Source organism: Mustela nivalis, assembly GCF_964662115.1.
Source record: "Mustela nivalis genome assembly, chromosome: 15".
Taxonomy (NCBI): Eukaryota; Metazoa; Chordata; class Mammalia; order Carnivora; family Mustelidae; genus Mustela; species Mustela nivalis.
In genome coordinates this window covers 67786315-68074672 of record NC_139034.1, presented here as the reverse complement: position 1 = coordinate 68074672, position 288358 = coordinate 67786315, and the positions used below count along the sequence as shown (strand labels likewise).

At 35.6% G+C, this 288358-nt stretch overlaps 1 protein-coding gene, 1 long non-coding RNA gene and 1 pseudogene across 5 annotated transcripts; 2 read left to right on the top strand and 1 right to left on the bottom strand.

Annotated features, from left to right (window-relative positions):
- The first annotated feature begins 49148 nt into the window (after window positions 1-49148).
- On the top strand, window positions 49149-49791 carry LOC309849213 (SWI/SNF-related matrix-associated actin-dependent regulator of chromatin subfamily E member 1 pseudogene; annotated as a pseudogene). Its single transcript has one exon. The product of its transcript is annotated as an SWI/SNF-related matrix-associated actin-dependent regulator of chromatin subfamily E member 1 pseudogene (transcript).
- Window positions 49792-115743: 65952 nt separating this feature from the next.
- On the bottom strand, window positions 115744-126935 carry SLITRK5 (SLIT and NTRK like family member 5). Of its 3 annotated transcripts, none has more exons than XM_082701285.1 (2): window positions 126294-126935; window positions 115744-122945 (listed from the first exon to the last, which is right to left on the bottom strand). In XM_082701285.1, exons 1-2 carry the CDS (start codon window positions 126358-126360, stop codon window positions 120061-120063), a joined length of 2952 nt encoding a protein of 983 aa, XP_082557411.1. In that variant the 5' UTR covers window positions 126361-126935; the 3' UTR covers window positions 115744-120060. The 3 variants fall into 3 exon arrangements, with proteins under 3 accessions (XP_082557411.1, XP_082557409.1, XP_082557410.1); XM_082701283.1 differs by lacking the exon at window positions 126294-126935 and adding an exon at window positions 126104-126278; XM_082701284.1 differs by lacking the exon at window positions 126294-126935 and adding an exon at window positions 125499-126041.
- LOC309849063 lies at window positions 126714-255757 on the top strand. The gene is made up of 3 exons (XR_014303463.1): window positions 126714-126787; window positions 127335-127499; window positions 255567-255757. It is a non-coding gene; the product is annotated as an uncharacterized lncRNA (long non-coding RNA).
- Window positions 255758-288358: the final 32601 nt, after the last annotated feature.

Here is a 288358-nt window from a genome sequence, read left to right as displayed (position 1 = left end):
TGTTGTTTCATTGAATTTCACACTATTCTCATTTAAATCTCACATTACTACTCAAGACATCAGTTTCCTTATAAGTTCTTAAGAAGCAGAGAATTTCTTTAATAATCAAGATTATTTATTTTCTGTGTAGTGTCTAAAAGATCATCATTTTTATTAAACCTGCATTATAACTGATATGCTGATATGCACAAATATTTATATAAAATTGATCTCTTGTTTATAATAAGACAGTAATATGCTAAAACAATAGACCAAATATGATTATGTGCAACATCTCATGAATAATGAAAACATACAAGACTACTAATCCCTTTTTGCCACAGAAAATTAAAAAAAAAGGTCCTCACTAAGTGAAATGGTGAAATGTGACTCATCAAAACAGCTCTTATTTATAATCTATAACTGTGTCATTGAATTATGATACAACTCCATTTCCAGTTACAAACCACATTACTAATGTTTATATGTTTTATATTCATGTTTTTTAGATTATTTTGAACATGATGTTAAGATTGTCCCTGTGATTTATGCTTTTTTCCTTCTTACTATAACTCCAGAATTATGTACTCTGAGGCTATCTTTCAGATTCCATAAGTAAATTCATTTTGCTCAAAGTAATTGATCTTGACTGCAGTTAATGATCATACTTATTGCTACTAACATTTTTTAGATGACACTTTTGAGGTGAAATACTTCAAAAGTCATTATTAAAGGAGGCATATGTCATAGTTTTCCTACAAGTTATCTTTCCATTTTCTTTGAAGAGTTTATTGTCACAAATCATGATATTTCTGGTTTTCCTGTAATGAGATCTTGTAAGAGGATCCTCATGAGGGAAAGTAAAAGCTTATGATCTTAAGCAGGGATAAAAAGATAGTTCTAAATTTACTGATCTGCAGGAAGCTGATATGAAGAACAGAGAGCTTGCTGAGAATGATCTGTGGGCAGTGGCAATTAACTCTGAGCAGCTGTAAATGTTAGTATTGGGTAGATTATCTTCACAACACTTTGTCCATCATATTTTGCTCTTTACCAATGTTTAAATCCTGGGGTCTCAAGCAGTAATCTGTTGTCTTTGATTTGTATAAACACACACACACACACACACACACACACACACACACACACACACACATCCCTCCAGCAGCAGAAAGAGTCACTTTCTTTTGGTTGCTACTATAGAGCTTTTATATTACGATGTTGACAATTCAACAGGAACTTGATTGAGAGGCCCAGATGCCTGTTAATTTCACAGCAATTCTGAAACAAATTCACTTTGACTATACCTTGTGAGGCACATTTGAAATATGGTTAAGGGGTTGGCACCCAGAATGATTGGAGACCAGCCACATGCGTATATCCTCCCCCGCGGCAATACTGGAGAATTACTCCAGAGTCCTCTGGGTGTGCATAGGGTCTGAGTGGGGATCCTGACCTTCCTAGTCCCAATAAGCCTGAAGGCCCAGCTCAAATCGGTCTCCAGTTTCTGGAGTGGACCTAGAATCACCTCCTTCTTACCTAGCTTCTAAATTAAACTTCCCCAGGTATCAGGCTTAAATACCAACTTTAATCTAAAATTAGGCCTACTTTTAAAATTTACCTAAAATTAGACTCACAAATATATAGAATTCATAACTTGCTCACAATAAATATTCCATTGCTATCAAGTACATTATTGAACCAAAAAATAAGTTATTTGAATTGTCCCTCACTCTACCTAACCAACGGAAGAATTATGTAAACTCATGTACTGCAGAAATCTCTCTCAATTATGGCCTTATTTAAACAGAATCTCATGATATAAATGATCAAATGGTGGCATCTCTTTGTCATACTGTCAAAACATTCTACTAGAGAACAAAATAGAAATAGAAATTCATTGATTAAAACATACAGCATTCTATATGTGTCATATGTTAAGATTGTTTAGCATAGCATGAATTATTTTCCTTCCTATAGAATTTTTAGTAGTTTTAATGATGCTTTTATAATGTGTTTTTTAAAAAGAGGCCACAGACTAGATTTCTGGTGTATTTTCCTCTACTCAAAGCAATTGCTTTTTTATGACTTGTTTCCCTAGCACTAAAGGGCAATGCTATCAACATGCTTTGTCATTTGCATCTGAGTATTTGAAATCTAATTTTAAACAAAATTAGATAAGTCTTGGAACTATAAACTTTGACTAACACCAAGTCGTGACTTACACTCTATAATACGTTGCCAAATAATGGCAAAAATTGTGTGTACCTTCAGCAAAAGGGCAAACTCACAAAGGGGCCCATTAATGAGAGTTTTCTCACAGAACAGTTATTTCACAGTGTTCCATCCTAATGCCTAGCCTTTCAAGGATTTTTGACAGAGGTTTAAGTTTTTCTGATGAAATTCTGTGAGCACTCTAGATTATTATAATTGGATTCAAACCTCTTAAAACAGAATACTTGTACATAATGGAGATATTTCTATACGTTATGCAACATTTTTGCATTCTGCATTGTCTATGTTGATTTTGAAAAACAACTAGTACAGATCTTCATTGATTTACAGTGAAGTTACATCCTCATAAATCCATCATAAGTTGAAAATATTGTAAATCAAAATGGGTTAGTATACATTACCTGCCAAACATTATAGCTTAGTCCAGCTGACCTTAAACCGAATCAGAACAATTATATTAGTTCATGGTTGGGCAAAATCCTCCAACACAAAGCCCATTTTATAATAAAATGTTGAGGGGCGCATGGGTAACTCCGTCGTTAAGCATCTGCCTTCAGCTCAGGTCGTGATCCTGGGGCCCTAGGACCAAGCCACATATCAGGCTCCCTGCTCAGCGGGAAGCCTGCTTCTCCCTCTCCCACTCCTCCAGCTTGTGCTTCCTCTCTCCCAGTGTCTCTCTCTGTCAAATAAATAAGTAAAATCTTTTAAAAAATAATAAAGTGTTGAAAATCTCATGTAATTTGTTGAATACTGTACTGAAAGCAAAAAGCAGAATGGTTGTATGGGTAGAGAATGGTTGTCAGTGGAACTTGTTGACCCTCATGGCGCGGCTGACTGGGAGCCGCAGCTCACTGCCCAGGGACAGGACAGGGGATTGTACTGCATATGGGAGGCTCTGAGGAGATCCAAATTCAAAATTCCGAGTATGTTTTCTACCAAGTGTGTACGGCATTTGCAGTATCGTAAAGTCTAAAAAACATTAAGTTGAACATGAACTATTATCGCATGTCAGTAGGTCAGAGCATCTGTATAACTTCTGTTGCTTTACCATTATTTCCGTTGTAAACTATCATTGACAGACGATGAGAGAGGATAGCAGCCCCCTTGGCTTCCTTAATTGCATGGAAAATGTGACTTGAACATTCTTCCACCTCAGAAATCTCTCAAATTGACAGATATGTGCTAACTTAAGTAACTTTTACATTTTACTTAAAAATATGACATAATATGCATTTTTAGCAATGGTTAAAATCAACTCTGTGGTTTACAATAGCAATCAAAAAGTAAGTGGCTCTTTGGACCAGAATTTTGTTTTGTTTTTCAATAAATTAAGGACAAGAGAGCCCTGCTTGAGACCCTAGGCTTAAAACATTGATGGAGAGCAAACTATGATGGACAAAGTATTCTGACATTTATCTAAAAATCTGTATTTTAAAAAATCAGTATTTTTAATTTAGTAATGCATGTATTTTCAAGGATGTGTTCCTAGCAGACAAAACAAAAATTTCTGAAGTCGCTTCTCCATTTTCTGGGTAATATTTATGTGAGTAGCAAACATGAGTGCCTGAAGCAGTGTTGAGGATATCTGTTCATTACTAAGTACAACACCACTTGACCACAAGCTCAAAATAATCACAGAAGTCATTGCCTCACAGTTTTCTGGAATAATATTTGGTCAAGGAAATCTCAGCCTCAGGCAGTAACAGAGATCATTGGGTCTTATAATCCTGTGTCTGGAAGAAATTTGCAGAATTCTGTCTATATCCTACCCTCAAACTGCCACTTCACCTGTCACCTCATGTCTTCAGGAAAGTGTTCCAAAACTAGGGTTACCAAATAATAGTCAATCTAATTGGCAGTCCAGTAAATTACTTCTGGAAGTTTTACGTCTCTGGGTTCCATAGGGGAACTAGGAAATACTAAGATTCTCATCCTCTGATTTTCCTTTTAAAGCAGTTCACTTGTCCTTATCATGACTGAGTTGTACTGTTTTTCCTTTTGCCTTATTCTCAAAACTGTAGTTACCACTGTCTCCTCAAAGAGACATGAGAGATACACATTCTGTTGCAGTACCATTTACCCCTGAGACCACAGATGCTTAGATGAATGTTGGCAGAATTATTAGTTTTTTGTAACGATGTTGATGGCAAAAATCTTGTGAGACATATTTGAACTATTATCAGTTAGGTGCCTAGAAAGAAAAATACAGAGAGGAATATGCTCATTGAAGTGCAGGTCAGTGCTTAATAGCAATAGTACTTCATAAAGATAAAAAGAGAGAATTAAGGTATTGTCAATAATTATCTGTTTTTATTATATGTCATATATATATATGAAAAAATATATATGTGAAAACATTAACATGTATATAGGAAATCAGATAACTTTGTGCTGGTAATTATTAATAACCAGAGCACCAACTTGACTTGAGTAATACATTAAGCACCATGTTGTACAATTTATATATATTTCCTGTTTTTTTTTAAAGATTTTATTTATTTTTGAGAGATAGAGAACGAGCAGGAGTGGGGGAGGGGCAGAGGGAGAAGCTCCCCGCGACTCCCCGCTGAGTAGGGACCCGGATGTGGGACTCAGTCCTAGGACCCTGGGATCATGACCTGAGCTGAAGGCAGAGACTTAACCCACTGAGTCACCCAGGCTCCCTATATTTCCGCATTTAATCATAAGAGTAATCTTAAGAAGTTCTTGTGTTCATTTCAAAGAACTGAAACAAAAAGTGTAAAAAAAATGCCACTTGCCTAAAGTCAAGTATTGAGCTGTGACTGGAACCACATCTTTATTAAGAAAATGTCCTTCCCAGTCTCACTCAGATAGACACAAATTTGCTCAGTGATCGAGTTGTCCTGTCACTCACCTCTTCACTCAATGAGCAGCAACTAAAACAGCAATCAATGATAACCGATTAGAACTGCCAAAATAAGGAAAACCAATACTGACATGCTTTGGAGAAGACAATATTTACTCCTTTCAATTATTTCCCAAAATAACTGGTTAAAGAGTAGATGAAAAGAATAATCAACCGAATTTAAAAACCATTGCCTCCACCTCCATTTGCATAATACGGTGGGGGTGTTTTTTCCCACTTTTTCTTACTTTCATAGAAAGAAGTGACTTTATGCTGTACTCCCCAGGAGACAAATGTGTGGGAGAAATATATCTGACTAATACATTTAAGAAAAGAAATTAGTGTGGTTGACTCAGTGCCTCCCAGATCCCCTTTGAGCCCAGCTGTTTTGCAAGACATATGCAACCCCTTCCGCTTCGCTTCTAGCCTGGCTCTTGCCCTGCAGGGGAGGCGTGCAGACATCCACGGACACCAGACACTGCCTAAGTCTACAGAATTCTAGGCTGAAGGATAAGCAGTACATTTTGCCAAATTAATTGATGTTCTCATCTCTACTCTGTGTTATCAATAATTAACCTACCATTCACTTTTCATTTTTCTGTTCTATGTCTTATTTCAAATCTGAGAAAGTAGAAATGGATTTTTTTTTTTTTTTTTTTTTTTTTTTTTTTTTACTGGCTTCAGAAAAGTCCAGCGTCCCACAGTACAATGGGAAGCCCTGAAAATATATAAGTATTGGTATTAAAGAACCAAATATGAAAGAAATTTGGTGTAGTACTAATGAAAGTCCTTAGGATATAAAGTCAACCTTTCACAGTGGCTTATCCATAGGGGAGTCATTGTTTTCAAAGGTTCAGTGTTACTTTTAATGGGCCTTTGGCTGATTAAATATGGGTTCTACAGAACTTAATAAGCAGGAAGAGAATTATCTGCCGCTGACACTGATCTAACCTAAGACATGAGATGGTCTTTCATGATGGAACATGATTCCATCCAAGTTGACATATTTCATGTAGCAAATAAACTGAATAAATGGAGACTTTGAGACCTACTTTTGTGCTTATTTAAAGCAAGCAAAAATTCATTAAACTAACATTTACATCATCTGAAGTGTGTATTGTTTTCTGTGTTTTCCTTGTGCTTCTCAGCCATTATCTCAGATTAGAATTTATAATTGAAAAGGTAGCTACATTTCTAGTGAGAACTAGAACTGCTTTGGTTTCCAGAACTCTGATCAAAATGTTAGATTTCAGGGCACCTGGGTGGCTCAGTGGGTTAATCCGCTGCCTTCGGCTCAGGTCATGATCTCAGGGTCCTGGGATCGAGTCCCACATCGGGCTCTCTGCTCAGCAGGGAGCCTGCTTCCATCTCTCTCTCTCTCTCTGCCTGCCTCTCCACCTACTTGTGATCTCTCGCTATCAAATAAATAAATAAAATCTTTAAAAAAAAAATGTTAGATTTCAGAGATTCGAGCTATGACTCCATCCGCATAAACTCAGTAGATCTTATTATACAAAATATGATAGAGAGGCCATTAATCTATAAGGAATATGCCATCAACTTCAATTGAGGACAAAAAAATGCCCATAAAATCATTGCAATTGTTAAGATGTAAGAAGGCAACTTAGAAAACCTGAGCTAGAACATTCTGTGTCTAGGAATGTCACTTCTCAGGAAATCCAGGAGTGATTGGCTTGATTTAAAAATATGCCTTGGTCTTTGTGAAAAGTGAAAACATAATAAACTTAAACCAATTAAAATTGAGGAGGAGAGAATTTCCACAAGAAAAATGTTGTGATTTTTAAAGGAGAAGATAAATACCTTTGAAAGGGGACAAACGAGATCATTGCCAAGTCATTGAGATAAGAAAGCAGAAGAGGCACCCTTTGGTGTCATTAGTTTTCAGGAAGGTGTTAAAGAAAGGGTACCTGTTTTGGTTTCTACCAGATCAGAAAGATTGGCTGGGTTCCATTTTAAAATAAATAAACACACAATAGCAGGGAAAAAAGCAAGGTCTTATTGATGGGGAGCCTCATCTGAGAAAGAGTCCAAAAACTTTGTGAGGTATCCTCTTAAAGATTAAATCTAAAGGACCCACAAAACATCAAAATTTGAAGATAAGAACTAAGTAGTTAGGGAAATATTAGAAATGTAGTTAATGCAGGTGGGGAACCCCTGTGTTCCGCAAACATGCAAGGAGCTGGCACCAGGCACCTGGAGCAGAGCCAGGCTGGGCAATAATAAATGATATTCATCCTTGGTCTGATGGCAAAATGTCCCCTCGGTGGAAATATTCAGAAGAGGGATGTGAAGATATATAATATTTCTTTGAATATTCATTGATTTTTGCAGACCCAAACTTTGTTCATTTGCTCTATGAAACCAAGGGGCTTCACAATACAAAAATAGACACTTCCGTAGGGAATGCAAATGTCTAGCACCACCGGAGAAAGGGTAAGATAAACCTTTATATTTAGCAAAATTGCTTGCTCCAAATGTGGTAGAGGGGAAAAAAGGTGAACATAGGCTAAACTGCTAAAAAGGCTCGGCGGAGCCTTCCTCTAAGTACCAGAGTAGAAGGTAGCAAAAGTTTAAAAAAAGGCATAGCTCCTACTGCACAGAAAGAGCAGGTAGAGAGAAATGCTAATCGGGGCTAGAAATACTCAAAAGGTGAAAGAAAAAAAGGCATCAGGGCTTCGGGGTGATGCATGGAGATATGGGTCCAGAGGAAAAGGCTTTTTCCTTTTTTTGTACGATGCCCAATAACACAGGAAAAAAGAGATCTCAAGATCTGGGAACTGGGCCACCACCAGTGCAAATTTCCACACATTGCTAAAAGGCACATATGCCTCAAATGCCACTTTCTGAGTGAGAAGACAGAATGAGTAAGTGGATGAGAGTCCTGGCATCAGCTTCCGAAGGGCGAGCGTTCTGCTGCCCATCCTTCCGAGTGGGTTATCTACCCAGGCATCCCAGAAAGCCACTTCTCCTCCTAGTGTCAACGAGTTTGAGTTTCCGAATTTAATTTTTTTTTTTTTTTTACTTTCACAAGAACTATGAACTTTGCTATATATAACAGTTTTATATTCGTTATTTGCCTGAGAAGATTATATTTGGGATTGTAAGTTTCTCTTCTGAACAGCATAATGGGAGGAGTGTCTCTCAGATATAGGGAATGTGTAACCGACTGCCATCAGGCTCTTCCCTTAGCTCTTCTTTAATCTCATCTATTGCCACCACTATTTAATTTCATCTTCTAATCTCAGGTGAGGAACACTGAAGAAAGTAGTCATGGGTAATTTGTGCCGGGAAACAAGGAGGAAATACTCAGTTTAGGGTTTAGCAAAGCCTTGGAGATACTTTTATTAATCACCTGTTCTAAGCCAGTGCTTCTCCAACTTTAATGTACATAAATAAGACTTGCCTGGGGATCCTGTTAAACTACAGAATAAGTGAATCTGGGCTGGGTCTGAAACTCTGTATTTCTAGCAAATTCTGCATTTTTAACAAGCCCCCAGTGATTTCTCTGGTCTGAGATGGTAAGGTTCTAACCCACTTTAAAGTCCCTGGGAAAAACACTAACTTCCTGCCAGTGTATCCAGGTGGACCTACACAGAAATCAGGTTGGCGCTCAGGGAGTGGCATCATGAAGACAGACACAGAGCTAGGCTGATGGGTCGCCTCTCTCCTCCGGGAAAACGAGCAGCTGCAATCAGGGCTAGTCATAGAATTAGTTGTTTAATCTAACAAGGAAAAAAAAAATCTGAAGAGTATAAGGGGAGAATATTTATTTCCCATTCCTCAGATTTCTGTGAAAAAGGAACAAATTCCTACCTCGGAACCCAAGGAGTAAACATCTGGGAAGAACACACCCAGCTCCGCTTTGCTTCTTCCCTTTCCTCTGTCTAAGGGTAAAGAAATGACACATTTGCTTCATTGGCTCTGGGCATTCCAAGTTCTCTTGTGGGGCCACCTAGCTTGAAGTGTGCCTACTTCCTCTGCTTCCTCAGAGGACAAGCTTTCCCTGGTCAGAAAGGCCCTCTCTATTCACCGCTGCCATTATTGTGTGGGTCAGTATGTTTAAGCCTGATGTGAAGCATTTCAAATCCAAACAGCCATATTCGTTTTTCTTTTCTTTTCTTTTCTTTCTTTCTTTTTTTTTTTTTTTTTTTGAGATTTTCTTTATTTATTCATGGAAGACAAAGAGCAGGAGAGGGAGGCAGAGGCAGAAGCAAACTCCCAACTGAACACAGAGAACCAGATGTGGGCCTCGATTCCAGGACCTGAGCTGAAGGCAGATGCCCAAGCAACTGAGTCACCTAGGCACCCCAAACAGCTCTATTCTTAAAGCCACATTCACCAAACAGCTTGATCAGTAATAAAGATGCCATTTTTCTCCATGTATCTAATTCCTCTGTATTATTTTTCAGTAAGTTCCCAACTCAGGAAGAGAAGATATAAGTACTCCTCAGGGGCCACCTAAAAGACCAGTGGTAAATACAATATTCTTGAAACGCTTCTTGATTTGTGCTTTTCTATCACAGAACTGGTTTCTCTGCTGATTCTATCTGCTACTGGGCCAAATCATGAGACTACACTGCAAGAGGAAGAAATAGATGAATAGGCTGCTCCTTTCTGACCTTAAGGATTGTTTGAGGAAGAAGGAAGATGGAGTCTCCCCACCGAGTTGTCACTTTGTTCCTTTGGTCCTCATCTTTGCAAAGTATAACTTTTAAATACATCCAAATATGCACTGTGGGGCCTGAACACATAAAGCAAGTGTCCTGTTGCCATGGAACTAGCATGAAGGAAGCCATGGGTCCCCTGAAGAACTGTAGCTCCATCTCAGGGCCCCACCCCCCCCCCACCAAGGTGTCTGAGAGATTGCACAGGTAAAGCATGAGAATATTGGGTGAAGTCATTAGTTAAGATACAGCAATTATTCTCTACCTCCACCCCCAATCCATGTGAAGGGAGCAGGCTGTTGAGAAATAATTGTTTAATTCATAAAATAAAAAGAAAGTACTGAGCAGCTGAGTAAAAATTTAGAGACCTGGGGTTAGGGGGAAAAAAAAAAGCCTTCTGAGTGTGAGGACTTTCATATGAAAACCAAATGAACAAGAACCATAGATCCTAGCTGTCGGTGTAGGCGTGTCCCACAAAATGCCAAGCCAAACCAGTGCAAAGACACCACTATTACTTGTCCAGTAGTCATACCAGAATAGACCCTCATGGCAGGAATAGAACAAAAGTTCATGAACCTGAGATCCTCTTAACAACCCCAAGGACACATAAGACCTTGTATACACAATTGCCATTTGGAGGAAGGGGGAGGGGAACACAATCTAAAGGAGATTCATTTCTGTAAAAAGAACTACTTAAGCCAGTCCTGGTGGGAAGTTGAATTATGAATAAACTATTTTAACAGGAAAAAAAATCTGCTATCTGAAATACCTGCTATCAGAGATATCTGTTTCATTACCAGTGGCATGAGGTTAATAGGAAATACCAGAGAAGCTTTGGAATAAATAAATAGAAGCTACACTTTATGTATTGACCAAATTAAAAAAAAAAAAAATGAGAATGGAGGTGGAGAAAGGACCTAGAAGATAAATCCAGGCGACTAAATCTCAATCTAATGGTATTTGAGAAATGGACAAACAAACAAAAACAAACAAACAAAAATGGAAGACAGGCAACCATGAAAGACAAGAATTATTAACAGGTATAGAGAAATATGGAATCTTAAAAGTATTTTTACCAATTGCACACATATGCACAAAATTTATACCTTTATATATTGCTATAAAATTGAATATGTAAATAATATAGAAAATATTATAAGAGAATTCACAGAAGAGAAAAAGAGTATAGATAATTTAAAGAAAACAAATGTGTCTCAAAATTCTTATTGGCAAAACTGTATATTAAAAGAAAATGTGTGGCACCTGGGTGGCTCAATCAGTTGAGCATCTGACTGTCTGACTATTGATTTGGCTCAGAACATGATCTCAGAGTCATGGGATAGAGCCCCACATCAGGCTCTGTGCTCAGTGGGGAGTCTGCTTGAGGAATCTCTCTCTCCTTTTCTCTCTCTGTCCCTCCCCCTGCTCATGTGCTCATTCTATCTCTAAAATAAATCTTTAGAAAAACAAAAAGAAGGCAATGGAACAAGGGGGAAAGTATTTTCCATCTAGAATTGAAAACCCTGGCAGGTTATCAATAGTAGCTGAGTCAGAAACAAAGCCATTACAAAGTTCCCAAACTTGGAAATTTATTTCTGGTCCATCTTTTCTTAGGAAATCCATTGAGCACGGACCTCAGAAAAAAGGGGAATAAGTCAAGGAAAGATCCTGAGATCCAGTCAATAGTGATTTCAAACCTGAAGATCAGTGAAAGAAAATTCTAGGTTAAAAGTCAAAGCAGGAAGACAGAGTTCTCTGGAAAGGAGGTCATGAGTATGAAGAAATGGTATGTATCAATACTGATGGTGCAATAGAAAATTTGGGAAAAAAAGAGATTATGTAATAAAACATAGATTAAAAGGGAAATGGTAAATTCATTAATATTATATTAACATTCTAATTAATAATTAGTGGGAAATATATAACATAATGAGATATATCATTAATAATTAATATGATATTACTAAGAAAATTACAGAACTGAGGGTAAAAATAATGGAGGGTTAAAGCAAATTAAAATATTGCACCAATCTATGTTAGGATACCAGAGAAGCCGATGGCATAGCAAGCTTCACACTGCTCTGATTTTATTAAGGTAGATGAGTGGGTGAGGATGTGGGCAGGAAGCTGGGAAGGTGACAGGCTCTCAAAGGGCTATCTAGGCAAATCTAATTATGAGTGAGGAAGCCAAGGTAAGAAGGTACCAAAGGAGCCTCCTAGAGTGTCTCAGGAAGGGACAGTGGGCCCTCCCGTAGTTCCTGAGCCAGTGACAGCCATGAGAAGAGTCCAGTGTGGCCTAAGGCTGGGACTGCCTTGTGACCCTCCCATGCACAGTCCTTGGCCAGGAGCAGCCCCCCCGGAACTCTGGTCTCAAGATCAACGCAGCGCCAACTCTGATTTCAGAGCACAGAAGCGAGGATCCTTGGATATTCTGCTCTCTGCGGGTAGAGGTTGACAAGGCTCATTCTCAGGGCTACCATGGCATCTAAGAAAATTCATTTGATCCAAGGAATAGTCTCTTTTGACCGCCCAGTGATGATGACAGTATTGTCAAAGAACACTCACACCGCTTGGCTTTGAAGTGTCAAAATGACATAGTCATAATCAAGCATCAGACTTGCCAATTGTTTTCCAGCCTGAGAATCAATGTCTACACAGTGTGGTTACTAATAGCTGTCATCTTCCAGAAGCAAAATAATACTATAAATATCAGCAATGGAATGGTGGACGAGAGCAAGAGGAGTAGATAAAGGAAGAGGGCAGTTATAGCCTCTTCTAACAAAGTGAGAAGTCAAGAGATAATTTCTAGTTAAGATAATAAGAAACGCGGCTTACATGTTTCTATTTATTTTAATATTTGAACCAACTGAAAAATTAAATTTCCCGATATGATTGCTTCAGTAGGAAGAGGAATGAATGGGTGGGTGCTGATATAAATGAGCTAAACCATCATCATTCAGAGAGATCAATGGTAATGTAAGAATGTTATCTCTTTCTATGCATGTATTCCCCAGACCTAAAAAAAACCTATTTTGAATTTATCATCTCCTGCAATTAAGACTCGAGGTCAAGAAGATTCAGTTTAAGAAAATTTTGCACATTATTATATAACTTTCAGTACATTAGACACATTTACCTTTATGATTTTGATAAAAGGGTTAAGAAAAATACTAAGTCACTAATTCTATCACCCAGACATAACCTTTTTTTAAATTTTTGGTTCTGAGTTTTCATGTTATAATTACATTCTTGCCTTAAATGGTACATGTTGTGTTGCAAGCTTTTAAATTTAATAGTAATTACAAATATGTCTCCGTATCCTTACACATTCTTGAAAACTATGTTTTTGGCTACTTTTGCATGAATCATGTCATGAAAACTTGCCAAGGAAATATTTAACCTATATAAACTCTAACACTTAGGTTGTCTCCATTTCCATTTTTAACAATTACAAAAAAAAATACTTAATGAAATTATCTTTCTTATATATACATACAATATACATAAATATATGTATTTACAAACATACATATATATAATGATCTTTTTGACATATCCCAATACATGATATTACTGTATCAAAATCACAGGCATTTTGAGTTTAGGACCGATAGATAGGCAGACAGATAAGACAGTTTCTCCTGCAATGTATTTATCATGTATTTCCTCCATTCTCAGTAACAATCTACAAAAGTGTCTGTTTCCTACTTGTTGCTAGCATTTTCCCCCCTTTCTTTAGTCCTTTCCAAAGGAGACTCCTTGTTATTTTAATTGCGTTCCTTGTTTGATTAGGAGAGAAGAAGTTCAATACATTTCATAAGTTTATTAGCTGCCTTTTATGTCTTAAGCATTGTCAGCTTATATTTCTTCCTCTATTTTTCGATAGAAATGCCCCTTTTCATGTGTTTTAACGTGTAGACATTTTAAATTTATGTGTGACTGAATCTATCAAGCTTTCTACTTGTATTTCTTATGTTTCTTTTGTTCCAATGCATCTGCAAGGCTGAGTCGTATTTATCTTACAGGCTTGTTTTTCATCAAAGGCACAGCCTCATCCCATATGCTGCACAGACGGAGACAACACAGACACAATGCTGCTGTGTATCCCACAGTGTGTGTGCCCATCTGGCAGAACTCCGGGGCCCTAGCCACCCCCCCCAACCCCGTGTGAAATATCAAAGCCAGCTTCTCTGGGCATTCACAGTGATGCTCAGGAATGTCAGTCCCAAGGTATTATTGTCTTAAAGACACTTCCTGAGTTTTCATAAGCAGTTTCTATAAATGTCAGCTATATATCTTTGATCTCTCTCCTCTTAACGCAGGTCTCCTACCTTCAGTAAGCATTCATTCCATGCTGTGGATATTAAGCAGTTTGGTAACACAGCCCTTTTTCTTTGGCATTCAGGTAAATTGGGAAACCTCTTTGCCAAACGTGGGTTTTGAACTTTCAAAAAAAAATGAAACAGGCTGCAAAAATAACATGATTAAAACAAAAACTTTAAAGCAATTCAGTGAGAAAAGTCACAGAGTTATAAATACAAAGAGTAGTTAGAAAATGATTTGTATAAAAACTATAGATTTAGACAAATAGCTGTCCTGAATCTTGTCTTACAAGGATTTAGATTCAATTCTATTTAAATGTCCTGATGCAAACTGAAATTTGGTTGCTGAGGTCTTGCAAATTCAAGTTTATTCAAGCATAATGGGCTTAACGCTCCCTTCCCCACCCCCCCCCATGGGGGTGGGGAAGATTGTGATAAGATTCACAAATCTAAATCCTCCCTTCGAAGCCTTCTATTTATTTGGAAATGGAAGATTCCCCCTTCCAAGCAGTCCTGCAGACCTCTTGTGCTAGAAACTTGACTGTGTCTTGTCTTTACATCTTCAGCAAATCTACACCCAACACCAACTATTTATACCCCAGGGAGACAGATTTTTCAGAAGAAACAGGCAAGAGCATCCTTTCATCTAAGATATGTAGGAACAATTAATGTTACACATATTCACGCCTGTGGTTTCAGTCATGCTAATAGAAAAGAATTTCTTTTTTTCCTTCTATAGAAATGGTTGTCTAGGGAATGAGAATGTCCACCGTGGTCACTGTCAACAAAGGCAGATTGTGAAAGAATGCATTTTTTTTTAAGATGTTATTTATTTATTTGACAGAGAGTGCAAGCAGGCAGAGAAGTAGGCAGAGGGAGAGGGAAAAGCAGGCTCCCTGCTTGGAGGGCTCATTCCTAGGACCCCGGGACCACAACCCAAGGCTAAGGCAGACACCCAACCAACTGAGCCATGCAGGTACCCCCCAAAAATGCATTTTTAAGAGGAGGGATTCAGAGTAATCTGTCCATGCCTGGGTTGAATGCTTACTTACTCTAGTTCCAGTACAGCAGATGCTGTGGGTATGGATATAAAAATTAATACCGCAAAATGGTTTGGGGAAAAACAGAAGTGTTATTCTTAGAGGAGAAGTTTCTCTGGCCTGACTTAAGAAAAAATGCTGATGTGGACTAAGGGGAGCAGCCCGTCTGGTTACCTCTCAGCCCCGCCTTTTCAGAGACCTGGGGCAAGTTATTGAACTTCTTTGAATGTTATATTCATTACCTTTAAAAAAGAAATAATATTACCTGAGAATCATAATAGTACCTATCTTGTAGGTTGTATATTAGGATCGGAAGCAATGCATGTAGTCATTTGCACTTACAAAAGCGCGATATATAATAGCATTTGTTTCTCACGCCATCCTCTTCTCTATAATGCACTTTGCATGTGTAGACAGTCTTGGATATTCCATAAGTGCTGTCATAAACTATTTTCACTTTCCACATGGTAAATATAAAAAGGGCCCTCATTTTCAAAGAGTCATTTTTAGTTGTATTTTCTTCCCTTTCTTTTTTTTTCCCCTTTTTTAAGAAGAACGCAATGTTACACTGATTCATTATAACTCTCTGTGAAACATTATCTGAAATTGCTTTTTCAAAGAAGACCTAGCCTGTACATTTTTTGTTATTACATTTAAACCAGGGATCCACCTATTCTAAAATAATCATATTTCTAGAAGTTCAATCCTGAGTAAATCTAGAAAAACTGATACTAGTAAAAACTCGTCATTTTAAAAATCAAGAGTTGTTGGAGTGGCTAGAATACTAAGTGAAGTTATCCCCTCTGGCCGGTTTTCTCTTTCAAGTACACCATGCTTTCTGTAAATCCCCATCAGACCAAAAAAAAATATGTCCTTGAGAAAGTTCTGTTTCTCTCATGTTTTATTTTTCATGCCATCAGCCATCTTTCTGGGGGTTTGCTCTACCTCTTTGATGAAGGGGGCTGGAAAACAGTACCCATCAGGTTCGAGGCTCTGCGGTCAGTGGCTCTGGCTGAACTCGCTTGAGCTACGGCAGACCTCAGGGGCGTCAGGTGCTTTTCTCTGGAGTCTATGATCAAAAAATTCATCCAACCCATGGGCTGATAACTGCATCTAACACCAAAAACCACAATACTAAGAGTATGTGGCACCTGGGTGGCTCAGTTGGTTAAGTGTCTGTCTCTTCATTTCCTCTGGGGTTGTGATCTCAGAGTCAGGAGACCTAGGCCCACAGGACTCGCCCTGGGTGTGGTACCTGCAGGGGGGGGGGGGACTTCTCTCTCTCCTTCTCCCCAAGCCCCTTCCTTCCTCATCTCTTTCTCTTTCTTGCAGGAGCTCTCTCTCTCTCTCTCTAAAAAAAAATTAAAAAAAAATACTAAGAATAAATATTGAGCATTTCCTATATGTCCGACACTCTTCTAAATATTTTACATGCATAATTCATGTAATCCTCACTATAGCCTTATAATGAAAGTATTATTGTTATCCCCACTTTACAGGCAAGGAAATTAACCAGGAGAAAAATTAACAATATCAAATAACTATTGAATGGGTCCTAGCACAATAGATACAAAAAACATAATGGATTGGTTATACATTTATGAAGTATCCTTATGTCTGTGGTTTCTGATAGTGTGATCATTTCTGTGCACTTTAATTCCCAAAGCAGGTGCTGAAAACCTTAGTATATCAACATGCACATTCATTTTTCATGGTAAAGAACAATATACGGGATAAATAAAATTTTATTTATCTTTCCCCAGTGCTGTGCACCTGAAATTCTAATGAATATACCAATCATTTGCAATCTTGTTAGAAACAGATCCCACTTCAGTCTCTGGTGGTTCCTGAGATTACGCATTTCTGACAAGCCTGAAGATGATGCCAAATTACCAGTCTCCAGGCCACACTTTGAGTAGCAAGCTCTAGTCTGTCTCTGAACTCAACTTAATCAAAGTCTTGACCCTTTATTTCAATGAAATCTCCTTGTTGTAATTTGCAAAGAATGCCAGTTTAGTTATTGCATAAGTGACTTTCCTTGGCTAGGTTTACATCTCCTTAAAAACTGCATAAACCTAATCCCATCTGACTATTGCACAAATTCACAATATATCTCCAAATTCAACTTCGAGAATAATGACACCAAGGAAATACATGTTTGCCACTGGGGGGGCTAGTGAGATGCCCAAAGAAAAGTGTGTACAATTAAAAAAAAAAAAAAAAGGCACTGCAAATGAGTACAAATATGTGCGTGCAAAAAAATCACATCCATATAACACAAAATTGAATGTACCCATTTATTAAGTAAACACTATCACTTCCTAGGTAAGTCTTTAATGGTAATCTGACTGCTGATATCTGATGTCAGCAATATTTTTTTTCATGTAAACTTCTCAAATCCTAGTTTAGTACCGCTACATAAGTCCTATGAAAGCAGTACTAGAACAAAAGTTGTTTTCCCATTCTCAACACTTGCTTAAAATTGCCTACCCTTAAATTAGGTTTTACAGCAATTTCATGGATATTTTAGTTCAAATGTTGCATTTCTTCTGAGCTTTTCAGATTGACCATGTCAAATGTCAATCAGCAGTACCAGGTGACGGTGGTAGGATTACATGGTCACAAGACAGGGAACAAGCTAAGAGTTGGAAGAAAAGAGTATCAACCACTCCACAGTATTCATAATTAAGCACTTTGTGGAAAGTATCACAGCCTCAGGAAGCCATCTGAAATTAGCCTTAAGCAGTGACCCCTTCCTGCACCTGTATTGTCAGCATCTTGGGCTCAGCGGGAGAGCAGAGGGCTCTCTGCTTTGGAGTACTCTCAGGAAGCAGCCACACCTGCAGCCTCACAAGTGATGAGCATTGAAACAGAAATTACCAGTGTCACAATTAACCTTGACGAGCCATGCTCATTCATACTCAGTTCAAGAGTATATACAGGGGGAGTGCCTGGGTGGCTCAGTGGGTTAAGCCTCTGCCTTCAGCTCAGGTCACGATCCCGGTCTCCTGGAATCAAGCCCCACATCCGGCTCTCTGCTCAGCAGGGATCCTGCTTCCCTTCCTCTCTCTCTGCCTACTTGTGATCTCTCTCTCTCTCTGTCAAATAAATAAATAAATAATCTTAAAAAAAAAAAAAAAGAGTATATACAAGGGCACCTGATTGGCTCAGTGGGCTAGGCCTCTGCCTTGGGCTCAGGTCACTATCTCAGGGTCCTGGGATCAAGCCCCACATCAGGCTCTCTGCTCAGTGGGGAGCTTGCTTCCCCCTTTCTCTCTGCCTTCTCCTCTGCCTACTTGTGATCTCGGTCAAATAAATAAATAAAAATCTTAAAAAAAAAAAAAAAAGAGTACATACAAACACATAGTAAACTCCATTGAACTATTACCAAAGTTATAAACCCAGGCATGGAAATTTGAGAACAAAGATTAAATCTGATATCACTTAAAATTGCACTTGGGCTGCAAGAGGAAATGTCAAATTTATAGTCGGTGTAGTTGATCTTTTGCTCTCCGTTTTTAGCTTAAGACTACCTGCATTGATGAAAGTGTGGTGAGTTATTTACCATATCTTACACTATAGTTTACAGCAGTAATTCACACCCTGTAACTTGCAGTAGATTCTCCTAGAGGGGTAGAGGGACATTGTTAAAATGTGTTGGTAAACCTTTCTCCCATGGGACTCAGTTGGTTTGAAATACACCTGATAATTTATATTTCTAAAAGTTTCTCTTGTCATGTTGATAATTCAGACCCTAGACCATACCTGGAGAACTATTGCTTTTATGTTCACCCCTGCACTCTCCTGATTGGTTAATCTAATTTATTTTTAGCTGACAATGTCAACTTTTTCTTTTTTCAGTTTTGAAAATGTTTGTTTTTTCTCTTGTTCCAGTTACAAATATTTCACGAAAGATGTGTGACCATGTTAATCTAGATAATTTGTGTGCCATATTTTTTTCTGAAATCAGTATTTCAGACTTATCCACATTATTAAAAATTTAGAGGTTAAAATTTTCCTTTATAACCAACATATGTTTTTTAGAAATTTATAGGTGGGGCGCCTGGGTGGCTCAGTGGGTTAAGCCTCTGCCTTTGGCTCAGGTTGTGATCTCGGGGTCCTAGGATAGAGCCCTACTTCAGGCTCTCTGCTCAGCGGAGAGCCTGCTTCCCCTCTCTTTCTGCCTGCCTCTCTGCCTGCTTGTGATCCCTCTTTCAAATAAATAAACAAAATCTTAAAAAAAAAAAAGAAATTTATAGGTAAGTTTTTAATTATATAAGTCATTGTTCAAATAATGGTACACTATAAAGCAGATTGCAAACTAAAGAAAATAAGACAGAGATTTCCAGAGATTTCCACTGTGGAGGGCGATACAGGTGACCTTCAGCCACAGCACCCTAGCTGAAAACAGGACGTTGATAATGAATCAGAACTCTGTGGAGTCAATCATTTGGCCATAAGTACATCTGAAATTTCAAGCCCTTACTCAGGACCAGACCATCAAGGCGTGGTCTCTGCCTAGTTTACCTTTTCCTCTAAAAAGATCCTCTCTGTGAAAAGTGCAACTCTACCACAGTCAGATTTCAGTGCACAAAAAAAGAATTTGGAAGATTGAAATCAGATGAATGGAATAGCAGTTCTAATTATATCTGAGTACCTTCCATATCATGGGTTCAAGTTTAGCTTGGAATGACTTTCTTCAGATTCTCAGGAGGTGAACTTATCCCAAGAGAACATAACATTGCAGGACTCACATGTTCAATGACAGAAGTCAAGAGTTCAGGACGGATTTTCTGGTCTGTGGGATTTTTGAAACATCTCAATATCCTTATACCCCAGTAAATAGTTGAAAGTCTAAACGAAATCTAAAAGAGGTATCTAGCTCAATCTCAAGAAATAGGCATGTTTACATATTCTAAAATTGAAAAAAAAATCATAGTAGTTGTAAATTGTATGAATTGTATCACAAAGCTTTAGGATTTGGATGCATAATTTAGCCTCTGCCAGATTTTGAGCAGGTTCTATTTTATTTACAACTAAATTTTGGCAGAGTTGAAGAATAAATATAGTCATTACATGGTGCATACTCAAACAGATTTAGAATACATAATAAACCATTTTCTTTTGGTTCTATCTCCCTTATCCCCGATTGTCTCACAATTTTTGTGGAATACTTAATATCATAAAATTGATATGCAGAACTAGACAGCAGTGTAAATCAATTTTATAACATTTAATTCACTTTGGCTATACCTATATTTTGAGGAACAGCATTAAACAAAGTAGATGCCTTAAAAAGTGACAAAAGGGAAGCCTTGAGGCTAATTTTGGCTGCACCAACCTAAATGTATGAATAAAATATGTGGAAGAAGTCTGGAAGGAAATTTATCTTTGATTCCATACAGTAGCTTGAAATTCTTCCTTTAAATAAGACTATGGCTGTTGCTTAATGGGAATAGAATTTCAGATTTGTAGAATAAAACAAATCTGGAGCTCTCCTTCATGACAATGTGAAAATGCTTAACACTATAGAACTGTACATTTACTGTACAAAGGGGTATGATGATAACATTTATGTTATATCCTTTTAACCACAACAAAGAAAAACACTGGAATTAAAGGACTAACTTTCTAACTTCTTGATATTTTTGATGCTCCTTTTCATATATTTTATTTAATTTTATTTTCCAAATAATAGCAAAGCTGACATTACATAGCCAAATCATAGAATAAAATATAAAATAAAAATACAATTATACCTCTACCCCAGATTTACAATATGCCCCCTGAAAACCCTAAAAATATTATTATACTTTTTTTCACTCTGTCAAATATCTTGGAAGTCATCCTTTCATTCAGGCAACAAAAAAATTACTGGGTTTTGAGTAGCTCCTGTGTAAATGGCATGCTTCACCTATATAGATGTTCCAGACATGAATCAAACAGACAGCCCCTACCTACACTGAGCTTAAAAACAAATGGAGTTCTTTTCCAACAAGGTAATTTTGATATATGTCTTCTTTTTGAATGCTCCCCAGTATTTCATTGGATAGATTTATTTGATTTTATTGAAGCTGTCTACTGTTAAATACTTCAGAGAATTCCATTTTTTTGGAGCTATTACAGTAATGCTGCAATGAACACTTTACGTATAAATATATTTAAGCACACATAAGACTCTATTTCTATAATAAATGTATAGACACACAATTGGATACAAAAGCGTTTTGCATTTCTGCATTGAAAATTTCGGAAGCCTTTGCCATAGTGTCTCCAAAATCCTTTCATCATTTTAAACTTCTACTATCCTAAGTGGAACTCCTGATCCCAGGTTCACCACCCGTCATACATATCCACATGCTAGAATCTCATCAGTCTACAATTACCCATATTATATTTATGATTGAGTCAGTTGATAGGCACAGGTGAAGAAGGGCACTTCAGTAGTAAAAAGCTGTATTCTGTAGCCTTGTTAGTTATAGTGTGGTTGCTGGACAGGAAACATCAGCATCACCTGGGATCGTATTAGAAATACAGATTCCAGGGGTGCCTGGGTGGCTCAGTGGGTTAAAGCCTCTGCCTTCTGCTCAGGTCATGATCCCAGGATCCTGGGATCAAGCCTCGCATCGGGCTCTGCTCTGCAGGGAGCCTGCATCCTTCTCTCCGCCTATCTCTCTGCCTGTCGCTCTGCCTGCTTGTGATCTGTCTGTTAAATAAATAAATAAAATCTTCAAAAAAAATACAGATTCCTAATCATATTTGTATTTTAACAAGATCCTGGTTCATCTAAAATTTACATTAAATTCCAAGAAACATTGATTTAGGATACCTAGACCTAGGTTTCGATATTGTTACACTGTGTAAAAGCCCAATGGCTGTGTGAATGTGGACATGCAGTACACCTAACATAGGTTCTCTGCCTCTATGCAACGTGGACAATAGAGTCATGCACTTCATTTAGTTGTTAGGCAATTTTAACAAACTACTATTTATAAAGTAGAGAGTGGAACACTTGGCATGTGCTAATTGTCCAGTAAATATTGGCTCCCATCAGCTATTTTGGATGCCATGTTTATCATATTATTATCTGATTAGGAGCTTAGCTGTAAAGAATAATTAACATTTCAATTAGTGAAGTTTAGTATACTTTTTCATTATGATATATGGTTTTGGGGCACTGGTGTCAAAAGTGCTTTCCTTTTTCCAACCCTATATATAAATGATTCAAGTTTTCTTTACATCTCATACAGTTTTAACTCTTTAATCCTGCAATTTATTTTCTAAATATACTTTCAAGGAAACTTTTTTTTAAGATGTTATTTATTTATTTGACAGAGAGAGATCACAAGCAGGCAGAGAGGTAGGCAGAGAGAAAGAGAGAGGAGGAAATAGGCTCCCTGCTGAACAGAGAGCCCGATGTCAGACTCCATACCATGACCCTGAGATCATGACCTGAGGCTTAACCCCCTGAACCACCCAGACGCCCCCCCCCTTTTTTTTTTAATGATCATAGCTCTTCAAAAATATTGGAGCTAAGTAAACATTTAGCTGGTTTGTCAGTCAGTGCAAATGAGTCCTTCTACTATGTCTCTTAATATTACTCCTATGTGTGTATGTTTCCCCAGGCCCTTTTTAAATGATTCACATCAAGCTTTTAATACCCTCCTAGGGAGACTATTGCACACTTTAATAAATCTGTCTACTATCTTTCTCTCTTTGTGTGCAGCTTAAATTCTTTTTGGTTCAATTTCATTTCATTATTTTGAGTTCAACTAAGTTTTTGTTTTATCAGTCTGTTGAGAGAGTAAAAAACTTAGATGTGCATTTATTTATTTATTTTTCATTTACTAAACACTTTCAGTTCCGCTGGGGACATGTGCACAAGGATGCTCAAGTCCTACACTCCTGACGAGACTTGTGGTCCCTCATTGTGTGAAATAGTTCCTCTCTGGTCAGCAGTAGGGCCTAGAAGGTACTTTGTTCATAAATGATAGGTGTATTTACTTTTTACCTTGAAGAACATTTTCTTTAAACTTCTAAAAGCATTTTGGTGTTGCTTTCTTCTTGAAATTAATATATTTGTGTAAGTTATTTGAAATTCCCTGTGGAGAATAAGGAGACTATAAATATTATTCCATGGTGAAGATAGATTAGAAAAAGAAAAAAGGAATGTATTAGAAAGACTTCCTGATTAGAATCTTTTTTAATCTGCATATATTTTGGATTTAATTATAATTTAAGTTATAGGCAGATTTATGATTCTCGTTGCTCTTCTTTTACTTGAGGAAAATATTTGTTTCCAATTTGATTTTGAGCTTCCCCTCCCCCACTAATTTCCAGTTATGTGAAATCTTGATCCCTCAGGTCCTAGAGCTGGTCTATCAGGACAATTCAGAAGATGCCACTGTATTTCTGAAATAGAGGAGGTTAGAGGTCCAAAATTAAGTTGTTGGCAGTAGCATGGTCTCTCTCAAGACACCGAGGGGAAGAGTTGTCCTTGTCTCTTCCTGCTTTTGCTGTTTGCCAGCAATCCTTGCTGTTCCTTACTTGCAAATACATCCCTCCAACGTCTGCCTCCACCATCAATTGTCCTTCTTGACACTGTATTTCTCTATCTCTTTTATTCTTATAATGATACTAGTAATATTAGATCAAAGGCTGACTCTAATACGACCCCCTCTTAGTTATATCTACAATTTCCTTATTTCTAAGAAGGCCACATTCTGATGTTCTGAGAAAGATAGGAATTTGGAAGGTGCACTGTTAAACCCAGAACAAGTTCCAAATAATTTGTGCAAATATCATGTAAATCCCTCAGAGAGGTGAAGGATAAATTTCCACTCCTTATATGTGGACAGCACATAGTGACTTTTTTCCAAACAGGACAGTATTGTGTGGAGATAGGGATGGCAATTAACTTTAAAATTGAGAAAATTGACAAGCACCAGCTCAACCAGTTGACCAAGGTCAACGTTAACAGTGAGAAGTGAGGTTGATAACAGAACCCTTGCTTGTGAGGAAATGTCAGTTCACCTCAGTGAACTTCCTCCCCCAAACTCATGACCCCAGCGTAACTGTGTAGAAAATCATCAGAAAAACCGTAACTGAGGAAAACATGCAAAATACTTAAGCACTGCTCTTCAAAACTTTCAAGGTCATCAAAAACAAGGCAAATGTAAAGAAACTATCACAGCCACGAGTTTAGGAGACAAGATGACTAAATATAATGTGATTTCCTGGGAGGGTCCTAGACCAGATAAAAAGGTCTTTACATAAAAACTTAGGAAATCCAAATGAAGTACTCACTTTAGTTAACAATAATGTATCAGTATTTGTTCATTTGTAGTGATAAATATACCATACTAATGTAATATAATAGGGAAAGCTGAGTCTTTTAAAGTTTCTTCAAATGTAAAATGATTATAAAATAAAATGTTTATTTTAAAAAGTTGATGAAATATAAATAAGAACACAATAGAAGAAACTAATTGGATCAAAATTTATTATAATGAGGAATAATAATCGATAAAGTTTGAGACAGATTGATGAGGAACAAAACTGAGGACACAAGTTACCATTACCAGGAGTGAAAGAGAGGGCATCACCATAGATCCCATACACTTAAAAAAGGTAATAGGCGACTTCTATAAGCATCTTTATAACAATATGTTCAACAACTTTGATAAACATATGAAATGATAATCAAGAAGAACTAGAAAACCAGGTAAGCCCTATGTCTATTAAATAAGTTGAATTTTGGTTAAAATTCCACAGAGAAAACACACTCAGATGATTTTAATGTTGCATGGTACTAAATTTTCAAGAAAGAAATAATACCAATTGTGCACAAACCTTACCAAAAATAGAAAAGGCAACATGTCACAATCCATTCCATGAGGCCAGCATTATCCTGATTTCAAAACTAAAGACATGAGAAAAAGAAGGAAACTGCACAATAATATCCCTCATAAACAGAGATTTAATCATCTTTAACAGGAGCACCTGGGTGGCTCAGTCCCTTAAGGGTCTGACTCTTGGTTTCCAATCAGGTCATGATCTCCGGGTTGTGGGATCGAGCCTTGGGTCAGGCTCTGTGCTAAGCAGGGAATCTGCTTGTCCCTTTCTCTCTGCTCCTCCCATTTCTTTCTTTCACTTTCTATCTCTAAAATTTATAAATAAAATCTTCAAAAAAAATAAAAGGATAATTGATTATAAGCAGATTGAAACCGAACATGAAAAGCTGATTTAATACTTTCAAAAATAACCAGTGTAATTAACCGTATAAACTGACTAAAAGCAACATAAATAAATAAATAATAAATAAAATGTACTCTTAATAGATATAGAAAAATAATTTAACAAAAAGATATCCTCACCTCTTCACTGGAGTGGCTAAAATCAGAATGGCTAACAATACCGTGTTCTGTCCGGCAAGGGTGCAGTGAAAATGGATTTATCATACGTTGTTGATTGGAAGGCAAAATGACACAGCTAGTATAAGGCAGTTTTTGTTAACATTTTTTGTTTTGACACTTTTTGTTAACATTAAACATACCATATGATAGCTATAAGACCCAAGTGAAAACACAAGTCCACGCAGACCTATTTGCTCATCTTCATAGGAGCTCCTGCTATAATTGTAAAAAGAACTTGTGAATGATTTAAGAAATTGTGGTCTTGGGCTGCCTGGGTGACTCAGTTAGGTGAGCATGTGACTCTTGGTTTCCACTCAGGTCATGATCTCAGGGTTGTGAGATCGAGTCTTGGGAGGGCTCTGTGCTCAGCGGGGAGTCTTCTTGTGCTTCTTTCCCTTTTCCTCTCCCTCTGTCCCTCCCCCAGTTCATTCTCTCTCTCTCAAATAAAATCTAAAAAATAAATAAATAAATAAATAAATAAATAAATTGTGGTCTACCCATAAAATGAAATATTTCTCTGTAACCAAAACCATTTCTCTGGTTAATTTATTTTTGAATAAATAAATTACTGACACACACAGCAACTAGGATGACTCCTAAGAGCATACTGGCAGCGAAAAAACACTTGGTCTGCATATACTGTGATTCTCCTTACATAGCATTATGGCAAAGGCAAAACTGTGCAGATAGAACACAAATGAGTGCTTGTCATGTGTGGGGGACACCAAGAGGGACTGAGTGCAAAATGGAAAAGTTTGGGGCTAGGGAACTATAGATCATTAATGGTAGTTACAAATTCTTCACACGGTGCTCTTAAAGATGGTGATTTTTATTTATGCGTGTAACAGCTCAGAAGTGTGACTTTAAATAAAAGGTTGTCTATAAACCTACAGAATGCATCTGAAACACCAGGGGATCTAGGGTTGTCAGTAATTCAGATTCCTGGGCCCCAAACAAGCCTGCTGAATAAGAATCTGAGCACAGTTACCCCTCCAAGTCCTTTCTCTGACACAGGTATTCTTTTCACTGTTCAAGGCCTGGCGCTGCCCGCTGAACTTGTTTAAAAAATAAAAATCAGTCTATCATGTCTCCCTGAGACTAGACAAGAGTTACCCTTTCACTAATAAGTCCAAAAGGTTATTATATAATACGATTCTTGCATCTGCTTTTTGGGGACAGATCCATTGATTTTGAGATAGCAAGTAATAACCATAGATTTTTTTTGTGTGTCCCGTTGGCATTAACAGTGAACTGGCTTTGGACCTAACTACTTTTAGGGATGTAGAAAACTTCACTCTGTCTAAAGCACATAAACATCCTCCTAGAGCCTTCATGGAAGTAAATATAGCAGTTTCTTCTGTTTAGGGGTCTCAGATGAATTGAGCACATAACACCTGTGCTCAGCAGTCTGCTGGTGAGTTATCTGTTTGCAGGTGCAAAGCAAAGTGATAGCTTCGATGCTAAGTTTATTTATGCTACATACAGACTATGTCTAAGCTTTATTCTCTATCTGGATAATTCCCTTTCCACAGTCTTTATATCTTTTTTTATACTAACACTTCAAAACTGTATTTCAGATTACAGTGGAAAAGGAGTAAAGTTATTTTTGTGAATTTTAGTATCGGCATCATAGTTAATGAGGTCGCGGCATGACAAATGAACATATCTTGTCTAAAGACATTGACTAGCACAGTGCAAGGGAAAGAAAGATGAAAAGAGGGCCTGCTTTCATATTAGTTCACGTTCTAGTGGTACAATGGAAAGCACCGTCTACGGGCAACTACCATTCCATTGTGGAACCTCGAAACCTTTTGTACAAATGGAAAATGCCAGATGCCAAAGTTATAATGGGACCTTCTTTTCTCAATGACCATGATTCCCTTGGAAAAATGGAATCGGTAGTTGTTTTCCTTTGGCACAGATTAACATCACAACTTCCATAAGAGCAACAGCATTAAATGCTTAGGGGTTTCAATTATAGCGTGATCTCAATTGTATGTAGAATCTAAAAAAGCCTAATTCCATGAAGCAGAGGTAGAATGGTGGTTGCCAGAAGCCGAGGCATGAGGGCAGCGAGGGGATGGCTGGTGAAAGTGTACAAAGTTTCAGTTGTGCAGAATGAATAAGTTCTGGGGATCTAGTGTGCAGCAGGAAGACAGGGGTACTTGAAATATACTAAGAAAGTCTTAGTGTTCTTAAATGTTCTTACTACAAAAACCAAAAAATATAACTGTGCAAAACAATGAATGTGTTAATCAGCTGGTTGGCAGTGATCGCTTCGGATGCACACATACATCAAACATTGTATTGTGCACATTCAGTATATATATTTTTTGTCAGTTATATATTAAAGCTGGAAAAATAAAATTATGGCTATAAATGTTTACATGCCATGGGATATCATCTAATATAAATCATAAATATCTTTGGAAATAGTATCCAGCCAAACATTACAAGATTTCAGTAGTCATAATAATACCTGAACAGATTTGAGGCATCTTTATACATGTTTTATTATAACTTTAACCTGATTTATTTTTATATCCATGATTTCTTTTGCAAGCCTTATATAAGGTAAATGGACAAAGAGCCGCAAGGCTACAAATATGTCAAGTTAATCTCAGGTAATTTTCCAGTGTACAGCAATTGTGTTTTGACCAAAACAGATGGGCATCCTTTTACATTCTAGCAAATGTCAGCCTTACTTGACAAGGGCGACATTCCGCTTGATAAGAAGCCCACATTTCTTCTTGTTCCTAGTCTTCGCTGTCTTTCACTTTTGCGCCTTGGGCTTCACAGAAGCTGTAGAATTTAAGCCCATGTGCCTATGCTCTCTGCACCACAACTCATGACTGCTGACAGTTGTGTGAACACCTGACTTAAAATAGCATCTTCTTAATCACTTGCAGGTAGATAAATAGCAGAGGCACAGACATGAATCTTCCAATACAATGTCATGCTTGAAGAAGTAGCATTTAGAGTTGCCCTTAGCAACCAAGCTAGTTTATTTTCCTCCTTTCAGGTACAAGCTATTTATCTGCTAAAGGAGAAGTTTCCTATTTTTCAGATGGCCTCCCCTTTTTAGCTCACATACTTTTTCTTATACACCTTGTGATCACTCATTCTTCCCTGAAGGTTTACCTAGCATCAGGCTCTGTCAAAAGAAAGACTGTAATACATTACGATAGGCTTAATAATATATCTCACTATTTATTATTTTTGTCATTGTCATATTCTTACCAGAAATACGCTATGGTATTTATTAAACAAATATATAACAAGTGTTTACAAGGTTGGAGGGCTACCTAACAAATCTAGTAATTATCAAAGGGAAACAAATCCTGAGACTTGCAAGTAAACTTAGAAATAAAGTTGTTTGTTTCAAAAGTAAATGAACTCTGTTAATTCCAGGTTAAGCATTTATTTGCCTTTATTGCCCACCAATCACTACATTAACTTTTGCTTTGCTATTTATCTTCTAAAATATTTGTAACAGGATGCCTGCGTGGCTCAGTTGGTTAGGCAGCTGTCTTCGGCTTGGAATTGAGTCTCACATCGGGTTCCTTGCTCAGCAGGGAACCTACTTCTCCCTCTGCCTGCCACTCCACCTGCTTGTGCTCTCTCTCTCTCTCTGACAAATAAATAAAATCTTAAAAAAATAAAATATTTGTAATAATAATACATTATGCAAAGAGATATGTACAAAGTAGCTTTACTACTGGAATTATGATAACCTATAATCAAAATGCATTTTGGTAAGGCACAAAACTTCTAACAGGTATTATGATAGATAAACAACACCAGGAACAATGTTGTTAAGTAGTCATTCGTTTCTACATCTAATATCAGGACAGACTTCTTCTTCTTCTTTTTTTTTTTGATTTTAAGATTATTTATTTATTTGACACAGAGAGAGAGAGAGAGAGCGCACACAAGTAGGAGAGAGGCAGGCAGAGGGAGAGGGGGAAGCAGGCTACCTCCTGAGCAGAGAGCCCGATGCGGGGCCTCACCCAGGACCCTGAGTCCAGGGCCTGAGCTGAAGGCAGACGCTTAACCCACTGAGCCACCCAGGGGTTCCTCAGTCAGGACTTCTTTTGTCACCTTCCTTTTATTTACATTACAATCTCTCAACTTCATTACTGGAAGATCCTACCTCTATTTTCCCTTGGGGAACAGATACTTGAGAAGAATAATATGTTGGGGCACCTGAGTGGCTCAGTGGGTTAAGGCCTCTGCCTTCAGCTCGGGTCATGATCTTGGGGTCCTGGGATCGAGCCCCACATCAGGATCTCTGCTCCGCGGGGAGCCTGCTTCCCTTCCTCTCTCTCTCTGCCTGCCTCTGCCTGCTTGTGACCTCTGTCTGTCAAATAAATAAATGAAATCTTAAAAAAAAAAAAAAAGAAGAAGAAGAATATGTTGTTGAAGTGTTAAAAGTGTTATTAATAAAAATTTCAGTTATCTGTACTTCAATGTTGCCACACTACATATTCTGTGAATTTGGAAACTTTCATGTTTATTGAGCTTTCAGTTGGTGATCCTTCATTCTTCTTACTTTTCCAAAATGTAACATCCAAAATAATAATCTTTCTATAGTCCCTATATCAGGATAATTTTACTTCTTTTTGTTTTTTGTTTTTTTTTTTTTTTGAGTTCCACAAATGTGTGCTAGCAGCAGGGATGAGACTGCACTAGAGCTAGTAGCAGCGCATAGTAACCAGGATCTACACTGTCTCTGAATGTGTTATTTATTAACCAAACATTTAGACATCTAACCAAACATCTAGACATCTAACCCATACCCCAGATATACTAAAAATAATGCTTATAAGGATACACCTCTCAAATGTCGTTTTCTTTTTTTCAAGGTCTGTAATGTGAGGTTGCCTTGTGAGTGAAATTATCCTGACAGAGATTTCATTGCTTCTATTATTTCATGTAAAATATACACACTATCATAAAGATTTAAATGATGTTGGAGAGTAAGATTACCCCTGTGCTAAATTTCTCTTAATAGCTTATGCATATGCTGCTTGCTGCAAAGATTATAGCAATGTTATGAGTTTATAGGACTGTGTGAAATATCCTAGGTCTTAAATACCACACTCAATAGGTACAGTACTGCATCAGCTTACACAATAACTCAAGGAGAATGATTTAGTCAGAACAAGAGTGCACATCTTCTATCAATAAAGCCTCATATTTTCACCCAGAAGACAGAAGTGCTATGTATTCACAATTGCTTTAGATTCACTTGGGAACTGAGTGCATATGACAATCCTGTAAGATTTCTTTTGAGGAGGAGGAAGGGGAGGGTTAGTAATCTTGTAGTATCAGGATTAAAAATAGAATATATAGTCAATGAAAATGATAATTCAATATACAATTGCAATCCTTATTTATATGAAACATACAATATATAAAGTATTTTTGAACCTATGATTTTATTGTGAAAACACAATAAAATCTTCTTCTGAGATTCTCAATTTATGCATAATGATGTCATGTCTCTGATAGATTAAATAATTTTTTCCTGATGTACAAAACTAGAAAGTAGAATGACCAAGTTAGACGCCAGTTATTCTAATTTCAAAACTAAAGCATTATTTTTTAAAATTTTATTTTTCTATTTAAAGTGATTTTGGTGATACAGTTTTCTGAGTGGAAGAACTCTAGGTAACTTTACTGAAACAAAATTTATATAAAAACCTCCCAACCACAGTTCATCTGCATTCATTCATTTGCACATCAAGCTTTTGTATACAATTTCATCTCAACAGAGGACTCAGAGGATTAAAAAATTTGAAAAGCATGTTATGTGTATATAAAATGAAACAATCTTTGAGTATATTACTGAAAAAATATACACTTCTATTTTCAGAAATTGTAAACAGATATTGGCAAAAGCTAGGCTTAAAAATTTACTTTTTAATATTCCTTTAATAATAGGAGCAAAGTTGGACTTCACTTAGGGAATATCTAGAATTAGCATAGTATATAGTACTGTTCATTGATTACATTTCACAGAGTAAAAACAATTTAAATATAGCCTTAGATTTAGCTGTAGTCAGCAGACATTTGATTGTCATTGTTGCCTTTAATTATTGTCTTTCTTATTACTTTCACAAGAATGACAACAATGCCATCCCAACTAAAACAACTTAACCTTGTGGTTGGTCCTAAAAGCATGAAGAAATATTTTGTAACCTCCTATCTGAAATGGAAATACCAGTATACATTTGTGATTCCCTTTTAAAACATTTTTTTTTTCCCTACATCTGTCTAGGAAAAAAAAAAGAAAGAGGTACATGAACCGTCCTCATCCTCCATTATCCAAATTATGATTTCTAAATCCCATTTTCAAAAAAAAAGTTAGAGCAGGAGATATATGGGATGATCCTGGGACACCTTTTTGTGCCACAAGACAAGAAAATTATAAGATCTCAAGCTTTGTGTCCATAAGTATGCAAAAACCAACTAGAAGAAGCTCCCCCTTTCCTAAAATGGTATAATTCAAGCAAAAAAGGAGGAATTATTAAACACTTCAAATATGTGAAAATGCAAGAGTACATGAAGATGGGTTTGAAAATAACGAACCCATCCACCAATATTGGGGGATTACTTGCAGCACAAGCTAGTTACTCTAAAATTTTCTAAATACCAAAAAAAAGGGCTTTCAGCTGGAAGGAGTCAAAGGTGCCACCATCTTTGGTTCTCTGTAATCTGGGTTAATCCACACCAGCCATCTCCACTGTGCTGCCTAAATTCAACCCCAGCCAGACCAAAGTTGTATACCTGAGGTTCACCAGTGAGAAGTAGGTACCACTCTGCTGTGGCTGGAAAGATAGGCCCCCTGGGTCTGGCTTCCAAAGAATGTTGTTAATGACATTGCCAAGGCAACTGGTGATTGGAAGGGTCTGAGGATTAACCATTCAGAACAGACAGGCCCAGATTGAAGCAGTGCCCTCTGCCTCTGCCCTGATTAGCTAAGCCCTAAGGGAACTGCCAAGAGACAGAAGGAAGCAGAAAAACATTAAGCACAATGGAAATACCACTTTTGATGATACTGTCAACATTGATCAAAAAATACAGCATCCAGGCGCCTGGGTGGCTCAGTGGGTTAAAGCCTCTGCTTTCGGCTCAGGTCATGATCCCAGGGTCCTAGGGTTGAGCCCCACATCAGGCTCTCTGCTCAGCAAGGAGCCTGCTTCTTCCTCCCTCTCTGCCTGCCTCTCTGCCTACTTGTGATCTCTGTCTGTCAAATAAATAAATAAAATATTTTTTAAAAAATGCAGCACCCTTCTTCAGCAGTAGAACTCTTTGGAGCCATTAAAGAGATCCTTGGAACTGCCCAATCTGTGGACTACAATGGTGATGGCTGTCACCCTCATGACATCATAGATGACATAAATTGTGCTGAAGTAGAATGCCCAGATTGTTAAGAGCCATGCAGGAAAATCATTTCAATAAAAGATCATTTGACAACCCCCCAAAATGCACACACACATACATACATACATACTAAATTTTTTAAACAAAAGGAAAAAATAAGATATTTATTGTGACATTCTTAAATTAACGACATTTGAAATCATCATTTAAGTGATGATAACTGATGAAAAAATTTTGAATTAGAAAGTAACCATTTTGCAATTCCTGATGAAATCATTGGTTCATGTAAAAATAATCTATATCCTAAAATCAATAGTCAAAAGTTTAATGTAAACTTTTTAATAGAATGTTCAAAGTAACAGCTGGACCCAGAAAACTGTACCATTCTCAATGATTTAAAAAGAAACTTCAAGAACTATGCTTTCTGCCAGAATTCCATTTTGAAAGTAAGTTTTCTAAAGTTTACGCATAAAAATTACAAGATTTAGGGGGAATAGTGAATTCTACAAATTGAAAGCCATTAGATTACAGACTTCCTTATCTAATGACTGTTTAGTAAAATTTATTTCTACATCATACTCTTGAGAAGTTGTATCACTTTTGAAAAACCACTTTTTATTACGGTGTAATGAGTTTTTTCTACTCCCAGGTATGCCAAATATAAATTATAAAAACAGTGCCATTTTGACATAATGGCTTCAAGCAATTATACACCTAATTTACTCAACAAACAATATGACAAGAAAAATGACAAAGGAACATAAATATTATAAAGAAAAAGATAAAGCCATCTCTTTTTGCACAACATATAATTATTTTTTAAATAAAAAGTCAGAAAATAATTGTAGTATATTTAAATTAAAAATGTTAATATCTAGAAATTATAAAAGTAGCTTGAAAAATAATAAAAAAGACAAATAACCTAAAGCAAGACTGAGTACAATATACAAACAACCACTTCTCCAAAGAAGAAATATAATTTGATGGTAAATATTCTTAAAATATTTAACTTAATTCATAATCTAGGGAATAGAGTTTAAAACAATATGGAGATATTCAAAATACAAGTGTTTATCCAATAGATCTTTAAAGTAAAAATGTGGGGCTCCTGGGTGGCTCAGTGGGTTAAGCCTCTGCCTTCGGCTCAGGTCATGATCTCAGGGTCCTGGAATTGAGCCCCGCATTGGGCTCTCTGCTCAGCGGGGAGCCTGCTTCTCCCTCTCTCTCTGCCTGCCTCTCTGCCTACTTGAGATTTCTCTCTCTGTCAAATAAATAAATAAAATCTTAAAAAAAAAAAAAAAGTTAAAAAAGAAGTAAAAATGTGATCATATCTTATTTAATATTGTTGAGGGAGTTTAAAATTAGCACTTTTATGTATTTGAGTAGAATATAAATTAAGGAAATATATTTGAAAAGACATTTTTACTATTTATTAAAATTTTGAAATGATTAGATTTTTTTGTCCTTCCAGTTCCACCTATTGGAAAATTATGTATATTTTTGCTCAGGCTTATTATAATATAGATACAAAAATAATCAATACAGTATATTATGGAAGCAAAAAATGAGGAAACACCCTCATTGTATAAAATGTGTCATGTGAGCACAGAATCTCTAATCTAGGCTAGATTTGAGAATAAAAGTGTTTAGAATCAAAGAAGGCTACTTTCCCGAAGAAATATTAACTGTGCTTTTTTTTTTTTCAATTTTAAAGATAGATAAAAGGCTAAAAGAAATATAATGCCACTCTCTTTCTATTGAAGATATAATATGCACTAACTGATTCTAGCCACTCCCACACCTTGAGATTTACCTCTACAGAGAGAAGTGTTGTTAATAAGAGTGTGTTAGAAACGCCTGACTTTGGGTAGAATGTATGCTAAATGTATGGAGTGTTAAATTATATTTAATACTTGTAAAGGTTTATACTGTGTTCTTAAAAATCTCTTGAGCCACAACCTTAATTTTAGTTTTTCCAATTATGACAGCTATTACATTTATAAAGTTTACAACTCAAGCCCGTAGTTTTTGTTGCATTGTTTGTCTAGTTTCCTTTCTCATTCTTCAACAATTAAATCGATTTGTCTGGGTATGCTTTTTTTCTTTTTTCCAAAGATTATCTTGAAGAAGTGCTGAGGTTTCCCAGTTCAGCAATTAAATTGACTTGTCAGATAAAATTCTGAGAAATAGATGATACACCCAATCACATCTTCATAACTGCTTCTGTTATTATTTTGGATATAACTTATTTTCAGTGCTTTTTAAGCCTCGAATATGCTCAGTGGGATAGAAAATGTTTGTTCAAGCTTTGCATAGACGTCTGCCACTTCTCTGTGTGTTACAGATCTGAGGTTCAGTATGGGCAGGCAAGCTAGTTTCACATTTTTGTACTCTGTGGAGACTACATTTCCTTCCAGGAACATGGTGAAATGTTTCCCTTGGTTGCTAATGCATTGCTTGTGCTCTGGTCTTTGTTTCCCAAAGGCTAACTTGAGGAAAGGGCATGTGAGAATACAATTCTTCCTTCATTTTATTCTTTTGTGAAGTAAATGTGAGAGTTGAAAGGGCTAAAGTGAAACTCTTAGATTTGAGGGTCAGAAAATGAATTAAATTCCAAGATGTGCTTATTACAAATGTGTGATCCTGCTCAGTGTAACCAACTTGTCTGAACTTCAGTTTTCCCATTTATAAATTGGGATAACATTCCCTGATTTACATTGCTGGGCTGTTGCCAGTGTTAACTAAGACAATCTATTTAAAAGGTTAAGATGTACACAACTTATTTAAGACTCAAAGATCACATATTCAAATGTTCCCAATTTGTACTTCCTAGGACAGATAGTGAAAAAAAATAAGCAGCTTAAAACTTTTTCAGATCAGCTTCTTAATCTTTAAAATGTTATAATAGTACCTACTGTATAGGCTACCGAAGGATTAAATAAACTACGAAATGCAAATTAATAGTAATAGTACTTCTTCATAACATATGCTCAAATGTTAGCACTTTAGCTTATCAAACAATTATTTTTAGGAGGTCTTATAAGTGCAATGTAATGAACTAGGTTCTGTTGCGGGTGGGGAGTGACTGACATAAGTTTTCTCTTTATATATATTAGTAAATAAGGTAAAATTATAAAAAAGTAACATCAGCCACACTGCATAAAATTTAAATACATGGTCTCGATAATCAAATTGTGCAAGTCGGTATTGTTTAAAACCTCTATGGATTGGTTTTCCAATCTTTAAAATTAGATTAACAATATCTCTATCATAAGGTTGTTTTGAGAATTTAAGTAATATTTATAAAGGGCTTAAAATAGCGTTTGGCACATTGTAAATGTAAAGGGGTTGATAAACTAAAAAATAAAACACATGGTGGGAAATAATATATGTAATTTGGTTACAAAAATGTGGCTAGATGACCCAGGGAAGTCATGTAATATTTCATAGAGGAGATTGCCTTTGACTGAGGCTCTAAGTATTGAGGAATGGCTGAGTGAATGGAGAATTTAAAAAGAGGGTGGTTTGTGCAAAAGAAAATGAAAAGGTATAGATCTGGAAATCCAGGAGTTTCCAAAAGGAGCAATAGGTCTTTTATTTGGCTGGAGTGGCCAATTGTAAAAGAAAAGAGTGGAAAAGAAAAGATTGAAAAGGTAGGTGAGAAAGGAGAGCCTAGAAGGTGTTGAATGCCTTTCTTTTCCTGGCAATGGGGAGCAGAAGATATTAATTCGGTAGCCAAGTGTAAGATCAAGGCATAAAGGCTGTAGGAGGTAGACCAGTTCTGCGGCATTGCAGCAAACTAGGGGAAAGGAGAATGACAAAGAGAACACAGAAAGTAAGTAAAAAAGCAAAAGTCAAATACTGCAAATATGAAACCAACAGAATTTTGTAAGTGATAAAGGAGAGAATTCAAAGATGATTCTAATGTTGTTAGGCTGTGAGTAGAAATAGGGCTCTCCTATCAAAGGAGCAGTAGATTGATAGCTAATATTCAGATTTGACTACACAATGGTATTTTTCTATTTTTTTTTCAAATTTTAGTTCTCTATAAATCTGAGTGAGAGAATATTTGTAACTGCAACACACCTATTCACTGGGAGAAAATGCACACACCTACAGACACACCACCTCCACCACCATTATCCTAATCATTGGTTTCTAAAAGAACCCAAAAATGTTTATTAAAATGTTCTAAATCAGTAACAAAATGGCATTTTATTATTTTTTAAAATTATTTTTAAAATATTTTATTTATTGATTTGTCAGAGAGAGAGAGAGAGAGAAATAGAGAGTGAGCACAAACAGGGGGAGCAGCAGGCAGGGGGAGAAGCAGGCTCCCCGCTGAGCAAGAGGCCTGATGCAGGACTTGATCCCAGGACCCAAGGATCATGACGTGAGCCAAAAGCAGACACTTAACCAACTGAGTCACCCAGAGATCACAGCATTTTAAATAATAAAGGTAATTTTTTTTTTTTTTTCAGTGGCACAGCGATTAAGACATGTGGACAAATGCATGTGAGCTGGAGAGGCACAGAGGGCTAGAGTGGTTTACAGGTGCTGGGTGTTAGAACCCCACCAGTGTGAGAGATCACAGACTGTGATAAGGCTAAAGGGGCTCTTCTTCTGGCTAAATAAATAGTATTATTTAATTTAACTCACTAAACAGAATAATAATCATGAACCCATACTGATATAAATAAACAAATAGATGAAGTCAAAAGTTTGATGAGGAAAATGGCTATTTACATTGTTTCAATGTACTTGTCTACAAAATACTTGTCGATTACAAAAGCAAAAAAACGGTAACTCTACAATGGAGAACCCTACTGGCTATCACCTTAACCAACCATTGAAAGTGATCATCATCAGTATTAGGAAAAAATAAAAGTCATATGCCACCTACTAAGGCACAAAGAGAACGTGGCCCAGCTTCTGTGTTTTTTCTGGAAAAGATAATCATGCATAGATAATCATGAAGAAGCATCAGACAAACTCAGATGGAGAAACATTCTACAAAATGATTTTCTTATATTTGGAAAGTTTTAAGATCATGAAACTCAAGGAAACACAAAACTATTCTAGTTTGGAGGAAACTAGAGTCATGACAAGGGAATGCCACCAATGACTCTGAACCTGATCAATTTGCTACAAAGAACTATGTAAAGATAACTGACAAAATTGTAATGAAATTTAAGGATGAACTGGATATGACATATCAGTGTTAATTTTCAGATTGTGACTTTTGTGCTGTGATTATGTGAGAGCCATGTACATAACTATAAGATATATATTAAAGCATTTGGGGTTGTTAGGGCATCAGTCTAGCAATATACTCTCAACATTTTAAGAAAAAAAAAAAAAAGTCTTTGTGGTGGCTGAGTGTGGTTGGAGTGCAGTAGTGAGTCCTGTGTTTAAAAAGAGAGAGACCGAGAAGAAAAAGAAACAAAAGAAAAAAGTCTTTGTGTTGTACTTACTACTTTTCTAAAATTTTGAAATTGTTCAAAAACTGACCACTAAAAAAAATAAAAATAAAAATGAAAACCAACTACTAAAAATGAATAGCATTTCCACACATTACCTTAGTAGTAGGTATTGTGTAATTACCTTACAGTTTTAAAATTCCTTATTACCCATTTAGAATATCTTTTCATTCATTGTCAAATGTACGCATATGTATTTGTTTTACTAAAGAGTATATATATTTTGTGATGTTATTCTAATACATAGTTTACTGTACAGATTTTTAATGTTTCTATGAATATAGCCAAGTAAGGATTTTGAAAACTACTTCAAACAGTGTTTTCAAACCCTGCATTTTCTATGATTCACTGGAGAAGGGTAATATAATTCTCCTTCAAGGATGGGGATATATACTCAAAGAGGAAAGTAATAATAGCTTATGTAGACAAACAAATGATACCTGTATCTTGTATATTTGTTGAATTATGGGACTACCAATTTAAAAGGACCTCAAGGAGTTTTTAATGCAGTGGTTATTAAACTTAAATAACCATGTACTACTTTCTTCAGGGTAAATCCTTTGTGGAATCCCAGTACCTAAAGTAGTTAATATCAATCTGCCCTGCTTAAAACAAATTGAAGGCCCCAGAGCACTCTCTGCTTGGCTCTTCCTCCATTCCCCAAAAGAACCCTTGACAATCAGAAAAGAATCCCTAGAAATTCATGGACTGCAATTTGAAAATCATTTCCTGTACCATTTCATACTTAATGTACAAATTCTCTCTCAGTATATCCAGTATAAAATTATATATTTCCCAGCTTTGTTTTTTATAGTTCCAGTAAAAAGAACTCACTAATTCCGAAGACAGTCTATTTCCATTTTGACAGCAAAAAATATCTGTCACTTAAAAGACAAAAATAACTAGAGAAGCCACCTTCATGATAAAAATATCCATGCTATTTTTTATTATCTACAATAAGAGGAAGAACAAGAGCCAAAAAAGAGATATGGCACAAAATGAGCCAAGCCTAAGGTCAATAATAAATCCTATTTTTAATGTCAAATGCATTTTTTGAAAGATTTTATTTCCTTATTTGAGAGAGAGAGCAAGAGAGCACACGAGCACTAGCAGGGGGGGGGGGGGGCAGAGGAAGAGGAAGAAGCAGACTCTTCACCAAGCAGGGAGCCTGATGTTGGGATCAATCCCGGGATCCCTGTGATCATGACCTGAGCAGAAGGCAGACACTTAACTGACTGAGCAACCCAGGTGTCCACAAATGCATTTTCTATGTATTGCAATTTATTGCAAAAATTTTAAAATACATATATATCAAAAAATATGATATATATGCCTATAAATGCAGTTTTTAAAGTTTTAATTAATGCTAACAGGTAGTTTTATTAACAGTTAACTTGCTCATATTGTACATTCTTTAAATTTTTGTTCAATTTTATAAAAATGGGAATGTTAATTATCAGTTGCCATTTATTGCATATTGACTTAGTGACAGGTCCTGATCTGTGTAATTGGAATACACAATCAAGGATAAGACAGAGAGTCCCTGAGCATGTAGTTTAAATCCTGGAAGTGAGGAACTACTTAAAGCAGATCTATTACTAAATACATAATATGAATTATAATTTACTAACATTAAAGATAGATATTGTATACAGATTTTGTTATTTTCAATCTTTCTTTTTTTCTTTATTATAATGATATCACAATATGGGTTTTCATGAACGACATTATATATTTAATACTAAATGTTGTTATATATGGTATTTCTGAGAAGATACCAATATAAATATCTTGGCTTCCTCATGGCTATCATTAATGTTTATTCTTAATAATTTTAGCAGAAGATCAGTACTCTCCTTAAGCATGTCAATTAAACATGTTATGGTGAATTCCAAAACAATTCATTCCATTTTTGGACCTACATATCCTAATAACCCATGTAGACAACTGGAAAGCAAGAGAAAATAAGTATCATATAATCTATATGTATATATATTCAAAATCATCTCTTATTTTGGAATTCATTAACATGACAGATATTATGTCTAGAAACATGTGAGCTCCTTGTTACAGATAATTTATTCATATAATTTAGCTGATTCAAAGTGCAAATGATAAGTTTCCCTTGATATTAAAAAATTTAATGATCAAATATGAGAATGGGAGAAGAAAGGTATTTTATTCTTAAAATAACTATTATATTAAAGTCTCCCAAAAGACCTTTTAAAAGAAAAAGCAATTAACAAATGAATTGACCTAATTTTATAAGCCATTCCTTTGTTAATACCTACTAAGTCTTGTTTCTAACTTCATACTGTTACCATGAGTGGGTTCTCCATTTTTAGTTCTGAAATGTCCTTGACTCTCTTAGTTTTTATTATATATATAAATATATATTTATATGTAATACATAAATACATATAATTATTTATGATACATATATACCTATCATAAATAAACTATATTTGATTCCAGTTTCTGATCCTTCTTTTTGAAACCTGGACAACTTCATTCTTGTTCAATAAAAAACATTACACAAGTTAATAAAATAACTATAAATACACAATCATTTTTCACTAATTTTTACTAGAAATTTCTGCATTTAATTTCTCCATCAATTACAGCTTATCCTCAAGGTTCACTGAGTATGTCTATACCTTGGAAATGCTATTTTAGAACTGTTGATAGATTTTACAAACTAATACTTAAAATATATATGAAGAAAAATATATATGTATGAAGAAGAAAGATATATTCAGTAGCACTTCTACTCAGTGAGCAAATTTGATTTTCTAGTTTTTAGGAAAGAAGTTATGTTCCCCCAATTCTCAGCCTAAATAAAAATGACTTCATGTACTATTGAGTATTAAAAACACAACAGTATCTATATTTAAAATGATAATAACCCTCATGTTTATATATATTAGACTAATGTATACATCAGTGACTCAAGGTTCCAAGCCTGATATGTAAAGTTGGACAAAGCTTAAATGTGTGTCCCATTTGTCTGGTAACCATTTATACATTAAAAAATACATAAGAGGAGAAATGTAATTTTGGAGAAATTAACCTTGAAATGTTCATAATTACATAGATAAGCACACATGGCTTGAATTGTAATGCTAACTTAGGTCAAATCTGCTACAATAACACCTGATGAAATCACGGTGATTGGTAGAGAGCTTCCACTTATGTATTAATTTATGCTTGTTAACTAAGTAGGCACATACATTTTTCTCAATATTTCTGGGTAAAAGTCTGGCTTCATCTGTCCCTCACACTCCATTTTGCTTACATGTTATTTTTACTATATTGGAACAAAAAGTGGCCATCAATTATATATATATATATATATATATATAATTTTTTATATAAAATTTTATAAAAATTTTATATAAAAATTTTATAAAATTTTATATATATATTAGGATATATATATATATATATCCTAATAATATAGTGCCTATGTTATATAGTGCCTAATATATAATGCCTATATGTATGGCACTATACACACACACACACACACACACACACACACACACACACACACATATATATATATGTATAGTGCTTTATAATTTACTTTCCAAAACCAGTCATAATAGTGCTGTTAGACATGATTATTATCCCCATTTTATAGATGTATAAACCAAGGCTCAGAGAGAAAAATACAAGTATTGAAAACTACTCACAAGATTTTTAAGAAAGCAAGCTAAGATCAGGCCCTTGGAATGAAAAGGAAATTTAGTGAGATAATTTTTATGCCTGGACATGGTATAAAAGTGACTTGCTAAAGAGAATGTTCTTAGATGGCTTGAATTGAGAAGATGGAGAGAAAAACTTTTTTTTTTTATTTTTAAGATTTTATTTATTTATTTGACAGAGAGATCACTAGTAGGCAGAGAGATAGGCAGAGAGAGGGGGAAGCAAGTTCCTCACTGAGCAGAGAGCCTGATTCGGGGCTTTATTCCAGGACCTTGAGATCATGACTGGAGCAGAAGGTAGAGGTATAACCCCAGGTGCCTGGGAGAGAAAAACTTTTGAGGCTTTTGGTAACAGTCTTACTAAGCACTTACAGAAAAAAAACAACATTCCAGCACTTTGCATTTGTCATCTCTCTTAACTCCTGCACAGACTTATGAAGTAGTCATTATTATATTTATATTGTAAGTAAGAGAACTGAAGTCTGGAGAATTTGAGCAATTTGATCATAGTAAAAGCAGTGAATGCATAAGATTTCAGTCTCATCCCTGACAGGCTTTATAACCTGAGAGAGAACATGAGTTTAAATCAATCTATGTTACATTACTAACATTCATCTCTGAAATTACATAAGGTCCAGAAATAAAGCTTGGGCTTAATTTTAAATACATTGGATTAAGGTCAGCATGAAGTCTACATTCCAGACTGAAGAGCCTGGGAAAATGTTTTGTGTACTTTGTCTTAATTTCAGCTTAATTAAGCTATAATAAAGACTGCTTTCTGAGATATTTTATGTATATAAAAGAACACAGTTATAGAAAAAAGGGATCATAAAGACACTGAATTGAGAAATAAACAAAAGATTTAAAAATAATATTGAATGCAATCATAAACAAAATGTTAAGAGTCATAAACGGGGAGGAAGAAGAGGTGATGGGAAAACATCGTCACACTGCACGAAGTTGTCTTTCTCTGCAAGCCAGGGCAAAGCGAGAAAGAGGTCCAGCCCTGGTTCATACCCAGGGCCTTGCCACCTCTGATTTCTTCCTCTTGGTCTTTTTATATTTTTTTATATTTTTATATCTTCAGCTTCCATCCTAAAAGATACATTGCTAAAGCGAAAAGTTACTACAACTTAGATGATAAAGTCAATATGGTAAAAACACTATTAAAACTATGAAGAGAGCTTTAACTTATACATACAATTATTATTTGTTTTATATTTATGTAGTCTGCAGGTTTGGAGTTTGGGGGCTGAGTTGGGTGAGAGAAAGCAAAATATTCCATACAGGATATTTTCAAGGTAATAATCCGGAAGTAATCTTGGAAATAATCTGCCAGAACCAAAACTAACTGAAAAGTAAATTGTTGGGGACCTGAGTGGCTCAGTACCTTGATCTCAGTTTGGGTCTGGATCTCAGGGTACTGAGTTCAAGGCCCACACTGGGCTCCATGATGAGTGTGGAGCCTACTTAAAAACAAACAACTGGGACGCCTGGGTAGCTCTGTGGTTTAAGCCTCTGCCTTCGGCTCAGGTCATGATCTCAGAGTCCTGGGATTGAGTCTGCTCAGAGGGGAGCCTGCTTCCCTTCCTCTCTCTCTGCCTGCCTCTCTGCCTACTTGTGATCTCTGTCTGTCAAATAAATAAATAAAATCTTTAAAAACAAACAAACAAACAAAACAAAAAACGTAATTTGTTCAGTCAGCAAACACATGATAACCCCTCTACATCTATCTCCCTTCCCCCCAACATCCAGACATAAAGCATAACTAAACAAGACCTATTTGGTATTATACTGCATATTAAATCATCAGGTCTAAATTACCAATGTCCACATGAGTACAAGGGATACTGTAGAAAAAAAAATGCCTTATGATCATTTATGGGCAGTGAAAAGTAGACTTGGTCTGTAAAAATGTTCATTTGTTGTCTGTATATTAATGAGATGCCAAAGATCCAAAGATCAGGACATTATTTTGAATTTATTCCTACATTTTTTAAAAGAAGGACTGAATTACAAGACTCAATGGTAGTCAATGGTTACATAGAGCACCCCTCCCCAAAAATTATGCATTGAAGTTTTAACTCTCAATACCTCAGAAAATGACTTTATTTAGAAATAGGATGTTGGGGATGTAATTAGTTAATGAGAGATCTATAGAGTAGGTCCTAATCATATATAATTGGTATCTTTATAAGAGGTGGAAATTTTTGCACAGGCACACATCAGGGGAACATGTGTACATGAAGACAGCCATCTACAAGCCAAGGAGAAAGGCCTAGAACACATCCTTCTGTACACCCCTCAGAAGGAAACAAACTTGTCCACGCCTTTGAGCTGTGAGATAATAATCTATTGTGATCTGTGAGATAATAATCTATTGTTTAAGCCACCTAGTTTGTGGGACTTTGTGAAGGCAAACTATCACGTAAGGCATTATGTTAAAAATAATCTGAAAAGCAAAAACCTCTAGTATTGGCCTAACACTAGGCCAATGGGAAGCACACAGAATTAATCATTAGGAGACCAATCCTAGTTAGAATTAGTCTTCCGTAATTTGCTATAAACATGCTTTCAGGATGCTTTGAAATAACGGAACTTTACTGAAAATATCAAATTATTTAATTAGTTCACTTTGAAAGGTTTCAGAAAGAATGTCAACATAGATCTATAGTGCTATGTCAATGTAGGTAATGGCATTTATTAAACATCATCAAAATTTCTCCATTAGAATAATCATTGAAATGGAAAAATATGGCACAGACCTTTTTATAAAAAAAGAGATTAAAAAAAAAAAATTCTTCCTGGATTTGCCTGATCAAATCACCTGCTTCCAGTTCGGAAGGGGATGAAATTTAGCTCTTAGTTTCTGGAATCCAAAATACAACAATTTAAATGTTAGTTTTGAGTTAAAAATCACACCCTTTCATTTCCTTCTGTTAGTGTTCAATCATCAAACAATGCTGATTCAAAACAACACCACCTTTTCTGAAATGCTAGGAGATACAACTGAACATCCACTGTGCAATATTTTCTTTATGTAAAACACTTTACCCTCTTCTGCAATGTATTTGCCTATGTTTTCCTTCTCAGCTAAACTTCAACTCCTCAAGAGGTAGGGACCTATGACAGTGTGTGCAGCCTACTCAGGATTCAGTGCTTAATCAAGGAGAAAGGGGACGGCCTGAAGGATTGGACAGAGACCAGAAGGAAGAAAACTATAAAGAAAAAGATGTGTCATTTCTAAGCGACTATTGATTCGTGTCCAATTAATTTTCCCCTTATCTTAATCTGAATTATAATTTTTAGTTTTCAGTAATTTCCTGGTGACATACTCTAATTCAAAACACAGCACAATGCTTTTCTTCCCTGGAAATGCGGGAAGATACAAAAGCAGCTGGTTGACCTCTGCAAGGGTACAGCCGCTGTGTGGTACCTCCGCTGCTTAGGACCACGTACCTTATATCTGAGAGGGAGAGAAAAAAAGAAGGAAAGGCGGAGTAGGGTGTTGGGGAGGGGATGGGTGTAAGACATCTTTAGACCTTATACAAGAATATTTTATTTTTTTAATTCAGTTCAGGGCAGACTTACAGGCTACCGACCAATTTTTATTTGTGTAATTTCTCCACTTGTGTGTATGGCTTAGGAAAAAGAGGCCGTGGAAAGAGTTAAATGATGTTGTACTCCTTCAAGAAAAGCTCAATAAGCCTTGTTTATCCACTACTGGCTAAGATTAATTTTCAAATTACACAGTTTCTAACCATACTGTCTCTTCCAAATTACTGATGCAAAATAAAAAATAGGTTATTGAAGTTACTAAATATATTTTCAAAAACCACAGTTCTGAAGCAGCGTTGAAATTTTAGTATTAATTTCCTAACTTATCTTTTTTCTGTGTCTAAAATATAATTTACCTATGAGATGATACAAGGCTTTTATGCTTAAAAGATTGATAGTGAAGGACATTTTGCTTTACCCACAGTCCACTTAAAACAGTTTCAGCCTGGTCCTTTCGACAAGGCACAAAACTATGTTTAGGATTAAGAGTACAGTTTCTGTAACTGAACTGCTTGTATTTTAAGTCTGATTCAATACTGATTTTATCAATATAATTATGTGATGCTGTCCACGTAGTTTAATGCCAAAGTCTCAGGTTTTAACAAATAGCAGGTACATATCATACAGAGTTCTGTAAGTATTAAACGAGGTAATATCTTTAACATTCCTAGCATTGTGTTCCAAGTCCCACAAAATAGCCATTGCAGTCATTTAGAGATAGAGCCATGTGAGCCTACCACCCAAAGTAAAAATGCATATGCTACACTTCATCCTGTCTTTCTTATGCAATTAAGATCCACTCTGAGCAGATGTTTGCAAGACAGAAGGGGCAAAAATAAATCTACAGGGGCTTCGCACACTGGAGTAGGAGTTAGCAAAAGAAAATCCTTTTGCCCTGGTTAGCTATTAATGATCTTTATTTTCTCAGTTAACCCATCCTTTAGCTTTTACAATGTCCTGCCACAGGCTCGTCCAAGAAATTTGCATCAGTTAGTGGATAGGGAGTGGGGGCGTGGCTTTCAGTGCCAGGGTAAGAGAATCAGAGGTTTGTCAAAGAGTACACATTTCTCACTGTCAAAGAGTACACATTTCCTAGACCTGGTCCTGACTGGTAAAGAAGATGAAACCTGTTCACTCCTGTTCACTCTAAGTGAGGACTAGTTCAGATTTTTCTCATTACTTTCCCCCATGTTCAGCTATTATTACCTGCCTACCCCGATGTTCAGCCATTGTCAGTGAGCCTCAGAAGTGTTCCAGTCTTAGATACAGACTAAGATCCCCACAAGAATCAGCAAACCTCACCACGCCCCAATCAGCTCAGAGTACACACCCCATCCTGTGAACCTCCTCTGGTGTACTGGGTGGTGGATGGGGGGGGTCTTTCTTTATTGAAGAACATAAGATGCGGCTCCTTTTCTCCACACAAAATGTTACTGTAGCATTGGGTCTCAGATTGCAGCCATTCAAGACAAACTTAAGACTTTGATTTTGTCAAAGTCCTAGGATTTCATACCATCTATCCAATGCCTTTGAAAAGCCGAGACACTGAATTAAGTAATGTTTGATAAACTACAAGATCTGCTCCTGGTTATTTTCAGTAAGACTAAGTTTAGCAGCTGGTAGACTTTATCATTTAAAAAAAAAAAGTGTTAACAGTTATCTTGTTTCATAATTAACCAGATTATTACAATGCAAAGATGGGTGTTGTGATTGAAGTAGGTATGGGGTAATAGGGAGCACTGAGGAGGGCAACAAATTTGAATTACTGTAGTAGGCTCTAAAAGGGAAAAGGGGAAAAAAAGAAAGTCTTTCTTTTAAATCAGGGTTGAGAGATTAATCTTGGAGTAACTGTGATCAGCAAGAGAGCAGCTTTCAACCAGAACTTGAAAATCATTCATCTTGGCAAGGGAAAAGGTCAATGGCTTTAAATTTAGACAGATTTGGGTTCAAATTTGGTCTTTTTCCATTTACTATAAATAAAATTGAGGTCATTTCTCATCTCTTCTAAAATTTTGTTTATCTAAAGTATTGGACTAATATGTATTTCATTTCAAAGATTCAATTTGTCTTTACTAAAAGGCAGTGGAGGTCATGAGGCAGACAGGCTTCCCTCAGAGTTCTCACAAATTAGCTGGAAGATTGTACGGCCAGATAGAGAGATGACATAGGGTATTGGCAAACCACTTGACACTGGAGTCAGTCTTTCCAGGTTTCTTTCCTGGTTGCATTCCCTATGAAACTGGTTTTGGATAATTTACTTAATCTCTTATCCATAAAATGTGGTTAATCAGTGCTTCTCCTATGTATGGCTATGGATTGAGTGAGTTAATCTATATGAACATTTAGAAAGAACTATGGAGTGACTTAAACATTCACTTTTAGGATATGTACCTGCCTCTCTTTTGCACTTCTTCTCAGGAACAAAGAAATTCTGCATTTAGCTACCCCTGCCTCCTCTTGGCCAGATCACTCACTTTTCTGTATATTATGTCTTACTATTTATCTTTTCCACTGGTATCGCTTCTCAGACTTTTGGCTAAGATCAAGTATATTTTTCCCACTGGTGCTGAAACAGGCTGGAATCTTTCTAATTGTAAAAAAAAAAAAAAAAAAATTTTAAAAAAATCCTTTTTCCAAGGTCCATTTACTACCCAACTACCACCCTGTATTCTTACCCTCAGGGCCCAATTTAAGAAATTTCTTCATCATCACGAATGGGAAATGAAGGCAGAGCTGTGGGCACTTTTTATGCCCACCATATCTCAGATTCATTCTTATGGAACTGAGAACTTAATCTTCCAAAATGTCAAAAGCACCATCTTATGCCCCACTTCCCATCCTAGCTCCTGCAACACAAATGTCCAGCACACCTGGATTTGTGGGATACAGTCCATACAGTCCTCACCCCTACAACAACTGCAGGCTGAGAGGGATCTCAGCCGCCGACAGCCAGCTCAACATACTCTGGTATTACCATTTCAAAACACCCAAGTCCACCAGATACTCAGCTGATGCCTCACATGAGATACAGCAGAAAGTTCTCGGACCAAGTAAAAGCTTCCAACCCTGACCCAAAGGTGTGGGAGTTGGGCCAGATTATTGGTGGCATGTAGCAAGATCTCACCAATGAAAAAAATGAGACTATGTGAATGAATACAAAGCAGAACATAAATCTATGAAGGTCTATTTTAAGTTCCCTGCATACTCTCCTTACATAAATGCAAAAAGTCATATACTCAGCTGATGCCTCACATGAGATACAGCAGAAAGTTCTCGGACCAAGTAAAAGCTTCCAACCCTGACCCAAAGGTGTGGGAGTTGGGCCAGATTATTGGTGGCATGTAGCAAGATCTCACCAATGAAAAAAATGAGACTATGTGAATGAATACCAGATTATTGGTGGCATGTAGCAAGATCTCACCAATGAAAAAAATGAGACTATGTGAATGAATACAAAGCAGAACATAAATCTATGAAGGTCTATTTTAAGTTCCCTGCATACTCTCCTTACATAAATGCAAAAAGTCATATAGAAGCTGCTCTGGAGGAAGAAAGCCTCGCATGGAGAAAGGAGAACCATATGTGAGCATTCTGCAGAAGATCCAAATGATGATGATGATGGCTTTCAGCAAATCATACAGTCACTGTCCATTTCCAGAGACACCAACACCTCATCAGTGAAATCCCCAGGAAGAGTGTGGTGTCAGACTTTTGGTCGGCTGCCACAACACCTAGAAGGCAAGTCCAGTCCTTAATAGCTCAACAGCAAATACTAGAAGCTGAACTTTTTCAAGCAGAGGAGCAACACCAGGAAAAGAAGACGAAATTCCTGGAAAGAATAGATTCTTCTAACAATGAACATAGAAGTGGGTGCAGTTTGAAAGTAGATGTGGGTTGGAAAAAAATTGCCCCGGAAATTGCACAGACAGAGGAACAGGCTCGAAAAAGGCAGGAGGAAAGGGAAGACGAGAGAGATGGCCCAGCAAGTAGAAGGCCGTCAGAGCAGCATGGTTCCTGAGGGAGAGCAAACTGCTAGTAAGACTGCGGAACAGAAAGAGCACAAGCGTATCCCAGTGGAGACAGAGGAGGTAGAAGAAGTGACAGAGAGCCAATAGAACACTGAGGAAGGCACACCTACTCCCGAAGACAATGAGAGTGGGCAGGAGGGGGTGGACCAGATGGCTGAGGAGGAGCCCAGTGGTAGTAAGGCTGTCTCAGAGAGCAACAATGGAGGAGCCACCAATGGACCCCACACGGGAAGACGAGAAGAAAGAATAAATGTTGCCTTGTTTTATGTGTTCTAAATACTTTTTTAAATGAAAATTTTTAAAAAGAAGGAAAGAAAGAGATTTCTTCAGCATGCTTTCATTCTCTGCTCCATTCCAATCTGTCTACTCTCCCCTCTGCTTAAAGAGCTCTTCCTTTTTGCATCACCATTCTTCGTATCTCTAAGTCTGGGGAATGTTTTTCAACTTTCCCTTTACCTATTATTTCAGAAACACTTTGTACTACCTCTGAGTTAACATTAAACCACTGTCTCTAAATAAACTAATATTCATAATAACAACAATAATAAAAACAACAGCGTATTGCTTTGGTTTATTCTATACCATGCTCTCCTGGCATTCCTCTTATGCTCTAATTTTCCCTTCTTAACCACATGGATGGTCCTTTTTTTTTTTTCCTATCCAATCCCTCACTGTTGAATTTCTTTGCAGTTTGTCATAGGTCATATGATATTTCTCACTCAGCGTCCTTCAGTTAAGTGTTCACACCATGCCCATAGCTTCCATCTTGAGAAATATGTACATATGTGTCTGCAGTCCAGATAACTGCCTATTTGTATGTTTCCATGTTCAATAGTGAACTTCCAGTATCTTCCTCTAATGACTCCTATCTGAATGAATGATAATAGCATCCATCCAATTGGACAAGTTGGAAACCTGAGAATCCTTTAAGACACTCTCCCATCTCTCTTGTCCCCTGTATCAGCGAGGTCTGATGCTCTATTGATTTTGCCTCCTTAAATAGCTCTCAGACTCTGCATCTCTCAACAATTTTTCTGCCAAAATCCTAATCCAAGGGATCACCTATTGTTCCCTGAATTAATGCAACACCCTTCCAAATGGTCCCACTTTCTTTCTGTTCTGCAAATCTTTTTTCTATGGTACAGGAAAAACAATTGTTTGATAATGCAAATCTGACTGCATCTTTCTTGTTTATAATTTTTCAGTGGCTTCCCCACTTTTAACCTGTGCAAGGCCCACCATTATCTGGCTTGCACTTCACTCTTTAGCTTTATCTCTAACATTTTTCTGTTCTTTCACTCTGTCTTTCATTTCCTCTAGTGAGCAACAGTACACCCTGCCTTAGGCCATCACACAAACTGTTCCTTCTGCTCCACCCATTTTGACTTCTCTTTCTCTATCTCTCTCTCTCTTTTTTTTTTTTTTTTGGTCAGCTAAACTTCATTCTTTTTTTTTTTTTTTTTTAAAGATTTATTTATTTATTTGACTGAGATCACAAGTAGGCAGAAAGGCAGGCAGAGAGAGAGGAGGAAGCAGGCTCCCCGCCGAGCAGAGAACCCGATGCGGGATTCCATCCCAGGACCCCGGGATCATGACCTGAGCTGAAGGCAGAGGCTTTAACCCACTGAGCCACCCAGGCGCCCCTAAACTTCATTCTTTAGATTTCAATGAGAAGATCAAAGTTTTATTTTTAAGCAAACGCTGAGGACATTTATCTAGACTAAGATTGTTCATTTACAGCACACTGCATTTGTCCTTCCTCGTAACACTTATCATCTTATTTTTAATAAGTGGTTCTTCCACTAGACTGCAGTTTTTGATGACAGCAAAATGATGTCTGCTTTACTCACAATTAAGTCCTTGAATTTTTAAAGGGCTATAAATCCCAAATTCCAGCAACATTTATTAAAGTCGATTTTTTTTTTTTTTCTCTCCCAGGTTCTCCTATAAAAATTTGTCTTGGCCATGTGGGTTTGAGACAAACATCTAACTTCTCTAAAACTTGTATTCTAATTTATATTCCTTCATCTGAGAGAGTCAGATCACTTTTCATACCATGTCATACCCACTCATACATTCTTAAGACAAGGAGTTTGAATTACTCTGTCATGTTGGGGGATGTTCCCTAAGAGGTACCTGCAGTTAAAAAAAATAGATTAGCATAGTCCAGGAGTTTCTTGGCTATACCAAGATATGAAAGGAAAGATCTGATTCTTTTTATATTTAAATAAATTTTCCTGGTGTTAACATTAAAGTTACTTAGACAATCTTCTTTCAAGCTCTCCCATAGTGAAATCCCATTAGACTTTAATGTGTTTTATTTGGAATACAAAGGTACAAAGAATCTTAGAAGTTCAGGGGCACCTGGGTGGCTCAATGGGTTAAAGCCTCTGCCTTCAGCTCAGGTCATGATCTCAGGTCCTGGGATCGAGCCCCGCATCAGGCTCTCTGCTCAGCAAGGAGCCTGCTTCCTCCTCTCTCTCTGCCTGCCTCTCTGCCCGCTTATGATCTCTCTCTCTCTGTGTCAAATAAATAAATAAAATCTTAAAAAAAAAAAAAAAGAATCTTAGAAGTTCAGTTTCAGGTCACTAATACCATCCTATCTCTTGGTGTAGGCAACGAAATGAGGTAGTGAATAATGGCAAATTTTTGTGGACAGGTAAAAACAAGATTTGGGGCCCACTTGCTAAGAGAATGACCCTGGAGTTACTTTCATTCTTTAACAATTTATAACAAATCAAAATAAAGTAAGCCCCAATGAGCAGGAAAGAAAAGAAAGAAACAGATTGGTGCAGAAAATGTGAAATGAATTAATAGGAAAGAAGGAGGTTTTATGGGCCACAGAAATGATAGGTCCATAGAAATGATAGGTAGCCCACAAGACCACCAATTTATTATATTTTCATTACTCTCCCAGAATGCTGTGTCCAATTTTTATTTGGCAAGTTTATAAAATGTTTTTTGCTATCAATTTTGAATATGTATTGTCTTTGATTCCGTCAATATTTACTATATTTCTTTTATATCTATCTTGAGTATAATGGTATATCTATATATATTAATGTATACATATATTACTATAACAGTATATACTGTATGTTTATAGTCCGATAATGTACAAGACTATGTATAAGAAGGGTGCCTGGGTGGCTCAGTCTGTTAAGCAGCTGCCTTCAGCTCAGTCATGATCCCAGGGTTCTGGGATCGAGCCCCATGTCAGGCTCCCTACTCAGCATGGTGCCTTCTTCTCTCCCTCCCTCTGCCTGCCCCTCCTCCCTGCTTGTGCTCTCTCTTTCTCTCTTTGTCAAATAAATAAATACAATCTTAAAAAATAGAATATGTATAAGAATACATACTCTTGAATATTGAGAAAGTACTCATCAACTCAGTGGATTCAACAGCTCTTCAAAGGATGCTGAAGTTACTGAAGGGGATTAAAGGGCATCAGGGTTACAAAGATGGACTTCTTTCCTGGCTTGAACTGGGTCTGTGTGGACACTCTTCTTGGACAGCTTTTTTTTTTTTTTTTTTAAGATTTTATTTATTTATTTGACAGAGATCACAAGTAGGCAGAGAGGCAGGCAGAGAGGGAGAGAGGAGGAAGCAGGCTCGCTGCCAAGCAGAGAGTCTGATGCGGGGCTCAATCCCAGGACCCTGAGATCATGACCTGAGCTGAAGGCAGAGGCTTTAAACCACTGAACCACCCAGGCGCCCCCTTGGACAGCTTTTGTAGTAACCTTAGGAACCTTCCTTGATAAGACTTCCATGCCCTGTGAATATATAAAGAACAATGAGGGAGAGATTTTCAAACAGCTCCTAAAGCCAATAGCCTGGTTTTGTCTAGGTTTCATAAAAAACAGAATAGTATAACTAAATGCACTTGGCTCTTGGACAAGTGGATGTTAAGTGTCCAACCCCTCATGCAGTTGCAAACTTCTGCATAGATTTTGACTCCCCAAAAATTTAACTGTTGGTAGCCTACTGTTGACTAGAAGCTTTCCTGATAACACACACAATTCACTAACACTTATTTTGTGTGTTATATGTATTATATACTGGATTCTTATAGTAAAATAAGGTAAAAAAAAGGAAATGTTATTCAGAAAATCATATGGAAGAGAAAATACATTTATAGTATGGTACTATAATGAAAAAAATCCACATACACAAGGGCACTTGCACAGTTCAAATCCCCATTGTTCAAAGGTCAACTCTACCCTATTCAGATGATTTTGCTTTCCAATTTTGCAACAGCTTTCGGTTCACTGCAATATATAATTTTATACATATATTTTATATGTATATATAAATTTATAAAATTTATACATAATTTTATACACACACACACATATATATATATGTGTGTGTATATATATATAATCATCCCCTGAAGTTTTCTACTCTAAAGGTGGACACATTGTTTAAGTAAATAATTGTGAAGAAAAGTCTTCTGTATGGAAGTCCAGAAGCTAGAATCTCTACACTGACACTAATAGATTAATCTTTGGGGAGGAAAGCTTGTATTCATTCTGGAGAAACTACTGCTATTATAAAAATAAAATGCTAGTCCCATTTATCAGTAGGAAGATGGTTTAGTTTAAATGTGCTATCAGGGGGCACCTGGGTGGCTCAGTGGGTTAAGCCGCTGCCTTCGGCTCAGGTCATGATCTCAGGGTCCTGGCATCGAGTCCCGCATCGGGCTCTCTGCTCAGCAGGGAGCCTGCTTTCTCCCCTCTCTCTCTCTGCCTGCCTCTCTGCCTACTTGTGATCTCTCTCTGTCAAATAAATAAATAAAATCTTTAAAAAAAAAATGTGCTATCAGGGTCTTGACATCTTGAGCCACAGCTCCTCCTGTTTTTCCTGACAATCAGTGAGTTGCTGGGGATAGTTTCTCATTTTAGACTGTCTGCTCCCCTACCCCCAGCCTCCCAGCTGATAATATGTATATTTGATAATTTCATGCCTTACATTTACCCCTGAATATGAAAATATTTGGGGCTCAAAAATGTGTCAGTATTCCACAAGCCTTTTCCCTTGTGAGGAATTGAAGACTAATTATTGATTGTTACTGGCCTGAATGAAGGCATGTTTGTGGGTTCTCCTTTTTTTGAAGCAAAGCCAGAGTTAATTCGTGTTAGTGATAGAGGACTGTTGTACAAGAACCTGGGAACATTAGGCCTCCTTCTAATGCAATGAAAAAGCTGCTATGTCAGTGTTGCTTTATCTACACAATTGTCTTAGCATGCCTCAAGCATTTTGTTCCTTGTATTTTGTTGTAATTTTGAAGCTATATCCTATATCTTACTGCCTATGCTCAACCCATTTTGGATTGCAAGCTGACTGTTGATTCACCATATAAAAATAAAATTTGCCCCTAGATTCATAGAAAGTTTTATAGTCATCAGGGCACCTTCTCTTTACTATCATATTATAGGACACCTAATTTAGCCTCCTGACACAAGCCAACTGAATTCCTGGGACCCATGATTTCCTTCCTGGTTATTTTAATGGCATTAACTTCTGAAATCCTTATGTATTCATCAAATTTTAAACTCCCATCAGCATACCTTACTGTCTATCTATCATGTATCAGAACTGGCAAAGTTTTCCAATTTAGAGATGAAATGCATTTACGATGGTGTGCCAATATTCTCATGTGATCTCTGTGCCCTTGGCCGGACCATAACCTCTCCAATAGTTTCATATAGAAATCTCCACTTGACAAGAATTATTACAGATTGGTCCTTCTAAAAATGTACCCAGATTAAGCCATTGATGGAGTTAGTAATATTAGTTTTGAAGTTTGTTGTCACTCCTACCACCGCCATCAACCAAGTTCTAGGTTTATGGTACTGTCCTTCAATAAACAGTGAGTCTTTGACCATCTACACTTCATTTTCCCATAGCAAAGCCCTCAGCAGACATTCTACAGATGTCTTCTCTCTCACACACTTAATTACAATGATTGTAATATTGGCAGTTATTGTTGCATCAAGGTTAATAGTTATAATACTTCCAAAGTCCAACTTCTTTTCCTATTGAGAAAGATGTGCTCCTCCCAGTTAGATTAACCATTATTTTTCCTAAATGCCTCCAAGATACAAATTGGTATATTCCAGTCTTTCTATGGTTTCTGGTTGGCATATATTAACAAGAGATCTCAAAATTCTCCATTAACAAAAGATAGCTTTGTTCTTGAAAGTGTTCATATAGCTAGCTAAAGTTTCTGATAGAACTCTTCATGTCCTCTGCCTATCTTCAACGCACAGAAATTTGCACTGACAACTTCTTTTAAATGATATGGAAAAAAAAACCAATTTTTAATTTTTAATACCAGAGAATAAAGAACATTGGCTAGGAATCCACATTTGTGGGTATTTCCCTTATGACAATAAGGGCTAACAGACTTGGTAGATTTTTAGGCTCACTAAACTTTTTCATAAGTCTTGATGCATTATTAGCTTTTTATTTTGCAAGACCACACCAATACAGAATTTAAAAAGAAAATATATTTACTCCCTTTCCTTTGAGTTGCAATTAACTTTCCTATATCTACCACTCATTTGAAGTTTACTTGTATTAGTTCTGTTTTGGTGAAGAAAAAGAAGGAAGGAAGGAAGGAAGGAAGGAAGGAAGGAAGGAAGGAAGGAAGGAATCCTAAATCTTCACTGGCTTACATTACACATTACATTGAGCCTTACAAATACACATCATTATATCTAACTCACATTACATTGTCTCACACCTGTAACTTGGTTCTCGTCACTCTGCCTCATTTCTAGCTCTGCGCTGAAGGAACAGCTTCCTTTTGGAACATGTCATTCTCATGGCAAAGGAAAATGGCCCTTCAAAATTTTATCTGTAAGTGACATCATTGATGTATGCTCATAATCCATTGGCCAAATCCAATCAAATGACCAAAGACAATATCAATTTGTTGAGGAAGTGTATTCCTCCTATAGGGAATAGGGATGTGACAAGACGCATGGCAGTGGGAGAGAATAAGAAATTTTTTTGCAGGGAGGTAAGAAGTGAACAATTGGTGATAATAATAGATCTCTAGCAATTACTTTTGTTGTTTTTGACTTGCCTGGGGCTTTCAGATATTCTGTCTGTTGGATAGCTGACTGCTCAAATAAATATTTCAGTTGTTACCCATACTTTTCCTGGTATCATAAACACAGGCTAAGTCATTGGTACTACTAGGAATTTCTTAACTGCTGAACATCTTAGCCTATTGACAATATATTTAATGATATTTATTTTAATTTGTTCTTCAATAATAACATAATTAACTCAGTTAATGACAGTTTTGGCCCTTCTTATATGCAAAGTGGTTCTTATAAATTGGGTGTTCTCATTCCCTCTACCCATAAGTTTCAAGAAGTCTGAAACTAATGAAAACCCAAGAACTAATAATGAAAGTCCAAGGAATCTTATAATTGACCACCACCTGGATCATGGTAAGAATCAGAAATAGCATAGACAAGCTATTTGAATGAAACTGTCTGCTTTTTAGGTGTGTGGAAATGATCAAACCTTTCATTAGGTTTTGTTTTTATTTTCTTCAAATATGTCACTTTTATTTCAGTGATTGGCCTTTTGAAATTGAATACATCTTCAAATGATGTCTGTGCTCACAGTAGTAGTGTTTCTATTTTTTTTCTTATAAACTATAATGAAACTGAAGTTACATCTAAAAGTTTAGAATGTCTATATCCAGCCAGCATGGCTGATTCATTCTCTGTGAATCTTCTTCTATTCAGAGTATTACAGACCATTTCTGTACTAAGATCATCTGGCAATTTTCTTGGCTTCACATTACTAACAATCCTAGTCACTTAGTCTCCCAGGTATGTTCTCACTCTGTCTTGCTCTAATGGCCTTTGAGTTTTTAAGGTCTATCTCCTACCATCAATATTGTTTCACCTTGACTTTTAGATGGTGAGATCTCTTTATCTCAAATCTCCCTAGTAGACCTATCCTTAGCACACAAGCTGGACACATAGCACAGTTGCTTTCTCTGCGCTTCTCATTTCATAAATGCATCTTCCGAACATCTTTCTCTTTTCAGCATAATGGAGGTAAATAAGAACTATAATGCCAATTAGTTATTTGACTGCCAAAAATATGTATTATTTATAAGAATCATACACCCTGATACCCCATTGAGAAGAATACTTTAATTACCTTAAATTATATAATAATTATATGATAACTTAATTATAAAATGCATTCTCTGTCACCACAAGAACCACACATTCAATTTGTTTGTCCAGGTCAATCCTAGTTTATATTTATTGAATTTACATAATTATCTTTCACTCCCACAACAGTACATGTTTGGAAAATAAATTATAAAGTTACCCTACTTATTATAGATATAGTATCTAATACAAAGCTGGACTATACCTTGACTTGCTTTTTACACATTTCTTCTTAGTATTTCCCTTAAAACATAAATCTATACATTTTGTAGTCTTGCTTTTTCATTAAATGTGCTATTCTTACTCTCTTTCATCTTCACACACAAATTCTATCACTCTACAACACACTGAATAGAATCTGACAAATGTTGTTTATTGTTTGCTTAAATTTTCCTCATTGGTGTAAACATATTAAGTAATTGCTTCATCCATTTGGAAGAGGTTCCCCAGTTGATTCCATTATTGGTTTGTTTCTCAGCTTTCAGAGGTTGCTATAATCATCTGTCTGAGTCAGTTCACTCTCTGGAATTTTCCCTGAACATGCTGTTAATACCGGCCTCACAATTTATAACCAAATATTTGCCTCCTTCCATTCCTGTATTTAAAGGACTAGACCATATTCCATTGTTGTTATTGTTCCTTTAGCATAGCTTTCATTTTCCTTTCACATGGGTATTTCCTCTTCTCTAAAGCCTTGAATCTTTTCATAAATAAGTTTCTTTTTTACTTTAGTGATAATTTCTACCATTTTCAAGACTGAAGTACCTATACATGCGGTCTCTTATAGAATAGTTTTCTCTACCTTTAAAATTTTGAATTCATTGTGTCCACCGAGGGAAAAGAAAATAAATAAACGAAGAAAATACACCCGGCTCAGTAGTTTCGCAATATATTCATATATCAAATCATTCCATTGTACACCATAAACTGACACTGTGCTCTGTGTCAATTATATTTCAATAAAGCAGGAAAGAAAAAGAAAACTTCCTTCTCATTCGACTTGCTAAATACTTCATAATAGTTGATGCAAATCTTGACTTATGTCTAAAGCCTATCAACTCCACGTAGAAGAGCCTGTCATATCCACTGATTTCTCATGCAAATCAGGAAAATGAGCTAAAATAATACTCATATATGAAAGAAGGAATAACAGATGGAGTTAGAGGGCAGATAAGGGAGGAAGAGGAAGAGGGAGTCATAGTGGCTTGGGCTGGGATACCAGAGTGGATTATTTATTGTGGGAAAAGTTTGGAAAATGAGGGACCTTTTTTTTGAAGATTTATTTATGTATTGGTGGGGGAAGGGGGCAGGGGATGAGAGGAAGAGAGAGAGAGAGAGAGAAATCTCCAGGAGACTCTCTGCTGAGTTTAGAGCCCAGTGCAGTGCTAGATCCCGCAATCTTGAGATCATGACCTGAGCTGAAACCAAGAGTCAGATGCTTAGCCAACTGAGTTACCTAGGGTCCCTGGAAAATGAGAGAACTCAGAGAATGTAAAGCAAACCAGGCATAAATTGGTCTGGGGTGTTATTTATTAAATCCCTTTGCTAGCCTATAGGAGACTAGAGTAAAAAGTAAAGGCTTCCTTCACTTAAGTCTTTATTTATTAGTTAGCTCCCCAGATTATATGGTATTCTTTAAATGGGCCTCTGTCCCAGATTTGACTCACATAGATGACTACATTAATAGTGTTACAAACACATTAGTACCTATTTAGATTTCTAAATACCAAATAATTCCAAGTGCAGGCTTCTTAGCAAATTTGAGGGCTTTAGTTGAAGAATATGGGAAGTTCCTCTGTAATTAGGATAACCATTAGAAATGTTTTAATTAATGATCTCCATAGCAACACTCATAATCTGGATCTGTAATATCTACTGTTACAATTGGCACTGATAGGAAATAAACCTCAGTCAAGCTGGCCTCACAGAGCAAAGGAGCAAGGACACCTCAGACAGATTTCTGGAAAGCCAGATGAATTCTCAGGGGCTATTTATTCTAACCACAGTTTTCTTTTCTTTTTTTTTTTTTTTTAAAGATTTTATTTATTTATTTGACAGAGAGAGATCACAAGTAGGCAGAGAGGCAGACAGAGAGAGGAGGAAGCAGGCTCCCCACTGAGCAGAGAGCCCGATGCAGGACTCGATCCCAGGACCCTGAGATCATGACCTGAGCCGAAGGCAGCGGCTTAACCAACTGAGCCACCCAGGCGCCCCCACAGTTTTCTTTTTGAAATAGGATTTCATTCAACAACAAGGAGAAGAGTAACAAAATTTAAACAGTCAATATAAAGCCACCTTCCTGGACCCAAAACCCAAATCCAGAAATCTAGTATTTTTTAGAGCTCTGTGCAAGAGCCTAAATAAACTTCCCAGGCTTTACAAGTATATTTACAGCGCCAGGAGATAGCACTGCCATCACACACCAAATCTGATATCAAATTGAATCTCTGATATTTTCAACTTAGGCATAGACTGAAAGTGAGAGACAGGAAATGACTTCCTGTCTTTGGTGGGGCCAACGGAAGTCTGCCAAGGGCCCTGTGAAGCAGCAGACAGAGATGCTGCAAAAGCTAACCAAAGACTACTTCTAAATAGATGTTGGAAAAATGAGCAAATCCTAATTCATTTTTTTTTTAGTCAGTATTTACCTTGGTGGCAGGTTAAAAATATTTGAGGCAGTTGACTTATTGAGAATGATTCAGTTGCTTTTATAAATGTGCCAGTTGGTATGGAATCAAAAAAATATTTTTAATCAAATATACTTGTAAGTATATTTACACAGAAGAAATGAGACAAAGGAACCTCTCTCTGCCTTTGGTGGGAAAAAAAAAGGTGAAAACAACTACTGTAACTCCAGTTCCACTTGAATGAATGATCAACCATATTTCTCTCCCCCTAAACACTGCCCGCCATGTCCCTGGCCCTGTTCTATAGCTCCATGAACTCATTTATATAATTGAAGGTCAAGGTGTCCAGTGAACTGGTTAACTTGCACGCATATGCTAAACTCAATAGTTAACTACCCTTGACGTATTACTCAAAAAGAGACCATTACCGTGCATATCCTCACAGCCTTGACACATGCCAGATGTTCTCCAGTGTAACATGCTACCAAACTAATGAGCTGTTAGTGTTTGTGTTCATGGAATCTGTAGCAATTTTGCCTTAATTTCAGATATTTTAATTCCTTTTATATTTACATTAAAAGTTCAATGTTACATAATACTACAGAAATATGAGAGCCTGATATAGTTTTGTATATCAGTCCCATTTACTTAAGGAATATGTTATAAAAAGCATGGAAAATTAGAATCAAATTAGTTAGACCATAATTGAAACAATGTGAACTCCAAACTGCAGGTTTTTTAATAAATTAAAACAAGGGAAAATGAGGATACTCTTCTATTTTACCTAAATGGAAAGGATTACAGAGACACATAGTCAATTTTAAAGTGTGGTTGGACTGCCCTTTTTGGAATGTCCTTCTTCACTCTCTTGGCTAATTCCTGTTTTCCTTTCAGGTCTCATTGGAAAGTTACCTATTCAGAGAATCCTTCTTCTCATTAGATTATGCCACAATGGACCTGGTTTTTATTCCCCCAGTCAGTTGTGCCTGTATGGAATAATTTACCCCTTTCTTCCTGACAGGTGTTTCATACATTCTTCTGCTGCAGGCTGATTGAAATCATTCTCAATCTGCTTAAGGAACTTCTCCAGAGGAATATTATACCTGTCCTTCTTTGTTAGTTTTTTCTTCTCATGACTTAAGGAAAAAGAATTAATTTGGCAGATTTACTTTTACTATATTTTTAATGGAGTTTTTAAAACAATGAATACTTACTTTTTATTTGATGGAACTTCAGTGAACAGATTCTGGCTGTAAAGAATTAATGGAGGCCTAAGTTAATACAACTGAAAAGCACCCATTGAACTTGCAAATTAAGGATTTGAGCAACTTCATTTTGATGCTTGTTTGCATCATCATTTTAATTATCTTATTTTTTTTTAAGATTTTACTTATTTCAAAGAGAAAGAACATGAACACACTGGTGGGGTGGTGGGGTAGGAAGAAGGGCAAAGGGAGAGGGAGTAGCAGGCAGGCAGGCTAGCTCTCCATTGAGCAGGGAGCGGGACATGGGGCTTGATACCAAGACTCTAGGATCATGACCTGAACTCAAGCAGTCACTTAACTCATTGAACCACCCAGGTGCCCCTGAAGTCATCATCTTTAAACTGAAGTCCCAACCCCCAGTGCCTTAGAATGTGAATGCATTTGGAGACAGGAACTTCAAAGGAGTATTTTAGGTTAAATGAGGTTATAAAATGGGGGCCCTAATCAAATACAATCAGGGTCCTTATAAGTAAAGGAAGACACCAGACATGCACATGCACGGAAAGGAGAAAGGCCACGTGAAGACAGTGAGAAGGTGGTCATCAGTGAATCAAGGAGAGAGACCTCAGGAGAAACCAGAACCACCATCCCCTCGGTCTTGGACTTCTGGCCTTCAGAACCATGAGTATATAAATTTCTGTTGTTCAAGTCACAGAGTGTGTGATATTTTGTTATGTTAGCCCTAGCAAACTAATACAATAGGTAAATACCGATGGCTACCTAATATAGTTAAACATTGGCATTTTATAAAATTTCAGTAAACCCTTACACTAGCTGTCTCTAAATAAATCAATAAAGTTTCATCCAGTACATATCTGAACATTAGCCCTACTTCCTCAAAGCACACATTCCATTTATAACTATATGAATCACTATCTTATCATATCACATGCTATTCTTTTGTAAAGAATTACCAAAAAAAGATTTAATACTTAATAAATGCATATATTATGTCTATTTTTCTTCTGCTCAAATGTTGCTTTGGATTTGGATTCCCAGAAAATCTACCCTGGGAGATTTAATACAGTTTGACTCAAGCTCCCAGTTTCGCCAGCTGAGAAAGTTCAGTGCTCTCCCTCAAATTTTATAGCTTGTGAGGTTTTTTATTTGTTTTTGTTTTTCTTTAATTCTCATAGAGCTACCTCACTGTTCTGCATCTACCTAGGGAATCTGATTACTTTCCCACCCACCAACACATACACACTGCAGTTCAAGCATAATCCTAGCTGTTAGCCAAAGTCAATCACACTAGATATATCATTCCATTTGTAGTTTACTGAAGATTTTTTCAGATCATGGTGAAGTGAATGTTCAAGAGACCTCATACTAAAATAGGGGCTTTGACATATGCTAATACTCATTATACTGCAGAACCCAAGAACACTGGTCATTCTCCCAGAAACTCATCTCTCAACATCTTTCTAATGTTCAAGCTTCAGGAAGATCATTGTCTCTGATTTGCATAACCTCTATCTTCCCCCTCAATTCTCCATTGTCTTAAGCTATTTATCTCCTTGGGAGGATTTTCCCATAAGATAATTTGTCATTCTCACTCTTACCTCTTAATTTATCACAAATTTTAATGTGCATATGCATGCAATATTTTAAAAACAAAATCTTGATCACATGTTTTATTAATTTACCTTCTCTTTGCTCACTAGAATGATGTGGTAAACATGTCTTAGGATCATTAATTACATTCTAAAATATTTACAATGGCTAAAGTATTGTATTATTTGAATTCTTTATGACTTAACTATTAACTATTCTAGAATTAACTATTCTACTGCATTTGAACATGTTAGCCAGATCCCATTTTTTGCAATTAAAAATTACCCTGATAGGAGCATCTTTGAACATAAATCTTTCAGTGACTTTTGACTGTTTTCTTATAATTGATATGTAACAAGGGAATTCTAGATCAAAGCTATAAAATACATTATTGCTTCTATAAAACTAATCATACTTACTAGAGATCGTTAGATATTGTACTGTTATTTTAACAACTTATAAAAATGAATATTATGTAATTCATAATGATTTGCAGTTTATTTGGATAAGCTCTACCTTAGAAAAATTGCCTAAATAAATAAAAAATATCTTCAAATAAATTGCATATATATATACTTATATATAATACATGGTTGTATATATACTCATATATGTGTTTCAATATATATGAATACATTCACTTTAATTTTAAAGCAGCTATATGCATTTCAACTTATGAAGATTAAAAAATAATCAACTTTGTATTTGTGATTTGATGTGTTTCATTATTTGTCTCACAAATTTTACCACAATTAGTACATTTTAAGTAAAACACTATACATATAGATCTTTTTAGCAATTTCTAGACTGCATTTGCTAGTTCAAAGTACTTTCATACTTTAAAATTTAATGAATTTGAACAACTCTCAAAAATTTTTTAGACCATTACTTTCCATTCAACAGTGCAGATAATATATATTTTACTTTTTTCTAACAGTCATATTATTATATATTTTATTAAATATTATAACAACAGAGTAATTGATGGATAAGAGTTTGATAGAATATTATATTTACATTTTTATTTCACTGAAGTAAACAGTATTTTTAAAGTTTAGACCCCACTTAATTTCTTCTTATATAAAATATATATTAAATATACTATATGCATGTATAATAGTCTGAGAGGGTTATACAATATTTTACAATTATTTGGGATCTCTCCAATCATTTTCATGCTATAGATTAATTTATGTAGCCTAGAGGTTATCTATCTGTTCAGAATTATAAGAACTTACCCTTAAAAAGAGCCTAGCTTCAGACCTTTGGGAAAATTTTTATTTGTTTTTTTTTCATTTTTCACTCAATTATTTTTATTTGCCTGTTTGTTTGTTTGAGGAACTCAATATTCTAAAAACTTTTTTTTTATTATTATATAGCTACTTTATTTAGACAAAGCTCATGGACTATTACTTTCATATAGATTTTTGTCATCTAAGTTTATCTGGGTAAACTTTTTATTGCTTAACCATGGTAGAGGTTAGCATCTTTTCCTTAACATGGTTAAGTTTTTATTGTATGAAAAATACTTAATATATGCCAAACTCCCTGAAAATGTCTAATTAGACCCTGATACAAGTGAATTTAACAACACTTGAACATGTGAAAAATCCTTCATGCCATTCCTCATTGTACACATTGTTGGATTGAAATTTGGGTAGTCAGGGCTCTCTTTACTAATTATGTTCAGATAGGAAAATGTTGAACCACATGTTCTTTATATCTGAGGAAATTCACCCACTGTCAAGTAAAGCGTGTGGTGAAATTATTACCATTTTCTGTACCAATTTCCCTTTCCTTGAGTACATGAATGGGATTGTGTGGGCAGAGGTAATCTGGGTACTTTACAATGAGGTTTCATCTAAGTAGTTTAAAATATTATGAAAAGTGTTCATATTTTTAAAAAACTATAGTTAAGTTGTACTTAAAATTACTGTCACATTGTCTGTGGATTATCAAGCAAAATGTAATGGAGAAAAATACTGGTTACCTTATTTAAGAAATTTATTTTATATCCACACATATCATTGTATGAATATATAGTTCCTCACTGGAGGACCACTAGCAGGATTATATTAATTATTTTGACATAGTTTAGTATAACTCAGTGATGATTTTCTAACGTCATTAGTATTTTGAGATGTACTATTAATATTTGGTGACTGTCTTCCACTGAATATTTGTTTCATATTTTGTTGCAATATTTCTGTAGCCAGGGATTCACTTTTTTTTATTGAAAGATATAATGAGAGTCAAAAGGAAAATATAAGTCATTAACGGAAATTGTGTGTCACAATAAATGTTTCCTGCAATAAATATTTCCTTATCATATTTAGTATATTGTAGACATATAAATGAATTAAATTAAGAGGTCAGTTTTTTAAGAATCAAAATTTCCATTTTTTTCCACAAACTCATCATTAATTGAATAAAAGAAAAAAAAATGTATTTAAAAGGAGATCCTTAGGGGCACCTGGCTGGCTCAGTGGGTTAAAGTCTCTGCCTTTGGCTCAGGTCCTGATCCCAGGACCCTGGGATCCAGCCCTGGCATCTGCATTGGGCTGTCTGCTCAGCAGAGACAGAGCCTGCTTCCCTTCCTCTCTCTGCCTGCTTCTCTGCCTACTTGTGATCTCTGTCTGTCAAATAAATAAATAAAATCTTAAAAAATAAATAAATAAAAGGTGATCCTTAAATGAGCTTCTATTAATACTTGTTTCACTGCCAGAGAAAAACCAAACAATTATGATACAATGAGATAGTGCTAACATGGAATTTGGCTTATAAGGGTAGAAGAAAATGGGCCCCTTACTGAATATATAGGAAATGTCCTCTGAATTGAAGACAGTTTAAGGGACATGCGCCAAAGATAAATATTTATTAGAAAAATAAAAGGAGTATTTATCCCCTGGACAAAAGAAACATGCTTTTTAAAAATCTCAATTATCTGGTATGTGCTTGGGTGAGTGCTGTGAAGTGTGTAAACCTGGTGATTCACAGACCTGTACCCCTGGGGATAAAAATATATGTTTATAAAAAATAAAAAATTAATAAAAAAAATCTCAATTATCAATAGCTATTATATATAGTTATTGATAATTAGATAATATAGCTATTGGTAATTAGATAATATAGCTATTGATAATTGAGATTTTAAAAAGCATGACCAGGTTTTACCTAGAGTTCCCTAGAAGTAGAACCTGAGAAGGGATATTAATTCAAGGGTTTTATCTGGGATGTGTTCTCAAGAGAAAGGGAAGCAGGAATGTAAGACAAGAAAGGGGACAAAAACAAGAGTGTAGTCTTTACAAAGACACTACCCAGAGGGCATCACACAGGGAATAGCTTTGAGGACCAGGCTGCCACACAGAGTCAGTCCCATCTTCAAACCATCATTCACTGCCTTCAGTTAGTCCCTGTCAAGCTCTTACCTCAGAAGTGGAATGGAAAAAATATAAAGTTAAAAAAAAAAAAAAAAAAAAAAAAAGAAGTGGAATGGAGCATCTCAGATATGGTGGCTCCTGTATAAGGACACGTCTTTAGGGAAGGGGATCATTGTGAGTTGGTTATAGGCCAATAATCCCAATAGGTGGGGGATGGGAGCAGCAGCCATTTAAAGGATCTGGGTGGGGGTGGGGCATCAAAGGCAGCCTGCCCTGCTGCACTCCTTTAACTACTCAACTCCATTTGTTCCTTACCTTGAATTTGTTCATTCTGACAGTGTTGTGGGTTTTTTGTTTGTTTGTTTGTTTTTTGTAAGTTTGGGTTTATCACAACGTCTTGGAAAACTTACAAGGAGGGAAGAGTGGGACCAATAGTCTCTGTTGCTGGAATTGCTCATGAGGTCTTTCCGGCTGCTTATTATTTCCATCATCCAACCCCATTTTGGGTTCCCCTTCAAATCTAGATTTCCACTGGGATTCAAGTACATCTGCTTAGTTAGGTGGCTTATCTCATGGGTGGATGCTGACCTTAATGAAGGGTCAGTCACTGGAAAGTGATTAGTCATCTGCTCATCAAGCTGTGATTATGGTACTTACCTATTTAGAGTTGGAACTAGAGATGAGAACACCAAGAGATGCTCTGGTAGGGTCACCTGAGGGCAAAGTAATTTCTCCTTCTTCCTCTTAGGAGGTGTCCACTTTTTCCTCATGGCACTCAATTAGCTATACTAGAACATTAACTCCCTGTTTTTTTTTTTTTTAAATTTTGTTTTCATTATGTTTTTATTTTATTTTATTTATATTTATATTATTTTATTTATATTCTTATATTATATTATTTATATTATTTTTTAATTTTATTTTTATTTTTGTTTTATTTATTTATTTATTTATTTTTATTAGCACAAGAAGCTCAGTTTGGCTTTAGCAGAAGGTTTGGTGGGACTTCTATTGTGCCTTACCTTGTGGAAGCATTCCCTGTCTGGAGACCAGAAAGGACAACTGCAGATTTCTCAAGCAGTTCACTGGAGATGGGGTCATGAGGTCAGCCTTACTCCTACCCATTGTTTCCCAAACTCATGATAGTATTTTGGGGGGACATAGCACCATATAAGCGCCATATATTCTGTCTTGAAATAGAGAACACATTTTCTCAGGATGTCATCTCATCTTTGGCCTCTCAGCTGTGTTTTTAAAAGGCCATTATTCCATTGCTCTAGTAGGAAACAACCTAGTTAACTATCCTGTGCTCACTACCATATATCCTTAGCGGTAAAGCAGATTCGTTGTGGACCGACGTGATGTTCTTAGAGATATCCAGAACATCAGAATTCATTTGGATTATTTTAGGAAGGCGAGTAGATGAATTACATAGCACCAGAGGAAGAGAATTAGTGTAGAGTATGTAAATGTGAACTGCTTCTAATCTTTCTTCTTGATGGGTATGAAAGAGAAGACATTTACCAGATCAATAGTGGCAAATTATCCTACTTTGATAAGAATATACAACTCACACAGGTGTTGCAAATGGGACCACTAATTGGTTCAGTTTGTGCTAATCTGCTAGCCTTCTCCATTATCTATATGATTTTTTTCATGTACCAGATTGTTGAATTAAACAGGGTTATAATAGTGGCAAATTACATCCTTCAAGTCTAAAATGGTCCCAACGATTTCTGCCGTATCTCTAGAGATATGATATTGTTTTCAATTTATTATCTTGATCAGAATGGGAAGATTTGGGTCATTTCAGGGCCCTCTACTTTGTCTTACCTACTGTAATAGCTGCTACTGTAATCTGTTACTGGTCAAGGAAAAATTGTGAGGGTTCTGTCACCTGCTAAGTATGTCAATTCCAATTTTACATTTTAGAAGTAGGGAAATCATCGCAGGATATTTCTTTGAAAGCTAGACTTGGTCCAGGAAACAATTTATTTTTGTGTATTTTTTTTTAATTTTTTATTTTTTTTATAAACATATATTTTTATCCCCAGGGGTACAGGTCTGTGAATCACCAGGTTTACACACTTCACAGCACTCACCAAAGCACATACCCTCCCCAATGTCCATAATCCCACCCCCTTCTCCCAAAACCCCTCCCCCAGCAACCCTCAGTTTGTTTTGTGAGATTGTGATGCAACATGGGGGCTTAAGTGGGTAGGAGAAGATTAAATGAAACAAGATGGGATTGGGAGGGAGACAAACCATAAGTGACTCTTAATCTCTTGTGTATTTTTTTTTAAGATTTTATTCATTTATTTGGCAGACAGAGATCACAAGTAGGCAGAGAGGCAGGCAGGGAGCGGGGGGGGGGGGGGGGGGGGAGCAGGCTCCCCGCTAAGCAGACAGCCCGATTTGGGGCTTGATCCCAGGACCCCAGGATCATGACCTGAGCTGAAGGCAGAGGCTTTAACCCACTGAGCCACCCAGGCTCCCCTTTATGTATGTTTTTATTTGTGTGTAAACATGCAACTTTACATTAGTCTAAGGTGTATGATAGAGTGATTTGGCAAATTTACACATTATGTTATGCTCACGACAGGTTTAGCCACCATCCATTCCATTATATCACTGACTATATTCCTTATGCTCTTTTTTTTATTCCTGTGATTTATTCACAATTTATTATTTAAGTTCCATGCTCCCTGACTCTAATGGGATTGATGGTGCTTTTTATCTTCAGGTATCAATGTCTATTTGTACTGTACTCACCAGCATTTGAAAGGTCTGGAAAGGTCTGGGTATTCTGATTTCCCTAGAGTATGGTTGTATAAGTAAATGACAATAGGCCTTTTAAGAGAAAGACTGAAGGAATCATTACTTTATGCACTTTCTGAGATATTACAGTGTGTCTCCTCATAAGAACCTTCTTTTCACTCTTTCAGCATGGTTTCTGATTCTGAAAACAGGATCAGGACTATAAATTAAGCAAGAGATCATAATTTTTTTTTCATTTATGTTGCTGTTCTCAGCTTTCTGCTTATTTATTTTTAAATATAAATCTGCATAAACATATAGCTATATACACCTTCGTATGTGTCTGTGTGTGAGTGTGTGTGTGTTCAGTATAGTTATTTGATGGTTCTCTTGCCCTGTACCATCTCCATATTCCTTTAGCAACACCCTGGGTACCTTTCTGAACCTGCTGTCCAATTACATTCCCATTTCTTATGGAAGTTAAAGCTTACCACGTTTGTTAACGGGAGCCCAGTTCTCTAATTTCTTCTACCACCAGTACATACCTGCGGAGGATAATCATTACTGATCTCTCAAACACTGCTTTCCTTATTGCCTTGGTAAATGGAGTGGTCTCTTTACCCTTTCAAAGAAGGTGATGATTGTGTGTGTGGTTTTTGTCTTCTATAGGAAACACATGCTAGTACACTCAATTCTGTCAGTTTTTCGATCCTTTTCTTCTGAGTCGTGACTGAAGTTCTTGCATCTCTGCTTCTTTTAATTGAGGCCATTGCTTTTCAAGCCCCCCCCCACCTGCCCCCAGCAATCCCCTATGTTTGTTGTCATTGTTGTTGTTATTGTTATTATATGCGGGGTGCTAAAGTCGTTTTGTGTATAATTCTTTTCCTCCATTAGCAGTCCCAGGACCTTCTCAGTCTGATACTGCTGCAATTTGACCTTAATTATGGCCATAGAAAATGGGCACAGATCTTGAAGAGGAAACAGATTATCTCTAAAGAAGTCTTTAGAAACATATTGTCTCTAAAGAAGTACTTTAAATACTTCTCTCATGGGCACCTGGGTGGCTCAGTCGGTTAAGCATCTGGCTTTGGCTCAGGCCATGATCCCTGTATCCTGGGATCAAGTTCCATGTCAGCAGGCTCTGTCCTCAGCTTCTCCCTCTTCCTCTGACCCTCCCCCTTTCATGCTCACTCTATCTCAAAAAAATAAAATCTTAAAAAAGAACAAGTGAAGTGCCTCTTTTATTTGAAGCCTCTTAGTAGTCTTTAAGCAAAGAAAACCTCTGTTTTTCAATAAGGTGCAATGGGCCATTTCTAAAGGACCAGAGGGTAAGATCAATTATGGAGTCAAGGCTTTGAGTACATGCACACACATTTCCATTCTAAATCTCAAAGTCCTACTCTTTCCCTGCCAAGACCCTACGCTAGTATTGCAAACTTACCTGTGCTGAAATTATCCCATCTCTGGTCTTAACATTAAGTCTGGTGTGTTTTCTTCAACTCTGTCTGATTTTTGGCCGTAGGAGTTGTTTTTCCTTGAAATTTCCAAGGAAGCCCTCTGATGCTCACACTTTGCTTTAAGCTATTACCAGATCTGAGCCTATATTGTTACCTCTTCCACAAATTAATGGTGCTTCCTACTGCCAACTGATCTCACAAGCACATATTTATTAGACCCACCCTCATATGCTGGTAGGGGAGGTAGTTATGGAACAGGGTTCTATATATCAGTAGAGGAAATGCAACTGTATAACTAGGTATTTAGTACAATGATAATAATGTATGCACTCTCCCTGATGGGGTAGTGATTGTTTTTTAGGGGTGACTTAGGAATCATTTAATTGAATGGTACTATTTGAGCTAAATATGAAGCATTAATGGAAATTTGCTGGTATATATATGGAGAAAAATTAATACAATTTTCCACTGAAGGATTTTCATCTGAGTAAAGCAGTAATTCCGTTTGTTTTCTAGATATATTATCTTGAGAATAGTTAGCTGGCTATTGAAATATTCTAGCCGAGAACTGATAAGTATCTTAAGTAAAGAAAGCCTAGAGACATGAGGATTTGATTTATTAAGAGTGACTCATAGGTTTCTTATTGAATAGCTAGATGGATAGAGGTATTGAATTCTGAAATGGGGAATGTAGGAAGAAAAGTTTTGAACTTTGGGTTTTAGATGGCAGTGAGAATTGGAAGTGGAGAGGCCAAGTTATTTGTTTTAGATGTGTGGCAAGTAATTAGATTCTTTTAGAATATTTCTCAACATTGTTAAATATAGGTATGAAAGAGGGCTGAGGTCATAGAAAATACACAGTTTTCAGAAAAAAAGTGGGAAAGCATTTAGTTGTAACCATACTTAATTTGAAACATCTAAAAAAAGCAAAAAGAAAGTTTTTTTTTAATTTTTTAATCTCTCATCTTCTTTTCAATTTAGCTGAGTCCTCCCTTGCACTATTAAACACAAATCAAAGAACTGAGCTCTGGAATAACATTGCAGTTTGACAAACTTTCATGAAGAAAAGCATATGAAAGTCGTCCAGAAGACTCATTTGTTAGCTAAACTTGCCAAGACAACGACCACCAAAAAAAAGATCTGTCATGCACTAAAGAGTATTCAGAACAATGGCTTTAACCTTTGCAGAATGGGCCATTTTATTTTATTTTATTTTTGAGAAATAGAAAGAAGTATAACTATTAGATAAAAAGGAAAGTAATTTTTCTAAATGAGATGTAATTTTCAAAACATCTTTTGAAAAGATAGGAATAGTAACCTTTAATTATGACTGGGATTTGTACAGAAATACTGATACACCAATTTCATCAAAAGCAGATGTTCCACTTTCAGTGTTTCACCAAAAGGAGGAAGATGACAATAGCAACTTAGTAACAAAAATAATAGGAAATGAAAAAAAATAATAGGAAATGTAATATCTTACTAATACTCATTTTACTCAGATGCAGACCTTGCAATGGGAAAATCTTCTTTTGCTTAAAGTAAGCCTGATTGCTATAATGGTTTGCTAATTTTGCTCTCCTTGAAGTCATTCCAGCAACTTAAATTCTTGCAAAATGATGCTATCGCTTTCCATCTCTTGTTACTTCCCTAGTCACAGTGATGCTTTTGCACTTTGTTCTAAATATCCTACATGGAACTCCGACAAATACATTAGGTATGCATCCCACGCTTCGGATTATCAGCAATTCCAGATTTTCTTGGGCATCAGTTTTCTTGTTTCAAGATTTGAAGGTTATATCTTTCTTCTCTTTAATTCTTCCCAGTTTGCATTAGCTCTCTAGAGCCAGTTAGAGGTCATAGGAACTCATTTGAGCTGCTTTTCTAAATTGTTCTATCATTTACTTCCAAAAGGAATTTGATGTGTAGAGCAAAGCTCCCCTGAAAATATAAAAAAAGATTTTTTTGGTGTAATCAGAACCTGTTTTCTTTCTTGTCTTTGCCACCTGTCTTTGAAACACGTCGTTGCTCATTTGCAAAAAAAAAAAAAAAAAAAAAAAAGATGAAAAGATAAATTAATAAAAGCAAGTTTAATAAAAACATTTTTAAATAACAACTCAAGTGAAGGAATGAGATATCTTACCTCTACTCCTGTAATTAAAGACATGAAAAAAAAAAATTGCAAGCTTAGTACATTTTCAACCATCATAAAAAAGAACAACACAAACATTTAGTATATTTGTCAAGTAATATAAAAAGTGGTGAAAAATAGGTTATGTTTTTAAATGTACAAAGATTAGAAAAATTTGAATAAATAAATTATTTTAAGTTTTAATTACATCTCACAACATGCTAATAACTTTACCTAGCTTGGTGATACAGTTTAGGAAAATTTGATATTTAATTTTGATATTTAATTTTTGATATTTTGAAGAAGAGTCACAGATTTATGAGGGATTTTTATTGACATCAAACTTTATTGTAAACTTTTAGTTTACAATTAAGAAGTCAGTGTTTTTATGATGATGGTAAGAGCTGGGTTAACTCTAATTTTTTATCAAAAAGTGGAGTTTTGGGACGCCTGGGTGGCTCAGTTGGTTAAGCAGCTGCCTTCAGCTCAGGTCATGATCCCAGCGTCCTGGGATCGAGTCCCACATCGGGCTCCTTGCTCCACAGGGAGCCTGCTTCTCCCTCTGACTCTGCCTTCCACCCTGTCTGCCTGTGCTCGCTCTCACTCCCTCTTTCTCTGACAAATAAATAAATAAAATCTTTAAAAAAAAAAAAGTGGAGTTTTGAAAATCTAACAGGTTTTAAAAAGAAAATATTACAAAAAAAGAAAATATTACTATAAAACATTTATGTCTTGAATGATTTTATTTTATATTCATTAGCTTACAACACATTTGGTAAACAAAACTATTGCCAAAAATGTACTTTTCTTTTTTTTTTAAAGGGAGTCCTTTTTTTTTTTTTTAAATTTAAGATTTTATTTATTTATTTGACAGAGAAAGAGAGAGAAAGAGAACACAAGCAGGGGGAGTGGCAGGCAGAGGAGAAGCAGGCTCCCCACTGAGCAGAGAGACCAATGCCAGACTTAGTTCTAGGACCCTGGGATCAAGCTGAGTTGAAGGCAGACACTGAATGGACTGAACCACCCAAGCACCCCCAAAATATATACTTTTCTTTCTGCATGTCCACACTCTGGCTGACCAGTAAGCGACCCAACAGGCCATATGTGAAAGAGAAGAGTTGGCCACATTTCTAAATAAGGGTCATGTAGAGAGAGAATTGTGGCCCCAAATAATTTTATGGATGTAGTTAAGATTTTTTTTTAAAGATTTTATTTATTTATTTGACAGAGAGAGATCACAAGTAGGCAGAGAGAGAGAGAGAGAGAGAGAGGAGGAAGAAGGATCCCTAATGAGCAGAGAGCCCGCCCGATGCTGGACTCAATCCCAGGACCTTGGGATCTGACCTGAGGCTTTAACCCACTGAGCCACCCAGGCACCCCTGTAGTTAAGATTTAAAGAGGGACTACTAGAAAAGACCATGGAAGAAACTAGTTTCACAAAGAGGAATTCTAACCAAACCCAGTACAGCTTATTTTAATGCAACATTAATACTAAGACAATAAAAAAAATAAAAATAAAATGGGTGACTGCTAAATTATACAGTCTGGAATATTTCAACAGGTATAAAAGAGGGATTTTCCAGGCCAAGGTTGAATTTGTATGTACTCAGCAATCAGATGGAGAATAGCGTATTTACATCAGGGTATATAGCCAGAGAAGAAATTTTTATATTGTCTAAAGTGTAAAGCTATGTTATACATGAGTAAATGAAAAAGTAGATAAATATTTTATTTGAAATATTCCAAATCATGACAAGTCTGACAAAAGTACTGTACATCAAGACATAATTATCAAGGTTTTAGTAAAGTCATATTTTTCTTAAAAGAGAATTTAAGTTATTCTAATTTTTTGATTCCTTTAAAAGACAATTACACACAATTTCCTAATCAAAATTTGAGCAAATGGCCTAAAAACTTGTGTTGTTAAAACAATGCCTCAATGTTTATCCTGCACTAACGGGGAAAAGTTGAATTTCAATAAAATATTTTTATAACTGGTAAAATATATTGAAATGTATTGAAATCTCACTACTTCATTTGATTTATTTCAATAAATTCAATAATCTTATTTTATTATATGTGATTATAATTTATCTTAATAGGCACTTTATTTTTCCCTCTCAATTATAGACTCAAAGCCTGTCACTTTTGATAAGTAGCTATTAAGGAAATTTATGTGAGGAATTTATGTAAGGAAAATTGTCCTAGCTACAAGATCAATGCTTATGGTAGACTCATCTTTAACACGTTCCCATTGAAGAGTGATAGCATGTGAGTTCTTTGCAATTGTTACATGGATACACTGCTTGTAATTAGTGTGCTGAGTTTTTATGTATTATCCATTGTTCATCATATTTAATAGTTATCAAATGCCTAAAGTAAAAAATTAAATTCTAAGGGGTGCCTGGGTGGCTCAGTGGGTTAAAGCCTCTGCCTTCGGCTCAGGTCATGATCTCAGGGTCCTGGGATCAAGCCCCATATCTGGCTCTCTGCTCAGCGGGGAGCCTGCTTCCTCCTTTCTCTCTGCCTGCCTCTCTGCCTACTTGTGATTTCTGTCTTTCAAATAAATAAATAAAATTTTTTAAAAAATTAAATTCTAAGTGTAATGTTTCTCCATTTTTCATACTCTGAAAAATTAGCTCTCAACTCTTTGATTTTAAAAAGCAATTCAATTAATTTTTATTTAATGCATTTGAAAATATTTATAAGAATAAACTTCACTAAATACTTTTGCTGTTGTTTGAAACTAAATACATTTTATTTTAAAAGGAAAATGCCATAGACAACCTGTAAAACACAAAATTAAAAAATCAATACAATATAAGTTTATGATACAATATTCAGTGTAGGTCATATTTACGGATAAAAAATATATCCTGATTTCTTGCAATATGTTTCTGATTCAAAATACATGTAAAATAACTTAGTATACTCCATGTAAAGAGAATTAATCTGCCACATCATTATTTATTTATTTATTTATTTGACAGAGAAGAGAGATCACAAATAGGCAGAGAGGCAGGCAGAAAGGGGGTAGGAAGGCTCCTCAGTGAGCAGAGAGCCTGATGAGGAGCTCAATCCCAGGACCCTGAGATCATGACCTGAGTGGAAGGCAGAGGCTTAAACCATTGAGCCACCCCGGACGCCCTGCCACATTGCTTTTAAAGTCTCATTATTCTAAATGCATCATTTGTTGAACAAATTCATCCAAATATGTTCAAGATAGTTGTGCTCTTTGTTATGGTAATTAACATTAAGATAAGAAAATCTTTAAAATTAAGCTTTGTCACCATTTTATTTCTATTTTCTCTATATGTTCTTAAAATTGTACATATAAGAACACGCAAACTACTTTCTTTGTTTATCTTGGCATTGTTGTTTCAATGCCTGTACAGGAGCAAAGGCCTTACCTGAACTGGCCCCAGCACTTAAGATCTCATACTGTAATAGAAAGAAGAAATAGCGTCTCTATTGTTTGTTTTACTGTTTTTGAAACATTAAGCTTAAAATTGTTTCATATATTTTTTAGGAATGGCTGATTCATATAACTGATGTTTTATTACTGATAGCCTCACTTTTCACTGATTTGAAGAAACTCTTTGCATCAAGGAAACACCTATTCTATCTTTAATGTATTTTCCAATCAAATGGAGGTTTTTTTTCAGGCTTTATTCATTTTAGGGAGAGAGCACACGTGAGGAGGGGGACAGGCAGAAGGAAAGACTCTCAAGCAGGGCTCCAGCAGAAACCGAGGCAATCCCTCAATCAACGGAGCCACCCAGGTGCCCCTGCAATCAAGCGTTTTATGAGCTGCCTTTAAATTTAGTTTACCACTTCTCAGATACATAGACATATCTTTTATTTTTTTTCTATCTTTTTTTGAAGATTTTATTTATTTATTTGACAGAGAGAGATCACAAGTAGGCAGAGAGGCAGGCAGAGAGAGAGAGAGGAGGAAACAGGCTCCCTGCTGAGCAGAGAGCCTGATGTGGGACTCGATCCCAGGACCCTGAGATCATGACCTGAGCCGAAGGCAGCGGCTTAACCCACTGAGCCACCCTGGCGCCCGACATATCTTTTATTTTTATATAGCTTTCTTCATCATGCTATTTGCTTTCGGAGTCATGCTTAGAAAAATTAGAGCAATACTTACTTATTTGTTATTTTAATGATTTTTACATTTAAAACTTAGTTCATTCACCGATTTGAAATTTATTTTGGTATATCTGCTGCATGTGTTTTACTCAGCTTTAGAGCCACTCCTGGAATTCTTGAGTCCATAAACTTAATTTCTGTAATATACTTGCATACAGTTTTCCATATATCATTCCACTTTAGAAAGTTCTCTATACCTTGGACAAGTAAATTCTTTAAAAACGTTCAAGTCACTGACTAGGATATATAACCTGTTTCTTATTTTTATGTCATAGCTGATGTTCTTAAGCTTTGCATAATATAGAAGACAAAAAGAAAGCCACACAGAGTAAGAAAATATGAAACTGTATCACATGCACTGTTTTGAAATAAACTTAGAGAATGTCTGCAAGCAGGGAGACACTCATTTCTATGGAGATGGTGAAGAGGATTGAGACTCCCGGAAAGAGTACTTAAGGGTGTATAAATATATGTCTGTGAAATCTCAGTGTTCATCTGAAATCATTCAGAACGCTGATCTGACAAAAAGTAAAATTGTTGGAATAGTAGCCTTTCAGACCATTACACAGAGATACACTTTCATGGCATGAAACACCTGTCAAACCAAATATGATATATGCTCATCTTTTAAAATGATTTAAATGATCTCATAAAAGATGATTTTAAATAATTTTAGGTGTTTGTATTAGAGTCAATATGAGGCTAAATATATTATTCTGATTATTACAAATATGATATAAAATTAATTCATATTTTACCCTGATTTTCTGTGGAAACATTTAAAAACAATCCCTCGGGCTCATTTCATTTCTGGTTGTCTTTTCCCTGTAACTTAGTAACATCTGTCAGTGGAGATTCCCCAGGGAGGACAAGCCACTTCCCAATCCTGAGTCACTCACCTAGGCAACAGCAGGAGACAGGTGGGCAATGTCCTCCAAAGTGGGATTCAATTGCACTGACTGTTAGAGGCGATTTCCAGAAGCCCCCACTTGCTCAAAAAAGAGCTTATCCTTCAAATTTGCAGGGGCCTGACTCACAACATGCCCTGCAGCCCTGCCGGCTCTTTTCTGGAATCCACATCTTTCCAGCAGCCACCAGAAGCTCCCCTGTTTTGTTTGAGTCATCCGTATGTGGGGCTATAGGAACCAGGATATATAAATATATAAAAACAATACTTTTATTTTTAAAGGTTATTTCTTTATTGATTTGACACTGAGAAAGGGAGAGAGAGAGCGTGCGCACGCACACGTAGGCAGCAGCAGGCAGGAGAGAAGCAGACTCCATGCTAAGCAGAGTCCAATGCGGGCTTGACCCCAGGACTCCGGAATCTTGACCTGGGTCGAAGGCAGATGCTTAACCAACTGAGCCACCAGGCACATTGGAACCAGGATATAGTTTTATAAACAGATAAAATAAGCATTTACAATTATTCTTGCTCTGTGGGATTCTTATGTCTGGATTAAGGATCTTTCAACTACTGCTTAACTATATGCTGAGCCAGGGCGCCTGGGTGGCTCAGTGGGTTAAAGCCTCTGCCTTCAGCTCAGGTCATAATCCCAGGGTCCTAGGATCGAGTCCTGAATCAGGCTCTCTGCTCGCGGGAAGCCTGCTTCCTCCTCTTTCTCTGCCTGCCTCTCTGCCTACTTGCAATCTCTATCTGTCAAATAAGTAAATAAAATCTTAAAAAACAAGACAAAACAAAACCTATATGCTGACCAGGAGCCTGAGCATTAGGAGATAAACAACTGAACTCCCATTTAGTGAATTTCCTGTCAATCTCACAAAGTTACTATAAAAGGGAGAAGAAAAACAATTCTATACTACTTCTCTTGCATTCAGGGGCACTTTCTTGAAATTTATTATTTTTTTTAGATAGACTCCTCTTCACACTGTTATCAATCCTTGAACTACGACCTACATCATATTGCATGCCCTGGTTTGTTTCATCCTTTCTTAAAGTAATTTATTGCCCAATCCTAATATTACCTTCCTGATGGCACTTTCACTTCCCTTGGTGTGTTGCCCTTCTCTTCTCTTTCTCTCATCTTTTCTTCAAAAATGGGAGGCCATGCATAGTAATTACAGATGGTCCACAATTTTCCAGAGTAATGCAATTTTCCATGCATTCAGGAACATAAAAATAAGCAGGTTAGCTGATACCTTTGGCTTTCTATTTAGTTGCTCTCTTTTATCTGTAGGGATTGAATCTTAAGTCATACTTCTAGAGTGTTATTTGGAGAAGCCTTTGTCCCAAGTGTTAACCACTCCCTTTTCTAGCACTAGCGATCACTCCCCACATGATTTTCACAATTAGTGAGGTGGGTATCACTGTCAGAAATGGTCAGCAATCCCTGTACCGACAGATGAAAGATGACTGCAGACTTTGCTGGGAAAGAGAGGAGAGGGCAAGGGGGTCAACGCTCAGAGACCAAAAACCCTTTGCACTTCTTTGCTCCCACCTTTTTTGGTCCTTCAGGATAATCACATATTCTTATCGCTGTTTCTCAAGTATGTGATGTGTGACAAGGGGTCCTACTGAAACTAGGAGGATCTGCTGAAGAGAAAGATATGATATGCTAATCTGTGTGTTCTCTAAGTTCTACTAAACATAGCTTAAGGGACAATGCATCCATCTCTTAGATCTCAGGGCTGCTGTTTGGGCTAGGGAAGCTTCCAGAAGCCAGCTCCCTGGGACATTCCTAGGGCAGAGTGGTCCTGTAGGCCTTGGTATTCCAAAGGCCCATACCCTTCTCTGAAACCTTCCATTGCCCTCCAGGGGCCTCACCTGTTACATTTTAACAAGTCAGGTGTTATGGCCGATTTCATGCTTTACATTAACCCCAACATATCACAATGCAAAATAAGAACTCAGGCTACTGGTTAAAAACCAATGTTGATTTTTCAGCCCCAAATACAGGTACTCCTAAGGGGAAAAGCTGCCCCCTGCATCCCAGACTAAAGCAGGATGCAATGCAGTAGCCCAGGGTATTGCGGCCAACGACTCAGGCGCTCTGCCAGTCAGACTCAGGGCAGCCTTGCCTTCCCCAGCCTGTGGGCCTTCATTTCTAGGTCTCTTTATCTAAGGCCTTGGGTGGAGGTCCTCTTCAGGAACCTCTGGTGAGGCGTCCTTATGGAGAAAAGAGGGGGAAATCTTTTTAAGATTTTGTTTATTTGACAGAGAGAGAGAGAGAGAGCCCAAGCAGAGGGAGCAGCAGAGGGAGAGGGAGAAGTAGGCTTCCCGCAGAACAGGCAGCCTGATGGGGGACTCCATCACAGGGCCCCCAGGGATCATGACCTGAGCTGATGGCAGATGCTTAATGGACTGAGCCTCCCAGGTGCCCCAAGAGGGGGGACATCTTGAAGACATCCCCTGCCCCCCCTCGGCATCCAGTACTCTTCTTCTACTCCGAGATCTTTCTTGCCCTCCTCACTTCCCCCACTCCAGAATCCATAAAACTGATGAAGCCTTTTGTTCAGGACTATCTCAAGAGTGGGATGACTCCTCCATCCACACTGACCCACATTCTGTGGAGCAACACGGAACAGGGGGAGTCAGCACTTCCATTTTAGATTGCTGCTTATACCATGGCAGTAATTAAAGGTTGAACTGTTTCCTTTATGACTTGTTGCATTTATTGGCTTTTCCAACACCTGGTAATTCTGTTCTCTCTTTCCCACATCAGTTGAGCTCCTGACATAGACATCCATCCCTTTGAGGATGAAATAGCAACACATTAAACACGGGGATCAACAGAAGCAATTGACTCTGACGCCAAACATCTTTAGCTCGAGAGTACTTGGCATTATGTATTGCTGATTCCCATAGATTTTTAATATGCACTTTGGCCATCTGTTAACTCTACCCGTGGCCGTATCAGTCGTGAGTGTTCTCATACAACTGAAATCTATCAGCATTCCATCTTCTTTGCCCTCTTATTTGTATTCGATTTCTTCTTTCCTTGGAAGGAAAAAATATAATCATTGCCAATTCCCTTGGCAATTGACCTTATGCCAAAAAACATTTAGTTCATGTATAACCTGGTGATATATGTCATGGAAGCTGAGGGAAAAGAGGCAGGGCTATGAAAGAATTAATATAAAAGTATTTCTCCAGTGGATTGTGAACATTCAAAGTGAAAGTCATGCTTGTTCAACTGCAGACCATGACTGGTAATGATAGTTTAGGTTAAATGCTTTAGGAAAGCTCTTGGTATACATATGGATATGATATATATTTTAAATTTTTTTGAGAGAGAGAAAGTGATAGAGAGAGTGCTCATGTGAGCTGAGTCTTAGGAGTGGGGAGGAAGGCAGAGAGAAAGGGAGGCAGAAAATCCCGAGGTCATGATCTGAGCCCAAATCCAGAGCTGGAGGACTAACCAACTGAACCACCCAGGCGCCCTGAATATGACATAAATTTTGGGACATTTTTCTTATTTGCAAACAAGGAATCATGGAACACTAGATAAAAAACAAATGATGTACTGTATAGTAATTAACATAACATAATAAAATTTTAAAAAACACACATAATAAAAAAACTGGTCAAATACTGATTTTTCTCATACAGGAGTTCAATAAACTTTATCAAATCTGATTACAGTATATTTACCTCTATAATGGTATAATTATATCTATAATATACCTATGGAAAAATACCAGATTATAAATTTTAGCTACATAAATTATTTTTCACATCTCATATTACACATAAAGTCAATAAAATACATAAATGTAGATTTATCTTGATCACTTAATCCAATAAAAATGATAAAATCATTAAACAGTAGGTTTATAGTTTTGAAATGATTTTGTTGTATAACAAATATATATACTTCTAAGTGCGTATAGATTTTTAAGTGTATATATATTTCTAAGTGCATCCTAGAAATTTATATATTGGTATTTGATCATGAAATCTATTTGGAGAATATTATTAAACTTTTTTACTGTGTTTTGTAAGTTATTACTTGCAATCATGGTGGCAAAATTAAATATGAAATTGTGCCAGAGACAAATTATAAATTCTAAGTTCTGGTTGGTCTGCTCCTGTGATTTTGTTTGAAATCTATTACTTAACTACTTTGTTAATGATTTGGAAAAGTAGTTTTTATATTAAACTCAGTTTATGGTAAAATAAAATATACCAGGAAAGACAGAAAATATTATACTACAAAATGAAAAGCAATCATTAGAGGAGAAGAGTGGGAAAATATATTCGAAGAACAAAAGAGTATGAGTATATATAATTTTGCTTTTAATTAGAGAAGATAGTATATTGCTTATGATTTGATGTTTTAACTTGTATTATTTTTTAAAACCTGTATGTAACATATATATGTATATATACACATATATATATATGAAGGATCAACAATACATGAATATATGTAGATACACATCTAGATATATGACACCCTTGTTCTTTTGTTCTTATATCATCATAGAAAAAATTTCTTTGACCTGAATTCTCTTTCTCTTTCCTCTTTTATGTGAATTAGAGATAGAATATTGTTTTGCAAGAGAATCTTACTTTTTTCTGTTAGTTTCAATGTTTCAATTTTAGAAGAAAAGAAGAAGGGCTTTAAATTATTAAGACCAGAGCCATTTCCAGAGAGTTACTAAGGTCTTTAGAGAAAGAATAGACTCCATAGTGAGAACCAGAAAATGAAAATGGGTGGGAAAAGAGAAAATTGGGGAGAGCAGCTAAGTGCAGAGCAGTACACGATACAGCCTGATGCAAGCCCAGTAGGTTATTCTAGGAGAATTTGACGGTGTTCTAGAAGGTAATGAAGAAGACAAAGTCATCTATCTGTTCACCTAATCAGACAAGTGACAGGTGTGGGAAGAGACAGACAAGTCATGCCAGAATATATAAATACTTCATGTAAATTCCACTAGCTTAAAAAAAAGGCTAAGAGGAAAGAAACATGGTGTAGAAAATGATATTAAAAATAAAGAAAATTTCTTGAGGTTTTAAAGAAAGAAAACCACAAATATTACCTAACGGTATGTAGTAAATTATGAAAACTGTTTCCTTTCAAAGAGTGGTTCAAATCAAACATTCAAGATAAAATGTGAAGGTTTGGTAACCCTCAATATGATGGTTCTCTAGCAGATTCGGGAAAACTTCAATGTTTTCTTTGACAATTCATTTCCTTTTTAAAGGCACACATACCTTCTAGCAAGACTGGGAATTATTTTGATATACAAGACCAAGATGTATTTACATTCTTGTTTTTGTGACTGTCTTATGTGATGCAGAAATGTACTAAGCAATGTACAGATTACTGAAATCCCTATGGAGTAAAAAGCAATTAAGCTGAACATTTAATTTCAAATCATGAATATTTAAATCACTAAAAATATCTGACTTTTTTTTTTTTTACATTTTCAGCCAACCTTATAGTCTTGAATAAAATATACTTATTTGAACAAGTTCAGATTTTAAGAGCTTTGAAATTTATGAAACTTTCCTTCCTAAAGCTATCTGATAAAGAAGATATGCAAGTTCTCAAAATTTTTCTTCCTGGCATTTCAAACATATTATCAAGGACTCTGGTGGTAGTATATTCAAGATGATGACACATGGGTGATGGTGCTCTGTGTGGACCTCATGCACTTTGTCCTTGGTCTAACAAGTAAGTGGAAAATTTTTTGAGTATCTTAGAATGTTTGTACTAAAAAAAAAAAAAAAAAAAAAAAAGTCCCTGTGGACTACAGTATAATGTTAATATGATTAAAGTCTTGAGTTTCATCTCCATCATAGTTAAATTTCCATTGTTCAATAGCCATAGAATCACAACTTCAATATAACATGGGTCGTACTACTTCTACATTATGTCCTTAGTCACAAAGAGAACACTGATGACATAGGAAAGAGCAATATAAATTTATACACTCTTGGGGAGAAAATACTTTTTGGCATAATCTTCATTGGCAGTTCATCAATTCTATTACTTTCATCTATATAAAATGGAATTTTATGTTTCAGAAAGGTAGCAATTTAAAGTAAACAATCATGTGGGCAGGATTATAAAAACATAAAATAAAATTTGACATCAATATAATGAAGTACTTAAAAGTAGAACATTTGGGGCAGGCAGATGTGGGTTTCAGCACTGTCTCTCTCAATTAATTTCTTTCTGAACTTAAGAGAATGATTTACTGTCTCCAAGTTATTTAATGGTAAATGAGGATAATAATAGCTCTTTTTGTTAGTGGGTTGTATTCTTATTTAATAGTTACAACTGTATAGTGAATTTAAATGCTTAGAATGGTGCCTGGCACTTGGCAAACACTCAGTAATTATCAACAAAATTAGTACTTATGTTCAAAAGTGATTTAAATGTTTTCAAATTTATTTATATGCAGTTTCATAAAAACATAGTACCACTTAATAAAGACAAAATATAGATATTGATACAATAATTATTATTATAAGTTGTGTTGACACATTAATAGGTTAATAGATCCTCACTAGATAGAGATTTTAAGATTAGAGCCTATGTTTAGTTGTTTTTCAATTTCTAAACCAGGCAGAGTAATTAAAAATATATTTTATCATAAAATGTTATAAATATACTTTAAAAATTAAAGAAGGCATCACTGCTAACTGATTTTATGGTGCACTCTAACTTAGAATGATGTTCAATTCCCAAATTGCTGCCTTCCTATCCCTGAATAATAGTAACCAATTTCTGATAATTGTTTGAAGGTGTTGAATGGAAGACAACCTTACTAACAAAATTTTTACCTAATATGAATCACCTTTCTTGATTTTGGAGATCTTATTTTTAATATGATTCCACAGAGAAATCAAAGATGATTGAGTGGCTTGTCAGACGTTCCTCTAGTGCAAACTTTTCTAATTTTCTTCCTTCTTTTTTTTAACCCTTTCAATTTGAGTTAATGTCTAATTTTTAAAGAGAATTGATAAGGTATTTCATCATGTTATCTTTTCAAGGAGCAGCTCTCAGTATATAATGATTTGAATTTGACTTGTAAAGGACATCTATATCTCAAAATCACTTACCAAGCAATGTAGAAATGTATCAACAAACCACAATAAATTAAATAAGGAATTAATGGGGTATAGAATGTAAATGGAAGTACATATAGTCTTCTTAATAACCATGGGCCTTTTTTATTCTGACTTATTTTGTGTATATATATGTGCTAATAATGCACTATTTGCAGATTTGAATATTTTGATTCTCTTTAATTTTGGAAATTTAACTGGTCTTTATTCCTCTTTAAAATTTTAAAAATTTCTTTCCACTTATAAATGGGTTTTATATATCTGAGACACTGTTTTCCCTATATCTTCCAATGTTTTTCAAATCAGTTTAATTAATAACTCAGTTACAGTAAAGAGTTTACTTAAATTTATATTGTTCCTAAAACTTCAAGTATTGCCTGGTAGACTTTTACTCTGCCTTTTTTTTCCCCCCTTCATTTTGACTTACTGACTTGGTGTTTCACCATGGAATATTTGTCTTCAAATGTGAAAATCCCATTGTGTACCTCTTATCAATGGTCTAGCAACCTTTCAAGTAGTGTCCTCACAAACTCCACGAAAAGCAGACTACTCCAGACCTTCCAACAACCCCTATTTCCTTCCTTACTCTAAGAATTTTATTTCAAAAACAAAAGAAATTAAAAGAAAATTTGTTTTCTCACTTACAGAGTACTCCTTACTAGTGACAATAATATGGTAGAATCATGGTGAGGTTTAGAGCCAAATAGCTTTAGTTTGCTCCTGACCTTGCTTTTCCAGTTGCTTAACTTCTCGAACTCTCAATTCTCTTTTACAAAGCAGAGGTAGCAGATAAATGGACAGATGCTTTTGTAAGAATAAAATGAAATAATTTTGTAAAGCATTTAGCTTGTTTTATGATATATGAGAAATGTTCAATATCTGTGAGACCCCTTGCCTGTATGATATGAACAGTTCTGTAATAAATTTGCTTAATTTTTTAAGAAAATTGCATTCTTAAAATAGTTATGATACTCTTCTACCACTCTGCCATCACCTACAAGTCAAACTAAATTAAAATATCTTGGCATGTAAGATAGGTTACTTTTTGTATAGTATTATTCAATGTTCTATATGATATATGGATTATATGTTATAAACATATAAACAACTTTGATTTGCTTAGATTTTTAAATTTCAGGATATCATATGGAACACATAAAAATGGAATTTATGTTGAATAACTAATTTTGGAAATTGGTAGGTGATCACAGATATATGGATGTGACTTTAATTAAAGTTAGCCTAGACCTTCCAGGACCATATGGTGGTCAGGCAGCTCATAACAGATTCTACTCTTTCATTGTACGTGATTGTGACATCTATTTCTGCAATGATAGTGATTTTAGAATTTGAACATTTTAAAACAATGTAGTGTAATAAAAACCTTTAAAAAGTCATTTAAGGAAATTTTAAAGAAAGAAATTAAAATAATTCAAGAGATGGAGTACTCAGTGATAAGACACTATAAAATGACTATATGTGTTTTTAGCTTAGAAATAAAGGGGCCAAAAGAATATCACTGATTTTTCCAAAATTAAAACAACAACAACAACAACAAGAAAGAGAGAGAGAGATAGAAATAGAGACAGACAGAATGAAAGATAGATTACAGTCATAAAAAGTACAAAGTTATTATAAAAGTCCAAAAACTACTAAGATTTGCAATTTGCTCAAGATGTCTGCAGCTCAACAAACAAATATTCCACAAAGTTGCTTTTTCCTTTTTCTCTCCCCATTTTCCTTTATATGTAGTAGAATAGGTTCTCATGTTAACAACAACAATAATAATCTTTTGTTTATGTCTACCCTAGTATTATTAAACAAGCTTCTAGGGTGTGAAACTGCATTGATTTCTTTTTCCAATTTTTAATGTACTATCTGACACACTGCATCAACCAAATAATGTTCATGGAGAAAAGATACAGTCATAAATGCATAAGCAATCCTTCAGACAACAAGAACTAAAAAGCATCCAAATTGGCAAGGAAGAAGTCAAACTTTCACTGTTTGTAGATGATGTGATACTCTATGTAGAAAACCTAAAAGACTTCACCAAAAAATTGCTAGAACTGATACATGAATCCAGTAAAATCACAGGATATAATATCAATGCACAGAAATCTGTTGAATTTCCATACACCAATAATGAAGCAGCAGAAAGAGAAATCAAGGAATTCATCTCATTTATAGTTGCACCAACAACTATGAGATACTTAGTAATAAACCTAACCAAAGAGGCAAATTTCTGTACTCTGAAAACTATAGAACACTCATGAGAGAAATAGAAGATGACAAAAAGAAATGGCAAAATATCCCATGCTCATGGACTGGAAGAACACTGTTAAAATGAACATTGTTAAACATTGTTAAAACGTCTATAACAACAACAACAAAAAATCTATAACATTAAAAAGTCTTTTAATATTGTTAAAATGTCTATACTAACCACAGAAGTCTACACATTTAATGCAATCCTTATCAAAATACCACCAGCATTTTTCACAGAGCTAGAACAAAATACTTAAATATGGATGGAACCACAAACGACCCCAAATGGCCAAAGCAAACTCAGAAAACAAAACAAAACAACAACAATAGCAAAAAAGCGAAGTGAGGCATCACAAGTTCAGACTTCAAGTTATATTACAAAGTTGTAGTGATCAAGACAGTGTGGTAGTGGCACAAAAACAGACATAGGGTTTGGTGGAACAGAAGAGAAAATCCAGAAATGGGGGTGCCTCGGTGGCTCAGTCAGTACCTCACTCTTGACCTCAGCTCAGGTCTTGACCTCAGGGTTGTGAGTTCAAGACCCAAACTGGGCCTCACAATGGGCATGGAGCCTACTTAAACAAACAAACAAACAAACAAACAAACAAAGAAAAGAAAGGAAAACCCAGAAATAGACCCACACCACATGGCCAACTAATCTTTGACAAAGTAGGAAAGAATATTCAATGGAAAAAAGACAGTCTGTTCAATAAATGGTGTTGGGAAAATTGGAGAGCAGCATGCAAAAGAATGAAACTGGACCACTCTCTTACACCATACACAAAAATAAATTTGAAATGGATGGAAGACCTAAATGTGGGATAGGAAGGCATTAAAATTCTAGAGGAGACCATAGGTAATAACTTCTTTGATATGGACCATAGCAACTTCTAACTAGATGTGTCTTCTGAGGCAAGGGAAACAAAAGGACTCGAATTCATCAAGATAAAAATCTTCTGCTCAGTAAAGGAAACAATCAACAAAACTAATAGGCAACCTTCAAAATGGGAGAAGATATTTGCAAATGACATACAAAATAAAGGGTTAGTATCTAAAACATGTAAAGAACTCATGAAACTCAACACCCCAAAAATGAATAAATGAATAAAAAATGAGTAATCCAATTAACACTTGGACAGAAGACATGAATAGACACTTTTAAAGAAGGCATACTGGGGCACCTGGGTGGTTCAGTGGATTAAGCCTCTGCCTTTGGCTCAGGTCATGATCCCAGAGTCCTGGGATCAAGCCCCACATTGGGCTCTCTGCTCAGAAGGGAGCCTGCTTCCCCCTTTCTCTCTGCCTGCCTCTCTGCCTACTTGTGATCTCTCTCTGTGTCAAATAAATAAATAAAATCTTTGAAAAAAAAATAAAGAAGGCATACTGTTGACTAACAGATACATAAAAAGATGCTCAATGTCACTTATCATCAATGAAATATGAATTGACACTATAATGAGATATCACCTCACATCTGTCCAAACGCTTAAAATTAACAACACAGGAAATAACAAGTGGTGGCAAGGGTGCAGAGAAGGAGGAAGTCTTACACTGTTGGTGGGAATGCAAACTGGAGCAGCCATTCTGGAAAACACTATGGAGGTTCCTCAAAATTTAAATATAGAGCTATGCTAGGACTCAGCAATTGCACTACCAGGTATTTATCCAAAGGATACCAAAATACTGATTCAAAGGGGCATATGCACCCCTATGTTGATAACGGCATTATCAACAATAGTCAAATTATGGAAAGAGCCCAAATGTTCATCAACTAATAAATGGACAAATAAGTGGCCTGTGTGTGTGTGTATAAAATGAATGGACAAATAATTGGTGTGTGTGTATATATATTATATATAAAACATATATATAATGGAATATTACTTGGTCATCTAGAAGAACGAAATCTTGCCATTTGCAATGATGTGGATGGAGCTAGAGAGTATGATGCTAAGCAAAATAAGTCAGTCAGAGAAGGAAAAATAACCATATGATTTAATTCGTATGTGGAATGTAAGAAACAAAACAGATGAACAGGCCAGGACAGACTCTTAAATATAGAGAAAATAATGAGGGTTGCTGGAGTGGAGGTGGACGGGGGGATGGGTTAAGTGGATGATGGGTATTCAGGAGGACACTTGGGATGAACACTGGGTGTTGTATGTTAAGTGATGAATCACTAAATTCTACACCCGAAAGTAGTAGTATACTATGTGTTAACTAACGAGAATTTAAATCAAAAGTTGAAAGAAAAAAAAAAAAAAGCTGCTATATCAGAAGTACTCAAAAGTTGCTATAGGGATCGCACAGATAACTAAAAAGATATTGCTCTGGAATAGCCTTTGGCTACAATGGATTGGTTATTCTACTAATGGATTACACTCTTCTTCTTCCATCCCTTTCTCCTCCTTCTCCCTCCTCCCCTCCCGCTCCTCCCCTCCTCCTCCTTCCCTCCTCTTCCTCTCCTCCTTCTCCTCCTCCTCCTCCTCCTTCTTGTTCTTCTTCTTCTCCTCCTCCTCCTCTTTCTCCTGCTTCTTATTTTATTTTTTACTTTTTTTTAAAGATTTTATTTATTTATCAGAGAGAGAGGGGGGAGAGAGTGAGCACAGGCAGACAGAATGGCAGGCAGAGGCAGAGGGAGAAGCAGGCTCCATGCTGAGCAAGGAGCCCGATATGGGACTCGATCCCAGGACGCTGGGATCCTGACCTGAGCCAAAGGCAGCTGCTTAACCAACTGAGCCACCCAGGCGTCCCTATTTTATTTTATTTTATTTATTTTTGAGAGAGAGTGTGTGTACATACATGGGGTGGAGAGGGGCAGAGGAAGAGAGAGAATCTTAAGCAGGCTTATGATCCTGAAATCATGACCTGAGTTGAAACTAAGGTTTGGATGCTTAACCGATTGAGTCACCCAGGTGCCCTGACTACACTCTTCTAAATAGTTTGTTTTGGACCTGTTTTATAGATTACAGAGTGTTAAAATATTTGAAATAAAATTTGTTTTTCTTTTAAAAATGACACTGTAATTTTATAACAACGAAAATAAATACTTCAGATTGAAATTATTAAAATAATTTAAGGGATATGCAGATATACTCATATTACTCTGAGTATTATTGCTAAGATGATAGAAGTATCAGTGCTATAGTTCTCCACTTTTAGAAGACTACTGTTAGACTAAAATCATTTTCTGGAGATATTTCAAGTCACTTGCCAAATAGAACAGAGGTACTCAAATGAAGGATGCCATTTCTTGAAGTTTTTTTAGTGTTTGGTAAATGAAGGAGGATGGAATACTTGACCTAATATACTATAAAACTATCTTATGTGATTTTTATCATTCTAATCAAATTTATGATGAATGCTATAGCATGAGTTTTCTATTTTTCAGTATTTTAGTTCATTGTGAAACTAGATTATACATAGTACAATAAACAACTATAAGTTCAATGTAGTCCTTGATCCAACTGTAAGGGGAAAAAATACAGTTTTGCCAGCTATGAAAGTACAAGAGGACATGCTATTTCTGCATGTAACCATATAATTTCAAAGTCAAAGCTAAAAGAACAAATCAAAGCTAGTGATATTGTATTATAAAACATCTGAAATGAAGTAGTTATTTCAAGTATCAGTGTAAGCAATACAACAGAAAATGCCTGCCGTTTTAAGAAATCGGAAAAAAAATCTGAATGATGGTATTATGTTTAAATTAGTTTATCGGAAGACTGCTCTGTTTAGTTTCCAGAACTGGAAGATTTTTTCTGGAATAAATGGATAAAATCATCAGAAAACCAAGATTCTCTATCATAGTGTTTCTTTTCATCTGTTACTTTAATCTTAATGAGTATATTATAATAAGAAATGAGTCCCCACTGACATGGGTGTGAGTGACGTAATGGCAGTGTGTCCTTTTTTCTAGGTGCTTTCAAGGCTGAGTCAGGGTTTATTTTTTTCTCTATGGTCATAATTTCATTGTCTTACAGGTAATCCATCCATGGATGCTGTTGCTGACCAACTGCTGCTGACAGCAACTTTTGCTTCCTAATAGGGACGTAGCTATGCCTATTTTTGAACATTTTTTTTTTTCTGCTTGGCATTTAGCCCAGGAAGAAATACTTTATTTTCCTAGATGTTCTTGACCTCCAAAGTCAGATGACCTTCCTCAAATTTTCTCTGATCCTACATACATATACATTCTCTTGCCTTTCTCCTGATTCCTCACTCATAAGCTCTGAACTACTCTCAAATGCTTCTCGCACTCTTAAACGTTGTCCTTCCTAAGAGATTCCTGCCCTGCAATAGTTCCCCCACTCTCCCTTCCCTAACCTCTTTCACCTCAACTTATCTCAAAACTACAATGAAGTTTGCATTTAATCATAGCCACAAATTTAGGATTCAGTCCAACATTATTATGCTAAGGCATAGGGGATATAAAGGTGAATAAAACATAGCTTTCTCCTGGGGAAGGTCATGTTTTAGCATAGAAAAATGACAGAAAACCATTATTATTATAAAGGACTGACAAAATCATTGTAAGAGATAACCATCAGATTTAAGGTGCACATGAAATGGACCCTACTTGAATATGATGATTAGAAAGTGGTGAATTAAAAGGAAGGACTTCTTGCCTAAGGTATGAACAAGAAGAGAAAGATAAGATTCTAGGGAAAGGAGCACTATCACAAAAGGCAGGACAGCAATACCTTAATGCTGTTGGAGAGTATGTGGAGAAGTGAGGCAAGAGCCTGAACGATGAAAATCTTATTTACCATCTTAAAGACCTTAACCTTTTTCCCATAGGAAAAGGAGATATGTCAGAGAGTTTTTAATCATGAGAATGACATGATTGGATTTATAATTTATACAAGTTACTCTGATAAAGGTGTGGAAGAATGACTACCAAAAGCACAGACAATAACAGCAACAAAAATATATAAAGAGGAGTATGTCAAAATAAAACATTTTAGGGCATCATAAGACACCATCAATGAAGTAAAAAGATAACTCCTGAAATGGGGTAAAATACTTGCAAAGTATATATCTAGTAATAAATTATTATCTAGAATATATAAAGAACTTTTTCAATTCAACAATTTAAAAAACCCAATTAAAATGGGTAAAGCACTTGAATAGACATTTCTTTTAAGAAAACATATTATAACCAATAAACCTGTTCAATGTCAGTAACACTAGGGGAATGCAAACCAAAATCATAATGATAAACCACTTTATACCCATTAAGATGGCTAGTATCCAAAACAAAAACAAAAATAAAAGATAACACAAATGTTGGTGAGGATGTAAATAAATTGGAAGCTTTGTGCACTGCTAGTTGCATAGCAGTGGAAAATGGAAAATGGAAAATGGTGTATCTGATGTGGAAAACAGAATAGCATTTCTTCAAGAAATTAAAAATAGAATTACATATGATCCAGCAATCCTACTTCTGGGCATATGCCGAAAATAATTGAAAGTAGGGACTCAAACAAATATTTGTACATCTATGTTTATACCAGTTTTATTCACTGTAGCCAAGAGGTGGAAACAAATCAAGTATTTACAAATAGATGAATGGGTAAACAAAAAATGCTACAACACAGACACACACACACACACACACACACACACACACACACTGAAGTATTATTTAATCCTTAAGAAGGAAGGAAATTCTGACACATGCAGCAAGGATAAACTATGAAAAGCTTAGTAAAAGTGAAATAAACCAGTCACGAAAGGACAAATACTACATGATTCTACTTATATAAAGTACTTAGGGTGGTTAAATTCATGAAGACAGAAAGTAGAGTGGTGGTTGTAGGAGGCAAAGGGAGAGAAAAAATTACAACAGAAGGTTACTGTTTAATAGGTATAGAGCTTAAGTTGGGAAGATGAAAGTGTTCTGGAGATGCATGGTGGTGGTGGTGTACAAAAATGTGACTGTACTTATTATCAGTGACTTATATACTTAAAAGTGGTTAAATGGTAAGTTTTATGTTATGTATATCTTACCATAATTAAAAAAAATGTATTGCCATACATTTGGACAGTATTATTAAAGATAAAAGAGCATTATTTGAGAAATATCTAAAAAATAAAATGGCAGCATATAAAGAAAGAGAAGGGTAAACAAAAACATCTAGTATGGTTTGATTCTATTTTGCAAGCCTCCTTTACATTTTCTGCAGTGGTAGACTACACATAGAAGAGAAGGGACCTGGATTCTCTTTCGCATGGCAAGAGTTGCTGACCAGATGGATCAGAATGATGACGGTGGGATGGGGGTTCTCCATAGCGTCACAAGTTTGATAAGCTCTCTAGGTGACTCAAAACCTTGAGAACAGTAAATTGGAGAGAAAAGATAGATTAGAAGAATGAATTTAGACATCTAGAGTACACCAACATTAAGGAGAAGGACAGTGATATTCAATATGGAGATAGAAAAAGTGACCCAACAGATGTACTATGAATCATAAGAGGTAGCTGGAAATGCACCAGACATAGTCATGAAACAAGAGAGCAATTAACTGTGTCAAATGCAGCAGGGGATTGCACTAGATGTAAACCATGTATAGTGGCTTTAAAAAAAATGGGTTATTACTAGTCACTTTAGCTGTGGCATTGTCAAGACAGCTATAGAGTCATAAATCCAACTGACCTAGGTTGAGGGAAAAATCAAATCAACGGGCAAAAATTAAGAAGTAAATGGCAGATTATGGTTTAAAAAATGAGGTTTAATTGGAAAGAGGAGAGAGACAATAGCTAGAGGAGTAATTAGATAAAATAAAGCTTTAAAAATTCATACAAATAGGATGTGAGCAGGTTTATAGACTGAAAGTAGAAATCCAGTAGAGAGAGCAAAAACATACATAGAAGAGAAAGGAGTAGAGGGATGAAACATTAGTGTTCTTGCCAAGGAACATGGCACTCTTGACCTTGACCTGAAGGTGTCTAGTTAAACAAATACCTCTCCTGGATTTCCAAATTCTGGTCAGTGTTTGCACCAAGTCATGAATTTCTTCAGGCAAAATGAAAATATTTCAGCTCATAATTATTTTCTTTCCTAAGAAACTATGACAATACATACATTGTGTTCTGGATTTTTGGTAGATGTTCTGGAAATTCAAAATCTAAGTGTTGCTAATCATTCCAGAGTTTGCTGTCTTTTTTGTCTCTGTTTGAGGCTCAAACACAAGCCTGGGAAAATTTACATTCCATTTTTAATTTTGCTTCCTCACTCAGGATGAGTGCCGAGAGGCACATCTACACAGGCATAAAGAAAGAAAACTTTGCATTTGTGTCTCTGCTCCAAGTGAGGAGTGAAAATGGGGCCAGCTAGCCAGAGCACAGCAATTAGATCTGTATCTCCTATAAGAAATCATAACGTCTTTGCAGGGATGCCTTCATTTTCAGGTGCTGAGACCTGATCCTATTGTCATTTTGTTTGTAAGACACAAGATGCACAAGAGATTGAACAATGCTTCAAGGGTAATAGAAATGTGAAGGAGCAGCACCCTTCCAGGGGAATCTCAACTCTAGGTCTACGAGTAAATTCTGCCTCTGTATATCCATCCTCTTCAGGAAGGTGAGCAGTTAAAGTAAGGACCTATCTAACTTAGACTATAAAATGTGTTCTCAGAAATTAGTTTTTGAAGATTTGATACAGGAAGTCTTATATTACTAGAAAAGCATGGATTATGTTACATGAACTCTTCTAGGGAATGGAATCATTAAATCTTTTAAGTCCCAAAAGAACACTGAAGGAATCGTGCTAACCCAAAGTTTGTACATTCACGTTTTTGACAACCTTCGGGGTGCATAAACATAGAAGCAACAGAGTGGTTTATCAAAGTGGTCCTTATATTGAATATTTTTATTGTATTTTCCACTCACTGGAAAATGCTAATCTTTTAATCTGCTTTTCTCCATTATAAGGAAAGTACATGCAAAAATTAGTTATGTGTCTTTACCAGCAGTTAAGACTGTAAGCATCTCTAATGGGTATTTTTATAATCCACTGTCCTGATCTGCAATTCATGATGATGGAATTTTTCAGCTAATAGTTAACTATTTAAAAATCTGCAATTGCACTACTGGGTATTTACCCCAAAGATACAGATGTAGTGAAAAAAAGGGCCATCTGTACCCCAATCTTTACAGCAGCAATGGCCACGGTTGCCAAAATGTGGAAAGAACCAAGATGCCCTTCAATGGACGAATGGATAAGGAAGATGTGGTCCATATACACTATGGAGTATTATGCCTCCATCAGAAAGGATGAATATGCAACTTTTTTATCAACATGGATGGGACTGGAAGAGATTATGCCGAGTCATAATTTCCTATAAGTCAAGCAGAGAGAGTCAATTATCATATGGTTTCACTTATCATATGGTTTCACTTATTAACAAGTAGCATGGAGGACAAGGGGAGATGGAGAGGAGAAGGGAGGTGAGGGAAATTGGAAGGGGAGGTGAACCATGAGAGACTATGGACTCTGAAAAACAACCTGAGGGTTTTGGGGGGGGTGGGAGGTTGGGGGAACCAGGTGGTGGGTATTAGGGAGGGCACATATTGTATGGAGCACTGGGTGTGGTGCAAAAACAATGAATACTGTTACGCTGAAAAGAAATTAAAAAAAAATTCACCATTCTTTATTCCCTAATTTTGGTAGAATTATACAAACCCAACAAGATTCAAAGGGAGTTTTAAGAACTGATCAGCAAATGGGAGTGTTCAGAAGAATATTACTAACATCAAAATTTGGAATCATGAAGATGTATTTCAAAAAACATCTCAGCCCCCTGTGTCAAAAATTACCATCCAAGTTCACTTACATTCTATTAGCCTCTTTCCTTCACTCATTACAGTTATTAATTTAAAAATATTTCCTGAGTTGTCTAGGTGGCTCAGTGGGTTAAGCGTCTGGCCTCTGCTCAGGTCATGATCTCAGAGTTCTAGGATTGAGCCCCACGCACTGACCTCCCTGCTCAGTAGGGAGTCTGCTTGTCTCTTTCCCTCTCCTTCTGCCTCCCGGGTCCCGCACCCACTCCTGCATGCTCTCTCTGTCTCTATCTCTCTCAAATAAATAAATAAAATAATTTTTAAAAATCCTGATTACTTTGTCCTTTGTGCCAGATTCTTATCTGAAGGCTGGCGATAGGAAAGACCAACAAATGCTATCTGTTCATGGAGTTTAAGTTCCAGTAAAGGCACTCTTTTGTTCAAACTTTCTCATATATTATCTTTGTGAAATATCTTCTCATTTCCTTTCCCACTGTCTCTCGCTCTCTCTCTCTCTCTCTCTCTCTCTCTTATTTATTTATTTATTTATTGGTTTCACACTTGGGTTACTGAAATACTTACCCAACCAGGAGTTCTTTTCTCCAATGTTTCTCCTTTCTTAGCTAGTTCGCCCTTTTCTGTAAGATTTATTATCCTAAATAAAAATCTGCATTATGTCAGCACCCTGCTCAAAATCTTTTAATTGGTCATCATTGTCTGGAAATTCCCCAACATTGCTTCAAGACCTTTCACTTTTAAAAAATAATTTGTTTTTCCAGAATGTTCTGCAAATCACATCACTACATTAACATGAATACAAATACAAATATGAGCACAAATACTAATACTAATATTAATACTAATACTAATGTTGAATAGCCTACTCTCAGATGTACCCTTGGGATTGTCCACGGTTTGGCTCTTACTATACATCAGAGTTTCCTGCTCTCTTTAGTCAAAATCTTGACTTATTTCAGAAGCAGTTGAGGATACCACCTGTTCCAGGATATGATGTAGTATATCTTCCCCCTTTGTATTCTCATAAACTACTTTTTCTTTGTGTAAGAGATCTCACAGTTATCTTTGTACCTATCTACTTTTCTACCTATTTCTAGGTTTTAGCATTCATAGGATTAAAAAAAAAAAAATCTGAGGCTGAAGGAATCACTTCTTTATCCTGACTTCATCACTTGCTGGGTGACCTTGAGAAATGTATCTTCCCTCTTAGTCATTTTACCACCACAAAGTGAGACGAGATTACTCATAAAATCAGCAGAGACCATGCATGCAGAAATCTATAAGGCATCAGGGTCCACATGGAGAGTACACTTCGAGAAATAAGGGTGGAAAACATAAGAGCGACAGAGACAACTCCAGGATTTTTCATGGCTGTATTCATGGTGCCTGGCTTGTGTTGGGAATGTAACACATCTTTATAAAATATATTGATATATACCAAAGATTATTTTCAGTACAGCATGACTACTAAATGCTGAGTAGTAAAATAAAACCTGAAGATTTTGAGCACAAAACTATATCAACTTTGGAATCAAAACTATATCAACTTTGGAATCCAGATGCTTGTGAGCATATTTTTGTTTTATTTTTTTCTCCATTTCTTCCTCTGGTTGCCCTTTCCTAGGAAGGGAAGTATTATATTAATCCATAAAAAATAAGTAAGCTATATCATATTGCATCATATATTGACTAAATCTATACAGTACATTTTATTGCTGCTGTACTATAATCATTTTCCTTATTGCTGACTTTCTAAAAATTAGTCGCAATGAGAGTTTTAAGGCTTTATTACTATAGGTAAATTTCCTATTAAAAGAATCTTATTTTTCAGGGACCAACAATCCTGCAATTTAGATGTGGAAATTAACTTTATGACACATTTTCTTTTATCTCGTAAAAAGAAATTGTCCAAATCCGAAGGAAATAAGACTTTGAGTATAGACGAATGTTAATAAATATAAAAATGCAACCTACTGCAATACCACATTATGATACTCTACTGATTTTCACTGCCAACAAGTGCATTAATGTGTAGTATTTTCAGGGGGAATTAAGAGAGGGAACATTTTTTTGGCAAAGGATAGTAAAGGGTTCTAATTATATCCCCAAGAATATTGTAGTCTGCATTTATTATAATCATATACGACTTTGGATACAAACTATCAAAAATAGTTTAGTACAATTCCTGATAACTCATGATTCTTTAAAAAGAAGTGCTTAACTTAAAAGATTTTAGTAAAAATTGTAATATGGAATATTTTACATATGAAGTTCATCTCTCCAGAATCTCAAGCATATATAAAGGACAATTTTAAGACTGTGATGATGTATTTTCAACTGTTTACCTCCTATTATTAAATAAAATTCCCAACATTATTTGAATTTTAGCCATTACAATTTTTGATATAGATTTGGGCCAAATCTATATAAATTAACAGAAGTTTGAAGTTTTTCTCAGGTTTGGGGAGAATTAACATTATATTAATACCTTGAGTTGAAGACTATAATCATACGTATTTGAACAACCAAACACTTTCTGGAAATTTTTATTTTAAAAAAAATGTAGGGGCACCTGAGTGGTTCAGTCAGTTACGTGGCTGCCTTCACCTCAGGTCATGATCATAGGTTCTGGGGACCCAACCCTGCATGGGGATCCCTGCTCAGCGGGGCTTCTGCTTCTCTCACTCATTCTCTCTCTCAAGTAAATAAATAAAATCTTTATTTAAAAATGTATGTGCTATACTCATGCAGCTCAAACCAGAGCGAGATCTGAAATTACAAATGAAACATTCCAAAGACCCTAGGATATCTTTAGTCTGAATGATTTAGCTACAAAAAACAAGCAAATAAACAAACAAAAAAGCCCACCTTAATCACTTTTATTAAGCCTGGTACATCAGTTGATGAAGTCTTATCTAGTTGCAAACTATTCTTATAACTAGAATCAACTAATTATTCGCAGTCACTTAGTAGGCACTTAAAGGAGAAGGACAAGAAGGAGAAGGAAGAGGGGAAGAAAAAGAGAGAATAAACACTTTCACCTGTCTCTGTCTATATAGTTATTTGCTTCCCAGATATTAGTTACTTATCATGAGGTCCAGGCCACAATGTCTGTGATCGATGTCATGTCTGGTACTCACGTTCTGCGTACCTAAGGACACCACATTCCAAATAAACTTAATTATTTATGGGTAAAAGAAAGAAAATTAAAATGTGCACAAGAACTGTGATTCTTAAGATAAACAAAGGATTCAAATAAATAAAAGCTGTGTTTTCTATAAACCTGAGTGAAGATGAATTTTTACTAATTTTTTAGTAAAGATGAATTTGGGCAGAGAATAAGCACAAAACAGGGAAATATATACAGTATAGTTTCAGTGTTATGTACCAATTAGCTGAAGTCTTAAAATAAAAATTATCCATAATGATCAATATGTACATTGATATTTGGTTACTACTTTGGAGGTAAATCTTTTGGCTAGATCCCCAACTCGAAGTGACTATAAGAAATTATAAATTTATATCCTGGTATACTGGAAAAAATCTATTTTTTTGGTATGGGTGCCTGTCCAGTTAGCTAGCGTCTTGAAAGTAATGACTGGTTTTATTTTATTGTGATTCTAACACGCATGCCTGTACCGTTTCCTTGATGTTCAATGAATATTAACCTAGTAAGACAAGACCTGTTCATTCATGTGCTTATTCAAAATGAAAGAATATAAAATCTGCTCAGTATATTAAAAGGTCAATCAAAACCGGCCAGTTTCTATAAAGGACTACTGTCCCTTGTGAGGATGTGACAAATGTCACGCTCCTGGTTACTTTACCCTTACTTCCCAACTGACTGTGAGGACCTGCTTACTTTGAATAGTAGGAATAATGGGTAAACATTGAACATAACATACCTTCTAGTTGCTTTATTCTGTTGCTTCTTCTGAAAGTGGTCAGAATGACAGTCATTGGACTTGTCACTTGTATGTTTTACTGCCTTGTGTGGTTTGCCGGTGTTTGGTGGCTGTCTTCTCATTTTCAGAAGGCATTTCACTATCTGCAATTTTTCTTTTTTGCCCTGTGGTCTCCAATACATTTATTTTTCACAAAACACAACCATTCTTTCTTGTCAGCAAAATCTGTCTGCTTCTGTCATTTCATAGGCATAAATATTCTGCTTCAAACTAGCTGAAAAATGTTCATACAAAATTTCTCTGCCTCACTCACATTATAGTAATGTAATAATAATGTAACCTCACGGTAACAATAGATAGTCAGTTAGAAATGCATTCACATCCCAGCTCAGTGAGTATGTTGGTTGCCTTATTTGTGACCTGATTAAGTCATTAGATAGTAAATATGTCAAAATGCAGTTACTGTCCCCTCACGAGCAATGCACAAGGCCATGATCATTTCTTAAGGAATGATGAGATACAGGGTTGTTTTAATGAATGCTTAATAACATAGCCTTCATTTAAAATCAAATCAATATTTTAAAAAGCCATTCTCAGAGATACAGTATTCTTTAGATTTATATAGTCTGAACAGAAAGAAATTCATGAAGATTGCTTTTAGTGCCCTTTTCAAAACAGAAGGGTACCTATTGCAAGTGTTTAAAGCACTCTATTGGAATCTACATATAACTGCATAAAATGTTGTAGCCATGTCTTTATACAATGATAAACTATCTTTAAGGTTGTGCATTCTTAACTGTGTCATTGGCTTTACCTTTCCACCAATGATTATAAAAATAACAAAACAGAACAAAACCCTCAACATTTCAACACTATATGAAAAGCATGAACAATTTAAATTCTACATACATATATTCTTATTGCTTTTGTCACTCATACATTGGATTGAATCCAAAGTTGAGAATTGATTAATGCACAAAAATTAATTTATAAATGGGATATTTTAAGCATTATGGGCCATAGTCTGTATTTGAAGTTGATATTTTTTCCACTATAAATCAAACTATAAAAAATGCCTTTCTACTACTAACAAACACAATCTAACCTATGATGCTCCTTAATTATTTACTACACTGTGTACACTTCATTTCCAATGAAGCATATGTAACAATGTTCCAAAACAAAATAAAAGATCTAAGTTACTGGGAACATATTCCCAGTCAGATCACGGGTTGCTAAGTTCTGCCTTCACCAAAGGTAAAACGTGGGGCGGGGGGTGGGAGGGTGGAGGAAGTGATTCTCCAATCTGGACAAAGTAGTTATGCCCTTCAAGGCCTGCAGAAGGAATTCAAGGTAGGTAGGAGTGGGTGAAACTGGAGGAGTGGACGTGCAAATCTTGGAGATGAATATTCAGCTCAGTGACTAAGAGTAGAGCAGCAGCTTCAGGTAACAGAGAATAAAATGAGACTCATAAAGACAACATATCCTAGGTCAAGCAATAGTTGTGCAATTTCTTTCCTCTTACTAATACTTTCCCCAGCCGCTATTCTGCATGTCTGTTGAGAGCTTCGTTCCTCTATAACTCACCAGAGACGATCCTCACGAGGGATGGTTTGACTTATATTTTTTTGACTTTATGATAGTGCCAAAGTCATAATGGATTCGGTGGAAACCATACTTAAGAGTTTTGAATTTTCCTCCATGTCTAGGCTAACTGTAGGTGCTATTCTCTTGTCATGCTGGGCAGCAGTAGGCACACGATCACGAAAGTAAACAACCAATATACTGACAGCCATTTCTGTTCCCCTACAGTCATTCCGTTTTTCACTTTCAGTACAGTATTCAATACAAACACGAGATACTCAACACTTTATTATAATATAAGCTTTGTGTTAGATGATTTCACCCAGTTGTAGGCTAATGTAAGTGTTCTGAGCTCATTTCAAATAGGCCAGGCTAAACAATAATGATAACCAGGTTAGGGGTATTAAGTGCATTTTCATCTTATGATATTTTCAATGTATAAAAGCTTATTGAGACACAGCCCCTTTGCAAGTCCAGGAAGATCTGTAATAGCATATAAATACACAGTGTCTCACCTACCTGAAACAAATCCACAGGGCATCTGTCTGCCTGTGCATCTATCTCTCTACCCATGCGTCATCTATCTATCTATCATCCCTAGCCCTGTTAGGGAAACAGAAAGCTGAAGTTTACCTTTCTTCTTCACCTGCCAGTCTCTTTCTGTATAGAGAAGTAAAAACAAACATATCCATTCACAGACACAAAGTTCCTAATGAATGAACTCGCAACCAACAGAGAGACAAAATTCATCTACATGTCAGAAGGCAGTATCAAGGAAGGATCCCACATTCAGGGCACTGTGGCACCTGTCAGTGGAGACACTGCGAAGAGGCAGGCACAGTCCTCTGGTTGCTGAAAACATGGTAGAGAGAGTTCCCTTTTCCAATACCTTCCTTCTCTCCCTCCCCTTCCTTCCCCTTTCTTTCCTCTCTCTCTCTCTCTCTCTCTTTCTGTTTCTTGTTAAATACATTTTGCTCCACCTTGCACCAGCCCAAGGAATCTGTGAATGTCTAGGAGGTGAAGGAAGAATCCTGGGCAGCATTCTCGAGGATGGAGTGAGGGGAAGAAGCAATTTTTTTTTTTTTAAAGATTTTATTCTTTTTTTTTTTTTTTTTTTTTTTTTGACAGAGATCACAAGTAAGCAGAGAGGCAGGCAGAGAGAGAGAGAGAAAGAGGAGGAAGCAGGCTCCCGGCTGAGCAGAGAGCCCGATGCGGGGCTCGATCCCAGCACCCTGAGATCATGACCTGAGCCGAAGGCAGTGGCTTAACACACTGAGCCACCCAGGCGCCCTGGGAAGAGGCAATTTTAAGTGCAGGGGTAGAGAATGCTTGGGTCCAAGAAACACCTAACTGGGGTGACATTTCTTATGTGGCTATTCCAAAGTAAGATGTTTGAGTGACTCAGATTATTAAAATTGTCAGGGTATATAATCTTAGGTAGTTTATAGTTTAGTGTAGCTTTAAAAATCAATCATCCAAATCAATAGTCATCTGTATCTGTAACCCAAATTTTACTAATTTTAGGAGGTAAGGGGAATAAAATAACAGAAAAGCACCCAGGGAAAAAATACACAATTGTATTATCCTTCCATAATATACAATGTAACTTGCACAGGTATGTGATACTTTTTATATTTTTTTCCTAAGTATTGGTTTAGGCTTCAAGAGAAGACACAGAATTAAATGCAGAATAAAATTTCCCAGTTTTCAAAGTTTTTGTTTTATACACACACACACACACACACAAGACATATAAAAAAAGTAAAATGTTAACAAAATACATGGTTTTGAAATATTTTTTCCATTTTTTAACTTACTAAGGACTTTCAGATTGTCATGTAAATCTTGTAATAAAAATGAACTCTACATTAAGCAAAATATCAAGGAAAAGGAAAACTAAAATAGTACATAGCAAGTAGGTACCAAAATACAAAACAGGAAAAAAAGAAAGGAGACCTATATTTCATACACTGAATCATTATCCACAATAGTGTAGTTTGTATAGAGTAAAATGAATAATGATAATGATCTGGAATTATATAATAAAGCATATTTTTGGATAGCTCAATAATTTAAACGATAGGTTTTTTTAAAGATAAGTAGTAGAGAAAATGTGAAATGTGCAAATAACTACTCAAGAAAGAAAGTTAAAAATAATCCTCAGGTGACACACTAGAAATATATCGTATCAAACAAGGCAAGACAACAGAAAACAGAGACTAATTCACAGTAAGAAGTCAGTATTTCATTGGCTTTGCTCTTTTGTCTTATCTCCATTATATAACACTTAGTTTTACATTATTTGTAAAAAGCGTAGAAATAGAGAGATTAAAACAACAACAACAACAAACAAACAAAAACAAAGCAACCCTCTAAGGCAGATGTGACTACATTTACTCACTCAATACTTACTTTTTCTGGACCCAAACCATCATTTGAAATATTGGTGAATTTGACAAGTAAAGTTGAAGATGAGCGGCTATTGCTAACATCTTGTTTCCCATCCCTCAAATCAGATAGCAAGCACATATGCTTTTAAGAAGGCATAGCTCACCACTGCAACATTTGCAAGCCCCACTACTTGAGGACATGACCAGTGCAGATTTCAGCTCGCAGGTCTTCTTGGCATTGTTTTCTGCTGGTGATTGATGGGATAAAAGGATTGCTAAAAGATTATGCCTCCCCCTCCTTCAAATCTTCCATATGTTTATAATGAAAACAATCACAATGCCTTAGAAAATATAAAAGAAGGAAAAAAAAAACTGATGAAATCAGCAACTCTTCCTGCAAAACTTGCATAAAACGAACACAAATGCACAGATCAAAACCTAAAAAAAAAAATAATTGTTTGCTTCTTTCCTTCATTTTTGTAAACACAAGAGATAAGTTTATTGTATCAGTAGACCAAGATTGTTGATGATGCCAATTCTTCTCTAGCAGTTGTTCACTGGAGTATTTTAACCTAGGTTAAAGATACTAAAGATCTTGAAGTATTAAAATTAAAAATATAAGGAGTACTCATTTTATCATACTTGTTAGATTATTTTATAGAAAGATATTTAATACCCTGAGCTTAGGTTTTCTTTTGAAAAATCCCAATTGAAGACTAAAAGCACTTCTGTGATTTAGATCAAACTTAAAAAGGATATACATAAAATCTGTTTTAATCAGGAAAAGAATCACAGAATTATATTACTATTGAAGAGCTATGTTTTTAATTCTTTAAGTTATTTAAGTTAGATTTAAAAGGGAAAGTTTAAAGGAAAAAAATTACTTGTTCATTGGGACATTTCTCTCATGAAATTGCATTATATGTTGATGACATAAATAATATATTTCATGGTACCAATAAATAATAACTGAATAGTATAATACCCAAATATCTTTCAACTGTTTGCAGTTTATTAAATAAATATACATAATTGTTTTATCAGCCAATTAACAAAAAAAGACAACTATGCATATTTCCTTTGGGAATTTTTAAAACTATAGGCTGGCAGAATAAATTTGGTAGTATATATGGAAATAACTGTTAATAGTTGTTGCAAATGCACTCGGTTTTCCCATTACTATCCCAAATCATCAACGTGATAAATAAAACAGTTTAAAACAAAGCTTTTTTTTTTAAAGGCATTGACATATAATAGAATTAATCAGATTTATTGATTAAAATGTCTTTTCTTGGCTTAAGTCCTGTCTATATCTTCTCCCAACATTTTTTTTTTAACCCAAAAGGGAAAATATAAACCACAAAAGGACAGGTTGGTTATTATTCCCCTAGGAGGGTACATTTCCTATGTGGTTGGCAGGGTTGGCACCCAAGTATGCTGATTGGGCTCATCTGCATAATTTCTGTCTTTGGTGCTAATTATGGTTTCCTGTCCCACCATCTTCTATCACTGTTGTTACCACACTTGGGTTCCTAGGTAGAGGTATGTGTAACAGCCTTGAAAATCCTTTTGATCTCTGAGTTACATTCATCATAATATCACTCTCATGAAGCGCAAGGTCAGAAACAAATTAACACTTCAGAAAAAACAAGTTGAAAGTGACATGATTGTAACTTGCTTGGTGAACTGCAGGTTAAAAGGCAAGCCAAAATAGAGAACAAGATGGAAAGAGAGATGTTATTTATCTACTTCACAGTTTTCTTGGGTTAAATCCAACCAGATTGAGTGAATTCTTAAAGTTATGAACCACTAGAACAATGTAAATTTAAAAATTCTCAAAACACAAAATGGCCATTTAAAGAGTGATCACAGTGTGCGTGTTTTCACTGAATTGAATATTGCTAATGGTGTAGAAGGATGAGTAATCACTTAAAATTATTTTTGGTTTTCCTATATAGACAGATGTCATATCCTTACATTATTTGATTAGCACTTTATCTGGCTCACTGCATTACAAAAAAATTATCAGACAATTTTATATACAGTGCTTAAAAGGAATATGGCAATCTTGACAAAGAGGTAAATTTTTAAAAGATCCATGAATTACAGTCAATTAAAACAACATAAACCATAATATCATATCATGGAATGAAACCCAACAAGAATGCACAAGTATGAATCTGGTTCATGTGAATAACTCATTATACAGAATGTTTTACACCAAAATTCTATATCCCTCAGGGAGATAAAAATTAAAGGGGAAAGGTGTGAGATCCCCTCAACTCCAAATCATACTTAATAGATGGTACCATCCCAGTTACAAAACAATGGCCCTATCAAAATATGAAAAAATATATACATAAGACTCTATACAGATATTCAGAGTTCATGATTGAATTGATATTTGTCTTAGACATTTTTTTTTAATGTAGATTTTCTTCACAGCACCTGTAGATCTAGTGCAAAGACAGGTCCAGGGGGTAAGACCTACATGGAGTTTCAGTTATAGAATAATTCTAAAGGGAAAACATAGCAGCAGTAATAACAACATGATTCATTAGAAGAAAATCACTTCAAATGGAATTTTGTCTAATACTTCTAATGTTTCAAATATGAAGCTAAAAGCAAAGTTACAACCATAATGATGTAGCAGGAAAGGGTTAGTTTAAAATTATTTATCCAAAATTCTTACATGATTATTGAATTTATGCATTTATTTATTTACTACCTGATAGATACTAAATTCAAAACTTCTTAAAACCATTTTAAGCTTAATTATTTTGAAAATTGCTGAAATTTGACTGTAACCATATTTTTATTTTCCCTTATTTCATTCTTGTCCCATTTTATCTATATGAGAAATTTCCTGTTTTGTAGAAAAATTTTCAAATGAAGAGAGTATCTACAGAAGTGAATAAAATAAATTGGGAGCAAAACTAAACCAAACATTGCTCTTTCCTTTGCATATTTACAGATTTCTCATAGCTCATTGCTCATAAATAACTGCTAAATTTCCTTTTTTTTTTTTTTTGGTTACTTTGAAATTACATTTTTTTTTAAAGATTTTATTTATTTATTTGACAGAGAGAGATCACAAGTAGGCAGAGAGGCAGGCAGAGAGAGAGAGAGGAGGAAGCAGGCTCCCTTCTGAGCAGAGAGCCAGATGCAGGACTCGATCCCAGGACCCTGAGATCATGACCTGAGCCGAAGGCAGCGGCTTAACCCACTGAGCCACCCAGGTGCCCCTGAAATTACATTTTTAAAGGAATTATCTTTGGCATGTATATCAATATTGGCATGATTTAAAATAAACAAATACGAAGAGCATGTGAAAATACATACTACTACTTGAACCACCATGTAAAATGCCTAGAAATCAGATATAGGTTAAATTTACCACATGCTATATTTTTAAAAATTATTTTAAAATAAAAATTACTTATTTTATTTAGCCTGTCTTCATTCTCTGACAATGCAAGAATGTCTTTAGTATTATTTGTACCAAATATAGTAGACTTTTAACACAATTTTATTTTAAAAATATTTGCAAATAGAAATTCATTATAAAATATTTACACATTGTTTACCTCTAATACAAATAGGCAATTTTTGCCAATACGTACGTGGTTGTATTTTTTAATACTTTACAAAAATGTACATAACATGATATAATATTTTCCCCAATATGATTATCTTAAATTTTCTCAGTTGTTTAGGTGTTATGTCATTTTTTTCCAATTCAGTAACCAAAATGTAATTTAAACCATTAAGACAGTATTTAAATTATGCATAGGAGTATCTATATTCCCACTGAAAAAGAAGGTACATAAAAATCTGCATTATCAGTATAGTTTAAAGAATCACAGTTCAAATATTTTAAAAAGGGATTGAAATTTTAAAAAAATGATGTTTTTTTCTCTTTACAAGTACTATGTTCTAGCCTATGGTAAAAGAACTTTGATATAAAACATATATAATAGATTTTACACTTCTAATTTATAAAATTCATTAAAAAATAACTGGTCTTAATTTTAGTTAAATACTATTTGAGTGGGCAAAGATAGCTACAGCAAACCTATTTATTTGAATACATTTACCTATTATTTTTATTTATTTTAAATTACAAATAGTGGTTATATTTTTACATAATAAATAGCAATTCAAATTACAATTTTTAATGAACATTAGTACAGAAAACTGATTTGGTATCATGAAATGAGAGATAGTAGTGAGAAGAAAAAAACTTTCCGAAATACAAAAATTCAACTTTCATTTTGATAATGTTAAATATTTTGAAAAGGTCCTTCTTTTGTGTTTTATTCCTCTTTATTCCACAAGGCTTGTTCTCTTAAAATGAAATTCATTTTTCACATTTATCATCAAATTTCTATGGAATATTTGGATAATACTGTTGCGTCTTCTAAAATGGAGTAATTTACTGTAGTTGGTTATTAAAGTGTATATTTTACAAGCAAAAGGAAAATATCAACATAGCTTAATGATTTAATATTACATAAGTTCATATCTAATAGGTCCTTATTTGGAAAGAGAATTATAAGAATTTTTAAAAGAATAAATAGTGAAGTATTTAAAATCCAAGAAGTCTTGTAGTTCTATTCTAATAGGCTTCAATGGACAAAAATAGTGATAGAAAAGAATTCTGAAGTATATGATTTTTAAATATAATGTTGAGGTATTAAAACATGTGGCTACAAAGTCAAACAGCTTCATATTCTTAAGCCACAAATTTTCCAAGATGTTCAAAGTAGCCAAAAGAATATATGTTTATCATACAAGAGTTCGTAAAAGTTAAAATGAAGAAAGGAAGAGAGACAGAATTTACACTTTGGCATCAAATCATCTTAAAGACTTCTAAAATAGTGCATTAAAGCCTCTTGTTCTCTGTCTCCAAGTTTAGCAAAATATATATGTAAAGCACATATTAATAATTGCCTATTTTTTTAACCTCAACTATGAAGACAGCTAATATTTAAGCAATAAATACAAATTCCTAAATTATAACTGATGTTTAAAAAAGCTCAGAAAAATATGTCAAAAATACTCTATCCTATAGTCATGGTGCCTTAGGACTAAATGCAATAATATTTTAAAATATTAAAACTTTCCAACTAAAATATACACGCAGTCATCCCTAGAGAAAAATGTATCCCTGTGTAGGCAACTGCCCTGAGGAATGTATTATTCCTTCTGGATTACTTGTTCTCTGGAGGTAACATTCTCATTAAAAGGATGAACTGATTTTCTCATACCCAGGGGAAAACACATAGTGCCCAGAAAAGCTTTCTAAATAGATAAACACTTCACCAGCTTAAAACATCAGGATCATATCTGTAAAATCCCTGAAAATTTCACCAGTCCCTCCATTAAAGTAGGCTCTGAACAGTAATGTCCACGCAGAACGGCAATCATTTCTTTGCTTAATTATTTAAAAAAAACATAGCCAAGTATACCAACAAAACAAAATTAATAATTAAAATTTAAAATTGGGATGTTTTATGTCAGTGCTCAAGACCTATTTCCATTTTTCCTTAACTATCAGATCATTACTAGAAAAGGAGACTAAATTTGGAATCTTATGGAAAGTATTTCCAGTGCTTATTATTATAAATTTATTTAAATTTACTAGCATTCTCCAAAGGTTTTCTAACAAATATTTGCATGCCAAGATACTAAACAGTCAACTAATATTCTTATTGATATTTTAGTTTTCCGTGAAGTTTATACCAAGGTAAATGGTGTTGTGATAAACAATTTGGGAAGTGTATAGTGTTCACTGAATTCACATTAGTCCTTTAGACATCTATAAATACATATTCCTTAATTCATGAGGGGAGTGCCTATTAAATGCAACCTTTAGTTCTATGATGTGGTGATAGATGATACATTTGTTATGACAAGTATGCATTTTTCCTCTGTTTCTTTGTTTATATGACTTGTGCAAGCAAATTAGAGAAACCAGTTGTGATCAAAATAATTTTGGATTAATGAAACCTCTGTTGCACTGAATAGTATTTGTAAACAGTATTTGTAAAAAACAATATAAATGCTGTAAGATGATATTAATAAGGCCTTTTTGTCAGGTCCGAATGTCAATTTGCTACATTTCCAGTATCCTTCAAGACTTTATTTAAATGTACTTGAGTTTTTGTTCTCTTCTTAATAGGGAAGTTAGTGATTTAATTATTATGTTTATAGTAGATTTGTTTATAGTGGATTTGTCATTACCACCATTCTAAATTCTAAACATTAGAACTCTCTGTGTGTAATAATGTATAAAAACTCCTTGGAGCATTTGAGGAAGAACTCAGATTGCCACCGAGACTAGTAAATAGCACTTGTAATAGTATATTAAAATATTGAGAATGTAGATAATTTCATTATTTGGATTAAAAGCCAAACTGATGCCACAATAGATAAAAGAAAATTAGTACCATTGATGTTATTAATCATTACATAAAAGAGCAGTTACTAAATTTAGAACATTAAAATGATGAATGCCATATACATATTTATTCTATCTTTTGTAATTAACTGCAAAAAAAGCCAAAGATCCTTAAATATTACATGTGTTTCGTATTATTGATGCATCTTCCTATGATGTTTATTATAGAATGTTATCTAACAAAAAATAAGTATGTCCAAGATTGTTTGAATAAAAAAACCAAGTAATGGAAATTACCTCACACATAACTTCAAAATGTATTAAATGCAAACTAATTAAGCCTATGTACGAAAAAATCACCACCTAATTTAGAAATAGCCCTCAATTTTCTGAGAAATAAATATCGATCATATCTTCTGAAATATCCTGAAAGTTCAATGTTAACCATTTCAGAGTAAGAGTATGTCATGAAGCCAACAAAGCTATGCCAAATTCTATCCTTTTTAAAGAAGTTGTACCTTTAAATTTACTGTAAAGTTATCTACAAATGACCACTTAATTTTATAAAACCAAAAACCATACACAATTAATGAGAAATTTAAAAAATACAGTTCAAACTAATATATTAGAAAGAGAAAAAGATGATTTTATCTGAAAGATATAATCATACCACTTATAGATATGTAGTATAAATACCAGTGATAATTAATTAACATGTTATTAGTTTTAGAAAGAATCACAGTTGATATATACCCATTAAAGACAGAGATCTGAATTTTTTAAGCTCTTCATAAACCACGCACATTATATTAATTTTTACAAATTGAAAATAAGGCAGAGACACAAAGAAAGTTGCCAAAGGACAAACCATCTGTAATGGAAAAAGGAACATATTTTGGAATTTTATAATCATCTTTCTGCCTGTTGCCCCTGGCTACCATTTGATATAAAATAAATAATGGGCAACTATTATTTTGTTATTTCAGGTACAGCTTATTAAACTTTCAACAAAGGAAAAAGTTAAGATTACATGATTATTAAACCCAATCAATAGTAAAAAAAAAATTCAATGGACAGTATATTAATATATCAAAGCTAATTCATGTTGTGTTAGAAAACAACAAAGATGAAATCCAAAATTTCTTTACAAAGTATGTCAGTGTTTGGTCTAAAAAAAAAAAATCTTAAAAACAGATTTGGAAAGTTTGGGAATCTCATTATATTATCTCTTAGCTCCTCTAAATAGACATCAATTTGCTTCCTCTAGATACACCTCAAATTACAAACAAGTTACACTAGCAATACTGAAGAATATATTTCCTCTAGTCATTGTTTTCTTTTCTCATAGTGAAAAAGTAGTCTTGGCAATTCTGTCTCCCCCTTTTAAAACTTTTGCTCCTACATCTATTGGATCAGATTTTCCAAGTTGTATCTTCCATCCTTGAAGCAATTCTCGTAATATTTGATGTTTGACATATTTTCATTGAATTGACCTTTTGCACTGTTTTCAAGTATATCAGCAGCTAGACTTTGGGGGAAGAGCTTCTGTTATGAGCTGTGATTATAATTTTCCCTCTGTAATAACATACTTCTTAAGTTAATTTTGCAGCTCCCTTTAAGATGTCCTGGATCCTGTCAGAGTCAGGACAGATTGCAAAATTGGCTCTGGAGACTTGAAGTCACTGTAAATCTTCTATTTTCATTTCTAATAGAACATTCATATATATAGGCAACCGATTTCCTGATTGTGAAATTACTCATTCTGGCTTTTTCCTATACTTAATTTTCTATAGTATAAACCTACACAGAATCTGCTACTTCATATATATAAAGCATTCATAAACTGAGCTCCTAGAGAACATTGACTGAAAATCCATGACCACGATGTAAAAACTGTAATTTTGGAGGAACAAATTTTATTTAAACATTGGTAAAAGCTCAAATGCCGTCATGGTGAAGAAGATAATACGATATTATATAAAACTGCTAGGTTCAGACAATATGGAGGGATGTTTATCCAACCTAAAGGCATTCAAATTCAAATTTACTTTTTTAAATGGAAATAAAATTATCTGATCAAATAAAAGAGAGATTTTTTTCAGGATTTAGCCTTGGCGACCATTGTTTTACTATTTATAAATGCATGAAAATGGCATTTTGTAAACTATATGTGCTATTCAGTTAATCAGTGTGTGTAATTTTAAGTACGTTAACATTCAAAGAAAAATGTCACCTCATATTTAGATGTTTTGTATCAAAGCTGATTATTAATGGGTGACAAGTCCATATTGACAATTTAATATCCACATCCTCCCACTTCCATTAAGTCATGCTTACATAGTGCTTGATTGTTACATTAGGAAAAATGTGAGGTAATCATATTTTTAATTTAACATTCTGAAGGGATGTCATTAATTTGAGGATACCTTTAAAATTCATGTAAGCCAAATTGGAGAAATATAGCAACGTTTTCCTTTCAAAAATTTTCGAGAGGTGAATGATTTGAGTTGCAAGAATTAAACATAACAATAGAGAGCATTGTCAATATGTTTAAAATTGAACTTTTAAAGGAAAGAATAGATAAAAGCCATACTGTGACAGGATGATTCAAGTGTAAAAATTCTTAAATGAAGACAGAGTTCATAGTTAACTTATAGGTCAAAAGATCACGTAAACCTTATGGAATTAGCAATTCCATACAAAGACCCTTCCTAAATGGTTTTCTGTATATATAATTTTGTTAGCTTTGGAAAAGATATGTTAAGAGTAGTAGAATCCAAATAGTCAATATTTATCTTCGAATTTTTTTTCTTGTTAAAATTTCTAAGAAGATACTTAATTTTCATCTAAGATTTGTGGTCTTTAATCATAACAAGGTAACAAAAATATCATTGCACTGACTGAATTCAGATGGCAGTATGGTGAATGATTTCACATAGTCTCTGACATATATGAGCAGTTAAATGTTCACATTCGTAAGTACCTATTTAAATATACAATTCACTAGTTTTAAAAATTTGAAGATAATTATAAAATTGCAGGATGGTATTTGAGTGAAATGAAATTTAATTTACAATTTAACAGTGCTAGCTCATAACTGTTTGTTTTAATATTTGCTACCTAAATGTGAAACAAACAAATAAACAAAAAACATAAAGAAAAAATACTATGGGTATTTATATACTTTAGGGGAACTTTCTCAAGAGCAGACTGCAGTAATAAAAAGAAAAACATGTACTATGAACTTTATATGGAGAGTGGAGATTTAAAGCTGATATTAAAAATCAGGGTTTAAATAAATTTAAAAGGAATATGTTCCCCATACTTAGTAGTATTTTCAGAAGTGAAACACCTTTTTACCTTTGGATGTAAATATAGGAAAAGTATTCTGTTGTTGTAATGTTAAAAAGCATGACCTTTGTACAAGTAATTTAAATAGATGTATCATTACAAGTGAAATGTTTTATTGATCAACTCTTCATTTTTACATATTAATTTTTATATTTAATATTTAAAATTTTAGTCTACATGGGCTGGATGAACTTCTCATGGATAAAACATGCTTGCCAAAAATTTACTGGAGTATCTGACAAAAATTTTTGTTAATCAACTAACATGGGTTTACTGCCACCTGTCATGTTTTATTTAAACAGGCACATATCTGGGGTGCCTGGGTGGCTCAGTGGGTTAACCCTCTGCCTTTGGCTCAGATCATGGTTTTAGGGTCCTTGGATGGAGCCCCGCATCAGGCTCTCTGCTCAGCGGGGAGCCTGCTTCCCCCTCTCTCTCTGCCTGCCTCTCTGCCTACTTGTGATTTCTCTCTGTGTCAAATAAATAAATAAAATATTAAAAACAACAACAACAACAAAAAACCAGGCACATATCTAATTACAAATTGAAAATACATAGCAAATTTGGTTTCAATATCCAATATTAAGTCTTATTTTTAAGGAAGCATAAAATAAAATTCTTAAAACATGTGTTAGGCATGTGGGCACCACTAGAAATTATTATTCGTGGCAGAAATAAATTTATAAGAAAATCTAAAACGCGTATTCCAGAACACTGAAAAACCACCGAATTTTCCTACTTGCATATATATGATTCAATACTAAACAATCAAAATTAAATTTGAATTCAATTTGTATCATATGTTAAAAATATTTCTTAAAATCTAATGATCTGTAAATAAGTTTGTCAAAATGGACCATGATATTAATGAGCCTTCAATTCCCTAAAGCCACAATACCATTTCTTCATAGGTTAGATTTAAAAAAGAAAACCATTTACCCTTGGCAGCACAGTTTCATAATTTCTACTTTTAGAAACGTGTAATTTTAAAACATGTATGTGTTCATATTGTAGTAGAAATATACAATATCCTTTCATACTCTGAAGAAGGTACCTAACTAAGAAAAAAACTCTTTGGAAGATTTCCAATCAATATATCACTATGAACATTTCTCTTCTTCTATAAAAGGAACTTCCTGATATCTAATAAAAATGTATGTTGATATAATTAGCATTATGCAATACATCATTACACTTTGACAGTAAATAGAAAGTAAGAAAGTAAAATTATTTCATATTTGCATTACACTAATTCTTTATGAAATATTTATGTCTTGATCCTCAGAATTTTTTTATAAGAAGAAACCTAATTCACTCAAACTCAAAATGTTGTTCTTTTAAAAATGAGTATGAAAGTTATTTATTTTATAATACTGGTACAATTACCATGAGAAATATTTGACTTGTGTCTTGTAAGCCAAATCGTCTGCTATAAACAGGAAGAAAAGAGTATTTACTGTTGTCAGACTCTAACATTATGCTGTATAAAATTATTTCTCTCAGTCTAAAATGTCTACAGCATAGACCATGAAAGCAGAATTTGAAATAACTTAAAAATATTTGAAATATAAAGAACTCCAGATGAAAATTGAGTATGCAGTGCTCTTCTTGATGATATGTATTTTTGTATGCCATATACATGCTACATGAACTGATGGAAATACATATGGATAATTATAGAAAGGCACTAGGTTGAATTAAATTAATGATAAAATGAGCAGTTTATCAAATGTAGTGTTAACTGACATAAGGTTCCTTTGGATCTAGATGTGACATAATTATTTTTATGAACAAGACTAATGTCCACCTACCTTCTTTAATTTTGTATTGGCAAAAATATATATACTTGTAGGAGCCAAAAGGTAGAGAACATGGAGGGGTTTGAGAAACATTATCCGTAAATAAAAGTTAATTTGGTAAGTTTAATTACCTCTTAACATTTGCTTTCCTTTGAAAATCAATTAATTAAATGCTTGTCTTTAAACATTTAAACCCATTTTTTGGTTTTGTTTTTAGGTTCTTCTTTCTCAGTGTAAAATTTAGTCTTAAAATTGATTAACTAAATATTTTGCCACCCCTGCAAATATCTTAATTGGGAACCACCTGAAAAGTACAGCAAGAGCATATTCCTGAATGAATTAGAAGCGGATTTGTGATCTGTTTTATTTTCATTAATTTGGAGTTGTGTGACCTGGAATAATCCATTGAGCTCTTGAAATTAAGAAGCTAGTTTTCGGCATTTCAAACGGGGACTGAACTCTCTCCCTCTCTTGCCCTACTGAAAAACAATGAAGAGAAAGGATGAGAGAAAAGAAGGGAGAATGGAGGAAAATGGAGGGAAAAAGGAAGAGAGTCAGGAAAAACAGAATAGGGGGAAAAATACACATATTTAATTTGAATAAAGTTGCTAACAACATAACTTAGTAACAAGGATGGAATTAATGACATAGGACAAGAAACTGGTATCTTAGGTTCTTAAGTCCTGACCTTTTACACATTATGTGTGGATGTTTTCACTGTACACTGATTTTCCTATTGCATTTGAGGCAACAGTGGTGAGGGACTGGCTATCCAGGACATTTACCCACATCTTACACTTCACATGTGTAAAGGTGATAATCTTGCCTAAAAGAAAGAGGGGTTCCAAGTGCATTTATGCTAAAATTGATTAACACATAACTTTAATCAAGAGTTTAACTCTAAATAATTTGAATATTAGCATATGAATTATCACATTAACATAGAATATATTTACTTTCGCTGAGATAATTGATATATTTACACTATATTCACATATAGACAAAAATAAGATTTCACAATGTCTACCTGGAAATATGTTTGTTTGAGATTCTGCAACATATCAAATGGAACAAGCACAAAGAGTAAGCTTAGTTTGCATCCAAATTTTAATTGATGCCTGAAACATTACATATTGTTCTCCAAAATTCTTCGGAGAGAATTTGCAGGGTTCCTTAATCCAATCATATACCACTGATATACCCAATTTAATTGTTTCCTCAGCGAACAACCTGAAAAACCAAAAATCAAATATTCGAAACCACACAACTTATGTTCTATTGTATATGTTAACGTATTGGCTGGATGCCATGAATAAGGAGAAAGATAATCCATTTTTTAATACTATGCAGTTTCATAATTCTACATTTTAAAAATTTTCAAGTTTATTAGAGCAGGAATGAGTTTACTTTTATCCTTATAATAAAATTGGGAAAAATATAATCCAAAAATTAGAAGTAACCACTTTTCATAAATCATATAATTGTCATTTTTGAGATTAAAAAAAAAATGTTTGGACACCTTAGGAAGAGTAGAAGTACAAATGAGCTATCTAAAGAAAGTGTATGTGACAAGATTATGTGCAATAGTGCTGGCTTGAAATAATAATATTATTTTGTAAATCTTTGAAAAATGCATCAACAAACTTTCTTTGGATGCTACTTACATTGTTCAGAATTTCATGTAATTCTTATCTCTTACTTTTTATGCATCAATTAAGAAATAAAACTTAGTTACATGGAAGATTCCACTTTATATTACTATTTTATAATTTATACAATGCTGTCATATCTACATATACCATTGAGGAAGTGATTTTGACCTTGAAAAAATAACTCCCATTGTGAAGAAAAATTAGTAACAACCCCAATTGTGAAGTCAAATGCTATTATTTATTTTTATTTTCTAATCCTGAATCTAATATGGAGGAGGTAGATGAAGAGTAAGAGATACTTTTTTTTTTCTTTTCATGATAATATCATGGCATTATTAACATTGTTACTTTCCCCTTTGAAAGAAAATTTTGGAAGGGAAAATGTTGCACAGAATGGGGATAGTTTATTTCACTTGACCGATGTAGGATTACTCAGTTTTTTTTTCTTTTTTAATTCCTCAGGGAAACTGTTACCACCTGTTCAATCCAAATTCAAGCAGTTTCTGTCAATTTACTCATGGGTGAATGCTGCCTCTTTGTGGCAGAATGCCATGGAAAGTGTTCTTTAAACATAAAGTTCATGAACAGCCCTTTGATATTGTTTGTACACATTTCTGGTGAGATTACGGGAAAATCCACCAACAGCAATGAAGCACATGGCTCTTTAAGTTTCAGATTAATTCAAACACTTCCTACCCTTAAGTATTAACCTAAGTTCACCGGCAAGCTTTACTCAGAGGTGAACAGCTTATACCCAGTAACTTTTGAACATTTAGGATATAGATCCACTTGAGATAAAGTATCCAACGTAATTGTCGCAGGCAGTTTTACACGAGTTAAACTTAGGAAAACTACGGGAATATTGGAAAATTAAGACACTACAGGAATTGTAGACTGAATAAATAATACGGACATAGCAAAATACATAACATTGGGAGAAAAATGAATAGGCAGTATATTACTTACCACGGTCCATGTATTAGATGAATACTTCAGTAAGGAAAGAAAGTGTACAATTGAAATTTCATTAATAAACATATTAATGCCACATTTAGAAAAAACATAATTCCCTGAATTTGCAAAGGTGAATTTTACATATATATATATACACAAAGATTCAAATTTGATAATTAGGGCAAATTTTTTAATACTAAGAATGAAAGTTAGCTACTATGTCCTAATTGTTAATAATGGAGATTCAATCACACATAGCTATTTCTTTTGCACCTTAAGCAATCATTACTTCAGTCCCTCATATTTGATATAGTTATCAAGTGTTTATTCAGAAACTATTTAAAAAATTACATGTGCTGGGATACATATGAGACTGTAACAACAGTAGCCCCATCTTACAGAGATCCTGTTTGTGGTTATCATCATTGCTTGCTGCCCCAGAGGGTTAAAGACATTGTATAGAGATTTGTACAGTCCATCGTTTGGTCTTCTGAGGTGCCAGTAACATGTGGATCTGTACAAATGCAACTGGGTTTGGTTAAACAATCAAAAATCGGCTACAATAGTAGTCAAATCAATACATCATTTTGGTTGACTAATAAAAATACTTTTAAGTCTTCTCTAATAAAACCAGAAACTTGCACATGATTCTTACTCGAATGGCCCAATTAATTGCCCTCATTTTTTTCTCTTACCCATTGGGATACAACTTGTTTGTTTATTTGTTTTTAAGTTACAGATCCAATTGGGTGGGTTGCATTGATTTTACGACTTTCCCATTAAGTTCTCCATATGTTTAGTGATTTAAAATGCCTTCCTGATATCACTTCAGTTTTGGAAATGCAGCTCCTAATATAGTGCGACACCTCTGTGAAAATCATAGGCTAAATAGTGAAGGAAAGAGAAATGCTAAATGTGTATATAAAAATAGGTGCTACAATAAAATATTTGTATATTTCATCAATAAGTTATTTTGACTAATCAATTATGGATCATATAGCTCTGTAATTTAATGATTTGTCCACATCTATGGTGATCCTTTTTCAGATCACAATACTTTTGTTTTTAATTCAAATGTCCAGAATGCATACAAACACATCCTTTAAAAAGAAAGGAAAAGTAATGAGAGAGGAGGGAGGGAGGCAGAAGAGAGAGAGAGAGAGAGAGAAAGACTTGGGGTGGGGGGGAGGAAAAGGGAGAGAGAACAAACTTTCTATTAAAGTTGGGGTGTGCTAATCTCTCCACAAAAGCCATTTAGACCCACCCATGGCTTAAAGGGGGGGGGGGGAGGAGGGAAAGGGAACAAAAGAGGAAGAGTAGAACCTATGCGCTGCCATCTTCCACCCTTCTTAGCACTTCCAACCACTACAAAAATAACTGCGACCTTTAACAAGTCACCTGCGCAGCAAACTGCCCTCTCTAAACCCTTCTCCTCTCCTCCCCCACACGCAAGAAGCGAAAGTGATGTGCCCAGTTTACACAAACGTTTTCCCCACGTGTAAAAATTAAAAGGAAGTTGCACACCCTTTCAGTATCTTCCGCCGAAGCTGAGAATCTCGTGCCAAGGCACTTCACCCTAAAACGTTGAAACAACACAATTAATCAAATGTGTTCACCGTGTGTGTCTGCTTGCTTGTTTGTTTTAAATGCAAAAGCTCCCAGGGAGTTTCTCTGCTTTTAGAACTGGCTAAATGTGGTCTGTTTTTCCAGCACTTCGAGGTAGTCCGGCTCAACGTTTAGTTTTGCTTTTAACTCCAGATACTCGTTCCGGTTGGGTTCTACAAAGACAGCACTGGGGGGGCTGTAGAGCACCGGTTCCCGCAGCCTGCTGTCCCCGGCCCCCGGGTGCAAATACTGGTGGGGGCGTCTCAGGTCATAGTTGGGGGAGAAAGTGTAAGCAGCCGGGCTGCACGGAAATTTGGGATATTCCGGGAGGCTGTTGCCGGCGGGGGTGGTGGAGCAGTGTTTGTCTGGTTCTAAAATGCCCCTGTAAAAGCGGTCGGCGTCCTGCACCGGCGACAGCAGGTCCTCCCGGGGCTCGATGGTGCTGACGCTATAGGCGGGACTCCGCAAGTGGTGGCTTTCCCGCCTCTCCTCCTCCCCCGGCTGCAGCTGCAACTGCGGCGGGGGCTGCTGCTGAGGCTGCGGCGGCGGCGGCGGCGGCGGCGGCTGTTGCTGCAGGTGGTGGTTGCTGCTGTAGGTGACCTTGAGCTCGTGCAGGTCTTTGTAATCCTCCACGGAGTTGCCCTCTCGAGAGCGGTAGATGGGGTTTTTGCACATGTGGCCCAGTGGATGGGGGATGTACTCATACACGTGGCCCGCGGGCGTCTTCACCTTGGGCAGCGCGGGCCCGCGGTGGTGCACGTGCGCGTGCGGGTGGCCTCCCGCGCCGCCGCCGCCGCTGTACACGCTGTACTGCATGTTGAAGGAGCTCACGTCGGAATTGTTGGTGCTGGTGTGGTCGCTCTGGTTCTTCTTCCTGCGCTTCATAACCAGCACGAAGAGCCCCGCGGCCACGAAGACCGACATGATAAAAACCAGCAGCAGGCTGAGAATCAACACGGACAAGGGCACCGACGACGCCCCTCCCCCCGCGCCCAAGCCCGCGGGGGCCCCGGTGCTGTTCAACCGGACCGCGGGGGTCACCGCGCTGGTCCTCGCTGGGACTTGGATGGAGGAGGGCGTGGGCGTGGAAACCACCACGTCAGAGTAGTCTGGGCACAGCAGCTCCGACTTAAGAGAGCGCATATCCGTCTCCGCAAACTTCTTGGGCGCCTTGCAGATGACCTCGTCCACCAAGACACCCACTTTGAGCTGCTCGACCCACAGCTTCATGCCCACCACGTCGCAGGTACAATCCCAAGGGTTGTCATGCAGGTCGATTTGGATGAGTGACTTCAGCTGGTCCAGAACTCCACTCACGGGCAAGGAGGTGAAATGGTTACTCCTTAGGTTCAGCCTGAGAAGGGTCAGGCCAGAGAAGACCCCTGAGGGCATGGTCTGCAGGAGGTTGTTATTCAGGAATAGCAGCTGGAGGTTTGGGACCGGATCGAAAGTCCCAGACTGAATCTCACGTATGAGATTGTACTGGAGGAAGAGATACTGCAGGCTTTGCAGGCCATAGAACAACTCTGGGCTCAGCCTCTCTATCCTGTTGCCATTTAGGTAGAGGCGCCTCAGGTTGGTGAGATCCCCGAAGGCGCGGTCCTGGATCATTGAGATGCGGTTGTTGCCCAGGTGTAGGAGGTCCAGCCCCGTGGCCTCCAGGAAGTCGCTCCTGCGCACAACCGCAATGTAATTCTCTGTCAGATACATTTTCTTGGGGTTGTAGGGCTTGGGCTGCAGTTCTGCGATGCTCTCGATTTTGCGCTCCTGGCAGTTGACGTTGAGGCCCAGATCCGAGATTTGTAGGTTGCAAGTGCACGCTGTGGGACACTCCAAAGGCACCGGAGATTTGGTCTGGTAGGCGATGCTGGGGCCATAGTTGCCATAGCCCAAGTCCTTGGAGGGCTGCCGAGAGGTGGGGCGCACTCTGGGCTTGTTGGGTTGGCGGGTCCCCTTAGGGGGCTTTAAGGGGGGTTTGTAAACAGCAGAGGACGAAGTGGCCACTGAATTCACCGAGGCTGGGGTAGTGTGTAAATACCCGGTGGTGCTCAGAGGCGTCTGTGGCCTCATCTCATAATCTGAAATAAGTTTCCTTGGGCAAAGTTCCTGCTTGGACACCTCATCCAGATCTCTGCCATGTAAGCGGAAGGGGGTCTCACAAACCACATCCCCCACCAGGGCAGAGTAGGAGATGCTGTCCAACCAATCCTTGAGAGAGATCAACTCACAGGAGCAATTCCAGGGGTTTTCTTCCAGCTGTAACTCCACAACTTTATCCATGTGCTGCAACAGCCCCACATAGGGCAGAAGTTTCAGCCGGTTCCCTCGCAGGTCCAAGTGCGTTAAGGGCACAAAACGGAAAAGGTTGTTGGGTAAACTGGACAGGAGATTGTCATTGAGGATAAGCACCTGCAACAAATGCAGTTTCCCAAAAGCATTGGGTTCAATGACACTGATGTAATTGTAATCGACCTGTAGGTACTCCAGGCTCTCCAGGCCAAGGAAGGTATCATCACGCAGAAGTTCCAGTTTATTATTGTTCAGATGCAGTCTCCTTAAACCCCGCAGCCCATGGAAAGCCCCAGTCTCAATGTCCTGGATCACGTTGCTGCCCAGATGCAAAATTGAAGCCCCAGTGTAATTGACAAACTCATTGGGATACAGACGGTTCAAAAGGTTTCCAGACAACAAGAGGTGGTAGATTGGGAAACGGGGAGGGCTAATTTCAGAGAGGCTGATGATCCCCCGGTTTTCACAGCTCACAGTTAAAATGCCGTCCTTTTCCTCACAAGGACATGCATTGTCACAGATTTCCCCATAATAATCGATGGTTTCTGCACACGAAAGGACGAGAGATGTTAGAGCAAACGCTAGAGTCTGCAGAATCCAGCTATGCATTTTTCTGTGAAGGTCCTGTTCCAAAGTTACTGGGGGGCAGCAAGTGTGCATTTTACCTCCTGCAAGGGAGAGAGAGAAAAAGGAAACAACAGAACATGACACAAACTGAAGGGATTCGTAAGAAAGTCTCTCTTGGCCCTAATACTATTTCTCTGAAATCCAGAAGGAGAGGAGATGAATGAAACCCCCCCCCCCCAACCCAGTGGAACACCGACATTCTTCAGACTTTACTAATAGCTCATATTCATTTTGATTTAAAGGTTGATTTCATTTCCTAATGAGTAAAACAGGAACATGCTGCCCTCTACAAGGTAAGGGCAGGGTAAAGTCCCATTTTAGTGGTTTTCCTTGCTCCCCCCCTTTTCAAAACCAATCCATAAATATACATAAAATGGCTGTCAGTTCAGTTTCATGGTTCTAATTTAAGAGAAAAGAAGCACCATTTTACAGGGTTCCCCACCTCACTTATACCAAACCCGTCTGCCTTTCTTTCAGAATCTACTCAGTTAACAGTTCATCGTGAAGGTCTCCCATTTTTCACAGAAAAGCAAAGAGTCACAATACTTGGGCTATTTTAAACCATCGCTGGAAATGCCAGGGTGGGAACCTAAAGAATACTTTTCAGAGGCAAAAAGGATGTAAGATAATGCATCAGAAGGACCCAGAAGAAGCTCTTAAACCACCAATTGTCTTCAGGAGCTTTGAGTAAGGAGAACAGGAGAGCGCGTTCGCTTTGATGGTGGACTTCACTACCACGCTTTTAGGCAGATCAGTGTCCTAATTGCATGCACGGTGCCACTTAGCAGCGCTTCTCTGAGTGCGCCCTGCGTCCACTTCTCCTCATTGATCATGTCAGCGACGCTACCAAACCGCATCTTTAAGCCACAGAAATAGTTCTGCACGTTGGATTACAAAGAACTCAGCGAAGGCATCCGCAATCCCGGAACACCTCCCGATACCTGGAGTTTAAAGAGGACGTTCCGACCGCTTACCGGGAATCAGCTAAAAGTAAACCAAGGGCCAGCGCCAAAGCTTCCCTTACCTCTCGCTCCGCGTCTGTTTGCCACGGTATGCAAAACTAACCCTCCCGAATTAGCAAGATTTGGACTGAACTCCCACCTCACTAGCATGCCCATCAGCTTTGGAGTTGTTTATTGCATTTAATCGTCAATAGTTTACACCCCCCCCCCCATGCCCCCTCCCCCCTTAAGAGAAACGGCACTCGGGCTGATTAACAGGCAAAATAGAAAGGATGAAGGGAGGGAGAACGTCAAGTGACACAGGTCTGCGCTTTCATATCTGAATTTCATTTCCTCAAGGGATCAGTCTGAAGCCCTCCCTCTTTTCTTTCTCGATTTCTTTTTTGTCCTCTTAAAGGCTTCCTTCGACTTCCTACTTCGGGTCGACAGCGGTCCTCAAAAAGGAAAGGACAGAAATGGAGAGAGTGTGTGAGTGCGTGTTGTGTTGGTTGCGGCGGGGGTGGGGGGACGGGGGACGGGAATTTGATAGAGATGCTGGGCTCTGGGAACCCATGCCTTCTCTCCAGTCAACCTTGCCTCTGCCTCGCCACCACCGAAGTCTGATGTCAAATCGCAACCCAAACTAAAGCCAAGACGTTTCTGAGTCATGGGTTCCAGCCTGGAGACTCGGTCTTGCTCCCCTAGCCGAATCCAGCCCGCGTTATTAAGAGCCCCTGCATTCGCACGCACATGTGCAAGTGTGCCTGCGAACCATTCACGTGTGGCCACCCAGACGTGTCGAGACGAATCGGAATCACAGTGTATAAACCTCGCAAGTACCTCCGACCTCCCAAGGCAACCGCAAACGCCTCCTGGCTTAAAAGCGGCAAAAACACCCCCTATGGAAAGCGAAACGTTTACCTTGAAATTTCAGTTCTCCACTGGATCAAATCTGCACATCCATTCAGCGGGGGTTGGGTCCCCTCCCCCTCCTTCCCACTGCTTCCCCGCCCCCATCCCCCTCCCACCCTTTCTGACAGCCCATTGCAAATTGTGTCCAGCCGGTATTAACCTGGAGCGTTTACAACTTTAATTCAGTTCTGGTTAGCCGGGGTCCAAGAGCTTCCTCTCACCCCACTCTCTTTCTCCTCCTTGCCATCAAAGGAGCCCAAAATTTTGAGAAAATAAAGTTGAATGAGCCGGGGAAGGCTGACATTCTGACTGGGAAACGCACCTCTGATGTAAATTAGCGGGTGCGTTGCACATTCTCAGATTATCACATCTCAGATTATTATTATTATTATTTTTGGAGGGTGGGGGCGGAGGGACTGTATTTGTTTGCCCCAAAGAATTTAGACTCTAGACCATCGCCCTGTACATCCCTCATTAAAAAGAGTGGGGCTGCGCGGGCTGGAGCCCAGCACCCAGGCCGGACCGGTTGGTCTGGGCGCAGCTGCTCCCACAGCGGCCCAGGCAGAAGCACCCGGAGTTCCAGGACGCGAGGCTCCCTTCCCCCACTCCGCCCCAAAGCGAAGGAAGAGAAAGGGAAGGAAGGAGGGGAGGGAGGACAGGGAAAGAAAGCCACCCCGCTGCCACATACACACACACACACACACACACGAGCGTCTTTTGCAAAGTAAACGGTCGACTTACCCCGTCTCACATCTCCAGGGCCCACTCATCATAGCCGCCCCTATACAAAATACCTCTTTGGGGTGTGCACTGGATTTCCTGAGCCCAGGCAGGGCAAGAAGGCGGAGAGCAGTGCGGTCCAAGCTGCCGAAGGAAAGAGGCGCCCGGACGCCGCCAGCCCGGGGCCGCCGCCGCGGTGGCGACCAAGGGTTCCGGGGCTCCCCAAACGGCTCTCCCCGGCACTCTCCGTGGTAGTCGGAGTGGGCAGCGGGGTGGGGGGGGGAGGGTAGAAGGGGGCGATCGCGAGCGGCCGGCAGGGATGGGAGGAGGAGGGGGAGGCGGAGGACCGGCGGTAGAGGCTCCTCGCGGTAGGGGCCGGGAGCCGGAGCCGGAGCCGGGCGGGGCGGGGAAGGAGCTGTTGGAGGGGAGGGGGGGAGGCGCGGAACCCGAGGAGGGGACGTGAAGGCTGCCTGGCACCGCCGGCCCCTCCAACGTGACGGTCAGCCCCGCCGAGCGATCGCACCCGCTCACACTCACGCTCGCTCGCACACTCGTTCCCACCCGCGCCACCGCGCGATCGCAGGGTCCCAGGCACCCTTCGCCGCACTCCCCAGGCGGGTACTTACAGTTGCCATCTGCATAAGGGGCAACTTTCTCCAAGCCAGCAGCAGCCGCCGCCCCCTCCAGCAGCCTCCGGCTCCGCGTACCCTTCGGCCTGGGTTCGCGCTGGCCGCCCCTCCCCTCCCCCCTCGGCTTTCCTCCTCTCTGTCTTCACCACATTCCCCCCTGGTCAGTGGCGCACGCCCGGGGACTAGCCAGAGGGAGCGGGGCGCGGGGGTGTGCATGCATCGCCCGCCTTCTTCTTGCAGCGCACACTGTACATGGTAGTGAGGGGGCGAGCAAAGGTGGCACCGGCCCCTCGGCTACTCCCGCGGCGGCTGCGGCTCCTGCGCCGTCCTCCACCCCCCGCGCAGCGGCGACCACCGCGCTGGGATCCCGCCGCCGCTGTCCCCTCGCCGAGTCCGCCGCCGCCGCCGCCGCGGCCCCTAATTAGTGTTTGTACGGTTCCCGCATCCTCTTGGCGGTTTCATCGCTCCCAGTATTTGCAGGGGTTTTTCTCATCCCTTCCCCAGATGCGGCGCACGATCGTCATTATTTGGAACTCTCTATCTCCGACATCCTTTAGGGGGCCTGGGGGGACAGGAGCAGCGTTGTTCTACGCCTGTGGCGTGTCCCGGCAGCCTGGCGGCTCTAAAATACTCAGAGAAAATCGCGTCTTCCCTCCCGGGCGCTGAAAATGTGGCAACACGGTAAGCATCACAGGGGTCTCTGAGACATCTGCTCCAGCTCAGGGCCCCGTCCAGTGCACTTGTTTATTGTCGCGCCGCTGGTGCGAGCCAAGCTGCAGCAGACATGATGGGCCCGGGTCGAAGCGGGCGCTCAGTGGCCGATAGATGGCAGCCGAGGGCGAGGGCGTCCCTGGATTCGGGCGGTGCAATCGGAGCACCCCTTGGATGTCACATTCGTGGGAGACAGAGGAGTCTTGGACCATGTGCTTAGCACAAGCGTAGGACTGTGCAATCCTTGGATTGAAAAAGGGAGGAGTGGAAATAACCCCGACAGTGCCAGGCTTGTTGGTGGTCAGGGACAGACGATTCCAGCCCTGTGCTCTTCGCCTGCCTTCCTCCAGCCATTTAGAATAATACAGCCCCTGCTCTGTCTCATGTACTTACTCTAAAGGACCCTGGAAGAGGGAGTGGTCCATCCTAGCTGCAAACAAGGGCGCCTATATATATATATATATATATATATATATATATATATTTATTTATTTATTTAAAGAATTGCATTTTATAGGTGTGTCTGAGCGATGCAAGGGAATGTGAACGACTTTCAGAGAGAATGGTTGTGAATACACTTGGTGTGTACTAAAAGCTGGAAACCCCTAAATAAATGCAGTATCGATAGAAAGCGAGTTTCTTGAAGAGTCACCTGCTAAACTCCACTAGCGTCATCTCTACAGTAAGTATTCCTGTCTCTTTCCATGAAACCAGGCACCTCCCTCCCCAGAGGGAGGAGGGGGGGGTCTTTACATTCATAGGCATATTTCTAGTGTTTGTAATATTAGACCTGCAGTCCTTCCCGGGTATAGAAAAAAAAAAAAGTTGATCATAGTATTTGGCCCAGCGGAGGCTGAGTGCACATGTACCTATTCTATGATAACTGGGTCGTTTTACCACTTAAATATTTTTATCTCCCTTATTTTAGGATTAATTATGAATTAATTATTTTTGGAATCCTCTTAAACATAATTGATATTATCTCCTTGGTGATATTTGGGATATTGTCGTGGATATAATATCTTGATTAAATATAGGATTATCAAGATTCTGACATCTATACAAACATATCTTCCCACATCCTGTCTCTGTGTTGAAATTAGGAGTTCTCTAGAGGTGGTTTATACTGCAGTCTCTTGAGATTTTGCAACAGTTCTTGAAATTTCTTCTCACTCTGTTTTGCAAATATTTTTCAGTTAATCCATACATACTTTGAAACAATCTTATTTTGTTTAAATTCAGGGCATGTGCAAGATATGGAGAAAAGAAGTAATCTGTAGTATTGGGTAATGATAATAAAACCTTATAAAAGAATTTCCTATAAATTTAGAAACGTTTGGCCCCAAATGATAGCCACTTGCTGCAGTTACCTTTTAAAAACAGACAACTTAAACTTCACCCACAAAAGTCTTGCTACTGTATATTTTATTTAGTCATCATTGTCTAACATGATACGAATAATATAGAAATTTTATTTTTAAAATACAATATTGCTTTTAAGTGAATGTGTAAAAGTGTCATAACTTAAAAATTATACATCATTTATAGTTGGAAAGTTCTGGCATTCTATCACAGACATAATTTTTGCTATGGGCAAATTCCATACAAGTCTGAAAGGGTATAAAATGGTTTAATCCATTACCAGACTTCTCAAAATAGATGTAGAGTAGCTATTTTAGTTAATTCTTTCTTAAATATTCACAATAGTATTAAGTATCAAAATTCGTTTTAATTTTTGATTTGGTATTATTTTTATTTTAAAAATTTCTTATCCTAATTAAAATAGATTTTGTCAAGCTAAAAGTATTAAACATGTTTGCACTTATTTTAGATGCTGGTTTTGTTAGAAACACTGACATAAAAATATTCCAGTTTATATCTTGTGGTTCAAATGAGTAAGTGATGACAACTCTCTACCATTAACTCAGTATTAAGAATAGCCTGAGAAGCTTCCTTTAAGGTTTACCGCTAGGTGTCTCTGTAAGCTGCTCTGCAGGACAGGGAATTTTGAGAAAATAACTGTGACAGGCAGAGATCAAATAGAGGAACTCGGGAGGAAAAACATAGAAATAAGGAAAATTTTCCTTTGTTAGTCTTTGGACTTCTGTTTGTTTTGAATATTGACTATGGCCTAGAAAAAAGAAATAAATGAATCATGTAACAGTGATCAAATCTGAGCCAAGACTCAAGACTTCATTTTGGCTACAAAAACAAGCATATATATGTTTCAGTCCATACTAAAAAATACAGTCATATATATACTTGCTTTCACACAATACTCAACGTACAGGATTATATAAACACTTTGGAAATTAGAAAATGAAATGATTGACTAAATAGATCTGTCCAGAATTAAGGGCATTATGCTAAATTAAGCATTATTTGATTGAGGTGGTTGGATGTGAAAAGTTGAGAATCTTTGTCTAATGTTTGTGAATATATTTATGCATATTATAATTTTTTCGTGATCTACTATCATCATAAATACATTTCATATATGGCAATATATTTGGTGATAATTAATAGGAATTATGGAGATAATCTGATACCTCCCCATTAAAATTTAAACTCAAACCACAATGAGCATGCTTATCAGTTGAAATTGACCATACATTTGTGTGAATTCATATTTATTATTACCTGGAATTGTCATTTTAGTGTTTTATAAACTCTTTGGAAGAATTCTTGTATTAGGTGCATTTCTTAAAATATCTCATCATATTACATTTATGTATTGTATTGTTTCTTTAGAATATTAAAATCCCTAATCCCTTATGAAATAACCTGAAAGATTATTCTTTGGTAATAGTAATGATATTTCATAAATACTAATTAACATTACTGAAATCTAAAACAAGTAGACCTTGCATTTCTTTTTGTTAGCCTACCTGGTGAGTTAAGATTATAAAAAGTAATGCTGGATTCCAGACTCCGTCAAAATTAGCTCTAATAGATTACTTTCATAATAGTAGTAACTAAGAAGTCTATACAACCCTATTTAGTAAACAACACATTTTTCAGATATAGATAATATTTTCAACATCTTTGAAATTTAAATTATATATACCACATATCCCTAAGAGCAGAAAAGTTTCTTTTAATGGGGAAAACATGAGTCATCATTTATGATCATTTCTCTATGTAATTGATAAGCCAAATAACTGTAGTATAGCCCATTTTTTTAATCAGTTTGGTACATTTAGAATTACAACAATTAAAATTATCATACGGTGATATTTATCAAACCCAAAATGGTTAGCTCAATGGGTTAATTTCACTAAAATTATTTATTCACTTATAGACTTAATTTGTTATTTACAGTCTTAGAAATTTACTATCAGTGCCAGAAGAGAATGATGTGCATAAAATAAACAATTTTTCTTCCTTGCCTCATACAGTTTCTTATAAATATACTTTGATAATCTTTTGACCGATTATGTATTAAAACCCTCACTTTGAAGGAGCAACTGGAAATATCTTCCAAAATTTAAGATGCATTTTTTTAACAATTTTCTTTTCAGGAAGTAGCCTACCTGTGTACCAAAACAAAATGCACAAAACAATATGTAGGAAAATGTTCATTGTAACACATGCTTGCATTTGTAAATGACTAAGAACAGCCCACATGGCTAAGTAGAAAGTGGTATATCTCCATCTATACCCTCAAATACTCTTCTGCCTTAATAACAGTGTAATAAGTATATGGTTCTGTTATTATTGATAGTGTGTAGCATTATATATATACACTGGTGGAGGAGAGAAACTTTCCGGAAGGATATGCAAATTCAGTAATGGCTTTTGGGAGAAGCCATTTTGGGAGAAGACTGGGGAGTCTTGAGTCGAATGAAGAGTTTTCACCCTACATTCTATTTTTTATTATTTGAAAATTTCAATTTACATGCACATTTCCATTAAAAATTTTAAAAAGTATATATACTTGAAAAATAAGGATATTACAGTTGGTCCCTGACACACAACTGTTTGTCTTAGAATTTTCAACTATACAATGGTGTGAACAATACACATGTAGAAACTACTTGGACTTTTGAGTTTCCATCCTTTCCTGGGACAGTAAAATGTGGTACGATTGCCTTTTGCCATGCTGGGCACTGAAATGGCAAGCCTTAGTTCCTAGTCAGCCATGTGATGATGACCATAAACAGCCCATATACTTAACAATCATTCGTATACCCATATAGCCACCGTTTTTCACTTTCAGTATAGTCTTCAATAAATTATAGGTAATATTCAAATTCTTTTAATAAAATGGGCTTTGTGTTAGACGTTTTTGCCCAGACCCTAAGCCATTTAGGGGTTGTGAGCATGTTTCAAGTAGTCTAGACTAAGATATGACGTTTGGTAGGTTAGGTGTATTAAATGGGGTTTTCACCTTACAATGGGCTTATTGGGACATAACCTTGTCATAAGTCAAGGGAAATCTGTACTGGGAAGAATGATGTGAGAGGCTATGAAGAACGGAAGATGACTTTACCAAATTAATCTCTGTCCCATAGATCTCAGAACTATTTTTTCTAGGACACATTGCTCTCCATGAAGACACTATGTTTCTAAATATATGACTGTAAATTAGTTATGTGAAATGGTTTCTCTTCATAGCTCTAACATGTGACATCCAATTCTAGCTGCCAATATCATCTATTAGAATAGTAACTAATAAAAGCTAGTTTCCTTTTCCTTCACTCTACAGAAACATGCTGTGTACTGGCAACATTACTTTTATTTGATGCTGTGGTGGGTGAAGGGAAAGATCAAAATGGTTCTCTAGAGAAGATAAGTGATTATACTTGAAATTGTCAGCAGCAGATCTTACTGCTATCGGCAGGAAGATGAGTGAATGGGTAATTGTGGCATATTTTAAGTATACAAACTATGATCAGGCCCTGTTAGAACAAAGGCTGCTGCCATCTGGCTTATACTCACATTGAAATATGCACATTCCACAGGAAAAGAGGCAGTTTTATTATATAGCTAGATTGGCTTTTCTATGTATCTTTCTATTAGAGCTGGGATTTGTCTCTTCAGATTTATTGGTTCTTGGTTCTTGCATCTCTCTAGCCATTTTTAGGAAACAAGTTCAAACAGGTGTTAGGTATGTCTGTATTTTCTATAGCCATTCTGGGTTTTCAAAGAAAAACAATTAACTGTCCTAAAACACAGTTTCATCCCAAAAGTTTCAGAAGGCCCGTTGCTTAAATGAGAATGTCTAAAGTGACAATACTTGATTCAGCTTGTATCAGCTGGGATCTTTTTGAATGTTTTCACTCAGCAAATATTTATTTGGGAAATATTTTGTCTTAAACCATATCATGTTTGAGATAAAATAATTTGTTGACTTTTATCAGGGTAGTTGGAGGATTTCTGACAAATCACCTGCATTCTCCAGTCCAAATAAATGGAATATAATATATAGAAATACTATTGCATGAATTGTGTACTTGAATAGTATTTCTTCTTTTCTCTCTCTCTTTTTTTAAATATTTTTATTTATTTATTTGACAGACAGAGATCACAAGTAGGCAGAGAGGCAGGCAGAGAGAGAGGGGGAAGCAGGCTCCCTCCTGAGCAGAGAGCCTGATGCAAGGCTGGATCCCAGGACCCTGAGATCATGACCTGAGCAGAAGGCAGAGGTTTTAACCTACTGAGCCACCCAGGTGCCCTGAATAGTATTTCTTGTAGTATATATTTGTCAATCCCCTGTAAGAATGCTCTCCTGTGGTGATGGAAGTAACCCCTATCTACATTGTCCAGTATGAAGCCAGTAGCCGCACATGGCTGTTGAGGAATTGAAACGTGGCTGGTGTAACACACGATGTACAATCTTAACTTTTAAAACTATAACTTATTAAATGTACATAGCCCCATGTGGGTAGGGGCTACCATATTGGACAGTGCAAATCTAGAGTGTAAATTCCTAGAAGGCTGAAACTGTGTATGTCTGATGCAATCTCTGGGATACCTTGAAAGTCATTCAGTACGAACAGCTGCACTCATAAGTAATGATAGTGATTAGGACACCCTCAATAAATAAGGACAATTATGATTCACTTTTGGCAAGAGGCCTGATTTGCATTCTGTTGAGGGTCTCTATTCAATTCTTTTAAATTGCACTCATTTGAAGATTTCTGCCATTCTTTTAAAGATTTCAAGGCATTTTATAGGCATTTCAAAATTCCTTATTACATCCTTATTACACCACTATAAAGAAGGCAGGGTAGATAATTTTATATCAATAGAATTTTATTAGAAGATAAGTGCTTTTGTGTATGATGAAGTACTCTCTAAGGTGCCTTTCTTCAGATCACACAGCAGGATGTTAGTAGAACTGGAAACGAAAGTCCTAAATGGGTATTTTGCTTCAAGGAACTATCTAGAATAGGCCTTTTGTGCGAGAAGTCTGTCAGTCAGTAACAAAACCGTGCTTGAACAATCACAGTACACCATTTGAATAAAAAGCTCTATTTTGAAGTTTGGTGATATAGTGTACATGTAGAGTGGGCAGAGTTTGGACAAGAAACTGTAATTAATGAATTTATAGAATGCAAAATGGCCCCTAATTTTCATGAAGAGCTGTATAAATCACAGTTTAAATAAAGTCATATTTATATATTTGAACCAGACATGTAATAGCTTAGTAACCAGTCCCAGTTAAAAATCACTGCTATTTTTAAGATTAAATTTTATGTTTTCAATCAATTTATCTAAAATATTAATAATAAAATTGACCTATATTTCCATTATTAAACCTTTTCTGTGGCCAAAACCAATAGAGTTTCAAAAGAAGCATGAATCGCTTAACAGCTCAAGTTCAAAATTAAGAGGAAGACACCCTATTCAGAGTGGGTGTCAGAGATCTCAACTCCATTCTTGAATCTGGCTTTGCAGAACTTATGAATACAGCTCTCTCGGTAGATCACATATTTTATATACAAAAAAGTTACTGTGCTTCTCTCCAATGGCTTATAATAACCACACTGGTTAACCAAGTGGTAAGTGTTAAAGTGTCTGTGGAAGAAAAATACAATTATTACTCAAATTGTAGACTTTATTCACTTTTTCTTAAAATGCGAAGTTATTTTTTTAAATAAATAATAATAGCATGCTAACTTATGAATGGTGTGAGTTTTGTGATAAATAGACCTATGGCAGCTAATTTTTGTTTAACATTACGTGATGCATTTTTATTCTGTGATCCAAAACATTCGGTCAATCTAGTGATGCTTTTCTAGTGACACTAGATTCATCGTTGCTGTCATATGACATATTACAATGTATGCTGTAATTTTAATTGATTGTTACATATCCCAGTGAACAAATAACCAGTTTGGATTTGAATCACCAGTATAGGAGGCATGACTCATTGTACAATCAATCTGTGTCCTTAACTGTAATATTATATGGGTAGTGACTGCTGTGAAGACAGACTTTAATCAATGACTATATTGTCTCTTGTTCACATGTAAGTGCTGAAATTTATTTGTAGATATTTTTATATTTAAAAGTTTTTCATCATAGTATTCTTATAGTAACATTTAGAAATAACCCATTAATTAGAGAAAAGGAGGCTTAAATTGACTTGTCCCAAATAATAGGAATCTGTTTGATAAGGTTTTTCAATTTGTACTTTTATTTACCAGCCACAGTTAACATAAGCATCAACAAGCAATCCATACGTCATTTATAATTCAGAATCAATCAACTAAAATATGTACATGCCCACAATATACATATAGTCATTTGCTATTTGATAACTATTTTATGAGATGGTCCCATTCTTTCATATATTATATAACTACATCTTGTTTCATGGTAGTTGGTGATATTCCATTATTTCATACAGATAGTACATAGCAGAAACATTCTGTGATATAAATTATAGGGACTCTCAGTATCCCCCCCTTTTTTTAACTTAACTTTACTAATTTAGATGCACACATTTGGACTTTACCTTAATTTAAAGGAAAAGTGAAGATAATGTGTATCAATTCCTAGAAATTAGTGTTATTAAAGATACTTCCTAAGTGGATTCATCATTTCTGTAATGTCAAATGTTTTCTGAGAAAGACAATAGTAGAAATACATTTCAAATCATCAATTGTCTAATACTACTCTTATAAAAATTATAATGATAAAATATATATTAATACTTATTACTAAATAAACTTATAAATAAACTGTCTCTATGTTGATGTACCTTAAAAATATCAAAGACTGGGGGTCTGGGTGGCTCAGCTGAGTGGCTGCCTTCAGCTCGGGTCATGACTCAAGGGTCCTGGAGTCGAACCCTACATCAGGCTCCCTGCTCGGTGGGGAAACTACTTCTTCCTCTCCCTCTGCCTGCTGCTCGACCTACTTGTATTCTCTATCTCTCTGTCAAATAAATAAATAAAATACTTAAAAAAAAAAGTCAAAGACAATATTAACAACCAGAAATTATTGTCACAGTAACTAGAATACATAAGGCTCATAAAACAATATTTTTGAATACATACAATATACTTTTTTCTAAAATAGAAAATGCCCCTAATAGTGGCTTTTTCTATTTCTGAAGTTTTTGAATATTAATTATTTTATATTTAGTAGACAAGGAGTCAAAGCAAGCACTATATACCTCCTTAAAAAAAATCACTGGTAGGGACACCTGGGTGACTCAGTTGAGCATCCACTCTTGATTTAAAATGGTTCTCTTGAGGAGGAATCATTTCAACCCTTTCATGCATAAGTTTAAGGATCCAACTCCATAGCCCTTTGCCATATGAATTTGTTATATAGATAATTTAAAGTTGAAAATGACATAACACAATTTTCTAAATTTTCCAAAGGATCCATACAATGAGATAATATCACTGCTAAATTAAATTTCTGAATAATTGATAAACCACTGAAGTTCATGGAAATATTAATCACGGAAGATTAACATTCGCTACATTTTATTTCATTATTTTCAACATCTGACCTTAATCTTATTGGTCTTCCATATCTATGGAATGAATTTGAGTATGGAATGAATTCCATATCTATGGAATTCCATATCTTTTCATGAATGCCACATGGGTATCTCCATAAAACTCAAAGAAAATGTTTTGAGTTTTGAGGTTTGTCAGTATTTTCTCAATGTAAGCAAAATTGAACATGGAACAATTTGACACAGTTATGAATCTTCAAATATTGAAAGTTTATAAATATTAGATTCATCATTGACTATCACCTCACCTATTTATAACTGTGCTGAAATAAATGTATGTGTGAAAAACTACAAGTATCTGTCCACGGTAGCGATTCATGATGTTTCTGACCACCTTCTCCTAATATGCACCCAGAGAGTCTGCGGCAACACTTGAAAATGCATCTTGGAGTTCTTCCAGAAACTCTGAGTCAAAGAGCAATGTCTGCATTCACAAAGAAGCATTCACAGCTGTCAGAAGTTAAATGTCCGTGAGACTCATAGTACAGCTGCAGTCCTTCCAATACACTGACAATGTCCGTGGAAACTAGAATTTGATAACTAGTTCTTCCATGGGAAAAATATCACAGAAGAATGATTAATCTTTGCCTGATGGATAATGAATAATTATGCATGCACAGTGCTTGAAGCATCATTGTCCTACATTCCTTAGCCTGCAGTGCTTTCGCAGCTCTTTTTCACTACCAGAGAAAGTACTCTCCCTGCAACAAAGTGTCAATGAACTTCTTGTAGGCAGACACCTGCAGACACCTGCGAGCAGCGGGTGCGTAATGTTCAGGATCACAGAAATTGCAGCGCAAACCCAAATCTGCAAGGCAGCAATGACTGTGAGTGTATGTGAGAGCTTGCATAGCTAAAGAAATGCATGCATGAACAGGTATACTGTGGTTCCATTTATGCTTAACAAAACGAACAATGTGTACTACAGTTGAGCAGAGTATTAGAAAAGCAAGCTACATCTGCCAATAAGGTTATCAATTTGAGATGATCTATCCTAATTTATTATCATGTGTTTCAGGACAAATGCTGAAAATGTTTAGCCATACGCTCTGTGCATGGATAGTGATAGCAAGTCATTCAGAATCTAATTACTTTTTATTAAAGCTTAATATCAATTTTTGAAAATAACTGAAAAATTCTGAAAAGTTATAAATCTCTATTTCTTTAAGGGTTTAGGAGAGGTCCAAATGGAAGTAAATGGACTTGCTCATCTTTGGCTAACTATTCAACTTTACAAATGAATGGAGAAACCCATTTAAAAGTGTATCAGTTTTATAATTGTTGAGTCACTTAGAAGATCAATAGTCCCTAAAAATGTAAAGGTCTGGTTCCTAAAATCTAATAAATTATTGAAGATTTACTTCAAAGAACATTTTTAAAATCACATCTGAAAGCAGAAATAGGGGTGCCTGGGTGGCTTAGTCAGTTAAGTGTCTGCCTTCAGCTTAAGTGATGATCTCAGGGTCTTGGGGTCTAACCCCAAGGTAGGGCTCCCTGCTCAGAGGGGAATCTGTTTCTCCTTCCTCTACCCTTTCCCCCCCTTCCCCTTGCTCATGCTCTCTCTCTAATAAATAAATGAAATCTTTTAGAAAATAAAGTAAAAGCAAAATAATTTAAGGCTTTTTTAATGTCAGTTTTTGAGTATGTTTTTAGAGTTGCGAGAATGAGAAATAATGAAGAAAAATGAAAAGCTACTCACATTAAATTTTAAAAGTGGCAGGAAAACACAGGATACTACCTCCTTATTTAAAGGACCCAGACAGTATAAATGTTTTCATCAAAGTGCACCTCTGTTTATTGGAGAATTAGGTCTCCCAATTTTCTGACGCCTTATTGTACATCAGAAGGAATGGAAGTGTGAGATAATTTGATAATTACCTCATTCTGGAACGCACAGAATAAACATAAAACAACAACAACCATAAAATCTATACTGGGGCAGCATTTCCTGTCACTTGCACAAGACCTTCATCTACATCTACTCAAATGGATTATCATAAAGAAAAGCTTGAAGAACTTCAATACACAATGTAAGCAATAGGTAAGCTATTATATTGTATTTTTTTTAAGATTTTATGTATTTATTTGACAGAGAGAGATCACAAGTAAGCAGAGAGGCAGGCAGCGGGGAGGAGGCTCCCTGCTGAGCAGAGAGCCGGATGCGGGACTTGAACCCAGGACCCTGAGATCACGACCCCAGCCGAAGGCAGCAGCTTAACCCACTGAGCCACCCAGGTGCCCTATATTGTATTCTTCTATTTTTTTTTTTAAGATTTATTTATTTATTTGACAGACAGAGATCACAAGTAGGCAGAGAGGCAGGCAGAGAGAGAGGAGGAAGCAGTCTCCCTGCCGAGCAGAGAGCCCAATGTGGGGCTTGATTCCAGGACTCTGGGATCATGACCGGAGCCGAAAGCAGAGGCTTTAACCCACTGAGCCACCCAGGTGCCCCCTTATATTGTATTCTTACCAGGTGTGCTCACTGGCAGAAAAAGAGAAGCCAAAATATGGGTTAACTTTATGGGGATAAATAAAGTTGGCGTATGATGAAGATGTCCCACAATTCTGGTTACAAGCATGTTAATTGATGTATGTCAGAATGCGCTCTGGGTACTTTTATTCCTATCAGGGAACTCATACCGTACATTTCTAATACCAACTAATGGACCATCAGAACATTGTATTTTGGAGATTTTGTGAATTGGATAACGTTCTAATGGAACACATAATTAAAATGCAGAATATTATATTGCCCCAAATGTCACTCAGAGAGGTACTTTATACAAGGAAACTGAACAAAAATTTGAAGTGGATTTTCTTTTATTTCTTTCAAACATTCTTAAGGAAAAAATAGGTTGAACTCTTTAAAAAATACTCATTTAATATTTTAAAACACAGAGGAATGGGTCCTTTTTGATTTCATTGATGCCTTTTACTGTGTGATAGTCTTTTTAAAATTAAAAAAAAATTTTTTTAAAGATTTTATTCATTTATTTGACAGAGAAAGAGAGATCACAAGCAGGCAGAGAGGCAGACAGACTGGGAGGGGGAAGCAGGCTCCCTTCTGAGCAGAGAGCCCAGTGCAGGACCCTGAGATCCTGACCTGGGCAGAAGGCAGAGGCCTAACCCACTGAGCCACCCAGGAAGCCCTGTGTGATGATCTTTTTTCACAGTGCAGGACTAAAAACAGAGCATTAGACACACATCTGCTAGGATTCTGGTTCCACCTCTGCCTTTTAGTGACTGTTTAAAATATTGGTTAATTTATTTTTCTCAGCTAATACCTACATTTGTTGTGAGGATTAAATGAGTTAATTCACACAAAATATTTAGCATACTTCTCAGCACATTGTAAGCACTGAATAAGTATTAGCTATTGTTTTAGGTTCGATGATTAGTTGCTAAAGGCACCAACATAGTGTGAGTCTACTTGATAAAGCAAAGAGTTGGAGAAGGCCATGTGGATTGCAGTAGATTTTTTTTCCCCTCAGAATAGACGTTGTTCAAGACAAGTTGCATTCGTTATCAGCTGATCCTGATTTGTTATGGATTTATAACACCAGGATTCTGCCATAGATTAAGTGGTTGCTGGCTTGCAGATTTCATGAGCTCCTTTTGCCTACTGGAATAGGAAAATGGGAATCCTTGCCAGACAGCACTTCCTAGTGATGAATTTTGTAAAACTCATGCATGTACATTGTTCCAAAAGATCTGGAGGACAGAGTAGAGGAGAAACTACAGTTTTTTGTTTTCTCTTTTTAATCTAGAATTTACAACATAAACAATGAAAGAATTCTAGTAAAATTGTAAGGAAAACTAAATCAGGGTTGAATATGAAATATATTTACTACCCTAAAGAAATTATAAAGCAATTTTTATAACTGTCTTCATGATGAATAAATAATCTGACTATTTTTAAAATAAGTCTGCAGTACTATGATTAACAGACATGAAAGTAAAAGTAACTGTCAATTTAAGTTACTAGGAATATTAAACTCTAGTGTAAATTACTTTATCATGCATTTAGAACATTGTATATGCATACCATTAATTCATATTATTGTTCTACGGTATTATCTATTAATTTTTGTCAGTTTATATGCAAATATATATCAGGGATATTAAGTTTAATTGCTACTAAATATATATATATATATATATATATTATATGCATATACTTACCTTTTGCTTGTATATTTTGAATGATTTCTATCATCCCTGAATTTATATTTTAAGTAAACCTTACTCACTTTGAAACCGTTTGTTTTTTTTTCTAAATACGTCTATTAAAGAAGTACTTTTGTTAAGGTGCGATTTTGTAGTCCAAGATTATGATCTTTAAAGTCACATATAAGGAAATAAGTTCCTTCTTGAAGAAAACATTTTGACCATAGGTATTTTGTTCGATTCCACAAAGATTGATTTTGGTGCATTTTACTGATAGATATTATTTTGATATGACAGCAAACTGTGAAATAACTGCTCTCATAATTGTGGAGATGCATAACACACTTATGCACACACATATACACACATGCATACTAGCAGACAGTAAGTGAAAAATGATAAATGTATATACTGTATGTGGTGTAATCAATTTTCAAATATCAGACCATCATAAAATGCACTCATCATGAATGTCATCTCAAAAACACTAAACTTAAAAAATTGCTGCCAATTTTAAACATTTGCCACATGCATGCAAATAGGCTCTTCATGTGTTCTCGGTAATTGGTAACTTCTTTGATGGAAATTTAATTTAATATTTAATAATAGAATCATTAATTTAACAGTAATTTCAATTTAATAAGTCACAACTTTATGGTGCTAATATTAATATCTCCTAGTAGTTTGGTTACTTGTTGACTTTCACATGAAGATGGTGATCAGCTTGCTATATCTGCCCATCATTTCAAATAACAATTATTAATATATCCAAATGATAGTTAATAGATACTTTTTGTTGGGAGAAAATCCAATGACTCGGATTGTACTGAATTTTGGAAATTTAGGTGTTTATAGTGATTCATGTTGTTCTAATATGCCAAGGTCATATGTTAGGGCAATATTCAGAAGGCAGGTTTACACACAGTCCCCAAGCCTATTTTATTTATCTCTTGCTATTTTCTCAAACCTGAGTGGAAGGATTTGTGTGTTTGTTTTCATTTTGCCGTTTAAAATTCTATTCCCTATACCCCCATCCGTATTCTTGCAGAAGGCAGGATAACCCAGGGCTCTTGAGCACACCTGAGAGGAGCCACAGTAGCTCTAACTCTTGGGGCCCAAGGACTCCTCGGATCATGCAGGAGGCTTTGGCCACAAGAAACCCTTCAGAAATATAGAACTACGTAAATCCTGGTTGGTCGACCAGGAGAGTTGTAGCTGTCTACTAAAGCCATTCTGTGCTAGCTTTGGAAGACTGCAGAATCCTTCAGGCCGCTGTTAGAGCAGTTATTTCTAGAAGCCCTTTCTTGTCTGCAACGGTGATTCTAAAGTGCTCTGTACCCTGATGGTTTCGAATTTGCAGTGTGGAGTGTTAGGAGAGGCTGATGAATGTTCTCACAAAACAAAACTCTGGAATGGGTTTTGGTTTGTTTGTTTATTTGTTACTTTGTTTTAAAACCTTTCTGATAGTGAGATAGGAAAGAGCCCTGGGTGTCTGCCAACACCTGTGGACTTTATAAAGAAATTTGCATTTTAGGAGGAAGCATAGTAAGTAGGCGAATATATTATTATTTTAAAACAATTTATTGCACTCGTATTAGCAAAAAATAATGAAATTGAAGAACAAAATGATTATTAAAGAAGGAAATTTGGGTTAATTCACTAGTCAATTTCAAGAAATGCTCAATAATTAGTTGGTTTCCTGATGTTAAACATTTAATCTTACTGACCTAATATTTTAAAGTACTGGAATGTGTACTACCTAACTTAGAACAGGATATCTGTGGAGGTTTTTACTTTTTGCCTCATGGGATTTTAATATGAAACTCAAGCTTATCCTCAAACTCTGACAGTTCACCCTTAATCTGACCTCACTTCTTACATTTGCTTTTGAGCATGAATTATATGGGAATTTCTCTTGGCATGTAATGGCACCTGTAGGCTCCTTCCCCCCAAATATACGTACTTCATTATTACACATATAGTTGTCTCATTTCCTCAAAACAAATCTTAACTGATCAGGATCCTTCTTTGTTTTTCTTCCTTATCTTTAAAGTTATGTGTTATGTGTTATGTTAATCATACAAGCAGGTTTTGTCATTGTTTGTGAGAACAACGTCAAGTGTACATAATCAACAGTCCATGTGCTATTTTTTGTATTTTATCTTATTCCATTCCTATTTTGTAATTATTTTAGATTGTGAAAGTTTTAGGGGCACCTGCGTGGCTCAGTTGGTCAAGTGGTGACTCTAGACTCCACCTCAGGACATGGTCTCGGGGTCTTGAGATGGAGTCCCTTGTGGGACTTTGCATCTCCGGACGGGAGAGCCTGCTTGACATTCTCCCTCTCCTGCCCCTCCCTGCTGCTTGCTCTCTAAATAAATAAATAGATAGATAGATAAAATAAAAATTATGAAAACTTTAAATTTAATATCTGTATATTTATTTACTATCTATATATCAGACTCAGATATCTTTTTTTTTTTAAGATTTTATTTACTTGTTTGACAGAGAGAGATCACAGCTAAGCAGAGAGGCAAGCAGAGAGAGAGGAGGAAGCAGGCTCCCTGCCAAGCAAAGAGCCCGATGCGGGACTCCATCCCAGAACTCTGAGATCATGACCTGAGCCTAAGGCAGAGGCCCAAACCACTGAGCCACCCAAGTGCCCCAGAGTCAGATATCTTTAGATATGTTTCAGATTAGATGATTTGGTTAGATATATACTGTTAATATTTGTTTGTGGGTTTTATTTGTGTAATGAATGAGAAAATATCTTTATTCTCAATCTGAATTTATGAATCTCTCAACTTTTAACACGCTCTTTATCAAGGAACACTGCTTATATGTTTATATTTTCAAAAATCAAATCTTTTTTTTTTTTAAGATTTTATTTATTTATTTGTCAGAGAGAGAGAGAAAGAGCGAGCACAGGCAGGCAGAGTGGCAGGCAGAGGCAGAGGGAGAAGCAGGCTCCCTGCCGAGCAAGGAGCCTAATGTTGGACTCCATCCCAAGACGCTAGGATCATGACCTGAGCCACCCAGGCATCCCTCAAAAATCAAATTTTCTAATACACTTAAACATTTAACAATCATTAACTAATCCCCCCCCTTTTTTATTTTAAAGATTTTATTTATTTATTTTGTAGACAGAGATCCCACGTAGGCAGAGAGGGAGGCAGAGAGAGAGGAGAAAGCAGGCTCCCTGCTGAGCTGAGAGCCTGATGCGGGGCTCGAACCCAGGACACTAAGATTATGACATGAGCCCAAGACAGAGGCTTTAACCCACTGAGCCACCCAGGTACCCCTATTTACTAGTCCCTTAACATGTGTAAGTTTCTTTATGAATTTTCAGAAGCAAATAACATCAAGAAGGATAAGAGCTCACTTTTAGGTGAAACATACAAAAAGAAATATTAAAATGTACTGAGTATGTATTTATAGTTCAACTTATGGGAAAAAAGACAATAATTTTGAGAAGACTGAGTGAAAAGCAAATGTTGATTAGACCCCTAATCACTAAAAACATCTTCCAGTAACTTATGAATTGATGGAGGAACCAAGATATTCTGTATTCTGTTTTAGGCTGCTATAAATTTAATGGAGAAAAAATTCTGGGGTTGGTATTTTAGGAAAACAGAGCCCTTGCTTTTGATAGGATTAAAACCACCTAGGATTTGATGCATAGCGTGAGCAGCGGGAAATGTGTCAATTGTTGATTATACATGTACTTATAAATCAGCATTCTAGCAGGGACAGAATTTTCTCTTGCATTTTAAATTAATTTGTGATTTATTTTGCAGATTCAATTTGTGATTTATACTTTGTTGAGGGTGCACCAAATTCTTCTCCATAAGTAATTTAAGCTGAGAATCCTATTCAAGTCCATCAGGAAGTGTTAGATGCTATTTGTGGATGGTAGCTGAAAAGTAAACCAGTGTAAATAAGAAAGAACAAAAGGAAAATAGGAGAGCATTCACAGAAATTCATAGTGAGACGGTAGACACTCTTCTCCCTCCTAAGTGCCCCCGTCTCTCTCCGCAGCTCCCTCCCACGCTCCCTGTCTATCCCCAACATCTCCATCTCCATCATTTCTCTCTTGCTTCTCCCCAGATCTGAGATGTATTGATCTTGGCTCTTGCGTGACCTTCATAGAAGGCATCAGTGCAAGTTTTTATACAACGTTCTAACGATAGTCACCTGACTGATAGTGATTATAAGACATCATCGACTGTAAAATGCATCCTCCTTTCTATGATGTAAGAATGTGAAAAAATATACATCTTAGAATTGATAAAAATTATTACTGTCTAAGTTGGATCTAGGCAATGAATCAATACCCAGGCTCTGAAGAAAGGCGTTTTATCTTTTCACATGCTTTCTGCTTTGTCTGCTTTCTACCTCTTTATCTAGCAACTCCTTCCTTCAGATGTCCCTCAAAACTGAAAAATATCAACTTCTCTGACCATTCCACAACATTTACTTCTGCCTTCCCTTTGCTTTAGACTAACTGTGCATACCTTTGTGATTGTACTTATCACACCAGGACACTAAGGATTTGTTTGTCTTAGTGGCTTATTTTCACATGAATTCTTTGAACTTTAAAATTTAATGATAATTGTGTCTCCAAAATCAAGTATCGCATATAAGCAGCTTACAATAAGGGATCAATAAATGTTATATGGATGAAAATCCAAATAAATATGTGGACAAGCTATGAATGTTAAGTATTTTTATTATTTTGTCATAAAAAAGAAAAATCAGGACTTAGGGAGGTTAAAAGACTTGTCCAATAAATGGTCAGGCCTTGAAACTACTTCCTTCGTATTCTAGCCCTAAAATTCTCTCTACTGTTTAAACCTAATATTATGCCTCCTCTCTGCTAATTATGTGATATCAAGTGAGCACACACCAATTAATGGCTTAGGAGCAAGTCATGGCAGAGCAGAAACCATATTGAGAATCAGTGTTTTGGCAAATTAAGTTTTACATGAATGTTGGACAATTACGTCCACAAGAGCCATGGCAATAAACCTGGGTATCATACAAACAGTTTTAAATTGCTAGATCTTTAGAAGTTACTTAGTGGATTCCATCATGTAAGGCTTATTTTAGAATGACTTCTGTGTCTAAAAATCAGATATTAGAATATATAGATAGAAAGATTTGGGACTTCTTTTACATAATAAGCAATAATTTTTAAACAACTCTAAATGTTTGATATTACTTGATATATTTCCCATAATTTAACTTAGGCCTAATTTAAAATTTCCTTGGATCAAAAATTTACATAAAATTGCACAAATTTGGGGTGCCTGGGTGGCTCAGTGGGTTAAAGCCTCTGCCTTGGGCTTAGGTCATGATCCTAGGGTCCTGGGATCGAGCGCCGCTTCGGGCTCTCTGCTCGACAGGGCGCCTGCTTCCTCCTCTCTATCTCTCTGCCTGCCTCTCTACCTAGTTGTGATCTCTCTCTGTCAAATAAATAATTAAATCTTAAAAAATATTGCACAAATTTAAAACATTTGTCTTCCCAATTTCTCTCTATGTTTTCAGTTAAAATTCTTAGCTCATAGTGTGGGTCAATAACATAAAAATCACATGATTGATACTGTATTCCTGAGCAAGCAGTAACATCTCTTTGATATTACTTCCAACTGCATAAAAAACGCATGTAAATTACTAGACAAAAAGTGAATAATTTTGCTTTCATGATAAGTTTCATATAAATTATAAACATCTTCCATCATAATTATTCCTAAAGACAAGCAGGTGCAACCCATGGAACCATTGTAACATTAGCCTGGCTTGTCTTTTAGGAATTAATGTACATGGGCCCATAGTACATTTTCTAACATGAATATCATTGTTTTACCATTAGTATAAGCATCAATATTAGTATAGAATTATAAAATTAGTATAAAATTTAAAATAAAAATTATAAAATGTCTAAAAATATAAATTGATTAGAACTTACAATTTTAGAGGTTTGGTGTCTAATACATAATTTTAAGGATTTGAATAAAGCAACTTTTCTCCAAAATTTGAAAGCATTGCCACAAAAATGTGTGATCACCGGAAGAGGTAATTGGTATTAATGGGATATTTTTGATTATGAATATTATATGTTGACTCACATTTTAAAAAAATGTTACACAATAGATATATATCAAGATATAATGTATAAATAAAGCTCTCAATGAGTTAAATTAGAAAAAATTAAGTGTGCTTTTGTACAAAAGTGAAGCTTTAATATTATTTTAAGTAGAAAGATTTCAGTTTTCCCTGAAAAATATTTCTGGAAACTATGCCAAAGGTTAAGTAACAAAAAAGAAACCCAGTTTACATTTCTGTATTAGCAAATATGCGGGCCCCCTAGGGATCCATGAATTTTTATTGAATGAATATGAGTGAAAGAATGCAGCCTTTCTTGCTTTGGTTAAGTTCAAATCTATGATTACAGTTTATATCTTGAAGCTGTGATAGTAAAGTTTCTCTGATTATATCCTACAGGCAGTAAAGGATTCTTTGGGCTTTTCAGAGGAGGTTAAATTGAGATTAAACAGGTTAATAAAGAGAAAACTAAACAAAATATGTAAAAAGTCATTTTCAATATATGGGCAATGAAATCTGAAGTACTCAAAACGCTGACTACTTACATAAATACTTTATTTGTGCCCAAGGACCTTGTCTTTAAAGCTGTCAGTTCTAGCATATAAAGATCAGATTCATCATTTTTTAAATTAGATTGAAATTATCTTTAGGGTAAAAACCCCATGTACACTTTTTAACAACAATATTTAATTTTTTAAAAAGATTTTATTTGCTTATTTTTGAGAGAGAGATCACAAGTAGGCAGAACGCAGGCAGAGGAAGAGTGAGAACTAGGTTTCTCACTAAGCAGGGAGCCTGACGCTGAACTCAATCCCAGGACCCTGGGGCCATGACTTAAGCTGAAGGCAGATGCTTAACCGGCTGAGCCACAGAGGTACCCTAACAATATTTACTTTTAATGATGTGGATACATTTTAACATTTTTGTTGAAAATTTGAACATATATCCATAACTCATGGTCTTTTATAATTTTCATAAATTTTATGATAAATTTTTCATCTATACCCCTACCCATTCAATCCCCACACACATATTGTGGTAAATATAACAAACAGCATTTTATTTCAGCCACAATATTTCAGAGTGCCCCTTTAGGAAAAATAGTCATCTTTTAAGCATAACAATAAAATCATTTCACAGTTTAAAATTAACAGTAGCTCCTTAGTGCTGACAAGAAACCACATTTTCTTGATTTTTTTTCACAAATTTTATTGTTTTATAAATTAAAATCCAAAGAGTTCACGTATAACACTTTGTTAATATTCTTTTTAAACCTCTTTTATTTTATCTTACTTTTTTTTAAAAGATTTTATTTATTTATTTGACAGAGAGAGAGATCACAAGTAGGCAGAAAGGCAGGCAGAGAGAGGAGGGGAAGTAGGCTCCCTGCTGAGCAGAGAGCCTGACTTGGGTCTCCATCCTGTCTTTTTTCTGTCTCTATCTCTCCTGGTTTTATTCTTGTGAAATATCTGATGAAGAATTTGGTTCATTCTCCTAATCTAGATTGTACAGATAGCCTTCTGTGGTGTCATTTAAAATGTCCCTTGTTTGAGGGGCACCTGGGTGGCTCAGTCGATTAAGCATCCCACTCTTGATTTCAGATAAGGACATGATTTCAGAGTCATGAGTTAGAGCCACAAGTTGGGCTCAGATGCATATGAGAGGTATAGTTGAATCAACATTTTCTTATAGATGATGATACTGAGATCCAAAGATATTTTAAAGATTTTTATTTATTTATTTATTTACTTGACACAGAGAGAGATCATGAGTAGTCAGAGAGGCAGGCAGAGAAAGGGTGGGGGGACAGGCTCCCTGCTGAGCAGAGAGCTCGATGTGAAGCTCCATCCCAGGACCCTGAGACCATGACCTGAGCAGAAGGCAGAGGCTTAACCCACTGAGCCCCACAGGTGCCGCTCCAAAGATATTTTAAAAGTCATAAAGCTTGTAAATAATCTAAAAGTCAATAAGCTTGTAGATGGCACAGTTTCTAATAGGATCCAGGTGTCCTGAATAGAGAGAAGAGAAATGGAAATTTCAGGACATAGAAAGTGCCCGGCACCTAGTAAAGGACAATAGGACAATATTAGCAATCAAGCAGCAGTTTGAATTAGATTTTTGTCTTTCTTACTATATCCTAAGTAAAATTAGGCAAGTTGTTGATTTCCCGAAAGTACAGCAGATATCAGAATAGTATGACATTTTTTTCTCTCTCCCCCACCCCCAGCAAAAGCACAGAGATACAAATATCTAGCCAAATAACATTTAATTGTGTGTTAAAGGATGTAGTGACTTCATCTGGACTGTAGGGGTCTGGATGGAATTTAACCTCTGCCATGCAGCTTCTGGGAGCCTCTACACTGGCAGAAGCCAGAGGACAGACATCCTTCAGTGGGTTTTTCTTAGAGGCCAAAAAGGCAGGATTGTTGGGTTTTGAGGTGCACTGTTGGGGGTAGGGGTGGGAGTGGGGGCTGCTAGCCATAGCTCTGGGTTCAGATCCTACTTTGGGGATGTCACTTTCCCCTACTAAATGTATTTGTAACAAACAGGAAATTACTTGTGCTTAAATAGTATGTCATCTAATGATTAAGAATTGTCACTTAGGCTGATAGAATTTCTCCTTTTAGGTTTCCTATGGGAAGGAGGAATTTTCTTAGCTTGATAATTATTCAGAACTTTGGCCTTCCTCAGACATCTTCATTGTATGAATCTGCCCCAAGGAATCCTGTTTGTTTTCCTTTATCCCTGCAGGAGGCAGGCAAACTAAAAACATCCTGCGGGCTCTCCTTGTGACAATACCTGTGCTTTATCTCCTGTGATGAGTACCAGCCCGTTAAAATTATTAATATTCACTTAATGCTCAGTATCATAATTTGTATCATAATAACATTATAGGGAATTTCTTATTGATAAGATATTATACATCTGACCTCTGGGGACCCAGAAAGTAAAAAAAAAAAAAAAAAAAGAAAGACTGAGAAATGAGATAGTCTTATAACCTGAGTTCTCCCTGTTGACACGTGAGACATTCAGGTAACTGAATGACACAGGGTGTGAGTAAAAGGAGGGTTCGATAGAGCTGTCAAATGGCTGGCAAAAGCTTATAAAGACAAGGTAAATGATAATTTTCATCAAATTTGCTTCCTTTATGTAACATTTTTATCTAAATCCAGGCTTTACCTTTCTAGGATCCCTTTAGTTAATCAGAGCTGACTTCATTGACAGCTTGCTCTAGTTAATTACTGAAGTGTTTTTTAACCGAATCCCCAAGGTATCGATGTCTTCAACCACCATTTCAAGGCTCAAAACACAAAAAATCTTGGCAGAATGCTGGCGACAGTTTATCAATATCTAAGGTATTTATTATTTTAATAACCTACACGAAGTCTATAGATACATGGGTAATAATACTACAGTGTTTGGACAGTACAGTTTAACTGAAGAATTCTTAAAAAACTGAAAATCATTCGCTTGCCATGTACTTTGAACAGCTATTAACATATGCTTTTTATACAATAAAGCTCAAGTGAGTATTTCATACTGCAATTCTTAGAATTTTATTTTTTATTTCCTTTATTCTCTAAAGATCATTTTTTTGAGAGAGAGACAGAGAGACAGAGAGAGAGAGCGAAGGAGCATGAGTGGGGGAGGGGCAGAGGGAGAGAATCTCAAGGAGATTCCCGGCTGAATGCTGTGTCCAAAGTGGGGCTGGGTCTCATGATCTATGAGATCATGGCCTGAGATGGATGCTTAACCAACTGAGCCACCCAGGCACCCCCAACAATTCTTAGAATTTTAATATAATGCATAATACTTTTTTTTTAATTAAAAAAAATTAAGATTTATTTATTTGACAGAGAGATCGATAGCCAGAGAGGAAACACAAGCAGCGGGAGTGGGTGAGGGAGAAGCAGGCTTCCTACTGAGCAAGGAGCCGGATGCAGGGCTCCATCCCAGGACCCTGGGATCATGACTTGAGCTGAAGGCAGAGGCTTAATGACGGAGCCACCCAGGCACCCCTATAATATTTTATTTTTAATGGTTACTTGAAACTTTTTTTTTTTTAAGATTTTATTTGACAGAAAGAGAGAGAGTGAGTGCACAAGTAGGGGGAGAGGCAAGTAGAAGGGGGCAGCAGGGTCCCAGGTGAGCAAGGAGTCCTATGCAGAACTGGATCCCAGGACCCTGGGATCATGACCTGAGGCAGATGCTTAACTGACTGAGCCACCGATGCACCCCAACAATTCTTAGAATTTTAATATAATAGGACTTTATTTTTAACAGTTACTTGGAACATTTAATTGGGAATCATCCTTCTTAGAAAATAAAACATACATTCTTGTTCTGGGCTTCAGGTCATCTCACCTTGTAGTTTCAACCACCTGTGATCTCTGTGGCTTTTGGGGGATACCTGGATCACTGTGAGAGGGAGGGGTTTTTATTCCCTGAGAAAGCTCCCCTGCTTGTCTATCCAGGTTCATCTCTTTGCCTGCCCCCTGCCATCAGCCAAATTCCTTGCCACGGTGCTCCAATATCAGCCTGACCTGCATTGTCTGATCTGGCAATGGTCTCTCTTGTTTTTAAACCTTTGTACCTGCTAATCAAAATATAGAACTTAGTGTTTACATTTAATATTTTAATAAGTATGTTCTTTAATTCTGCAGTTATATATCATTATATGCAATAGATTCTACATATATGCATTTATTACACATAATAGATGTATATGTATATTATTTTTAGGGTATACATATATATCTCCTAATTCCTTAGAAGACATTGGAATGGAAATCAATTTACAATTTATGCAAGCACATTATAGTATTTTGCAGACCTTTTATATAATATTTTGTGAAAGAATTGGAATTGACAGCATCCATAAAGAAAAGAAATCTCCATATAATAGGCATTCTCACTATTTAAGCACTGAATCCAAGAGAATCTGAAAAAACTGGGTTGTCCTTTCTTAATTTAATCCTTTCTCTGCCCACCTCCATTGCAGAGACAGAAGCCTGAATGGCAATTAATTGGCTACTTTTCCATTTTACAATATGGTCATCACTGAATAAATGAAAAATGCTATCCAGTTTTTGTCCGTTTTGAAACTGACAAAAGAAAGATCCAGTATGACATTTCATTCAGGCAAAGTAATTGCATAGTAAAAATAATAATTCTAGGATTTATATTGAATTTATCAATGTAAACTTTTTCTAATTATGATATGAAAACATATTTTATTTAGTTTACATTTAGCTTTATAAAGTATTCACAAATATTTGAAATGATTCTTGAGATAGCAAAAACAGATTACATGTTTTATTTAACAAGATATTTAAAACAGATACACTGTTTTAACATCTTCACATTTGTATGACATAAAAAATTAAATTATACTGGAATTAGGTCACTCTTACTATTTATGCTGAATAATATAAATATATATTTTCATCTAACATCTTATTGTGTGCAGATAGGTCACCATTTTAGGGCAAGCCAGCAGGATTTGAGGAAATGTGCCACTTTCTCATTTATGTATCTCTAAGACATAGATGAATGTGTGTGCTTAGATTAAAAAGCATATTTGGGGCGCCTGGGTGGCTCAGTTGGTTTAGCAACTGCTTTCGGCTCAGGTCACCATCCTGGAGTCCCAGGATCGAGTCCCGCATCGGGCTCCCAGCTCCATGGGGAGTCTGCTTCTCCCTCTGACCTTCTCGCCTCTCATGCTCTCTCTCACTGTCTCTCTCTCAAATAAATAAATAAAATCTTTAAAAAAAAAATAAAAAAAATAAAATAAAAAGCATATTTGTTCCTTGTCTGCATTTCAGTTACATATTTAATTTAAATTCATCTTTCATGCAAATCACATAACAAAAGACATATAGAGCATGATATGCTTTCTTCCTTCAGAAATTCCTCACATGCTTCCTTAGCTCTTTCTTCTGTCTACCACTGCTCCGCCTTACTTTCTCTGTGTCGACGTTTATCATGTTCTTTCCTAAGCTTTCTTATCTATGGATGGATTAGATGCGGGTTTAAAAACAAATTTCTCCATGGACTGTCATACTCATGAGAGCATTTCTGGGCTCTCCCTTATGATGGTTGCACACCGAGAGCTGTCTTCCCTCTTTCTACCCTTCCATATATGTCCCTCTATATGTCCTTCCTAACGAAAATACTCCTCTTTCTTCTTTTAGGCAGTTACACGTTCTCTTAGCCCTTGATTTATCACCACTCCCTGTTCAAAAGTCATCCCCTGATTCTATTCATGTCTTCATTTGGTTCTTACTGTGCTCCTGAAAAAATGTGACCTGCACATTGTAAAGAATATAGCCTTTAAAACTTGGGAAGTTAAAATCTGATTTCAATATTTGTGATCTCTTTAACCTTAAACCATTGCCTTTAGTGTGTAAATGCATTTTTCCTAATCTTTAGAGTGGATTTAGGAGCTCATGACAGTTAAATAAATGAATGTATTTAAAACATCTACCGGAGTAATGGCACAGAGGAGTCATTTAGTGATAGTTTAAAAAAAAAAAAAATCTATACTCTCCACTCATCACCATAATCTACAATGACTCATTAACCTCCATAACTTCCAGATACCAAAGTAGATACTACGGTCAGAAAGCAAGGCAAATCACCTCTTTGACCTTGATCCGGGGGACTCATTTTACTACATAAGCTTATCTAAAACCTAAAACCAGATTTCTGTGTGTCTTCTTTTATTGAAAGTTATTTTCAAAAGTCACAGGAGACCTCATTTATTCAACATATTTACTAATATCTATTGAACATAGGTATGGCAAGTGTCATCACCATTTCCCTTGACTTTGCAGCATCTGACATTGATTCATATCTCCCCATTTTTATAATGCTCTTCTTAGGACCTTGTGATATTTTATACCAACATTCTTTTCTTCATGCTTCTCTGACCGATTTTGATGCTCTCCCTCACTGTACTTTATTCCTTGCATCACCTCTAACATATGTTTGCACTCTGAATTCAATTCATACATTTAACCCTTTCATCAATTTCTTCATTCTCTAATTTCTCATTGAGCTTCAGCCCTGCATTTCTAGGTGCCTGTTGGATATTTCTATATCTTATCATCTCAAGCTCCGCATGTCTTTAAGAGAATTCCACATTTTCCTTGACATTAATTCCTTGCAATTATGATTGTCTTTTTATTATTAGCACTAATCTCAGATATTCAGCCTCAATCCCTGTCTGTAATGCTCCAAAATTTATGTATCGGAGGGCATTACAGAGAGTGACTTGTTGACACTAGAAGAAAGAGGAGCATAGTTAAAATTCTTCTTAGTTTTCCATAGCAACCATTTTATATATTATTTTTAAAAAGGTAATACAAATATAACAAGATTTTTTCTTGCATATCTTATAAAAATTATGAAAATGCAAAGCAATGCTATATTATTATTAGCAGTATCATTAACATTAGTACTTCAGATGGCGTCTGTAAATTGATGGCTATAATGAGGAGCTATGGTGTCCTTGCCCTCTCCACCTAAACACACCCCAGAGGACCATCAGGGGTCCATGTGACTTTTCTTTCTACTTCTATTTTCAATTGTTCACAACGCTCACTCAATTTGTGTTACAGAATGCCTCAAATTTGTCCCTTCCTTTCTCTTCCCACTGCCACAAATGTGTCTCAAGGGTCCCATGAACTTCCATCCAGAGAATTACAGCTAACTTTTATCTGATTTATTTGCCTCCAAACTTTTCTCACTCAGTGTATCTAATATATTACTTTCAGATGAATTCTCTCAAAGCAGAATTTGAACATATGACTTTTGGAGTAAAAAACCATTGTATCTAGTTTGAACAGTTGATAAATTCCAAGTATTTTCTGAAATTAGGAACCCTACATAATCTGGCACTAATATCTTAAAATATTTTCAACTTCTCACATACATGAATGAATTAAACTAGTGTGCTGAACACTACAAATGCACTTTTTGTCTTTCCGAGTTTTATTTCTGCCCAGAAATATTTGTTCCTCTTTGTCTCTTATTGAACTTCATTCACCCTTTCAAATTTAGAGAATATTTTTTTTCCTGACTAGTCTAGTTAAAACTTTGTGGTCCCATAGGACAATGACAGGAGATCCTGTTCTCTTCAGGATTTTATATATATATTTAATGTGTGGGAAACCAATAATTTCCTTTTTTTTTTTTTAAGATTTTATTTAGTAATTGACAGAGACATAGCTAGAGAGGGAACACAAGCAGGGGTGGGGGTGGGGAGTGGGAGAGGGAGAAGCAGGTTTCACGCTGAGCAGGGAGCCTGATGCAGCTCTATCTGAGTACCCCAGGATCATGACTTGAGCTGAAGGCAGATGCTTAAAGACCAAGCCACCCAGGCATCCCTGGATTTTATACTTTTGACATCATTTTAAAAATATTGTAGAACATAAACATGAAGTTTAGGAATTTGAAAGTTCCTTAATTTTTCATTTAAAGACAAAGTGAAGAAATATGTACTGCTTCAAAATGGGCATGTGTGTACACGCACATAGATCATTTACATAAGTTACATACATACACATGGGAGTATATATATTAAAAATTACCATATGATCAGATCATCCAATTAGTTGTACTGAGATTTTAAAAAGTGTTGATATTATTTATGGAGGCTACAATTTGTGTAATGCTTTTAAGCATATCATGACTTATGTTATCATGATAACATAATTTTCACAGTATTTTTAAATAATAATCTCTCCTTTGTTTCTTTTTCTTCATCTTTGCAAAGAATAACATGGATTTGAAAGAAGAACCAAAGTAGAATAAAATGAAGTTAATCATTACCTTGACAACAATTGTGTAAAGTTAACTATACAGGGAAAGCATTGCTAATGGCCCTATCAAATCTGAAAAACTGATGTTCCGTATATCCTGATTCTAACTGAGATTAAACATTGAATAAGTATTTTAAAAAAGACTCCTTGATGACATTTTAAAATATTTAAATTAGGCAAAGGGTTATATTCTCAGGCAGCCTATTTTATTTACAGTCTACTTAATATTGTTAATAGAGTTTCTTTCTATTTGCATATTATTTTCCATACTCCTATTCGGAGAGTATGGAATTTTGATTTATCACCAAAGGTTATTCACATTACCTTATATTCAATATTTTGTATAAAATAATGTCATTACTTTATTTATTTTTAGTGTTATAAGAAACTAAATTTAATTTATGAAACATTTGTTAGTCTCAGTATGTCACCGCTAAAATTGACATATCTTTCTTTTGTCTTTCCTGAATTTGTACAACTAAATTTCCTTTTTATTATTCTAAGTTTAGGTACCATGCAATTAAAGTTTGTTAATTGCATGAAACATTTTAATGTTCATTGGTTTGGTTTTCAGTAATTTTCATATTTGTGATAATAATCAAAGTAGTAAATTATTTTTTTCTTTTCACAATCAAAAAATTATTTATCATGTAAAACTTTCCACTAACATAATGAAATACCTGGATAAAATATTGTTTTTTTATAAAGAACAGAAGGAAGAAAGGAAGGAAGAAGCAAAGAAAGAAACCAAGAAAATAAAAAGCAAACAAAACAAACTGAAGCAAGAAATCATTGTCTCTTTTTAGATCTATGCTAATAAAAAGCAAGTGGGAATTTAAATGTTTATTTTACAGTTGGGATAACAAAGTTTTTCTTCCAATTCTTCAAAATAAATGAATCTAGTTGGGTTTTTCTTGCATTAACAAAACAGTCCGTTTATTTTGAAGAACTCAATGTTTTTACTGACTGATTTTCATACCTATTATGTTTCTATTATTTTCTCGTCTTTTTTATAAGCAGAACTCTCTTCCCCAACTTATTTTGATAATGATGATTATCATTATAGTGTTTAATAAATATTATCATTGACTTTAAAATTTAAATAGTAGTAAGATTTTAAATTTGTGGGTAACTTCAGTATCTGATATGCTGTCAGGTAGTTTACAAATATATTTAGTTAAGGTAATCAATTCTTATACCATCATTTCAAGATAACTACTTCAAATTTATATGAGCCCTTCATTTTAAGTTTTATTTTACTCTAACATTCCCAGAAAAGAATTTAAATACAGTGAAAACCTAAGTCCAATTTCTGCTTTCAACTTCTACACTATTTACAAAAAAACAAATAATATCATTACTTACTTTATCTAAAAAAATTGTGTTAGTAAATATTTATTTGTTATTTACTCATTTATTTGTTTATTTGCTTATTTTTTGTTTGTTTGTTTATATATTTATTTTTAGTATTGGACCTTGGGGTAGAAGGTTAAAGATCTAGTTTGCTTTCAAAAGTTCACATTCTAGTAGAGAAACAAAGTGTGTAAAATGAATTATAAATTCAATGCAATGTAGAGAATCATCGAAACATTTTATCTAGCTTCATGGCATGATCAGATTTGATTACTAGGTAGATTACTATTATAGCATTCTCTGAATAGATCGGACACCAGGGGCAATAAAGAAAACTAGTTCAGAGTACATTCTGGTAATTTTTACAAATAAAGATATGGGCTTGAATCAAGATAGATCTGGGAATGCTTTGGAGTCAATTGATTAGGGAACTACTAAGAAGATAAAATCAATAGAATTTTGTAGAAGCTTTGAATATGAGGGTCAGAAAAGAAAAACTTTCAGAATTCTATTCACCTCATATGAAATACAAGAAAGGAGCAGATTTATCTATTTTGAAGGATAGGCAATGAAGTAAAGTTTGTACATTAAAATTATTTTGGCTGTGGTACATGCAAGTGGAGATATCTTGAAGAAAATTAAATGGATCAATGTCGGATTAATACATAGTTCAGACCTATAAAAACGAGAACAAATTTTAGAAACTGATTCAGTCACATTTAACTTTGTGTTTTGTTTGAGATATATGTTCTGAACAAAAGATTCACAGCACCAGTACTCTCAACTTCCGAGGGGGGATAACACTGTATTGATATTATAAATATCTAATAGAAACAAAAGAAAAGGGAAATTTGCACATAGATGAGGACGATGGTCAGCAGCAAATGAGAATAAAACAGAGTTACATCAAATCCGGACAACCTCCAACCTCAGCTGGGGCTCCCAGTGGAGACAGTCAGGCTGGAGTCCCTGTGGAGAGCCCTGGGTGAGGATTCTTCCTTCCAGTGAGACTTCCAACTGACCATCCCCAGAATGGCCATATTTATAGGGCAAATAAATGGGGATTTGAAGTTAAACATATATTTGCCTTTGTGAAGTCTGGAGTGAGCTGCATTCCCATATTATTGAGTCTTTACATATTCAAGAACCTGGGCTAGGTAGGCTTGCCTCCCCTCCCACATTCCATTCTGGGGGCCCAGCCCAGCCTGAAGCCAGAGGGAATGGAAGGCAAAATTTACAGCTCTTGGCATCCAGACCAGAAGAGCCAATTTTGACCTGGAGGCCGGCTGGTGTCCATGAATCAGGCTCCCCTAGGTCACTTGTGCAGCATAAGCCTCACATTCCTTAGCTTGTATGCGTGCAGGTGGGGGTAGTCATTATGCAGGACAGATCACAGAAACCACCATTCATACAATGTAATATAGCAGTTAACCTCTTCATGCTGCAGTTTTTTCATGTATGATCCAGCAGCTCATAGAGAAAGAATATTAATTTTATTAATGCAGTTAAAGTGTTTCGTATAGTTCTTATAATGTATATACTCAATGAATGTGAGCTAAAACAACAATAAAAAGTGATGTCTCTATTTCCATATGGTCTGGGGTGAAATTTTGTTCTAATTAAGTTGTTCTGGAACCAGATGGTCTTAAAGGAATGTGCAGCAGCTTGTAAGAGGAAATAGAAAAATTATCAGAAATTTAGGTGTCTTGCAAGAAGGCCAAGTCCCGGACTCAGCTGATGGGAGACAGGGATATAGTAATGGGATATGAATGCCTGCAATTTGTTCAAAATTATTTAGCAAATGAAGAGAAGACCAAATTAGTTTATCTGATTCAAAAACTATATTTAGAAAAATTTACTTCTATATGAATCCAACTATCCAAGAGTCATAAACAGAGAGGTTTATGCTACCTAAATATTTTTGGTCTCTATTCTTCCTTTGACCTCTATCTTAAGCCTATTCCAGGGTCATGATTATTGTAGATTTAGAGGTACCTAGGAAAAAAAAAAAATAAATTATTTTGTATTACCCTACCCAATTTAAGTTGTATCTAAATATTATATACATGGCAGAACCTAACTCACTGTTCCCTTAATTAATACAATTTTGGGCCCTCTGTAAATGTATGGAGCCATGTAATCACAGTGGAAAATTCTGAATATCCCTATTTTACTATTAAGTCTGAGTAAGATATTGATGTTCACCAGGTGACAGAAAAAGGTGACAAATAAGTGAGAAGCAAAGTATATATTATGTTTTCTGTCCAATCAGTATCCATTTCACATATAGTTTTCATACTTACCATGTCACATATAGCTTTTGAGAAGCTTCAGGGAATAGGAAGACAATGTCTCTAGATCATGGAGGTTGAAATCTTGTAGTAGAGACAGATAATAAACACATAAACAATTGGTTCATTACAAAAGCAATAAGTTCTATGAAGGAATAAAATTGTGCACTCTAAAAAGGAGGAATTGTAAGGGAAACAAATTTAACTGGAATGATTGGATAAGTCTTTTCCAAAAAGGCGACATTCAAGCTAAAAGATGAGAACGATCCGCATAAATCAGGGAAAGTGTATCCAGAAGAAAAGAAGAAAGAACAAAGGCCCTGATCTGGAAGACTATTGAATTGGGTGAAGACCATAGAGAAACCTCCTGGACCTGCAAAATATTGGAAGATGGTAGAGGTAGAATTGAATGAGCTTGCAAAGGTGACCAGAGTTCCAGTCAACATGGGCTTAATGAAGTGCTGGTAAGTTTCTGAGGTTGTGGGCTTGTTTTTCTATTTCATCTGGAACTTTTTAGAGGGTTGTAAGCAAGGACATTGTGCATAATTAGTTGTTCTCTTCCATACCACCTCAAGCTTATTGGCATAAAACAGAAACAGTGTGTTCTTGGGTTTACCAATTTGCAGTCTGGTGCAAGAAGAGCTGGGTTAGCTCTGTTGGTAGCTGGGGGATCTCTTAAATGGCCTCAAGTTAATGCTGGTAATTGGTTAGAAACTCAGCTAGAGATGGAAGCCAGGGGTTTCTGTCCCTCTCCATGTGAATTTCTCCAGACAGATCTCCCAGCTGTGCTGCTTGGGTTTCTTCACAGCATGGTAGCTGGTTATAAGGTCAAGGTCTCAGGAGACAGTTCTGGGAATTGGCACAACTTCCCTTCTCCCATATACTGGTGGTTTGTGTGTAGAGCCCAGATTTCAGGGAGAGGCATATACTATTTCTCAATGACAGGAGAAACAGCATTTGGGGGCTATATTCTCCCTTTTGGCCACAGATTATTTATATTCCTCCCCCATGCAGTATGTATTCGTCCTGTGGAAAAAAGTCCCAGAGACTTCATCTCACTCCAGCATCAGGAACAAGATCAAGGAATAAGATCTCTTCATCTAAATCATGTCTAGGTGTGGATACGTTTCCTTAGTGCTATTCCTTGGTTACCTGTCCTACAGCAATCCTTGATATGTCTGTAGGAGATAAAGGGGCACATTATTTGCCTGCCATGTGGTCAAACAGAATGGGATAACAGCAATAGTTACGGAGGGAGGTGAGGAGGATAGGAGGCACAGCACACTCGTTTGCCCACGATAAGCTTTAAATCTAGTTGGGAAAATGTTGCTCGTTTACTGAGTCATATTGCTCCTTCCCGGGAATGATTCATTATGGCTTGTGGCTTCTCTCCTTGGGATGTTGATTCTGCCCTCTGAAACATCCTTCTCTTTCCATAAAATGCAGTTGATATCTGCCGCTGAGTAACTGCCTGCTTCCTGCCCATTAAAGTTCAGGAGGTCAAACACCTGTTTTTGTTTTGTACAGTCTCTGTTCCTTTCAGTTCAACCTAGCGGTGCTCCTATCAGAACAACATCGTAGGCTTTCTATAGATTGTATTGGTGTTTACTCCATTAGGTAGAAAGCACAAGCACCAATCTCATGGAGATAAACTTTATTCTAACTTGAGATCCTTGTGAGGTCATATGGGCTAATAATGGCTACTTGAACTTGGGGTTTCTTCTACACTTGCCAGTGAGGAGCTGGACAGCATGTGGGCTCCTGAGGGCTGGCCTTGTCTGTCTTCTTACAGGGTCAGTGCCTCCTTGATGGGATCTCTCCGTGTTGACTGGTTTAGGTTTTGTCACAGCATGGTTGCTGGTTTACAAAATGTGGAATTTCATGACCTAGCTTTGGAAGTCACATATCATTGTTTCTGTCATAGACATAAAGCCTCCGGGATTCAGGAGAAGGGAGCTTACATCTCACCTCTTCATAGGGGGGTTGGCAAAGTCACATTGTAAGACGAGAATGCAGAGCACACAGTATTGCAGGCATTTTTGGAAAAATACAAGTTGGCACAGTTAGAACTCAGACTAAACTGCTCTAACAAAGAAATCAAACCAGGAATTTTTTTTTAATTTTATTTTATTTCAGTGTTCCTAAATTCATTGTTTAAGCACCACACCCAGTGCTCCATGCAATCTGTGCCCTCCTTAATACCCACCACCAGGATCACCCATCCCCCCACCCTCTCCCCTCCAAAACCCTCAGTTTGTCTCTCAGAGTCCACAGTCTCTCATGGTTTGTCTCCCCCTCCGACTTCTCCCAACTCACTTCTCCTCTCCAACTCCCCATGTCCTCCATGTTATCAGGAATTTTTTTTTAAAGATTTTATTTATTTATTTGACAGACAGAGATCACAAGTAGGCAGAGAGGCAGGCCGAGAGAAGAAGGAAAGCAGGCTCCCCACTGAGCAGAAAGCCCAATGTGGGGCTCGATCCCAGGACCCTGGGATCATGACCTGAGCCAAAGGCAGCTGCTTAACCCACTGAGCCACCCAGGTACCCCAGGAATGGTTTTCAAAAGTTAAAAGTTTTGTTATTGCTGTTATTGCTGCTGCTGTTAAATGCCTACCCTACTTAGAATGTAACTTTTGTGCTTTGTACAAAATTGGAACTCTTCAAAAATTTGATTCATAATCATCAAATGTGTTTCTCAAAGTTCTTGCTCTGTGAACTTCTCTCTCAGAACGTACTGCTGGCTACAGAGTACAACAAGGAAGGGACCCTGTCTCAGAAAACTGACACCATGATACTCAGTTTGAGGCTCTTGGCCTTAAGGATGCATTATTTTTTTCCCCTTTGTCTTTGGTTACTTTTTCTTAAGAACAGCTCTTTGCTGTTTTCACCAATAGACCCATGGTATTCAGGGTCTCTATTTCCCTACCCCTTTGCCCCTCAGCACACTGCTCTCTTGTGCCCTGTCGCTCTTAAATAAATAAACTCCTTAAGAGAAAAAAACAACAACAACCAAGAAACACATTAGTACTGCTTTTACTGTTGCCCTTAAGCTTGCCAGTGGTCTAGGCGAAAGGAGTTCTGAAAGCTTTACACAGACTAACCCAACTCATGAAGCCACTGAGCCTTGGACCAAAGCCATAGCCAATAATACAATCTGGCCAATACCTGTTTTTATCTAATGACTATCTCCTTTTTTTTTTTTTTTTTTTAAGTCTATGGCTCTAGAAACTAGATAGTTGAAGATTTACAAATCTTATATAGAAGCCAAATATGGTTTCAGTGGGCAATAACATGTAGATGAAAATATTTCAGTAAACCCAAAGAATAATATTTGTGATACACTGCATCTAGATATCTAACAGAGTCTAATACAAATTTAGTGACATCTGTGATGTCAGATTGGTAAGTAGAATCTATTGGCATACCAAGACATGTGATCTCCGTGTTATATTAATTTGCTTTTGTGGCAACAAATGATAGCATCCATAAAGGACAGCCTTCTTTTTTTTTTTACTCCAAATTGTTCATAGTTTTACTTGATTTGAGAGAAAGAAGAAAGCCCTGAGGAATCAGAGTGGAGGGAGATACAGATTTGTGAAAGATGGGATTTAGGTATGAATGAGAGAGAAAGATGGATTTTCAAGGTGCTGGAGGTGTAAAATGCAAGTGAGGGCTTAGAGCACAGAGTGAGTAACTCATTCCCTACCTGTCACTACAGCTGAGCAGTAGAGTGGGTGGAGGCTCTGTTTTAAGTACAATAACCACACATATGAAATTCCTCGAAGTGTCATTCCTCTGTCTTTCATGTTTTACTAATGTTGTTGCCAAGTGTATGAGTTTTAATAATTGATAAGCAACATGAATGCAACTTGTTTTGTAGATTGGCTTGACATAATACTGGCAGGATTGCTGCAGCCCTATCTTTTCTCTCCCTCTGGGAAATAATTGCTTACAGTAAATGTTTAGAAATTTTCTTTTAGGATACTCCTAAATACATTTCTTACAAATTAAAAAAGATATGCATGCAGATGATAGTGAAATAAGACTGGATTCTGCTAGACCTAGATTTTTTTTTAGCTATTTCTTTCATTTTCAGACTTTATCATGATTTATGTGCTTTTTCTCTCCTGAAGTGAACTCTGCATCTCTCTTCACAAATCAAGGGTGTGAAGCATGGGATTCACTGCAACTTGCCTAAAGTGTAATAAAATGGACCAAAAGAAAACCAAAAGTTCACTTTTGCAAAATATGAATAAGGTTGCAGAAGAGAATAACACTCATCCAGGTTCTCTTTCTTACGAATGTCGCTTAAAGAATTTATTACTCAAGTGGATGACTAGTCTAGCGGGGTGCAGTTTTCTAGGCTAGGATGTAAAATATCCTAAGAACATTTATAACTGCTTGACTGCACCCGAACCTCTTTCAAAGGATAGGTCTGCAAATCAGAGGTATCATGTTGAAAAAAATCGTTTCTGTGAAATTTGGAGGCTAATATAAAATAAGATTAACCTATTTGAATTATCATTTATATTTTATCTGATCTACTTCATATCCTCTGAGAATTTATGAGTAGTCTAGCAGTCTAGCTAAATATACACCAACAGTGGCATTAAACTGTGAATGATATTCATTTGGTTATGCCATTTTAGTTTTTTCTTAGAAATGCTATTTAATGACTACTATTTCCAGAAAGTTCTTTGACAATACTACAAATCTTTTCAGATAGGGTTCCATAATAACTACAGCTGAGATGACTATTCATTCGCTGTTGATTCTCTAAAAGAAAAGAACAAATCTGCATGATTCAAACATTTAAAATATTTACTCTAAAAGTAGGAGCAGTTCCTAACTTAGCTCAATCATTACTTCTACATTTCAATTCATTTTGTCTATATATTCATAGACTTTTCATGGCATACGTGAAAATATAAATATAAAAAATATAAAGTTAGGATTTGATATATTGTGAAAACCAGTGAAGGGACATGTATCAAAATATAGATGAATTTGAATAAGTTACATGGATATTCATATAGCACCTATACAAATATTATTTTTTTTTTAATTATAGTTGCACTCAATTACAAATGGTTGAAATGTTAAAAAAAAAAGATGTATCTGTTTTGTGCATTATAATTTACTGGTTGGTTGAGTGCACTTTCATTTTAAAATTATACATTTGTAGTACTTCAAAGCCAAGAGATTAGATAGCAAACTAAATTCATCCCCTTAATTAAAATATGCAAAAACGGATGCCAAGTTTGACTTGCACACGATGAATAACCAGCTGCATTTTAAAAACTCACTTAAAGAAAAACAGGCTCTTTTGTAACCAAGTTTTCCAGAATAGTTGTGTTGTCCCAATATATTAGCAATTTTTTTATCATTACCTTTTCATTTTTGCTACAGAGAGATAAAACCATGAAGCAAAAACAAAATGATTAGGAGATTAAGAAAATTTGAACATATTTTGTGAAGTTGCTTTAAAATGAGTATTAATTTTAGACAAATATATGCAATGGATAGTTAGAAAACTATTATTTGGCCTGAAACCCCAGTAATTTAACCTGAATTTTATTTTTGTTTGTAAAGTGAGTCTTTCTACATTTTCCTTTCACAGGAATTATTCAGAGTTGATTTTTTTTTTAATGTTTTCCTATTTAAATTTAGATTTAGGTGAACAGCTCTATTTCTTTAAAGATATGTTTTCTTGGGTGCCTGGGTGGCTCAGTGGGTTAAGCGACTGTCTTCGGCTCAGGTCATGATCTCAGGGTCCTGGGATCGAGTTCTGCATTGGGCTCTCTGCTCAGCAGGGAGCCTGCTTCCCTCTATCTCTCTCTCTCTGCCTCCCTCTCCATCTACTTGTGATCTCTCTTTGTCAGATAAATACATAAAATCTTAAAAAAATATATGTTTTCTTTTCAATTCATAGTAGTTGGACAAATATTTTTAACCATAAGCAAAATAGAGGTTAATACTGTTAATCTACACATGGCATTACAAATTATAAGAACTCAGTGATGTTCCAGTAGAGAATGTTTTTAAGAAGGGAAAAGACAGGGGTGCCTGGGTGGCTCAGTGGGTTAAGCCACTGCCTTCGGCTCGGGTCATGATCTCAGGGTCCTGAGATCGAGTCCTGTATCAGGCTCCTTGCTCAGCAGGGAGCCTGCTTCCCTCTCTCTCTCTCTCTCTGCCTGCCTCTTTCTCTACTTGTGATCTCTCTCTGTCAAATAAATAAAATCTTTAAAAAAAAAAAAAGAAGGAAAAAGACAATTATGAAAGAAATGGAAATGACCAATAAAATGGTCAACTTTTTAAATGGTGAGATATCATTATTTACCTATCATATTAACCTTTAAAAAATATGATATTCATTGTTGGAAAGGTACATATGAGCACTGTAAGCACTGTTGGTAAGGATATATATGTTCTAATGGAAAGAATTAACATAATTAAATTTAATTTCCTTTCTATTTACACTTGTAAATGACCTAAACCACGTAAGCTTCAGTTTTTCCGGCTGTTAAATTGGGGTTACAATATTTATTTAACAGAACTATTGCATGGAGGAGTAAGAAAATCAGACATATAATATTCTTTGTGTAATGCCTATGTATAGGAAATTATAAAAATGGTTACCATGATAATGGTAATAGTTTATGGTCATGTCTATGTTTTCTAGAAAGGACTTTGGTAATCTTTGCTTTTGGAAGCTTCAAAATGTTGAGTTCTTTGCCCCAATAATTCCATTTGTAGGAGTTTACCCTAAAAAAATGAAGTTTCTCCCTCTCTCTCACACAGACTTATAACATCAAATTTTATGATATACATTGTGTTTATAAAAACATCTATCAATAGAAGAATAGTAAATACCTACGGGCTTTTATTGAAGCTAATTTTTGTGTATTGTTAATAGGCTAAACTATTTTGATATAAGTTTCAGGGAAAAGTAGGATGCTGACCCATGGAAACATGCTGATCTTGGTCCTTGGCTTAGCACCACCCACTTTCCCTGTTGTTGAGGAGTTATCTACAGAGCTCCCCTTCTCATATGTTTTTTGTAGAGGTAGCATTTCTTTCTTCTTTATTCTCAGGTGCTTCACATTTATTAAGGAAACTTTAAAACTTTTTATTTTTTTTTTTAACTTCTGGCATGGCTACTTTATTTTTCTCCTCTTCATCTAAATATTTTCTCTTTCAACTCTTCACATTTACTATAAACATGAATGTTTTTACTTGTTTAGAAAATAAAATGAGCAAACAAATACCCAAAATATGATTCCAAAAAGTGTTATTTCCTGTGTTTGCTTCATTAGCTATATATATATATATATATATATATATATATTTACATTGTAAAATAAATTACAAATATCTTGACACTTCATTCTCAGCACCTCAAGCATGCATCTCCCCTGCAAAAAAGTCTCCTATTATACCATAATACTGTATCACATTTAATAAAATTGAAATAGATTACCTAATATTATTTAACATTAATTATATGTTTGAAAATATTAGGTATTCCAGAAGTGTCTTTTATAGCTGATATGTTCATGCCTAGAGTCAGTCAAAGACAGCACATTATCGCATTTTGTTGTTTTGGCTTTTAAATCTCTTTTAATCTGGAACAGATACAACTTCAATCTCTCTCTCTGGGAGAGGTACATGCCCAAAATTTTAACTTAGAATTGCTGTCCTTTTCTTTTCTGAAGCATATAACATTACCATTTTATATGCCAGCTTCCTTAATTCATTCAATAAATATATATTGAGTCCTGAATGTATCTCAGCCGTTGGACACATTGTAGTTATGGCAGTGAAAAAAGAGAAAAATCCTTTATTCTTCTTCCTTTAAAGGTGTTTTTTCTTCCTTTTAGAATGCCACTTACTCACTCAAAATAGCTGTTGGGACATAAAGCTTCCAAGGACTATAACTTACTAAATCATATTAATGGGTCCTCTTCCACCTACAGAATCGTACATCAATAGGGGCGCCTGGGTGGCTCAGTCATTAAGCCTCTACCTTTGGCCAGGGTCATGATCCCAGGGTCCTGGGATCAAGCCCTGCATCCCACCAGGCTCCCTGCTCAGCAGGAAGCCTGCTTCTCCCTCACCCATTCCCCTGCTTGTGTTCTCACTCTCATTGTGTCTCTCTCTGTCAAACGAATAAATAAAATCTTAAAAAAAAAAAAAAAAGAATTGTATATCAATAAATGCTGGAGAAACGTATGGGATACATTTTTAAAAAGCTGACTTCCATTCTAAGTACTTCCAGCTCTGTTTCCAAAAAAACAGTTTTTGAATGAGGTTAAGATAGGAGTCTAAGGACATTAACCAAGGATGGATGTCTACTGACCAGTTAATTACTTATGGGGCAAAGAATATGAATATAGAGGGTCTGTGTCTGGCCTCCGCATAGGTAAACGGAAGTGGGTGGCCTCTGTGAATCTTATCTAAGTCACATGAGGAAGATTGTTTTTTGCCATTTCCTGAAACACAAAATTTGGAGGGAGTTTTAAATCTTCATTGTTTTCTAGGAGTACAGGATTCAAGTAAAATTGAACATTGTCAAAAAAAAGTCATGGTGATAAGAATAGCCATGTATGACCACCTTAACGCAAGTGGTGGCTGTGTCTACAGTAATAAACAAACAGTGACTTTTATGACTTCTCCATAAAATTGTAATTTTTGCCTTGAAAACATGGTACATGTCAGGAGAAGGCATAACAAGAGTCTATCAGATACAGTCTGCTCAGAAGCTGCTGTGAGGAGAAAGCACAAGGGTTGCAATGCTAGTTTCTTGAATATATTCATGAGCACACAGCAAATATGTCCTGAGTTAAACAAAACAAATAAACAAAGCAAAGGTATAGACTTCCTGTAGAGCTCCTGGGAGCAAAACCCAGTAAAGCATGGCTTATTACAATAAATGTTACTTTATTTTTATAAAGTTTGGAAAATGACCTATGAATTCCATAACCTGAGAGGGTAGAGGGACAGTCACATAGAAAAAACTTACCCCTTACCTGAAACACATGGAAATTGTGATCAAGAAAAAAAAAACCCGAGGGTGCCTGCCTGCTTCTCCCTCTTCCTCTGCCTGCCACTCTGCCTACTTGTGTTTTCTCTCTGTTAAATAAATAAGATCTTAAAAAAAAAAAAAAAAAAAAAAAACAGCAACAACAACGAATATTTAGTTATTTCATCCTGGAATGACTTGGGGTTTAATGGCATGATTGAGAGAATGCAATTCATAAATGGTAAAATTCCATTAATTTAAAGCTCTGTTTGTATTTGCCATTTTTACAGCAAACAGGTTTTTTTCATATTAGGAAAAAAATACCCATTATGCAAACAGAAATATTTGAGATGTCTAAAAGAGTAAATTTTCCCCAGTGATTGAGGAAATGACAAAGGGAAAAATGGCACACAGTGTTTCTCTTCTTTTGTTAAAATAGGAACACAATAATAGATAATAAGCTTCAGGCTAATGTTAAGGAGATATTATCCTTAAGGGAAAAATGAGTTTCTAAGTAAATGGGACAAATCAAGAACTAGTACGGTAAGTATTTTTTGAGGCTCCAACTGTAACCAGTACCTTTTAGCATTTCCACAGAAGTTCTGAACTTGCTACTTCAATAATTAAATCTACTTTTCCTCCAGCACCTGCATTCAACATTAACTTAAAAAAGTACCCAATCAAATATTACTCTGGAGCTTTTGTGTGATTATTATTATTGCAATACTTAGAGAAACTACTGTAAAGCAATTTACATAATTTATATCATATACTGAAAAGAAGATAGTGACTTTGCTGAGGTAATTTCTATTATCTTTATGAAAATGCAGAGTTTTCAGCTCAATTATGAAGTAAGTTAAATTGTGTTGTAAAGATTTGGGTCCAAAACAATTATTTTATCATTCTCTTCCGGAAAAAAAAAAATTAAAAACAAAGTGGATCCAGATTTCTAATTAATCAACTTAGACATGTTCTCTGGTAAAACTAAAATGGTTCCTAATACCATTTGTGTGATAAATGGTGTTTTTTCCTACTGTCTAATGTTTCTCAAACCTATTACTATAGACACATAGAGATCTATGTACACATTTTTCGGGTCCATGAATTCTTTACTAAACTTTTAATTTTGATTGTATCTTTTCATTTTAATAATAACTTAATTATAACTTTATATAAGAACAGTCAGTATCATTTATGTGACCAAGTACAGGTCTGTTATTTCACACCATGATTGCATTTAGCTTTATGATTTCATTGGCTTCAAGTAACACGGTAATAACGACAAATTCATTTTAAAAAATGAGATAGAAAAGTCACAGAAACAATGTGTTTGTCCCCTGCGAAGGTCAAATTATATCCATAGGGCACTAGAGAAACAAAGATTTGGTGGCTCCTTAAAGTGAGAAAAAAGGGAAATGGAATCATTGTATGGCCCAGGGTTGACTACACCTGGGAAACTCAAGAATTTTATCATAGAAGTCATATCACATTCAAACTGAGGTTGGAAATTTACTGGTAGCAGAACAACATGAACCATTACCCTAAATTTATGGTGTTAATTTTAATTTTATGGGTTTTGTTATTGTGCTTGTACTTAATTTGTAAATTCCCTTTGGTTTTATAGTTATAAATCCAAAGGATTACTTGAAGTTTATCCCAAGATTTATGTTTTCAAATATTTAATTAATACCATAATATAATTTAAATTGATACAGATATCACCCAGGATTTTTTTTTTATGTAAAAAGGGGCCTATACATTCTTCAAGCTTGAGAAACTGTTCACTGAATTATATATCTTTTTTACTTTCATATTTTCAGGATAAAGGAGGAAAAGATGAGAAATTTCACTAAATTAAGAGAATTGTTTTCAAGTACATGGCTGAAATTGCCTGTTACTATTATGTCAGTCATTCAACACATTTTTTGAGCTCCTGAAAATTTGCCACTTTTAATTTGCCACTCATGAAATTGATTAAAACTTGATAGAAACAAAACAAAAGAAAACAAAAACAAGCAAACAAAAAACTTTTTAGGGCCTCCAAATAGAATTTGCTGTCAGACAGGAATTAAGTATCACTCCTAGAGAATTTTTTAATGAAGACATAACCAAGGAAAAATGATTTTACCACTTTGAATTCTTCTAATATGTTGCCATGACAACAAGGTAGACTATTTCTCTTTCCTCCTTATCAGTCTTTTAACATGTGATGACATTTACTCCACATGCAGCAGTTACTGAGGCAAGCATTTTGTTCTGTGCTGGAGATACAAAAGGTAACAGACCATCGCTTATCCCCCTGGATTTTGCAGTTTGGGTGCTGAGGAGAATCCTGCAGTAAGAATTAAGACTTAAATTGGTTATTTCAAATGCTCTGATAGTTGGTTAAATTGTTAAATCAAAACTCAGTATTTTCAGTGAACCTTGGGGTATTTCAGAAAGATATATGTATGTGTGTGTGTGTGTGTGTGTGTGTGTGTGTGTGTATTCACTTTATGGTGTCGCTAAGAGAAAAAGAAATTACCATTAAGCAATAAGGAACTAAGTTTTTGAAGTGAGGGAATAGCATAGAGATCAAAGACATTTGAGCAAAAGGGATGCCTCTGGGACTATAATAAAAGGAAGGGTTATAAAATATGAGTTCCCAGCCTACTCCCATTCTGCACTAGCTCTAGGAGAAAATTTTAAAACCTGAAGGAAAAAGTATTGCCTTCAGTGACCCCTTCGGGCTCCTATCTATCTATTTATTTATAAGAGGCCATGCACAAGAGTTCTGAATCCCACAGCCTCCTTCTCCCTTGTTAAACTTTCCTGTTTCTTTTAAGTTTATTTTAAAAATTTAAATTCAATTAATTAACATATAATGTATTGCTGGTTTGAGAGGTAGAGGTCAGTGATTCCTCAATCTTATATAATACCCAGGGCTAGTTACATCATGTGCCTTCCTTAATGTCCCACGTAGTACCCCCTACCCCCACTTCCCTCCCCTCCAGTAATCCTCAATTCCTTTCCTATGATTAAAAGTCCTGTTTCTAAGAGTATCCTGTTGGATCTTGGTCTTCCTGAACAGAAAGCAGTTTTTTGAAATGCTGTTATTGACAGCCAAAGTTATTTGCACTTTCTTTTGTTCTCATAATTTCTTAAATGCCTAGTTGGAAGCTATGTTTTAGAAAATTATTCTGTTATTTCCCTTCCTTAGGTATGAATGGTCAAATCATCTTCGTGTTGAATTTTAGGTTGGGCAGTGATGGATAATATTCTTGAATAAGTTATCATCCTTATCTGTTATGTCCTTATAGGAATTGTCTTCTTTGTTTTATTTTAGTTTTTTTTTTTTTTTTTTTTTTTTTTGCTAAGTATATGTAATATAGTTGACACTTGAACAACAAAGGGATTAGGGTCACCAACCCCCCTACACAGTCAAAAATCCACATAAAACTTTCAACTCCCCCAAAACATAGCTATTGTTGACCAGAAATCTTACTGATAACATAAACAGTTGTTTAACACATATTTTGTATATGTATTATCACTGTATTCTTACAATAAAGGAAGCTAGAGAAAAGAAAATGTTAAACTCCTAAGGAAGAAAAATTAAATTCATAGTACCAAACTGTAAAATAATCCACGTGTAAGGAGACCCACACAGTTCAAACCCATGTTGTTCAAAGTTCAGCCGTATATTGAAAACTTTAATCTACAGTTTTAATATCCTATTACTAGGATTCAAATTGTTGGAGTCATCAGTAGAATTTCAAATCAAGTATGTTGTGATATATTTGTAAGTATTTATGTTTCACTTTTTGATTCACTTAAAAACTCCAAACTAAATTTTAACTGCAAATTTCTTACTTCTCACTTTTTTTGCAGTCTTTTAAAAAATTATTTACTCTTTTCTGCTTTTACCTGAGGTTGAGGTTAATTTATTTCCCTTTGAGTTATTTTAGCTTCTATGTGTGTATTTATCACATGTATATAAGCTGAAGTTTATTGAATAAGATAGTATATGATTTAATAAATAAAATATCAGAACATATCTTTTCATATTTAAAATAAAATGTGTTTAATTAAAATGCATTATTTAGTTGAATAATACCTTCTAAAAATTGTACTATTGAAAGGCTAAGCACTGTGTAAAATGTGGAATTTGTTTTGTTGTTGTTGTTGTTTTTATTTTATTTTTTCTGAGTTTAGAGTTTCAGAACAGAAAACAACAACAACAACAACATGAAAATCAAAGTGATTTACCAACTTGGCACACCTGGGTGGCCCCAGGGGTTGGATGTTTGACTCTTGATTTTGGTCATGATCTTGGGGTTCTGGGAACCAGCCCTGGTCTGCCTCTACGCTTAGTAGGGGCTGTGCTTGTTCTCGCTCCCTGCTTCTGCTCTCTCACCCTCTAAAATGAGTAAATAAATCTTTAAAAAACGTTATTTACCAACTTGACAGAATGTGTTATTCTTATCAGTAAGAATATCACCTTCTGTAAATTCAGTGTCTACTTATTCCTGTAAATTTCTTCTGTAAATTTCTTCCTGTATTTCTTCCTGTAAATTCAGTGTCTTCTTTAAATTGTAATCACTCTGAAAAGGTACCTATGTAAATAAAATAGATAAATGATGTAAAAGCTGTCTTTCATGCTGCCTAGTTCACAAATAGATTCAATCTAAATTAAAACATATAATATTGGAAATTTTAAGTCTACAGTCATTTAAAAAAATATTAACATTAACTCTAAAGAGTTAAGTTAAAATATCTACTAAAATGAAAAAAATTAGGATTTCAAAATGTTGAGCTGTGAGGAACCCTGGCAGTTAAGTTTTCAAGTTTCATGGCAAGCCACTTGAACCTCACAAATACTAATTATAGAGATTATCACTTCCATTTATTTAAGTTCCAGATTCTTTCTAAGAAGTACTATGTAGTGAAAAATAATGTAAATGTGCACACAATTATGACATAATAAAATAAAAGCTGTCATTCAGTGAGCATATCCCATATGCTAAACACCACGTGAAGGAAAATATAACATTTTTTATACTCTCAGAAACAAGGTGTTACAAATTCCGTCAGTTCCATTAAATTTCTCCCATTGCTTATAAGCAAACTGAGCTCAAAAGATGCTAATCAAAGTGGCCAAGATCATAGGATTAGCGGTTGACATGGATTTAAATCTAGGCTTGGAAATTCCAATCTCTTTCCACAGTTAGAAATTCCTTAGAAAACAAACAAGCAAACAAACAAACAAAAAAATTGGGTAGAGAGTTCTTACTTTTCAGTGGCCATGATCTGGTCTCACAGAGCTCAGAGTCTTCATTTGGAAACAGAATAATATTTGTCTGATTCACAAGAAAAAGGTGGATAGCCTCCTAAAAATCTTTTGTGTATTTTACGTCCCTGTTCTCTAAAAATATTTTTCATCCATTATTTATAATTTGTGTTGAAATCTAAACCTGTACCTCAGCATTTTTCAATATGTTTTCTGAGGCACCTTAGAGGAACCCCAAGACTCTTTCAGTGGGTCTAGGAGGCCTTTCCTTTTTTCAAATATGCATTTGTAGACGACTGGATCTTCTCTATAGACTTCAATCAAAACAGATAACCCAAGAGACTGAGCGCAGAAACAATGGAAAATTCAATCGTCCTCTATGAAGCTATACACTAAAGAGATTCACAAAAATATAAAATGACATGATCCTTCTCACTAAACTTACTTTGCTTCAAAGAATAAATTTTTGTCGTCAAAACAAGCTATTTTGTTTCAATTTTATGTATATTATTATTTAAAACTATTAGTAAATATTTTTAAATTTCTCAGTTTTAATTTCTAACACAGTGGGGGCACCTAGGTGGCTCAGTCAATTATATGTTTGCCTTCAGCTCAGGTCATGATCCCTGAGTCCTGGGACCGAGCCCCACATTGGGCTTCCTGCTCAGTGGGCAGTCTGCTTCTCCTTCTGCCTCTCCCCATTGCTCCTGCTCTTTCTTTCTCTCAAATAAACAAACAAACAAATAAATAAACGCAATCTTAAATATAATTTCTAACACAGCAATATTAATAAATATAATTCACTTTAATAAAAGGTCTTCGGGGTCCTCAATAAAATTACCAGTGTGATTTGCCAAGATAGAGACATTTGAGGACCCCTGCTGAAATGCGTGTGACACTCTTTACTTTCTCATATTACTATTTGATATTTATATAGATACTATTTATTTAAAGTGTAAGTTTCTTGAAATGAAAATAATGTTTCCTTTATTTGTCCATGTATGCAACACCATGGTTTATACATAATTGGCACAAAATATTTGGAGACTGTTGATTGGTAGAAGTTAATTAATTTATCCCCATCTTTTTATAGGTACTTGAGACCAAAGCAGAAATGCAAGCCCAGAATTATAGTATTATTTGGAGTCACAGCTAGAAAGTAAATCTGTCTCCAAAATTAGAAGATTTCATAGTTAAACACTGGAGAATTACTTCCCCTTGCTAGAATATTCCAAATTTCTCCTGGTTGGTGCTCCATTTGTTTTGCAACTCAAAACCAGGACATAAAGTTATGTTCTATGTCTTTTCACTGAATAAAAAGAACAAATTTTCTTCACTTTAAAGTTGAAACTTATTTTCAAACTATGAGTTTTTAAATACATACACTTGGGTACAAGCTGGAAGAAACAAATTAACTTAATTTACTATAAGTATAGAGGTAAATAAAATGGAATTTAATGTTTAGAAAGTAGGCTTTTCAATGGTTAGGAAACCACCTGTCTTTTTCTTAGGGTCTTGGATTCTCATCTTTCTCTGTGAGCACATATTCTCATTTTATTTCTGTACATGGCTGCCTGAGATTAGCATGTAGCAAATCAAAGCATCCTCACAATGAGAATTTCATAGACAGTGTTTATATAGCTTAACAGGTCAATCCTGCATAACTAAGTGACTCAGCATTGTTCTGTCTCCAATATAAACTCCCTAGAAAAAGAATCGAATTGTGCTTTACCCTCTATACAACTGGCAGAGCCTATGGGAATGGTATATTTGTGTTGCAAGGGAGAAGGCTGTTTCAAATGGAATGTAAGGTTGACTTTGTGTCCTTTCTGAAGGAATGGAAAGGAATAAATATGTAGGAAAGCCTCAGCATTAGGACGCGAAATAACTAACTCCTTCAGAAGATGTTAGATCTTTAGATAAAGTAATAGAAAATCCCTACTGATTTATTAAAAACCCACTTCAAAATTATATAAACTTTTGCTTCAATGGTTTTAATATTAGTTGTCATGAAGCGTCTGAGAGTTTTGATCAAAAATGAAAATGTTATTATATCTACATGAGCAAGTCATATATAATGCCTAAATGGCAGTTTTAGTCGGTTGCCCTCAAAAATAACATTATATTCCACCTAGATAAGTTTATTGGTTTCAGAATGAGATAAATGGACTTACCTTTGAAACATTTTTAAATACGATTGCATACATATCAAAACTTTGCAGGATGTATTTTTTGTGAATTTGCTCTATCTGAACTATAAAGAAATATAAAAATGTTTTTTTATATAATGTATAACATCAGGATAAAATATAAGATTTTAAAATAAACTCTTAATGCCATTATAATATGCTTCTGTAGAAAAGAAGCTAACCAGAAAACACAGGGGCTTGCTCTCGGTCCTAGGTCAACAGGCACAAAGCTTGATTTATTTTCCCTGAACTCCTGTGTCCAGAAGTTTCATAATAGCTACAAACAAACATTGAGAAAGCCTCTGAAAGAAATGATTCTGGGGTCACAGATTGTCACTACATATTCCCTAGGAGTTCATAGGTCTGTTATCTGGCAATACAGAGGGCACTGACAAATTTTGTTCCATAAACAAATCATGCAATAAAGAAAAATCAATGTATATTATTGTAATTTCAGTAATATTCTTTAAAATTCATGAAGTAAATAACTGAGTCAAGTGATTAAATATGAAACTGACTACAAAGCACATTGAATACTGATCCTGTTCACTTTTTTAAAATTCAGCTTAATATGAAAAAGGAATGTAAGAACTCTATAGTATAAATTATTTTAGTAGTTCTTATGTGTGGTTCTCACTGTCTATTGTTCTCATTATATGTAGTAATGGTTACCAGTATAATCTAGTTTTATATTAAAAACTGGTAATGGGAAGACATAGGTATGCCCACTTTTCCTTTGTGGGAGAAGTTAGGAGGCTGAGTAAATGATCAAAAGTGATATAAAACAGATTTGTACGAGTCTGGAAAACCAGGATAATTTGTTGTGTTCATCAATACTCTTCTAAATTAGATGGGGATGAGTTTGAATTTGGCATTGGGTTGAAGAAGTTTAATGAATTACAATTTCATATTGGTTTATAACAATATAAACTATATATTAAGAAAAGCACTTTCAGTGTTTCTGAAAAGAGAAAGAAGATAAATCTTTTTACCAATTCCTTAGATATGAGAGGAAAAACAAAACTGTGTATGAGAGAGACTAAGAATGAATCTGGGATATAAAGGAAAGATTTTCCCTGGTTTTCTTCTATTACCTTCTACTCTGGTTGGCTCATGAGCCCCTTGTCAGTGGCTTTTTTTTTTTTTAAATCAGAGCTAATAGCCCTAATAGATGAAGAGAGTGTGGTATAGAGATTTTCCAACTATTTGATGCTTAATCTAATGTTTGAAAATATGGTAAGTTTGAAATTACCAATGTGGGTTGCCTAAGATGAAGGTTGCTTTGCAAAACCACTTGCCCTGAGCCTGGTTGAATAAAGGACTTTTCTTCCATTTTCTTTGAATCTCCCATGCATGGTCCTATATGCCATGCATTTTTCAATTTTGGATATTACCTCCTTTAACAATCCTGCCATTCCAACCTTCTAGGCAGCTTTGCTTCACAAGGATATTTGGGAATCACATCATGTTCATCTTGAGGACTGTTGTCCAATAGTTTGTATCACTGATTACATGGTCAGATGGTTGCTTCCACATCTTTATCTCTGCACATGAGAAGCAGGAAATGATTAACGATGTTAAGTTGAAGCTATAGATGTGCCATAGCATGGACCATACCCACTCACACTCTTGGCCCACACTTAAGGCCCATGTGCACACTTAGCCAGAAAGTAAACTGAGGAACTGCAGGTTTTAGGTGGTCAGCCAAACGTCTAGATAAAAGTCTATTTCTATGAAAGAAGGGGAAAACAAATTTAGGACAAACAATTGGTTTTCTTCTATTACCTTCTATTCTGGTTGGCTCATGAGCCCCCTGTCAGTGGCGGTTTTTTTTTTTTTTTTTTTTTTTTTTATTTTAGTAGACTCCACATCCAGCATGGAACCCAACCTGGGCTCTCAACTCAAAACCAAATTCAAGACCTGAGTGAGACCAAGAGTCTGACGCTTAACACTGAGCTACCCAGACAACCCATTGTGGTGTTCTTTCTTTACATGTTTCCTGACCTTACTCTCACACCTGACTTTACTTTCACTATTCTGTTCCATATTTATCTTTCCTTTTTCCCCTTATTTTCTGATCTCACTCCCCAGTTTTGCTCTCAGCTCTTTTAGCTCAAAATCAGTTTTATATCCTGTGCAGAAATGTGTAAATGTGAAGGTACCAATTAAGGTCTAAATAAATGATTGTAGGAATCCAGAAAGGAGGACCGTTTACAGTTAAGTACATTGAACAGGTTATGCACAGTTTATTTGATTTGGGTGTTGAGGGTTAAATAATGTTTAGGAGTTCTATGGTTGAAAAGAAAGGATGGTTTTGGTTGCAAAGGACAATGTATTAAAAAATGCCATTGTTGGGATACCTGGGTGGCTCAGGGGGTTAATCCTCTGCCTTTGGCTAGGGTCATGATTTTAGGGTCCTGGGATCAATCCCCGCATCGGTCTCTCTGCTCAGCGGGGAGACTGCTTCCCCTGCCCCCGCTCTGCCTGCCTCTCTGCCTATTTGTGATCTCTGGCTGTCAAATAAATAAATAAAATCTCTAAAAAAATAAAAAATAAATAAAATAATAAATGTCATTGTTAGTTCAGGGCTTCTATAGTCAAGTTAAAATAATGCAGTTTGGTTGAACTTGTGCATTCAATAAATTTTTGTGTTGAGTATACTCTTGCTTTGGTTGCTTGAATTCATTTCTGATCAAAACACCCCAAAATCAGTGTCCATGTGAATCTAATATACTACTAGAGGGAGAAAGATACTTAATTTAAAAATGCATGAAATAGGTAAATTATATAGTAGATTAGGAGGTATGGCAGACTATGACTATCTATCATCTATCTATCTATTTATCTATCTATCTATCTATCATCTATCATCTATCATCTATCTATCGTCAGTCTATCATCTATGTATAGATACAGTTGTATGTATTTGCAAACATTAATTAGATTAATTATTTAGGGAATGGAAATGGCCATCCATAAAACTGATGTTTTCTTCACTTTGTTAGGATTTATAGTGAAGCAAGAACTGTATACATATTAATATGTGTGTATATATGTAAATAAATATATATATATATAATTTTACTTATTATTATTTTACTGAGTAGTTACTATTGACGAGCACTGATCCAAACACTTTGTGTTGAATTCATTCATTTATTTACTAATGTAATTTACTGACCAAGTTACTGGGATTGTTAGCCCCATTTTTCTGAAGAGAAAATCAAAGCATTTGCTTGGAAATTGCAGATGCTATATATCGGTACTTTTGTTTTTGTTTTTCTTATTTATATATTTATTATTTATTTTTATTGAAGTATAATTGACATAATATTATATTAGTTTCATATAATTATTTAATATTTGTATATATAGCAAGAGACTAGTTAACGTCCATCACTGCACAGTTACATTTCTTTTTTCTTATGATGAGGACTTTTAAGATATACTCTCTTAGCAACTATCAAATATGCATTACAGTATTATTAGCTACAGCCATACTGTATATTACATCCCAGTGACTTAATTATCTGGTAACTAGAAGTTTGTACCTTTTGACCTCCTTCACCTATTTCTCCCAGCCCTCCCAGTCTTTACCTCTAGCCACTACCAATCTGTTCCCTGTATCTATGAGCTTGGTTTGATTTTTGTTGTTTTTAAATTCCACATCTAAGTTAGCTCATATGGTATTTGTCTTTGCCTAAGTAATTTTACTTAGCAAAATGCCTTCAAGGTCATAGGTATTAAGCAAATAACTGAAGTGAAAATTTCTTCTTTCTTGTGTAAATCACAGATTGCTATGAAAGGGACTGCCCAAACAATTTTGGTGTAAAGGAAGACATTACAATCTCAAGGAATTGAGTTTGTAGAGTTGAGAGTCCTGGAAGTAAGGATGTAAATGATTTTCAAGAACTGAAAGAAAAGTGTGTAAAACAAGGAGAAGGAAATGAGAGGCTCACTCGAATTGCAGAGGCAGCAAAGTCAAGAAATCTGCAGTTCTTTAAATTCAGGCTAAATAGTAGAACCAATAAAATCATTAACAAAGTGGACAGAGACTAAGAAAGAGATAAACCAAGGGTTTTTACCAACTATTTCCACTTTGAAGTTGAAATACATTGGCATGGGGGAGACTATAGGTGGCAAAATTTTGAAGGGAAGACTTAGAGCTTGTTTTTTGACACACTGTTTGAAGGATTTATCAATCAGCCCGGTGGGAAGTCTCAATTATGATTTACGTATAGTAGTCTACAATTAAGGTTAGAGGACTGTATTGGAGCTATTATACATTTGGAAATTTCAGTGCTTAATTTATAAACTTATGAGATGTGATAAGATTACCAAAAGAATTGAATATAGAAGAGGTATAGATAGAGTTATGTTGAGAAAAATATGACCATGAACTTGGCCAGCATCAGTTCCCATCAGAGATCTAACCATTCCAGATCATTTGTGAAGCTTTCATACTGGCTATTTGATTTGGGGCTTGGGGACTTGGGTTTATGTAAAAGGAATTGTACTCTCTATTTTGAACTGCAGTTTGTTTTGGTCTGTAAATGAGATGATGAGGAAAGCTTTCTTTTTCAGTATGTATAATTCTATAGGATTACTTATAACTGCTTTATCACTTTCAGTGGTATTAATGTATCATAATTTATTTAATCATACTTTTATTCAGAGAATTTTTAATTTTTAATATTTAGCTACACATGAGGTGAAGGTTGCTTGAACACAAAAGAAATTAAATGGTAATGATGGAGTTAATTTAAATATTACAGGTAATACTATCATCTAATTTGCATATGCTTGGATGTGAATATGAATTTTCATGTGGATGGCTTATCATCTCATTGGGTTTCAATCCTACTTCTAGCTCTACTAATATCTTACTAATATTATGAGAATCTTGCCATCGTGATGAGTGGGATACTAATGTTTGTATATAAGAGATTCTAAATATCACTGGGGTTCTAAATTCCAGAGCACAACTTCATTTGGTGATCGGTTGGCTAAAAGGTATCTGTTAAAAGCTAAGAGAAAGTACAATTTTTGCAGGCCTGACTGAGAGATGCTATGTAAGCCTTTCAATGAAAACTGCCATGAGATTTTTCACAGATAATGCTCTTATTATTTAATATTCACCTCACGTGCTTCTCTTAAACCCCAAGCCCTGAATAAGATGCCACACCACTCTCCAATAATGATGGGGAAAACTTCCCCAGTGTATACTATGTCTCTTAGTGCACAAAGGCATCATTCTGTGGGATATATTTCTAAAAGTGGAAATGCTGCATCTAAGGGTTTACAAAGTTTTAATTTTTCTTACTCTCTCAAATGGTGCTCTGGAGGCTAGAAGAGCTTATACTCCTTCCATCATCTTATGAGAGTTGCAGCTACTCCACTCTTGAAAACACAGATAGTATCAATCTTCTAAATCTTTGCAAATACAATCATTATTATTTTAACTATCATTACTCTGGTCACTTTGAGATTGAATTCCTTTTCGTATAATTGCTTCGTTTATGTATTTTTACATTCCAAAGCATGTATTTGTCTTGTTTCAATTGTGCTTTAATTTTCTTTGAAATAATTTGTAGTTGTCCCTTATAGTTAATCCATATGAATTCTTTATTTCATGTAATAAAGTAGTTCCACCAATTCTGCATTTATTAATATTTTTAGTTGGTTATGGCATTACTTATCTTGAAGAAAGCTTATTGGGGCACCTGGATGACTCAGTAGCTTAAGCATCTGAGTAGTGATTTCAGCTCAGGTCATGATCTCATGGGTTCCTGGGATTCAGCCCTGAGTCAGGCTCTGCACTCAGCAAGGAGCCTGCTTGAGATTCTTTCTCTGCCTCTCCTTCCACTCATGTGCTTTCACTCCCTCCCTCTCTCTCTAAAACAAATAAATCTAAACAAAATGAAACAAACCTCAGAGAGCTCTTCTTTCATGTGTGACTGTGGGCTTTGTGAAGTGTGTGTGTGTGTGTGTTTACTGCAAATATCGTTATTTATTTATTTATTTATTTATTTAGATTTATTTGTTTATTTGAGGGGCTGGTAGGTCAGAAGGAGGGACTTTTTCAAGTGGACTCCCTGTTGAGTGTAGAGTCCAGTTTGGGGCTCAATCTCAGGACCCTGAGATCATAAGCTGAGCCCAAACCAAGAATTGACACTTGACTGACTGAGCCACCCAGGTGCCCCTATTTATTTTTGATTCTGTATCTTACTTAGTGGTCTGCTAGGTCTTTGAAATGAGTTTTGGGGTTTTCCAATATTTTCTGCACAAATCATAGTTTTAAACACATAAGAATTATCTATTCTTGAAATTCTGATAGCAATAACATTGACACCATGTGGGAAGGGTGAATTTAGATGTTTTTATTGAGTGGTTCTGAGTTTCAGCCAGAATACGTTTCTGGGGCTTCCTTTGAGTTGTGCCTTGTTCTAGACAATTTGCTCTTTCTCAGGGTCCTTATCTTTTTTGTACCTCACAGCTAGAGAGAAACACTGAGTTCCTGCCATCTACACTCTGCGTCTGGCAAGAGTTTCCTAATCCAGAGGAGCATTCCACATTTTTTTGTTTTTGCTTCTCACCTCAACTACTCAGCTTCCCTCTGAATTAGAATTTAATTTTGAGAATTAACACACAAAAAAATATTCACTTTTCTTTCTCTTTTCTGCTTCTAGAGAGATGATTAGGAGATGTACTTAAGGCGACAATATGGTGGTTAAACAGATGACACCCTGAGGCAAACTGCCAGGATTATGAGTTGTGACTGTGACTCTAATTAGGTTTTCAACCCTGCAGTTACATAATGTCACTGAATCTTGATTTCCTAATCTGTTAAGGGGATAAGACTCCAACCTCATTAGGTTGGTGTGAGCTTTAAATGAGTAGATATATGTCAGGTTCTTAGAAAAGTGCTTTCCCTTATAGTAAGTGCTCAACAAGTATTATCTAATATTACAGTTGTTTAACAGGAGAGCATAAAACTCAGTGAGGATAAATCATTTCTGCCATATAATATATGTGGCACATATAAATCTTAACCCTCAAACATGCTTGTGAAATGGAAAGATATTATTTTCTAAAATTTCACAGCATTTTTTTGTTATTTATTTTTTAATTGAAGTATAACATATATAAATTTAAAAAGAAAAGTATACATGTACAGTTCAAAGTGCCATGACAAGGAAACCACCTGTGTGATCACAACATAACAGAAAATACAATATTGCCAACAGCCCAGAAGCTTCTTCCTGCCTTTTCCCAATTGCTATTCACATCTTGCCTCGAACTCACAGATTTATTTTTACTTCAACCAAACCTGTAGTTTGGTTTTGACTATTCTTGAATTTTATTTTTTTAACGTTTAAAAGTTTTATTTATTTTTCTGTGTGTGTGTGTGTGTGAGAGAGAGAGAGAGAGCGCACGCACACGAGTGGGGAGAGCAGCAGAGCGAGGACTCCTGACTGAGCAGGGATCCCCAGTGAGGGAATCGGTCCCAGAACCTCAGGATCATGCCCTGAGCCTAAGGACCCCCTGTTCTTGAATTTTAAATAATGGGATCATATGGCATGTATTCTTTTATGCCTGGCTTGTTTCACTCAACACTCTGTTTACCCCAGTCTTGGATAAAGCAAGCTGATAAGTGACCCTCAACTCTCCAGAATGTGCCTCAGTTTCTACATGGAGGAAATGAGCTGGGAAGTGAGCTATTTCCACCAGCTTCTTCCAGATGATCTTTAGAATAATGTTGCAAAGATCCACGGTGACTCCTTTTTTTAGAAAGATGAGTCTTGTTAATGACAAGGTGCTTTTTTCCTCCCCCCTCCTCCTTCTTATTTTTCCTCCTCCTCCTCTCCCTCCCCCTCCCCCTCCTCCAAAATATCCTATCATGTCTTTCTCCTCCGTCTTATATCTTAGTGAAGGTCTCCCTCCTGAACTCTGCTACCAAATAAAACAAACTGGGAGTCACTTAGATTCTTTCTCTTTCTTTAGGATCCATGCCAATATTATCTCCTAAATCGTTCATAAATGACGTCTCTATTTTTCTTTTCTACACTTGCTGTCCAGGGTAAGCCCTTAGCCTGACTTTCCTGGATTACACATTCGATCTCTTGATGATACCTCTTTTCTCACGTTTTGACAACTTCAAACTTGTTTTCTTGCCTGGGGTCAGGCTAGCTTCAACCTATCATGCTGCTTAAGGGCTAAGATATGCCTTTCAAAAACTTGATGATGAAGATCCCTCTTCTTTGTGTCACCAAGCTTCAGGAAGGGGTTACAAATGTGTTAGATATTGATGTTGACCCATCTCAGAGCCATAGCAAGGGGACCCTGAATTCTACAGTGCCTCACTCCAGGAGAAGCTGCATGCTTACCTTAGTTCATCATGTGAGCCGGCTCATTTTCTCTTATTAGTAGACATGCATAAATGTAGACAAAACTAAAGCAACATAGTGAAAGTCCTTTCAGTCAATGACATATAAGAACTTTCGTGCATAGCTACACTATAGAATGCACTTGTGCAAAATTTTAAAAGCAAATCCCTTAGTCTCCAACAGACAATTTTAATGTTACTCAAGTGAACAGCAGGCTTACCTAATAGTATCTTTGGGCTTAAAAAAAAGTCACTTCTTCTTTGCAATAGATGCAGTCCTGTGTCAGATTGCAATACTGGGACCAGTTTCACTGTGTATCCCTGAACGGTGGCCCCACCTCCCTTTCCTCATCTCTCAGTGTAGATCCTGTCTTCTTTTGAAGGGTGTGTATCATTTTGTTTCACAAATAATACCTTTACTCTTCCTTTCATTACTGATTTGAAAAACCCTCTTGACCCACTCTTCTTTAACAATTTTTATTCACCCATATGCAGTTAATTCAAGTGTTAAGTTTTGGAAACTTCTTTGCTCCCATTGAATTTATTATACACCGTTATCATGGTCATTATCACACCATTGTCTGTTTCTAGTATTTGTCTTTTCCAATGGACTAAAATTCCAGAAAGTTAGATGACTTCTCTTCAGAATTTTACTCCAAAGTTTTCTAAGAGTAATGAAAACATACATCTGCACAGATGTGCTCATGAATGTTCTTATGGACATTGCTCATAATAGCCAAGGGGTAAAAACAACCTAATTGTCTACCATTGTTGAATGGGTAAACTACATGTGTGATAACCATACAATGGAACGATATTCAACTATAAAATTCAAATACAAACTATGGATACATGCTACGATATGGATGAACATCAAAGACATTACGCACAGTAAAATAAACCATAGACAAGAAAACACATATTGTATTATTCCATTTATTTTAAATGTCTTGAAGAGTCAAATATTTAGAGATGGAAAGTAGATTGGTGATTCGCTGGAATAGGAGAGAGGAAAATCAACAATAAATATGAATAAGGGATTTTTAGAACGATGATAATATCCTAAACCTGATTTTATAGTGATGGTTGCATAACTTGGTAAATTAACCATAATATCCTTGAATTATACACCTGGAAAGGATGAATTACATGATATGTGAAACATTCCCCAATAAAGTTATTTTTAAAAGCTTAGATTACATCTTCATTCATCTTCATAGTTCTAACTATAAACCCAAGATCTGGGCCACACTATTTTTTGATACCTTCATTTCTACCAAGTATTCAGCTTTCCCCTTATTTCTACATAATTATTTGTTTTACTTACTTATTATACCTTCATTTTTAATTAGAATATAGAAGCATTATCTGCAACTTCAAAATTTTAGTTGATTACACTATCACCCGTGACTCTAATATAATTCCATACAATGTTTTGTTTGCTATTCATTATGCATTTTGCATTTTTCCATGGTACTTTCTGCTGAAAATGAGTTGGGATAATTTCTGAAACAAAAGTTCAACGATGAAATAGAAATCTGAGAAATTGCATAATATTAGCCTTTCTTGAAAAACTTGTAAGAAAAATGTTATATAGTTTTAGGAATCTTTAGTTAAGAACTCCATTTAAGTTTGTGTTGGTCTGTTAATGCTATGATAATGTTACATTTAAAAAAAAAAGCCAAATTGGTAATGGTTTATAACAATACACATGTACTTCTCACTCACAGCTCTAGGGTCAGGTGGATGTGAGTCTAGTCACTTCAGGTATCACTCTTTCTGGGACTTGGGGGAAGGGGCTGGATGTTCCACGGAGCTGGTGCTTTTCAAAATGAATGACAGGAGACAAGGGGTGGTGCTAAACCACACAGACGCATATAAAACCTCTGCTTGAATGTGGCATATGTTGTACCTACAAATAAGAGGCCAAAATCAATGGTCTGAGAAAATATACTTTATCCACAATGAAGTCACAGAAAGGGAGAGAATGGAAGGAAGTAATGTGACCTGGGAAACAGAGTTTTCATAACCTACAAATGGAACACCCTCCCCCATTTTTTCACAACAAGTTTAGAATCCCAGATTAATGGGCCATATACTGGGGACAGTGACAGCGTGAAATTATAATTCTTAGCTCTGGCTACATATTAAAAGCACTGGGAATGTTTTTTTTTTTTTTAAAAACAATATTGATGCTCAGGCTCAATGTAGACCAGTTCAAGCAGACTCTTTGGGGGGACATCAGGCATTGGTACTTCAAAATCACCTTAATTTGACCTGTGCCTGTATAAGGAAAGGTTGAGAGCTGTTGATGTAGAGAAGTGGAATATGGCAGAATATTTTTCATATTCTTTATGCACACATCTCTAATTAGATTTCAATATTTATGATCTCTAGCCTTAGGTCCATTTTACTTCAGGTGTATATGAATGTTAGTTTTCCCATTACAGAAGGAGTAGTTACGCGTAACGTTGAGGTGGGCTTTATTCTAGTCTTGAGGCTTTATCGGGATTCTAAATTCTATTTTCCTGAGGATGAGTCTGTAGAGAAGAGCAGATTATGAATCTCTTTGTGTGATTTTTTAGTCTCCTATATTTCTCTGTATATTCTTACAAGGGAGAGAGAATATATTTTGAGTCACAGATACATTATGATTAACTATTATGTCTTCCAGGAGGAATAGAAAGCACAATATGGTCTCAATGTTCTATATTTGCATAGTTTTTAAAATGCATAGCTAAGTAATTGCAACATTGTTTTAGAAATGCTACAGGATATTAAATCTTTTTGGCCTCAAACATTTCAGTCACCCATAGGAGAGTCTTACTTTTACCATAAACTAAGGATCTGTTATTTGGTTTGAGTTATATTTATTGCTTTTTAAATTAGTTTTCAAATACTTTGAATATAAAACACTATTTTATAAACTATATTTAATGAGTTAGAAACATTTCATTTACATTATCACTTTATTCATATTTATGATTTGAAATTCTTGAGTATGTGTAACGTGGTCATTCAGAGTATGCAATAAGAAAGGAATGAAGAAATCTAAATCATATCAAAGCATATTAGCAATAAAAAGACAAGAATCAATACAAAAGAAAAGAAGAGTACATAAACTAGGATAAAGTAATCAATAGCTGTGGATTATAGTATACAATTGTAGGTGATTGCAGGAAAATCCACTTGAGTTATTCAGTGATACTAAAGAGGTACAACAAATATCCACTGCAAATTTGTTTCCAGCAAAGGACAAAGGAAACCCCAAGCAATGATGGTGGAGTTTAAAAGAAGACCACTGAAAAAAGAAAATAATATTGAAATCATAAAAATTCCTGAAGCTAATTAGAAAATAATTTTTGGAGATGGTTTTGCTTTCAGGCCAATGTAGCAGCAGAGGCAGGGGATAGTGTCTGGGTCCTAAAACACATCACAAAGCTAAACTAGATATTGCTCATTAGGTTATACTTTTGTAAGGAATTAATGTGGGTTGTTCCAGTTATTTATTTCTGCATTAAAAAATAATCACAGAATTAGTGGATTAAAACAACAGTAATTTTTTTTTTCTCTTGTGGTCCCAGAGGCTGATTGGTCTCAGCTGGGTGGTTCTTAGGATCTTGCTTATGGGGCCAACCAGATAGTGGTGAGGTCTGGAATGATCTCAAAGTCTTCTTCTCTCATGTGCCTCCATCTGATCTGGGCTTCCTCACATCATGGTGGCCGAGTTACAAGAATAAGACTTCCAGGAGGACCAGGCAGAAGATGTATCCCCTACAATGACCTAGCTTTTAAAGTCATATCACGTCACTTCCACAACAGTGCAGACATTCAAAACACAGATGTGTAGAACCCATATCTCAAATGGGAGGAATGTCAAGGTCGCATTATAGAAACAGGTAGGAAGGAAGATTTGTAAACACCATCTCCCGCAGAGATCTTAAATTTCCTTTAAATTTCACTTTGTTGTGGGCAATGAAATTTTACCCAGCCTTATATAATGCAAACAATCACAATTTACCCCAAACAAGAATTTTAATATGGAGACTAAAGTTTTGGATATTTATGGGATGCGAATTAGTGCAAGTATCCCAAGAGTTTATCTCACTGTTGAAGGTATAAGATAGGTAGTCACCCGTGTCTCAGGCCTGAACACATATTACTCTCCTTCTCATCATTGCAATTCAGTCTGGGTCTTTTAATTCCTCTTCAATTCCAAGCTGGTCATCCCTTTATAATCTGTTTATTTGGTTCCTTAGTTTTGTACAGGTAGCTTCTTATACGTCAGCGCTCTGCTCATGTATCAGGGCTCCTAAGGCCAGCAAGTGGACACCTCTTCCCTAGGTACTCTTCACTTTTTATCATCTTACCCTATTCCTTGATTTTATCTACATCCCGCCCTTACCTGTGCATTAGGTGAAAATCTCAATGAAAATAGCCTATCATGTTCATGCTAGTGCCTGGCACAGGGAAACCTTCAGAAAAAGGTCCATGAGTCAATGAATGGCTAAGCTGATTTTGCGTGAATGCGTTAGGCAGCTTATTATTGGGGGAGGGGAGTGTGCATCTCTGCCTTTCTTAAATAGTCATAAATCAGACAACCTGCAGCTTTTGGGTATGCGCTCCTATCCTGTTATTCTGAAGTTGCACAGAAAACAATGAATTCTTCCACACGTTATATTACACTTCAAAAGTTTGAATACCACATCCCGTCTCATTTATAACTTCACTTCACTTTAAAGGTTGTGTATGCTTTTAAATACTTCGAATGTGACAGGTTTCTAATCCTCTTGTCATCTTTGACACATTTCTCTGGAGGTTTTCAGCTTTCAAATGACCCTTTGAAAGTGTATGCTCCCAGCAGAACATAATACTTCAGCTAATGTCTCACCAGCTAAGTTTATAATAGGACAGCACCTCCTTTGTTAGGGGTTCTATATTTTTATTGTTATAGAATAAAATGTTTTGCTTCTTCCTAGGTAACATGTTTCACAAAATAGCAAATGTATATTTCCATTTTTAATTGTTTAATTTTTGCCAAAGCGAGAATTAGAGGCCCTTATTTTGTCAAGTGTCAAGTATCAAACATTTTAGGGCATTTTAAAGCTGACATTTAGGAACCAAGAAAACAAAAGTTATTCTAAATAGGTTACGCTTCTAAAATAAATCCAGAGGATTGACACAAAATGAGATCACGCTGTTTTCACATCCGAGATCAAAAGAAGCTTCCAAATAATTCATAAGACTTCTGCTTTAATGCCATATGGCTGGCATCTCTGAAATAACCAGGCTGAACGTCCTATTTAAGAACGGTAAAGACCTTCAAAAACAGAAGAACACAACAAAACCCCAAAATGATGAAAAACTAATTGTTAGAACTACTTAAATTTGTAATTATTTGGCTTATGTGGTAGGGTTAAGGCTCTCTTTTCTCCTAGCCCTGTTCATATTTTGACTCTAAATTCTGTAATCTGTAGAACTTTGATAGGAACAGCAGCACAGCAGTCAGACTTACTTAGATTATTAAAATCAAAGGTTCATCCCTTGTTACCCTGATTTTGAGACAAGGTACTTGGCATCTTCATGCCTCAGTTTCCTTATCTGTAAAATAAATGTAGTAATAGAATTAAATCAGAAATGCATTTAAAGTACTTAAAATACACAATGCATAAGACTCACTAAGAATCAAGCAAGTGCTCAACAAATATGGGCTACTGATAGTCATGTTCTTATAAAAGTTTGCTTAAAACTATTAAGGCATATAATTCGTCCTTCAATGTTTTCTCTATTGGCTAAGACGTCTACATTTTTAGCACCAGAATATTGAAAGTATCTTGCTCCAGTGTAAGAATTTGCCTTTGGGACCTCTGGAGTTACTATCTCCACCACCATCACCAACACCATTGTGACTCAAACCCCTGATCTCTCCAGTAGACCCTTATTACTTAAGTTCATGTCTGCAGACTGGCAGCTTGAGTATCAGCTGGAGTTAGTTATAATTCAGAACTTTAGCTCTATCCTGGATCTACTAATTCAGAATTTGCATTTTAATGAGAAGCCAAGTTTATACATATGCTTACCAGTATACTAGAACTGTTACACATTTATTTGAAGACTCTAACTCCCAGCAAAAGACTGGTCAAAGGAATAGATAAGAATGTGAAATAGGATCTTTAGAATCTACTTGTAAATCCAGGTGTGCTGGTTTGGAGTCAAAAGCAAGTGATACACTCCGGAATTTAAAGTTTTTTTTTCAATCTATTTTGTCTCTACATGGTTGAATAGACACAGGGGAATGAAGAAGGGATTAATGGTTCAGTGTTTGGGGCTGGAAACAGAATATATCAATTGACCTCCAGCTCCAGATATAGGAAGAAGATTTGAACTGAAACCAATTAAATGGGAAACAGAAAGAAGGGACATTGAAAAGTACTGTTTGTGTTAAAAAAAAAAAAATGCTTGGATATACTTCTCACAACAAATGAAATATTTTTAAAGAAATAAGTAGTAAAGAGTCTGAAACACAGGCGATAACAAATAAATATATGCTGAAGTCAACCAAAAGAGAACATAGAAAGAAAATGACAAAGAACAAGATGATCTTCCAGGCTTTAGGAAGCTCTATTTGGAGGGAACAACAGACAATTACAACAGGATTCCATGAGTGCTGTTTGCACAGGGCATATGAGAACTCTCATGGGCAACACATCCAACTTATGTACATATGTGACAAGGAGGTGTGTAAAAGACAGCAGTCCAACTGGATTTAAATGGCACAATTGCTATTTCTGTGGATGGAAAGGAAAGTAATGACATTCCAAAAAAATTAATGTAGCCTTTCCCATGAGTCATGTATGATCAGCAAGCAGCAGGAGATGCCTTTGGAGAAATAGAATCCACAGAATGGAGGTTCCTGCATGATACCCTGAAAAACTTGTGTATAATGGGGTGGGAGTAGAGGTAGTTTTAGATGACACTTTGAGATGGCAAAATGTTGATGAGCTTTTTATTTTATATAATGATGATGATAAAAATATTGAACTGTGTACTGGCCATGTATTGGGTGTGAGATACATGTGTTTTTGTGTTTTTGAATTGTCTTGTTTTATCTTAATAAAACAAACCTCTATGTATTAAGGGCTATAATTATCCTCATTTCAGAGGTGAAAAAATATAACCTTAAGAAAACTAAATTTTCACAAGTTATGCACACACTATATATAGTGTGTGTGTTTGTATATATACATTACATATATATATATATATATATATATATATATATATATATATATATATATATATATATAAGAGGCCTTACCATTGTCAGAACACTGGACAGGACTATAGACTGGATCATCTTTCATCCTCTTCATAAATGAAAACACACGATCAATGAAAATGAGTTTCTTTGTACTGTTTACCTCTGACTTCGCCTTGGTCTACCTTCATGTCTCAGAAAAGGGAAACAGCAGACATTTCTATGTGATAAAAATGAGTGACCTCAAGAGATGTAGACTGTAGTGTAAGGAGAGAGATTGGGAATTTATCAAAGCATGATTACCTCAAGCAACATGCAAAACAGAATCCTGGTCTGATTGAACAGAGTATTTGGTCCTCAGCATATGATATAATAGCACTGAAGATCTTCAGCAATCTTAAACTAACTATTTCTGGGTCTTACTTGTCCAGTCGGAGCTGGTTACCCTCCATTTTCCTCCATATCTAGGACACAGTGCTGAGCTTGGGTTCTCAGTCGACCATCCTCTAAGGAACTTTATCCACTTTTCTGTTATTCTTGATCTATTTTCTGTACACCATTTCTTTCTTTCTCAGTTTACTCACTTGAAGAGCACGTCTTCCAAGAACTTATGGGTAACTGCTCCCGGAGGGGAAATTTTACTGAGATCTTGAATTTCTGAAAATATTCTTATTCTACCCTCATACATCATATTCTATTCCTATTAACATATATTACCATTTTCTGGATATAAAAGTTTTTTGATTGGAAATCATTTTCCATCAGAGTATTTTAGATATTTCTCCATTGACTTCTTGCTTCCAAAGTCACTATTGAGAAATCTCCAGTCATTCTGAGCTGTCTTTCTGTGTGACCTTTAGTGTTTTTCTCTACAAGCTTCTTGAATCTTCTCACTGTGCATAGCCCTCTGATATTCCAAAGTCCTGTCCTTTTTTCAGTGAAACTGGTGTTGGTTTGCTTTCATCAATTTTGATTATCACTTAGTAAGAGCTTTCAATCTGATAATGTACATTTTTTTGGTTTTAGGAAATTTGTTTATAAATTTATCTATTATTTTCTGTAATCCCTTTTTTTGGAAGTGTGAACTCCTGAATGCAGGATTTTCTGGATGGCTGCTCTAATATAATTTTATTCTCTATTTTTCATCTTTTTTGTTCAATTTTAATATTTCAACTTTATTACTAATGCTTCTTTTTTCTATTTCTAGTACCATGTTTTAAATCAAAAAAGCTGTTTTTTTCAATCTTTCATTTTCTTTCTTTTTTTTTTTTTTAGAGAGAGTGCACATGACAGAGAGAGAGAGAGAGAGGAGGAGAGGGGCAGGAAAGGAAGAGAGAGAATCCCAAGCAGGCTTCACCTGCCCAGTGCATTGCCCAATGTGACGCTAGATCTCACTACCCTTAGATCAAGAACCTAAGATCATGACCTGCACCAAAATCGAGAGTTGGACGCTTACCCAATTGAATGACTCAAGTGCATCTTCTTTTAATTCTTGAAATAGTCCTTATATTATGATACCTGGGTTGCATTATTTTTTCTTACTTTTCTGAAGATATTTAAACATATTTAAAATTAGGGCATAATTTCTGTTTCCATTAGTTTGTTTTCTGTTGATTTTGCTCTTTTTCTGCATAGTTAGAGGCAGTCTTCACATATCTGATAATTCTTGATTTTAGCTTATATTTAAGGATAAAGATATTTTTTGGAAACCTGACATCAAATTCTGAAGACAGACTGAAGCTTGATAACCTTAGAATTTACTGTGGGCTGATCTGAGTGGAGTGTTTAGTGGGTAATTTCTCATTCCAGCATATTTGATTCTTTCTTCTTGATGGATCGATTTTTGCATTGAAGAGTGTTCCAAACCCTTGCTCGGAGACTGAAGTATTGCTTCCAGCATTCTGGAAGAACAGAGAGTGGAAGGAATAAGAGGTTCCAGCATTCAGCATTCGCATTTGTTTCACCTTCTAGAAGTGGTACTTAAATATTCAATCATTCCAATCTTTCAGCCTCAGAATAACCTGTTTGAGTCCTTTGAGGAGAATGGAGTGGGGGTAGTGAGGATTGGCTTCTAAAGCTTCTCATACATTTCTCCATCTATTTCTTATTTTAGTGACATCCTGTCGCCATCAGGTAAGACTGGATGTGTTGTGTCCTTTACTAGAAGAAGGTCTTTCAGCATAAATATATTATTGTGAATAGTAAAGGAGAATAGGTTCTCTGGGGATTGGCATTTAATAGAAAAATTATGTTTAACAGAAATACATTTATAACTGTGTATATATTTAATTTGTAATAATTTTACATGTATACTACTTAATTTTCTCTTTTTTACTTCAGAGAAATCTTATAAATGTGAACATATTTTATAGAAAATAAATAGACAAAAGACTGTATTTGTAGAGGTATGGAAACAAGTACTAGCAATTTAGAGACATGCTGACTTTTTATGAATTATTTAGAACTATCAAAGACATTAAAATAGAATTACATGAATAATATTGACTAAAGTGTGAAAATGATACATTGGTTAGTAAAGTATTCTGTCATTAATATGGAGAATCATGAAAGTGAATTGTGCAAATTTTCATTTGAAGTGCAAGTATACTAACAAATAGTCTATATTACAACTGTGCAAATTAGAGAACACTTGTATGTTATGAAGGTTTTAATTTATAAAACAAACTATAGATAAAACTGTGTATAAGGGAGTATTTAAAGAAACACAGAAAATACTGTTTTATGCTAACTTTTAAGTGACCCAGATTGCTGATTAAACAGAAGACCCTGCAAGTTACCATTAGAGATGGCAGACAATGTTCTCCTCTAAGAAATCGTTGTAACATTGTGTGAGGAGGAAGATGAATAGAGAGTGAAATTAAACGAGATTGCACATCTCTCTGTATGTTTCAGAGAGATAGGCATTTTAAACTGGATCATGAAATGGATTGGGGGCTAAAAGGAAATCTGAGATAAATGAGAAGGCAAGCATGAGATTTAGTGTAATACGGATTCGTACAAAAAGCTCCTACACAATTTAGAAAATGGGAAGTTGAGATCTGTCTGGGTTGCTTCAGAGCAAACAGAGTGTGAATTTAAAAGGAGTCAAAATCGAAGAAAGAACGTATTTTCAGAGTACTGGGGGAAAATGACCACAGGCATGTTTAGAGATGCGAAATGAGTGGAGGTAAGCTGAATTTTCTAAACGAAAATGATCAGTAAGTGTTGAGGGTGATCAAAGGGATATAAAAGGGATTAGAGACCTGAGCTTGGAAAGGTTTCAGATCAAGAAGAAATTGTGATTTTGAAGTATATAAATAATAATAACTATTATTATTATTATTATTTAATATCTAAATTATTTTAATGAGCTTTTGGGTCATCCAAAAATTTCCAGGGAACATGAAATCAATCAGATACGATTTCTCACAATCAATTTGTACATTTAAAAAAAAATAACTAAACACATCACGACTGACAACTGGGGCAACAATGAATAGCAGTAACAGCAAAAGCAACAGCAAAGCCATAAAATGTCCCTACTCTCTACAGAGGGAGTCAGAGATATTTTTGTGGGGGATGGGAGGTGAATATAATTGTCAGAAACTCCAATTCAATTGTAGTGAATAGAAAGTGGGGATTTATTAGTTCATAATGAGTGGTTTTTGAAAAGAGGACGAATTAGACTAGGACAAGACTCCACCCAGATATTAAGACATATTAGGGATTTGCTCTCTTCCATCCCTTCTCAGACCCTCAGCTTGCTCCTGTCTTTTTGTTTTCATTTTCTGGGAGGTTCTCTCCATACAGTGGGGAGAGGCACCTACTTCCAGAATCAAGCTTTGTCTTCATTGCTCATGAACCAAAGGATGCTGGAAATAAAAATAATAAAGTGCCAAATACCACCATATGAATGGCTAATTGAGGGGAAGAAAGGTCCTGTTCTAATTTTCTTCAGCTAAGCCAGTTCTGTTACTTTTACCACTGGAGAATGGTAGAAGCAGTTGGTGGGATCAACCACTCTCCACAAGTGGGATAAAGTACTGTCTACGAGCCGTCAAAGACTACCTGCAGCTAGTATTTATGGAACAGCAACTCTGAGCCAGATACTGCCATAAGTACATCAGTGCAAAAAGAAACAAGCATTTCTGTTCTCAAGGAACAAAGGAAACCAGAAAATAAATAACACACACATACAAATGAGTACCTTATATATTGCTTTAGGAGGTGATAGATACTTTGTAAAAATGATAAAAGCTAGAGTGAAGAAACGGGCTTGGTGCTGCTGGAGTCTGGGATACAGCAGAATTGGTACATTTTAAATACAGTGCTTAGGGTAGGATTCACTGAGAAACTGAAGCCAAAACAAGCCTGGCGTGGACTGTGGGAGTCAGTCATGAAGCTAGCCAGAAGAGTAGCTCTCCTTCCAGGCCTAAGACAAGGACCTCTCTAACATGTTAGAGAAATAGCCTGAAGGCTATTGCGGTTAGAACTGGAGAGCCAGAGGGGTGCCTGGGTGATTCAGTCGGTTAGGCGTCTGCTCTTCGCTCAGATTATGATCCTGGAGTTCCAGGATCAAGACCCACATCTGGCTCTATGCTCAGCGGGGAGTCTGCTTCTCCCTCTGTTCCTTCCCCTGCTTGTGCTCTCTCTCCCCCTCTCAAATAAATAAATAAATTCTTTACAAAATTAAGAGAGTGAGAATATGAGGTCAGAAATTATACATTGTTTCTTGACCTTGACTTTTACTCTGAGTGAAATGTGGAGCCTTTGGAAGACTTTGAGTAGAGGGGTGACATAATCCAAATTATATTTAAAAAAAAAAGATCACCCTGACTACTCTGTGGAGACTAAATTGCAGATGGGCAGAGTGGTATAGAGATCAGCTAATAGGACACTAAGTAATCCAGGAGAGAACTGATGGTGTCTTAGACCAAGATAATTCATGATAATTCTTCTGGTCCTTGGAGAGATGCTAAGTAGGCAGAGAACACACGTCTACTGAAACAATTTGGATGGCAATTTGTATTTGATTTGGCTAAAGCAATGGAGAGAAAAAAAATGCGGCATTACAAGACTTTATCATAATATATGTAGTTTTCAATACTGTAGATACTGATAGCTTTACTAATAGCATTCTGTACAATTATACGGGTCTCTCCTCTATCATTTATTTACTTGATTATATTCTTCCATTATTCTGTGAAATAAGGAATCTAGGCATTATCAATGCCTTTTTGTAAGTAGATAAAGTAATGATAGAGAAATAATTGTCTTGCTCCGCTCAAGAGATCTTTGAAAATTCCAAGTGTCAAGCAACATTGGAAATGTACCTGGCTTATCCTGCTCTTTTCTCTAGTAAAGTATCTTCCTTTTCTACATGTTTTTCTTAGTGAAGTTGCGTGGTTGTGTCCATTTCCTTCCCTCTCTCTCCTTTGACATCCACAGATTTTACTCTCAGTGTTTTGATTGCTCTTTGTAAAACCACCCCCTTGGTTGGTGTTTCTCCATCCCTCCTTTCCTCTTTTACCCCTCAAGGAGTTCAGAATATGTAATGGGGAATTTTTGTTTTCTCTGTGTCCTCAAATTCTCTCGACCTTTGCCTTTTGTCTTGGTTCTAATCATCTGACCTTGGGTATCATAGGATGCTGAGTTCTATATTTTCCATTGAAAATTCCATCTGTTAAAAAGATGAGTCACTTCTGGATACTTAATGGAACTGGAAAACATGGGATTCCCACCATTAAGTATGCTGGGATTTAAATCTGTCTCATTTGAATGTGAGAGGACAGGCTACTAGTCCAGATCATAGAACTGATTCTCTGTGGGTGTAGCCACTGTGTGCCATTGGGCCATTCCATGCCAAACTGGCCATGGGAGCAGCCATGTATCCAGACACAATCTATTCTGTATCATGAGGGAACAGAAGTCATTTCATCACTTTATTACCTCAACGTAAGAGGAACATCAGTCCTGAAAGCCTGCACTTCAAGAGAATTTCAGAGTTTTGTCATTAAAAGCAACTAGGGAGATTGAAAAACAAAAGAAAAGCAAAGAGGTGAACAAAAACAGACTAGTTAAATCAGCAACGCTGAGGAAGGAGACACTTACAGAATTTGTAAAAGCTTTTAGGTGATATTAATTTAGTTAAAGTTGAGAACCAGCATTTTGGGTGTCATATAACTTTAATATATTCCAATAACACTTTGTGTTAATAGCAGTTAATAACAAGTATGGGATACATATTATTTTCTCCTTTTTTGAATAGATTGAAGGCACCTTTATCTGTTACACACAGGCTAGGTAAGTTGCTATAGAAACACTAATAAAACAACTCTCTGGAGTGTTTCTTGTAAGGCTACCCTTCAAAGCAATCCTCATCAGGTGTATTAGTTTCCTAGGGCTGCTATAACAAAGTATAGCAAATTGGATGCCTTAAATCAACAAAAATCTGTGCTATTACAAGTCTGGAAGCAAGAAGTCTGAAATCAAGGTGTCAAACTTCCTCCCTCTGAAGTCTTTAAGGAAGAATTCTTCCTTGCCTACTTTATGTTCTGTTGGCCCTAGGCTTCCCTTGGCTTATGACACCATAACTTCAGTTTCTACCTCCGTCTTCATATGGCCTTCTCCCCTCTGATGTATCTCTGTGCCCTCTCCTTCTTTTAAGGCTACCTGTCATGAGTTTTGGGATTCACTCTGAATTCAGGATAATTTAAATATTGAGATTCGTAACTAATTACATATGCAAACCCCCTATTTCCAAAATAAAGATCACATTGAGGTTCAGTGTGGGCATGACTTTTGGGGAGTGCTGTTCAACTCACTCCACTAGGATTGTTAAGGAATTAATTACAAATTGTCCCTCTTGAAGTGTTAAGGTTGGGATGAGTCTTGTGACAAATATCCAATAGGACAGCTTTGTAAAAACCATCAGGGAATTTCTACTTTGAGTCATAAACTAAATGGGCTGCATTTCAAGAGCCAATAAAGAAGTGGAAAAGCATACCAAATAGTTTTGTCTTATTTCTGAAATTCTGTTTTGCTTCAGGGGAAAATTAGAATTGCTTGTTAAAAATTATCATTGAATATTATATATGCAGATGTGAATGTTGTTTCTGTGCATAAGAACTTCATTAGACAGTTTCAAGATTCATCCTAATGACTCATAACACAACTTTAGCTGTAAACAATCATTTTTACTATGGCATTGAAAGCTTATTCTTATATAAGGAAAATGTTTTTAAAAACAGATTCAGAAACTCAATGTTCAGGAATTTTCAGGTTTGTAGATTATGCTTCTTATTCTAGTAAAGATATATAGATGTATGCTTTTCCATTAAGGATTCTAGATTCCAGTAAGATTTCTTCCTAGAAATAGAATGTGAAATTACAAATAGTATCATACAAAAACTCACTGTCTTTTATCTTGTAAAATATATCCGTGAATGAAGAATAGCTGGAAATCCAAGAAATAGATGCTTTGTAATTGATGGCACAAAATTTGGGTTACAATACAAAGTCTGAGGCTTCTTAGGCCAATAAATTTCCTCCTATTTATTTAATTTATCCTATAGAATCTGTAAATAAGGAAAAATGAAGGTATTGACTCTGAATGGGGATATATATTTCCTTTCACAGTTTATCTTATGAAAATATTAGTATAATCAAATAGTTCCTCTTATGTGTAAGTGTGGGTGTTTTAGCTGTAAAATATTATGTGGATATCTTTTAGATATTTTTATTATCATCAACAGCAATCATGCATAACAATAATAATAGTAAAGAATATTATAATGGATTTACAGAAAATAACATACTTAAATCAAGCACATTTTAAATAGTTACATTTCTCATGCATAACTTCAGACTATACCATTTATATTCAAATTTCAATTTAAGTATACTACATTTATAGATATATACTGACAATTTCAATATGTAGTTGAATTAAGTCAATCAAACTGTAACTGCTGAGTAGAACTTCTTCCAGATACATGACTTCAGGTTAAGTTTACTCCTTGATGTCTACTCTAACAAGTGAAAAGAAATAATTGATGGGCTGTAAAACAAAGGCAATAAGCTTTAACATTTGCCTAAGAACATTTTGATTAGGAAGAACAAGGAATTCTGTTACTAACTCTTACAGCCTAAAGCTTGCTATAAATACGTAGGCAGTATTCATTTAGAGAAACTAACAAAATCAAATGGTGACTTTGCATTGCGAGAATTGTACAGATTGTAGTTTGTAAGGTAAAGACATACTTCACTTGCCCTGCAGCCTAAAGTAATTTCTCATCAGTGTTCAATAATATCTTTATTAATGATCAGATAGAAGACATAAGTAGCATGTGAGACCTAAGAATGTTACTCTTTTTTGGAAAACAAAACAAAACTAGGAAAGGCAGCACACTGCATCAGAAAAAAAAAATGTGTAAGAAAGTATAAGTAAAGGATACAAATGGAGAGTTTTAGAAGGGAGGTGGGATGAGGAAGCCTGGTGATGGGTATTAAGGAGGGCATGGATTGCATGGAGCACTGAGTGTTATACAAAACAACAAATCATGCAACAACATCAAAAACTAATGATGTACTGTATGGTGACTAACATAACATAATAATTAAAAAAAGGATAAACTGAACTTTAAATTAAAAATGTGGAGTGACATATGTGGAATTTAAGAAACAAAACAAAGGATCATAGGGGAAGGAAGGGAAAAATAGAACAAGATGAAGTCAGAGAGGGAGACAAACCATAAGGAACTCTTAATCATAGGAAACAAAGGGAGGGTGGCTGAAGGGGAGGGAGATGCGGTAATAACATGATGGACATTAAGGAGGGCATGTGATAGAATGAGCACTGGGTATTACATAAAACTGACGAATCACTGAACTATACCTCTAAAACTAATAATACACTATATGTTAATTAATTGAATTTAAATTAAAAAATTGGAGTGAAAAAAACCCACAAGACTGCTCATTGCCAGTTTCAAGTCAACGTGAAAATCAAACCTTATAACTTCATAAAGTTTATTTAACAACAAAAAAGAGACCATGAATTAAATAAGGACAGTTTCTTTCTTTCTTGTTTAAAAAATTTTAGCTAAATCCACTTCTCATTCTTTAGGTTTATTTATTTTTGCTTCTCTCTCTCTTGCTTCATCTGTATACATTCCTATTTCCATCTGCCTTTACAATTTAACTTTAATTCTAGTTCCTTACTTCTGTTTTTCTCCCCTGGGTAGGATAAACCTGATAATTTTCACCCTCTTTTTTAGATCCATTCGCAGAAATAAGAATTGCCTGATGAAATTTTGAAGGAATATACTAGAAAGATTATCCACTGTCCTATTGCAAACGTCAAGACAAATCTGTATGAGGGCATGCCACATAGCAATATTTATTAAATGTAATTATAGATTATTTCAAACTTGCACATGAAACAACTCTTTTAACTGTAGCTTCTGTACTATACATATGCCCATCTCCCTCTCTCTTCTTAAGGTCTTAGCCCAAATATTAGGTTTACATGTAATTTTCATTAGTTCAAGACATTTTAATTCATATCTACCTATGTGCATATGAGTTCATACATATATAAATACACATATTTTTTTAAAAAATGCATTGTGATTAAGAGTTTATTCTTCTCTATGGGATGAAATAGTTTGCATCAGGTCAGCATTCTGGTCAAAGAAAATGAGAAAAGTTGGACAAAATAGGGAAATCATCTCGGGGAAGGTATAAGAGATTTGGAGAGGCAGTGAGATCGGGGGCTTGGGGGGCAGTGGCTAAAACCCCAGGGCTGAAAGAACCTCTGAGAGGTGAACTGACAGCTGCAGCCACTTTTATTCTGGAAGACTTTGCTATTTCTAAGCACGAACAGATGTCCGAGAACTGAATCTTTGTATTGGCACAAAGCTATTGGCCGCGGAGAGAGTTTGGTGGACTCAAGCATGCAGGACATGTGCCAGTCTGGGTCTTTACAGGGAAGGAATCTAAAAATCTGAGCTGACTTTCAAACTCAGTTTGAAACTCAGTGTTCTCTCAGTCTTGTGAGAGAATTCTAGAATCAGGTATTGATCAAAGGAGGTGCCCTCATAGACACTAGACACAGAGTTTAAAATCCGAGGTGATCAAATACACATCCAGTGTAGATGACAGTCCTGGGTTCCTATGTTGACTGAACAAAAGCCATTTAAGGCGATCAGCTAGCAGAGGAGCAACTTCATCATCTGTCCAGGAACTCATCATCTGGAGACTTTAAGAAATACAATACTTACCATTAAAATAAAATTGCTAAACACACCTAACCATATGACCAAAATGAAACACACACACACACACACACACACACACGTGCACAAACTCAAACCTGCAGTGATCTACGTATTGGAATTAGCTGATAGAAACTTCAAAATAGCTATGATGACTATGTTAAAGAAAAGAAAGCAAAAAAGTAGGGAATTTCACCAGAACCGTGGCATCTATGAAGAAGAATTAATTAGAATGAAGTAGATAAGCTAACAGAAAAATAGATGAAAACCTTGCACAGGCACTTCATAAAAGAGGCTTCGAAATGACCAAAAATATATGAAAACCTTCAACTTCACTCTGATTAAGAAAACGCAAATCATGAGATGCTCCCACTGCACACCCACCATGATGAATATAAAGAAAAAGTCCGAAAATAACAAGTGTTGTTAAACCTGTGGAAAATCTGTTATAGACTGTTGCAGCGATGTTAGAAACTATTAGGTAGCATTTATAAAGCAGAATATATAGATTTTCTTGGAACCCAGAATCCCATCCTTTTATTTCTGTCTAAAAGATATCCAACAAAAGATACATGTAAGGCATTCAAGACAGCTCCATTCATAGTACCCAGAAGCTGAAACAACTCAAAATGCCTGTTTACTGCTGAATTAGTATAATTTATAATAGTAGTAGTATACAACCAGCAATGAGAATAAAGTCTACAGAAATCAACATAGAAGAATTTCTCAAAGATAATTGAACAAAAGGAACCAGATTCTGTAGAGCACATACTTCCAATTACATTTATATGAAGTTAAAATGAATGTAAAATTTATCTATGTTTCAGTTCAGATGGGCATTTTATGATTGACATAGTGCACAAGAAACTTTGGGATATTAATAATGTTTTAGTTCTAGATTTGGATGTTAGTTATGTAACTGTATCAATTTGGCAACTCTGCACTGTACACTTAAAATTTATAGTCATTTCTTTTGTCGTACTTTATTTATTTATTTAAAAATTTTTTTCATTTATTTGACAGGAAGAGATCACAAGTAGGCAGAGAGGCAGGCAGAGAGAGAAGAAGGAAGCTCCCCACTGAGCAGGGAGCCTAATGTAGGGATTGATCCCAGGATCTGAGATCATGACCGGAGCCGAAGGCAGAGGCTTTAACCCACTGAGCCACCCAGGCAACCCTTTTGTTGCACTTATTGAAGGGTTTACATTAAAAATAAAAAAAAAAAATTATTTCAAAGTCATGCAAAATTTTAACAAATTCAAGGGAATGTATACAAAGGAAAGGAAACGACCTTTAAAGTACTGATATTTGTACTTTACACTCTATTTATCTCTAGCGTTGAGGCTAACACTACATAATTTATTGCCTATACTTTTGGAGTTCTGTTTTAATTTCTTTGTATAAATTATTTTTGAAAATTCATATTATTATTATATTTTATATCTTTTTTGTCTATATTCAGTCATTAAAAAATAAAAAGGTAGTAAAGATGAAACATTTTATATTAAATTACTCTAACAATGATAAGAGAAAACAGTATTCTAGAAAAGTAGAAACTTCAAAAAATTGTTTAAAATATTTTGGCATTGACAATGACTGGTGTGTTTTCCAGATAACATTGGGATACTTATAAATCTAAAACAAAAGCAAGGTGGATAATTATGATGACATTCCCAAGGAAAAGTAAGAATGAAGTAAGTGATTTTACTCATGTGGCTTGTCCAAGGACCTTGCTATGACAATCTTGTTGATAAAAAATGTAACCTAGTGTGCAAGACAGTTTATTTACAATAGTTGGTGTACTCAGATGTTACCACACAGGTATCATAAATATGACACTTTAAGAAGCTTTTTATAAATTAAGTCAACATGCCTGTTTTTAGCCAAACATAACAACAAAATACACAGGCTCTCTATTCAATGCTCTTATCCATTGAAAATGATGTTTAAAGGAGAGCACCTAGAGGGGTACCTGGATAGCTCAGTGGGTTAAGCCTCTGCCTTCAGCTTAGGTCATGATCTCAGGGTCCTGGGATTGAGCCCCGCATCAGGCTCTCTGCTTGGCAGGGATCCTGCTTCCTCCTCTCTCTCTCTCTCTCAATCTCTCTCTGCCTACTTGTGATCTCTCTCTCTGTCAAACAAATACATAAAATCTTAAGGGAGAGCACCTAGAAACTGATAGATTGTGAAAGCAAATGTTTTCTCTGGCATGTCGAAGCGTAGATTTCTGATATCTTTGTTAAGGTTATGCATTCAAAATTAAAGGACAAATATAAATTTGTCAAATGCAAATTATATTTCCTGCTTTACCAACTAAAGAAAAATTCCATTTGCTATTTTCAGCGGATTTAGGTGTAAATTGTTCAAGTGCCTTGAGAGAAGCAAATTTTAAAAGCTCAGTATTTATACCACAATCAATAATTAGATAAAAGAACTGACTTTGAAACAGACAGGTATCAGGTATCAGTTCAAGTTCTGGCTTTGTCACTTCCTAACCGCAAAATTGGACAAGCTCTATCAAGCTCTGAACTTTAGATTCTTCTTCTTCTTCTTCTTCTTCTTTTTTTTTTTTTTTAAGATTTTACTTATTTATTTGACACAGAGAGAGAGACAGTGAGAGAAGGAACATAAGCAAGGGGAGTGGGAGAGGGAGAAGCAGGTTTCCCGCTGACCAGGGAGCCAATACAGGGCTCAATCCCAGGACCCTGGAATCATGACCTGAGCTGAAGGCAAACACTTAATAACTGAGCCACCCAGGGTGCCTCTAGATTGCTCATCTTTAAAATAGAATCATAATAATATCAATTTCTCAGGTTTGTTGTGGGGATAGAGCTGATTAATGCATAGAAATTAGAAATGTGCTTGGCAGGTATTACACACTATGTAAAGGTCAGTTATTATTAAAAATATTCTTAAACTACTTTTAATATATTACTTGCTACTTCAGAATTTAAACGGTTAATACCTAGTTTTACTGATATTCTCTATAATTCAATACTGGGTAACGTAACTTGTTTTGTTTGTAATAAAAATATAACACAAGCAAAGGAAATAACTACATTTGCCTTCCATGGCTAATAGATCATCCCAAAACCCAACAACTGTTAAATATTTATTGTATACCAAAAGAGTTACAAAATGTAGGATATAATCCCGGTCCTCAAGAACCTTAAAATCTAGTAGTGTTTACAGTCTAGCAAAGAGAGGGAGGGAGAAAGAGAAAAAGGTAAACAGAAAGAGAGAAAGAGGCAGGGAGAGAGAGAAAGAGGAGAAAGATGGAGAGAGAGGGAGAAAGTGTCACACGTAGTTGTTTAAGAACTGTAACTGCAGTACGTAATTCCGTTTAATTTTGTGTATTTATTTGCTCACTGTTTTGATCATTCATTCATTCATTATTTTATACATTTAAATGGAATTAATTAATTTCCCAGGTGTATTTATTTATTTAAAATAGATACTATTTTTCATATATGTAAAATATAAATAGACTACATGCCTTCTTATCTTAAGCCAAAAAGAAAAAGAAAGAAAGAAAGAAAGAAAAAAAACTGAATTAGTGAAAAAGAGAGGGAGAGATTCTTGGTGTCTTGGGATATGGAAAAAAAAGTATATTGTCTCAAACAAATGGGTTTCCTGAAAAAAATGTCTGTAGAAACTATAGGTTATTTATATTGTCAAAGAAAATTTACACCAGACAGGGTTAAAGAGTCAAGGAAGATTTTATTCAAGACTACTGCAATAGGGGTCAATTCTATCACAAATTAAACTAGACTCCACTAAAATAGAGGGAAGGAGAAATTTTAAGCACTGTAGTGAATTGGAGGAAGAGTACTGGGAGAGGTTGGTCAATGTGATTAGGCCATCTGATGTTCCCTGAAAGACATTATGGAAATAGGGCTCCTAACCTCCCAGAGAGACGAGAGATATGGGTACTATTTTTCTTGGTGATTATATTCAAAGACAGCTCTCAGATCCACAAGAAAGGTGTTCTGTGTTATAAAACTAGCAAGAAACTAGGAGAAGATTTATATCTCAAAGAGGCAGAAAATGAATTTATACTTGGAAGTTTTCTAAATTACATGTTCTAGAAAAAGCAGCCTATGGTCAAGAAGAGTCTGGCTAAAGTATAATCAAGCTAAGGGTTATTACTGTAAGACTGTCTTGGTCAACATCTTACTTCAAGATACATAACTGCAACATTTTTTAGACTAGAAAACAAAACAGAAAGTGGGGGAAAGCCACTAACAACAACCCAAATGAAAAATTCCACAATAAATACATATCCAAACATGTAAGAAAAAGTTCCAGTCTGTGACTATGTTGCTAATTCAGTGTTATTATTTAATGTCTAACAAGAGTCACAGATAGTAATGTAACATAGACCGGTATCTTGGTATAAAGAAAATTGCATGTACACCAGTTTTTTGGATCTTGATCTTGAACTTGCTGTGTTAATGCACAACATAATGATTCAAAGGCTGCCCCTATTTGCCAGATTATATTTCATTCAATATGAACAGATGGTCTCTCATTTAGACAAATTGTACCTCCCAACAAAAGATTCAATTCCCTACTTATAGAAGATACATATTCTGCCAACTATTTTTCTAAGTAAGCATGATATTAGATAAATAAGAAAAACAGTTGTAATTCTGGTGAAATCACCTGTCAGGGCTGGTGATTTCCTGCGGACCACAATTTCCTTCCTAGTCTTGTAAGCAGAATATATTTTAAATTCCATCTCACGGATGAAACCCATTTTTAATGCCTGTGACACGGACACTTCAAATTTTAAATGATTATTGCTGAATTACAGAGACTTGCAGTTAAGTTATAAAACGAGACCAGAGAACTTTATAAAAGCTGTACTCATTAACTTCCAAACAGCTCTAAAACATTTAAAAATATAATTCTCATTAATTTTTCAACAGTTGCTGGTGATTGTTTAGTAGAGGTGAGGGATAAGGAGGGCAAGGTTCTCAAGAGGTAGAAAATGAGGGTTTGATGCAGATTATATGTTTTTTTTAATTTATTTTCTTTAAATTTTTTAATTTATTTTCTTTAGCATAACAGTATTCATTATTTTTGCACCACACCCAGTGCTCCATGCAATCCGTGCCCTCTATAATACCCACCACCTGGCACCCCAACCTCCCACGCCCCCGCCCCTTCAAAAACCTCAGATTGTTTTTCAGAGTCCATAGTCTCTCATGGTTCACCTACCCTTCCAATTTCCCTCAACTCCCTTCTCCTCTCCATCTCCCCATGTCCTCCATGCTATTTGTTATGCTCCACAAATAAGTGAAACCATATGATAATTGGCTCTCTCTGCTTGACTTATTTCACTCAGCAATATCTCTTCCAGTCCCGTCCATGTTGCTACAAAAGTTGGGCATTCGTCCTTTCTGTTGGAGGTATAAGACTCCATCGTGTATATGGACCACATCTTCCTTATCTATTTGTCCATTGAAGGGCATCTTGGTTCTTTCCACAGCAGCAATGGCCACGGTTGCCAAACTGTGGAAAGAACCAAGATTTTTTTTTTTTTTTTAAGTTAAATGGGAAGAGCTCTTATCTCCATATTGAACAATTACACAGTCATGGTCATCACAGTACCATCACTGTCCCCATCATTATAATTGTCGTTACTATCATGTCACCATCATCATATATTAACCCGGGAGGGAAAACAACAACAACAAGAACAACAACAACAACAAAAAAAAAACCAACTAAAATCACTTCCCTCAGCTCCAAATGCTCCTCCAACAACTAAGTCTTTTCTGTTTCTCATGATCAATTTATGAGCTTCCTACCTCTGCTTCTCCTCGGTCAACCTTTGCTGCAATCCTCCATAGACAGTGTCTTTGTTAACAGCATCCAACTCATACGTGTGTGTTTCTAGAAGAGGTATTTGCTACTTTTCTCAATGAGCTACCATCATCACCTTTAACATCATCAGTTGTCCCACCCTCTGTAAATGATACCACAATCTGAGCCAAAAAAATTGAGATTATGCTTGGTTCTATGCTCTCCATGTCCCTAGCTACAAACCCTAGAGAAGTTATATACATCTGTGGTTGTATCTATCCACTTCTCTAAATGTCCACACCATTAAACTTGTCTATGTCAGTCAGTGGTGTCTTGATGACAGCTGTTTCCTCTAACTTGTCATCCTTTTTCTTGTGTCCCCTCAAATCCATTCTCTACATGATAGGCAGAGTCACCTTAACAAGAAGAGGACTGCATCACTCCACTTAAAAAGTTCTGATAACTTACCAGTGTATGTTGATTGAAACTAAAACTTATTTAAATGACCCTTTCTGTTAGCACCTACAATTTTATTGTTCTTCTTGTCCATTTAGATTTGGCTGGGCTTGGTCACTTTCCGTTTTCTCAAACATAGCCACTACCTTCCTGGCTGAAAGCCCTTCATACATGAGATGGTTCCTTCCTTGTTGTTTTCTCTCCTTGTGTTTGCATATGTCCAAAATCATGGCATTGAATACATTAGATACACAGACTTCATTGTATGTCAGTTACATATTCATAAAAACTGTTAAAATAAAAGAATCAGTTTTAAAGGAATATTTCCAGAATGGCAATTCCAGAAATATTTTATCTCATCTCTCAGTCTTACTTTTTGTCCATCTCTTTACCCAATTCACTTTACTTTTATCCCATATTTTAATTTGTAATCAAGTTTTACTTGCTTACTTTTTTTTTTTTTTTTTTTGTAGTCATGGTGAGATTACCTAACGACTCTGGCAATTTCTTATGGGACACATTTTTATTTAAATTTGTAAACCAGGGGCTCCTGGGTGGCTCAGTGGGTTAAGCCACTGCCTTAGGCTCAGGTCATGATCTCAGGGTCCTGGGATCGAGACCCACATCGGGCTCTCTGCTCAGCAGGGAGCCTGCTTCCCTTCCTCTCTCTGCCTGCCTCTCTGCCTACTTGTGATCTCTCTCTCTGTCAAATAAATAAATAAAATCTTTAAATATAAATAAATAAATAAATAGATTTGTAAACCAAAAAATAATTTTTAAAATTCTTTTCCTCAGTGATACTTAACTTATGCCTGCCAGCATCGTGCTGACAAGAATATGTACTCTGGATGAGAGAGATCATGTATGTATTGTTTATTGCTTTATGTTCACTGGCCCATAAGTCTCTAAGTTGTATATAAGCACAGAACTTTTAAATCAATTAATATAGTAACATAAAGACTTACTCTTACTCCACAGCGAAACCTTTATAAATTCCCACTTTAACCATAGTCTAGATTTTCTTTTAAGCTTTTCTTACTACAAAGACAGAAAAATATTTTAAACCTGAGTTTGCATTTCATTATGCCACATATAATAGAAGCCCCCATGTAGAAACCCATATCAACTTCTATTATATTAAACACTAGTTTTTGATGGTGGCTTTTTTTGGACAAGCAAGTTCCTTGGTGGCATAGGCAGTTAGCCTCATCTACCAAAGAGAAAATTTAAATTATAAAAATAAAATGAGAGGCTCCCATGCACTTTATATGAGGTTGCTGCCTTGATTTCATAGATACTAAACTGTCCTACTGGTTTGGAAGGAACATGATATAACAAGAATATTGATGGAAATTTCTGAATATCATCATCAATTAGATGTTGTCAATACTTTATATCAGCTGTCCATGTCTGCTTTTCCTTTGAGGAAAGGAATAATAAACAAAGAATTTTGAAAAGAGGTTTGTACTGGAAGTCCTCATCTGAAGGGGAGGAATGTCTACCTCACTCTACTTGAGCACAGCTGGGGGCCTTAATGAATAAGAACGATGAGTTCTCCTTCAAGCAAGGTTAATTTAGAGCATTTCTGCCTTCAGAATCATCCATAAATTAATTTCTACAACCTATAACATTTTTATTAGCTCTTTCGGGAGAAAATTTGAATGTAATGTGCATAAAAATCCTATAATCTCACATTTCCTGCTTAAGAATGAGATGAAATATCAAATAGAAATGGTTAGTGTTGTACCTTATATTTATCAATTAGCGGTGTTATCAAAACACATGAGTTTTAGGAATGTACAAAATACTAAACTGTGCTGATTAACAATTTCTTTTCTGCTCTGATAATTTTTTCAATGTATCTTTCAGTGCTTGCTTTTAATATATGGGTGTTTTCTTGTCTACAAATTTTGCTATAATCCATTGTGAATTACTACTTGTCAAGAAATCGATTTTTTTTCCACTCCTTATTTTCTAGTGCCTGATTATATGAACTTTATCACTTATTTAACCACTTTTCCTAAATTAACCAGGTTTCCTAAGCAACAAAATGGGTTTTGGACTAAAAATAATTGCTGACAGACCATCTATCATTAACAAATTAGGATTGACCTACTTTATTATTAAATAACTTATGACTAGCCTTTTCTAACCTTATCAAATTATACAGTGGTATTTAGTCAAAAAGGCATTCTTTTTATAGACCTGGTTTATAATACACTCCAAGTTTCTTAAGTTGCTTGACTAGCGACAGTGTGGAATCCTACAAATTCTAAATTGTAAATGACTCCATGTTATAATGCCTATAAGTTGATAATATTGCATTGTATACTTAATATTTGCTAAGAAGGTAGATTTTTTTTCTTTGCTTCTTTGTTTCTTTCTTTTTTTTTTTTTTTTTTTTTTAGAGACAGAGAGAATGAGAGGGGAGAGGGGCAGGAAGAAAGGGTGAGTGAAAGATCCTTGAGCAGGCTCCACACCCTGCGGGGAGCTCCAGCTGTGTGGGACTCGATCTCATCACCCTGAGATCAGGACCTAAGCCAAAATCAAGAGTGGACGCTTCACCAACTAAGAAGAATGTGGATCTTAAATCAGGCGTTCTTACCGTATACACCTAAATAATAATAAAGGAGAGGAGGGGATACTTTGCAAGGTGATGGATAGGTTTATGGCCTTGAGGATTTCATAGCTGTGTACCTATCCCCAAACTCATTGGGTTGTATGCATTAAATATGTGCAATTTTTTCTATGTCAATTATATAATAAAATGGTTTAAAAAAATAAATTACTTCCAAAAAGCGTCAAATATCAAGCTGTCTTACTAATACCTACTATGCTTAAGGAATTCAGATGGGAACTTAAAGAATTGTGCTTTTAATTTTTCTTTTACTATTTATTTAAATATAATACACAAATAATTTGTATACGAATAGATACACTATTTTTACCATCATTCTTTTATTTACACACACACACACACACACACATATGAATGTTAGTAAAAAATATTGAACTAAGCATCCCATTTAGAAATAAAATATTAAAAGCAAATTTTAGACTTTCCAACAGGACCAGCATTTCCCTCTCTCCTTTCCAGAATCAAATTTTCTTTTGAATTTTATGTTAAACATTTTGTTTTTTTTTCCTTCCTATACATATATACATGTATTGTCTTGTGCTCAATATTATGATGTAAAGAGAATCATTCACATTGAATGAAGCCCATGACTGTAATATTCTTGTTTTTTGTTACATAATTATCTATTGCATATTTATGAGACAATGTATTTATATTTGTGTTGTACATATATTCAATAGATATAGCCAGTGCTTAAGTTACATACTTACAAAGCTATGAATATTATTGTGCACATCTCCTGGGTACACATAGAGGTGTTTTCAGGAGTGTTACCTTGGACAGGTATTTCTGGGTCATAGGGTTTGTCCATCTTCAAATTTGATATATAAGTCTAAACTATTTTAAAAATGGTTTACAAATCCTGGGGCTCCTGGGTGACTCAGTTGGTTAAGTTTCTAATTCTTAGTTTCTGTTCAGGTCATGATCTCAGGGTCATGAGATTGAGCCCCAAGCCTTGTTTATACTCAGTATAAAGTGTGCTTTCCCCTCTTCCCCTACTCCTCCCCCCGCTCATACTCTCTCTCTAAAATAAATACAATCTTTAAAAGAAATGGTTTACAAATCAGTGCATACCTGTATAGGAAATGACAACAAGTTTATTTATCTACAACACAGTCAAAACATGATATACAACATTTAAGTTTTTTCCAATCTATTTGCTATGAAATAGTATTATTTTAATGTATATTTTTTATTTGGCATTTTTCCCCTATATTCATAGCACACTTGTGTTTTCTTTAAAATGTTTGGTAGGGGGGACACCTGGGTGGCTCAGTTGGTTAAGCAGCTGCCTTCGGCTCAGGTCATGATCCCAGCGTCCTGGGATCGAGTCCCACATCGGGCTCCTTGCTCAGCAGGGAGCCTGCTTCTCCCTCTGCCTCTGCCTGCCATTTTGTCTGCCTGTGCTCGCTTTCTCCCCCTCTCTTCCTCTGATAAATAAAATCTTAAAAAAAAAAAATCTAAAATGTTTGGTAGGGGGCGCCTGGGTGGCTCAGTGGGTTAAGCCACTGCCTTCAGCTCAGGTCATGATCTCAGGGTCCTGGGATCGAGTCCCACATCGGGCTCTCTGCTCAGCAGTGAGCCTGCTTCTTCCTCTCTCTCTATGCCTGCCTCTCTGCCTACTTGTGATCTCTCTCTGTCAAATAAATAAATAAAATCTTAAAAAAAAATGTTTGGTAGGGTTTGCTTATACTATACTTGGATGTTTCTTCTCTCTCTTAAATTATTATAGGAGTTCTTTATGTATTTTAGGGCTTAATTCCTCAGAAAATAATCTTACTGAAATATTATTTCCTAATTTGGGTCTTCTTTTCTCTCTCATACTTTTTAATGTGTATTTTCAGGAGCATATTTCTTAAATTTAATAGAGTTCTATTTGTCAATTCTGTATTTTACAGTAAACCTTATTAGGTTTTAGTTTTATTAAATAATCTTTTTCTCCCAGGAACAGGAACATCTATATGGTAATTTGAATTATTCATTTATATTCTAAAGAATACTTCAAATTCTGTATGTTGCATAATATTTATCAAATCATATTCACTAATTCATGTTAACCCACACTTGTAAGTTAAATCAGTTTGAGTAAAATGTGTGATAAGAATTTTATCTCATTTCATTTTCATAGAAAAAGCCAGTTTTCCCAGAGTCATTTTAATAAACAGTCTATCCTTTTCCTACTGAGCTTCAGTGCCCACTCTGCCTCATTTTGCAGTTCAGTACATGTGAGCTTCCTTCTGGCTTTCTCTTCTGTCCCCTTCCAGGATGACTTCAGGCCAACATTGGGACACTGACATATCTGCCAGAGTGGACAGGTATTTCTGGGTCATAGGGTTTGTCCATCTTCAAATTTGATATATAAGTCTAAACTATTTTAAAAATGGTTTAAAAATACCTTGGACAGGTATTTCTGGGTCATAGGGTTTGTCCATCTTCAAATTTGATATATAAGTCTAAACTATTTTAAAAATGGTTTACAAATCCTGGGGCTCCTGGGTGACTCAGTTGGTTAAGTTTCTAATTCTTAGTTTCTGTTCAGGTCATGATCTCAGGGTCATGAGATTGAGCCCCAAGCCTTGTTTATACTCAGTATAAAGTGTGCTTTCCCCTCTTCCCCTACTCCTCCCCCGCTCACACTCTCTCTCTAAAATAAATACAATCTTTAAAAGAAATGGTTTACAAATCAGTGCATACCTGTATAGGAAATGACAACAAGTTTATTTATCTACAACACAGTCAAAACATGATATACAACATTTAAGGTCCTTCTCGCCTGGCCTGGCTCTGACAGGCTACCCCACATCATCTTCCTCTATACCTGGACACCCTCCTTCCTCTGCTTTGGATTTGACAGTTCAGACCTCTACGCATAATCCTGTCACACTGCTTGGGCTCCCACATTCCATGTCAGGTTTTCCCTCACCTGGTTTGGGCTCTGTCACTCTGACAAGGGTTTCCCCTAACTTGCAAGCTTCTTCATCCCATCAGGCCTTGACATCTGTGCCACGTTAGCTCCACATGAGACAGCTCTCCTCACTTTGCTTATGTTCTAACCCCAGAGCTGGGACATAGGGCCTCCCTCAGTGACCATGCTCAGCAATCTCTTCAGAATCAAAACAACCAGTAAAACTGTTCCTGAGCTCAAAGTGTGGGTGTTGAAGAACCCAGTAAAAACAGCAGGGCCCAAAAGTGTCCTTCTGGGGACACTTGGATGGCTCAGTTGTTTAAGTGTCTGTCTTCAGCCCAGGTCATGAGCCCAGGGTCCTGGAATTGAGTGCCCCCACCCCTCCCCTTGAGCTGCTTCTTCCTCTGCCTGCCCCTCCTCCTGTGTATGCTTTCTGTCTCTTTCTCTTTCTCTCTCTCTGACAAATAAATAGAATCTTAAAAAAAGAAACAAAGAAAGAAAGAAAGAAAGAAAGAGTTCTTCTGTACTTCAGCAATAGTTACTGCATTAAGGAATATCTTCCCAATATATAAGCAGGGCAAAGACAAACAAAAAACTCAATATACATATTTGCCAGACTCCAATGGATAAAATAAAGCTAAGTAATTTTAGTGAATAACTGAATGAATCCCTTTAAGTGATTGATTAAAAGAGTAAATAAATGATTAAATACAAGATTAAAAGTATTAGAAAAATCACAAATTGTAACTATAAAACTGGGTGAAATTTGGTGGATTTCCATGAGGGTAATTTAGTTTGTGTTTAATTTAATGATTTCACTTTGGGTTTCTTGCAGAAAGATACATTCTTTACATACATATTTACCTTTTGGCTCCACTACTCTTCTGTTAGGGAATAGATAATCCTAAGAGAACCAGTCTTAAATGAAAAGATGAGCCTAGGAGTGCCTGCGTGGCTCAGTCCTTTAGTGTCTGCCTTAGGCTAGGGTGGTGATCTTGGGGTCCTGGGATCCAGCTCAGCATCAGGCTCTCTGCCCAGCGGGAAGCCTGCCTTCTCTCTCTCCCACTCCTCCTGCTTGTGTTCCTGCTCCATCTCTCTCTGTCAAATAAATAAATAAAATCTTTAAAAAAGGAAAGAAAGAAAAGAAAAGATGAGACTAAGAAGGGTAAGAAAGTGAATCAGGTGAGTACAAAAGAACATTTAAATAGAGCTTATAATGTTGGGGGGAAGTAGGAAAGAATGTTGGGTCTCAGTAAGAAAAATGGCCTCTTTGAAGAGAATTTTAGTTGGTCAATAATAAAAGCATAGAGAGAGAATGGGTACCAGATTTGAAAGTTATGAAAGCCTGAGAAGTAATGCATATTTAATTTGCAGTGAAGGAGGGAATATTAACTTGAGCAAGAAGACAGTACAATAAAAAGTAGCACACAGGGTACACTAAACAGGAATAAATATCACATAAACCGATTTTGGAAAAAAATACGTAACTATGCACAAGGTGTTCACAGCATATTATAGCAGCAGAAGAATAGAATGAGGGTTGACAAATAACCATACACAAATTTATGATTCTAATAATTTAACAAAGTTTTCAGAGATTCAAGAATATTACCAAATTGGAATGTGGTAAAATTAGTTATTTTTTTTTCTTCTTCTTCTTCTTTTGGATCTTCTCCCTCTTCCAAATTTTACCCACTGGGGAAAGTAATGTATGCTAAGATGTCTGTTTAATGTGAACTTGAAGTTCAAAATGAGATTTTAGAAGCTCAAAAATAAAATTAGCAAGTAAAATAAGTGCATTTCTAATGGAACTCTGGAGACTTAATACTCCATAATGGAATATGATGATAATTGGTTTTTTGAATAATTTTATGCTTTTATGTCTATTTTGAGTGTTCTATTAGATTCATACAATTTTGTTTTCATGTTATCAGGATATTTCTGCTCAATACTTTAGCAATATGAATAAATTCCATTATTTTATTAGTTTGGTCAAAAAGTAGAATTAGACATTTTCTAGAATGTGTTGAAATGTATTCATTACTTTATCTTATATATCTCCTATCTCTTATTTTTAAAAATAACATGTTCTAATCATTTGTTCATCCTTAAACAAGTTACTGAAAAATACTTATGCAAATTTGTAGATTTTATCTATCACATTTCATCTAATTTTTGGTGATATTAAAATGAAAATAACACTGATAATGTTAAAAATATAACCCATTGCTTATATATGATCTCAAAAGCTCTATCTAAAAATCTTCCCACCCATTACATATTTGTGATGACAATGGCATTTTAAATGCCTTTTAACCTGATAACAGCAAGATTTAATCTTCACATTTGGATTAAGAATGGACAACTCAGACTATGCACAAACCTAAAATATTTGAGAACATAAATGTGATAAAACACAGAGGCCTAGTGATAAATGACTTCTTTAGATCATAGGAAAGGCATTTGCTATTTATTTGTCCTTTATAAAATAGCAGAACTCCTAGATATGTATTGATTTAGCTTGTTACAATCTCATAAAAACTATGTAGAATTATTTAAATTTTCAGTTATATATTTGAAATATTAATTACTAATATACACTCTGATGGAGTATATTTTACAATCTGGATACATGAAATGTTAAGCAAATAAATATGTGTATGTATGTGTGTGCAAAATAATTGTCAAAATTTTCGTTGATATTAATCAGGTTATATTTGCCAGTTTGGAGTAGCTATTTATACTTTATCACAACCTCATAAGGTAGATATTTTAATGTACAATTTGATTCAGGTTGCATATCCTATATATCTTAGAGTTATCAGTTGGAAGAGATGTTGTTCGAATGCAAATCTGTTACAAATTTTGATGTGAAAACCATCATAAATAAATTGATAAATACATTGTATGTATTTTTGATAATTAAATACTATTTTTATTGTGCAAATAATTTGTTTAAAACTTTTTTGATGAATATTAATTAATTCATTTTTAGCTGTATCTCAGTTCTGATAAAAAATCTTTAAGTGCTTTTATGAGGCTACCTTAATAACTAGAGAATATTGAAAACATCCTCCTTTTGGCATTCTTTCCTCCCTACACTCCTTGTTTTTTCCTCCAGAGCATTTATTATTATCTGACATAGGATGGTGGCATGAATAATCACACTTAATGACAAATACTCATAGTACAACAACTGTCATTTAGACAGGGCTTACCATGAGCCAGGCACTGTGTTTAGTGTTTTGTGTAAAATTGCTCATTTAATCTGCAAGAAAATCAAGTGAGGTAAACAGTATAATTATTCCCATTTTACAGAGGGGAAAACTGGAGTGCAGAAGGGTTAAGCAAGATCTTTCCTAGGTCCACACACTAGTGAAAAAGCATAGCCTGAATTTAGCACATAAAACTGTTCTATGATCATGGAATTCTATTCTATACTGCATTTGCAAGATGTTAAGTTAAACAACAGTGATGTGCTTCCCCATACATATAACTGAAACATTATAGATTTAAAAAATCACTTACTTGTCAGTTACTTTCTGATCACTCACAGTTTAACATAAATGAAATTTCTTTTTTTTTAAATTTTTTATTTTTTATAAACATATATTTTTATCCCCAGGGGTACAGGTCTGTGAATCACCAGGTTTACACACTTCACAGCACTCACCAAAGCACATACCCTCCCCAATGTCCATAATCCCACCCCCTTCTCCCAAACCCCCTCCCCCCAGCAACCCTCAGTTTGTTTTGTGAGATTAAGAGTCACTTATGGTTAGTCTCCCTCCCAATCCCATCTTGTTTCATTTATTCTTCTTCTACCCACTTAAGCCTCCATGTTGCATCACCACTTCCTCATATCAGGGAGATCATATGATAGTTGTCTTTCTCTGCTTGACTTATTTCGCTAAGCATGATACGCTCTAGTTCCATCCATGTTGATAAATGAAATTTCTGAAGTCATTTCGCTTCTGAAATATTTAATGTACAATGGCATATAAAGAACAGAAAGCTCATTTTCCCCCTTTCTCTGAAAAGTATTATTCTAAATAATGCATCCTTAGCAAATGACTTGGGAACTTTTTAGTAAGTCTTTTTATTTCCTACTCAATAGACGTTTGTTTCTTGATAGAAAATTTGAAAATTACAGGTGGATTATCTATTGTTGTCATTTTATTGCTGAATGTAATTTGAAAAATATTTATAGAAGACTTTTTGAAAGTTATTTTAATGTGTTGCATTCAGATTATAATATCCAATATTATAGATATTTAAAGTAATATGTATTATAAAGATGAATTTATAAAGAATCAGAAATAGCCCCAGTCCATTGCTTCATTTTACACAATTTGATTATGAGCCAAGAAGTATCTTGGTGGTTTAATATTTTTGAAATGTAGCATAGTGACCCTAAAAATAGAAATTTAATAAAAAACTGTACAGTAGTATATTATATGTCTCAATGATGTAAGTATGTTAATCTAATACTTTTTATAGGTGGTTATACAGGGAGACAGAACTCCTTGTCTTATATAAGCCTTGTTATAAACAGTGCTAGGATTCTCAGAAAACATAAAAGATAGTTTTCATGCATTAATTCATTTATTCATTCACTCAGTTAGCATTTATTGAGAGGTTACTTTGTGCCAAGCACTGATCCAGAAGCTGTCAAAACAGCGGGGAACAAAGCAAAGAAGGTTTCTGTACTGTGTTTATGTTTTCACTGGAGGAGAGAGAGGAGAAATCTAATTCATGTATGTAGATTAAGAGTTCCAGAAAAATGAAAATAGATACAATGACAGTTAAAACGACAATGTGATAAAAATGAGAAAGGGACGTAACTTTTTTGGACTGAGTCCTGAGTGGTAATGGGAAAGAGCCATGCATGCACCCTGCTTATCTGGGAAGCAGAGTGTTCTAGATAGAGCAGATAATGACGCTCAGGACAAAGTGTGGAAAGGAAAGCCTTAAATGTAATCCCAAGTGTTTTGTATAAGAGGGAGGCAGAACAAGATTTGGCTAAAGATGATGCAAAGGTGGGGCACCTGGGTGGCTCAGTGGGTTAAAGCCTCTGCCTTCAGTTCAGGTCATGATCCCAGGGTCCTGGGATCAAGCCCTACATCGGGCTCTCTGCTCGGCAGGGAGCCTGCTTCCTCCTCTCTCTCTCTGCCTCCTTGTGTTCTCTGTCTGTCAAATAAATAAACAGACATTTATTTACTTGTAATAATTTATAATAAATATTTATTATTTATAATTTAATATAAATATATAATAGATATGAATTATTTAGATATAATCTAAGATAAATATAAAATATTCAATTATAATACATATTGATGATATGTATGAATAAACAAATATTTATATTTATAAATAACTAAATATTTATTTATTTTATTATAAGTTAAAAAAAAAAAAAAGACGATGCAAAGGCACTGTGACAGTACAGAGACTGGAGGGATGCACTTGGAAGAAAGAGGAGGCCACAAGCCAGAAAATACAGGCAGCCAAGAGAAGCTGAAAAAACCGTAAGGAAAAGGATTATTCTCTTACAGCCTCTGCAAGGAAACAGCTCTGCTAACAATGTGATTTTGTCCTGGTGAAACTGATTTCAGATTTTTGACCTTTAGAATTCTAAGACAATAAAGGTGTATTATTCTAACTGGGGGAAAAAAAAAAAAAAAGAGGAAAGAAAGAAGACAAGGAAAAGTCCACAGCAGCTAGTTATAATAGGGTAGTGGAGAAAGCAAGTTAAAATAGAAGAATTGGTTTCTTGCATACTATGAGTCCAAGTTTGGACTATATTCTAACTGCAATGATAAACTGGAGCATTTTTAAGTAAGGAAGGGGATATAATGAGATTCAGATTGAAAGGAAACACATCAACCAAGATGTAGTGAGACATATTATTCCAATTCAATCTGTAGACTGAATTTCATTCAAAGAAACCAGCTATGTAAGCAAACTTCAGAATTTTTAAGATTGACTGGGTATTTGATGACATTAAAAGAAGGAACTTTTTCTTTTTAATGTGCTAGAGGTTATCTACTTTCATTTTCAGTAGAAGTCCTTATTTTTAGAAATGTATATTTAAATAAAAGGTGTAGCTGAAAAAAAAAAGCTGTAGTGACTGTTATTTTCCTATTGTGGGCGGAGACTAAGTGAAAAATAAAATATTTTTCCTAAGATTATATTTTTGAAGTTGGTTTATAAGTCCATGATTATTCAGCTCTCCTAGAAAGGGTTCATCTCTCTCTCTCTTGTGTTGGTTATTCTAGTATTTTTTGCTAAAACTGTTCTTCTGTGTCCTCAAAAATATGATATACATAATTTACCTGTTTTTAATTTTGGTACAATGGGATTGATGGCATGGTTTTACCTATTCTATCCTACCTGGATAAGGACATATCCTATTCAAAACTTTTAATTCTAGTTTCTTCTAACGTATAATTTCTGGGGATGTCAGAAGGCTCCAGATAGCCTCACATACACAGTGATATATGTTCAGGAGGCTTATAATCTCAGGATGTTTAGGAGTACTATGCCATGTATTTGCTGCTAGAACACTAAGTGATATATTTTTAGTGGAAAGATCATATGAAACTAGCCCTCAGAAAAGGAATCTAAGACTGAGTTTTTTTCATAGTGTTGGGTTCCCAAAATTGGGTACCCCAATAATGGGTCCGTGATTAAAGGAGCGAGACTGATACAAAGCGAAGGTCAAGCAAAGCTTTGTTTCGTGCCAAGCATCAGGAATCATACCGATGGTCAAACAGACCGGTTGGGGCCACCCCTCCAGAGAGGACAACCCCTCCCTGCTTTCCAGACTAACTTTTATAGAGCAAAGGCCATGTGGTTGGGCCTGGCCACAGGTGGCCAATGAGATTGTAACACACACAGGAAACTCCACAGTGATGCTAGGTGACCAATTGAATTACAATTTACCCTAGTAGACATTTGAACCAAACTGTCACACCTTGGTTAGGTTTGCACCAAAAGGCTCCCAAAGGGCAGGGGAGCCCTTACTTGGTAGCTAGGAGACAGAATGCACCCCCACTGATTGAATACCTCCACCTGGCTGGACCTACCCTTGTACTTGGAATTTGTTACCTGAGACTGGTTTCCCAGACTTGCTTTTAAATAAGTTTCCCTTGGGGGGGGGGTCAAGGTCAATTTAAGCTTTACAGCAAAAATGGCAGTTCAACCAGGGTAGGGCTGCTCTGACTGAATAGGCCCTTACAATAGATTTAAGGAACACAGACTTCTAGATCCAAGATTTCACTGACCCACCAAACACCCCCACTCGCCTGAAAGTAGTTAGAAATGATCACTACTGGTTGCCCTAGCAATTAAATACATACACAATTGTTCTAATGCTTTTCCTTCCCGCTTTGCTACTTCCCGTGCTGAAATAGTGATAATCAGACTGATTGTGGTACCAAAAATGCCATGGATTACCCATTTCCCATTTTTCTCTGTCAAGGAAGTTATCCTAGGATCCTTAATATGCAAGCAGACCGATGTCATATTCTTACTTTATGGGTCTAGTTTCCATAAACTTTTCAGGTACCTATTACTACATCAGCCAATGATTAACTAGGGAACAGATAGCTCTCTCAAATTAAGGTAATTCCAGTAGAATTTGAAGGAACAGAGACCTTCAGTGGAGGGCAATGCAACTAGAAGGAAACCAAAGGAATAAATATTTCAAATTTATATTTATCCTTTTCATCCATTTTCTGCTGGGCTCCTCTTTGGAAACAAAAGGGCAAGAGCATTCACTGAGTTGGGACATACTTGTCAGCATTTCAAGGTAGAGAGTAGGGTAGAGAAGATTCTTCTTCTAATTAGATTCATAAACTCATCACTAGTGACTATAATATAATGTTATAATGTATTCATTTTAAAGAAGCCTGGTCAACTTGAAGTACCCAAATCAACTGTAGGATTAGATAATGAGAAGTAGAGAACAAGATCTTTGATTGTAATCCTATCACTGAGAAATGTTCATCCATTCATCCATCCATCCATCCATCCATCCATCTCCTTTATCTCCCCTTGAATATATGCCTACCATTTTAAATCCAACTACACTAACCATATGGGTTTTGTTTTATTAGGTTTTTTTTCCCCACCAGTTCTTTAACAATAATCAGATAAACATTAGGATACCATGGAACAGTGAACAGATTTTTTTTCATCTGCTCCTGATATCAAATATAGAAAGAGGATTCATCTGATAAAAATCAAACAGAACCAAACCCAAACACATGCAACACCAAAAACTCAAGGTATAAAACAAATACATATGCAGTTTATCATTTATTATTTAATATATGTCTTTAGCTAGTAGTGAAATAAGCCTTCACATGGCTATAAATGGGGGGAAACTGTTACACCTCTTATCCCTTCCTTTCTCCCACACAGAGATGCCAGTCCTTGAAAATGATTTAGCTCAAGTAGGAAAGTTAACCCAATTGAAACATAGTATTGATGTATCAGATTCTATTTATACATAATTTTAATGAATTAAAAAAATAATTTAATTTGAAGTAGATGTATAGTTTGGTTTGAAGTCAGACTTGTTGTTTTAGTCTATATGAATTTAAATAGTATGTAATACAATCAGTGTATGAATACTTCATCTGATTATGAATTGTAATAAATTCAGATAGGACTTAAGTTCACATTTACAGAATATTTGAATGAATTAAATGCTTTTGAATGCATGGAAACATCAGTTAAATGCCTTTAAAGACTATAATGTCTGACAATATAATTTATTTGTATTATAGATGTTTGAGAAATATATAAATAAAGTAATTGTTCAGCATTATTCTTTTGCATCTACATCCCAAGCTCTTATCTTGTCTGGGTGAATTAAGCTACTTGAGAATCTCTGTTTCATTCAAAATTCTTTCTCCTATCCTCCACTCCTGACGAAACAATCTTTGACATCATCAAATAGCATAATTTACACTACTCATCCTTAAACTACCAATTGCACTAAGCTCTCTCAGTTCGTTCCTAATAGTGACCAATTCCTACCTTCTTCCTTTGCATCCAGTTCGTAGCCACAAATGTATCATGTACTTTGTCACAAGATCTATTTCCCCAATGCATAATTCTGATGAATTTCTTCCCTTGTAAAAAAAGACTTAAATTTTTCCCCATACCAATAAAGCAATATTATTTAGCATAGATCTTTAAGTGCTTCAAAATCTAGCTGCAAGATGTATTATTTACTCATCCTCTGTGCAACTTACAACCAAACTGGAATGTGATGTTAGTCACTGCTTCTGTTCCCTCTTCCTTTGAGTCTCCAAACTTTACACTGATTAGAGGCTACAGAACTTCTCTATCAGGGATGTAGGGTCTAAGATATGGAAGGAAAGGGGAGAGCACAGACTAAAAGAAGAATTTTCAGCATAGGCACACTGTGCTTCTGATTAACAAAAATCACAATGTTTTAGAACATATTTTTATTCACAGTGTAGAGAAGAAGGAGAAAATATCAGGGTTGCTTATTTTAAGAAAATATAGTAGTTGTGAGATGGGGGATGCTAAGGCCTTCCACGGTACGAGTTGTGCGTACACCAGTGTACCCAGTGCACAGATGATCCATCTCCCTGAAATAGTTTTTTTCTTCTCAGCTTCCTTACTCAATCCTAATCAAAATAGCAAGTCCCAAATCAGTGCTACCACCTGATGAGCCTTAGTTCAACTTACAGGAAGAAACCACTTATTTGAGATAACATTTTAATATATTTTATACGTATGTGATCTAAATGCAGACAGTACAAAATTTAGATAGGCTCTAAATGAGAATATCGTGTTGATGGACACTTTCACATGAAGTAAATTAAGACTTATTTCCATAAGAAATAAAACAATTTCTATTTAAATAAAAAAAATTTTTACAGATGGAAGTTATAACAGTAGCTAATATTTCCAAAAATGAACACTCTAAGCCAATTCTAAAAATAATTGTTCCACAGTCTCCATCTGTTTCAATGCTCTGTTAAATTGTAGGATCCATACTTTTGTATCATAAGTAAGCTACCGTAAGTACACATTCCTGTGTAATTTTACTGCGGTTCACAAACTTAAACTAAGGAGTTTTTAGGCATTACCTTAGTTTTGCAATGAAATATATTACACCTTACAGGAAAAAAAATTCTTTCTTATGTTAAATAATAATAATGTGGGGGTCCTGGGTGGCTCAGTGGGTTAAAGTCTCTGCCTTTGGCTCAGGTCATGAGATTGAGCCCCACATCCGGCTCTCTGCTCGGCAGGGAGCCTCTTTCTCCTCTCTCTCTCCGTCTGCCTCTCTGCCTACTTGTGATCTCTCTCTGTCAAATAAATAAATAAAATATTAAAAAAAAGTAATAATGATAATGCTGTGTAACAAACCACTCTAAATCACAGTAGTTTCTATTGAAAACATTTTTTTTTTTCCTGGTTCACTGTGCATAGCAGTTCCCTTGGAGTAGCCTTGATCCAGACAGTGATCTAGCTGGGCTTTGCCAGGCTTCTCAGGGCTTGGTGCCAGTTACCTGACTTTGGTATATGAGTCAAATCTTTTTCAAGTGTGTTTAGGCATAAGGGGTCAAAGCTACATAGGACCCGTCATTTTTATGGTAGACCAGCAGAGCACAATATATCAATCAAACTGCAAACTTCATTTCTAATTTCTGCTCCTATCACTTCTATGCATATTTCAATGCACAAATCAAATTACCTGGATAAATGAAAAATAATCTTGTGTATGCAAAATCTATGAACATCTGCCTATGACACACTAGAGGACTCCTCTATTTACAGCAGGAGGCTGGGCTTCTAGGATCTGTGATCATCTTAAGCATGAATTGGCTTTTCTTTGTCCAGATATCCCGGAACTAAAAAGACACCAAACATAATGGTCACAAAAGCAGGGGTGAAATTAACAGGGGAAAATATAAAGACCTCAAAGGTCTAGAGCCACTATGAAACATCACAGGGCAGATTTTCCAGTTCCCTCTACCCAGTGTTTATATACTGACTGTACTCGTTTAAACTTTTCTTTTAATGTTTAGAAACACTTCCCTAGTTCAGTAATATTCAGTTTTTGGTTCCACTTTCTAGAAGGCACTGCTTTTTCTAAGATGCTCATTAGCCGCAACTGAGGAGGAAATTGGAGAGCTGATTAACTAATGAAGTGGGAATAATGAATTGTGATTGTTAACATACTGGCTTTCTTTTCATCCATAGTGATTCCAATTAAATGACCGAGTGATAATAGTCTTGTACTTTTTTATGCTCTTCCCTCTCATTCCAAGGAAAGTATGCTTTCTTAATGTGTTTTCTTTGATATTTGGTTCAATGATTTGAAGATTTGCTAACTAGATATTGGCTCAAATAATGCATGTTATTGAATTTAAATGGTTGGTTGATACAAAAAAAATTTGAATCTACTTTTTCTAAAATTGTTTGCTGGATTTTCGTAAGGGAATATTGTGTATATCTGAAACATTTTGTGGTTTGCTTCTTACAAAACAATTTTTGTAGGTACACTCATATAAAGCGTATGCAGACATATATGTGTGTGATGTTGCATAGTAAATTATATTAAGTATTCTGTTTTTAAGTATCTCCTGAAGTTGGAGGGACCATTATACTATATTACTGTCTCCTACCTTTTATGATTAAAGAAACGTTGACATTTGCCAAATTATGAAATTTGCATTTATTATCAAGGATGTGATCCAATGTCCATAGTAGAAGCTTAAAATAAATTCACTACAATTTGCCCATTTGATTAATAAGTCAGGTGATTAATATGCAAGTTGAGTAACTTAAAATCAGAAATATTACAAAAACTGGAATAAGGCTTTCGTCTTTATAATATGTATTTTTAATTGTTGCTCTTAATTATAGTACATATTTAAAAATTTAGTTTATTTTCTGCTGTCTCATAAGTATATTCTCTTCTGCATACAGTGTGTTATCATTTGAAATAGAGACAACTACCTCTATTAATCAGTCATAAGTCACTAAAGAGCTGTAAACCAAATGTAGGAGTTAAAATTGTCAGTGTGTTCAATGTAAACAAATGTTTAGCCATGGTTTATCAATTACTAGAAATTTATTTAAATTTGTATAGAAGCATGATTAATTAATATTTACAAAATAGTTTAGCAGCCACACAAGGTTTTTTGTCTTGGCATGTATCAAATTGTAACTACACACACATACACTTGTATTATAGTAGTTTGTTAAGCAGCTCAAAGTATTATTACTTCCTAAATAAGAGCCAAGTGATGCTTTGGTATGAAATAGCCTATAAAATCTATAGCCTACAGAATGTATAAAGGTAATAAATACTCAAAAATGATTTGTTACCATAAGATAGGTTACCCAATAACAAGATCAATCAACAAAATGAATGAAATATATACCATTTCCTTTTCTGCATGGTAATAATGGTGGATAGGTAATAATACATACTTCCATTGCACTGATCCAGTAAATATTTTAAAATATTTTTTTATGTATCAGCATAGACATCTGTATCAGTATCTATCAATCTATCAGTTGAGAATACATTTTGCTTCATACAACAGAGAAACATGATTCCCCCCGGCTCCCCCAAAAATGGCTTAAATGAGTCTGTAAATTAGAGGGTTGTTTATTTCATGTACCAAAATGTTTTGAGTCTGCTGCTCAGGGTTGATGCAAAGATCGTGGAGGTCAACCCAGACTTAGACTTCTCTCTCTTCTTTAGTTTATGGCTTTTATCCCCATTGTAGCAGTAAGAGTAATGGTAGATGATGTAACAAACCTCTAATATTAATGGTTTTAATACAGTAAATTTTCATTTCCTATTTTTCCAAAGTCTCATGTGCTACTTTAAAATTTGACAAAATATAGTTAAATTCTTATTATAACATTTTATTTTCTTAGAAGAAAGTGTTGTGCTTTGATTATCTTTACAGATCACCATTTATCATGGGGCTTAAAAAATTTTATATGCACAAGAGTGTTAGACAAAATTATGTTTCCAGGCAGCTATGTCATGTGCTTCTTATACTTCTTATGCACCAATTTCCTACACATTGCATAAAGCATGAGGACCATTGTACTGAATACAATCATTTTGTAGCTTAGTAATACTTCTGAATTCTTTGAAAACCTATTCCCTGTAACTTGTAATGAAAATGGATTTAAAGTCATAAGAAAGAGAAAGGGGAAGAGAGAAGGAAAATTTTTTCCAGTCTTGACAAATTTCAAAAAAACCTGTTAGATGTAATTTAATTCTCAAAAAAATTTAAATTGGGTGAGGAAAAAAAGTAAAGCACAATTTGAAATGAGAAGTTATTATAATTAAAAACTGATGACTAATTGAATATTCTTTAACAGATTAATTTAATGATAGTATTTCTTATATGTGCTCCTGTGTGCATGAGTGTGTGTGTGTGTGTGTGAGAGAGAGAGAGTAGTTATACAGTTCCCCATAAAATTGGTACTGAATAACATCTGGGATTACTAGTGAAGATACTTGGTTTTATCCCTGTATTTAAAGCAGAAACACGGGGATGCCTCTTTGGCTCAGTTGGTTTAGCTTCTGACTTGTGATTTTGGCTCAGGTCATGATCTCACGGGTAGTGAGATGGAGGTCACCCTGGGCTCCGTGCTTAGTGGAGAGTCTGCTTGAGATTCATTCTCTCCCTGCCCCCCATCACTTGCACTCTCTTTCTCTTTAAAATAAAAAAAAAAAAATATTAAAAGAAATAAAGCAGAAGTCCATGAAACTGTAGAAATTTGATTTTCTGTTAAATTATTAGATATTAAATGTGGGGGGCATAACTTAAAGTTCATAAATGTTGCACTCTTCTGGTTCTAGGACACTGAAACTATATAACTCAGATTTTTTTTTTCTTTTCAGACATATTTATGTAGGCAGTGAAAAAAGCTACAAACTAATCCCTTTCTAGTGTTTTCCACCAGTTCCATCTTAATGTCATGAAATGATTAACAAGATAACAAGGTTAATCAATACCCTTCTTCCCTGTCAAAATTAAAATTCCAGAGAATTTCCTCTGAGCCATTAATGTGAATAATAGTAGTAGAGTTCTTTGCACAACATTGTGTATTATTAGAAACAATGTCAAGTTATGTATCTCAAATTTATATATGAAAAAATGATCCTCATGTGATTTTTTACTTTGGTCACCAATGCATAGTACTCATATTTGAATATGAATGTGAAAAAGAATATGTTTAGTGTATTTTTCAGTTCTGTTTTTTACTACTAAAGCTATATGTTGCATTCTTTAGTTAGTATCAGAAAGAAATTGTTTGTGTTTAGTGTTTTTAGTAATTTTAATAGAAAAAGACATACCATCTTGAGAATGTTTATTTTCAGAGAAATACTTTGATAGGTCTAATGTCCCCTTAACCCATATAAAAATAATTGCAAACTTAGAATATTTGCATACTTTTGATAATATTAAATTATAATTATGTATATTACTCCATATAGTTCTCCTGAGCAGATAATATGACCCATTATTCTTTTTCTCCTGTTTATAACACTGAAAAATAAACAGAAAAACAAGATTTCAAGGCTTTCAAAATCAAACATATTTAATCATTTGGATTAAAAACAAAATTACATATATATCAAGGTAAACAAGAACCATATCCTAAAATATGTTGCAAAAAAATTCATTCTTAGAGTAAATGCGTGCATTTTTAACAATATGACAATTGAAAACTTTTTCAAACTAAATTGAAAATTAATAAAAACCAGAAATTTTCACCATTATTAAGCTATTGGCTCTATTTTATTTATTTTTTTAAGGATTTTGTTTACTTATGAGAAAGAGAGAGAGAGAGCATGAGTGGGACAGAGGGAGAAGGAGAAGCAGGCTCCCCACCAAGCAGGAAGACTGACTCTGGGCTCATCCGAGGACCCTGAGATCATGAACTGAGGAGAAGGCAGATGTATATCCGAATGAACCACCGGCGCCCATCTACTGGCTCTATTTTAAAGTGAATGAGTTATTCACAAAAACTCCAACCAGCATACAGAATCCATGTACAGAAAACAAATAATTATAAAATAAGTATAAATTATATTTATATATAATATATAGCATATACATAAAATTTAAGTTATACATATATAATCAAATATTATCACTAAGAAATATATGACTGAATAACTCATAGGGTTCAGCTGCAGTTGAATTAAAAAGATTGGACAACATTTGTCCTCTAAACCATTCTTATTTTAACTGCAGGAAATCCGTACACCAGTTAAGAAGTCAGAGGAATATTTGTTTTAGGGATCAGGATAGCTATTTTCATTTTATGTTCATAATTTTGTTAAGTATATCCATTCTTGATTAGACCATTCCAAGTCATCATTCAGATAATCCACAATTTGTTCCAAACTTATTTTAGAAACACATATTGCTTTGCATTAAATTGCTTCAGTTTTTAAAATTTGAGCTTTGATCATGAGGCTATGGGTTATTATCAAGATTTTGTTACCCACAATATGCATTTATTTGTGTATATGGGATGATATATGAACTTACTGAACATACAAATATTGTATATGTTCATTTCTATTATACATTTATTCTAACATATTAGGAAGCAGGGAGGAAATTTTTTGTTAGCTATCCCTTATTGACACCCATGGATTGTAAATTTCAAGATGAACTCCTTATGAGAATGTAAAATAGAAATCAACTGTCTAGGGGCGCCTGGGTGGCTCAGTGGATTAAGCCGCTGCCTTCGGCTCAGGTCATGATCTCAGGGTCCTGGGATCGAGTCCCGCATCGGGCTCTCTGCTCAGCAGGGAGCCTGCTTTCCCCTCTCTCTGCCTGCCTCTCCGACTACTTGTGATCTCTCTCTGTCAAATAAATAAATAAATAATCTTAAAAAAAAAAAAAAGAAATCAACTGTCTAAATAGGATAATAATAATAATAAGAAGAAGCTGGTTCTTCAGAATCCATAGACATGAATCAGAGGCTGAATGTGAAAAGGATACCTGTTAGGCACTTTTGGACAAAGGAATTTACCTCTTTCAATCCCAGTGTTGTCATTTTTAAATGAGAGGGGACCATAATAATAGCTAATATTATTTGTGTGTAAGATTACCCGTGCATTACTTCATTCTTACAATAACTTAGAGGGCTTTGCACCATTTCCCCCCGTTTATAAAGAATTCTGAAGTTGAAAGATGAAATATGGATAGTCATTTACTTATAAAAATAAATATCCAAGTTATAAATGGCAGAGCAGTAAAAGAGCCATGAACAATCTGATTCTAGAACCCAGACATTTAACTAATATATACGTATGTATTTTTTCAAGGAGTCTGTTGAAGATTAAACTGGAGCATGCATGTAAAATGAGTGTGAAATTCCTAGTACAGAGTAGAATCTCAAGAATTATACATTGTTTTTGCTACTAATGTGTTATTATTTTGCTTTTATAGACTATCTCTGAATAATTTTGGCATAAATCCACTTAGTTTATTTGAGTAGAACAAACAAATATTTGTTAAAACAAGGACGCGTAAATCATCTCTTAAATATAAAATTTTAAAGAAAAAAACATGCTATCACAAACTTAGTAAAAAAATCTTTATGTAGTCATAAACTTTTTATTCATCCCTTTTGCTATTTTAATCATATTAATTGTATTTTAGTATTGCATTTTTTATGTATTAGAGTCATGAAATCATACTCATGAAATCATAATCATAATAAAAATTGTTCTAGTCTTTCTCATTTTCCCCCCTTCTGGCTATTATTTTACTCCTTTGGCTATTATTCTCTTGGTTGAAGCAATATTTATGTTTCACTTGAAATAAAAATATAGACTATCATATTTTCATGAGGAATTATGCAGATAAATTCAGAATAGTCTAAAAACCTTCAATTTACCATATTTCTATTGATGTTATTGAAATGGTGTCCTTAGAAATAATGAAGATTGATATTTTCTTAATTTTCCACCAATTAAAAAAGTATTTCTATTTATCCATAAACTATATGTACAATGGGAGTTTTTCAAAAACTATGCTGTTTTGACTGCATAACTATAATTGAATAAATATTTTCAAAGGGATACCAAGTAGTGATGAAGGGATACTATAGGCTACATGTTAATCATTGCAACAAACTCATTTATGCCAAGTGCTTGCACACAAGCAAAAGTTATCTGCTTTCCTCTCTCCTTCTTGCATTCATCTGTCTTTCCTTATCTGTGTTCTTTTTTATTTCCCCCTTTCGCCATTTGGTGGCATATTCATTTTTCAATCACTTTACCTTGGCATCACTAACAAACCTGACTCTTTTTATTTTCTCCCACATCCAGGCTGTTCATCCAACACATTTCAAAATTTTGTTAGTTCTTCCTGTTCCTGTCTTTAAAAGCTGTCATTTCCTTTCTGTTCCTGAAGACAGAAATCCTCATCCTAACATCTCTATCTACAACAGCATGTCCTCTTCTCCTCAAAATGTATTCGGTGGTTAAACCACATCAATTAGCAAATAAAATTCCTGCTTTCCATTCAAGGTGATCACACATTTTTACACTAAGCTGCTTTCAAGTTACTTCTGGCACTCCTGATGTTGAATTCATTTGCACTGACCCTGGGACTTCCAGGTTTTTCAAATAGTATCTCCTGCCCCAGTATGCTTCTCTACATTGTTTTAGAAACACTGCAAGTCTGGGGCACCTGGGTGGCTCAGTGGCTTAAGCCTCTGCCTTTGGCTCAGGTCATGGTCTCAGGGTCCTGGGATCTAGTCCCATGTTGGGCTCTCTGCTCAGCAGGGAGCCTGCTTCCCCCTCTCTGTCTGCCTCTCTGCCTACTTGTGATCTCTCTCTCTCTCTCTCTGTCAAATAAATAAATAAAATATTTAAAAACAAAAACAAAAAACACTGCAAGTTTGTGGCAGCAGGACATAGGAACCATGTACTGGCTTTGAAAATGTCTGCTTTGTCAGACAAAGGTTACTTTCTTTCACACATTGTCAAAAATAAGTCCAGTGACAGTGCTCAAGTTCAGTGGCATGGAGACAGAGGTTTCCTGCAGGAGCACTGAGGCAAGGGCATCAACGTAGTTGGCCAATAGCAGTTAAAATTTACCACAACCTCACAATCACTACCACTACCACCAAATTTATACATGCGTTCTGATGAATAGAATTCAGTTGATTTGGAAATATGAAAAGCATGATCTCTTTCATCATTCCTCTGAAATTAGGTTGTCAGTTTGAAACAAGTCTCTGTCAGATTGTAAGTCTGAGTGGCAGAGGCAGAGCAAAATAGATCGCGGAAATACGAGTTCCAGAAGGACAGAGGAAAATGATAAGACTCTGCAGCAGCTTCTTCTCTACAGTTCCGCACACAAGCATTTTTGTCAATTATTTTTACTCAAATGTAAGGGCCGGTGATGTAGAGTGTGAATGTCACCGGTTTAAAAGAATAAGTAAAACCAATTAGCAAATGCATCATGCAGGGCACCATTGTGGAAGAAAATGTTTGCTGGGTTTAAGACCCTTGTCTGAGACCTAAGAGAGAGTGGACTCAAATGATATGTGACTCACTAGTGAATTTGAACACCATCAAGGTGACAGTCCTTATTATAACTAAGCATGTAATTACAGGTGGATTGATTAGTAGATTTTTATTACTGAGAAGTCTTCTTAATCTATATAATTATTTTAAATAAGTTATAGAAATATTTAATTTTAGTATATGCTCAAAACTATTCTGTTCATTGAATATGTCGGTTGTTTAAAAAGTCTAGTGAGTTACAATAATTCCTTTTCTTGTTTGGAATTCGATGATAGTATCAATGAATTATAAGATCTCCGTGCTAATAATGTTCTTAGAAATAATATAATCCTTATTTGTAACTAATCTGAAAAATGTTATTGGTGTGTTCTAGTAACTATTATTTCTCCGTGTAGGTCTCTGTTGGGAGATTGATAGACATCACTTATCAGCTTATTATATTGTAAACTCTCCCACTTTTTAGGAAAGTCTTCCTCTGTGGTTGCTTGAAGTTTATGTAGGTTTTCTTTATCAAGATTTTTATTAATTAATTAATTTATTTGACAGATGGAGATCACAAGTAGGTAGAGAGGCAGGCAAAAAGAGAGAGGAGGAAGCAGGTTCCCTGTGAGCAGAGAGCCCAATGTGGAGCTCGGTTCCAGGACCCTGGGATCATGACCTGAGCCAAAGGCAGAGGTTTTAACCCACTGAGCCACCCAGGTGCCCCTATCTAGTGTTTTATCACATTTCTACCCACTGGAAGAGACTAATCCAGGTCCATTTTGTCTTTTATGTTATATAATTTCAAACATTTGGAAACTACTGTGGATTCTTTCTTACCCTTCCCTTAACTTTTCCCAGAATATGCAACTCAATATCTCTGATGTTTTTCACTATGGCAAAATTTATAGATCCTTTAGCAATCTAATCAAATTTTTTAGGGCTCTTTTCTTCACTGAAAACATATTTATTGTCTGTGTATTCAACACCATCAGGAATGGTGCTGATAAAATGTTGATCATGCTAAAATAGTTTTTCCTTTATGAAACTTAGTGTTTAGTTGGTAGACACATAATAAGAAATAATCACATAAGTTCATATATAGTTGCCATTATGAAACATTATCCGAACGGAAATTACTGCATGCTTTCTTAATACCTTACATGGAGCCAACTGCTTTATTCTAGCTGTTACACTGTCTGATCAGTTGGACTTCTATCCTAAGTTACATTAACTCTATTTGAAGTAGCATTAAAACAGTGACAAGTTACTGATCCCAGTTTTTTAACAAGCTGTCATACAGAGAACTTTAGATGCAGTTTTAAATTCTACCCTCCAATTTGTATTTTACCATATGATTACCTATTAAAAATACCCTAAGGAAATACCACCCTCAAAAGAAACCTCCCCTTCCGCCCCTCCCCTGCCCTGTTTTCATGTATTTGGTTGGAATTATTTAAATCAAGATTAAGTTAAATCATAATGTAATGTAAATGGCATAGGGTGTTGTTTTAGTTGACCTTAGGAATCTATGGAAGATGTCAGGTTAGATCACAAGAGACAATTGTTGTTTGTACTTTTTTGCTAAGGGTTGACAATAAGCCAGAGTGCAATGACTTATTGTTTTCAACCAGCCAAGAAGTAAAAATCTCTTTTTATTCTTTTTACAACTTAGTAATCATAGAATGCTCAAGAAAAGCCCAAGGTAGAAAATGTATTGAACTAGATAGAACTTAGCAATTTAAGGAAAACTGCTGTTCTTGTCCTGTAAAAATGAAAGAGATGATTGAAACTTAAGACATTAGGAGGTAAAAGAAATTGAATTCTCAAGATTAATTTTTTAAAGGACCCAAGGAGTTAGTTCTGTTTTTTTTTTCTTTTTTAAAGAAAAGTTGCTGTTGTAACTTGCTAAAACAAAATGCAATCTTCAGATTCCATTACATAAGCGAGGTGGGGGGGGGGGACTCGAGTTTTTGATCTAGATAATTCATGTACAATGTCCATTAGAGATAGTTTCCTAAAATTTGTCACTCATGAGGAGAACAAAGGAAAAGGAAGTATTTCCTAGATTAATATAGTTTCAGATTGAGGATATTATGAGTCTAATTCAAAGGACATATTTTTGAAAAAAATGCTATGATGTTGATTAATGTTTACTAATAGAATAGTGATTTTATTTGATCAATTTTCTAAAATCTGAAATCAATAATTCACTTAGATAAAATATTAAAATAAGATATATAAAGTATCAAATAAAAAGTTGATGCATTTTCTTATTTACAGTAAGTTTTGGGACAATGTAAATATGACAATGACCAGAAAGATTGTCAGGGGAAAAGAGTGACTAGCTGTATAAAGTTACCTTTTCTCATACATACCCAAGCTTCATGCTAAAGCCACTGAACTGAACTCTCATTAGGACTGTTTCTTAGGCTTCACTGGCACAAGGAAAGGGTTTTTTTTTTTTTTTTAAAGATTTTATTTATTTATTTGACAGAGAGAGATCACAAGTAGGCAGAGAGGCAGGCAGAGAGAGAGAGAGGAGGAAGCAGGCTCCCTGCTGAGCAGAGAGCCCGATGTAGGACTTGATCCCAGGACCCTGAGATCATGACCTGAGCCGAAGGCAGCGACCCAACCCACTGAGCCACCCAGGTGCCCCCATCCATGAATATTTCTGTACCCAAAAGATATCCCAATCACACTAAGAGAGATGAATAATGATTATAAACCATGTTATGGCCACTTATGCTATGTTTAGAAATGAGCTAAATATTTTGAAAATATTGGGTTTTTAAAGCTTTTTGAATTTTGTTATTTGTATTATAAGTCGATATTAAAAAAATATGTGCTCTGAATCTTGTATGTTCCAGGTAACCTATTAGGCATGGAAAAACAACGTCAGGGAGTAAGAAAGATAAATCTGACTTTTTGGTTTCACACAAGTTTCAAGAAATTTGAGTTTTGACTTATTTATTTATTTATTATGTTCAGTTAGCCACTGTATAGTACAACATTAGTTTTTGATGTAGTGTTCATTAGTTAGATACAATTAGTGATTCATTAGTTAGATACAATTAGTGATTCATTAGTTAGATACAACAGCCAGTGCTCATCAAAACATCTGCCCTCCTTAATACCCACACCCAGTCACCCCAGCCCCCAACCAAAACCCTGTTTGTTTCCTGGGGTCCAATAGTCTCTCATTATTCGTCTCTCTGATTTCTCCCCCTTCTGCTATGGTCCTCTGTGTTACTACTTATTTCCACTTATGAGTGAAACCATACGATAATTTTCTTTCTCTGCTTGACTTACTTCACTTAGCACAATTCTCCCCAGTTCCATCCCGTCAATGCAACTGGTGGGTATCCATCCTTTCTGATGGCTAATATCCCATTGTATATGTGTACCACATATTCTTTATCCATTCATCTGTTGAAGGGCATCTTGTCTGTTTCCACAGTTCCGACTTATTTACGCAAGAAAGGATTGTTTTCGGGTGTCTCCATGAGAGGAGTCCCTGATACCTTCAGGGACAGGCATCTTCTCCATAGCTCTCTGAAGAACTGACTGACACTTCACAACACTGTAAATATTTTTATTCTCACTCTTTCTCTTTACTAGCTGTGATGTCCCCAAAACGAGGTTCTATTTTACTCATATTTATATTCCCTGCACCCAGCCCATTGCCTAGAATATGAGAAGCACTAAATATGTATTTAACAACTAAGTACAATGAATGATTTTCACTTGTATTTTTAGGGAAAATAACCAAAATATACTTACTGATTCTCAATTTTATGTGCCAAGTTATATTAGAACTTCTCTTCAGTCTATCAGAGAACGTTTATTAAGAACATACAAATTCATTACATGCGTATATGGAAAACAAATCTGAGTCCTGTTTCTTGTTTCCAGTATTTGATAGGTCTAGTTGGGAATATGGTGTGAATGCATGCACACAAAAATTAAAGTCAAAGACACAATATACTTGTTACATGGACATTCATCAAGAAAATATTGTGAGTTTGATTTGAATGAATATTTGCTGAAAAATTGGAATTCATTACTTTTGGTTGCTACTTTCCTTATTCTTTAAATAAAAACAAAACAGTGACAATATCTATACCATCACTCTGTGCAATGATTTGAAAGGCAAAATTGCCACGCCAACATTATTTAATATAGGAGCTCAGGAAAGGAAATAAATACATGTCGGAAAAAATAAAGAGAAAAGGTGCTTTGGCATATGTTGAGAGATTGGAAAGAGCATTTACAGGAAGAGGAACAGCATTCTTAAAGATGCAAATTAATATTGTCTAGAAGAGATGCAGTGATAATCAAATATACATAGATAGGCTTGGGAAGGCCAAGCCATGAAAGCACGGTCTAAGGCCTAGGCGTGAGTATTAAGGAAGTAGTACAGTTAAAAATTAGATCACTTGTTGTGTTCCATTCTGATTTTATTGATAGAATTTGACAAGAGACCATTGTCTTTAATCCAGTAAAACGTGTTTTCAAAACTACTATCCATAATTATTTTGAAAATGTACCAAATTTCACCAGACGACGACAATACATGCTGATGTGGATCTCTACGGATTTACAGATTTTGAATCATAATATGAAACCTACTTGCATACGTTTCAGCAAAGTTTGCTTTTGGAAGAGAAAGGATTCAGAACCAGACAAGACTGGAAACATGATTAAGATTCGGAAGCTGCATCTGGGGGATGTGGGGCATTCACAAGCTTGGGTATTTCTGTTTAGTGGAAGAATGGGGATACTCAGACTAGGCCCATGTCACCACCTTGGTTTCAGGAGACCTGCCTAACTACAATGGCTCTCTCGCTAGGGTCCTTACTGTAGAACATAGGCTTTAGGAAAAGGGGGCAAACACTGATTAATGGAGGCTTGTAATCCCAAAGACTGTCTTATCTACTGGTACTGCCTTTTGTTTACTCTACCGTGCAGTAAGCTGAGATCAGATAAGGACAAGAAAATACCTTAGGTAAGACCAAGTGCTATGATGCTTGGGGACCTAAAGAATCAAAAGACCATAGAAAGGCAACCAGTAACAGAAGACTTTTATAGTTAGAAGAAAGTAAGGAAACATGAGCATGGCTAGGAAGAAAAAAGAATTTTCTTTTGGTTTTTGTGTTGAATCCAGATGGATCCAATGTTATGTAATCCTTGGATGGCATACTCTTTTGTTTTTTCATGTATGGGATTATTTTCTATGCATTTGAATTGATATTTCTCCACTAGAGCCTCTTTAATATACATCTAAGAGTTTCCAAGTGAAGTTCTTCAGTCATACTATAGGCATCATTTTCTTCACTAGTAAGAGTTATTTCTGTTCTAATAACTGTATTTCTTTTTAAAACTAAGGCTTTAAAGAAGTCTCACTTTCCTTTAGCTACTAAGAGAGAAAACCAATGTTTAACCATACAAACAGTTTTGGTCCATCTAAGGAATGTGTGATGTTATGCATTGTCTAAGAAATATTTTTCTAACAGATATGAAAACAATTTGTAGACAACCAACAGGGAAAAAAAAAAAAAAGTCAGGAAAAAACATACCTGAGAAATCTTCAAGACCAGAGACACTGATTGGCCTTACTTCCCTATAGGCAAGTTATTTGTCTTAATCATTCTCAAATAAAGAATGAGCCTGGAATAAAAGTAAGTATTAAAAGAGCTGGGAATCAGTATTGGGGAAATAAATCCACCAGTATTGGGGAAATAAATAAAGCAGTATTAGAATGCCATGAAAGATGGCTTAATTGAGCCCCATAATTTTTATACTTGACATAAAATACTACATTATTTCACTAAATATAATTTTTTCTGAGATCATTTTTGCCCACTCCCACCTCCATTCCTGGATATACCATCACCACAGAGTTTTTCAAACTATAAAAGCAGTTTATGATTTTTTAAAAAATCTGCTAATTATTTCTGTTTTGAGAAAGAAAGGAGTAGAATGCTAGAACAGGATGAAGGCTAATTCTGATAGAAATGAAATTAAAGTTGCTTCTCTTGTCACTCCATCTGTCCCTTTATTCCTCTCCCTTACTTATTATTAACCTTTTTGCCCTCATTAATTTATAGCCTGAACTTAAGGTGCCTTTGGCTGATTGTAATCTCCTTATTGTGCTTCAGGTAGAGTTATTTGACCCCATAGGACCTACATTATAAAATTTTCTTTCTGACAATATCTGTGTAGCCAACTTTGATAATTTCTTGAGAGGATATTAAGAAAAATTAGAGTAGATTAGATAAATTTCTTTATTTTCTCAGTGCTTATTTTGTGCTAGATGTCCATGTAGTGATAACCACATTTTAATATGGCATAAATATTACTGCATACTGGATTGTTTCATGCTTATGATGTTATCTATCATACTCAATATATATAACTTACTTGAGTTTTATCAAATGTTTACATATCCATCTTGTAAGTGTTCACACTAAGTAAAAAGAAAGATAGGCAGAAAAAAGAATTAATATTCTTATTTGTAGTTATTATTGAAGCTCTCAGTCTTGATAAAGATTCATAAGTACTGGGGTGCTTGGGTGGCTCAGTGGGTTAAAGCCTCTGCCTTCGGCTCAGGTCATGATCCCAGGGTCCTGGGATCAATCCCTGCATTGGGCTCTCTGCTCAGCAGGGAGCCTGCTTCATCCTCCTCTTTCTCTGCCTGCCTCTCTGCCTACTTGTGATCTCTGTCTGTCAAATAAATAAATAAAATCTTAAAAAAAAATAAAGATTCATAAGTACCGAAACTGAATAAATTCAATAATTAATACCTAATTTGTAGAAGACACTGCATAAGAAATAATTTTAAAATGGAATAATGTCTTTTCTCAAAGGCATTTAAATCTATAGCAAGGCTACAAGAACACCTGCAACAGGGTCTCAAACAGACCACATTTGGGCTAATCACCAAGGACAAAAGGGCAAAATCCAAAGGCAGTGAAAGGAATGGTAGTGAAACAAGAAAGGGATTTATTTCAGTGAGGCCAACATTGAGAAGACAACAGGCTAATGTCTCAAAGACGGTCTCCAAAGGGCTGAAAAATACTTCCATGTTGATATAAGCAAAACATGGGACAAAGTTGGGTGGGTACACGCAGGTGGGCACCAAGGAATAAGAGATCCCTGTCTTGGAATCAGTCGGGTGGGGGGGGGGTCTGACTGGCTCCAGGCAGTCCTTATTGGCTGAGGGGATGGTTTCGGTTCCCAGCAGGGGATGCTCCGCCCACTGGGTCTTTTGTCTGGCCCAGAGACAACCCAGAAAGAAGAATCCATGTAGAAAGTTTGAGGTCAAAATGGAGGCAGCCAAAGTCCTCTTTCAAATCTACAAGAAAACGCAAATGCACAATAATATATGGCTTAAAACTATAAAGAAATTACCCCCCCCCCACTATCCAAACTTGCCCCAATAATCATCAATGTTGGCCTAATTTAAAAACAAAAACAAACAAACAAAACCTTCTCTGAGGCTCTTTGGTGAAAGGAGAACACTAGATTTTCTCAAAAGATTAAAATAATATTATTTTAAAAAGTGGTAATGAGTAATTATACAATGGCACAGGCATTGGAAAAGAAAAAAAAAGACTACTTATGATGTTGATAAGTACATATGAAATGGTGTAGGAGAAGAATTTTTAAAGAAGCAGATTTCACATAGTTTCTTTTCTTTCTTTCTTTCTTTTTTTTTTTTTTTTTTTAAGATTTTATTTATTTATGAGAGAGAGAGAGAGAGAAGAGGAGACAGCACAAGCAGGGAGAGCAGCAGACGGAGAGAGAGAAATAGTGTCCCCACTGAGCAGGCAGTCTGATGTGGGACTCAATCCCAGGACTCTGGGATCATGATCTGAGCTGAAGGCAGAGGCTTTAACCCACTGAGCCACCCAGGCGCCCCCCACATAGCTTTTTATTTTTTTATTTATTTTTTATTTTTTTTTATAAAGCATTTTTTTTTTAAGATTTTATTTATTTATTTGACAGAGAGAAATCACAAGTAGATGGAGAGGCAGGCAGAGAGAGAGAGAGGGAAGCAGGCTCCCTGCTGAGCAGAGAGCCCGATGTGGGACTCGATCCCAGGACCCTGAGATCATGACCTGAGCCGAAGGCAGCAGCTTAACCTACTGAGCCACCCAGGCGCCCCCCCACATAGCTTTTTAAAACAAGCCAGACAACTTCTAGGTTTCAGCATGCGGCACAGGGAACTGGAAAAAGGACTGTGACACTCTGACAATTCTCAAAAAGCTGAACAAACTGAAAATTAGATACTTCTCTTGAAAATATTGGCAAACTGAATTTAGAGTGAATGGAGTAATCTGAAACCTGAGGAGAGAGAAGGCCAAGGTTTTGCTGACCTGCAGCTGAGCTTTCAAGACCATAGAAGCCATTAAGAAGATAAAGCTTTCAAATTTTAAATTGACAAGAGTTGGCTAGCAGAGGAATGAGAAGCCACTTAGGATGGGAGGAGGGGGGAGCTCTCTTGCCAGGGGCTCACAGGGAAGATCAGACAGTCTAAGGAAGCTTTTCTTCTGTGCTGACTACAGCAGGGGAAGAGAAGTCACCCCTGAAACTCCACTCCTTCATCTCTACTACCAGCCCTAAGGGAGCCAAACCCTTAATCTACAAAAGTAAGAACCGGGAACACTCTTCCTTCAGAGAACTAGTGGAAAACCACTGTAGGTGGCTTTCCCTTTGTGCCTGTGTGTCTTCTTTGTCTTCTCATGACAGTCTCTCTGTGGAGTCTAAATTTCCCCTTTCTTTCCTTCCTTCTTTCTTTCTTTCTTTCTTTCTTTTTTTTCTTTTTTTAAAAATTTTTTTTAAGATTTTATTTGTGTATTTGACAGATAGAAATCACAAGTAGACAGAGAGGCAAGCAGAGAGAGAGAGAGGGGGAAGCAGGCTCCCTGCCCAGCAGAGAGCCTGATGTGGGGCTTGATCCCAGGACCCTGAGATCATGACCTGAGCTGAAGGCAGAGGCTTAACCCACTGAGCCACCCAGATGCCCCTAAATTTCCCCTTTCTTGAAAGGATACCAGTCATATTAGAATAAGGCCCACTGTAGTAATGACTTGATTTTAACTTGCTTAAATCTACAAAACCTTATTTCCAAATAAGGCTACATTCACAGGTATTGTGAGTTAGGACTTGTACATATCTTTTTGGAAGGGGTTACAATTCAACTCTTACCAGTACAAGCTCCAAAGCAAATTTAAATTTTTTCTATTATTAGGAAAGGCAATGATAATAACTACAAAAGACAAAATGATACTGTTAATCTTTCTTTAGTCTTCTAAGTGCTCTAACTACTGTCCTAAGGAATCTAGACAAGTACTAATTTAATTACTCCTTCAAGAAATCTTTTGAAGTAGGTACTACTTTTTGGTTCAAGATCACATATCTGACAGGTGATAAGACCATATTATCACCTACCTGTATTGTTATGTTTTAGAGGTAGAGTTATTTAGTCATATGAATATAGGAAATAAAATCCATAAGTAGACCTTTGGCATTAGCATGATCAGAAATAATTAGAAACTAAGATCAGAGTAACATCAATATGACACCTTTTGCTTAGAGTGAAGGCTTCAGGACACATGTTTTTTACATTTGGGAGAACAACTCAAACATTTGTAGTGAGACACTTAAGGAGTCTAAAGAAAGAGAAGAAACTCATTCTTCCTAAGATCCTGAATGAGAATTTATAAACTTAAGAACTGAATGTTTCAGAGATCTCACACTTTTAAGATTAGCCTAAAGACTATTTGGAGGACTTTTTTTTTTTTTTTATTGTTACCTATATCTTCATACCAGCTTGATGTATCCAGGAAGATTATCATTACAAATCATTATATTATTTATTCAAAAAGAAATGGAAGAAAAATAAAGAATAACCTTGGAAAGAACACAGAAATAGAATTCATAAGAGTAGACTGTTCTTACGAAATTAAACAGACCCTTAACCTACCATCCAGCAATCCACTCCTTTGTGTTTACTCACAAAGTAGTTGAAAACTGATGTTCAGACAATAACCTGCACATGGATGTTTATAGCAGCTTTACTCATAGTTATCAAAACTTGGAAGCAAGCAAAATGTCCTTCAGAAGGTGAGTGGATCAATGAACCGGTGGCAATTTGGACACTGGAATGTTATTTAGTGCTAAAAAGCAATGTTCTATCAAGCCAGGCAAAGACTCGGAGGAACCTTAAGTGGATATTGCTAAGTGAAAAAAGCCAATTTGAAAAGGGTATATACATTATGATTCCAGTAACATGATATTGTGGGAAAGGCAACACTATGGAGGCAGTACAAAGATGAATGGTTGCTAGGGGTTGGTGAAGAAGAGGATGTGTATAGACCGAGAAGAGAGGATTTTTAAGATAGTGAAAACACTCTATACGGTACTCTAACGGTAAATACATGTCATTATACATTTGTCCAAACCTAGAGAACGTACAACACCAAGAGTGAACCCATTTTGTTTTCCTGAGTAATCTGACAGACAGTGTAAGTAGAAGTTACTTGGTTTGAAACACAAAACGTACATTAAAAATAAACAAATATGCAAAAGAAACTAACAGTTTGATTTAATTTAGCTAGAGGCTATGTTTAAAACAACAGAAATTTGAAAACTGCTTCTTTGCCAAATTAATTTACTTGTCAAATCAATTCCTCATGTGACACAAAGTAATTTTATTTATGTTATAAGGAAATTTATATTTTGTACTGTAAATTATGGTAAATTACTAAAGGCCAAGAGGTAAACCTACCCACTCCTTTGTAGTCAGGCCTAATTCACTTGCAGTAGAACTAAAGACAAGGCCAGACATGCTTGAAATTCACCATGACCTCTTCACTCTTGTGTTTTCCATGGTCTTAGAAGACTGCCTGTTAATTCTGGGAGTTATAAAAGAATATACACATGTCTGGTTATACAGAGAACCCACCTTTGGTTGGAACTTTACAAATATTATAACCTCATATGACTGAGCGTCCTTTTGATTAATAATTCATTAAATATCATACTTTCAAGTAGACCCTCTTGTTGTCATTCTTAGAACAGTTACTTTTCAGAGCATTTTTCAGAATGTTCCTTTATTTTCCTAATTGCAGCTGAAATAACATTTTGAAGCATCAACAGTTGTGTTGTTCCTTACACATTACACTGTATTCTTCCAGGAATTAGATTTTATTCCTGATCATAAAAAAAGGGGGGGAAGCAATTTTATCTTTTTTTTTCTCTCCCACATGTATCTTTACTCAAGAATGAATTTCAATATATTTCTGTGGAAGCATGGGTTTTAATTATTTTCTTAGGGACTGACAATTCCAATTTCCCAGATGATAAGTTAAATGTGTAATGGTTGATTATATATCACATTTCATTATATGAACTGGGTAACACCCATGTGAAAGTTATTCCCTGGAAACAGACCACTAAAGTACTATTTAGTACACTGTTCATTTAGGACACAAAATGGTACTTCAGTATCCAGAAATAGTTACCAAAACATTGAAAATTATGTAATTTACTTTCTTGAAATATTTTAATAATGCCAAGTTCTTTATAGTTTGCAAAGCAATTGTAAAAGTGTTATCATTTTGTACTCCTAGTAAACCCAAGAGATAACTATTGCTGTCTCCATTCTCTAAATGAAGATATTATAGCTCTAACGAATTTTCTGTTCCTAAAGTATCCATGGTTGTTAAATGGCAGGGCTGGAAATTTTACACAGACCTTCTTACAGTAAGTTTTGGCTGGTTCCTATCATACAGCTTCATATAGTTCTGGATATATGAAGATATTTAAATCCTCTTCTGAGAGGAGGAAATATTCTTAACATAAAATATTAAGCTACCAGCTTTTAATGCATCATTTGGGGGAATAAAATGCGTAATACCTTGAAGTGTCCAAAATTCACGTTTTTAAATAAGATAGTGATTGAATAAATAAAAAATACATGTACTCAAGCAGGATATAAATTATATTTTTCTTTGTCTAGAGCCTCTGAAAAAATATGATTGTTGGTTAACAGAACAAGTATTTCTCTAGCAGTGCAAGCAGACGTTTTCTTCTTGGTGACATGTGAGAGTGGGTGGTGAGTATTTCAGATCAGAACATTGAGTTCTTGTGAACAAAAAATGTATAATGGTTGGATTTACTTTTTTCCCCCTTTTTCCCTTAGATTGGCCATGTTACAGGCTTTTAGAATTAAATGCCAGCCCCTCTTCAAAAAAGAAAACAAAAAGCAATACTAGATATCTTGACTACAGATAACCTTCATAACAGATTATTTTTTCCTGCTTTATTTTCTCTGGGGAATAATTTCAAAATATTTAATCATACAATTATTAAATTACAGTTTAAAAATAAATACATTAATTATCACACAATTAATTATTAAAATTAAATGATAATTTCTCCGTTCTAAGGATAAGATAAAATTAAATTATAGTTGGTTAGCATTTAATTCATTTATCACAGCCTCAGGAAATGTTTCTTCTCTTAGATTCTACTTAGAGGAAAGTACATGTAAGACTATGGAAAAGGCCATCTCTAAAGTCAGGAATAGTTTCACATCCTCAAGGAAGATGAGATTCAATATATTAGTAAAAAAAAAAAAAAAAGGTTCAATTTTTTTTCATTTACATGAGTAACATGTATAGTAAAACAAGAATCCACTTTGAGACCACGTGATTTTTAAGCAAACTGTACACGCACACACAGGCACACACACACACACATTTTTAACATGGGTCTTCATATTTCAGAGGTATTACATTAATATTTATTTTTTAAAAGGATTTTATTCATTTATTTGACAGAGGGAGAGAGAGAGAGAGAACAGAAGTAGGGGGAGTGGAAGGCAGAGGGAGAGGACGCAGGCTCCCCTCAGAGCAGGGGAGCCCGATGTGCGACTCCAGCCCAGGACTCTAGGATCATGACCTGAGCTGAAGGCATTTGCTTACCCAACTAAGCCACCAGGCACCCTATATTAATAATTTAGCCCAAGTCTGTAGAATTCTGAGTTAGTATCTTCTTGTCTGAAAATCTGAATAGTCTGTTTTTATCCTTGCTTACTACATGTTAATATGTAAATAGGCATAAGCGATTCACATTTCCTGTATCATTTTCCTCTTCTGAAAAATAGGAAAAAGTAATCTAAATTATAGAGTGTATTTGAGGATTAAATGATAATACTAAACCATTTTCAGCTATTTCTGATAGTTTTATTAGCTCTCCAAACTGAGAAGTGCTGAAGGATGAACACTGTTTTGTGGTTTTGTTTGTTTGTTTCCTTGCCTTTTTTTTTTTTTTTAAAGAAAAGCAAAAAGTGCTAGAAGAAATATATATTCAGTATTTGCTAAAAGGTGTTCAAAATCCAGGCTTGCCCTCCTGACTTTCTCACGCACCTCAGAGTTTATGTAGCGAAGATTGAAGAGCCAATGGATTGAGAGAGGAGGATGTCTTAGGATACAAAAAGATGATCAGGCTTTGGCTTTTTACCTCCCTTTGCTTTCTATTAAGGTAGAGATTTTTGCTTATTCCAAGACTAGCTCAGGGAGTTTCAAGAGATTTGATGAGGTTTGAAGGGACGGCACCATCCAAGGACACAACCCTGCCAGCTCCGCACCAGCCAGATGCTTTCTTAGCCAAAAATTTTTAGTCTAGGTTGTTGTAGAAGAGAAGTGTGCTGAGAAGGGTTTTGTGAGCATATGGTTTGTTCCTCTAGAGAATTTGATCAAGGAACACACACATTTGTGTCCTCTTTTGTCTGGAAAATTCTGAAGGTATTAGACTGGTTTGGCTGGATTCCACCTGTGGGCAGAGCAGAGGACCTGTTGCAGGCGGGAGGCTGTGCTACATTTCTGTGCTTTAGAGAAGAAACAAAATATGTATATTCAGTGGTTAACTTGGAAGGCTAACATCATTTTAAGGAAATGGTAGTATGAGAGCTCTGTCTCCATGACAGAAGAAGCTTGCATCCACAATGTATTCCATGAAAGAGTAAAAATAATAATACTTTGATTATATTTGCCATGCAGAAGACACCAATGGCGCATCACTAAACTCCCCCTACTGTTTCATCTCTTTCCCCATTCTCCAGCCTGGGGAGCTAGAGGCAGCTCAGTCAAGTAGGGAAGTGACAGGAAGTTATAGTGCCCCATTTCACTGATGTCCTGCAGAATTCTTAGGTCAGACTTGAACCAAAGAAGGGGACATGCTTATATTGGATAATAGGTCATAATTTTGATACTAGTCTTAGCTAGCCTTTTTAAAAAATATTTGAAAATGGGTTTTCTTTTTCTTTCTTTTTTTTTTTTTTGAAAATGGATTTTCTAATACATGAAAGTAACCAGGAATGATTTTGCATCTAAATATACTATCAAAAGATAAGAAAGCAATATCTGACAGATGGATGAGAAGGAAAAAAAAATTGTACACTGCACACCACTGAGTCCAGCTTCATAATAATATGATTTATGTCTTATCAGTGATATTTTTAAAATATCACTCAAATATGCCCTTCTAGCCTTATCCCTACTGATACTACCTTAGCTCAAACCACCATCTGTCTCACCTAAATAATGGCACCTGTCTCCTCTTTGTGCTCCCACTCCTGTGATTTCTTCTCCCTTATTCATTCTCTGCAGAAGAAGAAACATGGTTTCTCAGAACATAACAGAGGTTGTGTTTACCTTCCTTGCTTAAACATTTCAATGGCTGTATTGCTTTATTAATAAACCTAAACTCCCTCTCTTGTCCTACAAAATCTGGCTTCTGCCTATTTATTCATCTTCTTTTGGAGCTCGTGAAGGCTCTTCTGTGTCTGGTGCCTTCAGGACCTGTCCCCTTCACTTATCCCTTCCCACAATCAGGCCAACTCATCACATCTCTCCAAAGAACTCCTTGATCTTTCTACCTTAAACAAAGTGTCCTATGCATCTATCCATCTCCACACATTATTTTCTCCTTTATAGCATTGATTTTTAACTCACTAAAACACTAAACACTCAACACTAAAATAGCAATCATATGCTCATTGATTTAGTGTTCATTTCTTCTCTCCAAAACACTGTGTCCCCACATCTCAAACAAGGTCTGCACTTGTTGGATGTCTGAATATTCATGAAATGAATTGTTATGTTTTTATTTTTGGTACTACTGTGTTATTATCAACTCAAAGAAGAGGAAAAATGTTCAGAGTAAGAAAAAAAGTAGGAGAAAAAAATAACCATCAGACATTAATAAAACAGAAATATTACATTTGATTCTTTATTACATTTGATTCTGAGTAAAAATACAACATGATCTATCAAGTCATACCAGAAAAAAAAAAGCACAAAGAAGGAAAATTAGCTTTAGAAAATAGAATAATTAGTAGAAGCTGTTCAAAACTTTTAAGACCAGGAAAACATTAATGACAATGTACTTGAAAAGGAAAAATATGAATATTTCAGAAAATGCATTTTAACTAACAAAAATGAAATATGTTACTATAACATAAAATATGAATCAGTGGTCAAAATATCCTTCCTACAAAAAGTTTTAGGAAAGAAAATGATGGCCAAGAGTTTGGGAGATGTTTTAACAAGGCTTTGAAGAAACACACAATCCTCATCTTACAAAAGCTGTTCAGAGAATAGAAAAAGAGGAAGGACTCCCGAGCACATTTTATTAGACCCATATAACCTCAATTATAAAACTGGACAAGAAAAGCACAAGAAAATAAAATTGCAGAGCAAAGTCATTTATGAACATTGATGCAGAAAGCATGAATACACTCTTACCAAATTGAAACTTGCAATGTATGTATATAAAATATATCACATTTAAATTTGTTTTGTTCCAGCGATAGAAAAGAGCTTAGTATCAGAAAGTGTGTGCTTACACATTTTAACAAATAATAAATTAATCTCAGTTGTCGCATTGAAACATTTGACAAAAATTCAGCACCTCCTCGCTAATAAAAATAAAAACAGAAGCAAATCACTTAGTGAATCATAAGGCAAAGTTTCCTTCACCTGAAGAAAGGGTATTTGTTACAACCTATATCAAACATTACCTTTATTGATGTAACTTTAAGAATATTTTAAAGCCCTGTAGTAGTCATCAACTCAAACTCAAACCGATCTATGCTAATACTTTGTGATGTCTCTGGGGATGAAGCAGAAGCGGTCAGAGTATACAAACCTCATTCACAAGGCGCGCTGGTCTGCCACAGAGCATTTACTGAATGCAATGTTTCTGGGATTGCCTTAATGTTTCCAGGATAGCCTCTCCATAAATGTAGTGTAGTGCATATTGTGAGAGAGGGAACATGCACGCAGTTTGAAAATTAATTGGAACGGGAATGCATAGGGAAATCGCTAGAACATCTTTTGTTGCTTTCAGTTGAGCCCAAGAAAAACGAGTCCTGAAGGCTACTACTTCCCCAACACGAATACTGCTACGACTTCATCTCTCCAAGAACACCTTGCTTTATAACCCTTTGCAGATGCTGCTTGTTTTACAAGTTGAAGGTCTGCGGCCGCCCTGCATCAAGCAAGTCTAGGGGTGCCTGTTGTCCAATAGCATTTGCCCACTTCGTATCGTTTTATTGCATTTTGGTAATTCTCATAATATTTCAAACATTTCCATTGTTATTATATTTGTTCTGGTGATCTGTAATCAGTGGTTAGGGCTGGCTGAAAGTTTGGAAACTGGCTAACATTATTTAGCAATGCAGTCTTTTTTAATTAAGGTGTATACCTTTTTTATTACATAATGCTTTTGCACATTTCATAGACTACAGTGTAGTGTCAACATAGCTTTTGTATGTACTGGGAGAGCAAAAAATTCATTTGACTTGCTTTATTGCAATATTTGCCTTATTTGCAGTGGTCTGGAGATGAACCCACACTATCTCTGATGTATGCCTCTATGACAGATAGTAGTTGTTCAAGTTCAATAAGTTATATTTAGTGTTACTTCTTAATTTCCATACAGCTGAAGGATTTACTTCACTCCATAACAGGGAGTTCCACTAATTACTTTTTCAATATTCTTTCAAATTATTGTTTAAAAAAGGGCACAGCCATGCTAATGACCTCTTAGGCATTTGCAGATTTATATTTGCATTTATTAAAAATTTCATGGAATTTCCATGGTGGTTAAAACTTTCCTATTTATAAATATTTGAATAGCTGCTATATACTCCAGATATAAATAGATCTCACCTGGGAGAAACATAGTAAAATTACGGACTAAGTACATTATCAGGACATAAGAGTTTTGGGAAAAAATCAAACCTCCATTTACACAATGGACCATATTATAATTATGTTAGCGTACACTTAATCACTTAGCAAAGTAATTGGCTTTAATATAAAAATATAAAAAGGGGGACAATGTCTTATTTAAGTAAGAATGTTGATTAAAAATTTAGAAAAAAATAATAGAAATAAAAAAATCACTAATATTAATTATTATAGTAGTACTGACTCAGCCAAAAACCATAAGTTAAGGAGAAATCACTAGATTATAAATGTTGGGATATTCAAATAGTTGGAAATTATTACATTATAGATTAACAATGACAAAAGGAACAAAAGTTTAAATGTTGTAATGGAAATATTTGTCATATACTATCTTATCCAATCAAACTTAGTATTATCAGTATGGGACCTTAGAGAATTACTAATGTTAACTCTTTATGCTTTTCCTTGCTTTTTTTGAGATAAAACTGATATAAAACATTGTATTAGTTCAATGTGTGTGAACATGAAGATCTGGCATATCTATAATGATTACCCATAAGTTTAACTAACATCTATCACCTCACATAGTTATTGCTCTTCTTCTTATGAGAAGTTTTAAGATCTAATCTTTCAGCAACTTCTAACTATATAATACAATATTAACTGTCATCAACATGCTGTACATTACTTACCCAGCACTTACTCATCTTATAACTGCAAGTTTCTACATTTTGGACACCTTCACTCATTGTCCCCCACCTCTGCCCACTTTGTCTATCAGCCATTTGCATATTTTCTTTGGAAAAATATCTATATAGTTTCTCTGCTTATTAGATATTTATTCTACTTAAGTATTATATTTTTGTTGCAGTAAAAAAATGATGACTTTTTCTCTGCGTATGATTGATTTTCTTGGGTTTATACCAAAATGAATGCAAGGTTACAAAAAATTTCAAAAGAGTGATTTTATTTTTTTGAACCAATGGAATATTTTTTTTCTTCAACAATATCCATAGGTTCTTAAAAAGAATATCCAGCAAGAACATCCAACAAATAAACACTTTTTTTCTTTTTCTGTAATTGTTTGTTTTATCTCCTGGTAAAGAAAGATTGCAAATTATAATATCTTATACTACTACTAATTTTTTAGACTTCAGTGTGGAAAGGTAATTATTCTTTTAACATATAGGTAAATAGACATTGACAATATTGCTATCTAATTGTTATCTAACCTAATTATCTAATTGTTATCTAATCTCAAAAAATGTCAGGAAGCAATTGACAATATGTATGGTTTTATAATGAAATTCTCTGAACTTTTCACACCAAAAGACACTTTACGGGCTTGAATTCTCTGTCCTGTGGAGTTCATATGACTCTAAACTAACATTACTATATTTAAAATTTAATTAACAGATTTAAAAATAAATTAAACTAACATCCAGAAGACATAACGCCAGAAAACCTCCTTTGATATTTAAAAACTTATAATCTAATAGCTTGGCTAAGACAAAAATCCTCAGATTTACACACAAGATCAGAGTTAACAAAAATGTTGATTTCCCTCCTCCAGCTCCCCTGATGCATAGTATCTGCTTTTATCAGAGTATCTAAATCTTTGTATGGGAAAATGGTGCTTGGTCTCAGATTTTGATTTCACCCACAGTGACAGAAGGAGTTAATTTGAAAATCCCAACTTGTTTAACCAATTGGTGGGTTAAAAAGAAGAAAAAAATATTAGGACAACTTTGCTGAGGGACATAGCATGAAAACATCAATAAACAAAGAGGAAAACTTTGATATTTTTCTGATAATAAATTTACATCATAACCCCATAGTAGGAACATTGGACGAATAGGAAAGTATTTCTCTCGTGGTTTTATATGTCAGTGCATCTGAGACTATTTGTGCTCTGTATGGTTATTGGATCTAATTGTTATCTAATCTCAAAAAATGTCAGGAAGCACTTGAGCTATCATGTGGACAGAAATCTTTAAAGAGATGGGACTTAGGTTGCCTGCCTAAAATGTCCTGCGTATCTTTAAGTGCCAATTGCAGCCTCTGGCTGTTAGATCTCATACTATGTTACTCTCAAGTGTATATTTCAGATCTGCTGAAATTTGCTATTGAGGCAAGAACCTGGAGCCTGGATTAAAATAAAGCCGTGTGGGTTAGAGCTACATTTCTACTTAAAGAATCAAGATTAATAACCCTATGTTTGAAAAACAATGCATTCAATTGGGAAGGAGGGGATTCTTCTCAATGTGGTGGACTGAACTGATAAGAGTAGTTGTATTAAAAGATATACAAATTCTAGCTAATGTTTTAAGCATATGTAAGTAATCAAAAGAAAAAAAGAAATTAATTCCAGGCTACAAGTAGAAAGAAGAAGAAGTAGAATTGTGAGTGGGAATTAAGGTTAAACATTTCAGTGGGTATCAAAAGTTGATATGCACATGGGGCACCTGGGTGGCTCAGTGGGTTAAGCCTCTGCCTTCAGCTCAGGTCATGATCTCAGCGTCCTGGGATCGAGCGCCGCATCGAGCTCTCTGCTCAGCAGGGAGCCTGCTTCCCCCCCTTCTCTCTGTCTGCCTCTCTGCCTACTTGTGATCTCTCTCTCTCTCTGTGTCAAATAAATAAATAAAAAGTAAAAATTAAAAAAAAAAAAAGTTGATATGCACATGAATCCCAGTGAGAAACCCGGCCGTGCCATAGACCCTCACACTCAGCACATGTCACAGAGAGACAACACTGAACATCTTGCATTAGATCAACGTTGGGGAAATGCTGGCTTATCTTGGAAATGAGACTATAAATTTTTACCAGTGTCTCAGATATGAAATAATCAAGCAGGATGCTTATAAATCACAGATGAATTGTACAAACTCCAGGTTAAAAGTTAATTTTCAAAAGTGGTTAGAATTTAGACAAACCATATGGATTACAAAGTATAAATAAAATATTTTATAGGAAGACTTCATTCCAGGGCTCTCAGATATAATAGAAAACAATGATACACAATAAATTATAAAGAGCTAGACATAATAGGGAACATGAAAAGATTTTAAAATAAACATGTTTAAAGTGTTTAAAGTAAAAAATGAACTAGAAACACTGAAAAGAAAGGAGATCATACCAGAAGAGCAGAGATACCATAAACTCTGTAAAATGAAAAAGTTTCTGCAAACAAAAATGCAGTCTTTGAATTAAACAACAACAACAAAAAACTAACAAATAGACAAAATTAAACTGAAGATGACTCATCACCTAAGAGATAATAAATAAATTGGACATAAGATATGGAACCCAGGGGAAAGAAAACAAGTCTTGAAATGGGAACTTGATAGCATAAACAATCATATTTAATGCTTTATTCTGTGTGCATTTTTATGATCTATGAAAGTAACTTGGCATAATTCTGATTTTTTTCTTTTTTGATTTAATTTTCCTGAATTTTGTAACCACTGTAAAATTTGTACAGATGACAAACTTGTAACATTGCTATTATGCACACTAGGATTGCAGGGTTATACAGGAAAGTGAACCGACCACCTCGAAGTCTCCACGGCTGTCTTCTCAGAGATGCTTCTATCTTTGGAAGGGCTCGGAAAGCATTTGCTCTGAACAGACTTGCTCATCATTGAGTTAGAAACAGGGAGCAGAAGCATGATTTGTGTAATACCAGGTGCCTGGAATGATGTCAGACAAATCCTAGTACTCCACAGTGCATTTCCTGGGAAGATGAACTTTGAAGATGAGAGTAGGGCTAAGAACTTTGGTTAATGTCTGAGTCTCAAAAGAAGATACAGAACTGTGGGGAAGCTTAAAGGATGAAATCTTCATATGACACTGAGTCTCTATGGACATTGTATTTTAATAAAGATTTTATTTTATTTATCTGACAGAGAGAAAACAGCACAAGCAGGGGCAGACTCAGAGGGAGAGGGAAAAGCAGGCTGTCCCCTGAGAGGGAGCCTGATGTGGGGCTCGATCCCAAGACCCAGGGATCATGACCTGAGCCAAAGGCAGATGCTTACTTAACTGACTGAGCCACTCAGGTTCCTCATGAGCATTTGACATAAACATGGCATAATGTGTCAATGTGTTGACCAAAAAATAGCAAAACAAAGATATTATGCAAAATGAAAAAGGAGATACCATGAGGAATGGCACAGTCTGGACTAGAAAAAATAGACAGGGTCCTTTGGTTGATTCTGGAGGAAACATGGAAAATTAAACTCAGAAAGTGAGGATCTTATGTAGAGACATCTTGCAGACAATCTAAGATAAGGAGTGGAGACTTAAAAATAAATCTAGGAAATAGAGACAAAAATCAAAGATTAACTACACTGCATAGTATAGGTAAAACACAGACAAAGAATTCTAGAGCTTGCAAAAGTGAAGGCAAAAACTGTGGAAAAGAGAAAGAGTTAAAGAGTTGAATCTCTGATGAATTAAAAATGAAGAGATGCTCAAGATATGAGGGTTATTGTTCCATACAGAGGTGTAAGAAAGAAGAATGAAAGAATAGGAAATGAATTCAGGGGAAGAGGATTTGAGCAAAAGGATATTATTGATTTTAATCATTAGTGACCATTATTGACATTTGCAGAATACTTTTTTTGTAGTAACAATGGCATTTCAGTTTTTAAAGTTAAAGTGCTATGCCAGTTATTATCCCCCAAGACTCCCCCAGTCTTCCTGGGCATATGGGTATACTAGCTGCTGGTGAGATTAGAAATTGTAGCTCCTTTATTTATGTTATTATATTTGGAGACTTCTTTCTGTTGCCTAAACTTTCGTCAAAATAAAACGGAAGTTTAAGTCCCAAGTGGGTTGCTACTATAATGAAAACCTAAAATATGTGACACTGGATCAGTGGTTAGGCAATATGGACCCCTGAAGATTGGTAAGGTCATGACCCTTGTTATACCTTCATTATTGGTAACCTGTTGTCTTTGATAACTTGTAAAACAGAGCATGTGGCTATTGAAGCCTTCGTTCTCCAACCTCTGGGGAAATGATTGTAAAGAGCCATAACATGAATGTGTATTGCCTGAATCTTGCTGCTTTGTGCAAATTATTACAATCAAGAAAACACCTCAGGCAAGATTTGACTTCCTTTCAAAACAAGAGGAAGGGAAAGTCCAGAAATATGAGGCTTTGTTGAGTTGGAAAATCTAACTCATTTTGTATTCCTCTAACATATGAAAATAAAAATGTTATTCAGAACATTTATCAAGGCCTGTGTTTATGCTTCCTCAGCCAAGAAAAGTTATCTAAACTCAAGGTGATTGTAAGAAAATGAGTATTACCTTTACTCCAGCCTATTGCATCAAGAGGTCTTCAAGTTATCTTCATCCGAACAAGCTAAGGAGAAAAAAAGGCCCCACAAAATAAAATCTTAAGCCGGGCTTGGAACGATATTCGTAAACAAACACTGTGATTTGTTCCTCAAAGACTGTACTAGAGGGAAGGAAATAGATCAGAAGCCCAATAACTTTTGAGAGAATAATTGCAAAGAACTTATAAGTCTAGCCTATGAAATTCTGATTGTCTATCTCTAAGAGTTTTCAGCCTGCTGGAATTGCAACAGCAAGAAGGGGTTTGGGAAACTGCATCTCCAAGAAGAATAAAAACTTTCTTCAGATCTGACCATAGGAGATAATGGACACAATGAAGAACCCCCGCCCAGATATCAGAGTCAAGGAAGACTGAAAACAAGGTGGTTTTTCTCACAAATCAGAAAGACTCTAACCAATGAACTTCTGCAACATTCAGCAAAACCAACCTTTATCGTTTCTGCCTAGGATTTCAGCATTGACATGGACTGATAGACGTGTTTTTCATTCTCTTTTCTCAGTGGACTCGCCCCTCCCCCCAGTAGCATTTGTTTGTTCCTGTTCCACCATTATATATTATTCTCACTTTCAGTTTTGGACTGAGGCAAGAGGGCGTGTTGTGTTGGGTTCCATGCATCGTCAGGCCTGACTCCTTCCTTCTTCAGTCTTGTTCCAGTCATCAAGCTGAGGATTCTACAGACCAAGCAGCAGCAATGTTCAGATGGAGCCCATGTTCCACTTCTAGGCTATGTTTCAGATACCTGAAACTCCAGAATACTCTATCCAAACAGTCCCACATTGGCCTCCACATTTTACCCACATCTTCTTCCTGAGAGTTGCCTACTCCACTGTTGCCTTAGCTTAAGCCCAAGAACTGGCTAAGGGGCCCCTCTTTGGGTAAGCATGGAATATACTCTGACCTTTTAGGCTGAGTGTCACACAATCAACCACAAAAGAGGGATGTGAAGAGAAGGAAGGGCAAAAAAGGTCAGGAGGTTAGCAGGTGGGGGCATTTATCTTTGTGGTACCATACTCAGGGATAGACAAATGAGTGAGAATTCTGAATTTCTCAAAGTAGGTGGATAAGAGTTATTTTATTCAATAATCCATGTGCTTGATTTATATTTTTTTTTTGATATTTGGGTACATTCTATATAAGCCTCCATTTGTATTCATGCTTCTGTCCCCAGAAGTGTTGGGGCATATAAAAATTAGTGTGGGGAAAGTGAGGATGAGTATAGAGGACAGATCATTTTCCTGTTAGTTTGCAAGTTACCAGGTGGTAAAATCTACAACTAGTCTTAATGGATAGCAAAGTCCATTAGCCACATATCAGAGGCTTTGAGCTGAATGTGGCCATTGGATAAGACCTTGGGTTTTGTCCTTCAGCTAGAGAGGGAGTTAAATTTGTTGGAAGAAATGCACTCAGATATTTGGGGACCACAGGATGGACTCTGGTGGTCTGCAGGATGTTACCCCAAATCCATTCCCCTCTTTCTGAGCACAAGTCTACACGGCTGTAAACTACTTTTCTCATCCTCATACAGCTGACTTTGCTTCTGTACTTCAGTAAAATATGAGCAGAAATGGGAAGTATTTAAAAGATCTTACCCTGTTCCTCCTTTTTTTCCTGCTTAGGGACTGAAATGTTGATGTGGCCAACGTCCCTCATCAGTCATCCTGAGGGAGGCGGAATCCGTGAGCGTGGTGGACATTACGTGGAAGGAAAATGAGGCCACGGCAGGGGTGGGGGAGGGGAATCACGGGCACAGCCTCACTTGCTTAAGCTTTTTGGACTTTAAAATTGTTCCATGTGCATGAAAGCTAAACTTCAGTTAACTAAGGCATTGTTTTTTGCTTATTTGTTTGTTTTTCAGCAGTTTAGTCTTTATCCTAATAAAACTGCTTGGAAAAATATGGATGGATTGCTATTTTTTAACTGTTACTCTTTTAAAGTGGGTAAAAAAAAAAACTCTGTTTTTTTTTTTTTTTTTTTTTTTTAATTAGACTGGATAAGAGACAGATGGATTGCATGGAAATAATTAACTTACAACATTGTCTTTTAATCACATCGTTTTTCACATGCTTTAGAAGTATGATATTAGGGCACCTGGGTGGCTCAGTGGGTTAAGCCGCTGCCTTCGGCTCAGGTCATGATCTCGGAGTCCTGGGATCGAGTCCCGCATCGGGCTCTCTGCTCAGTGGAGAGCCTGCTTCCCTCTCTCTCTCTCTGCCTGCCTCTCCATCTACTTGTGATTTCTCTCTGTCAAATAAATAAATAAAAAAAAATCTTTAAAAAAAAAAAAGAAGTATGATATTAATCACAATTCTAAGAAGAGGCAGGTTTACATTGCCATATGAAGTCTTATCATGCCTATCTCCTCTAACTGTCAGAGAAATATTATATACATATAACAATATAGAGAGCAAGAGTATGAATAACATAGACAGTATAAATTATAGAGTGAATCAGTTATATATAAAAAATATATAAAGTACCTGACATATAGAATAGGTAGAGTAATAGGATATACTACTCTCTATGTGTTCATAAATAGCTTTATTAGTGTATTACTTTCCACACATTCACAGAAAGTATTTGTTTCTGAAACTATAAGAAGATTGAATTTTCACAAGTCACAAAATAACAGAACTTTCAAGGTGTTCTAAAATTAGGTAGAAAATAGTTACTTTATAAGAAAACATCCAAAATGCATCATTAACTCTCTGAATGTGTAAATAAATCTGACATTTGCTAGAAGCTAATGAGATACATGCTTGCTGTCTAACTTGTCAAGCATTCTTTTTTGGAAATCTTAAAAAGGGAAGCCGTCTAAATCTGAGTCATTAAGGTGAGAATAAGTCAAAACACACCAAAATCAGAATCACATTCTTGTCCTCTAAGTGTATTTCATAAGGAAAAGCAAGGACTCCACTGTAGGCTACATTTGATTTCAAAGCCTCATCCTGTGAATTACTGGTTGCCATCGTAAGCAATTTACTCCATTTCCTGGAGCCCTTTGCATGGTAAAAACTTAGGCGTCAGAACGAGCTACAGTTTGGTGTCAACTATTGGCAATGCTGTAAATGTACTTGCCCTTTCTTTTTTCCCCTGCATTTTCCCATTTATTTTGACTGGTCTTTTCCTTCAGAATGTAAAACTCATTGTCCCAGTTATCAGTTTAGATTTAGACCACTTATGTCCTAATGCCTGATAAAACAGTTTGGTCTACACTCCACTCAACCAAAGTGGATGGTTTCTGGATTCAACTCTGTCTCAGATCTGTTCCTTTAAGGAATTTTGATATGTGTGCAGAAAATCATGCCTTTTGCACTGCTTCGGTCCAGAAGGTTGGGTAGAAGGGAAGAATATATACATAAAGCACTGTAATGGAAGAATATGAAATGGCATTTTCCTTTATGAGTCCAAAGGAATATTAGCAGAAAGATGATTTGACAATGACATCATAAAATTGCGTTTCACACACACTGATTGCTCTTTTTATCTCATGGAGCAGTCTCTGGCTTTGTAGATCATCTCCATTATGTATTTGTTTTCTATTTCAGCTATTTTCAGTAATTTACTTACAGTTTCCTTCTTTAGGTATAGTCTTTTTCCTACTATTTAAATCAGATTTTTATTTCATAAATATATTAGCCTATTTGTTTTTCAAATGTAATCACTTAAGTGCAATAAATTGCCCTTTTTTAAAGAGGCTTCTAAAAGTATAAATATTCGTTTAAGAACCATTGGGCTGCATCCCATAATCCATATCAGTAGTATTTGCATTATTCTTCAGTATTAAGTAATCTTGCGGGCGCCTGGGTGGCTCAGTGGGTTAAGCCGCTGCCTTCGGCTCAGGTCATGATCTCAGGGTCCTGGGATCGAGTCCCGCATCGGGCTCTCTGCTCAGCAGGGAGCCTGCTTCCCTCTCTCTCTCTCTGCCTGCCTCTCTCTCCGTCTACTTTTGATCTCTCTCTGTCAAATAAATAAATAAAATCTTAAAAAAAAAAGTAATCTTGCATTTTCATTTATATGAAACTGTTACATATTAGGATTTATATCTCCCATAATATTTTCCATTTCCATGTTATTTTATTGTTTTCTGATGCAGATTAGATGTTCATTACATGTTTTTCTTAGCATCATGGAAATTATATCCTCTATTTCCACCTTTTAAGTGGCTATTATTGAAATTATCAAGTCCATTTCGCTTAAAGTTTAAGTGAATAAATTTCTCCAACTTCTTTTTGAACAATGTAATATCCTCATAATGCTATATCTAAGAATTTCCCTCTCCTGTCTCTTTCTAACAGATATTATTGTCCATTCTTCTGATTTTAATCTTCTAGTTATCATTAATGGAGACATTCCAGTTTCATAGCATCAACATGTGTTTCGATTTGCCTATGCACTTACAGATTGCCTTTGGTCACAGACCACACATTTTCAATTCTTTTTGTGGGACAATTTTGTTCCTTTGGGAATTACATATAAAAACAAATTAGAAAGAATTAATGGATGGCACAGCCACTATATTTATGTATATATGTGTGTGTGTGTGTGTGTGTGTGTGTGTGTATGTATATATGTATGTATGTATATATTTGGAAAATTCTCTTATTTTAGTTTCATTCTAAAGTGAGAATAAAGATAATTAACTCATATTGTGTCCAATCTAGATTGAATTCTGTGCCTATAATACTTTAAACTCACATAAAGCTAATTGGGCATCATACATTTATATATCTCCTTACATCTAATTTTAATATAATTTGCAACCTGAAACTACTTTTAACCATAGTGTTTTAAAAAGAGCTGTGCATTTTCACAGTAGCTGATTTCATGGCTCTTATGCTGTAGAGAATGGTTTGATGAACTGACAAAGTGTGGAAGACAGTGAGTACATGGTTTGCAGTGATTGTTATAGGATTTATATTTAAATACTTGTCAATGGCAATGGAGGATATTTAGCATTAAGAATGCAAATGAAAGACATAAATTTGAGGGAGGTGTAAAGGAAACAATGTAGAGTTACATTACATTACTGAGTTAGACTTAGTATTAGCTTGTGTTTTGTCACTTAACCCAGTTGTAGAAGTTGCAGGAGAAATTGGCCTGTGGCAGAAGTTGTTGCGAATGATCAGCTATGATGATTTTAACATATTAATAACTTAAGAATGAAAATAAATGCTTTAAAAATGTGTCAAAGGAGGTCTAAGAAGGGTTCTATCTGAATATGGCATTATCAAGTCCCAGGTTATTCACTCAGCATTCATGAGCTTTTGCATATGAGTGTTTGGGGTCAAATGCCATTACCTAATAGAGGCAAATGTTCATTGCTTTGTTTATGGATGGGATGGTGCTTCGACTTTTGTTCATTTTTTTCAAAGATTCCTCCAGATAATGGATGTACTTCAATATTTTTGCCAATGAAATCTTTACAACTTAAACCACAATTTTCACAATGCTGAATTACTGTTTTGGTGATCATAATAATTTTCTTTAAGGCTACTTAATTGCCCAATATAGATTTCTATTAGTGAATTTATTCTCAAACTTTACCTCCAGCCACCCCTAGATATATTAAGAGGCAATCTAAAGGCTTAAATCCAATTTTGACTTTAATTCTCTGAGAGTCAGCTCATTATTACTAATAATAAGTAGAGCTAAACTACTTCAGCAAACATGTATGAAGCATTGGGCACATAATAGGTCAATAGAGAAGTCCCTTGTTATCTGCAGCAGATATAGTCCATGACCTCCAGTAGATGCCCAAATACTGATACACTATGATTTTTTCTACACATGCATACAATGATAAAGTTTAATTTATAAATGAAGCTCAGTAAAATATTGACCTTCCAGTAATTTATCAGAAGGAGGGTTATTTGCTTCTGGACTGCCTTTGCCTGCTGGTAACTGCAATTGTGGAAAGCAAAACCATGGATAAGAAGGGAGTACTGGGGGTGTCTGGGTGGCTCAGTGAGTTAGAGCCTCTGCCTTCAGCTCAGTTTGTCATCCCAGGGTCCTAGGATGGAGCCCGGAATTGAATCAGGCTCTCTGTTCAGCAGGGAGCCTGCTTCTTCCTCTCTCTCTGCCTGCCTCTCTGCCTAGTTGTGATCTCTGTCAAATAAATAAATAAAATCTTACCAAAAAAAAAAAAAAAAAAAGAAGAAGAAGAAGAAGAAGAAGGAGGAGGAGGAGGAGGAGGAAGAGGAGGAGGAGGAGGAGGAGAAGGAGAAGAAGAAGAAGAAGAAGAAGAAGAAGAAGAAGAAGAAGAAGAAGAAGAAGAAGAAGAAGAAGAAGAAAATACGGGAGTACTGTATGTTATATTTGTTCTCATTTCCCTGCCTTGCTAGTCCTGAATTTACATGTATTATTTTACCTGTAGGACTAAATTATTGGGATACAAGCAAAACTCTAAGAAGTCTTGTGACAGCTGGGCTTCTACCTAGGATAATATTTGGGAGAAGAGAGGTACCTAGTTGGCTCACCTGTGACTTGATCTTGGGGTTGTGAGTTTGAGCCCCACACTGGGGGTAGAGTTTATTTAAAGAAAAAATTATTAACCACTTGTTAAAAGCTCAAAAGACTTTTGATTATTTAGGCAAACCACAAATGTTGACTCCGTTTGAAGTAAAAGACTCACTAATGTCAAGGAACATGCAACACAGTGAAGACAGGATGAATTCTCCACACATTATATAAACCAGAGTAATAAAATATGGTAAAGGCCCTGGCGGTCCAGATCACTAGGCTCTAAGAAGCTGTGGATGCTTCCAGGAAGTCTCAGATAGAGTAAATTATAGGAAATCATTATACTAAATGGTATACTTGTTTCTGTGGCTGGAAACTGATAAGGGAGATTCAGCAGTTCTGTTGTACAGCTTTTTCTATTCCTTATTTGTTCCAGGAAATGAACATATAATTTGGTGTTGTAGCAAACATATTTTTCAATATGATCCTTTGTTGCATGATAGCTTCTTATGTCAACAAATAAACAAACAAATGAAACAAACAAATAAAGAACACACAGAAAAACCTCTACCTTGCTCTTCTTGGGCAAGAAACCGAATATGAATGAATGGGGAGAAACTTTCAAATCTTGCATTTTCCCTTCCTGTCCCCAGGCTTAGGCAAAGCAATTAGAACAGTTTTACTCTGAGGCTCCATCTTAGAGCAAGGCTTAAGATTATTGAGTGAAACACAATCTTGTTAGAGAACGGAAAAAAAAAAAATCATACTTTGAATCTAAAGTGTGAATCCATAATGACAGCGAAGGTATCTGTCAGGAGGGAGGAAAAGAGCAGAAAAGGTGAGCCACTGACTAGGGAAAAGACACGACAAGAAGAGTCTGGAGCCCTAGGTGGCAATTTTATGCAATAGGAAATCGTGCTGGCCCTTGTTTCAAAGTCTAGGGGAAAATAACCAAACTCCTAAAATGCACTTTAAGGCTCATATATTTCAGGAATAGCATATAAAAAGTGGTTGCAAGCTAAAACTGCACAATTCTAGTTCTGCAGCATACATGAGAAAGCCGGATATCGTGTGTCTTTAGCCTCTCTGTCATCTTCATCTTTTCCTCCTCTTCCTCCGCATCTTATTTCTTCTACTCTGCCTTCTCTCTTTTCTTCTTTTTCAATGACACTCACAACACTAGGCTCTGGACGGACCCTGTGTGGAACACACTGAACTAAAAGTAATTAGTGACTCTGTGATTGCACTTGAAGTGTCTCATCTAAAACAAGGGATTCTGAGAAAAGAAAAATTAGGTTAATCAACTCTCTCAGATAAACAGCAGTTAACAATCAGATCAAACAATGAGGACCAAATTCTAGGCCTGGCAATCTCATAAAGTGTTGAACACACAAAGAGGAGGATTTTAACCTGGTGCGAGAGATGCATCCAAATGTTTTATTTTTGCATTTGAAAATGCTGTGCTGCTTCAGGTAATTCAATAAAATCCAAATGGAAATTCTTTCAAGAAAAGTAAATACAACTTCTCTTATCAGGTGCCAATTTTCTGTTTAACGATAAGCAAAATGGAAGGCATCTGTTTTAAAACAGTTGACATAGGAACATAATCCCTCCTCTTTAAAAAAAAAAAAAAAATCAGACTTTATTCATCTACAAGTGGGAGTCAGTTTTTAGCATATTATAATAAAATAGATTTTAAAGAATAAATTAAGTTATCGATTTGTCCAACAAAAGAGAAATTCCCCATTGAAAGCGTATGCCATTCAGGTAGAATGTATACTGACTTTCAATAGATTATACACTGAGATAACTTGACATTTCAGATCATCAAATCACACACAAGAATCTGAGATCTTACACAATATCCTACTTTACTTATAATTTCAAAGAGAGAAGTCATGAGACAGTAGTATATCTAGCTGAGTTCCTAATATATCAGTTTTCTAGGTGATATAGCCCTAGATTTGCGTGTCATTTTTAGCAATTGTAGCCCAACCAGGCACATTCTATTAGTAACACATTGATGGATTTGTGAAATTTATCTGCCATTAGAGTATTTTCAAAGAGATTTGACCAGAATGAATTGTAGCTTTCTGGGTAATTCTTTTCTTCTCAATAAACTCTCTGACTTTGGTCAATGTACCCTTGACACATATGTCTCAGTTGTCCTTTTATAATTTGTCTTAAATCAGCTTTTTCAATATTTCATTCAAAATAATAAGCCTCTTAACATCTGAATTCAAAGCATATAATGGGCATCAGGATTTATTACCACTAAAAATGGTGATAGCAGCTATAGTCTTTCTGAAGACTTTCATTTATTTAAAGCTCAATTTTTTTGTTTTTAATTTTTAGCATACAAAGTTGTTTGAATATTTTCTAGATTGTACTAGATTATGTAACCTTTCTATAAGTCACTTTTAATTTTTTGTGACCAGTAATTCTCTATAGGTATTATATTAATTTGAGGCTTTAAATGGGCTTCCAAAAATATTCAGTCATCCTATGAGTCATTGTCTACATCAGTTTGATTTTCACTTAATTCTAGCAATGAGCTTATAACCCTTTTGTTATAATATATACATATTGCAGAATAATGAAAACCATTATTTCATGCATTCAAATTCAATTAAAATTATAATGTCATTCTTATTTCTTCCTAACAGAAATGACCTTGACCATTAACCACATATTCTCAGTGACTGGGTGGAAACTAGATGCCACTGATGAGTAATTCTATGTTATAACAGTTTGTGAACATATCCATATTCCAGTTGTCTAGAACACGCTTTTATAAATGGTGACTCCATGCGATATATCACTACTCACCAACTTCTTTAATAATAACATGGAGTTATTCCTTTCTGTTGCCAATGCCAACCAGCTGCTTCATAGAAAAGTCAAATTCCCTTTTCAGTCTATGTTGCCAGTGCTACTTGAGAATAAAGGTCAAGACCACACTGTTTGGAGATGTTCTGCATTAAGACCACAGTGTTCCCATAAATGACCACCTCTACCTCTTAGCAACTCTAACCTTTAAAAACATTTTGTTCCACAGTTTTTAGAATGCCAATAGCTCTTCTGGGGTGAAGGTTTAAGCACATTTCTGGCACTATTGATGGGTATGATGTTCCATTAGAGGAATCCATTAGTTTATTTACTCATAGCCTACAGATGAGAAATTAATGGTAGCTATAGTCAGACATCGGTAATTAAGATCATGGAGGATAGTGGTGGATATGAGGCTGTTTCTTTTTGTTGAATCATCCAGTGGAATTTTTACTTATAAATATCTCTGAAGAGTTAGAAATTTTACTCTACTTAAGACAAATACATTTGCCATAATTTTATGGAGTCATAAAAAGATAAGATACTCCTTGGTCAGGGTGCCTGGGTGGCTCAGTTGGTTGGACGACTGCCTTCGGCTCAGGTCATGATCCTGGAGTCCCAGGATCGAGTCCCACATCAGGCTCCCAGCTCCATGGGAAGTCTGCTTCTCCCTCTGACCTTCTCCTCACTCATGTTCTCTCTCACTGTCTCTCTCTCAAATAAATAAATAAAATCTTTAAAAAAAATACTCCTTGGTCAGAGATAAAGGATAGATTATTATTCACAGCAAAGACAATAGCCTGAGTATCAGGAGTTTTGCATTTATTCCTTGAGCCTCAGTTCCTACAGGGTGTTGAAAGGACAGTCAGATGGCCCATGCCCTTGCAGAAGGGTTTGTTTTAAAGAAGAGGAATTTTGATCTTAGAGAATCAGAATATTTTATTATGAATGTAATTATCCCTAAATTTTGCTCCAAAGGGTTACATTATCTCCATCACCAAGCCTATAAGCAAATGTCTCCCTGGTTACTGAGGGAGATACTATCTTCCAAGACAGTTCACTATATGAATGTTCTTGAATAGGTTTGGCAGAACAGAAGGCAGCTAGTAACTTTTGAAACACACAGATGTGAGTAAGGTCTATGGAGAAGTCTCTCTCCCAAACTTCACTTTTGTTGCTGTACTGTCTTGGCTTCTGGAGAATTTTTTATTCTGTCAGCTGCTCTAATTTATATGGCAGAGATGGAACAAAATCCATTCAGTTTGTCTGTAAAGTATTTAATTAAGTCTACTACAAAAGGTCTCCGAAAGGCATAAGGTCAACTTGCACTTTTTTACTTCAATCATGCATTCCAGGGTCTCAGACCAAACGACCTGAACAAATCCCCTTTTAGTTCATATGGGTTTACCTTAGAAAGCCAGATGCCTTTCTCCCTGTTTTTGTGTTGACCTTTCCTTTGGCCCAAAGGCATTAATCCATGTATAGCAGAATCTATTAACAACTCGACAGATTCTGCCTTGGCTGGTAGGGAGGAAGTCTAAGACCATTCTTTCATCTACAACAACCTAATAAATTAAGTTCAGTATGAGCTAAATGTCTCCCAGGGCAAAGGGTTGTCATTTATCATTTCATTTAAAGTCAGAAGTAAAAGTCTACTTGGGTGACTTCTGTTGTATGCATTAGTCATTAGTAAATTAGTAACTCAATAATTAGTAAATCAATAATCTTTACAGGAAACTCTGCCAATTAGCCAAGTGCAGACTTTGTAAAGGTCTTTGTAATTGTTTGTAGGTTACATAATCTATTAATGGTGTGTTTTTAAAAATTGAATCTTTTCTATGACCATCCCTAAAAAATAAGTCATCACATTTCAGGGAAGGAGGGAAGTTAATACTTGGCTTCCATGTGAGAGATACAATCCAGGGTCACACACAGTACTCCTGGAAAGAAACTGTCATTTAAATTTGCTGGAGCTTCCCAGAAGGAACTTATATAAGTTTGGGTCACAACACTTGACTATCTTCAGCTTAACCTACTAGCTAGCCTTTAAGCCATAGAATTCTGGGTGGGTTAGAACAGATTCAACCCTTGTTTATTTTGAGTCTGCTTAAATGCTGTCAGTTCAACTTATTCTGTTTATTCACTCCACCCATAGGTACTATTCATTCTGATTTCCAAAAATAATCAATGTGATTTTCAATACAGACACTTTTTTTAGTTAAATAAACAGCTTTTTGCCTTAATAATGAAACATAATGTTCAGACCACAGGGGCAAGGAGGTTTGTGGTTGACTTTATATTTGGTCCCATGGACAATAAAGCCATTTGCTTGTGTATGCTTTTATCCTTTTTAACAACTTTGCTTTATTAGAGATTTTTGACTATACGACTTCTACTTTACAAGGAAGCTTTTTTGATATTCTTTCTCCCTGATTTAATACCTCTCTAACATCACACAAATCATGATTGGTATTTTTGGCCTTAGAATTATCTGCTGCCTTTGTCCAATGAGAGCAATTTTGACCATGTATAGTAACATGGTCTTTCAAATGGACTATAATTAGCTATATCAACCAACTTATAGTAAAAAAAAGAAAAACAAAAAACCAAAAAAACCAAAAACCAAAAAACAAAACAAAACAAACAAAACAAAATCAACTATTAAGTTAACATACTGGTGAGAAGATCATTAAAAATAGTTTGTGGGGATAAAAATATTTACTGTAACCATTCCATTAATTAGAGCAGTGACCCTGGAATCAAGCCAAATAATCTAACTATTCAAAAATTTGAAGAATATTCCTACCCCAACTACTCCCATTGATTTTGTAGGCAAGATTGAAATTTTCTATACAATTCTCTAGTTATATATGAAACTTTTCAGTCTGTTGCTGGTGGTCCTGAACTTCTTCCTACTCTGCCATTACATCTCGATTACTTGTGAGGTGAAGGCAAAGCAGGGTAAGTTTGATACTGATTCTTGTGAATCAGATTTGGCAATTTGAATATGTGTTATCTATGGTTATCATTGTGTTCCAGATTTCCTTTCAGAACCACAACACATAACAGCTAAAGCACTTTTGGGGACAAGAAAAAGAAAAGAATGGGAAAACAGAATGAGAACTTGATGCCAAGATGGCTTCTTTCTCATCTTTGGTAGAAAATGACAAAAGCTATGGAACAAATTATAAGTGACAAATCTTAACAATGGAAATTGGAAGAAATAGATCCAAAAGTACTGTTAAGTAGATGGTTATACAATACATAACAAAAGAGAGAATTGTGAAAAATTATGTTCTCTGGTTGATCTTACTAGAACTTGTAAAAACTAGATCCCTAAAAGAAGAGGTATGAGTAGTAGAAGAAAAGCATGTATTATATCCACCTAAGCAGATGTTACATTTACTCATAAAGTAAACTATGATCACTGACTATTTTTTAAAAGTGTTCAAGTACTTGAGGACCAAGTATATGTGCTCAATGACTTTAGAGTGTATTCTGTTAAATAGTTAAGGCACTTCAGAGGAGGAATTGCAGAAGCCTGGTGAATAATCATTAACATAGACTCTTAAGATTAACAGGAAACCATTGATAATTCTAGATACTGCTAAATTAATTAGATTATTTGTCTTGAGATCTAACCTCCAAGTAGGTACAGTTTTTTTGTTTTTGTTTTTGTGAACAGATAATTTCTGGTATAATGATAACTAATGGGCTATACTGAGGCAATACAGGGATTTGGCATACTTATTTTCAGAGGGGTAGCAGCTACACACACTTATCATCTCACAAGTGAAGTTTACCTTCCAAAGTACAGATGTCCCAAGACTGCCTTTTCAAATGGCCACATGGACAAATCAATTTAATTGTTATTGACTATAATAATGCTATGATAAGAATGCCCCAAACTGGAAATACTCATGTATTTTTATTATATGAATGACATTTTTAGGAAGTAGTAACTGACCTTACTGACCTTCCTACTAACAGGGGGTGACAGATAGAAATAAGATTCATAATATTTGAAGAAAGGAGTGAAAAAAAGGGAAATTGGCTGGATTTCTACTGAGGACTGGAAATTCCCTTACCAAAATTTATAGGACGGATGGCCATGCTGACACCACATCCACATTTTAAAATATCAAGACAACTTTTTGGGGTACCTGGGTGACTCATTTGGTAAAGTGACTGACTCTTGATCTCAGCTCAGGTCTTGATCTCAAGGTTGTGAGTTCAAGCACCACATTGGGTTCTATCTATGCTGGGAGTGAAGCCTAGGTAAAATAAATAAATAATCAATCAAGACATCTTTTAAGAAATCTATCATAATCTAGAGAAACTCAAATGAAATTAAGAGAATTATGACCTAGAACAGAGATATGTTGACAGTGGCTAAATTTAATCCCCCTACTTATTTTTTTTTGAGAGGCAGGCAGAGAGAGGGGGGGAAGCAAGCTTCCTGCTGAGCAGAGAGCTTGATGTGGGGCTCAATCCCAGGGCCCTGAGATCATGACCTGAGCCAAAGGCAGAGGCTTAACCCACTGAGCCACCCAGGTGCCCTAATCCCCCTACTTAAAACCATAGTATCTGAAGCAAATTGCCTAAGGAGCAAAAATCTATTCTTCCAACCCTAATGGAACATCATAGGCTAAATTCAAAGATTTAGGTCAAACAACCTTCAAAACTTGGAGCAAGTGTTCTGCACAACTGCTTAAATTTGCTAAATATTGGCACTCAATACATAGTGAGATCTATTTGTGGGTGACAGAGATGGTTTGAGTTTGAAACTGGAAGTTTATACAGTTTTAGTGTTAAAGAGGTTTAAGAGTTGGTAAAGTTTGTTTTTTGTTTATTGGTTTCTTTTTGCCTTCTAGTTCTTTATAGACAGCTGTGATCCCACTAGGGTCCCTCTGGGATCCCACTAAGCTAAGATGACAGTTTGGGGCTGCTGAGGTGGTTGTAATATGTGACATAAGATCACAGAGAGGAGAATACTGAATAAAAGCATTTTAGAAATTAAAAAAAAGTAGAATAGGTAAAGTTTTTAATTAAAAAGTGTGACTAGAGATATTGGTCTCTAGGTCCATTGCCTTTATCTGATTTTATAGATTTTATGTATTTATTTGAGAGAGAGAGAGAGAGAATACAAGCAGGGGGAGCAGCAGAGGGAGAGGGAGATGCAGATTCCCTGTAGAGCAGGGAGCCCCACGTGGGACTCAATCCCAAGACCCTGGGATCAGACCTAAGCAGAAGCTTAGCAAATAAGCCACCCAGGCACTCCACCTTTATCTAATTCCATAACTGCAGTGGATTTTATGTAAAACTGGATCAATGATGTCCCAGTCATTTTCATGGAGATTATTGACCTAATCTTCTCATTATCTAGTTCCAATTGGCCACATTAGGAATCTTTCCAATAGTTCATCTACAATAACAATTTCTGAACAATGTAGAATTCCAGGAAAGAAAAGACTTCTCATTATTAGAAGTATTCTTGTGTTCTAAGATCTCTAGTAAGTGCCATCTATAAATTGCTTTTTTAAATTTGGGTATTTTCTTCAGGAAGAATTTTTTTTTCTAATTATAGATTTCCTTCATTTTTTTTTTTTAGATTTTTTTATTTATTTATTTGTCAGAGAGAGACAGAGAGAGAGAGAGAGCACAAGCAGGCAGCGAGAAAGGCAGAGGTGGAGAGAGAAGCAGGCTCCCTGCCAAGCAAGGAGCCCAATGTGGAACTCGATTCCAGGACCCTGGGATCATGACCTGAGCTGAAGGAAGCGGTGTACCTGACTGAGCCACCCAGGCGTTCCTAGATTTCTTTCATTCTTACAGATGGATTATTTGTATTGGAGTAAAGGGCAGTCGATGTTATATCTATGTATGTTATATAGTCTAATCATGGAGAAAATTCCAATATAATAACACAAATTCAGTGAATATTAACTAAGGAAGGGGAGGACAGTTATCTCTTAGCATTATGATGTAGCAGTTTTAGCAGTTTACTTATCAATAGGGCGTGTGTGTATGTGTGTGTGTGTGTATATATATATATATATATATATATATATATATATATGTGTGTTTCCTCATTTACTATTTGCAACTCTACTAAGAGTTGTTGTCATTACTCTCAAAATTCAAGGGAAAAAATTGATCTCATGAAGTAAATGGACCTTATAAGGTAAATCTTGCATGAATTTATAAAGAAGAGGTTACAATCAACATTTTCTGGCCCATGATCTTTTTATGGCATGATGCTAAGAAATAAAGATAAGAAATGAGTCAAATCTGTTAAAAGGATTAGCATATCAAAACCATTAAAAATTAAATTTTATATATTGGAAACAAGACATCCCTTAAACTTCAAGCTGATTGTAATCTGAAAGTGCTCAAATGTTACTACAGATAAGTAATCCATATTTTTTTATAACCATACAGAAAGCAAAATTTCATAGTATAAGTGATTTGAAGATTTTAAATGATAAGAATGGCAATTACCTTAACTATTCTTTCTGAAGTTGAGGTGACACTGCAAGGATTACACTAACAACAAGTAATTTTGTATGGTCAGTGAGATTTATTTGTGTGTTTTATATGCCCCCGGCTTTGTGACATACTTAGCTTACTTTGAAACCTGTCACCTAAACTCATATGGATTTGAAAAATGTTCAATCAATATTTTATTTCCTCTATCCATGTAAAACTTTTAAAATGAATGAGTGGTAACCATTGTGATTCCACACTGCATTCAGAAATCTCATATTTTTAAAAGAAGATGCCAAATTACTCTGCAAGATCCATTTTCATTTATTCATGATTACAGGAGCTCCTTCTGTTCTGAAATTCTTAGAGCTGGTATAGCATAAGCAAGAGTGGAAAAGAAATATACATCTCTTATAGATGGAAAGAATCATTTATGGATCTTTTGTTGGTACACAGATCCAACATCCTCCAGGGAGAGTCACAAATCCTGGTAATGTCCCTGTGTGTACAATTTTGCATTTGATGTTCAGATTTAACTGACAGATGTGTAAAATCACAAATAATTGAATGACTCCCTACTGACTTCACAGCTGTATTATAGAGGCTGGAGAGTGTGAATTACTACAGGGACGGTCAGCAAGAAGCCACACAACATTGCCCAAATCCATGAGTAAGACACTCATTTGTAAATATGAGCTTGAATTTATGCATATAAAACAACTTTTTCCATGAAATGTAATTTTAAGATATAATCTTTAGTTTAGAAAACTGGTCATAAAATTTTTAGTGGTTATGCTATGACTATTATGGAATTGAACTAACAGCATCAAATTACCATAAATATGCTTTTTTCATTGCTTTCAGATTTTGTTCTCTTAATTGCTTATGCTTCCTTTTTATAATACTCCACATATTCATTTTGAAATTAAATGGTGTATGAATTTTGTTAGAATTATACCAATAATTCATTTTGTGTATGTTTTTAAATTCCTATTTATTCAAAACTGCAAATCACCAATAACTGAAATTAATCCAGAATTAAATTTGGTTGAAAACTTTCAGAACTTTGCGTGATAACTTAAGTGAACTTTGGAAATTTTGTATACCAGTTTCTCTTTCTAGTCTCTGAATATTGTATCTGAAGGTTGCAATGGGTTCCTTTCCTATTGTGGTTATCATTTGGGGAGAAGAAGTAGGGAACTTGACACTGTTTTTCTTACTACCTCAAAATGCAAGTTAAGGGGTGCCTGGGTGGCTCAGTGGGTTAAAGCCTCTGCCTTCGGCTTGGGTCATGATCCCAGGGTCCTGGGATCGAGCCCCGCATCGGGCTCTCTGCTCAGTGGGGAGCCTGCTTCCTCCTCTCTGTCTGCCTGCCTCTCTGCCTACTTGTGATCTCTGTCTGTCAAATAAATAAATAAAATATTTAAAAAAATGCAAGTTAAGTAGTGTTATTTGCTTTGACAACAGTATTTTGTATACACTAATAAAAACATGATCCAAAGAATATCATATTTATCAATTTGATTAGCTATTCCATAAAAAAGAATGCAAAAAAATTAAAAAGAAAGACAAAGTGGGTTTTTCCTGCTCCCAGAAATGTCCCAAGAAAGCAGGTCTTAGCTTTATAGCCCAAGGAAAGATTATTCAGATGGCCAAAAAGAGGTTCCTGCCAATTTCTCTCAACTTATTGCTCTGTGAAACCCTATGGTCTATAAACTGTGGTGGAGTCTGCTTGTTATCCACCCTAAGTTATTGTCTCTCTCTTTTCCTAATAACACACCTCCTCTTAATTTTTATTTATTTACTTAAAAATGTTTGTTTATTTTAGAGAGAAAGAAAATTTGTGTGTGCACAGGAGCAGGGGAGGGGCAGAGGGAGAATCCTCAAGCAGACTCCCTGCTGTGTGAGGAACCCAACATGGAGTTGATTGCAGGGCCCTGAGATCATGCCCTGAGCTGAAACAAAGAGTTGGCGGTTTAAATGACTGATCCACGCAGCTGGTGGCTGTAGGTCATTACTACGTCTCTTTTTTAAAAGGGTAAATGAGTACATGTTGCAGAGACAAGATTTTCCAGACTTCCACTCTTGAAGGTGTGACCATGTGGCCAAGCTCTAGTCACTGAGATGGATAGAAGTGTCCTGTGTTCATTAAAAACATTTGATATCACTCAGGGCCCAGTGCTCCTTTTCCTTTTTCCATCTACTTCCTGGTATGCAAATGAAATAATAGAATCCCCAGCAGCCATCCTAGATCATGATAATCAAGCTCAGAGATGTCAGGATGATGAACTGGAAGGAACTTGTGTTCTTGAGTGCTGAGGAACTACAATCTCAGCCTCATTCTGCCAATTTCTACCCTTCAATTACATGAGAGAAAAATAGCTTCTATTTTGTTAAAACTTATTTTGGACTTCACTATTTCTCGCCTCCAAGTTTAGCCCTAATGAAGTCAACACGGAAGCCTGCAGTCATCTTTTGGGAAAGCAACATATTAAAGGAGCCCTGCTCTCACCTTCATAAAATTGCTCCCTGTAGGAAAAAAAAAAAAATGCTCTGGGGACTGGTTGTGCAAACTTCATTTTCCCCTCAAAGTGGTCTTAAAAGGGTCATAACAGAATCTACTTAAAACTGAGAATGCACAACTATACCAGAGGGGGTTGTAAAATGACCAAATGAACCATATAAAATATACTGAAATAATGTAAGCAACATAAAAATATGTCAAATTTGAATATGGGCTATTCTGCTTTAAATCCCACCAAAAAAGTGAAGTACAGAAATCTTCCTTTGTTAAATTTTTAATCCTGGTTTGACAGATTGATTCTGAGTTTCTTCTGTAAGAGTTGCATTTACATCTAGTTCTTATGGAAAGGAAGTAACTTCATTACTAGAGCCAAAATATAAACTAGTGCATTCCCATTTTGATTACTTGTTACAATATGTTTAATGCAACTGAAAACATACCATCACTGCATTAACAGTATAAAACAAATTAGAAAATCCCAAGCACGTTTTTAATCCATATGATAATTGATTAAAAAAATTCCCATACCAAACAAGTAATTGAATTCATACTCCATTTTTATTACTGGTCAACCAGATGCTTAGCATAGCCATAATATTCTCTTCAAGAAAATAGAGCAGAAAACAAAGGAAAGAAAACAGAACATCTCAAGTTCAGCTTTGTCGCTATGCAAAATAGTGTATGTAGGTAATCAGAAATGAAAAGTGATGCTATTAATAATAATTAAGTAATTACACCTGGGACATCTGGGGTTTATGGTCATTCTAAATGGTACCTGTCCTCTGCAACAAATCTGTGAAATTAAACTCACTCACTCACTCATTCATTGAATAATAATTTTAATGCCAAATGTGTGCTTTGAATAGCTCTAGGTCTAGGGATAAAATGATCATCAAGCTGGACAAGGTAAATATGCTTAATAATTTTTCATAACTGTAAGGAGGAAAGAAATATACAACAATTAAAAATAATTTTAGATAATGGCCAGATGCACCAACAACCTAATACATATCTACACTGATAGCGACAATGAGCATGGGAAGATAGACAGGAAAAGTGCCCCTTAAGCAAAAGTCTTCATAATGAGAGGGGGCCATTGAAATGGAAATGGTAGAAAAGATTGAACTCCTTTTACAGCACAGAAAATGTGAATTTATTGAAACAGGGATGAGCTTTCTCTGTTCAAAGAATAGACAAAACTGGGAAAAAATTAGCAAATTCAGAGAAATCTACTAAAGTGAGTTTATTGTGGGATTTCTGTTTACAATAGCAAATTAAATATATTGACTACTTTCTTATTTACTCTCCAAGTAAATTGCAATCCAGTAAATACATGGAAAAATGGACAAGTTCATAAAAGCTCTGGACACAAAGTGTATCATCAGTTGGCCAAAGATGTCAATTAATGTTGATAATGTTGATAAATGATAGAAATTAGGTGATTTCACGATGAAAGTCCCCAGCAGAAACTGACATTGTTTTCAGAATAGCGCATGGAGTTTCTGAAGTCAAAATTCCTAGGAGGAAAGGTAGAAGAATTTTAGTAGAGAGCAAATATCAGGCACATCCCCCAGAGTCAATAACTGAAAGACACCAACAATATAGACAAAGGACTCAAGTTCTTTAAAGGACTCGGTTATTAAACACAGTGAAAATCCCTGTCAAGGAGCAAGCCACCTAGGCTTCCATGGCTCTTTCAGGAAATTAAGCCACCTAATCAGGGTAGTCGTCTCTTATTGTCTTTCCAAAAAAATTTTTTGTTTACCACTTTAGCTAACACACACACACACACACACACACACACACACACACTGTTCTCTAGCTTTTCAGGAGACTCCCTCTGGTTATGTGCCTGACCAGCAGATGTGCTGAAGACACCAGTCAGTAACTAATGGATAACAATGAGGATGAACTGTAGCTCAGTATCCTAGCTATGCCGTTTATCTGAAGATTCATACTTAAAACCTAATTCACAACAGTATATGTTGTAAACATTCATAAGGATAATAATTTTTAAAACTTATACAAAATAGCTGTGTTGTATTTTACACATCTGTACTACCAGCCAGTCAGAAAGATTTCCAGCAACTGGAGAATAATTATACACAGAAAATATTTTGGTATAGGAAGTGAACTGGAATTCCTGTTTTCCTACCAATCTCCCAGTTTAAGTCCTTGAAACAACCAACCTAAGTAAATTTTGAGTTTGAATACCAGATGCACATTTTCTTACTTAAAAAAAAAATCATTTATTTTATTTTTTTAGTAACCTATAATGTATTATTTGTTTCAGGGGTATAGTCTGTGAATTATCAGTCTTAGACAACTCACAGCACTCACCATAGCACATACCCTCCCCAGTGTCCATCACCCAGCCACCCTATCCTTCCCCTACACCCCCCGCCCCCACAAGCAGCCCTCAGTTTGTTTTTGGCTCTCCTATGGTTTGTCTCCTTCGCCCGTCCCAACTTGCTTCATTCTTCCCTCCCTTTCCCCCACAAATCCCCACACTGCCTCTCAAATTCCTCAGGACAGAAAGATCATATGATAATTGTCTTTCTCTGATTAACTTATTTTGCTTAGCATAATACCCTCTAGTTCCATCCACGTTGTTGCAAATGGTAAGATTTGGGGGGGGGGTTGATGGCTACATAGTATTCCATTATATATCTATACCACTTATTCTTTATCTATTCATCAGTCCATAGACATCTAGGCTCTTTCTATATTTTGTCTATTGTGGACCTGGCTGCTATAAACATTCGGATGCACATGCCTCTTTGGAATCACTACATTTATATCTTTAGGGTAAATACCCAGTAGTGCAATTGCTGGAGGATAGGGTAGCTCTATTTTCAACGTTTTGAGGAACCTCCATACTCCAGATACACATTTTCTAAATGATTTTGATGCCTAGTTATTAACAAGTATAAACATCCTTTGGATTAATACGGTCTTGACCCATTCCTCACAAAATTCCCACAGAATAAGATTAGGCGTAGAAACAACAGAATTAGACTCCAAGATTTTGAGACTTTAGAACTGTAATGCAAATAAGATAAAAATGTGTATTTAAAGGACTTTACGGACTGTAGGGATTGACATTGTGAGCAAGTGATAGAAACCAAGATGATTAGACAAACCTGAGAAAGGAATAGTTGGACTTTTAGAAGTGAAAAAATGATTGTGGAATGTCATTCATGAATAAGATAAACAGAAGATTAATCAAAGCTGGAAAATCAATTACATGAACATCTGGAGTGGAGCATGTGGAGTGAGAAGATACAAAATCAAGTACAAAATAAATAAATAAATAAATAAATGAAAAGAAGTTAAGAGCCATAGCAGAGAGACAATGTTGGGATAGCTAATCTGATATAGGGGGCCTCCTCTAGAGGGCAGGCTTTTATTGAGCATCTATAGGGCCATTCTATCTTTGCGTATTACATCTTCCCATCCTCTTTATTCTTTCTTTTGGGCTACTGATCAAATTGAGAGGTAGAGTAGATAATTGGTCAAAGTCAATATTAATTTGATATTGCAAAATGCCAACTAGTAGTAGCAAGAAACATCCTTGAGTTGACGACATGTATCTACAATAACACTGTAATAAACTGAACACTGAAATAAAACTGTAATAAAAAATAAATGACATAGGGGCATCTGGGTGTTTTGGGGGTTAAGGCCTCTGCCTTCGGCTCAGGTCATGATCCTGGGGTCCTGGGATCGAATCCCACATCGGGCTGTCTGCTCGCAGGGAGCCTACTTTCCTTCCTCTCTCTCTGCCTGCCTCTCTGCCTACTTGTGATCTCTGTCTGTCAAATAAATAAATAAAAATGAAAAAAAAAATGACATAAAATGCCTATGTTAACTGCCTCTAAAACCACTTACTGAGGCACTAGCCGGAAGAGTGAGATAAGAATAAGGAAAGAATATTGAGAGATTGGAAAGACACAGTAACTCTCATTAATGTTGCAGATTTTATTATTTTCTGCTGGTGAAGCAAAAAAAATCTAATAAAAAGGAAGGATAAGATAACTTAGCAAATTTTGAGGTATAAGATAACATAGTAAAGATAATTACATCTTTATATAAAAACTATAAACAAAAATATGAAAAATGAAAAGATATCAGTTAGAAGAAAAAAATTCACATCTATTATAGAAATAAATTGGGGCACCTGAGTGGCTCAGTGGGTTAGGCCTCTGCTTTTGGCTCAGGTCATGATCTCAGGATCCTGGGATGGAGTCCTGCATCTGGCTCTCTGCTTGTCAGGGAGCCTGCTTCTCCCCTTCTCTCTGTCTGCCTCTCTGCTTACTTGTGATCTCTCTCTCTGTCAAATAAATAAATAAAATCCTAAAAAAAAAAGGTAAAATCTATCACTTGGATACAAATACATAAAGAGCTAAATAAACTGAGCCATATACCATGTTCATGGATACTAAGACTTGGTATAAAAAACATGTATGTTCCTTAGGAAAAAAGAAATAAATTCATCTATTCCAAAATATATATACATTGCAATCGACCAAAAATATACAAGGCATTATTGAAGAGGAAGAACAAGGCCATATGATACATCTTATTAAATATCACTATACATCCCAATTACATATTACAAAATGTATCAGTTCAGACAATGTAAAATAATTAGTTCCAGAGATGCAAATTAGCAGTGTAAAATAGAGACAAATACATTGTATTACATTAGATGATCTACTGAAGAGTGAACCTCAGTCAATTATATATGTTTATATAAAAATAAAAGAGATATTTCCCTTATCTCATAAAAGACTATCAATTCTGCATGGATTAATCATCTGTGTATTAAAGTTATTGTAAGTGTATTATTTATGAATGATTGGGGAACCAGAACCAGAGCCAGTGAAGTAGAAAAAAAGTTTATTTTAAAGACAAGATCTTATGTATTTTGCCAAAGCAAAGGAAGTAAAGGCTCAAAAAGGAGCTATTATAAGAGAAGACAATCCTGTGAACCAGGGACCACATAGGGTGCTGGTGAAGTAGTCTATGGAATATTGTTACCTTATCTCTTGTGGGCAGACATGGAGTTCCTCTATGATGGTCACTGGTCAAGCAGAAAAAATGTATGTGGTTCTAGTCCAGCAGTGTCAGAAGCCCAAGAGAGCTTATTATAAAACAGATTTCTGGGTCACAACTCTGGACTTTGTGATTCATGAGTTTGTAGTGGGATAATTTGCATGTCTAAAAATTTCTAGATGATCCTGATCCTGTTGGAGTGGGGACCACTTCTTGAAAGAAACTGCATTAGACCAAGGCAAGAAAACCCAGCAGCTTGAGCAGCACTAAGAGCTTATAGGAATACAGGGTCTCAGGCTCCAACCCACATCTACTGGATTCAAAAATCATATATATATATATATATATATATATATATATATATATATATATTTATAAACACACTTTAAAAAATACCTTTTTCTTTTAGAATGGTTTTAGACATTAAAAACTAGTTTATATAGTTACATATAGACTATATACCTCCCACCTTGTTTCCTCTATTATCAACATCCAACATTAGTATGATATGTTTGTCACAGTTAATGGACCAATATTGATACTTATCAATATTGATATTTCATTATTAACTGAAGTCCTTACTTCATTCAGATTTTCTTGCATCAGAATAAAATCACCCTGTGAAGCTCACAATTAATGAGTGAGGACTTGGGAAAAGAATATCTGTATAAATTTTTTATAACTCTTTTGCTTTCAGAGTTTGGAATTCTATCATTTATTCCTGTGTAGATCTAGACAAAATGTAGGTAGATGATTTCACTTCTCCCCAGCAATTCTCGTACACCAGATTACCAATGACTCCAAAAATTGTGCACAATTATTGTGTGTGAATGAACACTTAAAAGCATGTGGATTCTAGCTGTATTTGGGGGAAAAAAAAAATCTTTGGAGTTTTTTCCAAACACCTACTGGATTGGAAATAAATCTTAATTGGAAGTTAATGATGCCTCCAAGTAATTTACTATTTTAGCAGAATCTACAATATCAGCAGCAGCCCAGATGACAAAAGCTAAAATTCATATAGCACAAAATCACCTGCCAAGGTCCACCTGGAATGCATCTGCACAGCCAGCTGTGGTTTGTTTTCACAATTTGTGTCAAGATTTCCCAGCCATATAGCAATATAGCATTATGCTTCAAAAGATCAAGTGGATGGATTTTTGCATAGATATAATTAATTTCAATATGTGCTTTTGTTTTTGCATTGACCCTATCCAGAAGATAAATTAAGTAAAGCCTATTTCCTGCTTTTGATACAATATAACCACATGAATACAAGTACTAATATGTTACTATTTTGGATCAAATCATAAAGAGTGGGGCAAGAGACAGAAGTCTCTTCCCCACTTCATCCCAATAAAAGCTGGATTGAGAGAAAAAAGGTATTTCTATGTGGTTTGAATACAATACAAAACAGAATAAATAAACGTCCAAAAGAGACAGAGAGTAAAAAACAAAAAATAAAAAACGATGGAGTAATAATCCATACTGTAAAATATAACTGTTATCATCAAAGTGCTTGGAGATACTTAACAATGTATTAATAATAATTAGAGCTAACAACAAGAAAATTGTCTCTAAAATTTAAAGTAATATAATTTTAATGTTAAATTTAAATAGTTCATTAATACAAAGATATACAATAGCTATAAATGATCTAGTTATAAATATCAGTTATATATCATTTATATTATAAGAAATAAGATATGTGTTTTAAAAATAATGATTTTTAATAGTATAAGATTTTTAATAGTATTTTTAAATAGTATAAGTAAGAAATTAGAATAAGTACTAATATATAATCGCATGCATAATGCATATATATACACACACACGCATGCATAATTGTATATGTGAGTATGTGTCTATACATACAAACATGTATATGGCTATATCAAATGTACAGTGAATGGATAAATGGAATGTGGTTTCACAAGGAGAAAAAATATGGGAAAATTTCCAGTAATATGGTGTTCCGCTATTTGGGTCAATCACCTAACTGAATTTGGGATGCAACACTGGCAATATAGGTTTTTAATCTTCTTATAAATGTGCAAGTTCTGTCAAATAATAAGGAATTATCTGACCAAAATGTTCAGTCCTTGAGACTAGAAAGGAAAGTAATCCACCAAGCTGTTTATTCCCTGAGGATAATTACTAACTAGCAGAACAGGAGTTAGGTTTGAAGACATAGAAATCAAAATTCCAGGAATGCTCCAGCTAGAGATACTAATAGGAGATTTCGACTCAAATTTAGGCACTAAGTGGTAGTAGCCTCAAGATGTGCCCAAAAGAAAACCATCTTATTCCCTTAACTAGAGGTATCTGAAAGAAAAGTCCAGTGATATTGAGCAGAGGAAGAGACGAGTCATTGAGGAATATAACTAGAAATTGAGTCCTGTGTGAAATAACCCAAAACCCACCTCCCGAGGTGGTCCAAAACACCACAAACCATAAATTGTGTTACCTTTCCCAGAATGGCAATACCAATTATTGACATGAATTCCCATAAACCTCAGTGGAGGAAGGTACCTTAATTTCAATCAATAAATTTCCATCAATAAGCTTTCCTATTCAACATCAGTAATTAGTTAAGAAAATCATATTTTGAGCTTGAAAATTTCAACCAGGAGTTTACTTCTCCTTTTTAATCATCAAAAAAAGAATACCATGGTCTTTTAAATTTTGCCCGATTACCAGCACCATTTATTGAAGAGACTGTCTTTTTTCCACTGTGTATTTTTTCCTGTTTTGTCGAAGACTAATTGACCATAGAGTTGAGGGTCCATATCTGGGCTCTCTACTCTTTTCCACTGGTCTGTGTGTCTGTTTTTATGCCAGTACCATGCTGTCTTGGTGACCACAGCTTTGTAATAAAGATTGAAATCAAGTAACGTGATGCCCCCAGTTTTATTTTTGTTTTTCAACATTTTCTTAGAGATTCGGGGTCTCTTCTGATTCCATACAAATTTCTGGATTATTTGCTCCAGCTCTTTGAAGAATACTGGTGTAATTTTGATTGGAATGGCATTAAAAGTATAGATTGCTCTAGGCATTATAGACATTTTAACAATGTTTATTCTTCCGATCCAAGAGCATTGAATGGTTTTTGATATTTTTGTGTCTTCTTTTATTTCCTTCATGAGTGTTCTGTAGTTCCTCGAGTACAGATCCTTTTACCTCTTTGGTTAGGTTTATTCCCAGGTATCTTATGGTTCTTGATGCTATAGTAAATGGAATCAATTCTCTAATTTCCCTTTCTGTATTTTCATTGTTAGTGTACAAGAAAGCCACTGATTTCTTTGTATCCTGTCACATTGCTGAATTGCTGTATGAGTTCTAGTAGTTTGGGGGTGGAGTCTTTTGGGTGTTCCATATAAAGAATCATGTCATCTGCGAAGAGAGAGAGTTTGACTTCTTCATTGCCAATTTGGATACCTTTTATTTCTCTTTGTCCTCTGATTGCTATTGCTAGGACTTCTAATACTATGTTGAACAAGAGTGGTGAAAGTGGGCATCCTTGTCGTGTTTCTGATCTCAACGGGAAGGCTGCAAGCTTCAATAAATGGTGCTGGGAAAACTGGACAGCTATATGTAGAAGAATTAAACTAGACCATTCTCTTACACCGTACACAAAGATAAACTCAAAATGGATAAAAGACCTCAACGTGAGACAGGAATCCATCAGAATCCTAGAGAACATAGGCAGTAATCTCTTCGATATCAGCCACAGCAACTTCTTTCAAGATATGTCTCCAAAGGCAAAGGAAACAAAAGCGAAAATAAACTTTTGGGACTTCATCAAAATCAAAAGCTTCTGCACAGCAAAGGAAACAGTCAAAAAAACAAAGAGGCAACCCACGGAATGGGAGAAGATATTTGCAAATGACAGTACAGACAAAATGTTGATATCCAGGATCTATAATGAACTCCTCAAACTCAACACACACAAAACAGACAATCATATAAAAAAAATGGGCAGAAGATATGAACAGAGACTTCTCCAATGAAGACATACAAATGGCTATCAGACACATGAAAAAATGTTCATTATCCCTAGCCCTCAGGGAGATTCAAATTAAAACCACATTGAGATATCACCTTACACCAGTTAGAAGGGCCAAAATTAACAAGACAGGAAACAACATGTGTTGGAGGGGATGTGGAGAAAGGGGAACCCTCTTACACTGTTGGTGGGAATGCAGGTTGGTGCAGCCTCTTTGGAGAACAGTGTGGAAATTCCTCAAGAAATTAAAAATAGAACTTCCCTATGACCCTGCAATTGCACTCCTGGGTATTTACCCCAAAGACACAGATGTAGTGAAAAGAAGGGCCAATGTTTATAGCAGCATGGTTGCTACGATCGCCAAACTATGGAAAGGACCAAGATGCCCTTCAACGGATGAATGGATAAGGAAAATGTGGTCCATATACACTATGGAGTATTATTCCTCCATCAGAAAAGATGAATACCCAACTTTTGTAGCAACATGGACGGGACTGGAAGAGATTATGCTGAGTGAAATAAGTCAAGCAGAGAGAGTCAATTATCATATGGTTTCACTTATTTGTGGAGCATAACAAATAGCATGGAGGACATGGGAAGTTGGAGAGGAGAAGGGAGTTGGGGGAGATTGGAAGGGGAGGTGAATCATGAGAGACTATGGACTCTGAAAAACAATCTGAGGGGTTTGAAGTGGCGGGGGGGTGGGAGGTTGGGGTACCAGGTGGTGGGTATTATAGAGGGCATGGATTGCATGGAGCACTGGGTGTGGTGAAAAAATAATGAATACTGTTATGCTGAAAATAAATAAATTTAATTAAAAAAATTTTTGCCTGATTATAAAACAACTTTGACACTATATGTGGAGAAAAATTTAAATGTTTGTGTTATTATTGGAGAGACAGAGAATTATAAAATATAAAGCAAATTATAAAATATCATACAAATAACAAATATTACAACAAAAATTAAATTACAGTTATATACTTTACAATTCTTATTCTGATAAATATGACAAAATTTTCCATTTCAACCTATTTTAAGTGATAGTTCATTGGGATTCATTATATGGAATTAATTCACATTGTTGTGCAATAATCACCACTATCTATATCAAACTTTTTAAAATCCCAGACAGAAAATCTGTACCCAAGAACCAATAAATCTCCATTCTCTTTGCCCCTAGCCTTGGTAATGAGTAACTAATTTTCTTCTCTATAAATTTGGATTAGATCCCTCTCTCTCTCTTCCTGCCACTCATACTCTCTCTTTCTCTCTTAAATAAATAAAATCTTTAAAAAATAAATAAATGAGATTTTACATTAAACAGTAAAATGTAGACATAAAGAGTTTCTTTTTAGAAATAAAATATATTGTGATTCTAAATTAGTATAAATCTCTTAATACTGCCTCAACATATAGACATAAAAAGAAACAGAATGATAAAGATATATGGACAGATTCATAATCCTATTGGGAGATTTTAATAATCTTTGCAAACTGGAAAATAAGCACATAAAAGTCCATTAGGATATGAAGGATATGAAACTCATTAAGAACACATAATATTTATATATATTTAATTTTATATTATGTATGTGGGTTGTGTTTTCAACTTCTTCATGCATATATGTATATATACATATATGCAACCTCACCATTCATGCATTTGTATATGTGTGTGCAATGTATAACTCAAAATAATAAAGACAAGAAAAAAGGAAAATGAGCAAGTCTTCAATAGATACTTCAAAAAAGGCTTATTCAATGGCCAGCAAATATTTCAAACAGGATTCAAGGTTGATACCTATTTTTTTAATCTGGGTGTAACAACTACTCAGAATTATACCATGTAAAGGAATGAAACCCTCCTGCTCTGCTGTAAAGAGTGTGAAAGTGTAGTGGCTTTGGAAAATGGGTTGGCAATGTGGACAATCCACATATGGTATATGACTCAGCCCTTCAGTTAAAGATAGGCACCCTGAATCAACTCTAGCTCTCCTGCACATATGCACCAAGGTGTCAAAAATGTTTATAAAAGCATTATTCATAAAAACCCCAAACTGAAAATGACTCAAATTTCTATCAACAGAAGCATAGAAAACAATTCTGAGTATGTGAAGGTAACACTTTCTACCAGTGGAACTGTACACAACTGGAGTTTAGACACAACATGAATCTATTTCCTAAACATACATATGAGAGATAAAAGCAAGTGCAAAAGAATACATAATGGACAAGTTAATCTAAATAAAGCAAATAAGCCACGTGTAAATGCTATTTTGCTACGTGTGTGTGTGTGTGTGTGTGTGTGTGTGTGTTGGGTATGTAGTAAAATGATAATGAATAAGCTGTTAAGCATTTGAGATATTGACCAAAACCTCTAACCCACTGTCAAACAGAAATGTCACTGATGGCATTTTGTTTCTTTCCTGATCTCAAAGAAAAGTTTCATTTCACAATTAATATGATGTTTGTTATTGGCTTTTAGAAATAACTATTTTTATGTTGTAAAGTGCACTTTTATTTCTAATTTGCCAGGAATAGTTTTAATCCTGAATATATATTACAGTTAATCAAAAGCTGTTTTTGCATTTTATGTGAAAGATGTGGTATTTTTCTCCATTCTGTACCTGAGATGTATTACAATAATTGATTTTGTAATATAAAAATCAATCCAATATTATTAAGATTAAATCAACCAGGCTAAGATGTATTTTTTAATCAGTTTGCTAAAATTCTGCTCAAGATTTCTATTTATGTTCTTAAATTAGAGTTCCTTATGATTTGTTTTCCTGTAATGTCATGTCAGTTATTGGAGTAAAGATTACGTAAGCCTAATAAAGTGATTTGTGATATATTCCTATTTTTCTATACACTACAAAAATTTACAAGCTAGGTGTTTCACTTTCCCTTTAGTATTTTTAGGTTTTCATGGGGAAATCATCTGAGCTTGGAACTTTCTTTATGGTAAAGATTTTTAATGCGGTTGTCATTATGTTAATAGAAATGTTTTATAATTGAATTATTTATTATTTCAACTTCTTTATAAGATTTTATGTATTTTCTGTTTCATCTTTTCTCTTTGTCCATTTTAAGCTAAATTTTATTACTAAAAATTGTTCATAAAATAGTTGTGATTTACTTTTGGCAGCATCTTGTAGCTAATGTTCTGTTAAAACATCTAGTTCTGTTAAACACACATAAATTTTTCAAATTTTTGACATTTGAAAATAATAATGTAAATTTAAAATATTTGCTTACATGTGGTTTCAGTTTCATTATTTTTTGTTATACTATGTATATGCATATACCTTTTATTTGGTGGGTTATGTTTTCAACCTCTGAACTGCTTTTGTTAAACAAAATCTTGTCATATACTTATATTTATAAATCTTTTCCTTTATCACTTATGTTTTACACATTGTTTAAAAAATTCTTCCCAACTCCAAAAAGTTAGGGATAATATTATTTATATTAACTGCTTAAAAGCTTTATATATAGTTTCCCAACACATTCATGTGTTTAGTAAGCCTGGAATTAATTTTGGGAAAAGGTACAGTATATGACATCGATTTTTTTTTAATTTGGTATGAAGTAGTACTATCTCCATTTATTAAAAAGTCTGTTCTTTTCTCATTTATCTTCCATGACACCTCTCATATGTCAAGTGTCCCTTCAAGTATGAATTTATTGGATACCTTAGTGGTTCAGTTGGTTGAATGACTGCCTTCAGCTCAGGTCATGATCCTAGAATCCCGGTATAGAGTCCTGAATCGGGATCCCTGCACAGCAGGGGATCTGCTTCTCCTTCTGGCCTTCCCCCTTTCATGCTCACTCTCATTCTCTCTCTCTCTCTCTCTTTCAAGTAAATAAACAAAGTCTTAAAAGTATGAATCACTTTAGGATTCTCTTTTTGGTGCCAATGTCTGTTTTACAACGCTGACACCAATTATACATTGTCTTAATCACGTTAACTGTTTGAGTTATGATAACTTGTAGATTCTCTCCTTCCACTTTTTTTTCCTCAAAAATACCTTGCCTATTCTTGTTTTTTATATGCATGTAAATTATGTAAGTATATTACACTGTATGTGAATAAATTTGTTGAGTTCAATAAAAAAATTATTTATGATATGATTGAGATTATATTGAATCTACATACAAATTCATGAAAAATTATATCCTTATGATATGGAATTGGCAGAAACTATGAAGGATCTGAAATTTTATTCCTCATGTAAGCTATCAAATTAACTTTTCACAGTTTCACAGATGCTGGTCTAGGAAACACGTACTTTTTACTGAACAATAAGCCTGATGAACCTTTGCCTAAGATTGAGACATTGTCTTTATTTCACTCTCTGTCTTTATTTCACTAGACAGTAAACAAACTTTCCCTCTTCTCAGGAAGGAGACACTCTATCTATCATGGCATTTTGTCATAGAAACATCCTGGAAAAGATATTCTGGAAAAAAATAGAGTTGTGACTTCATGGAAAATGTGCAGAAACATGAAAAGCCAATGAAGAATTGTTTCCCAACAGGAACTTCTATTTCCATGGGACCATATCATATCTTGCTTTTTATCTATTTCTACTTTGATGTATCTAGATTTCAAATACATATTACCTCTATGGGAAAACAAGAAAATTCTTATGTAGACGGTCTTCTAGAGGACTTTTTGGGTATAAGAAATTTTCTACATCCTAATCTTCATGGTATTTACATGGACATTTTAAAAAAATTAGTTCTTAAATTGTACATACATATTTTACAAATTTTATTTGTACCTTTTATCTTGTGATAAAATAAAATGTTTAAAAATAACCTTAAAATAATATCACTGATGAAACCCAATATTAGACTGATAAGAAATTTGAGTTTATTCATGACTCTACTATACTTCTATCAATCTTGGTTTATCTCCAGTTTTTCTCCATTTCTAGGGAGTAGTTTCTTAGGGATCCAAACTGAGATTCCAGGATTTGGAGAATGAACCACAAATATTTAGTAAGTACATTTCACCTGTATGCCTGGGAGAAGAGAGAAAAGAAATGCAACCATGATTCTTAAACTTTAGATAATAAACTTCTGTCATGGGTACCTTTGTTGATACAGACATTTAGAAACTGTTCCTTTAAAAAAGAAAGTTTACAAAAATGTACGTATGTACATTTTCTTATGTATAACTTTAAAAGTTCACATACATTTTAAGCAATTAACAATACTTAACAACAATAACAGGTAGTACATGCAAAAACACCAGGTGAATGGTATAACTGAAAAAAACTATAGTGATCAGAAGAATAAAGGTTCAGAAAAATCTCAGACATCGAGGAATGTTTATGGAGGAGATGAGACTGAATGACAATTAAGATGAAGGAAAGTATGGAGAATGAAGAGATCTCAATAGAAACAGCCCATAGAGGAAAGGCAGGAATGTAACAAAGAATCCAAACAAAAATGAAAACAATAGTGAAAAATCCCACTAACACCTGATATTTTAGGCAGGGTGATGAGAGCAAATGGGGAGGTCAATATTTAAGTATCAGCTAATGTAGAAGGGCTGATCACATAAAAGTAAGAACAGAAAAATACTCAATGTACTCAAGAAAACTTACACAAGAGGAGGTCAAGTACATCTTTACCGGAAAAAGTGATGTGTTAAGGTAGAACTCTGGGAGAAAGAGATAAATGCATAAAGCATTAGAGCTTGAATGTACAACAAGGTGAAAAAATTCTCTATTTGTGGGGTTTAAAAGCAGTTGGATGATGTTAAAGTACAAAGCATACACCAGTCTGGTAGCAGAAACAAAGAAGACGATGGTGTCACAGAGATACTTGCATATCAATGATTACATTTAGATTTTATTTCCTGAAAAATTATAGACATATGGAGAGAGAGAAATAAAAAGCACAGGGCTAACCCTCAAGAAAGAAAGAAAAAACCATGAGTAAGATGCACTGAATGTGTACATGTTTGCTTTACAATACCTCATTCAGAAAAACTCATGATGACTTATAAAAATACATAGTGCTACATTTACTGCAAGTTTAAAAAAAAAAAAAAAGAATAGAATGAAACAAGAAGTTGAGGCTCCAGGCTCAGCACAGAGTCTGCTTGGGAGTCTATCTCCCTTTCCCTCTGTCCCTGCCGCCCGTAGACTTTAAAGGAAAAAAAAAAAAAAAAAAAAAAAAAAAATATATATATATATATATATATATATATGGAATGTAGTGACTATGAAGCACATTAACTGATTTTTTGGCATAGTTTTATACAACTTTTTTAATGACAAAGTTTAATTTGGTAACTAGCCTATGAGAGATTATAACTCTGTAATGCCATCATTACAGGTAGCATGAAAGGAAGGTATAAATTTGTTAATTTATTTTAATAATTTGAAATATAAGTGGATATTTTTATACACATGGTGTTATTCTAACCATGTCCTTTTAAACTTATCACAGTCTCAAATTAATGCTTGAAAACATAATTTTATTGCACTGTGAATAAATACATTTTTAAGTAAATTTAGTTCAAGGGGTCTAATGCTACTTTTTAGATTACTACAAATGATAATTTGCTGATTTAAATATTCTTTTTTGATAGTGGGCACACTATTTTGACAATTACTCAATTAATTAATAGTAATGAGAACAGGCAAATGTACTTCACACATACTATTTTGCTTAAAATAACAATGGAACGGCTTGGAAAGAGTCAAGATAGTAACAAGCCAGCAAAAGGGAAAGAAGATCCAAAGATCTCATTACATTTTCTGTATAAGGATGTCTGCTTTGGGGACCATTGGATACACACATGGCTGCTACTTTCCTTTTATTATAGTCATAAAGAGCTACTGAAGCTCATAAAAAGTAGCTGGCAGATTTGTAAAAGATATAACAGCTTGTCACAGAGGTTTCCACAGAGTCATCTAAGGAAAATATTCCTTCCAAAGCATAGCTAGGAGCTATTTATGTTAGAACTGCCTACTTTGTCACAGTAAACTGACTATTCCTCCTATCATCTGGGCTGGCAAGATGGG

Coding starts and splice junctions, on each gene's coding strand:
- SLITRK5 (XM_082701285.1), bottom strand. CDS start 126,360: ATGTACAGTGTGCGCTGCAAGAAGAAGGCGGGCGATGCATGCACACCC. Junction 122,946..126,293: donor CCCGCGCCCCGCTCCCTCTG/GCTAGTCCCCGG, acceptor TCTCCCTTGCAG/GAGGTAAAATGCACACTTGC.